Here is a 242,500-nt window from a genome sequence, read left to right as displayed (position 1 = left end):
AAGTGTGGGGAGAAATGACAAGAAGATATTGGAACATCAATTTGGAAGAGATGATGGAAGCGAGAGTTCATTTTGGTCACGGTACTCGTAAATGGAATCCTAGAATGTTGCCTTATATCTCTACAAAATGTAAAGAGAAAATTAGTCTTGTTTGTTGTATCCTAGTAGTTGTGAATATGGCCTTGTTAGATTTATTTTGGTCATGAGATTTAAAGGGTTAATAATTTGAATAATGTATATATGTAAAATAATAATAATAATAATAATAATAATAAATATAATAAAAGAAAAAAAATTCGGGCAGCAGCAGTTCTGCCTCGGTAATGGTGCCGATCCGGAAACGTTAGTCGTGTTCCGTTGTTGTTTTATGTACCGAAGCGTTAAAACTCATTAAACTCTTAAAATAATTAAAAATAGTAATTGGATGTTAGAAATTATGAAATTTGGTACCCAAGGTAATTGACGCGTTCCAGACGCAGTGGCGAAGTCGGATTTTCCATTTAAATTTTCTAAACTGTCCAAATTGACCATTTAAGTTTCTGGTTAAAATTTAAAGTGTGGAACTATTGGGAATTTGATGAAAACATTTAAAATTATCAAGTCTTAGTAATATCTTAGTAGTATGGAGTGGATTAAATGTGTAAACACGTTCTAATACGTGATCGTTTTGTGTGTGTGTTATTTAGGACCTCGATTCATAAGAGGGTGAAATTTCTATCGTGATTAGACTTCGTTTGTTGGCTGCGCTTAAAGGTACACGCTTAGACCATACTGTTTATATGGTTGTGCAAGTAGTGTTATTTTATTTCTAATCGAGGCATTGTAAATCACATAAGGATTAGACATCTCAAATAATTTGAAAGAAGTTAATTGGAAATTCAAGATTTGTGTGTTTGTTACCCAAAGGGGTTAACGTTTTGGTTTGTATTATGTAATTCAAAGGGGTTAACGTTTTGGTTTGGATTATTACAGTTATTGTTCCCATGGCAGTTTTGGATCATTACGGTCACCATGAGGGTATGCATACTTTTGCCTTTGACGACCCGAACAGGACGGGCAACGTCTTAGGTAGGTGGTTACCTTGGGATTAGCTCTCCCAAGTGTATTCCTCCAAAAGGATTGGATTTATACTTGAACGACCCGAACAGGACGAGCTATGTTACAAGTTGGAATTATTTAATAATGAACGTATTAGAGCCTATGCATGCTAGGATAATCACATTGCTTGTATTCAACCTGTTGGACATTTGTATGAAGTCTCTAACGTGTGTTGGATTGTTCTTTGGAACCTGCAATGTGTTGACGCACGACGACTAGTAGGTTGATTGCAGGTGGGGACTGGAGTGAGAACTCGACTTAGAACCTACAATCATCAAGACTATGCTTTCTTTTTGTAATAAGATTATGAGTAGATATAACTCCAAATTATGTAACAAGAGATGGTGCTGCTTTCTTTCGTTTCGCCTATTTTATTTAGTTTATCTAGAGGTCATTAGGCTCTCGAGTTGTACGTAAGAATTTCCGCTAACTTATTTCTTTCACGTTGGTACTGTTTTCTGTTTTAATTATATTTCTTTATCGATGGAACGTTAACGATCCTAGAAGAGACTTTTCTCTAGAGTCCGAAGAGTGGACCGAAATTCGTATTTTCATATGAACTTCCGAGTCACTTAGACCAGGCCGTTACATTATTAGTTCTATTCCTAACTTGTATAGGTTTCCAATTCATAAGAGAAAAGTAGAATCTTAGTTGGGTAATTTTTATAACTGTTGGTTGTGTAGTGACGCTTGTAGGTACGTACACGTAGTAATTAATTATTATATTCATCGTTTCAAGCTATTATCAATATTTCATTATTATATGCATCGTATTAGAATTATAGAGCGCCAGAAAGTAAACTACTGCCATCGAATAATCATAATAGTGGTATAGGCAAGTAGAATGAAAGCATTAGGAGACTATGAGAACAAACTCCTAAATAGTAGAGAACGCACCATGGTTGTGTGTGGTATCGAAGTGATTTTCTAGTTATTGAGCCTTGATTATGATTAGTTGGCGTGATTCAACTGGATTATGTCCGGTTGATTTAGTAGTCCCCTAGGTGAGATCCGACGGGATCACCGTAAAGGGGGTATAAGCATACTTTTGTCATTGGGCGCCGGGTGGCCGATACTGCCCCTTGACCGAGGTGTTATCATGCGGGCCTTGCAAACTCCAATATGGTGGCCTCTTCACTGGATTGGTACCCTAGTGTGTTAGTTTTCCCGAATGAAAACCTGAGAGGGTCAGCTGGAGAGGGTATGAGCTGATATTTTGCCATGGGCGTCGGGTGGCCGATAACGCCTTTGGCCGTGTGACTATGCCATGAATAGAGAAAAGATCCACTACCTTTGAATATACTTCGAGGGATTAGTAGTTTGAAAGAGAAATCATGAGTAAATAAAGATGTTTAGACAAATGTGTAGATTCGTTATTACTATGCTATATCGTTGTCTATTGTTTTGTTCAATGACTCTAATTGTTATAAGTTCATTGATTACTGACATGTATGTGTTTGTTGTTGTTTGTTCATCACTTCTTATGATGTTCCTGTTATGACACATTTGACTATGGTCATTATGTTGAGCTGCAGCAGGGTCATAGCTTGTCATAACAGGTATAGGAGCTTCTTTTGCTTGGCATTGGGGAAAGAGTAGATTGTGATTATAGCAATTAATATACAATTAGCCTGACGTTGTAGCTCTTATATCAATTGTTAAGTTTTGGATCGTAGAATCACTTTTTTTGGAGCCATGTGATTCCTTGTAAAGTTATAGTCCGCTGCATAGTTTCTGGATGTATGATCGTAAGAATACTTCTTTGTATCCGTTAAATTGATGTGTTAACATTGGAACCACGATCCGTGTTGGGGTTAGTGAATTGATGAGCCGACGATGATTCATCCCGTCGTGACATCTTTTGAAGGGCTTTGATACCTTCGATTAGTTTAGTTGAGTTACTCCATTTATCGATCTACATTATATCCTTAATTTCAATAGAGATGTCGCCGAAATTTCCACTCACTCACCTTTTTAAGTTAAACAGTTGCCGAAATTTCCACTCACTCACCTTTTTAAGTTAATCTTTAACGTTTCTTTTCTTTTCTTTATGTAACACCCGAATTTCCTCCCATCCTTTACGATTTTGGTTTCGTTTAAGTGGTTGGAAATTCTGGGTTGTTACAATATATATATATATATATATATATATATATATATATATATATATATATATATATATATATATATATATATATATATATATATACATACATATATATATATATATATATATATATATATATATATATATATATATATGATCAAATGAGAAGGGTCTCTAAATGAGAAGGGTAAGAAGTAATCTAAAGCGTTCATTTTAGACAGATTTAATTTATTTAATTTGATAGTTGCACGCGGTACATTTTTGTAACACCCTCATAATTAGATCAAATTTTTAAAAGGATTTTTAAGGAAAACATAAACTAAACCTAATCATGGAAGCGTTACCGTTATATCTATTTCTGATAAGGAATAAATATAAGGCTAAACAACTATAAAATAATTTTATACATTTTAACAACTAAATAATTTTTTTATGCAACTGAAAGTGATATTAAACTGGGACATGACTCTAATAAAAACTAATTTTCTAGGTGAACCTCACTCTACGATCCTCACGCGATCAGTAACCAGCAAAATAAGAATGCAAGAAATATAAGGGAAAAACTTGCAAAGTCAGGAGATTGAGTAATTCCAACTCCATCTCGTAAAACAGTTTAGTTTGAAAATAATTTAAGAAAACAAAATATAATTGAGTTGAAAATAATTTTGGAAAAAATATAAAGTTGAGTTAAAAAAATCAATTTATGAAAACAATATAATATCACATAAACCAATTGTTTATTTGAAATTTAATAATGACGACACATATATCCAATTATTAATTTGAGGGAACGATAATGTCAGTAGAACAAGGCTTTACCCCTATACCTACTTCATCAAGAGGTCGTCACCCCAAATAATTTATCAAGGCCAGTAGAGTGTGCAAATCCCTTCTACTTGAAACACAACAAATGGAAGGAAGACCAAACATTATATCAAGTAGCAGAAATAATAATACATGTTGGCAGCTATACTAACCAAACAGGGCAACATATTCATCACCCTTATACTTGGATCACAACAAATATAAGAGCTTCATTTCCCCGTGTTACACTTTACGTGATTTAATATATTTTAATAATTAGTCGCGAGCACACAAACATATAATCAAACATACATTATACATTTTTCAAATCACCATATTAACATCAATTGGTGTCAACAGAAATTAATATCATAAATATTTCTCTTTCAAATTCAATCAAATTTAAAATCATTATTAAAATATATATAACTTTCATCAAAATAATAATATTATGAATTAAATAAGTAACAAAATAGTAGTACATATCATTTTCAGAATAAAATATAAAAAGTATAATATCATACAAAATTACGTTCACATTTAAACACATCAATTCTCACTTAGTACATAATACTAATGGGATAATCCTAATTGGATGGACATTGAGAATTACCTTGTGTAACGAGCCTAGAATATAAATGTACGCTCCTATCAAACTTCCTTTACGAACTTAACGTTTGAAGTATAATTGTTGTTTGTAATTTGTAGATAGAAAATGTCTAAAGATTGAAAAATACTATCAAGGTGAAAAAGAAATTGATAATAATAGATGTGAAGAAAGACAAATGGTTGATGAGAAAAAAAGAATAAAAAAGAGAAGAAAGAAAATTAATACGGTGAAATAATTTAAAGAGTAAATTGCTTAATTTATAATTGAGGAATGATGTTGGTTAGAATTAGAGGGAATAGTGGAAAGAATAATGGAGTTAAATAAGGAGTTATTTTAGGAAAGGGAGGAAGGAAGTTTAATTTTGAATTTTTTTTAAGAAACCGTGTAAATGAGTTTTTCTAAACTCAATTATTTTTTTATATTAAAAATACCCCTAAATTTTTGGAATTTTTTTTTAAATCTTATTTTATTTTAATTATTTATTTTATTTAAACCTAATTTATTTATTTATTTATTTATTTATTTTAGTTTTAAACGTATAATTTTCTTAACAAATTTATTATTTTATTTAAATTTTACATAATTAATTAATTATTTTTTTGTTTTAATTATATTTTTTTTTTATTTATTATTTTGTTATTACAACTTTGCTTCTTTCATGTAATATGAAACGATTTTTTAATGCTAAACTGGTTCAATATATAAAGAAGCTTTTTTATTTGTCTCTCCTGCTTCACTTCCTTCCTCCTGTGTAAACCCATTTTGAAATCCCTTTTCTATCCGCAAAAAATCTGCATCTTCCTCCTGTTCTTCAACCCTTAAAATTTTCGTTTGAATCGAGACATTTCGTTGTTCTTGAATCGTTCTTCAAATTTATTTCAGACATTTCTTCAATAAAACTCAACAATTTGTTTTGTTGTATTTCTTCAATCCACGTTTGTGTTTTTGTTCTTGAATTAGTAATTGTTTTTTACAATTTTGTTGTTTTGTTGTTGTTATGTTTTTTTGTGTTTTTAGGGTTTATTTTACGATTTTTTGTGTTTTACTGGTTTATCATTGATTTTTTTAGTTTTCAATTTCATGGTTACTCTGTTTTTACTTAGAAGCTTTTAGGTTCTTTAAAGCTTTGTTTTTAGATTATTAAATAGTAACTTGGCTTTCTTTTTTCATAATGACTTATTTCTTTCTTTTCGTACCTTTTTGTCATATTATTCACATTATTTTTCATAGTACTTTCTTTTTCAACATAGTAACATTTCTTTTGGACATAGTTACTTTCTTTTTTGATATTGATTCCTTATTTCAATGAATCTATTTTTTTGTTTTCCCTTATAGTGATTTTTTTATGACTTACTAAGCCTATTAGCTCAATTGGTAGAGCACTCTATTTTTCTTTGTATGGAGGATGTAGATTCAAATCATACATAGGCTATCATTTGTATTTTGTATGAGACAGTAACTTATATAATCATAGTATCATTTACTAAGAATATAGTAACTTTTAATAAGAAAATAGTATGTTATAGTTTTTTTTCAACATAGTAACTTATTTTTCTTTTTGATAATGAGTTATAGTTTATCATAGTTACTTTCTTTTTAACATAGTAATGTTCCTTTTTAAACATAGTTACTTTGTTTTTTGATATTGATTCCTTATTTCAATGATTCTATCTTTTTGTTCCTTTATCTCCAATATCATATAGTATGTCATAATTACCTTCTTTTTAAACATAGTAGCTTTACTTTTTTGGGATATTCTACATGGTAAGCACCAACTACGGCGAAAGGCGAGTGGTAGCAATTCTTAAATTTTTTTTCCACAAAATAGCACTCAACTCTTGGAAAAGTCACTGCCGTAACATTATGACGCAAAAAACGTTAAGTTTTCGTTAACTGTTGAAATGACACAAATACCCTTGTTTAATTTCAATAGGAATATTCTATATGGTAGGCACTAACTATTGCAAAAGGCGAGTGATAGCAATTCTTAAAAAAATTTTCACAAAATAGCACTCAACTCTTGAACAATTAACTACCGTAACATTATCAAGCCAAAAATGTTTAATTTTCCGTTAACTATGGAAATAACCATTTTACCCCTGTTCCTTTTCACTAAAACTCAGTACCTCCTTCCTCTTCCATTCGACATGTTCTTCCATTTCTTCAAGATCTTGAATTTCAATGCTCCATTATTAAACTGTCTACATGCATCATGTTGATGCTGATTTTATTCTTTTGGGAATTTAGGGTACTCAATACAAAATCGAGATTGATGGGCAAGTGAAGCAGCTCATTAACACAGGTATATAAGTCTCCAAGGATGCTAAGATTGTGGCTTACTGACGAGGATGAAGTGGAGGCAGTTTGGGAAGACCTTAATCTATATAATTTGGGTTAATAATGTTAAATGGAAGAACATGTTGAATGGAAGAGGAAGGAGGTACTGAGTTTTAGTGAAAAGGAACATGGGTAAAATGGTTATCTCCATATTTAATAGAAAATCAAACATTTTTGGCTTAATAATGTTACGGTAATTAATTATTCAAGAGTTGAGTGCTATTTTGTGGAAAAAATTTTAAGAATTGCTACCACTCGCCTTTTGCAATAGTTAGTGCCTACCACATAGAATAGTTAACGAAAACTTAACGTTTTTTGCGTCATAATGTTACAGCAGTGACTTTTTCAAGAGTTGAGTGCTATTTTGTGGAAAAAAAATTAAGAATTGTTACCACTCGCCTTTCGCCATAGTTGGTGCTTACCATGTAGAATATCCCTACTTTTTTATATTGCCTTCTTATTTCTATTTTTTTTGTAGTTTTTCTCATACTATCACATAATATATTCTTGTTAATTTCTTTTCCAACATAGTTTCTTTCGTTTTCAACATAGTTACTTTCTTTGGACAACATTGTTACTTTTTAGAGAGAATACAAGAACCAGAAAATTTTACAGTAAATTAGCAGTACCTAACTGCAGAGAAACACTATCTACACCATATTCACTTCTTAACCATCCTTAGTTATTCATAAGCAAATTATACTTTTAAATTGGTTTTTTCACAATATTCTCGAGTAAACATATTTAGCCTAACAAGTAGGAGCCTGTGTAGGATTTGAACCTACATCCTCTGTGCAATGTAATCAGAAATACACAGTGCTCGACCAAATTGAGCTAATAGGCTTATAGAAAATTATACTACATAGTAATCTTTTCCGAGAGTATAGTAACCTTCTTTAAGAAAATAGTAATCTTTCATTAGGAATACTAATTCATATCAGTTCTTCTCTAATTCTATCCCCAAAGCAAGATACTATGACATTAAGATGAAAAACACAAAAGTTGATACCCAGAAGCAGTCTAACAAAACGAATAACAAATTTGATTTTTAAAAACCCGAAAAAGTCAAAAGACCTTATATGTAAATCGAAAAACCTTAAATGTAAAGAAAAATATAAAATTGAGTAATATAAACTAGTTTTCCCCAATTCGAAAATCAACTCTAAAATGCACCAAATCGAAAATCAAAACAAAAAGTGAGTAGAAAACTTACTTGATTGTTAGTAATGATAAGCAAAATGTCTTGAATTAATTAAAAATAAGAACAAATGGAGGGTTTTTTTTTTTTTTTTTTTTTTACTGATTTTTAAAAGAGATTTGTTGTTCATGGAAGAAAGAGAAAGAGAGTATGGTGAAGGAAAGAGGCGCTCAGTTTTTTTTACCCTAATCTCACCAGTTCAACTCAATTAATCTCAGCTGTCAGATCTTCTTAATATCAATGGCTCAAAATCCTTCTCATTCTTCTCATTTTGATACACCTTCTCATTAGATTCTTCCCATATATATATATATATATATATATATATATATATATATATATATAGTTTCGACATGTTTTATTTAAATTGACAACTTTAACATATAGTAAAACTAGCTATAATTTATTTAATATGTATGATAAAATATTCAGAGCTTTTTTCCCATGATAAAAACCATCTTTATTCATGTTTTAAGTCTTTACAATAAGTTGTACTTGTTATTTGATGTTAAATTTTAAATTATGAAATAGTAGTAGTTTAGAAAAGAATAGCTATGGAAAATTTAATAAAAAGAGAAAGGGTATAAATTTAAAATGAGTATTTAAAATTTAAAAATTTTCTAATTTTATTATTTATCGGTGAAAAATGAGAAATTGAGTTTTGGGAACTAACAAAGTTTAAAAGAGCTATAGGAATCTTGAAATCTATATGTGTTCACATTGTCCAAAGAAAGAAGTGCATGTATTGAAACTTGAAAGTGACTTCTTGGAATTTTATGATGGAAAAAGTTAGCATAGGAACAATTTTTTTGGTGAGAAATAACTTATGAAGTAATTTTAATTTATTTTAATATATATAGAAGGTTGGAGGGTCAAATCATTTAATGTAATTATTTTATAAATTAGTTGGTTAAAACAGTTTATTATTATGAATAAGTTATTTTTAAACAAACTGCTCATAACAACGAGTTTAAAATCAGCTGGTCAAATTAATGAACGTAATCAGCTACTATCTATCAGTTGTTTGTCAAACAACCTCAATATTACTTTTATTATAAGGATTAAATTTAAGCTCCCTCTTCCAACAGATAAAAAGCCTACAACTTTTTTTTTTCTTTAATTGAAAGGTAGGCAGATACTATTAATCGTAAATTGTATCGAAAAGAGTTACATTATCAATTAATGAAGGATCAATGCCAACCCAAACTTCGTTACAAATACTAGAAGAGGCTCATCGGACAAGCTCATGTGCAACCATGTTGCATATCTATGTGGACAAAAGAAAATGAAACACTCTCAAAGTTATTGAAAAACGACATGAGCTGTTTGACACACTACTGATAGCTAATAGCTTATTACAATAGTTAATTTAACCAACTTATTTTATTAAATAGTTTGACCAACTGATTTTGAATCTGTTGCTATGAACAACTTGTTCAAAAATAACATATCTATAATGATAAGTTGTTTCAACTAGCTAATTACCAAACAAACATTAGCATTGACTGGTTTAACCATCTAACCCTCTAATTGTGTCAAAATAAGCTAAAATTGTCCAATAAGCTGAATATACGTGTTATAATATGTTTCGGAATAGTCAAATCACTATTATCATAGTACTAAGCTTTATTTTTTAATTGTTTTGAAGATTTTATTAAAATTTTTTAAACCAAAAAATTAGTATATATAAGGATCTTGCTAATTTCCAACTAAGACGTTTGTGGACGTATATTAATAAGGAAAAATTACCTAAAATAATTCAACATATTCATGATTTTTTTATAATAATCTCAACTATTGATTAACCATGAATAATCTCAACTTTGAAGGGTATTTTCCTAGAGTAAACCCGGTAACCAGATGACTTGTTATAGCAAGTTTTATTATTTAATAAAAAGATAAATTATAATAAAATATCGGAAAAAATTTTTAAAAATTGTTCAAAAATAATTTATGATTTTTTTGTAATTTAGAATTTTTTATGTAAATTTTCAAAAATTTTCTCTAATTTTAAATTAATTTTCAATTTACTTTTTTGGTGAATTAACTACTATAGCAGGTCATCGGATTACACAAATTTACTCTAGGAAAATACCCCTAAAGTTGGGATTATTCATGGTTAATCAATAAGTGGAATTATTGTAGGAAAATCATGAAAAGATTGGATTATTCTAGATAATTTTTCCTGTTAATAAAGCTATATACGTTTATTTAAATTGTAAATATAAATGAAGTACTCTTATATTCTAATCTTTGAATTATATATTCTACTCTTTGAATCATATAAGAATTAACTATATTAAGTAATATGACATAAATTTTGAAACTTATCACTAAATTACTGTGTTAAAATATAGTATGTTATCTTATCTTTTATTTTAATTTATAATTTAATTTTTAAATATATAATATAATATTGTCATTAAAGAATGTCTGTTTTTGTTATATATATATATATATATATATATATATATATATATATATATATATATATAATCAATCAAAAATTTAAAAAGAAAAAAGGCTCTAATGTTTAATATAGAATTTAGGTCAAAATTTATTTGTTTTTTACTTTTCAAATGACATAAATTCCGATGTTGACACCATAATAGTTTAGAGCCTATCCCCACAATTTGGTTTTAGAGCCAAGACGATCCGCATGTTTGGTTCAAAATTAAGTCTTATTTTCCATTTGTCAATAGGTCATTGGCCAAACTAAGTCATGTTCTCCGATTAAACTTTAGCATATTTTCTCTTGAAAACTTATTTTCAAGAACCCCATTGGTCGACTTATGTGATATGAGAAAGCCACACATCTTACTGCTCGCTTGGTTAACGGTAATAATTGGTGGTAATGTGAATTATTTGTAGTGTAAATTTTCATGATATATTATGTCATTCCTATGGTAAAAAATGTTTGATTATGAAAAAGATTTTTTTGTTTATAATTTTTCATTAGCACTTAATACCACATGTTCCAATGGTAATGCATTAGAATGAATTTTGTGAAGAACATAGTCATTAGTTACTAGTTAGTCAAGATATATTCCTACAAAAATAACACTAACTTTCCATTATCATTTCCACTATTTAGTACCGATTACAAAACAATTTTTGTTTATAATTTTTCATTACCACCTAATACTATGTACTCTATCTGTTTTTATTTGATATTCTTATTTTTTATTTTAGAAAAATTTATTAAAAAATTCTATATAGAAGTAATGAAGTATATCACATTTTTTGGACGCAATTTTTAATGTTGAAGATCTCTATATATTTTCTACTAATTTTATTTTAATAATTTTTATTTTATAGTCACCAAAATTTTTTTACTTACTTTATGTTATATATTTTTCATTGTTTATAATCTCTACTTTTTCTCAATTAACTATATTATTTACAAAACCGAATCTTCTCAAATTTTTAGGTGAAACCTGACTATGGGTAACCCATAAAATTAATCAAATAAGTAATTCAAATTTTTAGTCCATTCATTTGAACCCACATAATATCCAAGCAACCCAAATAAAGATCCGAGAGGATGAATATTTGAATCGAAACAAACGGATATATATGGATTAATAAAGCTGATTTGGACCTAAATTATATTAACCTAAATCGCAAATTAACCCAACTTGAACTCACATTTACAAATCTTTCAACCAAATCTTAAACTAATTGTGATTAGTCATGTACTAAAACTAAAAAACTAATATTTAATATAGATAGTGATTAATAGAAGTATATTAATAATCAGAAGTTAAATAGTTGATCAAAATAACAAAAATTGAATCAACTAATTAATTATAAAATTGTTTGACAAAATTAATCTGAAGTAAACGATAGCTAAGGTGCGGATATTTACATTTAAAAATAAATATAAATTTAGAATTCAAATTATGCAAAAACTACCAAGAAATTCATCATTTGAAAGTCGAATAAATTTTTTATTTTCATTTGTTTGTCAACATTTTTTATTTAGCTTTTTTATTTTTATTTTGTAGATTCCTTAATACTTATCTACGTATTTTATTCACTTTTAATTTTATTCAAATAATTGTCTTTATAAAATCTTGTTCACGATTAAAAATGAGGGGACTAAAGAAGTATTCACTTGAATTTTAAAAATATATGTTAAAAAATTTTTGAATTTTATTTGAAAATGTCTTAATAAATAATGGTTATTTGTAAAGTTATGTGGTAGAATTTAATAGGATAAAAAATTTTAATTTTATTTTAATTTTTAGTAATATTTATTTTACCATTATTTATTTATGTTTTTGTGATAATTTATTAATCACATTAATTAAAAAAAATTTGTTTTTCGTTGTTCCGAACCCAGAGTTATGGAGGGAGGTTGAAAAGACAATAAAACATGAAGCAAAGGACGAAGTCCACGTCATTCCAGGCTGTTATCTCCACCAACCGCTAAGCATTTTCTTCAGTTCCTTCATTAGACTTGTCTTCTTTTCTTTCCCACTCTCATAGCTCATAGCTCATTTCTTCCCTCCTATTTCATTCTTATTTTTTTATTCAATTAATTAGCAACCACAATAAATATCGTGCATCGAGAATCAGCTCAATTAAAATAATCAAATTATGATACCGTTTTCTTTGAAAATTTGTGTAAATTATGAATTATATTCCTTCCGTTCCTTAAATAAGTTCTTATATGTCATTTTGAGATGTTCTAATTATTGTTCTCATATAAAATTTTTTATTTATATTTTAATAATGTTTATGATCATTGATCCCACATATCTTCTATCAACTTCTTTTTAATAATTTTATATTTCTTATGATCCTCACATGTTTTTCACTAATTTTATAAAAATATTTTTTATTAATTATAGTTCTCATTTTTTTTTCCACCAATTTTTAAAATAAATTTTTATGTTTTTGAGTCCTACTTTTTCTTCATCAATATTATTATTCAATAAAATAATATATTCACTGTATCAAATATTCAATTTTTATTAATTGTCTAAACTTTATTGAGAAAGATAGAGTATTTCCTGCAAAGTAAAAATAGGCGAATAATACAGCGAGTAGTTTACAGTTTCTTATTGAAGCGCGTAGCACAACACGACAAATTATTTATGAAGAGATAAAGAAGAGTACAACGTGGATCTGATTTTTTCAAGATTCGTCTTGTGACACGAGCTCACCACACGCCCCTTCTACCCTTTTCATCTATAACCTCCACGTATCCTCTTCATCCAACGGTTATTATCATTCTCCTATGCCACTCCACCACTTGTCCTTCTCCTATATAATCTCCTCATCATTTCACCTCTTCTTCATCCTCATCCCTTCCTTCTCTTCATTTTCCCTTGTTCAATCCATTTTTGTATTTTAATTTAATAATCTTAATTTCTTTAGTTCAATTTTGTAGCAAAAAAAAAATGTTGAAATCAATTGCTGTTGGGTCTCCTCTTTTTAGCTCCACAATTTCCTCGAAGGAAAGTGGTTTATGCCATGGATTTCCTTCCAATTTTCTGGGATTTGGAGGAGTTCAAGGGAAAAGAAATGGGCATGGTAGAATTGTTGCTGCTCTGCAAGAAGGAGGACCCATGACTGGAATAGTATTTCAACCTTTTGAGGAGGTTAAAGGTGATGATTTCATGGTGCCCATCTCCCCTCAAGTATCTATTGCGAGACAGAGATATGCTGATGACTGTGAATCTGCCATTAATGAGCAGATCAAGTAATTATCTTCTTAACCCTATTCTTTTTCCCGTTTTTAACTGTAGATTTGGATTCCGCTTTTTGATTTCTCTTTATTGGAAAAGTTGATGTGTTTTGTGGAATGAGTTTTTTTTTTTCTAAAAAATTATGATGAAAAGTTGATGAGATTATTGATATAGGTCCAATATTAAAGGTGAAGAAGTGGGTTGCACTGTTTCTTCTTTTTTGATTTGTTGTCTTGTGCGCTATGATATTTTCAAATAGGAGATACCTAACAACTGTTTGTTAAAATGTCTCAACGAAACACTTTAATTATGTACTGTTATGATTTAAGGTTTTATACTTCATCCATTTCATAATACTCATAACAAATTAATTTTGCACAATTCATCATTTACATTAATGTATATATTTTGGTTATTATACAAGAAACATAGTCATGTGAGATCTTGTTTTATTCGTCTTGTCGCATATTTTTATAGTATAAAGTTTTTATGATTTTTAATCATGTATAACTCTAGATATAAACGATCCGACAAATATATTGAATTGCGCAAAATGTGTTTGGTGTAAGTATTTTGGAACGGAGGAACTATCATTTTGTTCAGCAACTTTAGAAATAAACAATCGACAAAAATATTAAATTGCGCAAAGTGTGTTTGGTGCAAGTATTTTCGAACGAAGGAAGTATGATTTTGTTCAGCATAGATGCTCTTTGCATTTTTTTTGAGTTGCCTTGATTTATTGCCTTGATTTATTGTTCCGATGTTTTATTATTGGTTTATTTTGTAGTATATTAGATTAATACAAATTCTTGCATGAGATGGTTTCACCGACATGTTTTAAATTGGGTTAAATAGTCTAATATTAAATATATCTAGCTTATGGATTTTTTGTTCTAAAGTCATCTGACCATGAGACGTTCTCTTATAGGTGACCAGTATTATTTGCTCTTTTTTTTGTATGTTCTGTATACTCTATTGAGTAAATGAGAAGTGAATGAGCTATCTACTCTGTTTACATCTGGATTAGCTTTGAGAAATTCCTACAAGTATGGAATGCATGAGAAGTTGCTTTCCTACCTTTTAACTGAAAAAAGTTAGGAATTTCAAAATACTTCCAACATTAGATTAATGACACTATTTATTCACTATTTTTATTTATAATTAGTTTTTAATTATAAGTTTAAATAGTCAAGTTAGATCTTGTTTTATTCATCTCATTGAAAAGATTATTAACATTAAATTTTTATAACTTTTTATTATATATAATTAAAGATATTAAAAAATAAATTAATACATTAAATTGCTTAAAAAAATAAATATTATAAATATTTTTAAAAAGAAAGTAATTAAGATGGCAAAAAAATCATGTGAGAGACTGACACCAGGAAATTTAGGTCCCTGATTTGATTGAAAACTTTATTGTTAAATTGTGTAACAACGTACAAAATGACCTTGAGTAGGTTCTCCATACAATTAGGGTTGGTCATCCAAACCCTGACCCGAATCCTTTTACTTTTTATAGATCTAGACCTGAATTTAGATTCTAAGAGTCTAAAAATTTCAGACCCAAACCTAAATCCTTCGAATTTGATGGGTCTAAGGTCTTTAATGGATCTAAGGTCTTTAATGGATCTAAAAAAAATTATTTAATTTGTCATATTTGAACTTTTTGTAAGTGATTAGCGTGGTTTACAAATATTAAATGCTATTTGTATAAATATATATAAATAGAAAAGTCACAAAATAGTAAGAATGTAAGACAGTATAATACTAATTTTGTACTAATTAGCATATATTTATATATTATAGATATAAATGGAAAATAAATGGAATATTAGGGTGGGGTAGAACTCAAATTGATAGACAAAAGTCACAAAGTAGTGTAAGACAATTTAATAATTACAAGGGTCTGAGTTCGGGTCTGGGGGTGGATCTAGAGTCCGAGTCTAGAGGTAGGATCCGGGTTCGGGTTCTAATCTTCGGACCCGGACCCCGACCTGGACCCCCAATTATTTTTTAGATCCAGATCCGACCCAGATTCGGAGGGTCTCAAAAAATAAGACTCAGACCCTTAAAAAAGAGACTAATTCGAGTCGGGTCTAACAGGGTCCTGGACCCATGACCATCCCTATATACAATACATGAAAGCTAATGTTATACTAGTATTTTGAATTCTCCATTGGAATTAGATTAAATAAATAATAAATAATTTCCATTTTGACGGTCCTTTTATGTTTAAAGCACAAAACTGTAAACAATATTATTAATAGTGATTGATTAAAAATTGGTATTATAACCAAAATTAGAAACTCTCTAGCATTAGACCTTAGCTATCTCCACAAAGTAAAAACACTTCAAAAAGAGATAAAATTTGGGAAGCAGTTAATAAACAAGGTGGCTAATAGTTAGAATTTGTTCTCTGTTTAAGTTGTTTAAAAAGTAGGAGTAAAGTACTTGGCGTGTACGTATTTAATACATGAAAGCATGTTTAAGTATACGATTTGATTATTTGACTGGAAAATTTTGATAAATTTGAATTTTGATACATATATAATGACAAGTTATAAATTTAACTAAAAGTAATTTGCTTGGAGTAGAGTAAAGCTAGTACTCCGGGGTCATATGTTCAAACCTTAGCCCTTATTTTTATCTCAAATTTATTATTTTGTATAGTGAAATTTTCGCCCTGTTTAACTTTTGACTACAAATTTCGCCTCTGCTCATTTGGGTAGGTTGACTTCTTTTATAAATTTGAAACCAAAGATTTACTAGTATAAATCTTTAGCTCCATGCACCCAGGACCCACATATTGTATTTGTTTTGCTAGCTAGTTAAATAAAAAAACACAAAATGTTCCAAATAAGCAGGGGAGAATATAGCTGAGGGGGAGGGGGCGTCCCGCCAACACTTTATTTCAGTATATAAATATTTACATAATAACATCTTTATAAATTGTATATTAATGGTTGGTTTAGCGGTAAAATTAACCCTTATATATTAGAAGGTCAAGAGTTTAAACCGTTAAGTTTGGTGGGTGTATGTTATTTGCTTCAACCGTGAAACCTTTTTCACAGATATGATCAGTTCCAAGCATTATGATCTCTTTTGTAATGCTAAATGTATTTGTTTGTGTGATTCAGTGTGGAGTACAGTGCTTCCTATGTGTACCACTCTCTTTTTGCCTACTTTGACAGAGACAATGTTGCTCTCAAAGGCTTAGCCAAGTAAGTAATTCTTGGAGAATCCCATTAAGTTTATCTTGCATTAGGTGAATGGAACTTAATCTTAATCTTAATCTTATTTGTTTACTGTGATCTCGCTTTCTTTAGATTTTTTCGTGAGTCGAGTGAAGAAGAAAGAGAACATGCTGAGAAGTTGATGAAGTATCAGGTGAGCAAGCTGTGATTATGTCTTTTATTCAAGTTTTAAAACGTTCTGGTGGCTCTAATGGTTTCCATTATTTTTCAGAACATGAGAGGTGGAAGGGTAAAGCTGTTTTCAATCCTCATGCCTCCATCAGAATTTGAGCATGTTGAAAAGGGCGATGCTTTATATGGTAAGGCCTCATTCTTATTTGCAAAGTATTGATCAAAGATGATGATGAAACCAGGAACAAAACTACTAGTACCGGACAAAGGTTGACCACGACCCATCCTCGAAAATGTGCAGAAATATAATACATATGGGTATTTGGCATTTAGATAATTGAACTCTAAGTTTGATTCAAAACACTCTTCATAGTGTCAAGTAACCAAACTCAATTAAAAGCTTAAGCTGATGGTTAGAGACTTCAGGATGTATTATATACTCTAACACACCTCTTCGCACAAGAGCCATTAAAGCTAGAAGTGTGGATGCAACACATGCTCTTTTCATACCCGACAAGTATTCCACTTTAAATTGATGATTGAGATTAGAACTCGTGACCTTTTATCACACTGTGGCTCTGATACCATGTCAAGAAATCAATTTAACCAAAATCTTTGGTTGAGACCCCATAATATGTTATATATTCTAACAGATAGTCTTACTATCTAATATCATAACTTTCAAATCCTCTCAATTAAAAATCGTCTACAATGTTGATACAAATAATTTCACTCCACCTCCAGCCTATGGATGAAGGAATATGTGATTTAGAATAAGGATTTGTTAAGACAGATTGATGGGTCATCTATTCATTCATTTCTGACGTATTACTAAAAATACTTATGACAGCAATGGAGCTGGCATTGTCATTGGAGAAGCTGGTGAATGAAAAGTTGTTGAACTTGCATGGTGTAAGTTATTGATTCTCCTTACAAAACAAAGGATTTTCCGGCTAAATATGTTGCTTCCATCTAAATCGTATTTTTGCACTATTGTATGAACATATAGGTGGCCGAGCGAAGCAATGATGTCCAATTACAAGAGTTTGTTGAAAGTGAATTTCTGAATGAACAGGTAAGTTGAGAGAATAAACAGTGTTCACTCTTCTTAATCCTCTTTTAATGACTAACAAAATCCATGTTTGGAATCTTTCTTAGGTTGAGGCAATCAAGAAGATTGCTGAGTATGTCACACAATTGAGAATGGTTGGCAAGGGACACGGTATGCGCTGTTATTTCGATAAAATTTCCGACTAATTTGTGGCATTGTGCACTGCACATACACATTCTAAAAGCATATTTATGTGCGCTTACAGGCGTGTGGCATTTTGATCAAATGCTCCTTCACGAGGGTGTGAACTGATCTAATTTGATTTGAGCTGATCGTGAACGTCTTGTGTAGCTCTACGATGGGAGGCTTAAGTTTCTCTCGCTCAAATAAACTTATTTTTAGTTTTGGATGGAATATGGTTAGAAGCTAGAATATGTAGTAAAGCTTGTATGAATGAATGTACCTGGAGTGATGTTTACAAGGATGATTGTAGTATTCTAATAATGTAAGCTATTTAGCTAATATTTGAAGTTAGTCCTTCTAAATTCTCCACTTCCATTTTGTTTTGCCTACTTATTCTAGGAAATGTGATAGCTCTTTCCATGTTTACAAGGATGATTGTAGTATCTTATTTTAATCTGTTCTTCCTTAGATTTCAAGAATAATATGTGATTGTATCAGTTTTTTTTCTAAATAACTAAAAATTGAATAAAGCCTCATAATTCATGAATTTTTGCTCTGTTCTTAGGTTGGAGTATCGTGGTAAACTAATCTAGATATCTAGAAATGTTAATTTTAATACTCCCTCCGAACCATTATAATAGTCTCATTTCCTTATTTGGCAAAGTCTTTTTAATTGTCCCATTTTTATTTTTGTCAATCTTTTTTTACCTAAATATCCTTAGTTCACACAAGTAATTACGAATATACCCCTATATATCTTACTTATCCAACCACCCATCACTACTTACCCTTCACTACTTACCCATCACTATTTACCCTTTTTAATGGACCCCACACCATTCTTAATAACCGTGCCCAAGCAAATGAGACTATTATAATGGTTTGAAGGGAGTATTAAATTTGTGAATGGTGACGCCCAAGTGGTTGAAAGGATTTTGATGAAGAGAGAAGAGGCAAAATGGTAATTGCTCTGATTAACTATAAACTAATTTTTTTTTTTAAAGAGTCATGGTGGAATAATTTTTCATATCAAAGATTCACCATGTAGAGTAAAAAACTTATAGTTACCATATAAAAAAATTAAAAGCACAAGATCATCATGTAGAATTTTGCAATATTTAACTGTCATAAGTTATACCAATATTAAATGGCCTTAACAATCACCTAAATAAAATAATAAAATATTAATTCATAACATGAAAAATTAACAATCACATAATAATAATATTATAATAATTCATAAGACGAGTAATAGTGCAATAAATAAAAGTAAAGATACATCGTAATTTTGGTCTCAATATTATTATTATAGTCAATAAAAGAAACTTTGTGTAAATACTACGTTTTTACATTGCGAGTTTACGTATTAAAGCCAAATCGTAAAATAATATTGTTTACTATTTTATGCGATTAAATAATAATTAATAGATCAACCATGATCCTTATTTAAAACAAAAATTGCTGAATATTTGGTCCAATTTCTTTCTTAGTTTAGATCAAACTTTTTACATCCTACTTATCGCCTTATCGGCCTCAACCTGTTTGGAGCCTACAATTGAGGTGATGTTTGGCAACTATTTTTTTTTTTTTTTTTTGACTTTTGGCTTTTTTGGTTAGTCAAATAGCCAAATAAATATTTGGTGAATAGCCTTTAAATAAGTTAAAAACATGGCTTTTAAACCAAATAGTAGGCTTTCATTAGCTTTTATTTTTTTACTTACTTTTTCTCTAAAAAACAGCCAATAATTAATTTTACCAAACATATTCATAATATAGTTGGCTTAAATAAGTTACTTACATAGTTGATTTTTAGCTAACATTTTTAAGTTGGTCAAATCAATCAATAACTTCAGTTAATAGTCATTTGTCAAACAGACTGAATTTCACAAAAGATGGTGATTGGTGATGTTGTTAGGTTGTTACAATTAGATTCAATGATTGTGTAAAAACAGTAGGAGTATAAAGTTGTAAGGTTTGGACAATCATTTTGACAAGAAAGGGTGTGTGTGTGTCGCCAAACAATTTGTTAAATGTCTCAACAAAAATACAATTGTTTGGTTCCGAAATTGACGGATTTATTGTAAGCATACATGTGAATTCCATTAGCCTTTGAATTGCTTGAGTAATGCTTCCTTGGAATATTGGCTTACTTATCAAAATAAAGTCCACAAAAATTGTAAAACCATCCACATTCATCACATAAGCCATTTTGGGATCATGGGTTTTGTAATATGTGAATTGGGTTTTGTCACATGTGAATCAATATTCTATTAGTCCAATTTATTAAGTGAAAATCCATTAAGATTTTCAATTGCACCTAAGCGATGTTTGAAGAGATTTAATGTATGATTGTAAAAAAGAAATACTATTTCTACTTTCTAGACTATTAATAGCAAAGATCATTTAAAATTTCAAAAAAAAAAACAGATGTAAATTTTTAAAGTTATTTTAATAGTTTATTATAATAGAAACTAAAAATAATATATCAGAAGCCAACGTGATAGATGTTACAGGTTCGAATCTCAACTACCCCTCATTTAAAGTGGAATATTCAGCGCCAATGCAAATCTACACATCTAGCCCAATAAATTTTCGTATGAGAGAACATATTAAGATATATAATATACTAATAATATACTACTAGTTTAAGCTTTTAATTGAACCATGAATGAATGATAACTAGGGAGCACATAAATTGGATGTTTAATTGTCTTTCTTGCTTTAGAAAGAAGGGGTATGATCTACGAGGGAAGCCTATGGAAATAGGGTGGCTCATGTTTTTCTGAGATCGTTACTTTATGCCAAATTGCATATAATAATTGTTCTTTTTAACTTGAGTTGATAGGGATTAGGCAATATAATTCTATCATCATGTGCAATATGTTGCGTTGAAAACCATAAGATTGGTTTTATCTTAAGCTCCAAGTAAATACAAAGTGGCTCAACTTAGCTCTAATAATTCCACCATGTTATGAATTCAACTCAACTAAAAGTTTTAGCTGATCGAATCTTTATGGTTGTAACCCCATAATATATATTCTATTAATTCTTTCGATTACTTCACTATGTTTGAATAGCGAATTGAGAGATAAAAGAAAGGAGGGAAAGGAAAAGGAAAGGCAGAGAAAGTAATAGGAGGGATAAGGAGAGAAAGTACACCTTATTTGTTTAGAAGGGAAGGAAAGGGAAAAGAGAGTAAAATGACTATTTTCCCTCAAAATCTTTCCACTTTAGGATATATTGTATTTTTAATAAAATTTGTCCATATTTTTCCTTCAAACCTCTTTCCTCCCTTTCTATTATCCAAACAAGAAATTTTTCATTCTTTCAACCCTTTTTTTTCCTCAATTTCTCTCTATCCAAACACAGTGTTAAGATCATAAGAAAAGTATAGACAAGTGTTTTAAGTCATTCTCTTCACCATAAATTTTACTAGAATATAGACAATAGCAAGTCATAATTTAAAGTGATCAAATACTACAATCACTTATTGAAATAGCATAGCTAACTAGCTTTAAAACAGAACAGTAAATATTTAGGTCTTTTACAGTTTGTATTACTACCAACAATATCCTTGGTACATGTAGAATGGATCATCCTCCACATTGTATCTATATCAGCATATCCTGCACAAAGCTCTTTGTCTTTATAAAGGCTCACTAACCCTTTCCTTTTACCACCTGCTAGCATCAAAAACAATGCAATATATATTCTCAAATTTTAGAATTGACAGAAATTGAACCAAAAATAGTAATTAAATAAAATTAGAATGTAAAATTGTACCTTGTTTTGCTCCAGAACTTGCACATCCTGCTGATTCAAGCAAGAATATGAATATGGTATCTCATAATTGAACAAATTCTAAAAAAATATTTATAAATTAACTTGATATTTATTGTTTCCAAAGTTGTAAACATGAACATGAACATATTCTTAAGAACATATTCACAATGTTTTTCAAGTTTTCTCCCAAGGGTATGGGGGAATCTCTGCTCATGTCTGCCTATGCCATGGCTCGGATCATTTAATTTATGTGACATTTGACAAAAGACAAAAATATTTGTTTTGATCATGTACACATGTACTGATAACTGATGAGTGTTCAATCTATACTATTAGTCTGTATTTGCTTTAAAAAGGGCAATTATGATTTTAAACAAAGGTAGTGAAGAAAAGAGCAAATTCGAGCTATTTCTGATTAATAATGTCAAATATATACACGAGTACGTACCTTTGGCCTTGCGCAAAAATCGAGGCGAAAGCCGAGTGAAGATGCTTGTAGTTGGAAAAACAATTGATGGTGTTGTTTTGAAGGAGAGGAAGCCTCTTAGTCTCTCCATGAATTTTTTTTAGCTACTAAGCTTTCTTCCCTCTTTTTATATATTCTCTAAAAAGTCAAATATTATACTTTCAACAATTTTTATTAAAAAATAAATAAAAGCATATAAAAGAATCATGGGACTTGGAAGAAAACAAAAGGAGCAAGGAAGGAAGGCTTTCTCATAGTAAATTAAGGCTTTTTCTTTACAACTTTTAGCCTTTGCTTTTAATATAAGATTTCTAATAAAAATATACAAATGAGTTTTAGGGAAAAAGACTGAAGGTTTTGGGTTAAACCTCTTTCAACCAACAAATAATGATACCATAAATCAAGTGGGGTTTGTAGTTTTAATCACCTTCTTTGGTTGCTATAGTTGGTAGTAATCAATTGATGACTCAAATAGAAGAATAATGCTATAATAAATATTAGTGCTACAAAGAAGTGACCAATCAGTGCTATTAGTAAATTTGATTAAGGATTGGTCTAAGATTATGCAATGATGATTTAGTTTAAAGCACAAATAAAATATTAATTATTACTCATTTTAAAATTTGCTAAAAAGACTTTGTCCCTTTATTTTATAAGTCTATAATTGTCATATAAAATTTTTTTGACTTTATTTTTTAAGAATGAAATAGAAAAACATATTTAATATTAATGAAATTAATAAAAAATAATACATAGAAGTACTATTTTTTATCAAAATTAACACTAAAATTTCTCCGTTATCACTATGTATATAATGTTATTAGAAACGTTACTTATTTATCTAATCCGAAATTGAAATCTCAAAACTAAAACGACTTAAAATTAGGTTAAAGCCGAAAAAAATTTAAATTCGCCCGTTTTAAGTGGTTTTCTGATTTTGTTATTTTTGGCAAGCAAGAAGCAAATGAGGTGATGGTAATAAAGACATTTGTTAAAGGTGAAATTAAGCTTTGGGCTTTGGAATTTTACTTTTCCCCTTCTTATCTTACTTTACAAAATTCCCAGTTGCAATGTTTTCTGGTGAGGTGTGGGGTTGGTGATGGTCCCTTCCTCAAATTCCTTTTTTGGTGTCTTCTCAATTTGCACTTTCTGTGTTCCATCAAGGAATGTTAATATTCTTAGTTCTTCTTACTATCTATTCTTAATTGACTCTTCAGAAAAAAAATCTATCCTTCATTGAAGTTTTTTTTGTTGGTCAATAATTAGTGAAGAATAATCTGAAAAACTGAGATTTAGATGATTATATTTTTATCCTCGGTATATATAAATATATGATATTAAAATAATAAAGTAAGATATATAAATAGTAGAAATACCAATTTTAACAGTTATATGTACAAATTAACTATGTGATTTTGGGAACTGCCAACAATATATTGTGCAGTATATTATATTCTTTAATTTACTCAATTTACTTATTAATAAATGCTAGTTAAAAATACTTTAATAGTAGAAATATTGATAAAGGTCAAATACCATGTCATTTTTCTTTAACCAATGAATAGGTTCTATTTGACAAACTCTCTTTAAATTGTGACATTTGAAATTTTATAAGCTTTTTAGTGTAAAGTTTAATTAAATAGGATTTAGGAATAAATGAAAAGTGTGAATATATGAACATAATTTATTAGAATAGAAATATTTAGTTAGATTAATTTTAGCTCAAATCAAATAAGATATAAGTTGTGTTAACGACCACGTCATATTATTAGGATTAAATGTTTAATATTTTGTTGATGGATTAAGACTCAAGAGTGTCCAAATGAGTAAGTATGGTCTATACTAAAATAGTTTATTTCAATGAAAAGGTGCACAATATTTCTTTATTTTCTACTTAATAATTTAATTCTATTCTTTAAATGGAAAGGCACACAATATTTTAAAGTAGACTAAGTTTATTTCAATATAATCAGAATCTATACAACTATTTTTGTGAAAGACTGTTTTTCAATCAAACGTCTTGAAAATAACAAAATTTATACTTCTTTTCTAGGGAGCCCATTTGCTAAGAACTCCACAGTTAAGCGTGCTTGGTGGAGAGCAATCTTAGGATGGGTGACCTCCTGGAAAATTTTCCCGGATGCGCACGAGTGAGGTCAAAGTGCGCTGGAAAGACTTGTGTTGGTTTGTGGGGCTAGTCTACAGTCTCCAAGAAGTCACCAGCGGTTAGAGGGGCCGGAGTGTTACATTTACATTCAATAGGAGTATATTTATAAATCGATTTCAAGGTGACTTTATTATTCTTTAATACTTTGATTATTACTTGTTTAATATTTCAGAGTGTTGTTTGATTAGAAGTCATAAACAAGATCTTAATCGGATTCCACTTCAATTAAATTTCTAAGTTCACATCAATATAAGTGGAAATTATATTGGAGAATGTAATAAATTGGTATTAGACAGTTTAGGAGTAATGTCTTCAACAACCGCAATGTGGAATCCATGTGATATTACCCACCATGAGCGTTCAAAAAAATTCATGTAGTAAGTATAAATGATAATGCGTCCAAGTCACTTCACTTCCCATTACTACTATTTGCCAATGGAAGTTGGTTGCACTTCTCCACCTTTCCTTTTCTTCATCACCATACATTTGTTATCAAATTGATGATAAGTGAAGATATAAATTACTTTATATGTGACTTAAGAATAATACTCGTTTTATTAGAGTTTTTTGAGACAGACGTAGCTATAAAAATAAAAAAAAAATAAAAAAAAAAAAAAAAAAAAAGAGACAGTATCATAAATGTTTGAAAGAGTGAGAAAAAAAGAGAAGTTTGGATTACTTTAGAGGCTTTATTAGTCAAATTTTCTATTACCATTATTCTTCAAAGTTCACATACTACTATAAGTGGGGATGGTTGGAAGATGGATGAGAACTAAAGCTTGCAACTCTTCAATAGTAAAGCTTCGGCTTGTTCTCTCTAATCTAATGGAGATATATCCAACTAAATTAAACGGTCGACTAAACTAATTCAGACGAGGATTAAATATACGAGTGAAAATGACATACGAAACTGAAATTACAAGAACAAGACGTCTGAGTATGTTTGGTGTGATGGCTTCCAATGGTAGCCCATTTATACATCCTACGAATAATGATTGCTGCTGCCAGCATTCACCGGAGTGCACAAGGATTCTTCAGGAGTTATGAACGTAAAATGCTTTTGATTCACTTCCTTCGTGTACAGAACGACTGAAGTAAAACAAAAAGTCATCTAATTGTCAAGCTATACATGACTTTTGCGAAGCAGCAAATTTCGATACTGCATGTACGAAAACATCATAGATTTGTTGTTGGAATAAACAAAATCTTGCATTGAAGGAAAATGTCAAGCTATAATTATGTTCATACCCAATATGAGTAGATAACATCATCAGAAATCTTAATGAACAATTGTACGGTAAGAAGGGTAAAAAATAGGGGCGTTAATCTTACGAAAACTATGTAGAACAATTCAACTCGTATAGAAACTATCATCAGCCGCAACAAAACACAAGTTAAGCAGTGGCAGCTTCCTTTTGCTGCCTCCTCCTGGCCTCCTCAATAATTGAGGATTTAATTCCCTTACCCTTGGGAACAGATACCCATGGTTTGGTTCCCTGGCCAATGATGAAAACATTGCCCTGACGAGTTGCGAACTCATGACCAACAGAATCTTCGATGTGAATGGTCTCAAAACTTCCCTTGTGCTTCTCTCTGCTCTTAATAACTCCAACACGCCCTCTGTTTCTTCCTCCAGTCACCATCACAACATTTCCCACATCAAACTTGATGAAGTCAACAGTCTTGTTAGATTCTAGATCAAGCTTCATAGTGTCATTGGCCTTGACAAGAGGGTCAGGGTAGCGGATAGTACGACCATCATAGGTGTTCAAATAGGGGATGCCTTTTTGGCCGAACTGAACAGATCGTACCTTGCAGAGTTTGTACTGAAAACCCATAACCAAAATAAACAGACAAGTATCAGAATGCATATACTGGCCTAGCTGCGCTTTGCTCACTCAGACATTCTATTGGAACAGAGAAAGAATCAAAGTGGCACGACAGCAAAACAAGTAGCAAGAAATAATACATGAACAGTTGGAAAGCAATCAGATATCAATTTCTAACATATAATTAGGTTAGCTCAGGAAAATTGCAGGATACCTTTGCCTCTTCATCTCTGACTAAGTGCAAACAAAATCTATCCTTGGTGTCATATAGCAAACGGAAGTTCTCATTTGTCTTGGGAATTGAGACGACATCTGCAACCCAAAAAATTTACAATCAACACAAGCTAAAGTATTTGGTACCGTAGAACTTGGGTGATGGTTTTTATAGCAGTCTTTGTGGATGACCGCAAAGACATGAACCAGTGATACAAACATTGGGTTTTGAGTATTGCAATTTTTCCATAAAAGATCAACAGCAACAACATCACCAAAGCACAACTTTGATCGCTTATTACTAAGATAGGAATTTATAATAACAGAAGATAGAAAACATACCCATGAAACCAGCAGGGTACGTCTTGTCAGTCCCAACTTCGTATCAACAAGGATATGCCGTTGCATCAAAATAGAAATGACTTCACGGTATGTAAGAGCATACTTTAACCTGTTAGAAGAATGAGGATCAAGGGCAAGCATTCCATAGATTTGTGGGGCCCGGATGAGGGTTTAGGTGCCTACATCATACTTATCAAGCATGAGAAAAAATAAGCAATCAAACACAGGAGCAACAGCTGTTACATTAGTTATAAAATCCACTTACAAATGCACCACCAAGCTTATCAAGCATCCAATGCTTGGGGGCATTGAGCCTCTTCATGTGCTTCTTCAATCCTCTCGCCTACAATGCAGGGAAACAAATCTTAGCTTGAAGAACATGCATATTCGAAAGTAAGCATGAGAACGCTCATTTCCTGACCACCAGAGGTAAACACAAAAGCAAAAAGAAAAACACCAACAGCATCATGGAAATAAGAAAAGATCTAAAAATATCAATTCGAACAGAGAAACAGCTCTAACCCCTCACTGAGGAAAATGCTGTCCAATGTTATAAAAGAATGGGAGAAGCAATAGCAAACAACCAATAGCCAAAACAGCCAATTGTGATACAATAAGGAACACAAGTACCTAAGATTCACATTTGTTCATTTGAGCATGTAATGACTCTCAAAAAACAATGAGAAACCCCTATTTTCAGCTAAAGTTTAAACAGATGCACACTACAAGCACATATATTCACACATATCTGTAACCCGTGTCCCATATCAAACCTACAAAGTCCATAGATACCTCACACAAGTGACTCCTCCAGCTCTCCGCGCATAAGCGGAAAAGAGAAACAACACCAAGCTCACACAAGCAGAGGCGGTTCTGATCTATGCTAAGCCCTGGCACATAAGATGGCCGGAAAAAAAAAAATAATTACCAACTACAACATTACATCACCTTCCATCCTATCCCTTACGTTGAAGCCCTCAGTTCAATGTCACACCAAATGACTAAATGTATCTACATATTGGATACTCCATATAAAGTCATGTCCATTATCTTATCCTAACAAACTTAGAAAAAACAAGTGCACAAAACCACAAGGTCATATTGTCGCACTGGCAGAGCCATCTTATATACTTGGGAGACTAGGGCCATGAAATTATAAAACAAATACACAATCTGAATTTAAACATAGGTAATCAGGCTCTTTAAAAATTGGAGGTTGCTCACTATACTCATGCAGTCATGCCTTCTAGAGGTTCTGTTCTACACATTGCAAATATCAAAAACCCTTTATATCCTACTAAATCCAGTCGCATTATGTTCAATTCATCGATCTCATTGTACTAATCATCCACAATGTAGTTCAGATTTTTTGCAAAAACAAAACATGTAATAACAAATTCGACCAAATAAAATCAAAATTACAATTAAATATGAAAATTTAGAGACGGAAATTATATGCAGCAAATCCAAAATAATCATTTCAAACTATAAGATAATGCTAAGAACAATGTGACACCCTCGAAAATCTAATAACATGATGCAAGTATAAACGAAAAGAGAAAACTAACCATGACTGAAGATTTTGGTGAACAGAGATTAAGTTTCCTTCCTAAGCTGCCTTTCCTTAACTCCCATTGATTTCCAGATAAGGGAGAGAGAAAGATGAACCAAAAACCCTATTCTCTGTTAATAACTTTGCTAGGGTTTCTTTAATTGGGCCCTTTTTTTTTAATTTCCTAGTCCAATCGAGTGGCATGCTTACATCTAATAAAATAAACTCGTTTTAAAAAAAAATTCCAAATTAAGAGTTTAAATTTCCAATATAAATCAATTGGCATTTGACCCTATGATTAAAGTTTGTTTGCTGTTACAGCGAACAAAAAAAAATTATTTGGTAGTTGTTAACATGTTATTAACAGCAAACAAAAAAGATAATGTCATAATATTTAAAGAGACAAAAAATAATTACATATTGTTCTAACATTTGTTCATTTATTTGTCCCTTTAAATGTGATTTTTTTTCTTTTGTTCGTTGTTAGTAACATCTAATTTTAGGCTCGGATACAGAAACACTTATTTTGGGAATTAAAAATTTTCGAAACTTATTTTGAAAATTTAAAAAAAAAGTTAATTTTTTTCGATTTTTCACGTCCTAACTTAAAAAAAGTTATTACCAGAATAAGCGCCTCTTCATTCAAAAATATTTTTGGTTTTGTTAACTTTTATTAATACTGAACAAATGCAGGATAGTTTAGAGCCAAAAAATATCAAAAGTCTTTTATTCATTATTGATAATTACGAATAATATAATGTTAATCGAACAAAAAACTCTAAACTTTTTTTGACTTTTCAAAATTGTCTTATTTGTGTAATTGTGTTCATGGAAAAGATCTACTTATCCTATCCATATGATGATTAACATTATTATAGTCAAATAATAATGATGCAAACAATTCCAATTCGATGATTGGCCATCAATGATGATGCGAATCTTCTCAAGTTGTTGCCTACTTAAACGACATACTTTAGCCTCATACTGTTTTAAGAGACGGAGTAGGCCATCTTAGTTACGTAGGGCAAAGTCAAATAATTGTAAGAAATGAAAGTTTGAGTGGAAATTCATGTAAAAAAAATAGACACAAAATAAACGGTGGTGACCAATTAAAAGTGGATACACCATTAATAACTAAAATTAATAATTAAGTAAATTAGAACTACATAAATTAAAATTACAAGTGCGTAAAAAGCATGCAATTAAAGTCTTCAAGATTAATCACGGTAAAGTTGTAGTTAATTTACGAATTTAAATTACAAAAATAAAGGTAGTGAATGTTGGACTAGTCATGAACAATCGAGTGGATCAAGATAGAAGCCTCATCAGGTGCTGGAGCCACAACTTCTGCAAACACAATACACTAGTTCAATTTGCAAACTTTATTCAAGTACCAACCAATAATATCTCAATATTATACAAATTAGAAACTCATAAAAGTCTAATAAAATTTTATTTGGCTATAATATTTCTTCTTATGCATTAATAACCATTTCATACTTTATTTATCAATACTAACAAATTAAAAACCGTGCAAGCATTTCTTTATAATACATAAAATCTTGCTCTCTTTTCTTTTTTTTGTCTCCTCCCTTGTTAACTTCGGACAACTATCATCCTTATGATCCATCATAAATTCTCAATTTTTTATTTTTGTAGTTTTCGTTTTTAGTTATAAATAAAATTCATTTTTCTATATATTATAGTTATTTTATTTATTTATTGAATTCAATCTACCCATATGTTTAATTTTAAAGTCTCGTGAGAACTTGAAATCTTGTTATCAATTCGATGGTAGCAAGGTATATAACATCATCACTAATATCAGTTCTACTAAAATATAGTCAATTATTATATCACACTTATCTCTTATTTCAAAGTTACATCCGATCTAAAGATCAACTCTTTGAAGGGGGCGTATTAAACAACGATGTTGGTAGAGAGATATATCAGTGATAAATCTCTTTTAAAATAACCTTTTCAATATAGAATTTTATTTGATTAAAATTGTTATGTATTTAATTGATTGCTATATTGTATTGTAGATGTCGTTTCACATTTTTAGCAAAAAATTATTAGGTTCTTAAAAATGATAAAATTATTAGGTTCTTAAAAATAATGGTTGTTAAAACTTAAAAGTATGGATGCTAATATATGCACTTATCTTCGTACTTAATGCTAAAATATTCTACTTTATAAGAGTAATTGGGATTAAAACCAAATAATTTAATTATTTTATTTTTGGATATCATTTTCCTAATCTATATATTTCTATTAGTTTTAAATACTCACCATCTTAACGCAATCCCCATATAAAAAACAAACAGAGTTGATTCATTCTATATAGAAAACCATGTCGCAATTGAAACATTTTCCAGAAGAAGAGCTAATTAGATCTGGATAATGTCCAGATTATAGTCGGCAATTTAGGACTAAATTTTTAACTAATTAGAACAAAACCCTTTTTTAGTGGTATGATCTGATTTACACTCAAACGAAAGGTTTTATCTGATCTGGTAAATTTTCAAATCTTAATTTACAATTCGACAAGAGATGAAATTAATGAAAAAAATACCTGGAATAAGGCTAGAAATGATACTTGCACCATGATTAGAGCTAGTCCCACCTTCGCCTACGCCATTGCTCTCTGGATCAGTCTTGACATGATTATCAGTTTCTTCATTTGCAGATTTCAACTGTTCTTCACTTTCTTCGTTATCATTCTTCGCATCTTCATCTCCTTCCGCATTATTATTGCGGTGCAGCAGATTTGAGATGAAGTTATTTATCACTCCGCCGCCGCCGCCACCACTGCCGTCACCGTCACTGTCACCGACAGATTGTTGGTCGCAGGCAGTGGCATGATCCTGAACCTCATTATGAACAGATTCAGGTACAAATTTAGATAGGAGGTTATCTAAAATCCCTCCACCGCCTTCAACTTTCTGCCTCTTCTCCCTATCTGTCTCTTCTTCATGAAACGTTTCTTCTCTCTCTCTCACAGTTACACCATCCTCCATTTTTATAGCTAGCTTATTAAGTTTCAAACCATGCACAAATCTCCTCTCTAATTGCTAATTGCTAATTGCTAATTGCTAATTGCCAAAAGCATCTGTCGGCTCAAATGGAGTATAAATAAATAATAAACAAATTTAAGATAAAGAAGAAAAGAAATATTAATAAAATGAATGACACGTGTATCGATGGAGTTGTCTGAAACAGCTCGTTGAACCATGCAAGACCATTTAAAGCATCCCACGTGGTCTCCATTCAGAGATCCTTCGTTTCTCCCGTCTTCCAATATTTTGGTCGCTCATTTTCTTTATTTTTAACTTAATTTAGTGTTACGCCTTCTATTTTCTATTCCTTTTGTGATTCCAGAATTTAAAAATTAAAAACGACAACCAAACCCAATCATATTGAAGGTTTAACAATTTCCTGAAAAACAACTTATTTTATACTTTTTAAAACCCAAAAATTCCCGACAATTAAGTTGATAGATGATCAGAATTAACTCTTTTTTTTATCACAAGACAGAAGAAAAAATATACAACACTACGAGTCTAAGACACATGATTTTTTATTTTACTATTTTAATTAGGTAAAATGTTTATGAACACAAATATCGCCAATAAAACTTGTATTACAATTGTAGAATGGAAATAACAGCACAGTTTTTTCTATTATAAGGTTGGCCGAGAAAAACTGAGGAAAGTAGAATGCTAACAAGAATTAAACTTAAGACAATTCTTGAAAAGTGATACTTTTCAATTGAGACAAAACACGATTCTCTACTAACACAATATTTAGAAAGACGATTACACCCTCAGAAAAGAAAGAAAGACGTTTACAATTTTCCGTCAAAAAACAGACTATGTAAATACTCCTGGCTCATAATAAACGAAGGAAAGAGATAAATTCGAATACGAGATAAATTCGAATACGAGATAAATTCCTTTCCTACACACAAGACCACCATAAGTAGCCGACTAGCAGCCAACGCAACACAATATGCCCTTCACCCAAATTCTCTTTTTAGCAGGTTTCGTTTGACACATTCTGCAGGTTAAAAATGAAGTTAAGAGGTTGTAGTCGGACAACCAAGAACAGAATGTTATGAAGAGAGACCTGCTATGGATCACGTGTAGAACGTCCATACAAAGCATCTTCCTCGTCCCTCTTGTTTTGTTCCCTCTGCTGTCTGATTCTTTGTTCTCTTGCGAGAGCATCTTCTCGGAACATATTCATGACTTGATCAAAACCTGGGATTTTCCGCCTCATGTCCTTGATTACAGCTTGACTTAGGACTGAAAATACTGATAGCATTTTCTGCAAATTCACAAACATCCAGGTTAATTATTATCGTTGTGATACCTTTTTTTAGTCCGTTGTTACAGAAATACAAGGATTTCATCTGCGGTTGTTAAGACCAGTCATAGATTTACAGATGATTTTGTATATGGTAGCCTGCAGATGCAGTTGGTTCATGAGATATGCCATGTGTGTATGCAGATAGACTGCTATGCATTTGACGCATAGTGCAAAAAAAAGACCGCGTTGTAAAGATTTTCAGGTTTATGAACCATTATTAATGTGCTATCAAACTGTAAAAAACCCACATTTCGGACCGGTTCAAGGGATATCCCCATGACTTCGGCTGATATTTGGCGGTACGACAACCACATTGTTCCCGTTACTGCATCAGTGTGTCAATAACAGCTTACCGCATCACTATGTTGTTACCACAATTTTTGCACTATGACTTGGAGAGTCTCTTCTTCCAAGCCTTCCTAGATGGTGAATTTGATGACAATAATGCCTTGAGATGCTAAATTTGGATAGAGGCTGTCACCGAGCTATGGTAGACGGAAGATTTGTTTGTACTCTTACGTTTATGGGATAAATTTTTACTGTATAATGCCAGGTACTTTTTTCCTTTATTTGATGGGACCGAGTTATTTTTACTTGCTTCAGAAAAAAATCAACCTAATATCAATTACAACAGAAAATGTATAAATTGAGTTTTGGATAGATATGTTGGTAAACCTTATACGCAAACTGCTTCCACACATAGTAATAGTAACATGAATATGATGTGCACTCTTACTAGATTCTATTTTATGAGCATGAAAGTTGATGAGTTTCATTCACACCGTAGATATCATACATTACATGTAGTAATGTAAGTATGTAACCATGCACAACATCAAAACTTTTGACAATTTTAAAAAGTTTTTTTTGTTTATAACTTTTAAAACATATATGGCCCGTTTGGTTAGTGGTACTAAATGGTGGAAATGGGAATGATTTATAGTGTAAGATCTCATCAAAAGTTCCATGTCATTTCCATGGTAATGAAACTTTGATCACAAATTTTTTTTTTCATTTACAAATTTTCATTACCACCTAATACCATCTTTCCCAATGGTAATGCATTGGAATAAATTTTATGAAGAAAATGAGATGATTGAAGTTGGACAAGCATGGCCATCAAGGTGGCCAAGAGATTCTTCAACCAAAATTACACAATTTTTCATTCCCATTACCACCATTTATTACCACCTACTAAACGGGCCGATAATGATACAGAAAATGGTAGTCAACATAAATATAATTTGCGCTAAACACAGGCAGACAAATCAACACCATGGAGTTAGGGAAGGAATGGTGATAGCAGCATGGTGGGGTGGGGAGGTGGTGTTTTCTCTTTTCTTTATTTTCTATTCTTTCTTTTTTTGTTTTTTTTTTTTACTTTTTATGGTAATTACCCGTTGTGAAATTTTTAGTAGGTATGTTCTAAGCAATCATCTCCTAAAGTTCGATTTATTCACAATTAATTAAAAAGTAAGATTAAAGTAGGAATTTAGGTGAAACATGAGATTAAAGTATCCACATAAAGGACATACCAAAGCATCCCTATTCCAGTGCTTTATATAAGGCGGACCAGTTGTGTATGAGCCGAGCGGCTCACGATACCATTGTCCATTATATGTTATTTGGTCCATAGCTTGTTCAACACTTAGAACCTCCCAGGGTCTTAAGCCAGGAATGGCTTTAGCCAATTGCTTCCTGCCAAGACAAGTATAATATTACACTTTATCACAACAGAAATTGAAAACCCCAAAAATTATTTTCTTTAAATTTACCACAGATTAAAAATAAACAAATATTTAAATTCAGAAGTCAAGGAATATGGTTATAGTTTAGATAGTGAGATTCTGTTATCTATATGAAACACAAAGTCACTAATTGATCGGAAATGGTGAGCAAATTTTGTTTGAACTCGAAGGGATGAAATATGGTTAGAGGTGTTCAAAACAGACCCGACAACCCGATATTTACCCGATCTTGTAACCGAATCCAACTTGACCCGACTTAAAATGAAATTAACAATTATGTAAAAACCATTGTGGACAAAAAAACCCGATTTTGAACCAACCCGAAACACTTAACTCGATATCAACCCGATGACCTGAATGAACACCTCTAAATATGGTAATTGTTTAGATAGTGAGATTCGAAAAACTGTAGAAATACAAAGTCACTAATCGATTAGGTATGGAGAGTAAATTTTTTTAAACCTCAAATGTTGTACTCGTAAGCAATGCTCTAACAATGATTTGGAATGCTGATCAATCAGTTGAACAAAGGGAAAGAAACAAAAAATAAAACCTTAGATCTTTTGGTATGTATTTGTTTGGCATATGATCAGCTTCCAACATTGTTGTCAACTCAGAACCACTAGCCCAAAGAAAGAGAGCATGGCTTGGAGTTCTTACTCCAGGCCAAACTCCATCATTGGCTTTAAGCACAGCCAAATCACGCTTCTTACTTTCTACAGCCTCCTGTTGCAGTTGCTCATAGGTTTTCTTTTCATGCCCCTTCAATGGAGTCCAAGGAGAAATTCCCTTTTGAAGCTTGTGGAGAAATGCTGTTGCAGCTGCACCCAACCTAACTGAACAGTGCAATGCACAACATAGATCATTTGATGCAAACAACCAGGAACTTGAAGGAAATCATAACTATACATTAAAAATCTTTATTGATGATCCATTTCAAAGAAAAGTTCATTTGTTTCCTAAAGTTAGTTTTGAAGCTTAATTTACCAACAGTGATGTTGCTAAATATACTAGATTCAAAAACCACTTAATACATAACCACTATTTTCTGAGGCGTGGACAGCCTACAACATGCCGTCACACCAATGTCAATTGTCAATTGGCTCCTGCCTAGGTGAGATTTGGAGTGTCAAATGTATGCAACCTTATCCTTGTAATAACGAAGAAGTTTGTTGGAAAATTTATGTTATGATGACTATGTTGAGAAATCCAACTTATGCTTTCTTGGTTGAGTAATAAGTTGTAAAGACTTTTGACTCGGATTATATTAGAGTTATTCGAACGGAAGAACCTATCGCTGATAGGTTCTCCAAGAAGTCCATGTAGTCAACTTATGGGTCAATATGGTCAACACATGATCAAGCGTATTTAACTTATATAAGTGTTTTGATGTACTTATCTGGCCGCAATCTAAGGGGATGGCACAAAGATTAAGAAAAATAGGAAAGTGAATATTTTAGTGGGGTATTGTACGTGGGGTTAAATCCTTAAGTAAGGTGATATAGTAGCTTTTAATTCATGTCAGAATGAAAAATATATTAAAGGTTTTAGTAGGATATAGTAAATGATGTTAACAAATAGTTATGGGACAAACTCAAAGGGGCAGACTAAAGGGCAAAATCAGCGGACGAAGGGAGTATATATTAACCTTAACAATGTTTATGTAACTTTATATAGCTTGGAATTAGGATAAACAGTTGTGTACAGAGATCTTAGTAGGAAATTAAAGCTTGTGAGTCTCTCTCAACCAACAATCTCCTGGAAGTTAGTCCATAAAGTTTTGAATGTAGAGTACTTTGAACTTGCAGTTCATGTAATTCAATGAGAAGATGTCTTTTATTGGTTTAAGTACCCATAGTTAACCTTTAGGGTTATAACCACGACAACAATCAGCAAAGATAAAAACACTACTGGATTGTGATAGTTATGGATTAGTTGTTCAAGTCATAGTGCAAAAACAAGGTTGCATCGTATCATATCGACCGTATAGTAAAGGTTTACAAATTTAGCAAACCGGTATTATCCACATTGTAAAGGTGTAAAAAACCTTCATTTGGTAGTGCAATAACCGCATCACCCCTGTTAGTGCATCACTATGTCCGTTATTGCAACCACGGCCGTTACTATGTTTGAAGGGCTACAAGACATGGGTAATTGTTTCAAGACATGCGATAAATGCTCCAAGTTGCATAAAAGGCGATTCTGAGACTTGAAGACATGTCAAAGAGAGAAAATCCATGAAAGATTTGAGGGGCAAGTGCAAGTCCCAAAATATTCAAGAACCTCTCAGTAACAGGTTTTCATTTATGTTTATGTTTGATTAATTTAATTTTAAACTCATCTTTTGCTTCAAACCTTTATGATCCAAGCTAGAGTTAGCTTTGGAAAGTTTGTTTCTAAAGTAAAACATTAGAGAGGTTGTACTGAACTAGCCCAATTCAGTGGAAGTAAATCCGAACAGCTTGCATCTAGGTTTTTATGTCTAGACTCTAGATAAGCTAGGACATAATTCCATGTTCGAGTGTCTTTGTACTTGCTCATTTGTATTTTCTCACTTTCCAGCTTATTCCGCATAGATCTTCTTGTACATCTTGATAAACTTAAAAATCTACTAGTAGTAAATTAGTAATTGAGAAAGCTTCAAAAACGATCAAAACACAAGTGAAATTCCCTCTTGTGACATTCTACTGTTTGTAGGTACATAAAGGTTGTTTCTGAAGTATATGAAATGGCCTTATAGAATGGAGGATGATAGAAGGAGGTGTAAGATTAGATATGAAGGACCTCATTCTAAGTGAGTGTTTAAAGTATAATGGCTTAATTTTTCACATGGATATTGATCAAAAAATTAAATCTTCTTGCACATCTTGATTCTTGATACAGTTATAACCAAGATTGTTGTAGGAAGATAGAATAGTTAAGATTTGGATGGACGAGTGGACATAGACTAAAAGATAGAAGATTTAAGAAAAAGTCTTGGAGTTGTAGAACCGATGACAAAATGAGAAAAATTACTTGAGTTCATTTGGACTTGTGCAAAGAACACCATATGTTAAGCTAAGAAGAGGAAAAGGTAGGCCAGAAATCACTTGACGAATGACATGAAAAATTTGAGATTTAGAGGAGCATATGACAATATATATGAAAGATGGAGGAGGAGAATATATTTGGGTGATCATTGAAAATTATTTTGTTAGCTGTAGATTAGTAGCAGTGGCAGACACAACGAATAAATTCTAGTCTTCAATAAATCATTACCGAAGATATCTCACATTGATTTGTGTTGAATCATACAACAAACCCATATGTTGAGATTTAGGCTTTGAAATTATTGTTGTTGTAGCAAATTACAGTAAATTGGTGGGGTGTTGAAGTAGTGTGTCGGAAAGTATTAGAATAGACTTCCTTTCCAAGTGAGCAGTCATTGAAGTTTAAGAACCGCAATTTGGAGACAAACTTTCGAGCTATGGTGGTGTAAATTTTATCAAAATTGTATCTTAAACAAAAAATGGAATAAACTTCCAGGAGTCAAATGAAAACATATCCCAACTCAAGTAAAGAGTTTAAAGTAAGCTAAAAGATTCTACTCAAAAATTCAATAGCCTAATATTCCAAAATTGAAAAAGCTACTGTTGAGCCAGCCACACAGCAAACATTGAACTCCTCATTGTGCTCTAATAACGCAAAAAGGGGGTCAAGAAAAGTCATTTAAGTGTAGCAAAGTACAAAACCGGCCTTCATTTCTGTCAAAATTAGCAATCAGACAAGGTTTTTACCGTCTGGTGAAATTTCCAAATAAAATGTAGGCATTAAGTTGAAAATTTATATAATATATATAATGCATTCAGTGAGCAGAGTAAAAAAGTAACGAACTACTTTTACTGTTGCAATAAAACCCAAAAGCCACTCAAAAAATAAATAATTGAGAAGCAGCATACCTTCCCAAGTGGCAATTGCCCGTTCTACACCATAAATCATGCCGATAGGTGCCCATTCATCCATGTCCTCTCCCCATATGAAAGTATGAGTATCGATTATACCCGCACTCCATGCGGTCTTAAGTTGAATCAGCTCACATGGTCCTCTTGTACGGCCCAACCGATCCTTATAGTACCAACCACCAGTCCTCATTGCAACTGAATAAATATAAACCATGTTAGCACGAATATTACATCCTCTCTAGGATTTGAGAATTGACCCAAAGAAAGAAAGAGCAAGATTATTAGCCATTACAATGTAATTTTATTGTATAAGTTTGTATGACTTGTAATGAAGAAAACCACCACTATACCACAATGCTAAAGCCTTATTCCAATACATAGCCGACTATATGAACCAAAACAATTCAACGTGAGAGATCATCGGTAACAAAGATTATACTTCATTTGACCTATGTAATATTGATCTACAACTAAGAAAATCAACTCCAATGATCATCCATACGTGGTATATTCCTCCTCCATTTATTTTCATCTGTTGTCATGCGCTCGTATAGAAATCACTATTATAACAAAAAATATCTGCTGTGAAGTAAATTTTGCTACAATATGGTAATCTAAACCTCATATCATGTTTTCAGAGTGCAGAGATTACCAATAGCATTAAATTCACACTTTCCAGTAAACTTCAGCCTAAAAGTCCAAAACACAATAAGATTAACTTCCGTGAATGTCCAGAACAATTACTTGAGTCTCTAAGATTCAAAATACTGTTTCCTTTTCCCTTCTCACAAAAGTTGCAAGAAAATTTTAGTCAGTTATGAACATTCTTACACACCTCACAATTATATCCTCAAGTGGAAAGTAATGCAACAGATGCCCATGGTCAAGCAATTTGCCTTACATTCACTCATAACAAGATAACATAATCTTCAAACTTGGATGACATAGATATAAGAGATCAAAAATTATACAGAGGGCTTACATACATCTTTCTACTTGTAAGAACCCTCTGTCAATTAGAATTTTATCGCTGTTTTTGAAGGCCAATTATATTGCAGTTCCACCTGAGTTCCGGATCAAAGTATAGCAAAAGAAGCCCACCCTCAAGAAACTCCTTGCCCTCCAAAAATCCCTTGAAAGCATAGTACTAGATGAACCTAGAGTCAACATATACAGATATACTAAACTTGGACACCTTAAAACTCCAAAATTTTTAATCACATTTCAAGCATCTTTCTTGAGTATTGTTTACATACAAGCTCCAATTCACATAGCATCTCATTGATAAACCATGGAGAAAATCATGGATATCGTCGCGATTGGGTTAACAGTCACAATGTCGCGGACATTGCACCTCGGGATGTTATGACTCATTTCGTGGACATTGCAACAAAAAATTTAACCTTTAAAAAAATCAATTTTATCATATAATTCTAGATTTCTAGAACATATATTAGATCAAAGATTATAATAGGCCTTGTAGAACCTAATACACTTTTTTAAAAAATCTTATAATGGCTAATATGTTAGAAAATGGTTGTTACTCCATTATTATTAATCACAGGTTACCTAATGAGGAATTGCGGTTTGGTAAGCTCAAATCCATTATAAAGTGGTCATTATGCAACGAAACAACATCATTTTTATTCTATGATTCAAACTCAATATATCTATGACACCACTAGACTGAGTTTAGTGGCACATAAGGTCCTAAGGTCATCTCATAGGATTTTCCTTCTCAGTCTTTTGTATACCAAGAAAGAGTGATCAACAGACACAACACAATCATATTTCCAGCTTGTAACAGAAACGTAAAGCTACCAACAAATTGGAAAATCTTGAGATACCACCTCATTTTTGCAATTCATCCAATTGGTGTTTGCAGAAACTTGAAAGAGAGACATGTTTAGGAAAACTCTTTTCCAATGTTCTTTTGTAATAATAATTTGAATGGTGAGGAAAAAGTTCCTCATGGGTAAAAACCATTTCCACAAAAATGAATTGTTTTCCTCAATGGAGAAAATTTACAAATGAATCTTATTTAGCATTAGCAAGAGAACCAGCAAACCTCAAATACTAATCCAAAAGCCAAAGGTGGAGAAAGAATGTCTAATACAAGCCTGATTAAGTTAATGCACATGCCAATTTTCTAAACCTACACTCATGACTCATATGACCAAACAAAGCCAAAAGAATAAAAAAATTCTAATGCCACTGAAAAAAACTACAAAAAAACACTTTTCCACAAACAAAGCATGGTTGCGGACTACGGGTATCAATAACTTTCATGTCCACTAATCACAGTTATGGAGTTTACCCCTTTGGAAATGGACTCTTGAGATATGACAATGAAGCTCCAATCAAATCATACTAGTTCTTGAAATTGAGATAAAGGGGTTTGTATTCAGATAAGCTCATAAGCTATAACGACCAATTTACACAGCTAAAACATATTAATAAATTCAAATGCCATTGTCTACCAAATGATAAGGACGAGTGAAGACAATAACTTCTCAAAAGCAACCTCTAAGCTAAATGCAAAAGGAGCACCAGCAGTTTTGTTGTGTCAAACAGGAATGTAATGAAATATACTTGAGCTATTAAAGTAGCACAAGAATCATTATTAATTGGCAAATAGAAGTGATAACTTTATATGGGCTCCTAGACATAATTTTCAAACTCTTCAACAATGCCAAAATTTTGAGGTCATTTCCATACTACGTCTTCTTCTTCTAAGCTCTTTAAAATTACAACTTTTGACTTTCTTTGGTGCATTTTTCGGTCTTCTCACATGCCCAAACCAAGGTAAATGGTTTTCTCTCATTTTGTTTTTATAATTTGTGACTTCAAGATCCCTTCTTATGTCTTCATTTTAAATATTATTTTTTGAGGATATGTGCACATATTCATCTTAACATATACGTCTCGATTATCCCCATCTTTGTACAATGATTAATTTGAAAGTCCAACAATTTTCACCCATATAACAATGTTGGTCTCATGACACTCAATTAGAATTTTCCCTTTAAACTTAATAATAATAGAAGGTTTTAAGAGAGATAGGGCATGTAATGAGTTAAAAAAAATAAGAACAACATTTATATAATTACAACCTTTATCTCATTATTACAAGACAAACGCACATCTAGACCAATATAAAATGGTTTCAATGAAACCATGGATTGTACCATATTGTGTTTAAATGATTAAGAGGATTATTAATTTAAAATGCACTAAAAAAAGAAAATAGAAGAACAATAAATGGACTTATAACCATATGACATTGAGATCACACTACAATCCTCCTCTTGAGGTGATAGTTACATACAATGAGGCCATGCTAGGGATGGGCATAATGTTTGTTAAAATCAAACTGAAAAATAATTGTGGCTAAAGATGGAGATAACAAAAATGAAACTGTGACAACAAGAACAAAATGATTGTCAAATGAAGAACAAGGGGAGAGGAAATAATTCCACCATTTGGGGGTATATATTACTTACCACCTCTATATGCTATAGTAAAAATTTCACTCTCAAAACAGAGGAATATAGTTGGCTCTCCTCCATAGCCACCATTATTCAACCATTTTGTTCTCCTTGTTATCATTTCATTTTCTTCATTTCCACCTTCATCTTTTTTTACAACATTAATGCCAAAACCTCAATCTCAAACATAAGTTTGACAATATTTATCCCCTACTGTTATTTAAACATACTTTGTCAAAGAAGGTGAAATTATAATGGACAAGGAAAGATGTAATACTTTTAAGGTGAGAAGATCTCAAACTTCATAGGCCATAACCTTGTCAATCTTCGCAATTATTCCATGCTTTCCTTTTCTAAATAATCTTTAGTATATATTTTTCTCCGTTCTTGTACTTACTTCAATATAAATCCAGAACATGGGCTCATAACACATTGAAGCCATTAGATAATTAAGGAGATAACTCAACAGTATATTTAGGTCAATAACCTCTACACCTATGTCAATGACCTCAATATTGGTGATGCTAGTTTAAGGATAAAGGAAAATGGTTGTCATCAGAGTATCAAAGAGCATAACATGATCTACAAGTAATCAAGATGTTTTGGTAGATTCAAACAACAATTCAAAAGAAAACCTCCTAACAATTACTTAAACTCCATACACAAAACTATACCTATAGCTCAGCATAATGCTCCTAACTAATCACCCACTTCCTTGACTATTCTCATTGGAGGAAGCATTGTATATACTCCCTCTGTTACTCCGTCCTTCTGATCTTGATACAATTCCCTAAATTGTTTCTCCCATCCAATTAACAACATTTTCTCTTTCAAAAACAACCCCAAGCTCCCTCATTAATTCTCATCCACATATTAAGCATATCTCTTTTCATCACATCCACACATTTCAAATATTCTAACTCGTTCTTCAAAACCGAACCACACATTAATAAAGCACAATTTGATAATTGTTGCAAACTCAAGCGAACAAAAGAGTACTCAAAACTATCCAATAAGGCTATAAACAAGAAAGGTTAATATACTCTTAGCTAATAGAACTACAGAAGTACTAGTATAAATGATATTAACAACTAACAACATACTCGTATTTACACAATCCCCTATATTCTACCACAATGCAAATTGAATAAGAAATAATGATCAATAACTCCAAATCAAAAAGATTGAACAAGTAATACTCACAATCATAATACCGCTTCTCCAAGCGCTTATACCCAATAACCTGAGAAAAATCGATTGGTCTACCAGGAGGATAAGGACGTTGCCTAAAACCCCATAACCCAAAAAAGAACTGTTTTGTGAAATCCCAAAACCTATTCTCTGCTTCTTCCGTAGTCTTTATAGATTTCCTAGGCATTGGTCTACCATCTAACCCAGTAACATGAGGAAGAGCTTTCCAAAGTTTAGCATCTTCATTCCTATAAGGTTCCTTATTATCCTGAAGCTCAGCTTTATTAAGATTATCAGCAATTTCCTCTGCTCTTGTTAAAAATTGAACAACTGGGCTACTTCTAAATTCTTCCCACCATTTATTGTTCTCTTCAATTTCTTCTGGTTTTGGGTTTTCTTTGTGTTCAAAAACTGGGTCTTCTTTCAAAATCTTATCAACTTCTGGGGCGTGTCGATAATCAGGTAAATTCTCACATTCCCACCAATATTGGTCCATCATTTTCTGGTATTTGCCTGGTTTTGAAGGGTCGGGCTTAGGTTGTTTTGGGTCCGAGAGAGAGAGGGAAGAGAAGAGGGGTTTAGGAGGGTTTTGAGACAGAGCTAAAGAAAATAAATTTGGAAATGAGATTGGTTGTGGAGGTCTTTCGAACCAGTGAAACCAGTGTTCGCCAAATGGACCTAAGTTCATTGACGCCATTGGTGGTTTCTATTGGAGGTCGGAGGTTTTAGCTATGGAGTTTCTAGGATTTCTGCTGGTGGTGTGAGAAATTTGGAGTATAGAAACTAGAAAGAGAGAAGGGAATTGATTGGATTAGTAGATAGGCTTACTGAGAACTGAGAAGACTGAGAATCAAAGTAACCCAAATGCCCAAGTTGATATGCTGGGCAGGGCTCGTCGAGCAACTAGTTGACCGTCTCACGCCTGTTGGCTGTTGCAATTGTCCGAATGTTAGTTTTCTTGTTGGGGTGCATTTTTTCCGAAATTGAGTTTTGAAAATATGTTTTGAATATGGATTTGGTTTTTTTTTTTTTTTTTGAAATGTGAATATGGATTTGGTTGGTTGGTGGAATATTTTAAAATAATTTTTTCCGACTAATATGTTAATCGAAATTGGTAGAAAAAATGATTTTGAAATTTTTGAATCTTTTGTCATTTTGGGATGAGATTCAGGAAAAAAAATTTTGACTAATTTCTGACTAATAAATAGTCGGAAATTTTCTACTATTTTCTAAATAATTGCTAGTCGGAATTTCTGACTAACTTCTTAGTAGGAATTTTCGACAAACTTTTCAACTGTTAGATGTAAGTCGAAAAATTTTGAGTTTTTCCTACTAAAATGAAATATCAATGCTATATTTATTCAAAATGTTTAAAATAGTCAGATATTAGTTGTTGTAGGCCTATACTGACTGATTTTCGACTAATTTGTTAATTGATATAGTTTTTTTTGTAGCGGAAGAAGGGAGGACGAGAAGGAAAAAGAAGGAAAGGAACATTTTCTTAAGCAATATCTTCTTATGAAAGAGATCAGAAAGGTTTGAGCAATATCACGTAACACGCTTGGGAAGGGAGGGGAAAACATATGGGTTGACATTAAATAATGATGAACCAAGTTGTTTTGAATTATTGTAGTAGCAGTCCCTTAGAGCTATGAATGTTCCTCTCAACTATACTTCTTGTGCGCACATAGATCTAGAAAACTGATGTTTCTTTTAAGCCTATATTTTGAATTATTGTGTTTTGTTGTTTTGGATTGTTACTTCTCATGCAGTTTAACCTGACCCCTGTTGTTTCCATCTTTTAGATTGTTTACAGATCGGAACCGGTCGGGAACTATGGGTTAGCGACGATGATTAGAGATCCATGGATGTTATATTGAGTTGAGCACATGAGAATTTGTAGTTTTGTATTAGCCTTTGGTAAATGTATATTGGACTAGGTTGTATTGGTTATGTTGGACTTTTATAGTGACTTTTTATGATTAATTTGTGTTTTAGTTAAATGTCTGATACAGCTATGTCATAGAACTGATGACCCCTTTGCACAAGTTTTGGAATTTAGATTTAAGTTTCTTGAGAAAATAAACCCCTTGATGACCCTGTTTACTTAGTCAACGGTAAGTCGGGTTGTTACATTGCTTGCCTGTCATCTATGGTGGGCAGACTTTTCATAGCCATGTTCGCTCACCTATTATGTATTCATACTCATTCCCACTTACTATGGCCAACTAGGTATTCGATTCACATTTTCTTTAAGTACGTTTTATATGTAATTGTAGATATAATTTTATTTAAACCATAGTATGATGTAATAAATAAAATTAATATCCTTAATTTTTTGTCAATAAGTTTCCATAAAAAATATAAAACAATTGAAATAAAGTAGTAGATTGTAGACATGGGGTGGGCTTGTATAAGGCTGGTCAAGTATGTAGCACGACAATTGAGTATGGGGCGGGGCAGGGCGAGGGGGCATGGGGCGGATAAGACCTCACATCTATCACCTACCGACTACTAATGGTATGTTGTGACTTTTCATACCCATATACACCCACCATCCATCAATTCATATCGACATGCACTTCAATTGGAGCGATTGAGATTTAAAAATTATATAATTTTATTTATCTATCATCCTATAGGTTTTAAAATTTTCCAACCTATTAAGGCAAATCATTTGGGTTATAGTTAAATAATTATATTAGTAATTTTAAATTCGATAAAAATTCCAAAATCTGAAATTGCTTTATGCTATATTTGAGAATGTTGATTTGATTTGAAAAAATAAATTTAACATAAATTTAGTGTTTGGTAAATAAAAAAAATTTTTAATTTGGTTTTGAATCAAATTCACCAATATTTTAAAAGTGATTAAAAATAAAATTTTCAGAATAACCAGTCAAACTTTTTATAAGAATGACTATCCGAACTTTTTCATTCTTAAATAAAATAAAGGCAAAATGTTAAAAAACTACCTAGTATATACCCCATTTTGCAAAAAACTACCTTAATTAAATATTTTTGCAAAAAACTACCTTATATAATACAATTGTTTGCAAAACACTACCTTATAACGGATTGTGGCCTTTGACCGCTGTCTTTTATCCGTTGACCCGCATGTGACATGCACGTGATACTTTAATTGTATGACTTGTTCTTCATTTCAGTTCAGCCCATTCGAAAATCCTTTCAATCCTCCCATTTCCAGCGACAACTCCATTGCTGTAGCTTCTCATTTCGCTCCCATCCACCTCGTAACTTCATCTCCTTGAAATTTCTAAGCAAATTCGGTATGTACTACTACTTAATTATGGTTTTGTACTTCATTGTTGTATAATAGGTATAATTTAAAATTTATTTTGTTTTTCAAATTTGCTTCCTTTTGCAGCGATTTTTCTATTGAATTTGTTGTTTCATATCTTGTAATTTGTAAATTGATTGTTGTTGTATCTGAATAATGTATTAGGGTTCTTAAAATTAGCTAAATCAATAAGATGAAGAAATTGACAATCCTTAAAAAAGCCAGTGATTCAAAAAAGAAGCAGTCTGAGTTGGTAACTGAGGTAGGTAATGTAAGGGTAGATGAGGTGGTGATTGAAAGTTCTGAGTTGGAAACAGCAAATGTAGATGCTGATGCTGATGAGGTTGAGCATAGTAGTGATGATGATTATAGTTGTGGTGATGAAGATGAATATGAGGATGAATCTGATTTGTTTGCAGAAAATGTAGTTTATGGTCTTGATGATGTGTTTATAGGTGATGAGGAAATTAGGTTGATAGTAGATAAGGAGGTTGATGAAGAAAACAATAGAGACATATACTTTAATGATGATGAACCGCAGTCTGATGATTATGATTTGGGTGCATTGAATGATGATGAGGAAGGTATATGCAGCTATCCTACATTTAATCCTGAGGTTGATTTCAAGGGTAAGATTAATTTGTCTTTAGGCCTTAAGTTTCCTTCGACATATGTGTTTAGAAAAGCACTAAGGTACCATGCTATTGAATGTGGTTACAATTATTATTACCTGCATAATGGTACAAATAGGATCAGTGTGTATTGCTATAATAGATACGATTGCAAGAAATCGAAAGCTAGAATTGTGAACTGTGTTTGTGGGAAGGAGAAGAAGTCTTATTTTAAGGTTCATGTTGTGAAGTTGAAAGATGAGGAGACACTTCAAATAAGGAGTTATTTTCCCAAGCACACTTGTGGTCACCAACACCAAAGTAACAAAGTCACTGCTTTGTATTTAGCTGAGAAATACATAGATGATTGGAGGGACAATCCAACTTGGGAATTAAAGGCATTTAAGAAACGAGTTAATAGAAAGTTAGGTTGTGAAGTGAAGTATTCTAAGTGTTATATGGCTAAAAGAATTGCAATGAAAATGATATATGGTGATGTTAGTGAAGAGTATAGCAGGGTGTGGGATTATGCGGAAGCAATAAGTAGGTTTAATCCAGAAAGCACTGCAATCGTTAAATGCTGCATCTACTTCATGTGTAATGGATCAAAATAGCCAAAGTGCGCTGGAAAGACTTGTGTTGGTTTGTAGGGCCAGTCTACAGTCTTCATGAGTAGTCACCAGCGGTCCGAGGGGCCGGGGTGTTACAAATATAGACTTGTGAAGAGTAATTTACTGTTGAATGTAATGTGTTGAATTATAGTATAAGTGTATGAGTTTGAGGTTGTAATGTGTATGAACTAAGAATGTACTATGTTGAACTGTATTTTAGCAAATCAGTGTATGAACTGAGAATGTAATGTGTTGAATTAAGTGCAACAAATTTAGTTATTGTGTTGAATTAAGTGCAGCAAATTTAGTTACTGTGTTGAATTAAGTGCAACAAATTTAGCCAGTGCAGGAGTATGCATCAGTATGTTGTGTCTGTTCATAAAACATTGTTGTTGAACAGCCGTATGCAGCAGGAGTATGCAAATTTAGCCAGTGCTGAAAATGAAAGCTAAAGAACATTCTTGAATGCAAGCATGTAATAGCTGTGCTGAACTGAGAGTGTAATAGCCGGTAAATTTGTTAATTACAGTCACCTCACTGTGTTTTGAGAAGTAGTGCATCATTCTTCATATGGCTACTGAATGCAAGCATGTAATAGCTGTATGTAAGCAAGTTGCTGTATGTAAGCATATGATTTCAGAATGTACTCTGTTTGTTTAATTAAGTAAATTAGTTCTGAAAAAGTGATCTTTTGTTTAAGAACTCTGTTTGAATCAGTTCCTACTTAATAGCTGTATGTGCTGAAGTTGATTGGTTAAGTGCATTGTGTTGTGCTGCAAACACAGTAAACACACCAAAACCAAATGTATTTACAGCAACCACAGCAATTACATTTAAAGTTTGGGTGCTGCAAACACAGCAAACACACCAAAACCAAATGTGTTTACGGCAACCACAACAATTACATTTCAAGTTTGGGTGCTGCAAACACAACATACACAGCAAGCACAACATACACAGCAAGCACAACACAGCAAACACAGCAAACACAACACACATTACATAAACACAAATGTATTTACAGTACCTGCAAAGAAATTAAATGGAAAAAAAATAAAAGCTTAATTCATTCATTCATCATGATCAAGTTACAATACCCAAATCACTGTTACAATTATTCTTAAATAGGTCCTAAACTTCAATTACTAGCGTTGATTAATACAAGAAACACCAACAAAAAACAAAAGAAAAACCCTAATACAAAGTTTGTTATCTGATTTCCATGCTTCCTCTCATTCATCCATTTCTTCTTAATCCTTTTAATTTCTGAAATTGCTTGTTCCTTTTCATGTTCCAAGCAACAAATCCTTGATGTCAAAATCTTAATTTCGGTTGCCAATTGTCGCTTCTCCTCCACAAGCTTGTCAGTGACTTCTCTTTGCCAAACAGCCATTTCAGGTTCATCAACCCATTTAAACTTTTTGCATCCACTCCAATTTGTATCAGGATCATAAAAAACGCAAGTCTTAGACCTTTTTCCAGGATTTTCCTTGGTCCATAAAACCCTCCTTGCAAAGGGAACTCCACACCCATATTTTTCAAGTATCGAATTTTCGCTTGAAGAACAAGAAGACATAACTAATTAATTGGAAAAAAATGATGATCTTTGAATGAATTAGGGATTGGAATGCAGGGAGAAAGAAAGAAAGGCGAAAAAAAGAAAGAAATAAAGGCGAATTAGGGTTTATCGCTACAAATGGGAGGAAGAAAGAAAGGATTTTCGAAGCTGAACTGAAATGAAGAAGAACTAAAAACAGTAATGCATCACGTGCGTGTCACATGCGGGTCAACGGTTAAAGATAGCGGTCAAAGGCCACAATCCGTTATAAGGTAGTATTTTGCAAACAATTGTATTATATAAGGTAGTTTTTTGCAAAAATATTTAATTAAGGTAGTGTTTTGCAAAATGGGGTATATACTAGGTAGTTTTTTAACATTTTGCCTAAAATAAAATGTTTATTCCCAAATACAATGTTAATTTTTTTTGCCGGTCAAGTTATTCACGCACACACAATTGACACAACGAGCCACAGGAGGGTGAGAGTGGACGACATCGAGGGCGCCAAACCATTTTCAAATTACAATTCCTTTTTAGAAATTCTCATTTGTTGCTTTGACATAATCCTTGATTCTACTTGCTCTTTCAGTACCACAAATCCACAATTATCTTTTCTTGATTTCTCCTTATCTTCATTCTACTAATTCCAAAACCCTAGAAAAATGGGGGAAAAATCTCCCCAAACTGATATACAGAAGCTATTATCTTACTGCGACGACCTTGTTGGTGTTCTTGCAGACAAGAAAGACTATAACGCGCTCAATTTTTGCCTTGAGCTATCAAAGTCAGTCAAATCGTTTTCTGATTCTGATTTTAACGCTACCCAGATTGCCATTTCAGGTTCATTTTTTTAACCTTTACTTTGGTGTTTTAATCGTTTGAAATTCTGAGATCTTATACCTTTTCTTTATGCTTATGATTTTTGGGGTTAGCTATTGTGATCAAGCTTAGATTTTGAAAGCAATTTGATAAGCAAGTGTCAGATATTGTGTTAGTATAACTTTTTGATTTTGGGGAACAGGATTCTATAGTGGGTTGCTATTTAGGAATGGAATATGACGATTAGCGATCGGAAGGTAGACTTCTATGTAAAGATTGGTTTTTATTGCTTTTGATTACAATCTTGTTGCATAATTTTGGGTTTGCACACTTAAGCTATATTATTTCATGAAAAATACACTCATTTGTCTTACTTATTTTGCATGGTTTCTGAGTACTATGTGAGAGCCTTTTAAAATGATGCAAAATGAGTAGTATAGGGGAGAAAAGCTCAAGATGTACTTCTTACGTCGAAAATAGTTGGTTACGAAGTGCAATTGAACTTTAGATTGTTAAAGAAGTGAGGTAAGCAGGTAACCACATCTATTAGTAGTGACCTACCGACCCAGCCTATATATGCTACTTTCTTGCCACAACTCTTCAATGGATGAAACGATGTAATATATGGACATCTTAAAGTTGATAATTGTATGTTTCTCCAACAACTTTGGTGAAGAATAAGTTTTGGGGTTTTTGACTTTCGAGGTCTTAAAATTTTACGCCTTATTGCATGCACTCCTTCTTCTGGAATCGTCTAATGTTCTACAATTTACATATGGTACTTGTTAGTTCATAGATTGTGATAGGAAGGGGCTGTCTTGACTATTATTGAGCTTAGTTAGGAGAGTTTGGGCCACTAGTAAGTTCATAAGTAGGTTCCAGTTTAACGTATCATGGCAAGGGTATGTCTTCTACCTTAAAATATGTCTCCCCTTCTCCAATGTGGAAACACTCACTTGGTTTACATGTAATGGGTTTAGTAATTTAGAGCATATACATTTGGCGTCTTTAAGTCTTGACATATTGATAAATTATTGCTAGGAAAAAAACCTTGAACTTCTTCAATGTTGAAAATAAAAAATATGCATGATTGAAATATTTCACCTGGGGTTTACTATCATTTCTGATTTCACAATGTCAAATTCAAGTCTCAAATCAAATAGGGGACATTAGTTATAGTTTGTTAAGCTTGTAGCTTCAAATTTATGTTAAGGTAGGAACTTTCAAGAATGAAGATTTCTATTTCATCCTATGTGCTTTACAATTGAGAATGCAATTCATATACTTCATTAATCAAGTGAAACACAATAACAATGTCAAAACATTAATCACAACAATATGAGGCGAACTTCATAAAACAAAACAAATAAATGTGGAAAATGTTGCTTTATTTGACCGTATCTAATACTAGTCTACAACTAAGAAAAGATTACAATATCATCTACATATATTCTTCTCATGCATCCATTCCTATCTATTACCATATGCTCTTGTTAATCCCAATTCTTCATTTGATTCTTAACTTTTGTTATCAGGTCATCTTCGACCTTCTTATTTCTCTTATGAGCTCCTAAAATTCCAACCTTTCACTTATCTAACTGGTGCATGTTTTGGTCTTCTTTACACATGACCAACGTAAAATTTTATTATAACAATGACTAAATTTTTTCTACTACCTCTTGTGATGTCTAAACTAGTGAAAGAAAGCTTTTCCATCATGGTGGAAATAATAATTTTTGACTTTTAGATTTGAATTTGACTCATTTTCAACACATTTGAAACATTCAATGAACATGGAAGTGTATCATCCATCATCCATATTAGAAAAATGAACAAACTAAATATAATCATATCACACTTAAACTAATTTGACACTTTCAAAGAGTCAAATTAGCCTAATTTCAAACTATTAGACGGATTGGTAGATAAGGAGCTCTAAATGGCATGCAAAAGCAACCTATGTAGTATATGACTTTATTTAAATGGTGTTTATGATGCATCATGAATCAACTGTATACCACAAGCTATTTATGGCTTACTTTAATGAAACTAATTTATGCAAAACTGCTAGCTAAATTTTAAACTCATCAACCCTTACTTTCTAGTTGAGTGGTTTACTATGGAGATCTTATGTTTAGCCGGAAATTGAAAATTGACAGCTCGATCTGTAGTTTCTTTCTTGCACCATTTACATTGGATGAGATATATACATGTGTTTTTACATTATGTGTATTTTTGTACTTGCTAGAATTGAAGTTTGTATTCTAGAAAGCATATGTCTAAGCATGAGACATGAAGAAGTTGACTGCACTATTTGAGCTTGTCATATTAGAGATTGCTTCCTCACCTTTATATTCAATTGCATTAACCTGGAATTGTGAGATACTTGGATTGAAAGAAATACAAATTTTTCCAGGGAGTTGAAGGACAAATGTTACGTTGTAACCATCAGTGGAAATATGGTTTACTTTTATTATTAATGATGTTTCATACAAAAGTTTTCTTTTATTTATGCTGAATTTGTTGAAAGTCGGATAAATTTAACCATTTTTAAATACCTATATGCTATATGGTTTAGCTATTTTCTTTTATTATTGATGATGCTCCCACCCCGATCTTTTGCGATTAAGGCTTTGGCATTGTTCTATTGTTGATTGATGATGCTCCCTACAATTTTCTTATATACAATTCCATCTCTTTTAGTTAGTTAGAAATAAATTTTGAACTATTTCACATCCCCTTTTGAAATATGTGTATATTCTCTAAATCAAAGCATACAATGAAAGCATTTTCCCTGTTCATATAGATATTTGAATTTATGACAGTGGACAACATCCTCTATGTCTTTCGTCTGATTATGCTTTAGCCCAGAGGCGGAGCAAAAATTGCTAAATTTTGTTAAAGACCATGTGCAATATAAAAAATTACAATATTTTTTTGACAACTTTATATCTGTAAATACTTAAGATGCACTACGTAATTTTAATATTGAAGCTCTCAATTTTTGGGGCTCTATGCGGTTGAACATGCTGAACATGTTCAGAACCTCCCCAACTTTAGCCACTCTTGTCATCTTGTGCTACTTAAAGCCACTTTGATATCCTGGTCTTATTGTGGACGTGTTCACATCTTTCCAAAGATTACGAGAAAAAGATAAATGATTGCAAGCACAAAATAGAAGTTACGCAATCTGAAGTAGTCTCTGATGAAGAAGTGGACCGCCTTCAGAAAGAGCTCGACGAGGAAGTCATAAAAGAGCAGTTGCTTCGAGAGGATCTTAGATAAGTATCAGAGTAGTTATTTATTTGTGTTGGTCGTTTGTTAGTTCAGTTATCTTAACTGATTGTTATTCTTTATATGAACACAGTGATTGTTGACAAGATTAATGACTTAGATAATCAGCAACTTTCGATAGAGGAACATAATCAGCGGCTGAAGAAACTTAAAGCAGAACTTGAGAAAGATGAGTAAGTATTTTGGGCTGACCAAATATAAACATAATGTCTTAAAGTAATCAACAACTTCCAATAGAGGAACATAAGTATGAGACGGTGTCACGGTATGACCATTTCTATTGGGCTGACCAATATAAACTTACTGTCTTAAAGTTATCACTTACAGTTTTGATCACTTTTTATAGTCTGGGGTGATCACTTATAACCGTAAAGTAATTACTTAAAACCTTAAAGTGATAACTTATAACCTCAATGTGATCAATTACAATCTTAAACTAATTAATTAGAGATTAGACTAATTATATTGATTTGTTTCATAGTGGTCTACGGTCTCAAGAGTGGCTGAAAATTTTAGGGTCACTATTATTTTTCTCTGGCTTGCTTGTGAATCTGTATTCGATGATACTTCCTCCGTTTTGAAATACTCACTACATAATGATTTTTGACACTATTTATCATTCAAGCTTATATTATATATTGTGGTTAATGTGTTAGAAAAAATATAGGCAAGTGGGATCTTGTTTGAATTGTCTAATCGCATAATTTCATAATATTAAGTTTTTATAATTTTTAGATGTGTATAGTTCAATATATGAACGATCAAAATAACACATTGGATTGTGTAAAAAGTCAAATGTAGCAAGTATAGTGGAACGGAGGAAGTACACCTGTTCGGCTGTTCCTAAGCTTTAACTAAATATTTTGTTATTATTTCAGGAAGATACTTTCATTCTATGCATCTGTCACAAACATTCTTCCAGGCGAGGAGAATCAATCGAAAATCTCAGGATGTATCCTTAATTTATCACTAACGTACATTTTGGTTGTATTTTGCCAATACCTCTCCTGGTCCTTTCTGCTCTCAACAAAATATTCTCCTCTTCCGTCACCAAGATTTATAATAACTCATAAAACGGCTAGATTTGTCATTCCTTGATCGGGTTCTTAGACATCGTGGAGCATAATAAAAAGCCAGTCGAGAAATTTGAATTTGATCTACAACAAGAAAGTTCCTTCGACATATGCAATAAGACTTGGAAGATGATAAAGCCATAACTTGTTGAGCGGTGTTCCATTCATCAGCATGTTATATATGTATGATTATACTGATTTCGCACTACTAATTTTTGTAGCGAGACTAGCTTTTCTGTATATTTTGCTATCATTTTCTTATAAATTCTTCCTTTTCTAATTCTTATGTTGTAACTTTATACCTTCAAATCGAGATTCTTAATCAAGAACACTTTGAAGGTCTTCGTTCATCATTACCCGTTTATGATCTTTGAATCGTTTGAATCGTAAGGTTTGGTGCAAGTTATCTCGGCGTGTTGAACTGGTAATTGCTGATGAATAAGCCGAGTGTGTGTTCACTATGTTGTTTCTAATAGTTTAGTTAAGAACAAATGAGCTTTAATGGAACATGTCTACAAATAACCTTAGTATGGAACTATGGGCACAAATGAGGTGAACACTTGCTAGACTTCTACGTATCGGTTGCCTATTCATCAACCGAGTTGATCATAATCCGAGATGAAATACACATTGCACGAATTGGTGCTACTCGGTTTCCTGCAGTTGTCGATGCAAGATTATGCTGAACCCTTATACTTGCACTATTCTAGCAAAGATTTCTTTTGCACTTGACATTTTTTCATCAACCAAAGAAGCACAATTCAACTTACAATGTGCACATGATGATTTTAAAGCTTAGCTTAATTTGTCCAAGGCAATTCTTTGTGAATTAATTCTTCTTCTAATACTTCATGACTCCAAAAGGGTGACTCCAAAACTAGTCATGCTAAGCTAAAGTCTTGAGTAAACTAAAGTTACATAATAGTCTGACTAATATACATTATTAATATATGACTTTCTTGTTATGAAATCGTCTTATTAAAAGATGATCTCTTATAAAAGTAGCTCATCATATAAAGTACACGTAATTTTGGTTGATGATTAGCATTTAGCAACAATTAGCTCAAAATATAGCAATTTACAGAGTATTTTAATTAAGGTTGTGATAGTCATATTTAGAGTTGTATTCAAGAAACTTCCAAAAGCTAAATAGTAGAATGACTAAAAGTAAGTTTTGAATGCTCTGAGAATGAAAGATGCATATTTATTATGATGTATATTACATATATTTTTTTTTAAAAATGTATATTACATATTAGTTCACTTTCTTATATTCTCTCTCAATGCCATATTTTTGTCATAAATATTTATTTAGAGTTTATTTTTATTTGCTTAGTAGCCTAAGCTATTCATTATTAATCATGTGTTTGTATATTTTCGATCAATTTATTAGTAAATAATAATGTGATACATGAAATATTCTAAACTACTCTCTTCTATTAAATTTTCACTTTTTCATAGAGGTATAAATATTAATTTGTAGTTTGTGAATAAGATAAGTTGAGAATCAGGTTTTGTTTTGGTTGGAGTATATATCATCTTTTTCAGGCAAGGTCATGGACTCATGGTATCAAATCTCAAATAGCCCCTTCTCTCAGCCTACCATATAATTTTTTTAAAAAGTAAATTGAAAAGAAATAAGTAAATGAGATTAAAAAGACGAAAAGTAATTTATGAATGTGATTAAAATAAAATTGTGAAAACTATAACAAAAAAAAGAATGCAAAGTAAATGACACAAGTCTAAAAAAAAATAGGTGCCAACTAAATGGGAGGCAAAGAAGTTTTGCAACATTTGCAATATAATGTACAATTACTATTACCAAATTAACCCATCCATTCATTGTAACAAATGATTTTAGTATAGTTAATTATCTTAAAATAAAATAGAAAAAAATTAATAGTTTAATATTAAAGTTTTAAATAATTTTGATATCTATCTCTCTCTATCTATTTATCTATATTATATCTAAAATCATTAATTTCATGACATACCATAATCAATGTTTGTTTTTCCTGCCAAAATTCTTTAAAAAAAAAATAAAAAAATTCAACTAATCAAACAGATAATTAATTTGTTTTCATTACTATAAAGCAAAATATTTTCATCATATATGACCAAATATTCTCTATGCATATAATATTCAAATGCTTTTTATGTGTATATATTCAAATATAATTTGAATTTAGTTATTTATAATAAATTAAATAATATTATCACGCAAAATGATTGTTAACATTTCACGAGCAACTAGCTTTATCCAGATCTCTATCAAACTTTTGCAATCCCAGCTTTACCTCCCTATAAATACTAAGACATAGCGCGAACTCTATAAGATTGAAAAAATCAAAAAATATATTCCTGACTAAAACTAAACCCCTCTTTTCCTTCGAGTTTCACATTCTTCTACATTTTCATCGCACAGTCGGTAAATTCTCTCTGCTCTCTCTTCTTTTGGATTGTTTTTGTAGCATTTCGAGAATTTTCTTGACTGAATTCCGAACTGCATTTCATTTATACTTGCATTTTCTTGTTCATTTTCTTAATCGGTAATCTAAATTGTTAAAGTTGATGTTTCTGATGTTTGATTTTGTGTAAAATGTTCATAAAAATGGTCCAGAATTGTTGAAAGCACTAAATGCTTCCTGCTAAGAGAGCGGCTGGAGGAGAGACTGACAACGATGAAGTTGTCGAAGCCATTGCTACTGATTCGACTCTGTCTCGTACCGATGGAGGAAAAAGACAAAGTAAGGGTGAAATCGGCCTCCGTAACGCAAGTACTAATAACGATTCTAATGACATTGATGAGGATTTACACAGTCATCAAGTATATTTTTATGGTCGTGAGACGATGCGACGTCTTTCCGCTTCCAATATTCTCGTCTCTGGTTTGCAAGGCCTCGGTGCTGAAATCGGTAAACACTGATTTTTCAGTTAAAATTCATACTATGACGATTTGTTTGAAATTCTTATTTGAAGGTTGAGGCTTCAGGATGGGCATAGGTCGCATCGAATATTTTCACTTGTGTGGTTGAAATTCGAACTCATAATTTCTTGTCACATTGGCTTCTGATACGTGCTTCCATTTAGACATCTGCCACTTAATTCCAACATTCAATTATGATTTATGACTGTAAATATCTTAAAAAAATAATTATAGAAATTAATATCATAAACTCAAATTTTACTTCGCTATATATACCCAGAGGAATTTTAGAGAGTATGCGAGGTGATCCACCGTACATGACCTTCTTTTTCTCTCGTTTACGAAAAAGTTAATAAAAACAATATATTAAGTTTATTAATTAAATAAATATATTTACTATAAATAAGACGCAAAATAAAAGTTTTTTACATGACCCCCAAAAATTTCAAGACGACCCTCTATATACGTTTTTCTTATATATTAATTCGCTTCAACATGATTGGTGCCTCGTGTAAAACTAGATAAAACCTTTGCCAGATACGATTTTAATAAAGGGTAAATACTTTTTTTTTTTGAAAGGAAAGGGTATATACTTAGTACCTATATAAGCTCCATTATAAGCTTTTAATTATAAAGGATAACTTCTTAATTTTTTCTAATAAAACTAAATGTTAAGTTATTTTGTATCAAATGTTTCAATTATTAATAAAAAATTAAAAATAAATATAAAAAATATATATTCAAAAATATTTTTGTATAAGGTTAAACTAAAATGATAGAATTTTTCCACAAAAATATAACTAACTTACACAAAAATAGTCATAACTTAAATATAGAAACAAAAATGACTAATAATTTAAGTAACCATTAACAAATGTGAGTATACTACTAATAAAAGGTTAAAATAAAGCAAATTCAAATAAAAGTATATATATATATATATATATATATATATATATATATATATATATATATATATATATATATATATATATATATATATATATATTAGTAAAAGGTGTACATACTATCTTATATGGTGTACATATTTTTGTGAAGAAAAAAGTTTATATTATTTACAGAAACGTCATCCGAACATGTATACCTTTTAAGAATATATGTAATCTTTTTCGAAAATATACAATTATTTACAAAATTTCCATTATAATATGTAAACCTTAAATCTTTTATGTATATCTATTTTCAGTTTTCACCACTTTAATTTATTTTAACATAATCCAAAACCTATATATATATATACATATATATATATATATATGTAATGATTTATTTTCTAATGTCAATTTGACAAGTAACAAAACAATAAGTATAAATAATAGTATAATGGGTGATAGTAAAGCCCTAAAATATTAAATATGATATTATATTAATTATGATGACATCATTAATGAAAAAATACTTTTGTAATTTAATTAAAGATAAAGTCAATAGAGCTTTTTTAAGGAAAAATTGCTTAGAATATGCTATGGACTGAGCTTCAACACTTATTAATGGCAGAAACTTAGAGAAGAAGAGAAGGATTTGTATTCAGAAAGAAAAGAAAGAAGAAAGTACTACAAAGCTAATTGATTTCGAGTACAGGGGTAACTCCCAAAGAAAGTACTGAATATAAAATTCTTGCATATTAAGTTAGTACAAAGCTATTTTTTATACTCGGTCTGTTCGAAATATTTTTTTATTAGGTTAATTCACTAAAAATGTTTAATTTTTATTTTTGTCATTTTTTTACTCTTTTACTCTTATTATAACAACACATAAAATACCAATATCTTTTTTATAAAAAAAGAAAAATTTTCACTCACTTTTAGTAGTCATAGTAGCTATTGACACCTCAGCAAAATCTAGCACAGGGGTCATGGGGGCTGATTTTGGACTAGGTTTCTTACCTCTCAATAAAGTGTTTACACTTCCCCCCCCTTCCCCATTTTCAGAACTCTCTTCTCCCTCCTCTATATTTGCTTTGTCACACCCATCCGGGTTGGCCATGCCGCCGGTCCGGTTTACCGACGCTCTGATGGCGGCCACCCAGTGGTGGTGCGCTGATCTTTTCCTTTGTTTTGTGTTTTTTATGTCGTTTTTGTTGGTGGCCTGTTGATTCACGGTTTGTTCCTCGAATTTCTCTCTTTGGACATGTTCTGGATTCTTGGGTAAGCTTTGGGATCTATTTGTTGGACTTGTTTTTGAGGATTTTCGATTTTGGGTTTATGGGAGTGGGTTACGGTGGGTGATGGGGTTGTTTTTGAGGATCTTTCCCATTTAGGTTTAAAGCTTGAATACTTATTTTTTGTTATTAAATCATAGGAAAAAAAATACCCCTATTAATACAAGAGATTAAAGCTTAAAATATAGAAACTAAAATAATATAATATCTTGACTTCCTAAAATAAAGAAATACTATTTTGAAATTTAGTTTTTCTAGTTGAGAGACAAGAAAGTTTGTCTCAATTTGGTTTTTGATGGGACAAAGATGTAGTAATGTTTTACTCGTGCGATATATTCATAATTATTTGTGAATTATGATTGTAAATTACTGGTTATGCAGCGAAAAATCTCATCCTTGCTGGTGTCAAGTCTGTGACATTGCATGATGAAGAAGTTGTGGGATTATGGGATCTTTCTAGCAATTTTGTGTTTTCAGAGGAAGATGTGGGAAAGAATCGCGCCCTTGTTTCTGTTAAGAAATTGCAAGAACTTAACAACTCTGTCGTTGTTACCTATTTAACTACTGGATTAACAAAGGAAAAGCTGTCTGAATTTCTGGTAAATGATTTTATATGTACATAAATCATGTACTATGTGACTCAATTTGAACTTTTTCCATCACATCTCTGTCTTAGCATTGGCCCTATCTTTAGATTTATTCACAAATATGATGTCATCTAGGGTGATTGTGGATCTAAGACCCTATTGACCCGCTCTAGACCGCCCTTATCTTTAGGGTCTGTGTACAATTTTTGAGACCTTAGCGCATTCGGGTCTGATTCCGGTTCCAAAAAAATTGGTTGTGATTGTAAGTCGAGCAAATCCGACCCGAACCCACTCTTTGGATCCATTTAAGACCCAAACCCGTTAGACCCGTTCCAGACCTATCAGATCCACTCTAGATCCGACCTAATATACAACTCAAAATTTATTTTGAATTCGTTTTAAATCTATTTTTACATCCATTAGAACTCAATTTAGACTTGTATTGAACTAATAATCTAATATGCTTAAGCTTTTTTTCGATTCTCCTATCCAATAGTGTAAAACTTTTATGTTCTTAAATCAAATATTCAAGTATTTTGGTTGTGTTGTTCTGTGCAAATTTTTGCATCAGAAGAGGGTTCTTGGACTAGTCATGTTATTGCAAGTTTGTGAATGATACTTAAATGAACAATATTTTAATGATGTATGCTAATTCCTACTTTGAAGAATAACTTATGCAGTACCAAATAATAAGACTATCGTTTTGAAGCTATTTTGAGTAATGGTGGTTTTTGGTGTTTACAAATTTTCCATCGTGGGAAAGACTTCCTTTGATGAGATTACATATTCTAATGACTTTTTCATGGATACATGACTGACAAGTTTATCTCAATGTGTAGTATAAATAAGTTCTATTTACTAAGTTCAGTTTGTGTTGCATATTATTAATTGCAGGTTGTGGTGTTTACTAATATCAATTTAGACAAAGCCGTTGAATATGATGAATATTGCCACAATCATCAACCTCCTATTGCTTTTATCAAGTCCGAAGTATGTGGTCTGTTTGGCAGTGTCTTTTGTGACTTTGGACCTGAGTTTACTGTAGTTGATGTGGATGATCTTGATCCCCACACAGGCATTGTTGCATTTATTAGCAATGACAATCCTGCTTTTATTACTTGTGTGGATGATACGATGTTTGAATTTGAAGATGGGGATTTGGTTACATTCTCAGAAGTCTGCGGGATGACTGAATTAAATGATGGAAAGCCAAGAATGGTCAAGAATCCTCAATCCTTTTCATTCACTCTTGATGAAGATACCACAAATTTTGGGCCATATAAGAAGGGTGGTATTGTGACGCAGGTGAAGCAGCCAAAAGTGTTGCATTTTAAACCCCTAAGGGAAGCTCTGAAGGATCCTGGTGATTTTTTGCTTGGTGACTTCTCCAAGATCGATCACCCATCTATGCTTCATCTGGCATTTCAAGGATTGGACAAGTTTATTTCTACATTTAGACGGTTTCCTGTTGCTGGATCGGAGGGGGATGCTCAGATGCTTATATCGTATGTTCATGAAATTAATGATAAGAAGCTTATTTCTTTTGTTGATGGTGGGCTTAAAAATATTGACGAGAACTTACTTCGACGGTTTGCTTTTGGTTCAAAGGCTGTTTTGAATCCTATGGCTGCTATGTTTGGTGGCATTGTTGGACAAGAAGTTATAAAGGCTTGCTCTGGGAAGTTCCATCCACTCTTTCAGGTCGGTCACTTCAACTGAATATGGTGATTGAGATCTTGCATACATAGTCAGTGAAGGGAATTGTTTCAAATATAACTGGTAATGTATTGGCTTGTTTCATGCTTTGTGAATTGCAGAGTAGATTTTGCTTTTCCACTTTCCTTTTTTGTTGTCACAAGTTTTTATATCTCTTATATTGTTCTACTCTGTTGCATGAAAGCAACCCTGCAGATTGTTCGGTTTGAAATGGGAACAATGTGATTATGCATGAACATTCTCAGTGATATCTAATACTTATGAAATAAGCTCCCTAACAGGATGTTGTAAATGAGGAGAAAGCACTCGAAAAGAAGTTTCTTTTCCCATAAAAGGGATGGGTGGTTCTATACATAAGTAATTGGTTATGCATTATTAACTTGTTTAGTGATGCTACCTTCATTGCCTCGTTAGTTACTGAAGTCATTTACTTGTGAAGTTCCTTTATTCACTAAGCTGGTTTCTTCTACCTTTATAATGGTCACTTACTGGTGTCTTCTACTCCTTGAGATTTGGCATTAACTAGCTCTGAGAAGTTCCAATCACTGATGTGATGGTTGTTACTTGTTACTTGTTTGCATCCCCTTGATAGTCCATACCCCCTCCCTCATCTATTGTCCTTTCTCTATTCTCCACTTGTCTTCAATAGGAAGGAAGAAGGGCTTTTATTTTGGGATGCAGGAAATATCAATTTCTTTATTTTAAAAACCTTACAACGCGGTAGATGCCTTAAGAATTGAGTGCCAACTCTTTCATTGTTTATGCTCATATATTTGCATATCTCGTGTTCATTTGGTTTTTTTTTTTTTTTTTTTTTTTTTTTGCAGTTTTTCTACTTCGACTCATTGGAATCTCTTCCCGCACAGCCCCTGGATCCGAGTGACTTGAAGCCCTTGAATAGTCGATATGATGCCCAAATTTCAGTTTTTGGATCCAAGCTACAGAAAAAGCTTGAGGATTCTAAGGTGTTTGTTGTTGGTTCGGGTGCATTGGGATGTGAGTTTCTGAAGAATCTGGCTTTGATGGGTGTCTCTTGTGGCAGCGAAGGTAAATTGACAATTACAGATGATGGTGTGATAAAAAAGAGAAACCTGAGCAGCCAATTTCTTTTCCGTGATTTGAACATTGGGACATCAAAATCTGTTGTTGCTGCTGCAGCTGCTGCTGCAATGAATCCGCATCTTCATATTGAAGCTCTTAAAATTCGTGTGAGCCCAGAGACTATAAATGTTTTTGATAACTCGTTTTGGGACAATTTAAATGTGGTTATAAATGCACTGGATCATAATCACAATGCCAAGCTTTACATCGATAAGTGTGTGTATTATCAGAAGCCATTTCTGGATTCATGGATCGATGGTGCCAATTGCCTTACGAATACGGTGATTTCTAATATAACAGAAATTTATGGTACTATACCATCCTCAAATGATAAACAAACACCTATGAGTTTTATCGACGAATTTCCCTACAACATTAAGCATTGCTTAAACTGGGCATTGTCCGAGTTTGAAGGTCTCCTTGAGAAGTCACCTGCTGAAGTTAATGCCTTTCTGAATAACCCTGGTGAATATGTATCTTCCATGAGAAAAGCTGGTAATGCTCAGGCCAGGGTTATCCTGGAGCATGTGATTGAATGCCTTGACAAAGAAAGATGTGATACCTTCCAGGACTGTATTACTTGCGCACGTTTGAGGTATTGTGGTTTTCTCTCATTCGTGCTGTTTAACCTAGTAATTTTCCTCCGTAACAAAGTAGCATTCATTTACATTTATTCAGGTTTGAAGACTATTTCTCCAACCGCGTGAAACAGTTGACGTTTACTTTCCCCGAGGATTCTGTGACCAGTACAGGAGCCCTATTCTGGTCTGCACCAAAACGTTTTCCCCGACCATTACAGTTCTCTGTTGAGGATGCTGGCCACCTTCACTTTGTCATAGCAGCAGCTAAGTTGCTTGCAGAAAATTATGGTATTCCAACACCGGATTGGATCACATCTCCTCAAGCATTAGCAGATGCCATCAATAAAGTGATTGTTCCTGATTTCGACCCAAAGAAGGATGCAAAATATGATACGGATGAGGAAGCCACAAGTGTCTCTAGTGATTTAATGGATGATAGTGTAGATATTGAACAATTGATTGAGAGATTAGAGAACTGCAGAGGTCAACTGCCTTCTAACTTTAGGATGAACCCAGTGCAGTTTGAGAAGGTTAGCATTATGTGTCGTTATTTTGTTTATAGTTATCTGTCATCATATTGCTGTCTTAACAGTCATAACTCAAGGGGAATAAAAGTGATTGAAAAATTTGCAGAATGATGAGAATCACATAGACATGATCGCTGGACTTGCTAACATGAGGGCTAGGATTTATAGGATTCCTGAAGTGGATAAGCTCAATGCAAAGTTCTTTGTTGGGAGGATTACCCCTGCTATTCCAACAGTCACTGCTTTGGCTTCTGGTCTTGTTTGCCTGGAGCTCTACAAAGCTTTGGATGGATGCCACGAGGTGAGGGACTATCGCAACACATTAGTCAACCTCGCAGATCCTCAGATTGTATGGACTCCACCAGACGCTCACTCCCGAATTGATCGACAATTAGGATATGACGAGGAAACTTCTGTAGCAGAAGAAGAAGAAGATGAAGATGACAATGAATAGTCTATTAGTGTATATGAAGCTGTAAGTAGTATCATTTTTTTCTGATTGGTATAGAAATTGGAATGTAGGAAGCTGACTAGCTGCTTTGTGGAGTATATGTTAATGTAAGACTATTGACTACAAGTGATGGGTTTTCAACACTTCCACATGTGAATAAGTGGAGGTATTTTGAACCTAAGTTTTGTCAGAATCAATAAAAATTTTATTCGAGGACAAGAAATCTGAGTTCAAGTCGGAGATGAAAAAAAATCTATCTTTTGTTCAGAGCAAAGATGGAGCATGTATAAATTTAAGTCTGTTCTATTGTCATCTCTAAGCCCACAGTTTGAATCAAAAAATATTTCACTTTATTTTCGAAAAACTGATTCTTTTTAAGATGAATTCATGCCAAATTTGAAGCAATGATGAAAGCAGTTATTTATGGTCTTTGTTTTTCTATTACATTATTTTTCTATACATTATTGTTAGTAATGGGTGTTACACCTTGTTTTGTTACTTTTCAGGTGAATACGTCGAGTTATTTTGTTATTAAATGTCAGAAATATTGGGATGGTAAAGAGAAAATGATACATGATACCTGATTAGGCAAGATACGAGAGGAATGCCATCTCCTCCGAATGATAATGACCTTAATATTACCTGCTAGTCGATAATGGTTACGATATGATGATACCGTAACAAAAATAATGTAATTATTGTAATGTCAAATATTAGTGAAACTTGAAAGCATGATATATATCTAACATCCCAAAACATGTTTTCTTAAAGACTTTACAAAGAAGAAAGTATTTCATTTTTTGAAAACCTTTTAGCCGACTTGTTTAATTGACTTGTTTTGTAAGCATATTGTAATTCAAGTTGCAAAAAATATTCATAATTTTTTTCCGGCAAATCATCTACCAAATATCATGGTCCTTAAATTATATTAAGATAAATAATTACTCTAAAAGTATTCATAATGATTATTATATGCTTTCTTCGGTCTATAATGCTTACTACACTTTTCTTATTTAACAATTTCAAATTGTTTGCTGTATTACTATTTTTGGCATAATAACTATGTAAATGCCAATTTTGACACTGTTTTTTTATCAGTACTCATACTTTATTAACTTTTACGCATATCTTTTTAATAGTTATGATGGTTTTTTTAGACAAATATACCAATTTCTTAATTCTTGTGCAAAATATTTGTGTAGCATGTAAAATAGCACAAAAGAAGTATAATGCGATGGAAACTACTCAATAGAACTACCAAACAATGTAGGCGTAGTTTTGGTTCATGATGCGAGAAGTGTTTTAGTTATGCCCTGTTTAGTTCAACTAACGTTCTACATGTTTAACTGAATTTTATTAATTAAAATTGATTTCTACTGATCAAAATTAATTTTTAATTATTGTAACTGATTTTTACTGATCGAAACTAATTTTTACTTATTATAACTAATTTTTTTTATAAATTATACTTGAGTTGTACTTATCAATAGTGATTTTTATTGATTTTACAAATTATGATTGATATTTATCGACTGTAACTAATTTTTGCTCATTAAAACTGATTTTTATTAATTAAAATTAATTTTACTAATTAGTTTGTTTTAGGTGAATTAAACAATACCTTGTGTTGAATTAACACCAAGTTTCTAGTGACGTTTTTTTCAATCAAATCTTTGTAAAGGTTTGAATGCTCTACTTCATAGTACGAGTTGAGAATGAAAGAATAAGTTTTATGATACGTTCTTTTCTTGTGTGCGAGAAGTGGAAACAATTGACGTTTCAAATAAGCCCAAAACATTTTGAAAATTTGAATCACTTTAGAAAAAACTATAAAAAAAATTTAAAATAGACATGATATATACTTATTTTTCAAAATAAGCACGAATTTTCCAAAGTTAAAGTTTGAGATTGTTCGCTGTAACTAACAACGATAAAGAAGGTTGGTAAAAAAAATCAAGTTCTTTGACCAGGTCTTTATAGTAACAACAAATAAAGGAGACCTGATCAAATAAGGTAAAACTTTTATTTGTTTTTGTTAACAACGAACAAAGGTTTGCCCTGTGATGCAAATGCATCAAGGGACCAGGACCTTGCAAATAGCTCGCAAGTACAAGACAGTGTTCCTAACTTGTCACCTACGCTAATGGTGCATGAAGAGCAGAACTGGGTCAAGGATGCTTGCCAAGGACTAAGCATGACCTCAAGATACTATGTTGGGAACAAGGAAGCCAAGACTACAACAAGGAACAACAGCATACACTTGGAAATGGGAACAGACAGCAGATCCCAGACCAAAGCATTTCCTGTCGACCAGCAGACCTTGCTGAGTCCCCTGAACGCAGACTCGTATCACCCAAACCCTGATCAAGGTTGGGATGTCACCTTTGCACATGGGCCAAACCATCTAGGTCCCAGGATCTCACTGATAGACCACGTGGCATCCTAGAGGTTGAGTGAAAGGAGGGCTGTCTGACAGATTCTCCAAATGAGAATGTACTTAAGTATTTTATCTTCTGTTTCTGTTTTAAAAGCGCCTTGTATTTAGCACGTGTTCTTTAATTAAGCGTGTGATTAGTTTTAGCCGTTAAGGTAGTTGAGTGCTCTATATAAGGAGAGCCTTCCCCCCATGTAATAAACGTTCAAGCATTCAGTTTCATTTGATTCAATACATAGAGGAATTTCAGAAAGTTGTTTCTGTTTTCTTTTTGAAGTTGACGGTGACTTCACCAAAGGCATACGGAGTATCCTTTGATCTTTGTGGGTTCAAGGATTTTGGAACGATCATTGGCACTGCAAGGAAAACCGTGTGTGCATAGTCTGGAAGACATTGTACGTTTATCATTGTTAGAAGGGCGTTGAAATAGCCACTGACCAACATCATCAGAAAACCAAAAAAGGATTTCTTGGCTCTGTTCCTGTGTGTCAAGGGATCTTTTCATTGTCATTTTGTAGTTTTGTGTGTGTAATCAATAAAGGCTTCCGCTACACATTTATCAGTGCATAACAAAGGCCACAATCAGCCTTCGTTTTGCATCACCCTGTTTGACCAGCTAAAACCTTTGTTCGCTAAACTACAATAATCTTCCATCATAAGCTTCATCACTCTCCTCTCTCTCCTCAAGGAAGGATTTAAGGTGATATTACTAAGGTCACTTGACATCACTTAGATTCAAAATGAAATCTACTCTTACTTTTAAAAATAAATACATGAATTGGTTAGCAAATTACATTCTACGCATGTGAGCAAGGATCAAATCCTAACAAATAGCTAAGTTTTGCCTCCCAATATATATTTTATGTTTTTATTAATTTGTTTTTCTTAAATTTCGACTTAAAACCAAAGTCCTACCTTCCAATTCCCAAAAATATCAAAAAATCTGAACACTAAAACATAAGCCCCGCAACCCGAATCCGCTTCTTCAAAGTATTATGTTCATTATTTTGTAGTTCTCTTGAGTTTTTGGTTTAATTTTCCTTATTTAAAATTTATTGTATTTCATGTTGTAATTATTCATTTAATGTTATTGATTTTTTTTTTGATTTTTGAATTTTGATTAATCTACCCATTAGTCAATTAGTGTTGTTGATTTTGGGTTTTTGAATTGGTAAATTTATTGGCATGAAGGGTGTACTAGATTTGATGAATTTATTGTTGAATTTAGAATACGGTTATTGAATTGGGTAAGTTAATTGTCATTAATGTTTAATTAGAATTGTTGTTAGTGATAAATATATAATAATGATTGCGTTGTAGAGTTGCAAATGAATAAGTATTTTAAAGACTTGGTTTATTAAATAGTTATTGTAATATTTTTATTTTAAATTATTTACATCACTCGTTTTCTTTCTGCATCTGCCACTATCTCTCCTCCTCCTTCCTCTTTCAATAGTTCACGAAGGCAGTTGAGATGCCAAACACATGGCTACTTTGCTATAGGAAGTTTAATGACTAATTGTGGATGGAATTCAACTTTAGCAGAAATCTAAACAGGTTTGCCAATGATTACATGGCCGACTTCTACCGACAATTCTACAACAAAAAAGCAGTGAACAAGCTTTCAAAGATCAGATCAGAGTTCCTGTTCGGGCTAAGTAGTGGAGTGTAGTTCCATATAATGTATACTATTTGGTGACAAGCTAAGGGGTGCAATATAAAAGGCGTAAAGAGAAGTAATTAGAAGGAGATGGAGTTAAAGGAAATGTCATTCGCCAATCGAGAGAAAAGAGTATAATTGATATATCATAATTAACGGGTGATAAAAGTTATTTTTACAAAAAATAACACTAAGGTTTTTATCAGTAGATATTAGGGTTTACTATGTGGATTTTAGGAAAAAAAATTATCACGTAAAAAATTCAAAAAACCTTAAAGTTACTACATTAAAGTGCCCATCATCACTGATTTTATTAAATTCCCAATATTTGAAAATACCAATATTTGAAAATACCAATATTTAGAATTTAATAAAGAGAAAAATGTAGGATTTGGGGTATATGTGGAAGAATAGAGTCGAATAAAGGGAAAGATACTTGCTTTCAAGACTTAATTATAGGGCTGCTTAACTTAGCCATGGATACTAAGTCGTAAGTCTTGGAGAATACTTGGAAGTAAGGCTTAGTTTATTTCTATGTTTGAAACAAGGAACAGGGAAAAAGAAAATCCCTAAATTGATCAAAAATAAAATATTATCTTAGTTGTAATATGTATCTTTTTCCCTTAGAGAAACATGAGCTTGATTTTTCCAAGCTTTTCTCATTACCCCAACCTACCTTGTAACTGAGTAATTAAATAAATAAATAAATAAAACTAATACTGTCTCCGTTCTTTTTTGATCTTCTACTTTGGATTTTTCACACATATTAAGGAAGATATAATCTTTGGGTTGTAGTGGGTATTATTTTAATTAAATTGTAGTGTGAAGTAATGATTGTATTGTAAGTATGAGGTTATAGTGGGTATTATTTTAATTAAATAGTAGTGTGAAGTAATAATTGTATTGAAAGTATGACAGAGAAAATAATTATAAATAAAAGAAAAGGGGTACATTAAAAGAAAATGGGGGGTTTTAATGGGTAAAGGTGGGATAAAAACTTTTTAAAAATAGAAAGTATTCTAAAGTGGAAGAACTTTTAAAACTACCCGTTATAGTAATGTGGAAGATCAAAAAAGAACGGGGGGAGTACTTCTACATTCTTGGTTTATTGCATTGAATGAATATCTATATGATAAATTCAAGATGAAATATAAAAGTAATAATTTAATACTAAAGTTTTAAATAATAATTTTTAAAAGTGGTTTTGTCTCAACTAAAGCATGTAAAAATAATTTTGAATAAATTTTAAGTATATGTTTGAATATTTTTTTTGATTGTAAAAGTTTAAATAATGGAAAAATTATCGTAAATAATAACATAAGTTTTTGCTAATTTTCTTATAATAATATCAACTTTTAATTAATTATGAATAATACTAACTTACAGGTGTTTTTCTAGTACAATACTAACTTTTACTTAACACTTATTTACATTGTTTTTGTAACACCCTCAGAATAGGTAAACTTTTGAAAACACCTTTAATGGAAAACATGAGCCAAAACCTACTCATGGGAGTGTTACCGCCACATCTATTTCTAATAAAATAAATGTAAGGCTTAACGACTAAGAAATAACTTAATAACTTTAAATCCAACAGAGGGTCTTACAACATAAGAAAAGATTGAACGCAATCTATGTCTATATAAAATTTAAACAACTTCAGGTAAAATTTAAATTGAAATACGACTCTAATAAAAGCTATGTTTATAGGTGATCCTCAGTCCACGATTCCCCCGCAATCAATAACCTGCAACATAAGAATGCAAGAAAAAAAACAAGGGAAAAACTCCCAAAATCAGAAAATTGAGTAATTCCAACTCCATCCCGTAAAACGATTAGGTTTGAAAATGATTTAAGAAAATAAAATATAATCAAATTGAAAATAATTTTACAAAATAATATATAGCTGAGTTTAAAAGAAAAACAATTTGAGAAAACAATATATATATTATTACATAAACCAATTTATTATTTGATATTTATTAATGGCAACCACATAATCAATTTTTAATTTGAGGGAACGAGAATGCCAGTAGGTCGAGACTTTACCCCTATACCTACTTCATCAAGAGGTCGTCACCCCAAATAAATCAAGGCCAACAGAGTAGTCTCAGGGAACCCTAGTGTGCACACCCCTTTTACTTGGATCACAACAAATAGATGGAAGACCAAACATCGTATCAAGTATCAGAAATAATAATAATTCCTGTGGGCAGCTATACTAACCAAACAGGACAACATGTTCATCACCCTTATAATTGGATCACAACAAATATAATAGCTTCATTTCCCTTGTGTTACACTTTACGTGATTTAATATATTTTAATAATTAGTCGCGTACACACAAACATATAATCAAACATACATTATACATTTTATTTTATGATCATAGGTTTTCCCAAGAAACATATATCTCAAGAATATTCAATTGCAATATTAATATCATAATATTTTTTTTCTCCCAAATTCAATCGCATTTAAAATCATTATTAAAATAATAATATAACTTTCATCAAAATAATAATATTATAAGTATTTCTCTTTCAAATTAAACCGTATCTAATTTCGTTATCAAAATAATAATATAAATTTTATCAAAATAGTAATTATAAATTCAAGTTTGACAAAAATAATAGTAGATATAATTTGAGAATATATAAAACATAATATCATACAAAATAATGTCATATAAAATCATGCATTCTATTTAAACACATTAATTATCACTTAGCACATAATACTAACGGGATAGTCCTAATTAGATAGACATTGAAAATTACCTTGTCACGCGATCCTAGACAACGTATGCTCCTAATAATCTCTGTCTACGAATCCGCTGTTTTTAATATCAAAATCTTGCCTTTTCTTGATTAAATTTTAAGCAATTAGAGGATGGAGGAAGTAGTTTGTAGGAGAAAAAGAAAGTGCGAGTAATAATGTGAATGATTTAAGGGTGAATGGTTTAACTTATGGTGGGTAATTAGTTATAAGATTTAGAGGGAGAAGTAAGAAGTTATTTGTTAATGGGGAGTTATTTTATTTTGTTTTATTTTTATTTTTAAAATTTCTGAAATTTATTTATTTATTATTATTATTATTTTTTTTTTAAAAAAAAGGCGGATGTTACAGTTTTTTTGTCAAATAACTTATTATAAACAAAAAGTTGTTATCTAGGCAAAGATTACCCTAAGTTGGTATTATAATATTATTATATAAAAATCAGTAACATTTATATTATTCACACTAATTTCTCCTTATTGTTGTATTTCGGAAATTTTCATCTGACAATCTAAAATTGACACAAATTTAATGTATGACAAATAATAAAAATACAAATTTGAGTTTGAGTCAATTTCTTTTCTATTGAAAGAAAATATATAGTTAAAGTTAATAATTTTAAACTGACTATTCAAACTCATCATTCTCAATTTTTACATTTATATTATATTTTATAATTAAAATTTATAACAACCTAAATAAATTTTGATACAAGTTTCGACCCGTTTGATTAATGGTATTAAATAATGTTAATGTGAATGACTTATGGTGTAAAATTTCATCAAAAGTTTCATGTCATTTCCATGTTGATGAAACTTTGATGACAAAAAAGGTTTTTATTTATAAATTTTTATTACCACCTAATACCATCTCTTTTAATAATAATGTATTGAAATAAATTTTATGAAGTAAATAAAATGATTGAAAATAAACAAGCATAGACATCTAGGTCAAGATATTTTTCAATCAAATTTACACTAATTTTCATTCTCATAACCATCATTTATTTGTTGGGATGAGTTATCCAACATCGATAAATTGAAAATGGTGTGCACGCTTTCGTATCCCTCATTTATATGCTGACATTCATAATAAGTCCAGCTTAATTTAACATTATTATCATCTACTAAACGCACATTTTCTTTTGCCGAATTCCTATCTCCCATCTTTACCTCCCTATATATACAAAGCCGTGTAGCGCGAATTTTATAAACTAAACCCTTATTTTCTACTTTTAGACTCAAAACATTCTTCCACATTCTTGTCTCACAGTCGGTAAATTGTCTCTGCTATCTCTTCTTTTTGCCTTCTTTTTCAAGCATTCTGAGAATTTTCTTGACTGTTTTCCTGATATTTGCATTCATTTATATGTTAATCTGCCATTTTCTTGTTCTATTTGCGTAATCGGTAATCGAAATGACTAAATTTGATGTCTCCGATGTTTGATTTTGCGTAAAAAATGTCCGTAAAAATGGTGCAGCGTCATTGAAAGCACTATAATATGCTTCCTGCTAAGAGAACGGCGGGAGGAGAGGCTGACGACGACAAACTTGTGGAAGTCAGTGCCGTCAACATTAATCTCAAGAAGCCTTCGTTTACTTCTGCTACTGTTTCGACTCTCTCTGGTAACGATGACGGAAAAAGACGATCAAGAAGCGGTGAATCTTACTTATCGAGAATGGGACTCAGTGGCGTAAATACTGACAACAATTCTAATGACATTAACGAGGATTTACACAGCCATGAACTCGCCGTTTATGGCAGTGAGACGATGAGACGTCTTTCCGCTTCCAATGTTCTCGTCTCTGGTTTGCAAGGCCTTGGTGTTGAAATTGGTATACGTTTTATTATCTTCATTTTCTTGTTTTTAAATTTTTTGATTTGGATTAGATGATCCATTCTCTTGTATCTTGGTCTTTTTGATTCGTTTGAGACGACTCTCAATGCATGTCATTCGTCATTTTTGATCGATAATATTGTTTAAACGCAATTATGGTTTCAATACGCTGCACGTGTAAGCATAGTTTTCTATTTTAATTGGACTTTAGCGTCTTCCACCATAAATATTCTTTAAAAAATTACCTGTTCTATAAAATTAATTATCGAAGCTTTGACATTGTTATTGTTGTTGTCACCGAGACAAACATTAACTCCCTTTCTTCTCTAATGTTTTCCCATTTGAAAAATTAATTTTTTCACTTATATTTAGAAGATAAAACATATTCATTTAAGATCTCGTTAGATTCGTTTTAATATATATTTTTAATAATGTTATTTTTATAAATTTTTATTATATGAATTTAGAGATATTAAAGTTTAAAATTTAGTTTAAAAATTATGAAAAAATAAATGAAAAGACTAAAAATTAACGGAGAGAGTAAGATTTTAATATGTATTAGCAATTATATTGATTTAGGTCAAATATGAATTGTATATGCTATAAAAAGTTAACATGGACCAAATTGATATAACTTCAAATAAATTAACCTTAAAATAATTGAGGTTTTGATTTTCTAAACGTCAATTGACGTAGAAATTATTTGCCTCAATGAAAAAACGTGGATACAGCTAAAAATAAATTAATCTTCCAGCGTAATGTATATTTGTCAGAGTATTAAAGTACAACTTAAAATTAAGACGGTGTTTGAGTAAGGAGATGATTGATATGTTTTCTAATAATTTGTGTAGTGCGAATGTGTAGGAACTTTTATTTTCAATTCCCTTCCTCCATCAACCTTTTGGTATGCAAATGAAGTATATGACATACTTCCATCCAGGCATTCCATTTCCCTTTAATTTTCTTTCATCCAACATATCTCTTCTGAATTAAGAGTTGTTGATTTGTTGGTTCTACGCCTGTGACCATTAAGTGGTAATGTCTGTGAAATGCAAATGACCAGTTGTTGTGTCTTGTTATCCTTGTTATTTGACTCAATTAAAATTCATATGATTTTGTAGATTGTAGTTCCTCTGCAAGAAAGTTTATCTTGTTTATTATATAACTTAGTTTTTGATATATAGACACAGGTGTAGTGAAGTTTTACTTGCGTGATACATGTCGTAATTATCAAGCATAATAAGCCTTTTATCTGTGATTGTATACTCTCTAGGTGAGTCTAGGATGCTAATGCTATAAATTATTACTGGTTATGCAGCGAAAAATCTTATCCTTACTGGTGTCAAGTCTGTGACATTGCATGATGAAGGAGTTGTGGAATTGTGGGATCTATCTAGCAATTTTGTATTTTCAAAGGAAGATGTCGGAATAAATCGCACCCGTATTTCTTTTAAGAAATTGCAAGAACTTAACAACAATGTTGTTGTTTCCTCTTTAACAACCGAATTAACCAAGGAAAAGTTGTCTGAATTTCAGGTAAATGGTTTTATATTAAATTGTGAGTGATTCAGTGTATTAATTGTATTTGCTTTAAGTTTTATCATTGGCATCAATTATATTTGCTATACCATGTACACATGGATGACTGATCTGGATTCTTTCCTTTTTGCGAGTTTTTGAGTTTTTGAGTTTTTGAGAATTGTTTGTGTATGTACTTGATGGTCGGAATACATTTTAAAATATTTCTTAAACCTTTCATGGTTGGAATACGTTTGAGAAAGTTTTTCAATGGAGTTGCTTTCAATATAAGTTGGGGTTGTAGTATGGCTATCAACCCATTAACTTCGAGGAACTTCGAGGAAATTATTTCTACTAATATGACATCAAAAAGGGCGTGAATCATATTGACTTCATTTTTACACTAAGGGCATGTTTGGATTGAGTGTAAATATTTAAGGGGGGAAATAAAGTCAAACTAATGAATTAAAAGCAAATAGAGATGCATTTGAAGTAGTTGAGATAGTTGTAAAAAAGGTAAAATGAACATGAACTAAAAATAATGAAGGAAAAGAAGATAATTTCCCCTATTATGAAGGTAATACGTTCCCCACCTTCTCCTAGGATAAATATTTACCTCACAAAATTAAGAACTCCTTTCATTTTTTATTATTTTGCAGCTATTCTTTCACTTCTACAACTCACTAATTTCTCATTTATCAACTTGATTTTCTTGCTGTGATTTTTTTACCCCTTAAAATTTTTACACCTAATCCAAGCATGCCCTATGGTGAGATGATGGTATTAGGATCCTCTCCATTACTTTTCTCTATTACTTATGCTAAGATTTTGACACCTATTTTAGAATAAAAAATAAAATCTCAAAAATCCCCTTATTTTCCTCCATCTAGCAATTTTAGCCATTAGATTAAGTAATGGACTCTCCATTATATTTTAGGTAATGGAGAGGATCCTAACTCGAGATGATCTCCTTTGAATTCTTTTTGTTAGGTTCCTTAGGGATGTGAACCTATGGGCAGATGCCATCTGAACGTTCTAAATGATTGTAACTTCATTATTTTTGCAAATAAAACTTGCAAAGACGTTCATGTCATTTTTGGAAGTTTTATAATTGCAAAATTAGTAATGTCAATTTAGGATGTGTTATGAAATTAATCTTTTATCATATCAATATTTTCAATATTGTCTCTTTTTATAGATGAATTTAAACATTACAAGTTAGTGAAAACAAATAAAATATTATAATATATGTTAAGAAAGATATTAGACCCCTTTTGGGACCCCTAAACCTTACATTTTTAGGCCCAATGGCTTTAAACCCTACAAACCTAGATTCAAGTTTGGTCTAAGAAAACAATTTAGTATTCGAATCGCAATCTTAAGAAATTAAACCTATGACCATTCGTATCAAACATTAATCAAGAACTAATTCCAATAGTCATCAATATAATTTCTCACCTTCACGTTTTTACGTCTAGTCATATATTCTATAAGTATTTATTATTTTTTCCATCTGTTAATTAGATCATATCGTTCCTATAAATCATGTTCTAATCCCCTCAAAGTTCCAGCCCTCCGCATTTCTAAATGGTTCATTTTTCAATCTTCTTTTAACAAGACCAAAGCAACGTATATGATTTTCTCTCGTAATTTTCAAATATATGCGCCTCAAGACCCTTTCTTGTGTCTACATTTAGAATTATAGTATATATACTCATTTACCTCTAACATAAGCATCTCAACGATCCTTGACTTCTTACAATTTAGTTTAGACCCATATATTAGTGTTGGTCTGATGCAGAATTCTCCTTTAACCTTAATTGCACCCCTTGGTTGTAAAATATGTCGGTCATAACTTTTATTTGTGCCACCAACACTTCTGAAAAAATTGAGTTGAGGTACTTGAATCACTCACTTGGAACTTGGAAGGAGCTTTTGTATCTAAGTTTACAACATATTCGTAATAATCTTTTGGGCCAAAGCAACATTTAATGTACTACTTGATTTAGTTTGAACAATTTCAATTCTAATGCCTTCCTTCAAATATTTATCAATTTGGGCCCATCTCTAGATTCGTTCACAATATGATGTCATCAATGAAAAACATGCGCCACATACTTCTCCTTGGATAGATCTTGCTATTTCTCGTCTAGGTTCGTAGCAAACCAGAAAGTGCTGCGTGTAGATCCCTGTTGAAGACCTGTAGCCGCCCCTCCACATTTCTAAAGAGTGGATTGTATTTCCTCGCACGTATATTGCACTGTACTAATATGCTTATATGGTTTACCTTTCTTTGTCATATCCCATCAAATTACTCCTTTGATACTTGCATACGTCGTCTCCAGATCAATACATAACATGTGCAGATCCTTTTTCTTTAGTAATTATCACTCCGTTTGTTGATCCGAAGGATAACTTCCATGTTAGTATGAGAAATAAAATATTGTGTAGCTGGAGTGTAAGATGGTTGGTCGCTTGTATAAAAAACTTTTGCTTTCACTTTGTATTGGTGTTTGCTGAGATTGTGCTGCTGGATTTATTTCTCACATTAGGTGTTAGACTAAGAAGTCGTTAATGAACAAACATGTTTCAACTGTTTCTCGATCCTCCTATCCAATAGTGTAAAACTTGTATGTTCTTAAATAAAATATTGAAGTATTTTTTTTGTGTTGTTTTGTGCAAGTTTTTGCATCAAAAGAGGGTTCTTGGACTAGTCATGTTATTGCAAGTTTGTGAATGATACTTAAACGAACATTTTTTTAATAATGTATGCCATTTCCTACTTTGAAGAATGACTTATGCGGTTGTTTTGAAGCTATTATGAGTTATGGTAGTTTTTGGTGTTCACAAATTTTGCGTTGTGGGAAAGAGTTCCTTTGATGAGATTACCTATTCTGTTCACAAATTTACCAAGTTCAATTTTTGTGTTCCATATTAGGTTGTGGTGTTTACTAATATCATTTTAGACAAAGCCGTTGAATATGATGAATATTGCCATAATCATCAGCCTCCTATTGCTTTTATCAAGTGCGAAGTATGTGGCCTCTTTGGCAGTGTCTTCTGTGATTTTGGACCTGAGTTTACTGTAGTTGATGTGGATGATAATGATCCCCACACAGGCATAGTTTCATCAATTAGCAATGACAATCCTGCTCTTGTTACTTGTGTGGATGATGGGATGCTTGAATTTGAAGATGGGGATCTGGTTATATTCTCAGAAGTCTGTGGGATGGCTGAATTGAATGATGGAAAGCCAAGAATGGTCAAGAATCCTCGTCCCTTTTCATTCACTCTTGATGAAGATACCACAAATTTTGGGCGATATGAGAAGGGTGGTATTGTGACACAGGTGAAGCAGCCAAAAGTGTTGCATTTTAAACCGCTAAGGGAAGCTCTTAAGGATCCTGGTGATTTTTTGCTTAGTGACTTCTCCAAGATCAATCACCAATCTAATCTTCATCTGGCATTTCAAGGATTGGACAAGTTTATTTCTACATTTAGACGGTTTCCTGTTGCTGGATCTGAGGGGGATGCTCAGATGCTTATATCTTATGTTCATGAAATTAATGATAAGAAGGTTATTTCTTTTGTTGATGGTGGGGTTAAAGATATTGACGAGAACTTACTTCGACAGTTTGCTTTTGGTTCAAAGGCTGTTTTGAATCCCATGGCTGCTATGTTTGGTGGCATTGTTGGACAAGAAGTTATAAAGGCCTGCTCTGGGAAGTTCCATCCACTCTTTCAGGTTGGTCACTTCAACTGAATATGGTGATTGAGATCTTGCATACATCGTCAGTGAAGGGAATTGTTTCAAATATAACTGGTAATGTATTGGCTTGTTATATGCTTTGTGAATTGCAGAGTAGATTTTGCTTTTCCACTTTTCTTTTTTGTTGTCTTACTGCTCTCTTTGAGGCATGTTTTTTTGTCTCTTATTTTGTTCTACTCTATTGCATAAAAGCATTCCCGCAAACTTTTCAATTTGAAATGGGAACACTTTTGATTTATGAAGATCATTCTCAATGATATCTTTTAGCCTAGTTTTTTAATTCATATGGCTGGTTCCCTGAAAAAGGGATGTTGGTTCCAAACAATAAATAATAGGATATGTACGTTTAACTTGGTCAGTGATGCTACCCTTCACTGCCTTGTTAGTTATTTGAGTTATTGACTGGTGATGGTTCTTTGCTTTATCCACTTAGTTGGTTTCTTAAACCTTTATAATGATCAATTTTCTGGTGCCTTCTACTCCTTGAAATTTGGCATTGACTTGCTCTGAGATGTTCCAATCATTCATATGATGGTTGTTAGTATCCCCTTTATAGTCCATAGCCCCTCCTTCGTTTATTGCGCTATTTCCCCTATCAATAGGAAAGGAGAAGGGGCTTTTCATTTGGGATGCATATCACTCATAATTTCACCCTCTTTCTTACGAACCATTAAGAGATGAATGCCAACTCTTGCATTGTTTATGCTCATATATTTACTTATCTTGGGTTCATTCTTTCTTTTTTTTTTTTTTTTTTTTGCAGTTTTTCTACTTCGACTCATTGGAATCCCTTCCCGCAGAGTCCCTGGATCTGAGTGATTTGAAGCCCTTAAACAGTTGCTATGATGCACAAATATCTGTTTTTGGAGCCAAGCTCCAGAAAAAGCTTGAGGATTCTAAGGTGTTTGTTGTTGGTTCCGGTGCAATGGGTTGCGAGTATCTGAAAAATCTGGCCTTGATGGGTGTCTCTTGTGGCGTCGAAGGTAAATTGACAATTACAGATGATGAAGTGATAAAAACGAGCAACCTGAGCAGCCAATTTCTTTTCCGTAATTGGAACATTGGGACGTCAAAATCTGTTGTTGCTGCTGCTGCAGCAGCTGCAATGAATCCGCATCTTCATATTGAAGCTCTTCAAAATTGTGTGAACCTAGAGACTGTGAATGTTTTTGATGACTCGTTTTGGGAGAATCTAAATGTGGTTATAAACACACTAGATAATGTTGATGCCAGACTTCACATTGATAAGAAGTGCGTCTATTTTCAGAAACCTCTTCTAGAGTCAGGCACCCATGGTGCCAAGTGCAATACACAGATGGTTATTCCTCATCTAACAGAAAGCTATGGTTTTTCACGTGACCCCCCTAAGAAACAAGCACCTATGTGCACTATCGATTCTTTCCCCCATGACATTGATCATTGCTTTACGTGGGCACGGTCTGAGTTTGAAGGTCTCTTTGAGAAGGCACCTGCTGAAGTTAATGCCTTCCTGAACAACCCTGGTGAATATGCATCTTCCATGAGGAAAGCTGGTGATGCTCAGGCCAGGGTTACCCTAGAGCATGTGATTGAACGCCTTGACAAAGGAAGATGTGATACCTTCCAGGACTGTATTATGTGGGCACGTTTGAGGTATTGTGGTTTTCTCCCATTCGTGCTGTTTACCTTGTAGATTTTCTCTGTAATAAAGTAACTTTCATTTACATTTATTCAGTTTTGAAGAATATTTCTCCAACCGCATAAAGCAGTTGACGTTTACATTCCCCGAGGATGCTGTGACAAGTAAAGAAGTCATATTCTGGTCTGCGCCAAAACGTTTTCCCCGACCGTTGCAGTTCTCTGTTGAGGATGCTGGCCATCTTCGCTTTGTTGTAGCAGCAGCTAAGTTGCTTGCAGAGAATTATGGTATTCCAGTACCTGACTGGATCACATTTCCTCAAACATTAGCAGATGCCATCAATAAAGTGATTGTTCCTGATTTCATCCCAAAGAAGGATTCAAAATATGATAAAGATGAGGAAGCCACAAGTGTCTCTAGTGATTTAACGGATGACGGTGTAGTTATTGAACAATTGATTGAGAGATTAGAGAACTGCAGAGGCCAACTGCCTTCTAGCTTTAGGATGAACCCAGTACCGTTTGAGAAGGTTAGCATTATTTATCTTTTGTTTTGTTGTTGTTGTGTAAATTGCCACCATATCTGTAATGATGAACCCAGTGCTGGTCATGAGTATATTTGTCTGCTATAAAATGGTTTCTAGAGATAGAAGTTGTCATCATATTGCAGTATTAACTGTTTTAAGTCAAGCAGATAAAATTGGTGGCAAATTTTGCAGGATGATGATAATCACATAGACATGATTGCTGGACTTGCTAACATGAGGGCTAGGAACTATAGAATTCCTGAAGTAGACAACCTCAAGGTAAAGTTCATTGCTGGGAGTATCATCCCTAATATTGTGACATCCACCGCCATGGTCACTGGCCTTGTTTGTCTTGAGCTCTACAAAGTTTTGGATGGAGGCCACAAGGTGGAGGACTATCGCAACACATTTGCCAACCTTGCACTCCCTCTCTTTACAATGGCTCAACCAGTACCTCCCGAGGTGATCAAGCATAAGGACATGAGCTGGACATTTTGGGATCGATGGATTCTGAAAGACAATCCAACATTGATAGAGCTTCTCGACTGGCTCCAGAACAAGGGGTTACGTGTATTCAATATCTCATATGAAAATAACATGCTGTATAATTTCTTGATCCCAAAACATAAAAAAAGAATGGACCGAAGGCTTGTGAATATTGTCAAACATGTCACCAAAACTAAGCTGCCAAATCGTAAGCATTTTGATGTGTCGATTGTTTGTGAAGATGAAGACGGCAATGATGTAGATATTCCCAAGGTTTCGGTATACTTCAAGTAGTTTCGTTTTTTCTAGTTGGTATAGAAATTATTGGAAAGTAGGAAGCTGATCTAACTGAATACAAGTGTATAGATAATAAAACACACTGATGCTGAAAATGAAATCATAATCTCTTAGACATTTTCTATGGCTAATTGCTATTTCTATGTTCTGTTGTGTTGATATTAGTTGATATTCGCACTAAAATCAACACAGCAAATGCCAAGAAAAAGATCAATGAAAAATGTTTGCTACATGTGAATTGTGCTTTACTGACAGTGATATGGTAGAAACTTCATACTGTCTTAAAAGCAATATAAACAATCTAGGAAACATATTATACAGTCTAGACGATTTATTGCATCTTTATTAGGTTATTTTTCTTTAGTGGAAAACTTGACTTGTTATTTTATAATTTCAAGTTCAACCCATTTTTCTTTGCCTTGCCACATTAACTTTTCAAATTACTTTTAGGTTACGAAATCCCTTGCCAAAACATTGTTGTTAATGACCTTTTTTGCAGGGGATTATTGCATTACCTCTTTTCAAAAACGTTAATAATGATGAGATTGAATTGTTTATTATTATAATTATGTACTTTTTGTCCCTTATTTTAATGGGGTCAAAGCTCTATAATTCTTTGGTTTCGAATTATAATGGATAATAAAATGTCCATGTAGACGATATCTCTTTATTTATGTAAAGTTGCACTTGATGTTTGCTACCAAGGATAAATTGGAAGTAATTTTTTTGTTAGTGTAAGATGTTATATATTATGGATTTTGAAAGGAAAAGGTATACGGGAGATCCCAAGCCATTTCACTCTAGATAGACGGACTAAGATGCCGGTTTGTGAAGACGAGGGTATCCTTTTGGAAGGTTGATTTGAAAAAAATGATGCAGACATACTAACTTCAAATGATTGGGTGGAGGTCTTGAATAGTATGCAAATAGCTGGAAGAGATCCAGAGAAGCTCACTCTTTGCTTAAAAGGACACAACATATTTCAAAACAAACGACAAAGTTAAATTATACTACCAAAGAAAGCAAGAGACAAAAGTTTGAGTCTTTGTTTTGGCTCGAGTATATCCGAAAATGTTGAGATTTTGACGCCGGAACTGTCTAAAACCAAAGTAAGTCGTAAGGGGTTGAGAGGAGGAAAGGAAGTGGCAATGGAAAAACAAGAGAAGAAGAAGAAGAAGACGCTTTGTAGAGGTTGCGGAATTTTGGCACATCATGATAGTCGCAACTAGGCATGGCCACAGTCCGGGTTGGGCCGGTTCCGTTCCGGTTCCACCCGGTTCCGGTTCCATTTGGAACCTGTCGCGAACGGTTAAGGTTCCTGACGGTTCCAAACGGTTCCTTGGCGGTTCATGAGGCGGTTCTGGCGGTTCTAATTCGCGGGACATGCGGGTCGGACCACCGGTTCCATTTTTATTTTTCCTTTAAATATTTATATAATATAAAATATTATAATAATGCGGACGTACCTTTGATGATTACTTGATTATTAGCGAAATTCATTGCTTGTCAAGTTGTAATCGTTATTAAAATATTTACTAAAAAGAATGAAAAAAATAAATTAATAAGAAAAATCAACAATAATGTCGATAAAGGTGATTAATAAAAAAAGAGGGAGAAAATGGACTTGAACCTAGTACCCAAAGGAATACTAAGCTGCCTACGTATCCCGAAGGAATCAAAGCCCACGTAGTTCTTTGTCATACCTTTTATTTGTAGTTGTTGAATGTTGATTTATCGTTGTCCGATGGATCCTATTCGTCTTCGTCTTCGTCATCTGGTTGGTTAGATGCTTCCGCTGACTCTCCTCCTGACGATGATGCAGATGTATCCATCATCATCCATGGATCATCATCATTGCCTTGATCATCATCATTCCCTAGTCCTTGTGTTCGAATCTCCGCTTGATCCCAATCTTTCTTGCAAACACATATTTGAATACTATGTGGAGCAAGACGAGATCTCTTTTCGTCTAAAACTCTTCTACCTGCACTAAAAGCAGACTCCGACGCAATCGTAGAAGCAGGAATTGCAAGGATATCCTTTGCAATTCTCGATAATATGGGAAATTTTATAGATTTTTCTTTCCAGTAGCTACCTTGGTCAATTTCAAAGTGATGTTTAAGATAATTATCTAATTCTAAATATGCAGTGGAGGGTGAAGAAGAAGATGATCCTACAAAACTATCATCTTGGCTCATTATATTAGCTACTACGGAATTATAATAAGAGGGACGTGCCGAGACGTTAGCACGCCTAGACGTATCGCGTTTTGGGTTATATACACTAGCATAGTAATCATAAAGTTTTGCTAAAAGTTTTTTACAAGTTCCAACATAATTATGCACATCACTAGGCGGGCGATCTAATGATTGGTAGTAAAATCCAATTACTTTAGTAAGGACTTCTGTCTTAAAACATGGGTCTAAAATGGTTGCAATTCCATAAATAAAAGCAAAATTGGTAAAATATGCCTTCCACTTATCCATCATATCTGCAAGAATCGGCTTTAAATATGGTTTAGTATCATCATGCGAATGTTTAAGAAGATGATAAAAAATAGTAATACACTCACTTATTACTAAGTGAACGTTTGGTTCGTAAACATATGAAAAAATCTTAGTTGCGTGGTCATATGCTTCTAATATTTTATGTACACCTATAGCTAGTTCCCATATGTCATCACTTATATAGCTATCTATACACACACTATAAAGTTGTGTTATAACTGGACGATAAGCAATCGCTTTTCTTAATAAATCGTTGGTTGAGCCCCAACGTGTAGGAGTATCTAATGACCAATACACTTTTTTTAGTTGATACTGGTCACATAATTGCTTATATCGTCTCTTTATCTGTCCAATTCTAAGCCACTTCACTATGTCTCTAATGGAATCTAATAAATCACTTAATTATTTTATACCTGCTTGGCAAGATAAGTTTACTATATGAGCACAACAACGTACGTGTAATAATCTACCCCCAAGAATAAAACTAAATGAAGGTTCGTTATACAAAAGTTCAATGCATTTAATGTTAGCGGTTGCATTATCGGTAGAATAACAAAATATCTTATCTAATAAGTTCCATTCTTAACATATCTCTACTAATCTGTATTTTATGTTTTCACCCGTATGTCGTTTAAGAGTGTTCCTAAGGATTGCTCTATATTGTGGTTGCAAAGTTTTTCTAGTGTAATGCTCGTATGCCCTACTTTCACCATGGTTAAATGACAATTCATCACAAATGACATATTTAGTAATTGACTCGTTTACCACGAGCTTGTCTTTATTGTTGTTGTTGTAGTTTTTCTTCATGTGATCTTGTTGATGACTGTCGAGATCTATGTATCCCAATAGGGGTCGTTAGTTTCTCTTCTTGTTCTTCTTCTTCATCAATTTGTATTTCTCTTTCCATTTCTTCTGCATGATCGTGTAATTCTTGGTCGTACCCTTCTTGATAATTTGGTTCATAATTATAATTACTAATGGAAGGTGTCTTTGATATCGACGGAGTTGAAGTGGTCTTTCTTTTGGAAGTAGAACCTACCAATGATTTTGCCACTTTAGTAACTTTTTTAGAGACCTTTTTCAAAAAAGAAGACATGATACTATTGAAATAATAATAGAACTAAGAAATAAATAAATAATTTATAGACTAATTATGTAATTAACTAAATTAAGAAATAATTAAAAGACTAATTATGTAATTAAGAGAATAATTGCGTAATTAAGTAGATAGAGTAAGTAGTGAAAGTAGGAGAAGAGATGAGTTGTAAATGAAAATGATTGAAAGTGATATATATATTTATAGTAAAAATCACAACAGCTAGTTAACGACTCTTTTTCGAACGGTTCCAAAGAACCTGTGGGCCGGTTCACCCGGACTGATTCCGGTTCCATGGAACCTGTGGGCCGGTTCACCCGGACCGATTCCGGTTCTACTTCCGGTTCCACGGAACCTGTGGTCCGGTTCACCCGGACCGGTTCCGATTCCGGTTCCAGTTCCGATTCCATGGAACCTGTGGTCCGGTTCCGGTTCCAGTTCCGGTTCCATGGAACCTGTGGTCCGGTTCACCCGGACCGATTCCGGTTCCGACCCGCGGTTCTTAAGTCCGGTTCAAGCAGGTTTTTTCCGGTGGTTTCACGGTTCCGGCAACTTTTTTTCCGGTGGTTTCACGGTTCCGCGGTTCGGAACCTGTCGCGAACGGTTCCGATTCCGAGACGGTTTCAAGCGGTTCGGGACCGGTTCGGTTCCGGGTAACCCGCTCCGTGGCCATCACTAGTCGCAACTGTAATGAAAAGTCTACTTCATAAGGCAATTGTTTTGGCATTTTTTATTTGTAAATTTATATTATACATGCATCTAGTTGTAAATCATAGGTTTAAAAGCAACATCGGTTCCCTAGATCTATGTGCGCACAGGGAGTCTAGTTTGAGAGGTGCCCCATAGCTCCAAGGCTATGTCGCTCTCGGGTGAAGCTAGCCAATATCTGAATGACAACTCGCTTCAAAAGAGGGAGCAGGGAATAATGTTCCTCAACTCCGTCAATGACCATCTCGCAAGCCCGATCCATTGATTATATCATAATATCAGTATAAACATTCACAACTACATTTGTCTCAACAATTTTCAATTTAAAAGAGCTTTAGTAAAAAGTTTATTTTCAAGAATGTAGTCTGATCAGACCCTTTAAGGGACTGCTACTACTCACCAAAAAGAACGCTTCAAGAAGCTAAGTCTGGTACTCCGCGATCACTAGAAGGGCTCCTTGATAATGTGGCCTCCTGAAGCATAACAAATATAGCATCACAACTAAGCATACGATACTACAACTAGGTTCATATAGCTCATTGCATCTCTTCCTAAGAATGTATCTCAGTTCCATCTTTTATTCTAATATATCTAATCATAAAAGAATTATGCATGTTCGAACTCAAACCACAATAGGCCATCAAGGCGACATAGTCATGCTCTAAAATTCATTTAGATCTTCTAAAGATTATCCACCTTCATAATTCTCTTTATTTTCCTATTAAACACTAATATGTACCTTTAAAACCAATATCGAAAATCCTCAAATAACCTAATAATCCCTTCAAGAATATTAAATTATTCAATCAATAACAACTAATATTTCATCCCACTATCAATGATTTCCAAGAGAATTTCTTAATCCATTTAAGACCTTCAAGTCATCCATAATCTTATAGTTAACAACATTTTCCACCTATTTCTCCACTTCAATGTTTATAACTTCATACTAGTTATCAAAGTCCATCAAATTAATCCACATTCCACAATTTACTACTAATTATCAATTTTTTATTTTTTTTAATTGAGCAACTTATACAATGAATCTCAAATGTTTAACTTCATGAGGTTTTTGATTGAAAAAAAAAATTTGGTAAGAGTATGACAATTGAATATGATCAAGAAAAGGAAATCCAATTGCATATATACGAAAGATGCGGCTAACAAGATCAAATAACAAAATTAACAAAAGAAACTTGACTACCTTCTTGCCCTATACTGGGATGTGCCAAAAGAAGAGATAGAAAGAAGGCACGATTCTTCGAAAATGCTTAAGAAGGTAGGGCGACATTCATGGTGCAGCTGTTGGGTTCAAAGATATCAGATGAATTGAGAGGGAGAGAAGGGTTAGATCGAAATTTCATGATTAGAAATTATAGAATTGAAATTCAGAGAAAGAGGGGATTATACCTGTTATTATTTTTGTTCGTTTTTTCCGAAAATCGAGGAACCAGATGGAACAAAGATGATTGTTGGCTTCGATTATTGTTGAAATTCTAAGTTAGAAGAATCATGAAAAGAGGATTGGTTCATGAATTGAAGGATTTATCAAGTAAAGAAGAAATTTCAACCCTGATTTCAGAGGATGTCGAAAAGAGGAGGGAAAGAGCAGTGACAATAGCCGCAATTGTTGAGGTTCGAAGGACTTTCAGTCCGCCATTTTTGGGATTCGAAGGGAAGCTTCAAAGAATGAGGATTGGGGTTTGGCTGATGTTTGGGATTGATGTCATGAGAGGGGGGAAATTTAGGTATTTTAATCAAAATAAAAGAAAAGGAAAAGAGGGAAGAAATTAAATTGAGAATGTTTCATGTCATGTGTATTTAAGATCATTCTCGCACTGATAATTCTCTTAAACTTACTCGTCTTAAAATATTAATTTCCCAAATGTTACAATTTTCTACAAACACAAAGTTAGTCGGAATTCCGATTGTTCTTAATTTCCGACCATTTTCTTCCAACTGAAAAAAACAGTCAGAATATAGTTGGTATTGAACTATACCGACTAAATTAAGATGCCTGTTATTTTGTAGTGTATTCATACGATAAGTATGAATAAGAATCAAATTCTTCTTTTGTGGACTTTAGTCATTGCTAAATGAGTATACTAATACAGTGATACTAATAATAATACTAATCTATAAGCCCTACCAATTCAACCATCAACTTAACTCAAAATAGGTATGATCACTAACCCTTTTTGTTAATCTCCAAGCCTCTCTCTTCATTAACTCACAAATACTATACTTCATGTTTTCATAGTGTTGATCGTAGTGTTAAACCCACAAATTTAGTCTCTTTCACCCGAAAATTGAAGATAAAAGAAATAAAAATCATTATCCTGTATATATGAACAATTCTAAACAAATTAAAATGGAGAAACAACAACAATTTTCCCCAATTCCAAGTAGTATATCTGAACACTTACACGACATAGAAACAGTTCGTGCCAAAATTGAAACAATTTATGCGAAAATTGTACTGACCTTGCATAAAATTGCAGTCATGGAACCTCCTTGTTCATCCTTCTTCTAAGAAATCTTCTTGATTACGTCAACAAATCCAAATTAATCTAGTATAGTGTTTGGGAATAAGTATTTCATTTTAAATCATAGATTTCAATTATAAAATCATAAATAAAGAATTGAAAATGACAAGATTTGGATAGTCATTATTAAATTCTCAACTTTAATTACTTTGAAAATAATTATGTAACTTAATATAAATTTAAATTTAAAATTTTTTAATTTGTTAATAAATTTGAGCAATTTTAAATTTTTAAATAAAATCATTATTTTCAAACATAATTAAAAATTTTTAATTAAACTTCTAATGAAAAAAATAGGTAGTGAGAACTGAGAGGCACGGAAAGGGCGTGAGTGAATCGTGAATCGTGACTCTTGAGTGAGAAATAGTTCTCTTTACTCGATAGTTTTGATTTTCATTGGTTTTGAAGGCTTTTAAAATTAATTATCTTTTTTTTTGAAAATTTTCTCATAATAATTTAGCTGGTATCCTGAGACGTCTCTCATGTCTAGGAATGACAACGGATCGGATCTGCACCTGGACCCAAATTTAGATCTGTTTTCAAGAACAGGATCCAAATTTGGACCCTGATCCACGGGTCCAATTTTGCATGACCCAGATCCGGATCCGTGGATACTGCGGATCCAGTATCGGATTCGAGTCCAAAATGGGTCTGACTTATTTTTTCTTTTTTTTATTGTATTTTTGAATGGTGTTGAGATTGTAATAAAGCTACATTTATAAACTAATGATAATAATATGTATAATTTCACAATCGATCACCCAAAAAACATTATCCAACTTAAAATTGTCTTGAAATATCCAACGAACACATAAAAGTTGTTTGTTACATAAATAAACATAGCCGATACATAATCTTTCATTCAAAATAACTTAATATAATTAACAAAAGTCGATCATTCATGTTTTTAGTCATCCGATACATAAGAAGCGACGAAGTGACGGACCGTAGGAGTTGGGAATGGTCAAAATTGAGGATTGGGGAATTTAGGGTTTTCGTGGAGTATGACTGTGGGTGTGGGAGCTTGGGGCTGGGTGGAAAAGAAAATTAGAAATAGAAGTAGTCTGTGTCAGACAGTAAGGGAAATAGGAGGGAAAATAGTGCATTAATGCAAGATTACAAATTTACAATGTACATTTTTACATTATATATATATATATATATATATATATATATATATATATATATATATATATATATATATATATATATATATATATATATATATATATATATATATATATATATATTTAATATATAAAAAAATAAAACGGATCCTCCAGATCCACGGGTCCGGGTCTGGGTATTTTTCTAAGATCCGGATCCGGACCCGTGAAATTTAAACGGATCCGGATCCGACGGATCTATTTTTAAGGATCCAGATCCATGAAAACGGATACGGATCCGCGGAACCGGGTCAGGTCCAATACCCATTGCCATCCCTACTCATGCCTAATACATTAAAGCTTAATTAAACTAAAAGTTGATAACGATCCGACCAAATTAGCAAATAGTCTCTCAAAGAAACCGTCTCACATGTTACAAGAATTTGTGATAATATTTCAATTTAATTTTTCTACCATAATCTCAAATTTGATTAATAATTAATAATCTCAACTTTAGAGTCACTAAATTAAGAAATATGTTACCTAAATGGTGACCTTTTTTGTAGGTTGATTGCTAAAAATAAAATAGAATAAAATATTTGAAATAGACTACATTTAATAAAGCTTAATTATAAGTTTATTAAGCTGATTGGGGTTATTAAGTAAGTTAATTCGAGTAATAATATTATTATTTTGATAATATTGACTCAAGTATTTGATTTGTTAACATTTTCAAGAAAGAGATATTTTATTTAATGTATAAAATTCGTATAAAGAATACTTCGATAAAAGTGTATTTTGATTATATTTTATTAATTGATTACTATCTTATCTTTATAAAAATAAATTTAAATAAATTATTGGAAAATAAATTATACGACGTAAAATATGAGTGTATTACCCATCTCATATTTTCGTGAATATGAGTATGAAGTTGAGGCACCGTAATTTCGCCACGTAATTCATGACTCATTACGTTAACTCCTTAATTATAAACCCTTATACTCATCCATTTCTCTTCTTCCCTCACACTGGACTCACTCATTCTCCATCTCCCTCACAATTCAGTAGCAACCCCAGCTCCACCAGGCCACGCCTTCATCGTAGCCACCCACAAACACACACTCCTCCTCCCCTGCAGCAGCCGCGACCCCCAAGCAGCAGCAGCCACGTTTTGTGGCTGTTCCCACGGCAGCAGCAGGCGTCTAGGCCCAGGACCAACACCGGGTCCCTTGGGCTGACTTGTGTCACCACACCACCATACACTCTTTCCTCTTCCTTCAATGGTGATTGAGGTAATCTACAAGCTATACTATTTAAGTATTAATTGAATGTTTTAAAGTAGTTTGGTATTTGTGGATTCAATTTGGAAAACCAAATTTAAGCATCAACTTGAATTTAATTAGAGTATATGAGTTTAATTAGTAATTGAGTTATTTTTAGTGTTGATTAGAATTGGTTATTTGGGTTATTTGAGTTCTAGTATCAAATTGAGTAATTGGGATTCTGAAATTTCAGTTCATAAACTGAACTTTCTGTTTTGGCTATTTTGGGGATGGTTCTGATTGTTTTTGGGTTCTTATGTCTTCTTGAGTGTTATGAATGGTAGTGAGTTTGGTGAGTAGATATATGTCTAATCCGGGGAAGGGACATTGGGAGGCGCTAAAGTGGTTATTGAGGTATTTGAAAGATACTTCTAATGTTTGTCTCATGTATGGGAAGAATGCAAGCAAGCTAACCGGGTTTTGTGACTCGGATTATGGTGGTGATCTAGATAATAGAAAGTCCACAAGTGGGCTCGTGTTCACTTTGGGTGGTTCGGCGATAAGTTGGCAATCATCGCTGCAAGATGTGGTTGCTCTCTCTACAACCGAAGCGGAGTACATAGCCGTGGCCGAGTCATTCAAAGAGGCAAAGTGGCTTAAAGGTCTTGTTGGTGAAATGTGCAATAAGGTGTGTGAGGTAAGTGTGCATTGTGATAGTCAAAGTGCAATTCATTTGGCTAGAAATCAAAATACATTTCATAGAAGGTCCAAGCACATTGATATTAAGTATAATTTCATCCGGGATGAAGTTGAGCACAAAAGGGTGTTATTGAAGAAGATTGACACTACGGAAAATCCGGCCGACATGATGACAAAGTCATTACCCACTACCAAGTTTGAATTATGTGTTGACTTGGTAGGTTTAGCTCCTTGCTTGACATAATGCCCTCTTGGGCATTTTGAGGTGTGTATGTTTTTGTGAAGTGGATTGATGAATGTTGTGACTTGGGTGAACTCAAGTCAAGGTGGAGATTGTTATGAATGGTAGTGTGTGACTTGAGTGCACATTAAAGGGTTGAATTCATGAGTGTGACTCTTGGATGGTGGTAACTAAATGGGTGTAATTATGTGTGGAGTATTCATGAAGAATTATGGGTGTTAATGAAGAATAATGAAGAGAATGAAAGGGTTTGATTTATGTATGCTCGATCAAGATTCTGACAGAAGAATCTGTAAGGTCGCTCGACCCACTCGCTCGACCGAGCGAGCCATTTTGGTGGGTCGAGCGGTCAGACAGAATGCCCCAGTTTTGGCTGATACTCGCTCGACCGAGCGAGCTCTCTGATCTGGTCGAGCAGATCCTCTGATATGCGTGGGATGCTTGTTTTTGACCTTTCAAGTCCTTAGAGTTATTTCATAGTATTCATTACTCAATATTAACTATGTATTCAAGAGAGCTATTCATCTTCATGTACCTAGTACTATAAATAGGGCTCTCATACTCACACATCAAACACATCAAACACAACCCCTAAGCCAAACACATAGCCATTTGTTTGTTATCTCTTTCTCAATTGTAATTCTTCATTAAGAAGTGTTGTTTGTATTCTTTTGATATAATATAAATAGAAACTACACACCACGGAGGACGTAGCCATCATTGGGTGAACCTCCTTAAATCTTTGTGTCCTTTTTAGTTACATTGTCAAGCTTTGTTTTGTTCGTTGTTGTTTGTTCTTAGCATCGTAACGTTTTTGGCGATCATTTTCATTGAGATTGGTAGAACTTTGAGTCGCGGTCATGTGGACACTTGAATCACCCCGAGATGAGTTCGTATGAGGAAGTTATGTCCAAAATACTAGTAGACTGTCATAAAGATCGACAATGAGGTTCCGTTTTGTGCTGTCCGAATTTGTGTTGCTGTTTTTGAAATAGTTAGAGTCGTTTTGGGGTTTTGGTGTCTTCATGAGATTTGTAGAGCTTCAAGTCGCGATCACGTGGGCACTTGAGTCGATCCAAAGTGAGTTTATATGAGAGAGATATGTTCAAAATAGTGAAATACTAGCAGGCTGTCTTAAAAATCCATAACGAACCTTTTGTTTTGGCTATTTTGGGATCGTTTTAATTGTTTCTTGGTTTTAATGTCTTAATAAGAATAATAGAGCTCTGAGTAATGGTCGCGTAGCCACTTAAATCGTCTCATTTGGTTTCCGTATGAGTGAGTTATGCCTGTTTTAGTAAGAGGTGTCCTAAAACCATTACGGGATTCCTAACTTGGGATCAAGAGATATGGAAATTAATTGGATAATTAAATATTTTTGGATGAAGTATTTGATTCTGTTGAGACTTGTTGATTGTAGGAAGAACAATGACCTTTGTGTTTAATCAAATACATTCTAATAGATTAAGGGTCTTGGTGTAACCTTAAATCCTTGTGAATCTTGATATGTAAGTATGAGATAGATGGACATTGAATTTACGAAATTGGTGGAACATGGTTGTTTATAAGAAAGTATTGGGTAATTGATATTCTTGAATCGACTGTAAGATTTTAAAGGTTAGAATGCTAGCATAACTCTTGGTTAAGCTGCGGTCTTAGAAGGAGATGTAATAAGTTATATGTTAGTGTAGTAGTATCGAACGCTCTCTAGTGATGTTGTGATCTTGTTATGCTCCAGGAGATGATATCATCGAAGAACCCTTCTAGTTGATAGCTGGATTCGTTACCTTGAAGCGACATCGTCGATGAGTAGTAACAGTCCCTTAAAAAGGGGTCTGGCCAGGCTACCATTTGTAAAATGTTTATTTAAAGTTTGTGAAATTTATATGAATGTGATAAATGTTTATGAATGATTATGCTGAGATTGATATGGTCAATGGATCGGGCTTGTGAGCTGGTCATTGACGGAGTTGAGGAACATGGTTCCCTACTCCCTGTTTTTGAAGCGAATTGTCATTGAGATATTGACTAGCTTCACCCGAGAGCGACATAGCCTTAGAGCTATAGGGCACCTCTCAAACTAGACTCCCTGTGCGCACATAGATCTAGGGAACTGATGTTGCTTTTAAACCCATGATATGAATTACTGTGTTTTGTTGTTTTGGATTGTTACTTCTCACTCAGTTTAATCTGATCCTTTGTTGTTTCCATCTTTTAGTCTGATTACAGATCGGAACCGATCAGGAATGATGGGTTAGCGATGTTGAATAGCGTTCCAAGGATGTATATTGAGCTGAACACGTAGGAATTTGTAGATTTGTATTAGGATTTTGGATAAATGTATATTTGATTTGGCTGTGCTGGTTATATCGGACTTGTAGAGAATTGTATGATTATCTTGTGTATTAGTTAGATGTTGGTTTTGGGATTTAGCTGAGTTAGTCACGTTGAAGAGCTTGTGACCCCTTTGCTTGAGTTTTGGAAGTGTGATTTCAGTTTCTTGGAAAACAAACCTAGTGATGACCCTGTTTACCCAGTCAACGGTAAGTCGGGTTGTTACAATATTAATAGTTAAAAGTTAAAATAAAAAATAAACCTACTTGATTTTTTATTTTTAATTTTGTTCAAGTTTTTAATTTTTTTTATAATATAATTTTGCGTTTACTTTTTTTAATTTTTTCATGCAAAATGACTTGTTGTATAGATAAAAGGTTACTTCGATGCATTATTAGCAAACACTCCTTATAATTAGGATTATTCATATTTAATCAAAAGTTGAGATTATCATAGGTAAATTAGTAAAAGGTTGGATTATTCTGAAAGATTTTTTTTTTATACGATTTTTTAAAAAGTTTTAGTCAAACTGGCTTTTAAACTAAAATAAAAAAATCACCTCGCTTAATCTATGAGTTTGCATAGTATATCTTTCTTTTATTCCCTCTCTTTATTTTGCAACAAATCCTATTTTATAATGTTTTATCACTTTTTAATTCATATTCACACATTATACAATAAAAAGATTGAAAATTTCAAATAACATTCTCACAGATTTGTCAAACGAAACACAACTATTGACTGAATCGGTAAATCACAATAAATAAATCAAACTAAAAATATGATATTTTCTACCAAAGATAATATAATATATTCCTTGATATATGATTTACATATCACAACAAGATATATAATTTTGATGTTTCTTAAAGTATAGTATTTTTTGATTAAAATGTACATAAAATCTCACATTAATGTTTTTTATAATATATATATATATATATATATATATATATATATATATATATATATATATATATATATATATGTATGTATATATATATATATATGTATATATATATATATATATATATATATAAATAATATATATATATATATATGTGTGTGTGTGTGTGTATGTGTGTGTGTGTGTGTTTTTTTAAAAAATATTTGATTATTAATAAGATTTCTTAGTTGAAATTTAAAGTTTTGAAATTTTTGCCAAAAAACTTACTTATAAATCACAATTAATTGTTAGATTTTTTTTTGAAAGGATTAATAGTTAGATTTTATTTTGTGTACTCATCTAATTTAATCTATATAATTCAACATACTAAGAATAAATAAGAAAGGAATAAAAAACAATAAATATAAGAAAACTTGCTTGAAAGTTAATAATGAATAAGAGAAAAAGAAATCTTGGATTAAAGGGAAGCAAAGAATCTCTGATGGTAAATTATTAGGATTAAAAGAAAAACTCAACTGATAACTAACAACAATTAATATATTTATTGGACAAGAGACATTGAACACAAAACATATTGATGCAACAAAAAGCAACATGGAAAAGATCTAAAGTTTCATATGCAAGATTATTTTAATATTTAATTAAAACTTTTCCATAATCAGAATTTAATTGAATTGAAACACTTTTGAACTATTAAATATTCCTTCGAACTCAATAATAACTTGCTTGATACATGTTCAAACTCGTTTTTTAAACTTAACTGACCTAAAGCTTAAATTGATTCACTAATTTTATATTTAATCTATTATTAGATAGGGAACTAAAAATGACTAAGTGAAAATTATTAATTTATTTTTATAACCAAATTAAATATGACTTGAACTGTTTTTTACTCCCAAATGACCAACTCTAAGGTTAAGGGACAATGACACCAAGACCATATAGCTTACCACTAAAACTTAGGATATGTTTGGGAAAAGAGTTTTTAGCTATTTTTTAATTCATTTTTGTCTTTTGGTTTATTTCTTGATGAAACAATTTAAATGCGTTTGGTAAATCAAAAAATTACTTTGGTTTATTTTTCATTAACTTTTGACTTTTCTAACTTTTTTTTAATGAAAATTACTGTTTAAAAATAAATTGAAAATCCAATCTTGTTTTAGTTACAATAAATATTACTTTCCAACTAATATATTGAGTTTGAATCTCACATTCTTATTAAGTCCTCCCTTTCTTTTAACTTATCCTATCGTCTATTAAATACTCTTTCCATTCCTTAATGAAGTTCAATGAATATTTAGGGAAATTAAGAAAATGAAATATCTTAAATAATAAATATATTATTTTGTTGAATTATCAATTTGATGGATGAAAAGTGGAGATCATAAACATTTAAAAAATATGAAAAAAAAATTAATGAAAAAATACGAGGATCACAACTAATAATTTTTTTTTATAAAGTTATGGAAAACTGTGAGGGCTATAAGCATTATTAATTTTTTTTTGAAAGATAAGTATTATTAAAATATTAAAATGAGATTAAATAAAATTATTTTTATTCAAAATTTATCATATAAATTGAAAGATTCTTAATAAAAACAATAAATAGAACACCGAAAATTGAAACTCATTTGAATGGAGAGAGTAATAAAAATAAATTAACAAAGACAATTGCCATAAGACAAACTATTAACTTGAGTAAGGTTATCTCTCCCTTTTGATGGGGTTTTCTCTTTCTTAACGGGTTATCGTTATTTCTCGTCTTCTTTAACGGTTTCTCCTGTCTTGGATAGGGCTCAACAAAGTTTGGTCTAAATTGTAAATCAAATCGGACCAAATTGAAATTTTAGTATTTAGTCTGGTCTGATCTATGGTTTAAATGGTCTGGTTTGGTTTTTTTTCAAATTAAATTAAGATTTACGGTCTGATCTCGGTTTTTTATTTTTTAGACCAGACCGGGCAGCAAATCGTACTATGGTCGAAAATCATAACTTTTTATTTGAAAAAGTAAGTTGCTACCTAGATATTTCAAGATGTAGTTATTTTTATATAGTAATATATACTTGAATGATATTAATGTTAACAACTAATTACAAATTATTATATTTATAAATCGTAGTTGTGAAATATTTGCATAAATACATGTATTAATTTGAATAAAAATATAAAAATAAAAAATCGTAGACCAAACTAGATCAGACCGTTGTAAAACGATTTGGTCCGGTCCGGTAAATTTTCAATTTTTGGTTTGGTTTGATTTTAGTATCAGACCAGACCAAACCGGACCGTGTTCACCCCTTAATGGCGGCTGATCTGGTGGATAAGTATCTGGCGCTTCGTCTTAATGATGAAGATGATGATGTTGTGGATCTTAGTGCTCCTGCTGGGTCAAAGATTTATGAGAAGCTATCTCTTTGTCTGGTGGGCAAACTTGTTAGTGATAAACAGATTAATTTTGATGCTCTTATAAGAACTGTGGCCGTTGCATGGAATGTCAAAAATAATTTGGTAGTTCGCAGGCAGGAGCATAATCTTTTCTTTTCTAATTCTTTCATTGGAAGGATAAAGATAGGGTAATGAGTAGAAGGCCTTGGTGTTTTGACCAGCGATTGCTTGTGCTCCAAGAAATTTCAGAAAATATGCAACCTTCTGATATTTCCCTCAGCTTGTCTCCATTTTGGATCCGGCTGTATAATCTTCCATTTGGGTATCGTTCTGATGAAAAATTGAGGGCCATTGCTTCTCATGTTGGTGAAGTTATGATGAGAATTCAGTCCACAAAGTCCAAGATCATCAAGTTATGGTTCCTACAACACAAGCTACGGTCCATGCTTTACTTAGCCACGCAAATGTCAAGCAAATGGCTGCTAATTTCGTGGGATTCTCTTCAAAGCAATCCTTTATTACTTGCCTTAAATGGAAAGTTGAATAAGGCACAATTGCCTGAAATGGGAAGTTGAATACAAGCAGCAACTTGAATTCTAGCTTTAATGCTTAAATGGGAGTTTTTTTTAGGAGAAATGCAAGAGTTTTTTTTTTAGGAGAATATGGATGGTTCAAAGTAGAATTAGCCTTAATTTTCGGTTTAAATAGCTATTAATGAGGGGTCATTATTAGCCTTAATGCTTAAAATTAAAAAGGCTTAATTCTAACAATGCTTTGTTTTCTGATTTTGTAAGGGGGAAGTTGAAAGGTTTCTTGAAGGCTTGTAACACTTGCATTATTTTTAGTATAAAAGGAACTCATTGCCATGTATTTTAGGCAAGTGAGATTGAAAACAAAATTCTGATTTTCTTTGTGAATTTCTTTGTGCTTACTTTGTGTTGCACGCCGCTTTTATTCTTATTACTTAGTGTTTGAGAGTAAAAGCTTTGAGAGTTTAAAATACTTAGTGAATTTTTGCTGCTCAAAGAAACCATCCAATCTAGAATAAGTTTCTAAGTTGCGTGGGTATTCTCTTGTTTCGTTCCTTGTTGAGCTTGTTCTTAAGCTAACACATACACTCTAAAAAGGTCCCATTACACTTCCACATCAAGTTATGGAGGTGGAGGAGGATGTTCTTGATATTGAGCCATACAGACGTGTTAGGGTTCTTTTGGATATTACTAAACCTCTTCGACGTTTCCAACGGATTAAGTTAAGAGGCGATATAGTGGTTAAGGTGGATTTTAAATACGAAAGGTCGCCTTTCTTTTGCTTTCTCTGCGGTTCTATATTTCATAATTGTTGATCATGATAAAGGTATAGTTGTGGGTGGGGTTTATTTCTTAAAGCGTCTCCTAGGAAGGGGCTTAGTAAGCATAAGGAGGAAATTGATCATCTTATGGTTGGTAATTGTGCATTTCCCTATCTATCGTTCCGATCATGCTCCTATTTTACTTAATTCTTGTCGTATGCGTATCTGGAACGTGGGGAAACGTCCTTTTCGGTTTGAGCCTTTGTGGTTGTCTAAGGATGAATGCAGGGATGTGGTTGCCAAAGCTTGGAATAAGCATGTTGGTGATGATTTTCAGAGTCGCATTGTGTCTGTTTCTTCTCGGCTCGTGAGTTGGGCTAATTCTTCTTTTGGTGAAGTCAAAAAGAAAATTCGTCAAGTGGAGAAAATTCTTGCCAAAGCTCAAAGATGGGTTCCTCATGCTAATACTATTTCGGTTTGTGATCAACTTTCTAAGGAGTTGGATGAGCTTCATTTGCTTGAGGAGTCATATTAATTCATTCGGGCTGATGCTAATACCAAATATTTTCATCACAAGGCCTCTTCGTGAAGGAGATGGAATACCATCCATGGTCTTCATGATGATAATGGGGTTTGGCTTACTCGCCGGCAAGATATGGAGTGCGTTATTACCAATTTTTTTTGAGAATTTGTTTGCTACCTCGTCCCCCCTTGTTTTTGATGAGGTTCTTTATGGTTTGTCTCGAGTGGTTTCAGATGATATGAATGCTGCCCTTGATGCGGATCCTATTGATGATGAGATTGAAAGAGCTCTCTTTCAAATGCATCCTAATAATGCTCTGGGCCCGAATGGTTTTTATGCTTTGTTCTTCCAAAAGTTTTGGGATATTCTTGGTAATGATGTGGTTTATTTGGTTAAGAAATGGTGGAGGGGTCTTATTGATCTTAGCCACTTAAACCAAATGTGCATTTCCTTGGTTCCCAAATCGCACGAGCACAAGGTTTTGGGTGACTTTTGCCCAATTAGTTGTTGTAATGTGATATACAAGGTGATCTCTAAGGTGCTGGCTAATAGGCTAAAGCCTTTTTTGAGTTCTACTGTTTCGCCTAATTTAAGTGTCTTTATTCCCAACCGTTCTATTATAGATAATGCTCTTATGGCTTTTGAGGCGTTCCTTTCGATGAAGCGTAATAAAAATCGTAGTCAGAGTTTTTCTGCTCTTAAATTGGATATGAGCAAGGTTTATGATAGAGTGAGTGGTGTTTTCTTGAAAAGGTGATGATTAGGATGGGCTTTAGCAACAATTGGGTTAGGCGGATTTTCGATTGTGTGTCAAGTGTCTCCTTTGCTTTTAAACTCAATAGGAATGTGTTTGGTCATGTGAAGCCTTCGAGAGGTCTTCGTCAAGGGGATCCTATTTCTCCTTATCTTTTTATTCTTTGGGCTGAGGCTTTTTCCTCTTTGGTTTCTAGGGCTATGCAGAGTCAGGATATTAATGGTGTGCAAGCTTCTCGGGGTGCTCCTTATATTTCTCATCTATTTTTTGCTGATGATAGCATTTTTTTGCTAGGGCTATATTGCATGAATTCTTGGTTATAGCTAATATCATTAGCTTTATGAGAGAGCTTTAGGTCAAAGAGTTAATTTTAGCAAGACAGAGATGTCCTTTAGCAAAGGTTTGCCTCATTCTACGAAAGATGCTTTGGTTGGTCTGTTAGGTGTTCAAGAGGTGGAGAGACATGCTAAGTATTTGGGCTTACCTACCATTATTGGTAAGTCTAAGAAGGCTATTTTTTCTTGCCTTGTCGATAGGATCTCGAAGAAGATTCATGGTTGGAAGGGTAAGCTTCTTTCTCGTCCGGGTAAGGAAGTCTTAATCAAAGTTGTTCTTCAATCTATCCCCACTTATATAATGAGCATTTTTCGTATTTCCGATGGTATTATTAATTCTATTCACTCCATGTTAGCTCAATTTTGGTGGGTTTCTACGGGTGATGAGAGGAAAATTCATTGACATAGTTAGGATTCTTCATGCATGCCTAAGAGGTTGGGTGGTATGGGCTTTCGTGACCTAAAAGTTTTTAACATGGCTTTGTTAGCTAAGCAGGTTTGGAGACTTCATTGTGGTGTTAATCCTTCTCTTGGGGGGATCCTCAAAGCCTGGTATTTTAAACATTCTTCGGTTATCGAGGCTCAACGAGGTCACGTCCTAGTTTTACATGGAGGAGTATTTAGGGTTTTAAGTCTTTACTTGTTGATGGTTTGGCGTGGAGGATTGGTAATGGGCTTTCCATTAATGTGTGGGAGGATAAATGGCTTCCTTTGAATGGCTCTTTTGATTATCCCTCTAGATCGATGACTATTGTGGAGTATAGTTCTATTGCTGATCTTATTGATTTTCAGTCAGGGTGTTGGCGTTGGGAGGTTTTGGATAGCCTCTTTCCAGTTGTTGAGAGGAATGATATTTTTCAAATACCTTTGTCTCGTGATTTCCCGGGTGATTGTATTTTTTGGTGGCCTTCTAAGCATGGAAATTACTTGGTTAAGTCTGGTTATTGGTTGGGTAAGCTTGGTCCCAATTCTATTCATGGCTCTTTTCAGGGTGCCCAGTCTAGCAAGGTTTGGAACAATGTTTGGAATATCGAGGGTGCTCCTAAACTCAAACACTTTTTATGGCGTGTATGTAAGAATTCTTTGGCTGTTAGTCAGGTTCGGTTCAATCGCTACTTGGCTCTTTCCTTGGGGTGTGCTTTGTGCTCTGCGGTGTCTAAATGTGTTATTCATGCGCTTTGTTCGTGTGTTGCCCTTTTAAAATTTGAGAGTCTTTCCCTTTGATCCAATTTGTGAAGGATGCCCCCCAAGGATTCTTTTGCCTCTCTTGTTTCTTGGCTTCATGATCATGTCTCCAAAGAGGATCTTGTTACAATTTCTTCCTTATTTTGGGCGTCGTGGTTTATTTGTAATAAATGAGTTTTTGAGAATAAAGTCTTGGATCCTGTTCATATAGCCGCTAGTTTTTTAAGACGGTCTGTGATTGTCAAGCCTATTCGGCTAAGATTTCGATGTGTAGAGGTCCTTCGGTGGTGAGCAGCTCGGTTTGGTGTCGGCCAATGTTTGGGTGGTATAAGGTCAATTTCGATGCTTATGTTCCTAATTATCCTATCCATGGTTTGGGAGTGGTGATTCATAATCATTCGGGATCTCTTGTTGCTGCTGGTGTGCGTAGAGTCAAGGCGTCTAGAGTGTTGATGTTAGTGAGGCTGCGACAACTTCTTTTGGTTTGGAGCTGGCCTCTAGACTTGGCTACTCTCGAGTTCATTTGGAAGGTGATTCTATGTCTATCATCTCTGCTATCTTGCCCAAGCATTATGAATGGTACCCTTTGTACCTTTTTGTTGATGAAGTTGTCTCTCTTAACTCTCTCTTTTCGGACTTTTAGTGCAGTCATGTTGGTCGTGGTGGAAACTCCGTAGCTCATCGTGTGGCCAGATGGGATGTTGAGTGTGGTTCTGAGAAAAATTTGTTTTCCACCGTTCTCTCATGTGTTGCTTTCTTTGGTTTCGGTTGAGTAGGCTTTGTTCTAGGTGTATTTCAAAAAAAAAAAAAAAACTATTAATGGTAAAAAATTTCACCCAAGGGGAGCGGGGGAGAATTTGTGAAAATTATTCAACTTTTTGTTTTTTCCCGAAAAAATAAAAAAAATCTGAATATTTTGTTGAAGCTGAATAACAGAGAAAAAAAAAAGAATAAAAGAGAAAAAATAAAGACAGAGTGGCCGTTCAAACGGCCACCCCACACTCTTCTTCTTCTCGTTGGCCGGCCTACGTGCTCCGATCACTCTTCCTTCCTTCCTGCCCCATTCCATCAATTTTTAAAAAATAAACTTAAATTCCTTTATTACATATTTTAATTAAATAAATTATTTATTCTTCCTCGAAATTTCCTTCCTGAATCAGTCAATCATGAACAAAACTTCTCAATCCCATCATGATTCCAATTTTCTTGCTAATGTTTATCTGATTGATTGATTCCTTAATTTACCCATATACCCATTTCCATATCTTCCTCCCTTGAAAAACTTTCCTTGTTTGATTTGATTTTGATTTTGATTTAATTTTCTGGGGTTCCCATAAAATGCAAAACAACATATTGTCAACGATGCGTAGTTTGAAGCTTATTGAGGGGTGTAAAAGTACCCAAGTTTACGCCATTAATCCATCTTCAAACACCAACAACGCTGGTGGTTCTGGAGATAAGCTTTTTCAACAGCTTCAAGACCAGTTCCGAGTCAACTCGGTCCGATCTAAGACTCGTACATCATCAAATTTGGATTCTAAGATCTTACAAGCAAATCTTGTACAGGAATCTCTTCTACCATTTGGGCTTCCTTCCACAGATCTAGTAGAACCCCAGGTAGAACCTTACCTTAAATTTGTTGATTTTGTTGAAACCCTAGCTGATGTTTATAGAAGAATTGAAGGTTCCCCACAATTTGAAAAATCTCTATTTTATCTTGAACAATGTGCTATTTTCAGGGGTCTTTCTGACCCCAAATTGTTTCGTCGTAGTCTTCGATCAGCTAGGCAACATGCTGTTGATGTGCATACTAAGATTGTTTTGGCTGCTTGGTTGAGGTTTGAGAGGAGAGAGGATGAGTTAAATGGGTCTTCTCCTTTGGATTGTTGTGGTAGGAATATTGAATGTCCTAGAGCTAGTTTGGTTCCTGGGTATGATCTTGAATCGGCTTTCGATGACTGTGTTTGTCGTAGGCGAGATAGTGTTGAGGTTTCTAAGGCTAATGAATGTGATTTGGAAGATTTTACTAGGATTGAGGATGGGGAGTGTTCGACTTCTGAGGATGATTTCGATATGTCTTTCGTTGTTGGAGAAGATGAGGTTAGGTGCATTCGTGACCATATGGCTTCGCTTTCTAGGCCATTTAAAACATTGTTGTATGGAAGCTTTGTAGAATCAAAGAGGGAGAAGATAAACTTTACACAGAATGGGATATCTATTCAGGTTATAAGAGCCCTTGAGTTTTATAGTAGGAGGAAGAAAGTGAATTCCTTGGATCCCCAACTTGTATTAGAGTTACTTTCTTTGGCAAACAAGTTTTGTTGTGATGAACTAAAATCTGATTGTGATGCTTATTTATCATCTTTGGTTACTGATAAAGAGAGAGCTTTGATGTTGATGGAATATGGTCTTGAGGAGACGGCATCCCTTTTGGTTGCTGCTTGTCTTCAGGTGTTTTTGAGAGACCTTCCAGGTTCATTGCACGACCAGAAGGTGATGAAATTCTTCTGCAGCTCGGAGGCTAGTAAAAGGCTAGCCTTGACGGGGCATTCTACCTTCCAGTTGTACTATTTTCTTAGCCAAACCGCCATTGAAGAGGACATGAAGTCTAATACAACAGTAATGCTATTAGAGCGTCTGGTGGACTCTGCAGCCGAAAGGTGGCAGAAACAACTGGCATTTCATCAACTCGGTTGTGTAATGTATGAGAGGAAAGAATATAAAGATGCCCAATATTGGTTTGAGGCATCTGTTGAGGCTGGTCATGTTTATTCAGTAGTAGGTGTTGCGAGGACAAAGTATAAGCGCGGACACAAGTATACTGCATACAAGTTGATGAACTCATTAATTTCTGATTGTAATCCCACTGGGTGGATGTATCAGGAACGGTCCCTATATTGTATTGGTAAGGAGAGACTGGCTGATCTTGAGAAGGCGACTGAATTGGATCCAACTTTATCTTTTCCTTACAAGTATAGAGCGATTGCGTTGTTGGAAGAAAGTAAATTAGGAGCAGCCATCTCTGAGATAAACAAAGTCATCGGATTCAAGGTGTCTCCTGACTGCCTTGAGTTGCGGGCTTGGTTTTCCATTGCTTTTGAAGATTATGAAGGGGCTCTTAAAGATATTCGTGCGCTTTTGACACTGGACCCGGATTACATGATGTTCCATGGAAAAATGCCGGGAGAGCAGCTGGTGGAGCTTCTTCGCCCTCATGTCCAGCAATGGAGTCAGGCTGATTGCTGGATGCAATTGTATGATCGATGGTCGTCGGTTGACGATATTGGATCTTTAGCTGTTGTGCATCATATGCTGGCCAATGACCCTGGGAAGAGTCTCCTCAGATTTCGCCAATCTCTCCTCCTCTTGCGGTGAGAACATAACTGAAAACTATGTGCACAATTCTCATTCTTTAATTCCTCTAATATGAAGTTATGCTGACTAAATTTTGATCATTCTTATTTTTCTGTTATCTCTAAGGAAATGATACTTATTGTCATTGTGCTAAGCATAGATAGATCCTTACGCTGTTTGCACCTCGTGGTCTACTTGGCATGAATTACTGTCTATTTTGCACTATGCAAGGATATATAATTATGATGATTACTTCATGTACAGCTTAGTGAGTCAAATTATTGACGGACTGTGGGCTAATACTACTGATTTCTCTAGAATCTGCTCCCTGTTTTGTTATGGCCAATTCCTTTTAGATTTAATTACATATTAGAAGTTCTTTTGGGTTAGGCATATGAATTAATCTTAACTTTAATCTGTTGATGTTCATATATGGTGGGAAACAGGGACTCCCATGGATTATGTTTTTGCCATTCTCAGGACTAGATATAGAGTAAGATTCTGATTATGATTCAAGCTTTAATGGGAGTATACAATCGACATATGTTCATCTAAATTGTACTAATCCTATGTCTGAAGTTGGTCTCATCTCTCAAGTTATTGGGATTTCATACAAATGTTTATGAAGTCAAAAGTACAAACAAAATAAAAAAATAACGTCGAGTTGGAAACTGACTTGAACACTATATAGAAGCTATCTCTTTACTCATTTAAGATATTGACCACTTGAGATTTGATCAGTTTTTACGAATAGGCCGTTGGACCAGATTATTTGAACTGAAATTTATCCATAATGACATTCTAGTCCAATTATTAGAAGTCATAAGTAACGAAAGTTATATATGGGAATTTTGGAAGGTGTTCACTTAATTCTTTTTCAGCATCTTCCAAAGTGTATCCTCTTGCCCTCTATATCGTTTTTAGCTCTTTACCTAACAATGGTTTTTCCCATATCCTGATTAAATGTACAGGTTGAATTGCCAGAAGGCTGCTATGCGGAGTCTACGGTTGGCTCGAAACTGTTCCAATTCTGACCATGAAAAGCTTGTTTACGAAGGTTGGATCTTATACGATACAGGCCATCGTGAGGAAGCATTAGCAAAGGCCGAAGAATCCATTACCATCCAGAGATCATTTGAAGCATTTTTCCTGAAAGCATATGCTTTAGCAGATTCAAATCTTGACGAGGAGTCTTCATCTTATGTTATTCATCTTCTGGAGGAAGCTCTTAGATGCCCTTCAGATGGTTTACGTAAAGGACAAGTATGTATTTTTTTCACCCCTTATTGCTGGTGAGATATAATCTATTACCCATATTGTTATTCACGCTACTTCTCCGTCCACAGGCATTAAATAATTTAGGTAGTGTCTATGTTGATTGTGAAAAGCTGGATCTAGCTGCTGACTGCTACATGAATGCTCTTAACATTAAACACACCAGAGCTCATCAAGGTCTAGCACGGGTGTATCATCTCAAAAATCAGCGAAAAGCTGCATTTGATGAGATGACAAAGTTGATAGAAAAAGCCAGGAACAACGCATCAGCTTATGAAAAACGTTCAGAGTATTGTGACCGTGAAACGGCAAAGAGAGATCTTACGATGGCAACACAACTTGATCCCCTGAGGACATACCCATATAGATACAGGGCAGCTGGTATGTTTACTGATAATCTTATTATTTCTCACCCATGGTGTTTTTGATGTAGAAGATTTACGGCCCGTTTGGTATGTGGTATTAAAACGGTGGTAATGGAATGAAAACTAGCGCATTTTTGGTTGAAAAATCTCTTGGCTACCTTGATGGCCATGTTTGTCCAAGTCCATAAGTGGTTAAAATCAAATGATGCCCTTAAAAAGCGATTTCTGAAAGCTTGTTCAACATTGATTTACTACATTTTTGGATTTTGCGGCATTTTAGTTGGATAGATTGATCGTACTCATCCCATCATTATTTGGAATTTGGATGCCAAAAAGATTTTCTAATTCTTTTAACTGTTCAAATACGTGCAGTGCTAATGGACGACCACAAAGAGGAGGAGGCAATATCAGAACTATCAAAAGCCATTTTCTTCAAACCGGATTTGCAGCTTCTCCATCTTCGAGCCGCATTTCACGACTCCATGGGCAACAATGCTGCCACACTTCGAGATTGTGAAGCAGCTCTTTGTCTCGATCCTACCCACGTGGATACACTCAAGCTTTATGAAGAGGCTCGAGAACGAGTTAATGATCCACAACTGGGAAGATACGAATCTGCGAGTCAAACCGACTCGGTGGACTTGGATGACAATCTCAACAGTGCTGCACAAGGTTTTCAGTAAAAACCGAGCATTTCCCGTCGGCATTTGAAGATAACGTTTGCAGATTGGTTGTTGTTGTATTTGTTTACGGATGTTCATGAGATCGAACATCAAACTCAGGGAAACGAGATGAAAGAGAAGAGGCAAGTCAACTTGTAAATACGATATCGACTTGGTTGCAGTGAGAAAGGATTGCTGTGACATTACCTGCTCGTGCAGCCGTGTTTTATGCTGCAGCTGAAGAGCTTGGTTTTGTGTAGATGATCAGCTGTACACAGGGTTTCTGTCTTCTTGTTGTAACATTATGTTATGTATTTGTTTTGCATCGGTGGATTGGCGATTTCCGCCCCCCCAAAAACTACCCAAACAGGCCTTCCCTTATATCAGTGTTGCTTACACGCACATCCTCGAAATCAAAGCAAGCTCTGTTCAACCCCAATCGTTCTATATTTGAACTCGGTTTTATTTGTTAAACAACTTCGCCTTAATTGTTATTTAAACAATTAAAAGTTATGTCTTGGTTCATATGGAAATAGCAGTTCTCTTCTGCCTGTCTATGTAGTTTTGAAAAATCCAAACATCTCAGATTGGAATCCCCTTGAAGTAAAGTATCGGGTTTCATAATATGCATATATAGTCGAATGATAAAATTTCTTTTTGCCAAGGAGAAGAAATCTGTGAGATCTAGGTTATATGAGTTATACACTATCATTAATGATCATGTACCATGTAATTTTTCATAAGCATCAATGTAAGTTGGTCATTCAACACAACCTAATACTCCTAATAGAAATGAAAAATAAAAAACTTAGCAAAACAAGGTGGAAAAAGAAAACCCCAAAAACAATGATGTATTAGTCCTTTTGAGTAGGTCATATTATAACCAAAGGTATGGTATTTCAGATCAGGTTAATTCAAATTTGTGTGTTTAATAGAAATACTGATAATTCAATTTGGAATCTTATATTATATTATAAAAAAGATCAGTAGATGTTTTGGTTAATGAGGACAATTTTGGATTTTATATTTACAGATCATACTCAATTTCGATTTATCAGGTCAATTTTAGATAGCTCTGTAGAGTGGCCAACAGGCAAGTTTAAATGATTAGCAGCTAAGAGAGTTAGTTCTAAACCACACTTTATATGTAAACCTACTTTCTAAAGCTTCGTTATTATAAAGCCACTTGTAACTTGCCAAAAGCCACAATACAAATACTTGGTTGGATCACACGAGAAACCAGAGTTTCAGCTTCTTTACATTAAATTCACAACCAACTTACACACTTTTCTGTTAAAAATCATACTAATAACTAACTGAATACTCAAATGCAACACATAATATCCTACAAGCTTACCTTAGTTTCCCTGCTTACACACCAAAAATGAAGGACATTGATACGAAACGCCCTAAAAGGCTAGATCTCGATGCACCCCTCATGTCAGCAAGACGCGCCAATCTTACTTGTGCGACTAGCACTGCCCTGTTACGTGCAAATTCACTACGTGCCTCGCGTGAACGAGTGCCCTTTTCGTGGGAGCAAAGTCCCGGTAAGCCTAAAGATTTGATGGTAAGAAGTCGAGGTGATTATGGTGTTGAACAAGGCGTGTTTTTGCCTCTTCCTAAGCCACCTCTTATTCGTTGGCAAGAACGAGGCCACCCTACACTGAACTATGTTCGAGATTATGGTTCTGATGATCGTATTAATCAAATTAATCACCATGAAAATGATGATGATACTAGTTTTTCGGATGCTATAGACTTGTTTTCTTTAGCAGAGTCGTTGAATTTCAGTGAACGATTCAATTTAGAAGGCGACATTGCTAGAAGTAACGAAGGATCGTTCTCGCCTAATTTCATGATTCAGAGATTTCTTCCTGCAGCAACTGCATTGGCTGCTTCTTCATTGTCTGCTTTAGCTGCCAACAAAGAACTACTAAGAAGTGATCATACTAAGCTTAGTCATGATGGTTGTAGTAAAATTCTATCTAAGGGTTGTGGTTTTCAATACTTTTTTCCTTGGCGTGCAAAACATAAGCTTTGTGGGGTTAAGAGTCCTGTTAGAAGGGTTCGTTCCAGCGTGACTAGGTTTTAATGAGCTGGTTATCACAAATATATCGCTCACTCTAGATACTGCAACGAGCGATAAACAACGAGCAACGAGCAACGAGCAACGAGCAGATGACTTTGAATAGGTTGTTATAGATTTTGCAATGTTAAAAAGTAGTTAATATCATTTGAAGCTAGTTTTATGTACACTATTGTATTATATAAGCTATTCTAGTTTTGTTTTACATTATTCTTGTACATATACTCTAGTTTTTAGGCCTATGCAATACATAGAATTTATTGAATTATGGGGTTTAATAATTATAATAAAATCATTTTAAACGTAAATTTTGATTGACTTGAATTGAAAAGTGATATTCAATGATTAGTGTAATGATTTAATTTGAACAAGGTACATACGATAATAATTTGGCCTACCATTGAATATGTTAAATTAGGTTGGACTTATTGTGAATGCCAGCATATTAACGGGGGACACAAGTGCACACACTTCATAAGCCAAGGAGATATATTACCATCCCAAAACCATATGGCTATGGGAAGAAGGTCTCTAATAGCTTATAAAGCGTGCATACCATTTTCAATTTATCGATGTGGGATAACTCATCCCAACACCCCCCCTCACATGCGAACCCCCGTCAAGTTCGCATGTGGGAGTAATAAATTAGGGTAGGAATGCCATTCTTTTCGAACCTACCATTTTTTAAATTGTTGATCGAACTATCGGCTCTGATACCATGAAGATTAAGGGAAGCTGAGATCTCTGGGGTTTAATGAATACTTATTGTATTAATTTTCATTGTAATTACAATCCTAATATATACAAACTCTTATGAAATAATTAGGGAAATACAAGATTTGGACAATCAGAAAAATTCCCTAAATATATTAGGCTAATTCAAGTAATCAAATATTTACTGAATAATATTCCAAATCAAATAATATATTTCCACACTCCCCCTCAAGTTAGGTTATGGGATTCCCAATACCTAACTTGGTTAAAGTAGTTTTGAAGACTTCAGCGGAAATGGTTTTTGTGAGAATGTCAGCTAACTGATCCTCTGATCTCACATGTGGAATGCTGATGATTTCCTTCTCCAATTTTTCTTTTATGAAGTGTCTGTCGACCTCCACATGCTTTGTTCGATCATGTTGCACCGGATTTTCTGAGATATCAATAGCTGCTTTATTATCACAGAATAATTTGCAAGCTCCTGTTGGTGGAAAGTCGAGTTCCTATAAGAGTTTCCTTAGCCATAGGATCTCTGTTATTCCTTTTACTACCCCTCTAAACTCTGCTTCTGCACTTGATAATGCGACTACTTTCTGTTTCTTACTCCTCCAAGTAACCAAGTTACCCCCTACAAGGGTGAAGTATCCAGACGTTGACTTCCTGTTGTCTCGATCACCTGCCCAATCAGCATCCGTGTAAGCTACAAGGTCAAGAAGATGGTTTTTACCGAAGAAGACTCCTCTATCACTTGTGCCTTTCAAGTATCTCAAGATTCTTATCACTACTTCCATATGTGGAGTTTGTGGTAAGTGCATGAATCGACTCACAACCCCAACTGCATATGATATGTCTGGTCTAGTGTGAGATAGATAGATCAATTTGCCCACCAGTTTCTGATACTTCTCCTTGTCAGTTGGTTCTCCTTCAGGTGTCGTCTGCAATCTATGATTAGCAACAATTGGTGTTTCTGCTGGTTTACAGTCAAGCATGCCTACTTCTGCTAACAGATCTAAGACATATTTCTTTTGATTGATGAAGATTCCCTTCTTGGATCGCAAAACTTCTATACCAAGGAAGTACTTTAAGTTCCCCAAATCTTTCATCTCGAACTCCATGAATAGTTTCCTTTTGAGCTCTTTTATCTCCCTTTCATTGTTCCCGGTTATTACCATATCATCTACATAAATGATAAGACATGTGATCTGACCACCGCCCTTCTTTAGGAATAGAGTATGGTCAGAATGGCTTTGTTCATACCCAAATTTCTTCATTGCTGAGGTGAACTTACCAAACCAAGCTCTTGGAGACTGTTTCAAGCCATACAACGCCTTTTTAAGTCTACATCCTTCTCCTAGAGCGAACTCATCTGAAAAACCTGGCGGAGCATGCATATACACTTCTTCTTCGATTTCGCCATGTAGGAAGGTGTTCTTTACATCGAACTGGTAGAGAGGCCAATCTTAATTTGTAGCTATGGAAAATATGACCCTGATGGTATCTATTTTGGCAACCGGAGAGAAGGTTTCGGAGTAATCAATCCCGTAAGTTTGTGTATATCCCTTTGCCACAAGACGAGCTTTGTATCTCTCAATGGTTCCATCTGCATGATACTTTATTGTAAAAACCCATTTGCAGCCTACTGGTTTTTTTCCTTTGGGTAGCATACACTTTTCCCATGTGCTGTTTTTCTTTAAAGCCGAGATCTCATCTATCATTGCCTCTTTCCACCTTGGATTTCGGAGAGCTTCTTCAGTACTCTTAGGCAGGGAACTTGAGTATAGGCTACTTTGGAATGCCACAGCTGTTTGTGCCAAGTTACTCGTCTCTCGGTAAATAGGATACCGAGATCTCTGTGATTCGAACTCTGGATCATACCTTCTTGGAGGGACACCTCTTTTGCTCCTTGGAGGTAATTGATATCTGCAGGATGAATCAACAATACCAGATATATCATCATTAGTTTGAGGTTCAGGTGGTTCAGTTAATACCTCTTGAGGCTCACATGCAACTTCTTGATCATGAGATGCTTCAGACAAGGTAGTAAGGGTCTGAGGAGAAAGTAAAACTATGTTTTCTGTAGCAATGTCTGTGGGATTACCTACTTGCTCTTTGGGGTTCAAATCATCAGTTATAGAGTATATAAGCCAGCTCAAGTCATCACATGTAGTCTCCCCCTGAGGACGAAGCTGGGAGTAAAAATAGGAATGCTCAAAGAAGTCACAATCCATTGTGGTATACATCTTATTCTGATTTGGATCAAAGCAGCGGTATCCCTTTTTATTAGTACCATAGCCCACAAATATACATTTAACAGCCCGGGGTTCAAGTTTGGTTCGAGCAGGTTTGGGTAAATGGACATATGCAACACATCCAAAGACCCGAGGTGGTAAGGAGTGTAAAGAGGGAATAATGGTGTGATTACGAAGGACTTTCAGGGGAGTTTTGAAATTAAGAATTTTGGAGGGTAGTCGGTTGGTGAGATAGGCAGCGGAGGCAATGGCTTCAGGCCAAAAATAAGGTGGGACATGGGCTTCAAACATAAGGGCTCGACTTATTCAAGGAGAGTACAATTTTTCCTTTCAACTATGCCATTTTGTTGGGGTGTGTGGGGACAAGAAGTTTGGTGAAGGAGACCATGGGTGGTGAAGAAATTTTCCATATGTTGGTTCATGTATTCCCCTCCATTATCAAAACGAAGTATTTTAGGCTTAGCTTGAAACTGTGTGATAATCATATTATAGCATTTGACAAAGACATCGAAAACCTCAGATTTGTGTTTCAAGAAATATATCCAGCACATTCTAGTACAATCATCAATAAATGAAACAAAATATGAATAGCTGTGTTTTCTAAATTCAGGCGCAGGTTCCCAAACATCAGAATGTATTAAAACAAATGGTTCACTGCTATGATTAAAACTAGGAGAATAAGAATGTTTGTGACTTCTCGCAAGGACACATGCTTCACAGTCCAAAACTACAGTACTTTTAGCTAATGACGGAAAAAGACGTTTCAGATACCCCAATGACGGATGACCTAGACGTCGATGCCAGGTCCATAACTGATGATTAGGGAACCCATGAGCAAGCAAAGTGTGACCCTTTTGAATCGCCTCGTCCACATAGTACAAGCCATCTCGTTCAGTACCACGACCAATAATCCTCCCCGTCTGAGCATCCTGCACAACACAACCAGAAGAAGACATAAGCACAGTGCAATTTAATTCCCGAGTAAGTTGGCTAATTGATAATAACTTATGAGATAGGCTAGGGATTAAAAGGAAATTTTTAATTTTCAGAGACGGAGAAATAGTAACGAGCCCAGATTGATCAACACTCACATACTCCCCATTGGCTGTTTGGATATGGGTGTGGGTTTGTGGTTTAGTGAATAAAAGATCCCATGGGTCAAAAGTCATTGTATCGGTGGCCCCTAGGGATGCAGGCGGGGCGGGGATGGGTCCCTGTTTGATGGGTCATGGGGCGGGTACGGGTATAAAATTCATACCCACCGCGGGGATGGGGATGGGGATGGGTTTTAGGTGATACCCGCCCCGCCTCACGAAATGTACAAAATTTGAGAATTGGAATACCCTAAATTATTTTTCAAATTTCTAAAAAACCTTGAATTATTTTCAAATTTTTAAAAAAACTTTAAAAACCCCGGTTTATATTTCTTTTAAAAAAAAAGTTTCAAAACCCTAAATACTTTGGGCCTTTGAAACCATCAATAGGAATGTCCAATGCTGGCCGTCAACTCAACCCATCATTTGCTTCTTCTGAATCTTCAGTCTTCACTTCACTGCTGTACTCCCATCTTCTTCTTCTTCTTGAAACACTCCCATCTTCTTCAATCTTGCTGTCGTCATCTTGAAAAACTCCAGAGCACTCCCGTCATTGGGTAAGTTTCTTTTAGTTTTTGATTGTCATCGACTCATTGTCTCTGTCTTTTCTCCATTTTTTGATTTTCTTGTTTATTTTATCAAGCCAACTTCATTGAGATGGATTATTTAGATCTTTTCAGTTTTTATGTTTGATGTGATCTAATGTTTGATGGATTATTAAGATGGATTATCAAGCCAACTTCTAAATGTTTTAAACATTTTCTTGGTGAGATTGAGATATTTCTTAAGTGTGAAGGTAGACGGAGGGAGGTGATGTGGTGGTGGTGGGAACTGGGAAGGTTGGAAGGAAGGGTGCATTCTGATTGTCTATGCCTTTTCTTTCTTTTTTTAATTTTTTAATTGTCTTTTTCAGTTTTTTTTTTTCTTAAATTAAAAGTTAAAAAGCAATAATTCAAAGAATCGGTTACATGTCATTTAGATTTTAGAGCTTTAAAAGAAAACTTAGATTAATGTTCAAATTATTTAAAAGTAATTGTTTCTACAAAGATGGGTATTAAGCGGGGATTTGAAGGGTGGTGGGGCGGGTAAAATGGGTATTAGACGGGGATGGATACCCAGATGGGGATGGTATTAGGTACAAACCAATCGGGGCGGGGACGGGGAAAAAAATTATACCCGCCGCGGGGATGGGGATGGGGATGGGGATTGATTTACCAGATGGGGATTGGGATGGTAACGCCAATACCCGCCTCGCCCCGCCCCGTTAACATCCCTAGTGGCCCCACAATCAAATATCCAATGTGAGGAAGTACTTGGTTTACATAGGAGGCCTAGTTTATGTGGGTAACATGGAGTGTTGGGCCTTATGGATTTATAAATGGGCTTGGGAGTATAAATGGGCTTAGGTGTGTTTTGGGAATTAGGGTTTCCCGGTTGTTTAAATAAGCTGGAGGGAGAGTGAGTTGTGGACTTTGGGAGTTTTTGGGTTCTTCCTAAATCCTTCCCCTTTTCTCTCTCTTCTGGTCCGTCTCCTTCTTTCTCTTCTGGCTGTTCACCTGTATCACCATTTTTGTCATCCCTGGCCTTCATTCTGTGGGTTGGTTCATCGGAGATGTGGGGAGCACTGGTAGCCATGTTAGCCTTGCCGCCAGTTCTGCTGGTGATTTTAAAACATCCCTCCTTTGTGTGTCGGCTTCCTCCACAGTGACTACACCTGAGGTGAGTCTTGTCCTCCATTTCACGCCGGAATGATGAATTTGACCGGTGATGTTTGACGGCCAACCCACTTCCAATTTCTGAGGGATTTTTTCCCAATGATGAAGCGTGGATCATGATACCACGCCGTGAAACTTCTCGCCTGATTGTAGCATATGCCATGTTGACGGTTGGGAGAGGATCAAGGTTCAGTAAGTCCCTTTTTTCTGTATCAAACGTCTCATTTAATCCGGCCAGAAATTGAAAAAGACGTTGTTTTTGGATGAAAGTGTTAAAAATTGTGATATCTTCAGCATGTATCATCGGGTTTGGTTGTCGTCGGTCTATTTCCTTCCAAATTGTAGTCAATTTTTCATAAAAGACCTCTAATGGATCTTGGTTCTGTTTCATGTTATTTGCTTGTGAACTCAGATCAAGGCTCTGGAGTTCGTCCCTTCCACTGCTCAGCAAGACTTCGATCCCCTTCCATAAGTCTTTTGCAATTGTATAATCTAGAAACTGATTTATGAGTTCAGTGTCTATATTTGAGATTATCCATGATAGGACTATTGAGTCCGTTTGCTTCCATGTTTTGTAATTTGGATCAAAGATGCTAGGAGGGTCGTCAATGATGTGGCTGAGATGACCCCTGCATTCTAAGGCTATTTGCATCATTTTACACCAAGTTGTGTAATTTTGATAGTTTAATTTTTTGGCCAATTTTAAGTCTGGGAAAATAGTTTCAAGGTTTGTGTTTGGTTTTTGCATCTGTTGGAACAATCTGAACACGGAACAATCTGAACATGTGTTCCATTTGTTCCATGGTTATGATTTGGTTTGGGTTAGTTTCTGCCATTGTTACAGGTAAGGTTTAAGGTAGATGATGATAACCACTGGTGTTGCCGGTCCCGGAAAACACTTTTGGCTCTGATACCATGTTAAATTAGGCTGGACTTATTGTGAATGCCAGCATATTAACGGGGGACACAAGTGCACATACTTCATAAGTCAAGGAGATATTTACCATCCCAAAACCATATGACTATGGGAAGAAGGTCTCTAATAGCTTATAAAGCGTGCATACCATTTTCAATTTATCGATGTGGGATAACTCATCCCAACAGAATATTGTTGATAATAATTTTTGTTATGAAATTCCATTTGACCCTACATTAAAAATGAATTAAGAATTATGTAAAAATCAACATGGATATAAAATTAAATTTTTAATGGACTTAAAATATCTGACCCGAAATTAACACGATAACATAAACACCTTAGTCTCGGTATTACTATAGAATGTGATAAAAAAATCATATATTCTTCTTTATGGTCTAAGATATTATGTTATACAATGCATAATAAATATTATGCTAAGTTTTAACATCATTAGTATTTATTTTGTTATCCTACACTATAAATATTGAATAATAAACATCACTACAATTCAGGAAGCTTGACAATTTACAAAGGCAACAATAACTTTCACCTTATTAAGGAGTTGGACTAATTATCTAAATTAATTATTTTGTATGAGTTAGAGCCCTTTTTTTCTTTTTTAAAAACTTTTTTACTAGCATTTATTTGTAAATAGAGCATGTTACAAACTCCGTTCATGAAAAAAATATTATAAATGGAACTCAATTTTTTAAAAGAAATACTCCCTCCTATTCAGCTTATGTGTCTCATTTCCTTTTATGGTCAAGTTACTTTAATTGTCCAATTTCTATTTTTGGTATGGGTTTTTGACTTTTATGTCCTTAGTAGCTTTATCCTATTTTTAATTATACCCTTCATTACCCATACTAATTTTCCTCCCTTACATTAAAAACCCATAATACCACTCTCTTTTCTACCCTTAGGGTCCCACTTTTAACTCTTCTTAAAATCCGTAAAAAGTCAAATGAGACTCTTAAGGTGAATAGGAGGGAGTAATACTCATTTTCTTTTTGATTTTGCAATATATGATTTTTTGTATGTTTTCAACTTTTAGTAATAGTTAGTGAAAAATAAGACAAAAAATAACTTTAATTTAGATGATGAAATTAATGGAGAGAAAATAAGTTTATGTCCATAAACAAAATTGTAAAATAAGCACTAGGACAATCATAAATGAACAAATCTAACACCATTAAGAGGGACCAAAGGTGTACTTTTATAAAATTCTACAATGGCCAACTAGAGAAATTGTCAACATTTTAGCTGTTTTTTTGTCTTCAAGGAATCACCTCTCAATATTTTTGCTTACTTTTTTATGAGTTAATTACCATTAAAATTCTTAATAATATTTGAAATAAAATAAAGAACTTCCACAATTAATAGCTAACGGAAAAAATAATTTCTTCCACAAAGTTTTGTTAAATAAAATTTGTAGTCATTATTTTGAGATTTTGGATTCATTTGGGAAATATTATGGTACTTTTTTATTTTAAGGGACAAAAGCTAAACCATTCTACAAATTTTAGTCTTTTAAATACGATTATCTTAAAAATAAGAATTAATAAATGTAATAATATTATTTTCAAAAATAAAATAACATAAATACATATCAAAATAAAAAATATGAGAATTAAATATGAGTATCAAGTTAATGTTGATTTGTTCTGAAAATCTATTTCCTACTTTCCTTTTTGTTTAGAAGCATTCATTTAAATTATTAGGTCGATTTTAAATTGGGTATTATAAATCAATTTTAAATCAAATCTTATATCTATATTATTTTTTTATACATATACATATTTGTAAATGTATTTTAAAGCCGAATCATTAATCTAATTCAAATAAATATTCGGTATTCGGTAAATAACATGTCGTTAGGTCCTTTAAACACCTCTACCCTTGTCGTCTCTTACCTTGTGCCATTCAGGTAATGGCACGTAACCTAACAAAGACCACCGACCTACCTCGCTTCAAAATCTGATTAACAAATACTATCACAAATAAATTTTCATCTCCAGCTCCAGTAATCAGTTTCTATCTTCTGTAATCTCAGAATTTGTAATTTTTTCATAGATAGAAGAAATAGATGCATAATCCAATGGAGGACAGTAACAAAGATATGGAGCCGGAGACAAGGTCTGGAGGGATGTTAGTTCAGAGGAGAGAGAAAAATTATGGTGATGAAAATGGTGGTCCTATGTTCAAAATCAAGGTCTCTTATGGTTCTTCTCTGTACAATTTCACTGTCCCTTGCATCTTCACTTTTGGTATTCTTCATTATTCTTTTCTCGTGTATACCGTTTCACTTCCTTCACTTAATTGAAGTTTTGTCTTTTTTTTCTTCTTAATTTGTGCTGTACTGGAATATGAACATATTCTTTTTGATTTATTCATTTGGGTTACTGTTAGCCCTTTACCAATCCTTGTGTATGATGTAGTTTTTCATATGAATTGTGGGATTTTGGTTTATGTTTAGGGTTCTTTTGCTGAGATTTTTTGTTTTGAGTGCTAAATTTATGAAATTTGTTTGCTAAGCCCACAAGTGTGCTTTGTTAAGGTCTGGTAGGTAGTGTTGTTTCCTGGTATTTTATGGGCCCTTGTCAAAATGAAAGAAATGACCCCTTTTTATAGAGGATTGATTTTGATCTTTAATGGGTGTTTGGCGAAAGTAGAGTTATAATTTTACAAAGCGCTTATATTACAACACGGATGAATTGAGGTATTGAGCTCCTTTCTAACTCTGGGCCTAGGCAAAAATGTCTACCTTACTTAGGGTCAAAAACGGCGTTGTTGGTAGGAAGTAGTTTTCAGAAAAAAGGTCTTGTAAGAACTAGGAAGTAGCACGAGGAAGGACAAAAAACAAGTGGACAATGGAGATATGCAAATGAAATGAAAAGAATGAATGGGTTTGGGAATAAGATTAGAAATGGAAAGTGGTAATTTTTTCAAATTTAGGAGTGTAACAAAATGAGCGAGACGATCCTAACACGAAAGTGTAGCAAATTGATGAGGATACTCTAGGACTATCATGTTAGTCACCAAATATTCAATTATCAACTTTGGGATTTTGAACGATGGAATCTTTGCTCCCTCAAAATGTGAATGTGACTTACCTTGCAAACCATTGATTGTTTTTCTGCAAGAATATTCAGCTTTATGAAAGAACCCTTTGATAAATACTCCATATTCACTGAACCTATCTTGATTGGTCAGGATTATGGATTTCAAGATGCTTTATATTAGCTTGTATTGTCTCGGCTGCATCACTATGTTGTAAAGGATTTCAAGATTTGACTGTGATGTTTGGTCGTAAAATATGGTTTTATGAATTATCTCAGCTTCATCACTATGTTTTAAGAATTTCAAGCTTTGACTGTGATGCTTGGTCGTTAATTTAATCAATGTTTGCAAGAGTCATTTAATTGAAAGTACACTTCTGTTATTTATTAGGAGTGTGTAGTATTAAACTCGACCTCACCTGAATCAATTTCTGACTAGAATAAGGTGTGGTTGTAACCTTCCTTGCCTTTTCTCTCATATTCCGAAACAAATTGATACTAGTTCATGTTATCTTTCCTCTTTAGATAAGGCTCTTATCAACGGTTAATTGGAAAAAAACTTTGTTTTACAATGATAAATTTGCGTACCCTCCATTCTTTAAAATCCAAATCCCGAGTCAGGAATCTATGTGTGAGCCACTTAATGGAGTTGAGGTTATATAATGTTTTGTTAGGGCTATTATTATCTTTCGATTGATGTCTTAAAGCACTGGCTTTGTACGCAATATAAGGAATCAGGTAGTGCTCGAGGTTGCAGGGGAGGAAGAATAAAATCTGATTATTGTTGGTTCATGCTGTTTTTGGATGAAGGTGAATTGAAGAAGCTTCTTGCAAAAGAAACAGGATTAGAGCCGGAGGACCAAAGACTCTTCTTCCGTGGGAGGGAGAAGGATGATGGTGAGACTCTGCTTATGGCAGGTTTAAAGGACCTCTCGAAGTTGTTGCTTATGGAGCGTCCAGCTAGCAAAGAAAGAAAAATGGAAGAGGTAAGAAAGAAAGAAGAAATTTCAAAGGCATGTGCCGCAGTTGTTGAGGTTCGGGCAGAAGTTGATAAGCTTTCCAAAAGGGTAACGTTTCATTGAACCAATTTTTTTCCTGTATACTTTCCTTTGCTAGTGGAAAGCTGGTTGATTTTGTTATTATATCAATTCTTATTCTATAAGCAGGCTTCCTCCTTGCAAGCATCTGTTTATAGTGGGACAAAGGTTGATGAAAAGGAGTTTATCATTTTGACTGAGATGTTTATGGTTCAATTGTTGAAATTGGATAGCATTGAGGCTGAAGGAGAAGCAAAAATCCAGAGGAAGAATGAGGTGAATTGGTTTTGGTTATCTACATTGAAAACTATTTTCTTATGTACATTACTCTTACTGCTTGTGTCTCAATGTTATGATGAAGACATACTCATTCTTATGTTTTGTCTCTAGATTCATTTTGTGCATCGATGATACTTTTTGTTGTTAAGGAAATATATCTGTGCTCTAAACTGATATTATAGTTGTTGGATACCATCCATCTTGAGCTTGTCCCTTCAACTCTCTTTTGACTACACAAACATACGCACACATACACGCGCGCACGCACACAGACATATGCACGCATACACAAACATGTGCTTTGATGTGTAACCTTGCGTTAACAAAGTGTTTCAGGTTTAATTCTGTGGATAAAGCCATAAGTTGAAAGTAGTGACTTAATCTACCGAAAGAGCTTATGCTTGTTTGATGCGTTTGGAGGACAATATTTAGTTGATGCAATTGATTTCATCTTTTGGTATCAAGGCTTGGGCAAGGCTATTGTTTGAGTGGAAAAACCATGTTGCAGAATGCAGCAAATACTTTTAGAGAGCTGTTAGAATCACAAGGTTACCATGTAGAATGCAACAAAGTACATGTTTACCGTGTAGGGAAACAAACTTTGGTGACCATGTAAAATTGTTAAAAACATAAGGTTACCCTGTAGAATCTATCAAACTAATATAATCTAATCACATGACACTTGTACAAAGATTTCTAATTTAATTTTTTGCGTCTTTATGAATCAATGACTTTGAAATTGTCATTATATCACATAGTAAATCTTTTAAACCTGTGTTCATTTTCATAGTTCTATTTCTTTATACTTACAGTTCAAAGAAGTAGGTGAAAATTGTTGCCTTCTCGAAACATCTTTAATTATGATATCTTTCAAATTTTTTTTTGTATTCTCTGGACTTGAGGTTGCAATAACGTCTTCTCAACCTTTTCGCCAAAGGTCTTTACGCATTAGGCACTATATGTGTAAAATTTCTCTTTTGATATTTTTGTTAGCATAACATCTTTCAAAGAATGTAGCATCTGTTTAGTTAATGTGATGTTGTTTCCACCAAGTGTTACATATTTTATTCTTGAGCTTGATCCTTGAAATTTCCATTGTGTTCATTTAAGATAGCTACAAAGTTCAAAACTTCTTTTGTGTTTATCTCACACTTGTTAAATTATTTTGTTATCTTGTACCGTAGAACTTGTGTTCTACGTAATTGTGAAACTATGATTATAATTCTGTTTATATCTTTTGTTTAACTTTATTCTAATGCCTCTTATGGTTTTACTTGACTGGGATTATGGGCTGTACTTGTGACTTATTAGGGGTACTTAGAAGACAACTTGCAACGTTGCAAGTTGCCTAATTCTTGCAGTGATAGGTTTTATATAGGAGTGCCACTCAATAAAAAGTTTCATGAGTTTATTGAATCGCTCCTTATCTTCTTGAGCTTCACTTTTAGTCACTCGTGATGGATGTAGTGCTTCATTCTTGTTAAATGATTGGCAAAGTTAAGGGATGCAAGCATCTTGCTGTCTAATTTCTTCATACACAACTTGCTGTGACTTTTCGAGAGACGCAGTAGATATATGGGTTAAATAACCCAATTAATAATAAATTAAAGGAAAAATAAGAATGTGAACTTTTTGTTTTGAGGTTGTTTCTTTGAGAGACGGTCTCTCACAAAAGTAGTTGTTCTTCATATGTGTTTCTTGTTGTCTTTGTGTTTGAAAGGGACTTGGTATTCTTATCAAAATTGACGTTTTTGAAGATGGTCCAACCGGCATCAATTTTCAATACACATGAAGTGTCCTCTTTCCTGTGTTGTTCAATTAGGATATCAGAGGTTATGACATTGTAAAGTGCCTTAGACATCTGTTTGAATATGTTCCATTGGTATAACGCTAAATGGATGATTTAGAAAATCAAGAAAACATTTTTTAACATTAATAGGAATAATATTTTTTTTTATATAAGCTCAATACATTGCTGTATCTAGGATTAAATTTTTTAACACTTCATCAACATGTAGCTCTCTTATGGGTTTCAAAATAGGTCAATTTTCTTGGCTTAGCCGATAGCCTCTTGGTGTTAATCATGAAATCAATTTGAGATAACTATGTTACTCAGAATCTTCATTTTGCTTCACGTACCTCCGATCCTTGATGCTCGGACATTGGTATTGCACTTAGAAACTTCATTTTAGGCGTAAAATTGAATATTTTGATGTATGCAACACTTAAACACGTACTAATATCCGATATCAGTACCCGAGTCCGTGTAACATAGGTGATACATAGTACTTCATGTGTTTCTTTTTAGTTGCAACATTTCTCATTGCACATATCTACTAATGTTAACCTTACCTCCCACTTGCTCTACGATTCTGCTCACTCCTCCCACTTCCCCACTAAATGTTATTTTATCTTAATATTAAGGCCAATCCTTGGGTGGCAACGTAAAGCAAGAAAGAAGCGACATTCAGCACATTAACTCTATGGATTGTGGTACTACTTGTTTGAGTCATAATGTGTTGTGCTTGTGTGTGTATGTGTGTGTAGAAGTGAAAAAATTTTACTTAAATGTGGCTAAATCTTTAAAAGTTTCGTCACTCTGTTTCACCATTATGTGTTTTGCTCACGTGCATATTTTACTTTTTATACGTTGACAGAAACTTGTTCTTGCTTGGGCAGGTTCGTCGTGTGCAAGGCTACGTGGATGCACTGGATTCCCTGAAGGCAAAAAATTCCAATCCATTTGACGATTGTGGTAATACTGTCTCAGTGGCCACCAATTGGGAGACTTTTGATTCTGGAGTCGGCAGCTTAACTCCGCCTTCTGCTTCATCGTCTACAAAAGTTACTCAAGACTGGGTGGAATTCGAATAGCTTAATTCTACGCCTCATTATGGCTTGTACAAATCCGTAAGTGAGTCTTGTTATTATGAATATGATTATTTTACCTGTGGTGGTTACCTTATTTACTTTGAGAGTTTTATTTTTGAGTGAAATTATTACAAAGAATTTGTTCGAGGATAATGATCAGTGTATACGACCACCTACAATATTAAATATTATTTACTTCGATTATAATTTCCTGCTCTCTTTCCCTCTATATATGCTTCATTTGGAGAACGCCCCCTGTCGCCCCATTAAGATGGGAGAGTGATGACCTTGAATTCGAGGCAGGTGATTCTGGAATTTTATGGCTGCTTATATGCACCTTTGTTCGTTTATTTTTCTCGTTCATCGAAGTTAGTAGAGGTGTTCATTCGGTTGATCGGGTCGGTTTCGGACGGGTGTTATTCGGTTCGGTTGCATTTCGGATCGGTTATTTTTCGGCTGTTTGTTACAACGGGTCACACTCGGGTCGAGTCGGTTAGAGATCGGTTATTCAAGCTATCGGGTTAGCATCAGTTCGGTGTCGGTTGAAGTTCGTGTCGAGTGTGTTGTCATCGATTACTAATTGGTTCGGTTTTTTCGGGTACAGATCGGGTTCGAGCTTTATTTTTCGAGTAGTTATCGATTACGGATAACTATTGATCGGGTCAATATCGAAATAAGTTAATAGTCAGGTTTTTAATTGATGTATGCTCATTTACTTACAAAAAATAATTACCTATTGTTTTATCAGATATAGTAGATAGGGGTGTCAAACAGGTCGGGTTGCTCATTTTTAGGTTCGGATCATATATAAATGGGTCAATAAACCCTTAACCTGAACCTGACCCATTTAATTAATAGGTCAAAAAATGAAACCCCGACTTGATCTGTAGCAGATCAAATCAACCTGCTAATGACCCATTTAACCTACTTTTTTTTTAGGTCATTAAATTCATATATTTCAGGTCATTTGACTCGTTTAACCTTAATTAAAGACTTCCTCCAAAAATAAACGTATGCCACATAATGCAGCGAGCACACGGTATTCTTTAGTAAAAGGCGAAAGAATAGTTCGCTTTGTGCTCACGGCGTGGCTGCGTAAGTTGGTATGAGATCTGTAGAAGTGATTTAAAGGATTTTTCTTTTATTAGTATTTTTCATAGCCGACGTGGGACAACTTCCTTTGTTATTAAAAGTCATCTTCAGCTGACAAATCCCTTAGCCGATGTGGGACAACTTCCTTTCTTATTGAAAGTCATCTTCAGCTGACAAATCCCTCAATACATGGTAATTGGTATTATCTTAGTTTTACGAAGTATTTGGCAAATGTTGATCCGTCTTAAATTTAATAAATGGGTTAAATAGGTTTTTTTCAAGTTTAAATATTCAACTTGAACCTAACTCATTTAATAAATAGATCAGGTCGGGTAGACCCATTTAATTAATTGGGTCAAAAATCTAAACTCAAACCCGCTAATTTCGAGTCGGTTTCAGATCAGGTTAGCAGGTCGGGTCAGCTTTTGCCAGCCCTAATAGGCAGATCAATTTATTTCAATTGGTTTATATATATATATATATATATATATATATATATATATATATATATATATATATATATATATATATATATATATATATATATATATATATATATATATATATATATATATATATATATATATATATATATATATATATATATATATATATATATTATGTATGCAATCTCTTCTGTATAGAACTTGTGTTCTTCCTTTTTCCGTATTATTAGAAAAATGAAATTGGACTTAATTTGCTAAAATTAGGTGAAAATTTGATTCGAATTTATAACAGTTCGATTTACAATCGGTTTGGGTTTGTATCAGTTCGGGTTAAAAACAGTTCGATTAATAATCGATCGGGTTTGTATCAGTTCGGGTTAAAAACAGTTCGATCTTAATCGGTTTTAGTCAGGTTACATTCGGTTACGTGCATAATTCGGGTCGGATTTGACTCGGGTCGATCACTGTTCAGTTCGGGTAACATTGGTTAAGGTTTATATGTCGGTTATAAAATTCGGTTGCAGTTCGAGTTCGATTTTGCCCTTTTCGGTTATCAAACGGTTCGAGTGAAGTATCGGTTCGGGTAATTGCGGTTCGGTAAACCTAAAAAACTTACATTTTTTCGGGTCGGATAATTTTCGATTCCGGGTCGGATTTTCGGGTCGGGTTTGTTTTGAACAGCTCTAGAAGTTAGGTTGACAAAGTTGACAACCTACTAACCTGGCCTGAACCTAACCCGAAATACGTGGGTTTGGGTTGAGACTATTGACCCAATTAATTAAATGGGTCGACCTAACCTGATCTGTTTATTAAATAGGTTAGGTTCAGGTCAAAATTTTAAACCTGTATAACTCATTTAATTAAATGTGTTAATTTCGAATTAAATCAAGAAGTATAAGCTAAATTTAGTTCATTTAATATTTTCTTATTTTTCATAGTAAATACAAAATAAACAACAAATAAAACATAAAGTAAAAAGTAAAGCCTACAAAATTAGATTTAATCAACATTAAAAACCTTAAAATGAAAACAAAAAAAATTATAAACGGGTTAAGTAGGTCGAAATCAGGTCAACCTGATCTGTTGCAGGTCGGGTCAAGGTTGTAATTTTCGACCTAATTAACTAAATGGGTTGGGTTTGGGTCAAGAGTTTTCTGACTTGTTTATATATGACCCGAATTCGATCCAACCTGATATGTTTGACAGGCCTAATTGAAGTAGACTATGACTATCTATGGGTTATCTCATTTTCAGCTAACATGAGCAGTTTAAATTCATCCGCCATTTTTAAGTTGAACCTTCGTTGTGTAACCTGAAAGACATGGAATTGGTTTATGAAAATTTCACATGGTAATTTAGCACTCGACTGTAACTGAGAGCTACAAGGACTATGCATTGAATCACCGTGAATAATATGTTGATTTTATTAAGATATAAGATGGAATTGTCGTGCCCATTTTACAAGAATAATCTTTAGTCATCTCCGTATGGGAGAGTAAGGTCAAAGAGCATCATGGCATGCCAAATTTGGCCCGTTTGGTATTCGTTATCAAATAATAAGAAGTAATAGAAAGTTAGTTTTAATTTTCGTAGGAATATTTCTTAACTGTTTTAATGGTTATGTTTGTTTTTTTAAAAAAATTCATTCAATACACTATTATTGGAAAATATGGTATTAGGTGGTAATGAAAACTTTTAAATTATTTTTTTTGATTAAACTTCCATCACCATGAGCACGTTATGATACGTATTAAGTAAATAAACAGTATAAATTATTGTTATTACCACCGTTTAGTATCAATAACCAAATGGACTACTCTTACTATGATATTCAAACTCTGTTACATTAGATTTTTACTAATTTTAATCTTACTTATTTATTATTCAAATTCATACTTTTATAAGACTCATTAATTTTACACTATATTTTTGGACTCATTGGGAGTATAATCTAAGTTTCTATCTCGTGAGATATTACAATCAAGTGTAAGTTGCTTATGAGTAACACTATCACTTAAAAAAAGAATCATTATTATCTGATTAATTTATGATTGTAAAATTTTTTTGCTGGAAATTTTATGATCATTTAATATAGTAGCATTTTAAGCGATTATTTAAGGACAAAAGTGACTATTTTAAAGAATAAAATAATATAAAATTTGTTTTAATCACAAAAGTGACTATTTTTAAATTTGATATCCACCGTGACAAGTTTAAGATACAAATGGACTATTATCATGTTAACAGGTAATATTTTTTTTCCAAATGCCCACTCTATTTTAACTATAATTATTTTAGTTACTAAATCCATAATTTTAAAATTTGAATACCGAAAATGAATTCGAATATCAAATTTTTATGATTGAATATCTTAATAGCAATTATTTTTTGATTAATTGGATATCATTCGACGTTGTTTCAGATAGTCGGATATTCAGTATCTGCATATTATAAGCAAATTTGGATATCAATAAAATTATATTTTTTTGTAAAAAAATCATCTTGACTAAATTCAATTGGTATTTTTTAACTACATAAACCAACAAATCAATTTAATACTCTAAATAAAATCAAATCAACTCATTTTATATGAGATCGTCTCACAGTAAGAGTACTTTAAAATAAGAAGTTCACCGGTAAAAGTTTTTATTATTAGGCTATTTAACTCAAATAAAACACGTCTCGCGGTGAGACCGGTGAAAACTATGAGATGAGATCAGATATTTTGACGGGTGGGATGCACCAGATAGTTGTAGAAGATTGGAAGACGTAACTTTTGTCCACGCATCTAACGACTCACCACGTGTCCAAAATACCGTTTTCCTCCTCTCGCCAACTCGAGACCCTTCCCACCACCTGTCATCTTTTTACCTATCTTTGCCTCTATAAAATATAAAAGTATTATCAAAGGATTACGATATGTTATTATTAATTTATTATTCCAAACCATCAAAATCTTAAACAATATCCAACAAATAACAAGAGAAGCATTGTGGTAAGAATGGCAGGAGTAACACCCGACCCGGACGAATTTCGGATAGTATGCCCACCCATTAATAAGGAGGACGGTCGGTTATCACGTAAATATACCGACGAAGGCCAAGGCGCCAAGCGTGGATTGTCTCCTCCGATTGAGTGGTACAACGTACCTGAGGGGACAAAGCGTTTGGCGCTAGTGGTCGAGGATATTGATGCCCCAGACCCAAACGCTCCATTGGTTCCATGGACCGTTTGGGTCGTGGCTAATATCCCGCCCACTATTAAGGGCTTGCCTGAGGGGTTTTCAAGCAAGCAACAAGAATTGGGTGGAGAATTTGAAGATATTGTTGAAGGGAATAATGATGAGAAAGTACGGGGGTGGCGAGTGCCCATGTTGCCTAGCCATGGACACCGATTTGAGTTTCGGTTGTATGCTCTTGATGATGATGTTCATCTTGGCAAGACGGTACGAGTCTCTAGCTATCTTACATGTTAATATTAATAATATATTCTTATTAATATTAAGATTCGGGTTTTGTTAGAGCAAGTTTTGTCTTTTTTAGGCGAGATATGAGATTGAATCTCACCCGGCCCGTTAACGCGTAAACTCAAAAAAAAATTTATTAATTATTATTATTATTATTATTATTATTATTATTATTATTGTTGTTGATACTAGTGTTACACAAAAGCTAATGAACTGGGCGCAATAATGATAATTTTTTAAAATATACTTTTCCTTCTACTTCTTAATGGAGTTTTCAGGATGATTATTCATGGGAATAAAGAAAATTGGAATATTTTAAACAATATATTGAATAATAAATTCATTGGAGGAAAAATGAGGATAACAAAATTAGTACAGAAAATAGGGATTAGAACTAATAAAATTTTTTTTTATATTAGTAGGAAGCATGTGGAGAGTAAAAATATAACTCAAATATAATGATTTAAATAAAGTTAGTCTAAAACATGTAGAATCTATTAAATTCGGTAATCTATTCAAGTTTACCTTAATAAGTGGAATTATTGTATTAAAATCGTTAAAATATTGTAATTATTCTTATTGCATTGAAGTATTATTAGAAGTTCTATCCTAATCACATTTTCTATAAAGGGGTATAATAATCTAATCTTGCATTTATATAATGTTTCATATCAAATATCCTTAAATTCAATGTGATGGAAGATGTATTGCTGCTTGATTTATGTAGTTGTTACTAAGAAAAATGAATATGCAGGTGACTAAAGAGAGGTTGCTAGAAGCTATTGAGAACCATGTAATTGGAGAGGCTTCTTTGATAGCTGTCTTTTAATCACACAGATTGTTTGTGTTATGTTTGTAAAACGTATTTACTTGCGAGACATTTTAATAAAAGTCTAAATATATTATTATGTTTTTGGTTGATTCGGTAGTCTTGCCATAATATTAGCCTCAGATTGGCTTTTAAATTTGATGCTTCGTATGTGATGCATACCCAATTTAGTGTACGCGATAATATATCATATACATGTATGTATAAGGAAAAACGGTTGATCGGTCGGATTTCGTGTCCGAATAATTACGGTTGTTTATTTTTGTGTCCGAATAATTACGGTTGTTTATTTGTGTTCGATTTTTAAATAGATTGGGTCAATATTAGGTCAGTCACTTTGGGTTCTGGGCGTCTTATTTTATTTTTTTTTGGGTTACTTGAATATAATGCTGTTGGGTTTTTTATTTTATCATAGAATTTAAAATTAAAATTTTTTTTGAAAAAATTATTTATATTTATTTATTGGTACAAAAAGATATTGAAATGATTAATATACAATAATTTAAATATTAATAATAGTAAAAAAATAAAGAATATGTTAAAAATAAGGACATATTAGGTTTTTTATTTTTTATTTTGTTTGTGCATCCAACCGGAGGAGTTTTAACTTGTTAAGAGATGCAACATCAACAAATTTTTCAAACATGGTATTTAAGATTTCATAATCCAAAAATAGAGTGAATATTTTATGCCTACAAATTCGATTAGCACAAAAATATTATAAATAAAATCACTCAAACAAACACAAAAACAACACATTATACTTCCTCACTTTTCGATTATAAGCTTAATGGTCGCCTTATAACGAAAACTTATAAAAAGTAAATATAATAATAATAAATGTAAAACAAAAAAGTAAATATAATAATAATAAATATACTCAGACGAATTAAACAATAGTTAATTTAACTATATTTTAACATTATGATTGATAATAAGATACAAAGTAAGATTTTTTTTTTATTCCAAATGCAAAGTAAGAGTTAGTTGTGAGTAGTACATTGAGTTGAGGCTAATATATGAGAATGTAGTAGTATTTAATATAAATTAAAAGAAAATAAAAATTATAAATTAAATCTATCGGATAACAGCTTAGTTAGCCAACAAGATCATTACAAACATTAATTAGTGATCAATAATTCCACCTAGTAGATTGCCATGAGTTTCATTATACAAAGGTAAAATACAGTAATTTTGATGGGGATGGGGTTGGTTACTAGGTAGGTCCGCCAATGTGCAATCCAACAGGTCAACCTTGACTTTAATCTGACTAACCCGGGTTTTAAAGCATGTCTTGTGTTCGGGTCAAAATTTTTGGGTCTAACCCAAATTTTTTGGTTGGGTTTCGGATCTATTTTGGGTCGGTCAAATATTTTGCAGGTCTAATGGCATAGAGCTGTGAACGACAAAATAGAATAAAATAGGAAGTAGGGACGATAAAATAGAATGGTGAAATATACTCTTGTACTCTTAAAATTCATACTTTGTTTAATTGTAATGAAGGGGCCGATCATTTTCATAACTTAGTCGGAGGAATTAATGACTCCCCAAAGGCTTTGGATGATCGAAGGAAAGGAAAAGGGCAAATGCTTGCGGAGGTGGTTTCAACTTTATACAGTTCTTTTTGCTTGCGGAGGTGGTTTCAACTTTATACAATTCTTTTTGCTGTAGGCACTCTTCTTGTTTCCTCTGAGTTGAGGGATTCTTAGATGAATTGAATATACCCAACAAGATGAACAGAAAGAGTAATTCACCAACTTACTTGAAATAGTAAACAATATGGTATTGAGGTTCTTTGAGATGAACCCAGTGATGAGCATTACTAGAAAAATCCAATCTTTGAAATCCGACACCCTTTTACCCTTTTCACCAAAAATTACACAGATAATGAGAGAAATGCACAGTTGGGAACTTTGTTCGCTCTTTTCTGCATATTCGAGTTGATCATTGTCGGGCTTGAGATGAAGCAGCTATGGAAGGAGAGCAGGAAGAGGAAAGGGAAAAGAGAAGAAGAAGAAACTAACCATGGTTAGGTCAAATTCGAGATTTAACGGCAACTTAATGAAAAAAATTAAAAAGTGTCACGGTTGTAATTAGCAAGATAGTTTGGGGGTACCATTGGAATTAAAAAAAAATACGAGGTACCATTAATAAAGTGCTATAATACAGGGGTACCATTGATAATATCTTTTTTTTTTCATTACCTGCCAATAATCATACCTTTTGAAAAATTTTTAATAATCCAACTTTTACTTTCAGTTTGTTGCCAATGGACCTTTTAGAAAATAATCAGCTATAACAGATTACCTCTCATCTTCTCCTTCTTTATATTAATCCAAACTATTTTCCATTACCTGCCAATAATTTCATCTTTTAAATATTATTTTAATAATCTCACCTTTGTTTTCATTTTATTGCCAATGGATCCTTCAAGAAACTAAATATTCAATTTCTCTTTACCACTAGTTTATAATAATCCAACATATCTCATCCATACATGTTAAGTCTCTTTTAATTTCTTTAACACGTTTCTCTTCAATTATTATCAATCAATCCACAATTTTTAAAATACTTAATTTCTCTTTGCCATTGATTTAAAAGGGGTAGTATACAGGAAGTGAAAAATATAAGACTATTATTGATTTTTTGTAATTATATTAATTATAAAAATTTAACAATGTAAATTTCAACTTGATAAAGATAGTACATAACGGGTCGGCGGTACCCGACTCAATGTGTTTTGTGGCCCATGACCCAACCCGGTTAAGGCAGGTCGGGTACCCGAACCGGATTGTATTGTTTTTGCACCATATTTGATATGGTGCATGTCAAGGCCATTTTTATGACTAGTCATTGTAAGGAAATATTGTTGAAAATTGCTGGCATAATTTGGGTAGAATGAAATCAGTAGCAACTCATTCAATAGTTCATCAAGATGTGCAATCAACTGGCTCCCTTGGTAAGTGCAACAGCATATGCAACATTAAACAACAAGAACAACAGCACAGCAGATTAATCAATAAGATCAGAAGCAAGTTTAGTTGTGCAGCTGTTGCAACAAATGTGCACATCAGTACTGCAGCAACAGAGGCATCAGAGATCAGTATAGCAGCAACAGGTGCATCAGATCAGTGTGCACCCTGTGTATAGGTCAATCTAGCAGCAGCAATAGGAATCAAGTAAGAATGGTTCAAGTGTAGACATATCCCAAGACCAGGAAGGAATCAAGGAAAGAAATACCAGCCCATACAATGAAAGCAAAACTCACAACAAACGCATACAGACAGAAGAAGAAAGAACAACAGAACCGACCTTTCTGTCAGCCCAACTTGCACAACATGTGGAGACCAAACCTGTGCACCAAGGACCTGGAAAACCACAAAAATGGAGTCTTTGCACATGGGCCTAGCTAATAAGGGCCAAGAACCCTACTAATGATACACACAGGCCTCTGAAACCCAAGCACAAGGTGCCCCAGTCAGCTGATCAGTATACTGATGATCAGCTTGAGTTTCTGTTAATATTTCTGTTTCTGTTTTGTTTTAAAAACATGTGATGTATGGCATGTGATGTATTACTAGCCGTTATTTAGTTAGAAACCTATATATAGGTTGCCTCTCTTGTACAAACGACTCAGATTTGATTCTTAATATTCATTCATCATTTTATTGTTCAAGTGTTGAAATTCTTCTCTTTGTTTCCTTTGTGTGTTTGTCATTACAATCTCAGCTTTGCAACAACGTGTGGAACATCTTCTATACTCTAATTGTGGAACAATTTAGAGTATCATCTTCCCTTATTTGAGTGGAACTCGAGGGAGGGTGTGTGAGATCATTTCTCGTTGGTGAGTGAAGCCAAATCAGAGGGTGACCAAGGCTGGCCTGAAAACCAAGAATTGGTTTTTTGGGTGAATTGGTGGTTGTTTTGTGTGAATTGGAGTCAATCATCCTCCACGTAATTGAGAGGACCGATTGTGTGCAAGATTGAGAGTCCGAATGATCCAATCTTGGTGCAGTTTTTTAAATAAATTGACCCACCATTTAAGATGTGGGTCAGCGGGTAGCGGGTCGGCGAGTCGAGTTAAGCAAGTCCCGTATTTTTTGAACATCTCTAGTTGATGGGATATGTATGTAAAGACAATTCCTATTTATGCAATGATCAACTTATAAACTTGGGAAATAATAGCAATTTCATTTAGCTTCTTGAAGGGTCATTTGCCAACTAACAGAAAGCAAAGGTTGAATTATTACAAAAAATTTAAAGGTTGGATTATTAACAAGTAATGGAAAATAGATTGGATTATTATAAAGAAGGAATAAGATGAGAGGTAACCTGATATAGCAGGTCATTTTTTGAAGGCCCATTGACAACAAACTGAAAGCAAATGTTGAATTATTAAAAAAATTTCAAAAGGTGGGATTATTGGCAGGTAATTGAAAATAGATTAGATTATTCACAATAATTTTTCCTAAATTTTTTAAATCAAATAAGTTGTGCTTTTTAGCCTTATTTAAAATTGTTTCATAATAACAGGATTTGGAAAATATAATATTCAGTTGAAAGAAGTTCAACTGAAAAATATTGATCTCTAAATCTGTAACACCCCAGAATTTCCGACCCCTTAACGAAACCAAAATCGTAAAGGATGGGAGGAAATTCGGGTGTTACATAAAAAAAAAGAAATAGAATCTAGATAAACGTTAAATATTAACTTTAAAAAGGTGAGTGGAAATTTTGGCAGCATCTGCCTTAAAACTGTGTGCCTTTGTAGAAAAACATAAGTTAATTAAGAAGCTAATAAAGTAAGGGCATCAACGGCCTATCAAAACTATGTCACGGCGGAATGATTCGTCGCCGGCTTCTCAAATCAACATGCCAAGCATGGATCGTGGTTCCAGTGTCGACGTTTGAGTTTTAAAAAGACTTAACTCTTTAAAACCATCCAGAGTTATAAACTACGCAACGGAAATACAAATATACGAGGGAGGACACAAGGCCTCATAACCAACATATACAACCAAAATTTACAAAAAAATAACAAGAGCTACAACAATCGAAGGATAGCAGTATGACACAGGTTATGCTTCGCCCTCATCACTCTCCCCAAATGCAATGCAATGCAAAAGAAGCTCTAGTACCTGCTACGCCTGTCTATGATCCTGCTGCTGCTCGACATTAGACCAAAGGCCAATGTGTCGTAGCAGGACAATCATAGAAAGTCATCAACAATCAAACATAAACACAAACACGTACACGTCAGTAACTAGCATCAAATATAATAATACCAACTATTGGATAGCATTATATCATAAAACAACATAAGATGATTTCATAAAACACAAGCACAGATAGTAACCGTTTATCGGCCACTTATACTTCTTAATTTCATTACGTGCTTTCCAACCCAAACCATGTGTTCTTGGGTAGAATGCAGGTCTTCACGCTCTCCTTTTCAAACATAAACTCTTGCAAAACACATATAGTATCAACTCGACCAGGGCATTAACAGAATACCTAGCACATGACCGTATAGAGCTTGTCTATCTTAAGGTAAGTGTGATCATAGTCCGTAATACCCTTGAGGTAACTTAACTTAGGCACACTTCTCACTAGCATAAACTATTCTATCAATAAGTAGATGTTCTATCAATGAGTAAATACTCTATCAAAGAGTAAACGTTCTATCAACGCGTAAGCTTTCTACCAAAGAAACAAACTTCTATCATTAAATAACTTTCTATCAATGAATAAACTTTCTATCAATGAATAAACTTTCTATCACCGAATAGTTTTCGATCAGTGGATCTTTTCTCCACTTCCTGGCATAGTGACACGGCCAAGGGCGTTATCGGTCATCCGGTGCCCATGGCAAAGTACGAGCTCATGCCCCCTCCAGCTGACCCTCTCGGGTCGTACCTTCGGGAAAAAAAATAACACACTGGGGTATAAACCAGTGAAGAGGCCACCATATTGGAGTTTGCAAGGCCCGCATGGTAACACCTCGATCAAGGGGCGGTATCGGCCATGCAGCACCCAATGACCCAAGCATGCTCATACCCCCCTTACGGTGGTCCTGTCGAACCTCACCTAGGGGACTAATAAATCAACCGAACATAATCCAGTTGAGTCACGCCAGCTAATCATAATCTAGTACCTTATCAGATGGGAATAACTTCCACTCTCAACTATTAATGAGCGCCTTGGGATAGCAGCGCGCCAAAACCCACTGAGCCACTCAATAGAATATGAAATTCACCTATAACGGAGTCATTCTAACTCCAATTAAGGCATAATCTAATTCTTAAATAAATAAGGGGGTGGTTCCCGCCTTCTATTAACACTCTCATTCTCTAAACTTTTCTAAGCGCAAGGACTTCATAGTCGATAGTCTTCATATAAAGTGTACTCACTAATACTTCATAGTTTCGATACAATGCATACTATCAAAATAAACAATAATGTCTTAAAGAAAATTGCATATAAGGGTTATTACTGCGTGTACGTACCTGTAAGCGTCACTGCACGATCAAAAGTCACAAAATCACCCAACTAAGGCTCTACTTTCCTCTTACGAAATGGGCACCTATATAATTTATGAGTAGAACTAATAAGTTCCCTTAACTACTTTGCCATACCAAACTAAATACCAAAGTAACCGCTATCACCCATTCAACATGAGTTTCCGATTACTCTAGCACGCACACAACTCATTCAATACAAGTCAAAATCATTAACTCAACACAACATAAGTCTTTCCATCAATTTAAAGTAGAAGTATGTGTGAATCGTTTCTTTACATTAACTAATTTTGGGCATATCGGCTCGCGTTACCCAAAAATAACAAATCACAACTCAATCTTTCAATTTTAATATAACATTAATATAACGATAAGGCAAATCTTAGAGTTACCATATCAGGATATCATTTGTTGCATTCTCCAAAGCTATTAAGAACTATAATCAAAACAACACGACAAATAACTTTAGCAACCATCGACGATAAGTTGACATATGCTCTTGGCGTACCAATATTATGTATCTATAACTTCAATAACAACCTAATAAGGATATTTGTAATTCACAACAATCAACCCACAACAATTAGTAGCTATTATTCTCAATTTAATCAATTAAAATCACTTTCATAGTCAACTAACATCATCACCATTACTAATTATTCACAATAATAACCAATTGACCAAATCTTAAAACAACTTTTAAACTTATTTAATCAATCATCACCAAAATATAGTATAAAACACACATTATTAGTAGTTTCATCTCTAAATCCAAGCCCTAATCGTTTCGTGTTCAAAGATAACATATTTAATTCCTACCCATACTAAGATTCGAAGAAACCAATACAAAATCAACACACAACCCATAATTTCAATCACACTTCAAACCCTAAGTCATAAACATGTTCAATTCATCAATCAAATTCTTACCCACAAAAAGATTCAATGAAATTAACACAAAACCAACATCAAACTCAATACACTTAATAAAACTCCAATTAAAACTAGAAAATTAATTAGAGAATAAAAGAGATGGCTTACTAAGATGAAACAAGAGAAGGGTGAAGAAGGAAGGATTTGGTATGGTGGTGTTGGGCTGCTGCTGCCGGGAAAACCACCACGAAGGTGGCTGCCGTTGCTTGGAAACTCACGCTGCTGCAAGGCGGAGGAAGAGAACAAAGCAGCCCGTTGCTGCTGGGTGCCCGCTGCTGGGTGCCCGCTGCTGGGTGCCGTGAGGGAGGAAGGCGGAGCTGCTGCTACGATGGCTGCTCACCGGTGGAGGAAGAATATGTGGCTGGTGGTGGTGGTGTGCCGCAGTTGCTGGTGTGGGGAAGGGAATGGGCTGAAGCGTGAGTGAGAGGGAAAGGAAGTGGGCGGCGTGATTCTTTGTGAGTGAGGGAAGGAGTACTTACAACCCTAACTCATCCTTTTATATTATTTATACACTTATTTATTTACCTAGGTTCATTTTCTTGCGAGTCCCAACTAAGAAATTGACATTTGTATGCTCACACGTTTTAAATAAAATAATTATTTTGATTCGAACCCCTTTATTTAGAAATCGTGATTGTATTTTTTTAATATAAATATATGTCAATATTTAAATTCGTATATGAAAGGAATTTATTAAAACTACTTCAAAATTAATTTAATATAATTATAAAATACCCAAAAGTCATTAAAATATTAATTAATGACGTTAGAAAATCTCGGGGTGTTACAAAATCTAAGGATAAAATATTTCCAATCCTTAAACTTTGCCATTCTTTTCATTATATCGCCACCCCTTTTTCTAATAAAATTACTAAAATGCCCTTAAATCTATTTTTAATTTTAAAATCAACCATTATTATTACTAAACTAAATTTATTAATAATAATTATATTAAAATAAAAAATATTAATTTTAAAAAAGATATTAATTTTTTGAAATCGAAAATAAACCTAATCACATGTTTTGTGTTGAAATTTGATACATAATCACTCTTTTAGCCGAAACTTTTGATAGGAAAATCACATTACTGCAATATTTGCGGCATTAGAACCTAGACTTCAAGATCTTTCCAATGATTTATTATATGCCCAACTCCGATAACCAAGCGAGAAATGACGATCGTTTAAAGTTTGTTTGTGCTGACGTTTGATACATGTTCAATCTTTTGGCAATAACGTTTTATAGAAAAATAGTATTATATGCCTAATTCTGACAATCGAGCGAAAAATAACGACCGTTTAAAATTTGCAGTGATTTCTAACATTCAGTCGCACACGACTGAAGCACGATATGATCACACATTTAAAGTTTAAAGTGATTTTTAACATTCACAATAATTACTCTTTCTATCATCTCTTAGATGCCTATTAATTATTCAATAATTGTATCATCAATAAAAACAGAGGGAATAACGCTACATAAAATGGTAACAAATTATTACTAAACATATATCGATTCTAAGATATATATTTAGCCTATTCGATAAAATCGACTTAAAAAAGTAATTGTCTTCTAAACATTTTCATTGATCTTTTTGTGCCAATGATATTAATTCATTCTTTTATGCTCGATCGTGATCTTAGATTTTTTTTATCTTATTCAAATTAAGAATGTAAAATATTTTTTATCGTTCTCATTTTAAACATTCTTCTTATTGGATCTCTTCCTTTTATATATATATATATATATATATATATATATATATATATATATATATATATATATATATATATATATATATATATATATATATATATATATATATATATATTATATTCTCACAAATATTAAGATACATTTTTTGTTCTTAATCTTGAAAATTTAAAAATTAAAAAATTAAATTAGTGATAGATTTAGAAATTCATTAATAGTTTCATAATAAAACAAAAGTTTATGGCAAGAACATTATTGATGAATGTATTAATGTGTTTTGTGATTAAGTCAGGGATTCGATTCATGCAGTCCTTTTCTTTAGCCTAAGACGATCGTCATTGATCGGTTTAACTAAATTCAAATATTTTTAATTTTAGCTCCATACGCATTAAATTTAAGTCGACAAATATATATCATGAATCTTTTTTTTTAGTATTGCCTTTTTACTTCAAAAAAACTCTACTTTTAATTACTTCTTCCATCATCTCTTAAGTGACAATTATTTATTCAATAATTGTATCATCAATTAAAATTAAAGTGGAAGCTAATTATTATTGAATATATATCTAAATACACATTTAGTCTAAAGGATAAATTTTATTTTAAAAAGTAAGTCTTATAACAATTTTCATTGATCATTTGGTGCCTGTAATATTGACCTCTAAAATTAAGAACAAAATATTCCCCTAAAAATCGTTAGGAACAAATATCTAATGATAGTTTGAAAAGTGGGATAAAAAAACGACGAGAAAATTCGCAATTAGATTTCAATTTACTTATATTACCTAAGATGACATTAAATTAAAAATTTATCACCAAATTTTACATTGATTGGTACTTAATTTTTAATCTTGTCATTTTTAGTTCCTTACACATGAAATTTAATAATAAATCTTCTTTTTTAGTAATGCGTTTTTTCTTTAAAAAAAAAATACTTTACTTTTAATTACTCTTTCATTCATATCTTAAATGACTATTAATTATTCAATAATTGTATCATTAATTAAAAACAGAGACAATATCAGTATATAAAGTGAAAGCTAATTATTATTGAAAATATATCTATGATAATATTTAGCCTAAAGAATAAATTTGACTTAAGAAAGTAAGTTTACTAATTATTTTCATTGATCTTCATGTGCTTATAATAATCATTCACACTAATGTAAGTTTCATTGTTGTGCTTTAAATTTTTGAATATTATATTCTAAATCAAGCAATCATGACAACTCGAAACATTTGGAGAATAATGCTGATATGGATTCTCAAAGGCTCACCAAAAAGTCAGTAATTTTTATTTTTTTGCATTTTTAAGTTATAATGTATTCTCTTTATCTGATTATGCTACACAATACATAAAAAATTATTTACTTTGATTTATAAAATTAACAAAATTAAAGGAGCAAATTGAATTACTTATTTAATTAATAGAACTTGTTTAGATATTAAAGCTATCACGACGGAATCCAGTTTTATTTTGGTTAATTAAAAAGCAAGTACCACGAATTAGACGATACTCATCTAGTCTTCTCCTACCTTTAACCTACACTTTAATAATAATAAAAAAATAAAAAAAATAATAATAAAAAAAAAAGCTATCATAACATAATAATTATTTTGAAAATCTTAATTTATAGTGTTTACATAATGTGTGTTTAATATTTTCAGGCAAGAGATGAATAGATTATATAATCAAAGGCATCGTGACAGAAGTCAACAACACATACAAAATCTCACAAAAATTGCCGAAGAACATAAGGTGTTTTATTGCCAGCATTTACATTTACTTTTAATAATTAGTTCTTTTCTTAATTAATTAATTTCCTTTATGTACACCTATATTCTAGTTAAGTCTATTTTTTCACTATAAAACAATAATAATCAGTAAAAATATTATTTCAGTACTGTAAGTTTTTTTATTTTTATTTAAAGTCATATAATATCTACCATATAATAAATAATAAATTAGTCAAATTTATTAAATATATGATGATTTTAAAACTGACAATTGAAAAATTAAGTAAAAATAAAAATTTCTAGTTTTGCATTGTTAATTAAAAAAACTGAAAACTATAAATAAACCATAACTAATATGTTAAAAATGAATTTGTGATAATTTAATGAAATTGACAAAATAAGACAATCTTGCTTGGAAAGTTTTTTTTTTTTTTTTTTTTTTTTTTTTTCACTTCTGAGTTAGGTTTATTTTTACTTGTTCGTGTACCATTAATTATTTATTTAAAATAAAATGCAGGAAAATATAGCATTTTTGTTGGGCCAAGTTTCAGTTTACCAAGCACAAAAGCAAAGATTGGAATTTGAAAATGCTGAATTGAGGCACCGACTACTGCTAGAAGAAGAAAAGGCATTGGTACAAAATGGTAATAAACTTCCATTTATTCTAAAAGTATATAATAAAAAACTATTATATCTATATTGGGCCTCAACCATCAGCTTAAACTTTTGGTTGAGTTGGTTTTTTAATATGGTATCAGAGCCAACGCGTGACAAGAGATCACGGGTTCGAATATCAACCACTCCTCATTTAAAGTGGAATATTTAGCGCCAGATATGAGTACGCCTATGCTGCATCCACAATTCTAGCCCAAAGGGCTCTTGTGTGAGGGAACGTGTTAGAGTATATACCACATCGGCATATCCTGAGGCCTCATTTATCAACTTAAGCTTTAGGTTGAGTTGGTTTCTTGACATAATATCAGAGCCAACGCGTGATTAGAGGTCACGGGTTCGAACCTCAACCACTCATTTAAAGTGGAATATTTAGCGCCAGGTATGAGTACGCCTGTTGTAACACCCGAATTTCCTCCCGTCCTTTACGGTTTTGGTTTCGTACAAGGGGTCGGAAATTCTGGGGTGTTAGAAACCAAAATCGTGAAGGACGGGAGGAAATTCGAGTGTTATGCCTGTGCTGCATCCACAATTCTAACCCAAAGGACTCTTGTGTGAGGGAATGTGTTAGAGTATATACCATATCCCGAGGCCTCAACCATCAACTTATTAAGTTTTTGGTTGAGTTGGTTTCTTGACATGGAATCAGAGCCAACACGTGACAAGAGGACACGAATTTGAATCTCAACCACTCCTCATTTAAAGTGGAATATTTAGCGCCAGGTATGAATACGCCTGACTAGCCCAAAGGGCCTTTGTGTGAGGGAACGTGTTAGAATATATAACATATCTTACGACCTCAACCATCAGCTTAAGCTTTTGGTTGAGTTGGTTTCTTGACACGGTATCAGAGTCAACGCGTGACAAGAGGTCACGGATTCGAATCTCAACCACTCCTCATTTAAAGTTGAATATTTAGCGTCAGGTATGAATACGCACGTGCTGCATCGACAATTCTAACCCAAAGGGCCCTTGTGTGAGGGAACGTGTTAGAGTATATACCATATCTTGCGACCTCAACCATCAGCTTAAGCTTTTGGTTGAGTTGGTTTCTTGACATGGTATCAGAGCCAACGCGTAACAAGAGGTCACGGGTTCGAATCTCAACTACTCCTTATTTAAAGTGGAATATTTAATGCCAGGTATGAATACGCTTGTGCTGCACCGACAATTCTAGCCCAAATGGCTCTTGTGTGAGGAAATGTGTTAGAGTATATATCAAATCTTGCGACCTCAATCATCAGCCTAAGTTTTTGGTTGAATTTGATTCCTTGACAAAAATATATATTAATATGAATTTATTAAATATCAAAGTCTTATTTGACTTCCTCTCTTTATGTGCATTATTCTAAATAAAAACAAATAATGGAACGAGTATTACTATTGCATGTTTTATGTTTGTTGAATAACTGCTTAATGTTATATAACGGTCAAATGATAAATCTGCCTAAAAAGTATTTTGTATTTAACTATATTTTTAAGTTTTAAACATTCAAATTAATAAATAAAAGTTTGTTGGTTCTCTTTACGCAGCCATCATTGAACAACTGAAACAAGAGGAGGACTACTTGCTTATATATATGGGGATGATGTAGAACAAATAATGGTAGTCATTGACTCATGAGGATCAAAGAAATAAGAGCCATAAAAATTTCAATATTCTATACTACATTATTCTTCCAAAGAATGATATTGCCCATCATGATTGTAATAAAATGCATTTCTAGTTGAAACTTTATATAAATTTCTAAATAAAATGAATGTTGAGGATGTAAATTTCTTTCATATTATTATTTATATGTTAAAAAAACATAAAAATATCTAATTAATCACAACTATATGTATGAGGTGATTTCACTGTAAAACGCTTCTTATACACAGAGTAATATTTTGAGGTTATCTTATTAAGAGATAATCTCTTACAAGAAGAGTTGGTAATAATTGAAAATTTGAAGAGTTGGTAATAATTGAAAATTGAATTGAATAAGCAAAAAAATATAAAAAAATTGACAAAATAGCCAAAGTTTCAAAATATTTCCCAAGATAACTAGTTTTTTCCCAAAGCAAAGGTCCGGCTTTTTCGCTGTTACTAACAACGAACAGAGAAGCTTGGTCAAAAAAAGTCAAAGTCTTTATTCGCTGTTACTAACAGCGAACAAGGATTTTGACCCTTTTTTGACCAAACTTCTTTGTTCGCCGTTAGTAACAACGAATAACTAGTTGAAGCTATTTTTTTTCCTTTTTTTAATTTGACGAATAATCTATCCCAGATATCGAGACTACATTACCTTTTAAATTTGTGAGGCCTCAAAATTTGAAGCCCAAGCTTTAATTTATGGATCTTACTAGCCAGCGTATCCAAAGAGTTTAATAATAAGGTTACAAATCAATTTAAATTGCAAACTTAGAAAATAATCCTCAAAATAGACCAATAATCTATTTTTGAGGCGTCAACAAGAAAAAATATCGAGTCATCATAAAAAATAACTAAAAACATATTAAATTTTAACGTAAAAATTGATAATCTAAAACTGAAAAAAATCAACAAATTTGAGAAAACATGTCAAAACAAGTTGGGCATAATGCATTTCAAAACTAAAAAGTTTAATTTTTACCATCTATAAGGATATTACTTTCATCTCCTCCTCTTATAGGAATATTCCTTATCTTGAAATAAAATAATTACTATTCTCTTTTTTTGTAAAAACCATGATCTTAGAAAATGTGTTATGCTTACTCTCCAACTCTTTGTTTACAGTTGTTGTAATATTTTTTGTTTATCTCTTCATTTTCATATTTTTATCTAATGATCTAGGACGTAATCCTAAACGCAAAGAATACGAATACAAAGGGATTATTTGCTTTATTTTTTATCTATATTTTAAAAATCGATTTAAATTTTATTTTATTTTGAAAAAAAGATAAATAAATTCAAAAGGGAAATCAAATAATAAAATTCAGTTACCAATGAAAACGAAAAGAGATGGATTCGAAACTTGGTACGAATAACTCGTACTACAGTTTAGCAATCCGACACCATCATCTACTCAACCATTGCTCCCCGTTAAAAGTAGTAATAGTCAAATATTAAATAAATAATTTCAAAAAATTCAAAAATTATGCAAAAAATATGTAATAAACTCAATTAATTAGACTAAAATAATAAATAACAAAATTAATAAAAGATAATTGTATCTCGTCACTAGTGTTATAATCGTAGTTTGTCCGCCGTAGAAGAAAGCGAACTATGAAAACTTTGTACCACCAGAACAACTTTTAGCCATTATTACATATTCACTCTCTATTTTTGGATTATGAAATCTTAAAAACCATGTTTGAAAAATCTGTTAATGTTGCATCAACCTAAAGAGTTTAAGTTATGCAACCCCATTCTTCAAATTCTGGGTGCGTCTCTGTCTGTCTCTGGTATAAGTGAAGCGTAGTATCAGAAACTGCAAGGCTTTTAGAACATAGTATCAGATCAGCAAAAGAGCTTCATCAACAGGCTTCAAGAGCAGACCAATCTATATAAGGTTGTGACTTGTGAATAAGGAATAAAAGAAAAAAGAATAGGCCAATCAGCAACAGAAAAGATGCAATAGGGATTAATAGGAAACAATTGAAAAGATGCAGACCAATCTATTCCCTTTTCATAGCCATTTGCATGGTAGCTATTGTTTCTCCTATTACATTCTTGTTGTAATGAACGGAAGTATGGTATAATTATTTTTCATGTTTTGAGCAGTACAAAGCTTTTCTTTGTAAAATAAAGACGTAAAGCAGAATAGAGGATCTGAAAAACTTACCCAGTGAAATGGACATCCTCTCATGAAGTCTGAAGCACTCGAGTGCGATATTCACCAAGAGCCCAAATAGGGAAGATGTTTCCATATGCAGCATATGTTATTGTGCAGGTTCTACTAAGAATACCAATGGTTTCCTACAACAGAAAGCAATCATAATGTCAGAGTTGGATATCAAATTTCTGAAACAACACCATGAGTTAGTATATCACAATCTTCTTGGTAGTCAACTAGCCAAGGATTGAGAATTGATCAAAACTTTTGCTAAAGACAGTCTAGGTTGCATATACATGAAGTGAGATACCGCTATGACTTGATATTTGGTGATAATGGTTTACGAAGGGGTAATTGAGTAACTTGGAGGATAAGTTAGTTTTAAGTTGTAGTTTTCTTATAAATAAAAGAAATTAGAGGCTCATTAATATCATGAAAATTGTAATACATTTGTTGGATGGGTTTTACTCATTTTAGGAGATCTCAAACTTCTCGAAGTGTTGATCTATCTTTTATAATCTTCCTTTAATCATCAATTTTATAGTATAATCTCTCTTTTTGTCCTTTTAATCTTTCAATTCCAATTTTACTGTTTTAGAGAATTAATCGGGTCATAGCAGATACATTCGGTTACATGGATCACATAATACAAAAGAAATGCAGAAAAATAACCTGCTGTGGAAAATCTCCATTTGGCATCTGAGAATTGATCAAAACTTTTGCTGCACGGTGCAATGGTTCAGGATCTCTTTTGGCCTGCACAAACAACATACATTAGCGACAAACATTTTCACATCCGAAGACCAACTATTGTAATATGTGCATGACGAGCATCAAGTTTTATTGGCTAAGTCAAAGTAATAATCAATACTCTCTACAGCAGAATTAAAGTGTAGTGATTTTCTTATCTGCAGGAAATTGTGTAAAGTCATATTAACAATTTATTGTAGGAAAGTGCTATGACTTGATATTTAGGTTTATGAAAGGGCAAAATACTAATTGTCATATTAGAGAAAACTTGACGAATAAGTTAGTTTTAAGTGATAATTTGAAGCAATTATGAATAGCTCACAACGTGGTAATAAAATAGAAGAGCATAATTGCATCATGACGATGATAAAGCCCATTGAACCTCCATGTGCTAAACCTAATAAACGTGCTGATCATGGCTTGGATGAAGAAGACCAACTTCAAAATGGAATAAACATGAAAATAAAAGCAAGACAAAGCCTAGAGGGAACAAGGGACAGACATCCAGCAGCATACAAACAGAACAGAAGGCTGTTCCGCAGCCTACAAGCAATAAAACCAACAGAACATTCAGTTGACGACCAGCCCACCTTGCAAGCATCGAAACGTATAACCTGGTGTATGTTTGAGCGTGGGAATTCAAAGAATGGCATCTTTAGACATGAAAGAAGAAGCCAAGACCCAGAGATCACACGGAGAGTCATCAAAAAACCCACAAGAACAGCTGCAAGGTCTCGCACTCGTCAGTTTCTGGACAAAGGCTGATGTCAGAATACTTGGGCTATTTTTCATGTTTCTGTTTTGTTTTTTTTATATTGCACGTGTTTAATAAATAGGCACGGGTAGTTAAGTTTGTTAAGCCTCCCCAAACTAGCCGTTGATAGCTCTCTATATAAGGGCATCCTCATTGTATCATAAACTTCAGTTTTGGTTTTTAATGAAAAGTTCATTCCAGTAATTGAGAGCAATTACAATCTGAGTGTTGTCTTTGTGAGTGAAGCAAAGGTAGTATTCAGCCATTTTCCACGAAGGTTGAGAGAGTGAATCTCGACTTTAGTGTGAGGAGGAGGCCAGGAACCGAGTGAAGGTTCATTGTCACCATCCACAACATAGAACCATTCATCCGAATTGTTCTTGTCACCCTTCTGTTTTCATACAAAACAGAAGGTTTGGGTTGTTCTGCGTGTGTCAAGAGTGGTCTTGGCAACGTTCTTGAAGGCATATAGCGGGTTCTTGGATCGACCATCCCCATACTCGCATCATAATTTTAATATAAATAAGGGGAATTAGAGACCCATAATCATCAAGAAATCAGTAAACATATTATGGGTGGGTTTTATACTCATTAGGAGATTTCAAGCGTCTCGAATAGCTTGATCTATCGTTTCTTGTTATGCTTTTAGGGTTTTAATCCTTCTTTTATCATCCAATCAATAGTATAATTTCTCTTATATCATTTTATTCTTTTATTCTCAATTTACTGTTTTAGTTCAATTTATTAGTTCATAGCAGAAAGGTAGAGGGTTTGTTGATTAATTGTTGCCAAAGAAATGTACCTGCCCAGCGTCAATAAGAGCCAGCATAGCCCACCCTGTATTCACTAAATGAGATTTTTTACCCTCGAGATTTGTATAAACCTGTAAAAGATTTGAAGGCACAAGTGGCAGTAAGTGTGGTGTAATAAGTGACAACGACTGGACCCTCAAGTTTAAATAACTACTTAAGATGGAGAACCTGAGGCTTTCAATTACAGAAAATTAGTAAATTACCAGCTTACCAACTCAAGCTCTGCTTGTCATCCAAGACATATACTAATTAAAAGATACCAAAAAAAACCTCACGTTGGTCACAACCTCTCTCTCTCCCTCCCTCCGCGGCACCAGAAAATAGGAGGAACACTAAATGCCCCATAATTTCAAATGATCCTTTTAACATAAGAATATGTTTCTATTTTTTCCGAAACTCAAACCTTATTTCGGCATGAAAGATGGCTCTCTCCCCAGCCACCAGAGGCAAGTTGTTTAGATAATAAAAAGTCGCATGCTTTACGAATGCTTGGACAGTTGTCATAGTTTTTTCCAGCAGCAACCAATCCTTTGATCCCAAACCATGTTGCATATGTGAAGCAAACTGCCCAGGATCCATACCTATTAAAAACCTCTCAATAAATCCTCAAGGAATCCAATAAAGCAGCAATACATTTGGCATGTTTACATGAGATATAAGGTGTTAGATAATCAGTACTAGTATGCACCTTACGCCAGAGAACAGAAAAAGGAAAAGTAAACTAACCATGAGCCATCTGCTGCTTGTTGCTTTTCAATGAACCTGACTGCCTGTTTGATGCTTTTCTGTATCTCTTCTCCCCTATGACCAGGATACGATCTTCTGAATGATACTAGGGCTTCAATAGCAGAGCAAGTACACTCGACATAACTACAAAAAAAATACATTCACAACTTGATCAAAGTCATTGCGACAAGCCGATTTGGCATCACAACTTCTACGGCCCGTTTGGTATATGGTACTAGAGGGCGGTAATGGTAATAAAATTAAGTAATGAAAAATTTGGTTGTTTGGATGCCTTCAATGGTAATGGATGGTAATAAAATAAGGAAATGAAATTACCAAAAAGGGCCATTTTTATTACCATCAAACAACCTGGTATTAGGCGGTAATGGTAATGAAGTATTACTGTGGTAATAAAATAAGGTAATGTTGTTTCGAGCTAAAGAAAAAAAATAATGAAGAAAAAAAGGGTAATGTATGTAATTATCGAAAAAAATATTATTATTAAAAAAAAATCATTAGATATAATAATTTAGATACAATAATGCTTTTAGATACAAATATACAATAATGAAACTAAAAGTCATTACCATTTTTTATTACTAACAACCAAATGCAATCAATCGAATATTATCTTCCATTACCATTCTTTAGTCATGCACACCAAACAAAAGAATCTTCATTATCAATTCTCATATCCATTCCTTCATTACTATTGCCATTACAACATTTCATTTCCATTACTTCATTACCATCAACCAAACGGGCCGCTAGAGTAAATAAGGACAGCTTTCACAGCTATACAGATACAATGAAAGAACTCTTTACTTACGGAGAATCAATGAAATTATCAGCAAAATTTTCTGCTGGGTTAAGTAACTGAAATAAAAAAACAAAAATAAATGAGATTTCTGGAACTGAGCAAGTCAATGAGGCTCTATATAAGCTGTAAAAAAAGTCACTTCACTAGACAAGGAAATTCAGTCAGGAGCCGGAACTTTGCCCTGCCTTTCACATTTATAAAGTCGTGGAATCATACATCTGAGCGCAAGTAATATATATGCACATCTCTAGAAGACTTTATATCACAATAAAGAAGGGTCCTGACCATTCATAAAAAATCAAAATTCCATCGGGTCATAACAACCAGTAGTCATAGAGAATCCACACCACACATGCGGTAGCTCCGAAGCATACGATGAAAGAATTCAAATTCACAAAAATATTAATAATAAATAATTAAAAAAAAAACAACTATAATGTAGCAAATGTATTTTTTCAATCTATCATTATATAAGTCTCTGGTCTGAACTTTAAGCAACAATATCAACAATGTCAGAGCCTTAATCCAAAAATATTAGAGCCGACTACATGCACCAATATATCAGTTCCAATGGTCGTCCACATGGATTCTTCTTCACCATTTATTCCAATTTTCTGCCATCTCAATTGGTAAGTCTATGTCATTCATATACTTTTCCACTCTTATCCTCCAAGTCATCTTCGGTCTTCCTTGCTCTCTTTTTAAGTCTCCCAAGCTTCAAATTTCTATATTCCTTATTGTTTCACTAATTCTTCATCCTTGCACATACCCAAACCATCTTAAACGATTTTCTTTCATCTTTTTCCCAATATTTGCAACTCTTAAACCCTTTCTTGTATCACCGTATAGAATTATATCCCTCAAAGTATGCCCACTCATCCATCAAAGCATTCGCATTTTCGCTACTCCTAACTTCTACTATGATCCATTCTAAAAGCCTAATATTATAATAAAATATATATTTATCGAAAACTATAAAACAAATCTCAATTAACAAATGTAGATTAGAAAAGAAATTGGGATAAAATAGGACTTACATGCTACAAAATACTCCCTCCGTTCTTTTTTATTCTTCTCGTTTACTTTTGCACAGTTTTCAAGATAAATTTTGAGCCTCAATATCTTAAAATACGCATCATAAAAATTATATCTTATCTTCTATATATGTCTCAAAAACCTTAACCAAATTTCTCTCTCTTTAAAGTGAAATATTCTAAACGAGAAGAACATTAGAGAACGGAGGAACGGAGGAAGTAACAAAAAGTAAATAAATTAGGTGATTAGATTGCACTCCCTTTCTCCCCCATGGCTTTTGCCACAAGTACAATCCTTGTGAAATCCAAGAAAAGTGGGTAAAAAGACATGCTTTAAGGGGACGTGGGAGAAATGTGTGGTTGTCTCCAATCTTTTTCAGACCTCAATCTTTTGGGATTATGGCTTTGACATTGTTCTTATGGGAAAAATATATAGATGAGATAAAAAGATAAGTTAAATGTGTGGATGAAAATTGAAAAAAGTGTATTGGCCATAGCCAAAAATTTACATGTAGTAAAATCTATATAACATGCAAAAATGGAAAATGTAGCAAAAGTCAAGAGACAAAGGGAATATCATTGTATGAACTAATGACCTTTCTTTTTTAGGTTGTACTCCTAGTTTTTTATATAAATCTTAAGATCCCAAACAAATGCAGAATTACGCAACCATTACTACAGAGTAGAATGCATTACTCTGATTTATCCTCCATAATCTTCTACAGTCCCAGTCTCCCAGATAATAATACATTACATATGAATTTGAAGAAAAATCAACAAAATAAACAAAACCGAGACTATACCTCCACCCAATGGTAGGTACGTGAAAGTTCATATGTCGAAAAACCTCCATTAAGGTTCTGTGACAAGAATAAGAATTAGAGTTATTATCATAAACAAAAATAATGCATTCAATATAACAAAATTGGAATATTTGAATTGATAGAAATTGATTCCCAGTCAACAAGGAGTAAATACAATAATTATTCATGAAAGTAGAAAAACACATTAACATGCTAAATGTGTTCATGTTCACATATGCTTCTTATTGAACAAACATCGCCTAAACATAGATGAGATCTATGTTCAAATTGGGTCATGGTAGGAGCTTAAATCATGTAACCAGGTTGAGAGGAGCTGAGAATGGGTAGGCGGAAGGTGGCTATGACTCCTCGCCAGCCTAAAGACGACTCATGTTTGTGTTCCGGAAGGGTTGGTGTCCCGTTTCCAGCAAGAAATCCATAAGCCACGCAGAAGCTACAAACGACTCACTGGTTCAAACGGAATGACTTGTCACCAGAAAACCTAGCAGCAATGAGTAGAGGAAGAAACTAGCAATGACCTGTCGCCTCGTTCTGGAAGAGGCACTATTCTGTAAAACTAGTCTTTGAATCTATTGTAGTTAGTTTAGGAGTCTTAATATCATAAAGTTTATACCTTGTCTTTAGATTTCATTCGATTATTATGTTATGGATTTCTTATAAACCCCCCTTACAACATATTAGTAATTAGAAGAGTAAGAAGCGTTTCTGCGCAAATAATCTCAAGAAGCTGGACAATGGTGGATTGACATTAATTACCTGTAGAGAAAGAATGATGTTTACTGCATCATACAGATGCTTCTCTTTTAAAGGATCACCAATCATATTTGAATGAAAATTTGACAATAAAAGCACAGCCTGGAAAGGAGGAAAACTTTAGACCTTAAAAAGCTTATTTAAGATGAACCTTGAATTTCGCTAAATTATTATTACCTTTAGTACTTCAGAGGTAGAATCGGAGATGGACCATCTATGATCAGCAGTTGAGAAAGGCCACGCCCCTTTTGAGATATGGCGATGCCAGTAACTAAGATCACCAGGGTTATCTTCCCTAACCTTCAGGCAGTAGAAATTGATTAAAACGAGAATAAGAATCAATTATGAGAATTACGAGACCCAATGAGTTGCTACAATAAAAAATATATATCAAAATCTCTCACTTTGCCTTTTGTTTTCTGTTCGGTAAAATCCTCCTCAGCCACCCAAGGCACCATGACAATGCAACCTCAAACCCCTTCCAACCTCGCCTCATAGCTCTGTGGATGCTTGTCTATACTCGATACCCTATGCGGTCTCTTCTAAATTCTGCTGTAGTTCAATGTTCTCATTTCTTACCAGTAATCCCCCCCCCCCCCCCCCCAATAAGATCCTTTATTAGCTATAAAATTTCCAGGCCAAGGTCTGGTAAGCATTAATATGGGAAGAGTATCATCATAGACAACATCATTATCATACATCACTCCAACGACATTACTCTTGCTACTTCTTAACTTAACAAAAATTTACTAAATTTGAGCTGAAATCGTTTGCAAGACTTGTTTCTATTATGATTATCTGTAGCAAGTAGAAGGCTATGAATGCTGGATAGGGGCTTAGACACAAGTATCAATCAACTTAAGACTAAAATTTATAAATTGGGGAGACTGGACACAGGTACAGCAACACAATATCAAAGGAACATATTCATTGTTTGAATGATTGCGTGTGCTTTTCACGTTCCAAATTCTTACACATTTTCAGTAAAGTTACTGATAGTTCTTGTCTAAATTTTGATCTCAAGCCCATTGATGAGCTAACGTTACATGATTATGCTTCTCTTTCCATCATTGATTTTCACATTTCACCATGTGTTTTAGGACCACCGATTTGTCTGCTTAAACTTGAAGCGTCGAAGAAGGAATCCAAAGTATTTCAAACTCTGGCTGCCGTGTGTGTCACGCATGGGTCCACAAGAAACTAGATAACAATAAAGTATCAATCCTACACTCGCTGTTAGATATAAATATACAATGTCCTTCAATAGTTCAGGGCAGTGGCTGAAGTACCAAGAGAAGAGGGTTGGTAAGATCTACAGGGGGAAGGTTCAACTGACACAAAAGACAGAATATACCAAAAACTTGCAGCAGGTGCCCTTGTAACATTGTGCAACAATTAGTTAACATTTGTGCATCATTTACATTTGATGTCATAGGGGTTGAATTCCATGTATCAAAATCAGACAATAATTTGAAATTTTAAAGCCAATTTCGTGAAAGAATTTATGATATCATACCTGTGAATTCTCGAAAAACGTAAGTGCTTTTTTAAGAGTAGTAATATATTCTTCAGAAAGATTTGTAGCAAGAATTGCTTGAACACTAAATGCGGTATCCCATAATTGACTACCATTGTAACTCTGCATTAAACAAACATGGCCTCAGCAAAAAGAAATTTAGTTTGTATATAAGATATAATGAAGACTAGGTTGATAAACATGTGATCTGCAAATAAGTACTGACAAAAAAAGGTGACCTGCATTTTCATGCCATCCTCAGCCATCCAAAGGTAATCATAAATTCGAGGAATATGTAACTTGAATGCTTCAGAATTTGGATTTTCTACCCAACAACAAAGCATATTCAACGCCTGCAAGCAATTGTTTCTGGTTCAAATGTAAAACGAGAAGTTCAATTTTGTGGAAAATACAATTAGCACTATATATCTATATGATCAGACGATTTAGAAAGAAAATAAACAAATTTAAACAGGTATCATTTACAAAAATCAATTGTCATTATTGAAATGAATTCAACTCTAAGAACAATACTGAGCACATCTGCACATGTCAATTAGTGAGCTGTTTCTTCAAAGTTTTAATAAAATCATTTCTTAAAATTTCAAAAACAAAATAGAAAGCCGCCACGATCCGTAGTCCTTTTAGCTTAGACACTAAAAAGGCTAAGAGAAGTCCCAATTCAAACCTTGCTAACAGGCCCAACACATATATATTGGGTATTCTCATCATCATAGTGTATTTGTTCCATGACAGATGAGAGTGCTTTCTCTCTCAACATCTTCCCTGGCCATCGCTTCAAAATTGGTTCAACCATTTTGTGAAGAAATTCCCAAAGTACATCCAGCACCCAAGGGCGAGGATAGTACAGATCTTCCTGCACATAATATCAATTGATCTCAGAGTCACACTACTAACATGCAATACCCCATGATTAGTGAAATTGAATATGATTGACAGCACTGCGTCGTTTCTAGAAGCCTGAAGAGGTAAATTCCAGCTAAGCCTCCTTAAAAATCAATTACACGAATATTTACCGCACTTTTTTTTCATTCCCGCTTACCTGTGCACATTCATTACGAGCTCTGTTCCAATCTACATCATGATATGAAACATTGTACAGCTCCCTTCGCAGTGACCTAATTATTGGTGTAATAGGACCGACAAATTGCTTTCCATATAAGTATGACATAGGCAAATAAACCATTCGACAGTGACACCACAGTCTACCTGCAGATTCAATTGAGAAAATAATTAATAAACTTAAGGAGTATTGACCATCAAGTTTTATGCAATTGTGTTTACACTGAACAGGTTAATGTACACAAAAGAAACAGTAATGTTCTCACTTAATAAACTTTGATCCTATAAAATCATGGGAAAAATTCTGAAGCAGGAAACTCGTACAAAGGATTGCATAGTTTGCTTTAAACCTGGATGAATAGGAAGAAAATATGGCAGAAGACACATCTCAGGAAGCATTGGATTATTACCAGCCCAATCAAATACCCCAAGTACCTGTTGATCATCAATCTTGAATTATATAAATGTTTTGAGCATAAGAATCGGGTTACTGATCAAAAAAGAAAAAGATCAAGAACAGAACCGAAAGCCAACATTTCCCGATTGAAGTTATTGCGGTAGCACTTCCATGTTCCAAAATCCAATTGCGTCCACTCTCCATGGCTCCATCACCATCATCAGGTCCTTCACCAAGCAACCTTAACGTAACATATACCAAGGCAGTACCAAACATGGTACTGTGACCTTCAATGTGAAAACCCCACCCGCCATCCCTATTCTACAATAAAAATTACCAGTAATACGTTGTCATTACACTGGAGGACAGTTCAAGTAAATCTATATCTATATTATGAAGTTATGGTTTTGTGGCATAAGTACCACTCACAATTTAGGGTGGTAAAGTCATACATGTACCAGAGGAAAGTCTATAAAAAACAAATAGTGTTAATATTAAGTTATAAGGAAAAGGTATTTTCTTTGAAGAACGAAGTTACAAACTCTTTGTCTACTGTCTCAAAGAACAATCTAAGTACATTGTTCCCTTTTTTGCATCCAAATAGCATATATCCAAACCTGGTTGTTGCTCAAAGGGTATTTAATAAACTATAAGGAAAACATATTGATATCATGCCAGAAGGATTATAACTGATCTCTTATTCCAGTTACATCAACATAAATTGTTCTAGCATGACGGGCTTGGACAAGAAAGCGGAAAAAATATAATAAAATAAATATTAAATACATGTAATGATACACGTACATATTTTCTTAAGTCTGGGTAAAAGAAAGGATCACAAGATGCAACCATTAGTTTCTTTACTTATGTGTCACCCTAGTCCTTGTCTATACCATTGCTGCAATAAAAATTGCATTTTTACAATGAGCAAGACATGTAATTTATTAGTGACATAAAGGATTGGAATTTTCAAGAACATGTCAATAGAAACGAAGTGAAGGAAGAGGATATATAAGGATGATCACTGATATTGATGTTCTTAGTTGTATATTAGTATTAAAGATAGGAGAAAATAGTGTACTACGTTTATTAGCAACGATCTCGCACATTGATTTCTTACGATTCATGCAGCCATTATTGTGATTAGGTATTGACATTGTGTTTTACGGGGGTCAAATATTAACATCTTCCATTGTATATTAATTACTATATACAAACATATATAATCATGTGCGCTCATGTTGGATCTGTCTCAATGTATAATTATAAATTATCAAATCTTCAAATTTCATTTAGTATTTGAAACTAGTAATACTAAAGGTCAAAGTCATATGTTGAAGAGCAATAAAGAAAACTAATGCTTATAACTTCCTCACCTGATGATTGTACAGGTAGCGACACATTTCCTGTTGATGCTGTTTCGATAAGACAGTATTTAGAGCCCCAGAAACTGACAATGCAATTACCTAATACAGAAACGAAAGGATTCATCCTTAATCCAGGTTGTAAATGGCTTCACACTACAAGCTCTGAAAATGTTTTGACAGCCATTACAGTGTATGAAGATACTTGAAGAAGGATTACCTTCATTTATCCATCGAAAATAAAAATCAGAAACACTATTTGCTTACCAATCCAGGCATTAAGAAAATCGGACCACCATAATCACTGGGCCAGTGCCCATCATGTGCCTGGAGAGAGCAATAATAGTTGAGAGCCCTTTTTAGAGTAATTTTAACAATGTCATCTGTTATTGCATCGTCATCTTTAACCTTGACTTGCGGTAAGACCACAGTACATGGATTTTCCCTTGTAAGCTACAGTTTGTACCAGAAACAGCGAGATATGGAATAAAGTCAGATAGGCTAGTTTAGAAAAACATTGAGATTTAACATACAGTCCAAAGAAGAAAAAGCTAGTCAATCTCACTATGTAATAGCACATATAAAATTGAATTTCCATAAAGAAGCCTGATGATGTTAGCCACCGACGAACAACTCTATTTAATAGGTCACAAACAGAATTCATTTCTAACTTAGTTGTAGTATACATAGAGCTTTATTTCTCACATATTATTATCTAAAAATTTATAGCATATCAAAGAATTCGCCAATTCGGATGAAGGCTTTAAAATTGTGTCGCTGTGGCCAATATATGTGTAACCAAGAATATTGTCCTTGGTAAATTTGTGCGTATCCAGCCCTACGAAACAAGTAGTACTTATTATCAGAACAGAGCTAGCTCACCTCTCAATTTCACAATCATGAACACCTCTCAATTTCATCACACATTTAGATATGAGCTAAGTAGAAAATACAATTCATTGCTTACGCCTTACGCTATAAAATTTGCTTATCCCACAGGCTAGACACAATGAAAGGTTTACATTTATGGTCTACAGTAGGTGGAGTGATTGAACTATCCATTAATTAAGGATTAGGAAATCCACCAAACACTTATATCTCGGAATATAGACATTAAACACCACACAAAGTGCCAAATTGAAAAACATTGTACTACTTGCAACTTTCAATTCTATTCACTTGCAAAGTTCAAGACAATGCTATATGACTTCAACACACTATCTTAACACAGAACACTCATCTTACTGTAACACTCCATTTATTCATGGACCAAACAGTTGCTATCAACATACTAACACAAATGCAATTTATGCACACTTGCTGAGCACGCAACAAAAAAACTAGAGTTTTAGAAGAGCTTGCTCTCTTCCACGAACACAAATAGCAAATGCAATTCACGCCACCCATGTCCATGCTCCACCTCGGAAATTATCTTTGCATTAGTACCATCCCTGCCATTTTCACAATTGTAAATCACCTTAACTTGTTTGTAAAGCCTCTTCAAAACAAATAAAGGACCTAAAAATCCTCTCCTCATGGATCAAAAGAGAACTGTTGAACATGTTGACTCATAATCCCATTGAGTCTCTTAATGATGTTTAGCGTGGAGGTATATGGTGATTTAAGGGTGTAGTTGAAGTCTTGATGAAACTATGTATATTATGTCTGAATCCCTGATGCTCACTCGACCCTCTGCTCAGCCTGCACATGTCACTCGACCAGGTCGAGCAAACTAGTTGAAGCTATTGATCTCTCACTCGATTGGCTGCTCGACCTCATAATGTCTCTTGAGGGGTCGAGCGAAAAATGTCGAGGCTACTGTCTTATATTTGCGTGGGCTGTTATTTCATATAGTGAGATATTTGTTATACCTTATTTCCAAAGCGTATAAAAGGCTCATGTACATCATTTATAACATCAAGGATGATCATTTGATCTAATCAATTAGAAATTAAGAGTATGAGTGCCACAATTAGAGTTTGGATTATACATTGTAATCAAGAAAGTAGTGTAACATGATTCTCCAGTTAATTTATTTTTTGGATTCGCAATTCGCTCAAAATGACCCTAAAACAGTCCAAAACCGACCATAAACTGCTTTTTTTGATTTGCATTTCGCAAAGAGATTAGTAAATCATGTGACTGTGCAAGAAACTGCCAATCAATAATATTCATTCAATAGTTTTGGGTGGGGTTTTATAGTCTAATATCACATTGATATTAGGATTTTTCCACCTTCCAATTTTGATTGTTCTTTCTTTAGTTTTTGATATTCTTTATTCATTCTTTTGTTAAGTATCTTCATCTACAATTGCCAAATTATTCTTGCAGGAACCCAACAACACCCCAAACTCAACCAATACTTGCATACACTATAAACTAAACAAACACTCACAATTATTTGATAATCTATCAATCAAATAAACAATGACTTAAAACTTAAAATGATTAGTTGATTTTAGTGTCATATGATCCGTTAATCTCCGGTGAATTGCGATTCGAAAAAGGCAAATTATGGATTTATTGTCTATTTTGGACTATTTTTTAGTCATTATGAGCAAATTGCAAATTTAAAGCAAATTAGGTGGCAAATTATGTTACAAATTAATTTAAGTTATTTTTCTATAACTTATTTTCAGCATATGTGCAAGTTGAATAAATCTAGTGACATGAGAATAAAATTATGCTATGTTTGAAACGACAATTTTGGGAAATATAAAATCAGCTCAAACTTAGTATTTGGCAAATTTAAAAAGTTCAAATTTGAATGAGTAAATCCTAAAAGTTGAGAATTTAAAAATAACATTTTAAATAGAATCTACTTCAAATGCCTTATTTGTAATTTCAGAATTAAAACCTAAAATTTGAAAAGAATTACTCCCTTGTTACTAAGGATGACCAGACCCATATTTAAGGGTTTGGATCCACCTTTCTTTGGACCCTAAAAAATAGGGTCGAATCTGGGTCTATAATATTAGGGTTCGATTCTGGATTCGGGTCCATGTCTTCTAGACCCGGACCCGACTTGTAGACCCAAGTTATAAATATTTTAAAAAATAGTATTGATTTCCAACTTCCCAAGCTGCTGACTTGCTATATCATGTATATTATGTATATTAAAAAAATAGTATATGAAAATGTTTTAAAAAACAAAAAATAAAATGGTGTAGGTCTATACTCTGTACTTTGTAGCCGTGTATGTAACACCCCCAAAATAGGTCGAACTTTTGAAAACACCATTAATGAAAAACATGAACCAAAACCTACTTATGGGAGTGTTACCGCCACACCTATTTCTAATAAAATAAATGTAAGGCTTAACAACTAAGAAATAACTTAATAACTTTAAATTCACCAAAGGGTCTTACAACATAAGAAAAGACCGAAACGCAAATTATGTCCATATAAAATTTAAACAACGTAAGGTAAAATTTAAACTGAAATACGACTCTAATAAAAGCTACGTTTCTAAGTGATCCTCACTCCACGATTCCCACGCAATCAATAACCTGCAACATAAGAATGCAAGAAAAACAAAGGAAAAACTCCCAAAATCAAGAAATTGAGTAATTCCAACTCCATCCCATAAAACGATTAAGTTTAAAAAATAATTTAAGAAATAAAATATAATCAAATTGAAATAATTTTAGAAAATAAAATATAGCGGAGTTAAAAAATACAATTTGTGAAAACAATATATATAATATCACATAAACCAATTTATTAATTTGATATTTAATAATGACAAATACATAATCAATTTTTAATTTGAGGGAACGAGAACGCCAACAGGCCGAGGCTTTACCCTATACCTACTTCATCAAGAGGTCGTCACCCCAAATAATTCAAGGCCAGCAGAGTAGTCTCAGGGAGCCCTAGTGTGCACACCCCTTCTACTTGAATCACAACAAATAGAAGGAAGACCAAACATCGTATCAAGTATCAGAAATAATAATACCTGTCGGCAGCTATACTAACCAAACAGGACAACCTGTTCATCACCCTTATACTTGGATCACAACAAATATAAGAGCTTCATTTCCCTCGTGTTACACTTTACGTGATTTAATATAATTTAATAATTAGTCGCGTGCACACAAACATATAATCAAACATATATTATACATTTTATTTTATAATCATAAATTTTCTCAATAAATATATATATCTCAGCAATATCTAACTGAAATCTCATTTTTCAAATCACCATTTTAATATCAATTGGTGGCTAGGAATTAATATTATAAATATTTTTCCTTTAAATTCAATCGCATTTAAAATCATTATTAAAATAACAACATAACTTTCATCAAAATAATAATATTATAAATATTTTTCTATCAAATTAAATCGCATCTAATTTCGTTATCGAAATAATAATATAAATTTTATCGAAATAATAATTATAAATTCAAGTTTTACAAAAAAAAGAAAATAATAGTAAAGATAATTTGAGAATATATAAAAAACAATATCATACGAAATAATATCATATAATATCATGCATTTGAGAGTATTTTGTAGGGGAAAAGAAAGTGTGAACAATAATGTGAATGAATTAAGGGTAATTGGTTTAATTTATAGTAGGTAAGTGAGGTTAGTTATAAGATTTAGAGGGAGAAGTGGGAAGTTATTTGTTAATGGGGAGTTATTATTTTTTATTTTTATTTATTTATTTATTATTTTTTTTTTAATTTCTGAAATTTGATTTTTTTTTTATAAAAAAACGAAAATTACAGTGTACTTATCAGTTATCACGTTAATTTGGAACCCCAACTTCCAAGTCTGCCTTTTCAAATTTCTCTCACCATATGGGCATTTTAATTTTCCAGATCTAAAACCTAAAAAAATAAGTTTTTTTCACTTCTGCTCAGTGTCGTGTTGTCTTCTTCATTTAAAGTTGTTTGCAATGCCGCCATTTTTAGTCCTCGCTTCTTCCTTAATCAGTCCAGTTTAATTTGGAACATTGAGTAATTTAAGACTTTGTACGATTGTATCACTTTATGTAGTTTGAGACTCCACCGTATTTGGTTGAAAACGCTTTAGAAATTTTGATGAATAGAAGAAAATTGCATGATATATTTTTTTATAGTTTTTTAGAAAAAAAAATTCCTTTTGGATCCCTAAATCCGCCAGACCCTAGAGTTTGGGTCAAGGTTCAAAAATTTTAGACCCTAAAAGTTTGAATCTGAATTTGAATCTTGAAACAAAAATAAGGTCTGGATCTGGGTTTGGCTGGACTCGACCAAGATCCAACCCATAATCATCCCCACTTGTTAACACACAATGTTAGCTAATTCATCAATGAGCCAATTGCTCGAAAACAGAAGGTAAATTTAAGGCATTGGTGGATGTTATCATTCAATACATCAAAGAAACGGACAGCGACGGGTAAACCAATTTTCTAAATATACTTTTCCCTAGGGCTAGCAAATTCTCCCTTTTTAAGCTCAAAAACCCATTCAACAATGGCGAATGAAGTAGTACTATTAGAAATCTGGGTAAGTGCAAAACCCATTCAACTTCTCCCTCTTTAAGCTCAAAAACCCATTCTATTATTGTTCAGTATATTGATGAGAGTAGTACAATTAGTTGTTATACTTTGCTTCATTTGTTGAATTTTTTTGACTTTTAACTATAAAGTATACAACTATTTAGTAAGTTATTTTAGATTATGATGTGATATAATGAGCACAGTAGGGCTTAAAGTTTCTAACTTTATCCCTTAAAACACCTAAGACCTTTGGTAGGGGTGTTCTATGCAAACAAACAAACAAACACTTCAATAACTAGCAATGATGAACAATAAGAAAGAAAGCAATAAACAAAGACAAAAGATTTACGAGGTTCACTCTAATATGGGCTACGTCCTCAGTGGTGGTTAGCTTGATTGTATTATGTGAAGGATCAATGGAGTTCTCAAAAACTCTTACAATGGAGTAATACACTTGGAGAAGAAGAAAAGAGAAAGAGAGGGTTTATGTTTGACTAGGATTTTGAATCACTTATAGAGTGAGTGTGAGTGTAGGGACTCCTATTTATACTAGAAGTCATTTACAAATGATTGGGAGAAGGCCCAAAATAAAACATTCTCGTATAAGCTTATCGCGCAAGAAACAGAGTGTGCTGCTGGGCCTCGCTCGACCGGTCGAGTAAAATGAGGTCCTGGTCGAGCGGATCAATTCCTGGTCGAGCGGATCAATTCTTGGTCGAGCGGAGGATCAGAACATACAGCTACTGACTTGGTCGAGCTTATTCACTCGATCGAGCAGAAGTGTATACCAGTCGAGCAGCTCCTAAACACCTCTCTACATCATCATACACATACCCACACACATCCATACACCATCACACATCATCATACTCCATTGGTGCACTCAAAGCCACACCAAAACTCTAACATGATGATTTGTGAAAACTAATTATGAAATGTGAATGTTTATTAAGAAATGATACAATGAATTGAAAAATGGGTCACATGACCCAAAGTGTATGGGTCACATGAATTGAAAAACCCGTTGCAATTCTGATTCCAAATTAGCATCAACTGAAGAGAATCAAGCTGATGAAGTTGAAGAAGATGAAGCATTTAAGTTGTTTGAGGTTAAAGTTTTGATTTTTCACTCTTTTTAATTGTTTTTCCTATATACTGTTGAATTCTATTAAAAAAAAGGGAGTTACTAAATTTTGCCGCCTATTTTTATTTTATCGCCACCCCTCCAAATGAAATTACGAATTTGCCCCTGAATTTAAAAAAATTACAATTTTTCCACTCCCTACAAATTTCTTATTTATAATATTAATAATAATAATAATAATAATAATAATAATAATATCAATAACAACAATAATAATAATAATAATTAACTTTTTTATATTCTTCAAAAATAATAATAATAATAATAATAATAATAATAATAATAATAATAATAATTAACTTTTTTATATTCTTCAAAAAGAATATAAATAAAATTAATAATAATAACAGTAATAATAATAATAATAATAATAATAATAATAATAACAATAATAAAATTAAAAATAATAATTATTATTCAAAAAGAAAAAAAAAGTTTGAATCTCCCAGAACCGGGCGATTGGACCCCGATTCAATCGCCAAAAAAGTGGCGATTGAACCGGAGTCCAATCGCCCAATTTTGGGCGATTCACTTTTTTTTTTTTTTTTGGACAATTTATATTAATAATAATAATAATAATAATAATAATAATATTGGTTTTCTTGGCATTCCAAGTCGTGGTTATGTAAAAGTTGTTTAATTCTAGAAACATCACGCAGGGCAACCAAGCGTCACCTACTCACTACAGGGTGGAGTGTATTTGTCAGTTCCAAGAAGCTAGTAGCTGGTGATGCATTTATTATTACCCGATTCTTATTTGTCGCCACCGTTTTCATTTTATCGCCACCCCCACTCGAATGAAATTACGAATTTGCCCCTTGAATTTAAAAAATTACAACTTTGCCAATGGACTTAAAATTTCTTATTTTTATACTAATAATAATAATAATAATAATAATAATAATAATTAAAAAAATAAATTAAAATATAATAATTAAAACAAAAATGAAAATTTAATAATAATAATAATAACAATCACAATAATAATAATAATAATAATAATAATATAAATAAAATTAATAAAATTATTTTTAAAAAAATAAAAAAAAATTAATAATAATCGCAAAAAAAGTGCGGCTGCACCTAGGTCGAGTCGCACAAAACGTGCGACTGTAGTCGCACGTTTTGTGCGACTCGACCTAGGTACAGTCGCGTGCAACTGGTTTTTTTTTTTTTTTTTGAATTTCGAATTATAAAGTTTTTTTATTTAATTAATTTATTTTTTAAGTTACTTTTATTTAAATAATAATAATAATAATAATAATAATAATAATAATAATAATAATAATAATAATAATAACAATAATAATAATAATAATAATAATAATAATAATAATAATAATAACAATAATAATAATAATTATAACAAAAATATTAATAATAATAATAATAATAATAATAATAATAATAATAACAACAATAATAATATAAATAAAATTAATAAAATTTTTAAAAAAAACAAAAAAAATAATACCAGTCGCACAAAAAGTGCGACTGCACCTAGGTCGAGTCGCACAAAACGTGCGACTACAGTCGCACGTTTTGTGCGACTCGACCTACGAACAGTCGCGTGCAACTGGTTTTTTTATTTTATTTTTTTTTTTAATTTCGAATTATAAAATTTCTTTTGTTTAATTAATTTATTTTTTAAGTTAATTTTATTTAAATAATAATAATAATAATAATAATAATTATTATTATTATTATTATTATTATTATTATTATTATTATAATAACAATAATAATAATAATTATAATAACAATAATAATAATAATAATAACAATAATTAATATAAATAAAAATAATAAAAAAAAAATTTTAAAAAAATACCAGTCGCACAAAATGTGCGACTATACCTAGGTCCAGTCGCACTTTTTGTGCGACTGGTACTAAATATTTTTTTTTTTGAAATTTTTGTTTAATTAATTTATTTTTTAAGTTATTGTTATTTAAATAAATGTTGTAATAAATTATTTTATTTTATTAGTGTTATTAACTCAAATGGCAAATTTGTAAATTTTTTAAGTTCAGTGTAAATTCGTAATTTCATTAGAAGGGGATTGCGATAAAATGAAAAGGGTGGCGACAAATAATAATGCCCTATTATTATTATTATTATAAATTTTCCAAAAAGAAAAAAAAATGAATGCCCAAAATTGGGCGATCGAACCCCGGTTCAATCGCCACTGTTTTGGCGATTGAACCGGGGTCCAATCGCCCGGTTCTGGGCGATTCAAACTTTTTTCTTCTTTTTGAATAATAATTATTATTTTTAATTTTATTATTATTGTTATTATTATTATTATTATTACTATTATTATTAATTTTATTTATATTCTTTTTGAAGAATATAAAAAAGTTAATTATTATTATTATTGTTGTCATTGATATTATTATTATTATTTTTAGTTTTATTTTTATTACTACATTATAAATAAGAAATTTGTAGGAAGTGACAAAATTGTAATTTTTTAAAAATTAGGAACAAATTCGTAATTTCATTTGGAGGGGGATGATGATAAAATGAAAAGGGTGGCAAAATTTAAGAATTGGGAAAAAAAGTTGGCATCTTGATAAGATAATGTTGCTCCACAAAATGATATTCTCAACTCATTTGGGCTTGCTAATTTATCAAAATTATCGGTCAAAACTTTACAAGTCGAAAGTCGCTGTTATTTACGGTGACTTGACCATTGACCAGTTAAAGTTTTATTTTACTGTTAGTAACAACGACATATAGCTTGACTAAAATTTTGACCATTTCTTTATAATCGCTGTTAATATTTTGGGGCCAAAGACGCTTATTTTAGGAATAAAGTTTTGTGGAAGCTTATTTTTTAATTAAAGTTTTTAAAAAATCTTTTTTTTTCAAATTTTCAGAATAATATGGGTCAAATGACCTGAAAAACCCAAATGATTTCAAACAAAAAAAAAGTGTGTTTTTAGGAGGTTAACCCGACCTACTACAAATCAGGTCGGGATTTTAATTTTTAACCCGTTTAATTAAACAGGTCAAGTTCGGATCAAGGGTCAATCATTTATATATGATCCGAACCTGAAAATCACCCAACCGATCTGTTTGACAACCCTACAGTTTTCCCACTAGTATAGTTCGCAGATCTAAGTTTAGCCATTACAAGTTTTCCAATTAATAATGAGCAAAACAAAATACTAGCACAATTAACAAAAAGATGATAATCTGTAAATCAAATCAAAAAATACATGAAAAGTCAACAGCTAAATCAAAACCTCAAACAACATAGTGATTTCACACTTCATGTGTTCATACTTGATATTGATTAGCAAAATTACCTGCAATCGCATAAGTAAATCTGAACTTTGCTTCTGCTCAAATCGATGCTTCCGAAAATTTTCTCGAGCCTCCTCAACTTCTCTAATGTTGTCAGAAGTTCCAAAATCAGGGTCAAATTCCCAAATCTGCCTTCCGACATGATTGTTTGTAGTCCTTAACCATGGATCATCACCTTCTGCTATCTTCAACTTCCACATCTCTATCAATATTTACATTTACAAGGTAAATGTTAAACTAAACCTGAAACTGCTAATATGCCTGACTGAAACGGTGCAATTTCTCAATATTTTTATCCCGCCAAAAGAATATGTGTACCATTTTTTTATTATTAAACTTTGCAACCGTGTCACTCCTTATATAATAATAGATTTTCTTTTTATTTGGTCGTCACCTTTTATATAATAAATTTTTAAAATTGCCTTAATTGCTTTTCAAATCTTTAATTTTTAATATTTTTCTAAAAATTCTCTTCGAACACTCGTTAAATTAAAACAAGTTAAACTTAAAATCGTAATAATGTTTTTTTAGACTTAGAAGGCAAATATATAGAGTAAAAAACAATTAATTTTTTCTAAAGAGTTAACTATAGGGAAGCTTCAACTCTGTTTATTAAATACAAATTTCGCTATGTTTCAAATTCATTTTAGTCTATGATTTTAGAATTTTCATAGTTTAACTAGTTTTTATATGATAAATAATTTGCTAACATATCGACAATTTAGCCCCATAACTCAAAATCTTGGCTTCGAAAATATGTATCACTTTTATCGTATAAAGTTACGGCGATAACGTTATGAGTTTGATTCTCACTGTCCTTCCTCTAGAACTTTCTTCTCTCATCCTACTCAAATAAAAATATAAATTTTCAAATGAAATGATCTTACAACATAATCATTTTTATTGGGTAGATCCAACATATATTTTCATTTTAAAATTAATCACTCATAACCTTAATGTGATCACTTGCAATCTTGATTAATTATAAGCTTAAAGTAATTATTTTTTTATGGTATTAAAATGATTACTTATAACCAGGATGGTGAAGGCCAGTGCAAACAAGCAATTTAAACAAGAATATACAAAATTTACAATAGCAACAATGTCAAAGCCTTACCCAAAAGATCATCGTCTGCTACGTGTGATCCAATATATTAGTTTTGATCATTGTCTACATGGATTCTTGTTCTCTATTCATTTCATGATTTTCTACCATATCTATTTGTAAGTTTAGGTTATTCATATCATTTTTCACTCCTATCCTCTAAGTCATCTTCGTTCTTTCTTGCCCTCTTTTTAAGTTTTTTAGTTCAAGAATTCTATCTTTTTTATTGGTTCGCTAATAACATGTCTTTGCTCATGCATGAACCATCTTAAACATTTCTCGTTCTTACTTTTCTCAATGTTTACAACTCCAATTCTTTCTTATATATTCGTTTTGAATTATATCTCTCAAGGTATGCTTACTCATCCATCAAAGCATTTGCATTTTCCTACGCTTATCTTTCAACTATGATCCTTTTTAAAAGCCCAACATTCTGATCCATATAGTAGTAATGGTCTAATGGTCGTTCAACAAAACTTTCCCTTTAACTTTACTTGCACACCTCGATTATGTAATATTCTATTAGTCACTCTTTAATTTTGCCAACCACACTTGATCCTATTAGTCACATCTTGTTGGATCTCCCAACTACTTTGAAAAATGAACCCAAGGTATTTGAAGCATCCATTTCAAGCGACTTCTTTCTCTTCTAGCTTTATATGTAGTGTCTCATGTATTCTCATTTGTGTAAAAATTACACTCTATGTACTCTTTCTTGATCCGACTTAATTTGAAATCTCGAGATTCCAACTCTTATCTCTATCGTTCTAATTTAGCATTACTCCCTCTACAGTCTCATTTACAAGACAATGTCATCAGCAAACAACATGAACCAGGACACATCTTCTATTGTCGGGTCTCAAGCTCACATAAAGGAAGAGGGTGAGCGGTAGCTTAGTGACAACTAACTCAATAAAACTTAGTCACATCGATCCCATGATCCTAAACCAAAAATCATCATACAAAATTTTAATCAATGAAAATATTAAAATATTTATTATTGTATTTTTTTGTGCTATCACCCATCCATCTTTTGTAATTTTTTTGTCCTAACTCGCACATTGGTAGGTATTTTACCAAGCAAAGTAGTTGTTTCATATCATTTATGTATGATTGATTATGTGAAATTTGATATTTTTAAAATAAAATAGGTGTTATATGGAGCAAAATATATGTTATATATCTTCTAAATTGGGATTTATAAGTTGGCAATAGATCTTATTTAAGTTGGCATTTATAATTATATAAATTGAGATTATATTTATTGGATGTTGACATTAAATCTGATAGATGTTGCATGTTTTTTAGTTTACATTTGCATTAGGTCTAAAAATTGGCTTCAAATATATTATAAGTTGGCATTATATAAATTGGCATTTAATATGTGTGAAATTGGTTTTATGTTTGTTTTAAGTTGATAGTTATTCTGTTGTAATTTTGGGATTAGGTTTATTGTAAGTTGATATTATATTTTTATAAATTGGCATTCAATATATTCTAAGTTTTTTTTTTTTCTGTATGTGTAAGTTGACATTATATAAATAGACATTAGATTTAGTATAAATAGGCTTTAAGTTGATATAAATATGCACTAGAGCTTGTGTAAATTGGGTTTAAATATGCTTTAAGCGGGAAAATTTTTTTTTTGTTTTAATTTGACACTGTATAACATATAAGTTGGTATTAGTATAATTTAATTTGGCATTAGATATATTATAAGTTGGCATCAAGACTGATGTAAATTGGCATTAGGTCTAATGTAAGTTGGTTTTGTATCTATTGTAAGTTGGTATTGAGTTTGATATAAGGTGGTATTTAATCTGAGGTAAATTGGGATCAAGTCTGATATAAGTGGTTATTAGGTCTGATGTAAGCTGGCATTAGGTTTGATATAAGTTGACATTAAGTCTGATGTAATCTGACATTAAGAATACTATCATTTAATATAATTAAACTGAAATTGTAAAATAACCATATCAATAGCGGATGATATAAGTATACTGTAAGTAGGAATTAAGCCTGCTATAAGTAGGCATTAAGAATAATGTAAGTTGGCATTAAGTATATTGTAATATATATATATATATATATATATATATATATATATATATATATATATATATATATATATATATATATATATATATATATATATATATATATATATATATATATATATATGATTATTCTTGTTAATATTTGTTTATGTCACTTAATGTTATTTTTATGATTGTTTTGTATACACAGGGTTGACAAAGACATCTATACTAATGAAAAACACATCTCTTCTTGTGTAATGGTAAAGAAGAGATCAAGCTTACATCTGCATAGATTGTTGCTGTGAATCAAATAGGCTTCAATGATTGTTAATGGTTCGAAGAAAATCAAAGCAAAAAAATACATCTCAAAGAAGAAGTAGTGTGTAGGGGATTCAATAAAAAAACAATTTGATTGTGTGTATTATTAAGAAAATTTATGATTATTAAATTATGTGAAATCGTTATTGTTATTATTTCTATATTTTATGACAAAGATTTTGTGTATTTTAAATCCTTTTACATTTTAAGGATTTTGTATTTTAATGTCTACTTATATCATCCTTAATGCTTATTTATAGTATACTTAATGCCTAATTGATCAGACTTAATGTCAACTTACATTAGATTTAATTCCAACTTACAACACACTTAATGCCTACTTACATAAGACTTAATGCCAACTTATAGTACACTTAATACCTTCTTATATGATCTTAATGTAAATTTATATTATATTTATGTTTAATACTTAATACCTACTTATATCATATCTAATACCAACTTATAGCACACTTTATTGCCTACTTACATCAAGCTTAATGCCAAATTACATTAGATTTAATGCTAACTTCCAACACACTTAATACCTACTTACATCAGACTTAATGCCAATTTACATCAAACTTAATGCCAATTTACAACAAACTTAATGCCAATTTACATCAGGCTTAATGCCAATTTATATCGGACTTATTGCCTACTTACATCAAAATTAATGCCAACTTACACCATACTTAATGCCAGCTTACAACACACTTAATACCTACTTACACTCGACTTAATACCAACTTATAGTACACTTAATACATACACTTAATACATGCCAACTTACATGAGACTTACTGCTTACTTACATAAAACGTAATGCCAACTTACATCATACTTAATGCTAACTTACAACACACTTAATACCTACTTACACCAGACTTAATGCCAACTTACAGTGCACATAATACATATTGAATTATCATCATCATGTTCAACGTCATTGTGTTTTTCTTCCTCCTCACAATAACAACAGGAGGTTTTATTTCAATTAATTTTTATAAAAAAATAATTTAAAAAAAAAATAATAATTGAGGGTTTAATTTTAAAAAAAAAATCAAGAATCAAATACTAGCCTTTCTTCTTCCTTCTCAAAAATATCGCAAAATTTAAAGACGATTGTGTTGAATATCGAATTCTTCCATGAAAGCATCCATGGTGTTTCTACTGATAATATAAAAAGAGATGTTAATGATGTTTATTGATAATATGGAACTTTTTTTAAAGATTAATGCAATAATAATATGGATGATTTTCAAAAGGAGAGATTAATGACGTTCATTAAAATATCTTCCTTTTCCAGGTAATTTTTAATTTGCACTTGTTTTAAGTTGTTAACTTCGTTGTTATTTTGAGTAATTTTGCAAATTGAAGTTTATTTTGGGTAAATTTATATGAACCCTAATTACAAATTTAAAGGATTTAAAATTTCATACCAATATTTGTATTTTTCTTATTTTGTGTATTGTTGAGTTAATTGTTTATAATTATAATAAATATTTTTTAAAATGTCTATTGTTTTGTTTAGTCATTTGTAATTTATATTAATTAGTGCTTTATGTTTGTTTATAATTAAAATTATGTTTGTTTTTCTTTTTTTTTTTGATATTAACTTCAATGAAATTGAGTATATAACGTTAATGTCTTTTTTAATAATGATTCAATGTGGAAGTGGGTTATAGGAATTTTTCATGGTTTATTGGATTGTTCTTAATTGGGTCCGTAGATAAATGGGGGTAAGTATTGTGGTTGTGTTAGAAGATAGTCATAGTTGCTTGATGATTTAGTATTGGATTAACTAACACCAAATATGTTGAGACTATTTGTAAAATCTTCTGAGGGTGGCAGCATGATATGATAACTATTTTCAATGGATAAATACTTTAACATTAGAATTGTTTAAACTTTTTGGACACCGAATATATTGATACTATGCGATGAATTGTGTGTACTTGCTCATTAAGTGTCTAAATGAAGTGTGGGTTCTCTTCTGTTGGCGTATTCTCTGTCAGTTTGCTAATCTGGATGTGTCATTTAGTGCTTGCACTTGCCAGTCCCAGTGTGAAGCTCGACTATTTCAATAAAATGTTTTATGTTTGTCATCTGAGCTAGACATTTGAGGTCAAATGATGGGTCTAATAACAAAACAGAGTTAAGGTATGTCCTGTGAAATGTACAATTAATATTTTTACTTTTGGTTTTGTAATGGGCTGAAAAGTTTGCAATGCTTTGATTGTTCTAGGGACAAGATGTTACCTTTGAACCTACTAAGCTTCTATGGCGTAAGTTCTCTAACCCATTCCCACAAAATTTGTTGCAAACTAGGAGTTTTTTTATATGACTTCTAAAAACATGAGTTTAGCAAAATAAATTAAGGTCTGTGAGCTAACTTATTGAGACGTGGTTAGATGCTATGAACACAAGTCATTTTGTGGATTTTCTTTAATACATATATTTTTTTGTAACATCATACATGAGCTATAATTTTTAAATATTTAATATTTTGTTGCATATTGTTGTGTCACAGAAGGAAAATGTTGCTAAGTAATGACTCAAACTAGCAAAACAGGAAGAAGATGAAGTTTGGGACAGAATGAACTCCGCGGGGCGCGGAGACTGTTCTGCTCCTGCTTCGCGGGTCGCGCAATTGAAGTTTCTTTTCACGGGAACCGTCTTTTCGGACGGTTACCTTTATTTGTGGTCGGTTATTTGTGGTTACTTAGTCCCTAAAACCGCCTTTCAAGTCGTTTTATTATAAATACACCTCCTTGTTAGCCTAGGGTTGTATGATTTACAAATTGAAAGAGAGATCACAAGAGAGCCATCGTAATTTGTGAGCGTGATTGTAATTCATCTTGTATTCTTTGCGATCATAGTGAAATTGTTTGTTCTCGGTGCCGGTGGACGTAGCTATCACGTTGATAGTGAACCACGTTAATTTCTTGTGTCATTTTCTTGTTGTTTGCATTGAATTTCTTGTTGTTTCATTTTTGTTCATCGACTTTGCTTCCGCTGTCGCACAACAATTGGTATCAGAGCTCAGGTTTTAATTCCTTGGAGAGTTTTTTGAGTGAAACAATGGCCGGAGATTCGACAATAAGAATTGAGAAATTTACCGAGAAAAATAGCTTCGGGCTATGGCAAATCAAGATGAAGGCTCTGTTGAAACAGCAGCAAATTTGGCGTCCGTTGCCTTTATGGAGTACCACTGCGGGGTCGGATGATGGATTAACCGACGGGAAATTAGCAGTAATGGAGGAAAAGACTCATTCTACCATTTTGCTAAGTTTGGATGATCACATCATCACGGAGGTCGCTGATCAGGCGACAGCGGCGGAACTTTGGATGAAGTTGGAGTCATTGTATATGACTAAGTCGTTGACCAACAAATTATTACTAAAGCAGCGGTTGTTCAGCCTCCGAATGCAGTCAGGTACTCCCTTACGGGAACATCTTGAAAAACTTAACTCTATTTTATTGGATTTGCGTAACTTAGATGTTAAAGTAGATGATGAGGATGCTGCGTTGATTTTACTTGTGTCTCTACCGTCTAGCTATGAGAATTTTGTGGAGTCGTTTGTTGTTGGTAAAGACTCCCTGACCCTAGAAGAAATGAAAGCAGCACTTCATACTAGGGAACTTCGTCAAAAGGCTATAGGTGATAACGGGGATAGTGGCAGTGGGTTGTTTGTTAAGTCCGGGAAGTCTAAAAAGAAGAAGAGGGTTAACAAGGGCAACAATACTGGGTCGGGTGCTGGAAACGACAATGAGGGATCTGATAAGTGTAGCAGGAGCGGCACTCTCGATACATAATTAACATTAATAATTATACTTAAGATAAATAATGCGGAAGTGTAAAATGCCGAACTGCTAAAAACCATTTAAACTAAAATTGTTCAAAACATAAGTAAAAAAATATCTTACAACTGAGAAAATATAAAATAAGGTTTACTTAAATACGATAAAAAAACATAAGTACAATATAGTCATCAAGTAAAATCATTGAAGCTAAGTCCTCGATAGAATAACTAAAGTTGCGGCCTGGATCGAAACCTGAGCTAAATTTTCCTGCAAAATACTGTCATCCATAATATGGATGACAGCCGATTAAATCGGTCAGCGATAAAGCCGAGTACAATTTTCTCAACAAGCTTATGATGCGATAGTTAAATCATGCTTACAGAATAATCATCAAGCACAATATAGAAGGTTATTACTCATTATTGACCTTTACTAAGCCATTAAGTTACAATCTCAATACTTGCAGAAGTTCATTACTGCTACTAAATACTTGGTAACCTTAATGCTTATTTGATCAAGTTCAATTAAGCCTCATAGCTTTACCATCATAGCACATCACAAGATCACAACAATAATGACAACTGATATATGTAAGGGTCTGGTTAGGTGAGGACCGTAGTCCTAAACCCTAACTGTGGTGGGAGTCGTCACTCCTCTCAATACTGTTATGCTCGAGACTTCACAGGATGGGTTTTTCTCGGACCCCCTGTCTGACACCGCATTTTACGTGCCGGCTAACACGGACGCCGGGATTTTACATGCCGGTCCATGGTTCGACGTTACCTTACTATCAGAGTCATACAATCAATATCATGCAATATCAAACAAGACTCTAAACCGAAATAGTTTACATTCTTATAAGTCAAACTTCCACTAGTCAAATTTTTGACAATTCTACCCTTTTAATAGAAACAAATTACTAGTATCTAATAAATTAATATTAATTAAATAACAAATTTTCGTAGCTATACTAAGATTCCTGAGGCTAAACTAAGTCATTATTGTGTCATAAATAATCATAACAGTCAAGGGTAATATTTCTAAGTACTTAATAACATATTTTATCAAATAACCAGTAAAATAGTAAAATGGATCTATCATCACTATAAAAATAACATAATCCGAAAAATTATTAAGGGTCCAAAATCTATATGAAATGAGTTTTCAAGAAAAACAATGCTAAGCATTTTAACAAATTTGTTTGACTATTTTACCAATAAACCGATTAAAAATTTATCAAAACACCAAGATGATATGGAATCATTTTAAACACATAAGTTTATTTAACTAGTAAAATTCATATATATTTATATTATCATATTAATCAAAAATTTCCATATATATGACTTTTTTTTCGAGTGTCCCAAAAGTATTATTGTTTTGACGAAAATATCACTAAACTGGATATGACTTTAATATTACCATATAAAGTTTAAATGACTAAAATAAAATCATATTGATCATGCTTTTATATTATCGAGTAACCATAAATAAATATCACATAACGAGAGAGCTGAGAAAATGTGTACCATTTTCCTCCGAAGGTGGTGCTAAACCAAGTAAGAGAACAATAATAGGAAAATAAGAACTTAAAGAAATAAGCTCCAAAAGAGAAAGTCTTCAAGGCTCCAAGCTTCAAAGAAGTAGATCTTCAATTACCCAAAAGAAAATGATATCCAAGCTCCAAAAGATAATACTTGACTTTTTAAAAGTTGATGATTATTGGCTTAAGAAGTGATAAGATCAAGCTCCAACTTCATTTGATTCTTCAACAAATAAAAAGGGTATAAAGTTAGTAAGATGTTAATGAAGTGAAGATATAAGAAAGAATGGTAGAAAGATTTGATGATGGGGGTGCAAGTGATCTCATGGTTAAGGAGGGGTATTTATAATGAGTTTTGGACAACTTTTTAGTTCATAAGATTGTATGAAAAAGAAGGTTAACTTGTGTAAGTGATTTAGAGTGTGTAAGTGAATGTGTAAGAGTTGGAGTGTGTAAGTGGATGTGTAAGAGTTTGGAGTGTAAAAGAAGGTTAACTTGTGTAAGGGAATGGTGATAGCTTGTGTAAGTGATAAACATTATGGATTGATGTAGAAAGGATATTGATTCATCAAATTTTTGTTCTAGTTTATGCTAGTGAAATGTTTTAGATTAATGGGAAAGTATGATTAAGGTTTGATTATGAAAATATAATAGTTTACTTAGAAAATTTTAGTTAAAACTATACTTAAAGTTAATAAGAAAAATATAGTTAATTTTTAGGTATAAAATAATTAAATCAAAGTTGTAAAGTTAAAATGATAAGTAGTAAAGTTAGTTTAAGGAAACGAAATTGAAACGTAACGTTTTAATAAAACCGTAAATATAATATTAAAATTTTACTTTTCGTAGTATAAAATAATAAAATAATATTTTAGTGCTTATAAAGAAATTTAAGAATATAAATATATTTTTAAGTTTAATATTTGGAAGAAATTACAAAAATCGGAATAAGGTTTAGGAATTAAAGGTGATTTGAATTAGATAACCAAAGGATTAGGAATTCGAAAAGAAATTTCGGAATAATTAATCGGAAGATTAAGATTAAGAAATTTGAGCCTGTTACAATAAGACTGCGGGGAAAACCTGTTATTACTGTAAAGAACCGGGTCACTTTAGGGCTAATTGCCCGGTGAGGAAGGGCAAGTCCCAAGCTGCTATAGTTGAAGTAAAACCGAAGGAGAACTATAACTCGGAGGAAGAATTGGCATTAGTGAGTTCTGCTAAGTCTGGGGATCTTTCTGATGATTGGGTTCTAGATTCGGGGTGTTCGTTCTATATGAGTCCACGTCGAGATTGGTTTGACACGTATGAGCCTTGCAATGGGGGTAATGTTATTGTAGGTAACAATGCACCTTGTAAGGTTACGGGTATTGGATCCATGAGATTGAGGACTAGTGATTGGCGAAAGTTGACATTGACTAGGGTGCGACATGTCCCTGCTTTGGGGAAGAATCTGATTTCATTGGGTGCCTTGGATGATTTGGGGTACAATGGAGCGTTTTCAGATGGGGAGTTGTCCATTTATCCAGGTTTGGAGTTGGTACTTAAGGGTATTAAGAGGAACACCCTCTATGTCTTTGAGGGTTTCACACTGTCTAGTTCTGCGGTTTGCGCATCAGTATCTCACCAGGAGATGACCAAGATTTGGCACATGAGGCTCGATCATATGGGGGAGAAGGGGCTGCAGCTTTTGTCTAAGAGGGGTCTACTATCCGGGATCAAGGTTGCTAACCTTGAATTTTGTGAGCATTGTGTGTTTGGGAAGAAACATAGGTAAAAGTTCAGCAAGGGTGCTCACATTATTGATGAAGTGCTCGATTATATCCATTCAGATTGCTGGGGTCCATCTAGGGTTGAAGGTATGGGAGGTTTCCACTATTTTGTGTCTTTTGTAGATGACAAATCCCAATACACTTGGCTTAGGTTGCTTAAGTCAAAGGATGAGGCCTTCAAAGCTTTTAAGCAATGGAAAGCTTTGGTGGAGAATCGACAGGGTAGGAAGATCAAGAAGCTACGAACAGACAATGGGCTAAAGTTTTGCAAAGAGGAGTTTAATCAATTATGTGCAGATGAGGGTATTGGTCGGCATCATACCGTCACGATGACACCACAGCAGAACGGTGTTGCAGATCGGGTTAATCAGACACTGCTTAAGAGAGTTCGATGCATGCTCTCTAATGCAAGGCTTGGGAGGAGGTATTGAAATGAAGCTGTGATGACAGCTTGTTATATCATCAATAGGGGTCCTCATTCGGGAATTGACTTCAAAATCCCGTTTGAAATCTAGAGTGGTAAGTTGCCTAGTTTCTTTAGTTTGAAGATCTTTGGTTGTGTTGCTTATTATCATGTTAGTGAGGGTAAGCTGGATCCACAAGTCAAGACGGGGTGTTTTGTTGGGTACGGTGATGGTGTGAAGGGGTTTAGGATCTATTCGCCTTCGGAGGGTCGGGTCATTCTTAGTAGGGATGTCACATTTGATGAGAGCACCATGTATTCCAAGAAGCGCTCGAAGTCTTCTGATTTGGGGAAGGAAAGAGAGAACATACTACAGACAGATGGAGTGCTTGAGGTACACCAGTCATCCATTGCTGATTTACCTCGAGTGCAATTTATTAATGATGATGCTGAGGTTCCAGTGCCGAGTACTCCTGAACCTGAGGTTGTTCCATCTTTTCCTAACTCTGGGGAGGAGGTGGAGCAGTCTAATCAGGGATCATCTAGTCAATCTGACACCATTCTTGAGAGACCTAGACGAGTTATCAAGAAGCCTGTTAGGTTGATTGAAGAGATGAAAGGAAGGAATTGCTTTGTTGAGAATTTGGCTGGTTATGCATTGAGTGTAGCTGATGATGTAGAGTCATATGAACCTGCCACGTATAAACAAGCAATTAGTTGTAGTGAGTCTGCGCAATGGCTTGCTACAATGGGTGAAGAGATGCAATCTCTTTACAAGAACAGAATGTGGGAACTTGTGAAGGTACCAGAGGGGAGAAAACTTGTAGGGTGTAAGTGAATCTTTAAGAAGAAAGAAGGGTCATCTGAATCTGAGAAAGTTTGTTTTTTAGGCTAGGCTAGTTGCAAAGGGGTTCAGTCATGTAGAAGGGGTTGACTTTATGGAGATATTATCACCGGTGGTTTGACATACTTCTATTCGTGTGCTATTGTCAATTGTAGCACATTATGACCTTGAGCTGGAGCAGCTGGATGTTAAGACGACTTTCCTTCATGGCGATTTGGAGGAGGAGATTTTGATGAAGCAGCCCGAGGGATTCAAGATTCTAGGGAAAGAGCACTATGCATGCAGATTGCTAAAGTCGTTGTATGGACTTAAGCAATCCCCTCGGCAGTGGTACAAGAGGTTTGATTCTTTTATGGTTTCGCATGGTTTTGATAGGAATTCGTATGATTGCTGTGTGTATCATAGTAAGCTGGATGACGGTTCCATAATTTATTTGTTATTATATGTTGATGACATGCTTGTTGCCACAAAGAATAAAACGGACAATGCTAGACTTAAAGAGTTGCTTAACTCAGAATTTGACATGAAAGATTTGGGTCCAACTAAGAAGATTTTGGGTATGGAGATCTATAGGGATCAGGCTAGAGGTAAGCTTTTCTTGACTCAAAAAAGTTACCTCGAAAGGATTTTGTCTCGTTTGGGATGGAGAAATCGAAGCCTATAAGTACACCAACATCTGTGAACTGCAAATTGTCTTTGTCTATGTCACCTCAAACTGAGAAACATATATGTCTAGAGTTCCTTATGCCAACGCTGTTGGCTGTTTGATGTATGCTATGGTCTGCACTAGGCCGGATATTGCGAACGCTGTCAGTGTTGTGAGTAGGTTCATGGCTCGACCTGGGAGAGAACACTGGCAGGGGGTGAAAAGGATTTTTCGCTATTTGAGAGGAACAAATGATATTGGTCTTGTGTATGGAAATGGTAAGGAGTTTTTGGTAAATGGATATAGTGATTCTCATTATGCAGCTGATGTGGATACCAGGAGGTCGGTGACCGGATATGTGTTTACTTTGGGTGGTTCTGTGGTGAGTTGGAAGTCTACATTGCAGTCTTCAGTTATGTTGTCTACTACTGAAGTTGAGTACATGGCTTTAACTTCTGCAGCTAAGGAGTCTATATGGCTCAAAGGCCTTGTAGGTGAACTGGGTATCGCACAGGATTTTGCTACTGTGTATTGTGATAATCTAAGTGCCATTTGCTTAGCTAAAGACCAAGTACACCATGATCGGACCAAGCACATTAACGTCAGGTATCATTTCTTGCGTACTGACAAGAGGGTAAAGGTAAAGAAGATCGGAACCGCTGACAACCCAGCTGATTTCTTTACTAAGTCTGTTCCATTTAGTAAGTTTAAACATTGCTTGGACTTACAAAATATTGATTATTATGTGATGTAGTAGGCCCTTAGGGGCGTTGTTGGAGAGCTCCTGTTGCAGGCATGTTGGCCTTAAGGTGGAGCTTTCCCAGGGCTTGTGATGCAGGTGGAGCGTTATGAGTTGTTGTACTTGGTGACAAGTATGTGATAGGTCTTGGTTGAAGACCTGTCGGGATGAGACTTGGTTGAGGACTTATCGGGATGTACGGTTTATGCATGAGCTTTACATCGGGTTTTGGCTTGAGATATGTTCACTATGTGTTGATGAGGTCGTTTGCTGAATACGAGTTTTCGTCAAGGTGGAGATTGTTGCTAAGTAATGACTCAAACTAGCAAAACAAGAAGAAGATGAAGTTTGGGACAGAATGAACTCCGCAGGGCGCGGAGACTGTTCTGCTCCTGCTTCGCGGCTCGCGTAATTTTACGCGCGTCACGCAATTGAAGTTTCTTTTCATGGGAACCGTCTTTTGGGACGGTTATCCTTATTTGTGGTCAGTTATTTGTGGTTACTTAGTCCCTAAAACCGTCTTTCAAGTCATTTTATTATAAATACACCTCCTTGTTAGCCTAGGGTTGTAGGATTCACAAACTGAAAGAGAGATCACAAGAGAGCCATTGTAATTTGTGAGCATGATTGTAATTCATCTTGTATTCTTTGCGATCATAGTGAAATTGTTTGTTCTCGGTGCCGGTGGACGTAGCTATCACGTTGATAGTGAACCACGTTAATTTCTTGTGTCATTTTCTTGTTGTTTGCATTGAATTTCTTGTTGTTTCATTGTTGTTCATCGACTTTGCTTCCGCTGTCGCACAACAGAAAATATGTGTAAGAAATGGTAATTGAAGCTCTTAAGCGGATTCCTAACCTCAATGGTTTGTTCTTTTCCTAATTAAATTTTTCTAGAAAGTTCATGAGTTATTTAGAGACTTGTTACTTCTTTTGGGACTATATTCTAACTTTGTCTTTTGCTGTTGACATGTCCATTCAGATGAAAAGGGTATTGATCGGGTATCAAACAAAGCTCTACACATGGAATTATGATGACTAACTAAGCTATAGGGAGAACTCACTATTTTATTCCTTAATCAGATTCGAGAATCATTGGATGTTATGGGAGACAACATCACAACTTTCAGCTTGCCAAAAGTATGTGTTCTATACAACATCACAACTTTTATTCCTTAATTAGTTGCCATTGTCGATCAATATCAGTATTAACATAAATACATTGTACACAAAAAACTTTTAAATGCGTTTTGTGTTTTTGTGAAGTGTTTGTACACAAAAATCTTTTAATGAAGAAATGAACGGCTCAGATTTTGATGATGAACATTGAAGTTTTTGTCGTCGGTTGCTAATGGTAGTAGGTTCCAGAAAGTTTTTGACATTGTTGATTGTTCTAATGGAATTTGCGAGCATGATCTTATTAGGTAGTTTTTTTTTTAGAATTATGAAATTGTGTTATCTGGTTGAGTGTTTATGTTTTGTTTTAATCCATTCATCATGATATACTAGGAAATGATCAATCAAATAATCTTTGTTAGATTGATAAAAGTAGTTTTGTTTTGTTATTCGTGTGAATTGTGAATATGTAGCATGATCCCGAAGGTCTATTTCTAATTTCACTACTGATTTTCTTTTTTACCAAAATTTTCATTTTTTCGATTTCCTTGTCGAAGCTGCCAAACAGATTTGATTGCTTCATCTCTAATGTAAGTTGAATTAATCAGAATTTGAGGGACGCAATTGATGATGATGGTAAAGTTGAACAATTAGATGTTAATGGAACAACCTGATTATCATCATCTTCAACATGAATGGAATCATCTCTTTCTTCCTCATCATCATCATCATCTTCTTCCTCCTCTTGATCATCATCCTCATCCTCATCCTCGTCATAACTATCATGACCATCATCACGACCATGACCATGATCATGGTCATGATCATGATGTTGAGGCATGATCATGAGATAAGTAGATTGAGAAGAAGCACAAGCAAGATAAAAAGATAAAGAAGGAGGTAAAGTGGGACCAGATGCAGTCCAAGGAGTAGGATTTTGACAAAGAAGAGTTCGAATATGTTCGAATATGTTTTATAATATATTTATTTAAAGTGGGACCGGTGGCAATTCATTCAGATTGCACAACAGCTTTGGGAAGAGCTTATAGTCAAGTGTATAATGGTAAGTCGAGACACATTGCTCTTAGACACAGTCTAGTGCAAGATCTTATCATTCATGGGGTCATAACTCTTGACTATGTGAACACCAAGTTCAATTTGGCTGAATTTTTCACTAAAGCCATGAGAAAGGTTTCAATTGAACAAGCGTCAATTGAGATCGGTTTATGTCAATAAAGTTTAAAGGAAAGTCCTAATTCACACACAAGTAGCATTGTGTCTTGAATTCAATGTGGTAAAGTCCTTTAAAGTCTTTGAAAGCAACAAGGATGAATGACCCATAGTTGCTTTAGACCGTGATGACAAGGTAGTCGCTTAAGTTCTCAAGGTCAAGGGTTGAAGAGCTCTTGGTGGTATCCTATCACGAGGATATGTTTTACGTAGTGAGAACCTACCTATATAAGTTTGAAGTTTTGGCCGCTTCAAGTAGTCAAGATTAGCATATCCGACCATGATAAACTTATGAATAGATATGGACACGACCCTATATAATGTGTCAAGGTAAATGACAATGTGTTATTGGTTGTGTGTGTATTTAACCTTCAAGTGGTTGGATGGGCTAGTTGATTCAATCCGTAGGGACATCATTCTAGTTCGATCGCTTGGGAAGTGTTTTATACTAGGCGTTAATTCAATCCGTAGGGACATTAGCGTTGATGCATGAAACGAAATTATATACTTAATGTGTAAAGGAAGAAGGAGGTTTCTTATACTCTAAATGGGGGAGGATTGTTGAACATTTAGAGTATATAGACCTAGATTTGTATATACTACATACTTAGTATAGTAGTGAGACTAAATAAATATATTATAAGTCCAAATTAAATGCCTCAAAGAATTTGATGAATTATTACTTTGATTCATAAGTTTTGTTTGTTGAAACATTACTTTGTTTCATAAGCTTTGCTTGGTGAAACATTACTTTGTTTCATAAGCTTTGCTTGGTGAAACATTACATTGTTTCATAAGCTTTGCTTGGTGAAAAAGCTTTGTTTGGTGAAACACTTTTGTTTCAAAATGAGGTATTGTTTGATGTATAGCTCTATAAATAGAGGTGGCATGCCAAGGGACATTCGATCCCAATTTCATATAATTTATGATTTCTCTCTTAAGAATACTCATTCTTGTTCTTCCTTTCATGAAATAATATTGAGAGAGTAATTAACTTTTAATATCATCAAAGTTCATAATTCACTACAACACTTGTATTTACTATTACAATTTCCTTGTGCTAGGATTTTGTTGTGTAGATTGTATCTCATTGTGAATTTCATTTATCATCCCAAGCACCTTTGTGGGAGAAATATCACAATAGGAAAGTGTATGAACGCCTTCTACTCATATCAAGTTTTCGAGCGACTTCTTTGATTGTCGCAACCTTATCTTCATGGTGTCCATTTGGTGATTTACAAAGCAAGGAGTTTCATTGCCATCTACACAAGGGAAATACAAATCGGTTTGTTTATTTGTGTTTGCATTATATTTCCAACAATCTATTGTGATAATTTTTCAAAGATGTGAAGCGCTAAGGATCTAGTTAAAGTTTTTCATCAAGTTGGACAATTATTTCGGCATGAAGTTCTGATGATGGCAAATGAAATATTTATTTTCATGGGTATCTTTAGTAAGAAGTATCATGGAAAACAAGTAAGTTTTTCTTGAGATTTAATAATCATAAATTATATTTGATATTTTGTGTTTAAATTTGTGAAAAAGTTTTTACATACATTTAAATCTTCTTTTGGATGATCATATACATGTGTTCAAATTTTACAAAGATATGATCTAGAGAAGTGGGTATGTGTTATTTTGATGATAAAAATTTATGATGGAAATCATAAAGTGTTATTTTTCTTAATAATTAATTAAGAAAAGAGAATAGAAATCTATTCATATGATCATCATGGTTAAAAGGCAATTTTTTATTTTTTGTTTTGTAGTATGAAATAAAAGTACTACAATGTCAGGATTTATATATTATATATAAATTAAAATTGCCAAGTATACATTAAGTATGTGTTTTATCGGATATTGATTGATTAAAGTATGATTATGTTCTATACTTGATGGAATTATTTCTTCATGAGACATGTTTAAAGAAAGTGATTAATTTTGTTTTATCATGTTGATAATTGATGTATGTTGTGTAGCATCAAAACCAAAGGTATGATAATATTGTTTAGCATACTTTCGATTAATCTCAGTTTGTAGATTTGTAATTGTTTTATTTTATTGTTCTAATTATGAAATAAAGTATCAATTCTATTGATGTAACCATTTTTGTGATTAGTTATGGTAGTTATTTGTGAATAACTACTTATAAGTAAATGATAAATTTATTGACTTTTGTCAAGTATCTCATGATGAGATAAAATTTAAGTGACATATTTTTTTTTATTACCCAAGTTCTTTATAGAAAATAAAAGGGGTAATGATTTATATTGAAATACTCAAATGAGTTATGTAATTACCCAAGTCAATGTAGTTATATTATAACTAAGATTAAGGGGTAGAATTTATATGTCATGTAGATATACATGTTTATGTATATGGAGCATATTAAATTTAAATTTAATATGGTCGGACCATTATTTATAATAATTAAGATTAAATTATTATGTACAATTTCAACAATGTTGAAATTATAATTAAATGGTTGTTACATATCATTGCTTATGAATATAGTTGTGAAATAAATGTTACTCTATATAAAAGAATAAATTAATTTGCATAGATTTTGCAAATTATGCTTTATGGTGATTAAAATTCCATGATGTTTATAAACCAAATTATTATTACTAGTTTGTAATAATATTTTTAGTATTTTATTTGATCCATATAAGTAAATAGATGGTGTATAATTTATTCATGAATTATATGTGACAAGTTGATTTATTTTATTAACTATAAAGTGATTATTATTTATAATTATCTACTTATAAAGTTGTGTCCTATAGAACATGTGAATTATCAAGTGGTATGATAATGTATTTTATGCCTTAAGCATAAAATGTATATTATGGCAAATAAATTCCATAATATCTAAAAATTATTTATTATTACTAGTTTGTAATAATGTAAGAAATTTTCTCAAGTTATATATAATTGTGTGTATGAAATTCAATTTTAAATTGAATCACAAAGAATTGATATTTCTATTTGTGATTGAATGTTTACAAATAGGGGAAGTAATTTTAAAATTCCAAGTGTAAACTAATAAAGATAATATTTTATCCATAAACATTTGTCTTAGTTTTAGACAAAAGAGATTAAATCATCTCTTGTTTGAGATGTTTAATAAAAAGTCATTTTCAAGAAAAAATGCGCACTAAGAAATTTGATGAATATTTTTGTCAAAGGTACTAGAATGATATTACTTTTACTGTTCCATATTAATTAAAATGCGGAAAGTGACCCATTGAGTTCTAGTGATGAAATCTAGAAAATGAAGATTGATGAACTATTGATAAGTTCAAGGCCCGTTTAGTGACACAAAGCTTTAGACAAAAGTAGGGTATCGGTCACTTCGATACATATGCACTCGTTGCAAGGACAACCATCACAAGGTTGTTGGTAGCGTTGGCTACAATATATCATCTAGAGTTCCATCAAATGGATGTGAAAACCGCAATCTTAGACGGTGAGCTAGATGAGGAAGTTTACATGAAACAACCTGAAAAGTTTGTTTTGAAAGGACAAGAAAATAAGGTGTGTAAACTTGTTAAGTCACTATATGGACTTAAACAAGCACCAAAACAATGGCATCAAAAGTTTGATGAAACTATATTGTCCTTTGGATTTAAGTTGAATCAAGCGGATAAATGCGTTTATAGCAAATTTGATAACTATGGCAATGGAGTTATCATTTGCTTATACGTGAAAGACATGCTCATCTTTCGTACTAGTATAGTACATATCCAAGAGAGAAAGGATTTTGTTTTGTCTAAATCCTTCCAAATGAAGGATATAGGGGAGGCTGATGTGATCTTAGGTATAAAGATCAAAAGAGATGGTGGTCTTATTAAGCTTAGTCAATCTCATTACATTGATAAAGTGCTTAATAAGTTTACATTGCAAGATTCAACACCAATCTCAAGTCCCATGTAGCAAGGTATGAAATTTACCAAGCATACCGGAAAACCAATTTCTCAATTAGAGTATGCAAAGATTATTGGATCTTTGATGTATGCTATGACATGTACAAGGCCGGACATAGCATTTGCGGTTGGTAAATTGAGTAGATTTACTAGTAACCCGGGTCCCCAACATTGGTTGGCGATAAGGAGAGTATTACGATACTTGAAAGGAACCATAAATTATGGTATAACTTATAGTGGTGAACCTCCTATTTTGGAAGGTTATTCCGATGCTAGTTCGATTACTAATGAAGAGGATCATTCTTCAACTAGTGGTTGGGTATTTGTTTATGGGGGAGGTGCCATTTCATGGGCTTCCAAGAAACAAATGGTAATAGCAAATTCCACTATGTCTGCGAAATTCATTGCACTTGCCTCGGCGGCAAATGAAGCGGAGTGGTTAAGGAATCTCATGTTTGAGATACCTTTGTTTCCAAAGCCAATTTCACCGGTGACAATTCATTCTGATTGCACAACGGCTTTGGGAAGAGCTTATAGTCAAGTGTATAATGGTAAGTCGAGACACATTGCTCTTAGACACAGTCTAGTGCAAGATCTTATCATTCATGGGGTCATAACTCTTGACTATGTGAACACCAAGTTCAATTTGGCTGATTTTTTCACTAAAGCCATGAGTAAGGTTTCAATTGAACAAGTGTTAATTGAGATTGGTTTATGTCAATAAAGTTTAAAGGAAAGTCCTAATTCACACACAAGTAGCATTGTGTCTTGAATTCAATGTGGTAAAGTCCTTTAAAGTCTTTGAAAGCAACAAGGATGAATGACCCATAGTTGCTTTAGACCGTGATGACAAGGTAGTCGCTTAAGTTCTCAAGGTCAAGGGTTGAAGAGCTCTTGGTGGTATCCTATCACGGGGATATGTTTTACGTAGTGAGAACCTACCTATATAAGTTTGAAGTTTTGGCCGCTTCAAGTAGTCAAGATTGGCATATCCGACTATGATAAACTTATGAATAGATATGGACACGGCCCTATATAATGTGTCAAGGTAAATGACAATGTGTTATTGGTTTTGTGTGTATTTAACCTTCAAGTGGTTGGATGGGCTAGTTGATTCAATCCGTAGGGACATCATTCTAGTTCGATCGCTTGTGAAGTGTTTTATACTAGGCGTCAATTCAATCCGTAGGGACATTAGCGTTGATGCATGAATCGGAATTATATACTTAATGTGTAAAGCAAGAAGGAGGTTTCTTATACTCTAAATGGGGGAGGATTGTTGAACATTTATAGTATATAAACCTAGATTTGAATATACTACATACTTAGTATAGTAGTGAGACTAAATAAATATATTATAAGTCCAAATTAAATGCCTCAAAGAATTTGATGAATTATTACTTTGATTCATAAGTTTTGTTTGGTGAAATATTACTTTGTTTCATAAGCTTTGCTTGGTGAAACATTACATTGTTTTATAAGCTTTGCTTGGTGAAAAAGCTTTGTTTGGTGAAACACTTTTGTTTCAAAATGAGGTATTGTTTGATGCATAGCTCTATAAATAGAGGTTGCATGCCATGGGACATTCCATCCCAATTTCATATAATTTATGATTTCTCTCTTAAGAATACTCTTATTCTTGTTCTTCCTTTCATGAGATAATATTGAGAGAGTAATTAACTCTTAATATCATCAAAGTTCATAATTCACTACAACACTTGTATTTACTATTGCAATTTCCTTGTGCTAGGATTTTGTTGTATAGATTGTATCTCATTGTGAATTTCATTTATCATCACAATAGGAAAGTGTATGAACGCCTTCTACTCATATCAAGTTTCTGAGCGACTTCTTTGATTGTCGCAACCTTATCTTCATGGTGTCCATTTGGTGATTTACAAAGCAAGGAGTTCCATTGCCATCCACACAAGGGAAATACAAATCGGTTTGTTTATTTGTGTTTGCATTATATTTCCAATATGAACTCTGCCATCACAGTGCCAACATAAGCTTGCTCTATCTGATTCACAATACGTTGTGGCAGGTAAACCACATAACTCACAACCTTTCTTCATGTTCATTTTTTTTGTTTACTTTTGACAGAATTTTTTGAGATTTAAGCAGTGAGAAGTATTAGAGAATTAATCTAGAAAATTCTTAAGATAACTAGAAAAAATATGTATACAAAATTTCTATGTAAAATATCTAAGCTAGAAACATCTAGGATATATATCTAGAATATTGTATAAAAAAATCTAGTTAAGAATATCTTAGGAAAAATCTAGATTAATAATTCTTCAAGAATAGACTACCTAACTAGAAAAATAGCTAACATAACCTACTATAAATAGGAGCATATACTTGCATGTAACAACTTAAGCATTATAATAAATCCATTGCATCATTACTGACTCCATTTTCCACAATATAAATTCATCAATTACAATTCCACTACAAATCCACCACATACCTACTCTTCAAATTTCTAACAAGAAGATTATTAATTTGGGAATGATGTAGAAATAGAAATATTTATATAAATTGGGCTAAAAAAAAAATTCTCAACTTGCCTGATTTAGGGTTTTTTTTTTTATAAGAATTAAGGGTGTGTTTTGGATTGGTCTTAAATTCCTTGTATTTGGAGTGTTTGGTAGGGCCTAATTCCAAAATAAGGTGTGTGATGTTTGGTGTAGATGTTATAAACGTGTGGTTTTTTTTGATGATGTAGGTGTTAATTGTGTTGGACTAATGGTTTTCCAAGAACATACAAGAACTTGGTTACATATGGTCTTTTTTCATAGAATTTAGAAGTATATTGGTGGTTTTCTATTTTAGTTAAGTTTAGTCTTAATTAAAAATTACTAGTTTAGTGGTTGAAGATTTTTTTAATTGTGAAAGAATTTAATTTCTAACACATTTTTTCTGTGGGCACTTGTTTTAAGTTGTTAATTTCGTTTTTGTTTTGAGTAATTTTGCATTGAAGTTTGTTTTGAGTATTTTGATTTTTTATATGATTATAATTTATAATGATGTATTGTTGCAATTTGGGGTTTAAAAAGAGGGTGAAGAAAATCGAAGATGCCTGATCACATGAGTAGAAAAGGGTATGAAATCTTTAGATTTACCAATTAAGATATATAAAATCAAAATGAATGGAGATTGCTAATCCATGAAAATGAATCACGTGAGTGGAAAAGGGTATGAAAGATTTCGATTTATCGGTTAAGATGTAGAACATCAAAATATTGATTTATTTGTTTATGTAGCGGACCTCAATCTTTTGGGATTAAGACTTTGTCAATGTTGTTGAACTGTAGATTTGTATATAGATAACGCCAGAATCTAGATGAAGCATTATCTTTGTCACTGACGATATCTCATGTAAATTCGTTTTAGTTAATGTGGTGCATGACCCCTTATTATTAGGATTAAGACCTAGGCATTGTTGATGACATCCTGAAAATAGCTTAAACTTTGTACAAACCCGTAACTCTAAAAGGAGATGCTGGGGTCCGGGGATGTAAATGTTATGTCTGATTCAAGACATTGCCTTTTTTTCTCTGTTTAATTCCTAAATTCTTGTCCACAATGTTATAACCGGCCATGTTAATTGTTGGAAAATGTTCTTTTCTTCTCTTCACATAGGCTCAGAAAAGAATATTACGGTTGAGGAAATATAATGGTCGCATTCATTTCGTCCCTGCATATGGTTATGAATATTACACAGAGAAGATAAGCCAAGAAGTATCATCAATTCAAGATGTGCCATTTTCCAGTTTGAATATTAAATAGACTGATGGTCAAGCCGACAGTCATGAAGGGCCTGACATTGAACTGGAAAACATGAACTGGAAGACCATAGAAGGACCTTTTGTTCAGTTTGGATTCATAACGTACGTTGGGGTAGTGAAAATGCATTGGCAGCTCCAAATGCCTAGGTTGGTTTTCTTACATATAAGCTAAGTCAATCATGTTGTTACTTTGTGCTGCCATGTTGAGCTCATCATAGAAATCATGGCCATCATACTACACAAGTATAATGTTTCCTTTGATTAATTCGTTAAATAACATGAAACTTGTGAAACGGAATAATAAAACAGGGAATTAGGGTTTTGAATACCTTTTTGTATTAATTATGAATAATGGCTAAGCCAGAATATATACAGAAGCTAGGAGACTAAGAATGGTAACAAAATAAATGACAAAATAAATACAGAATAAAGAATATCTCTAAATATGTTAACTTGCATAGTGTCTGTTCGAACACCTCAGAACTAACAGCCTTTGTAAGAATATCAGCAAGTTGGTCCTTTGATCTGATAAAAGGAAGGCTGATAATGTTATTCTCCAATTTCTCCTTAATAAAATGTCTGTCAATCTCCACATGTTTGGTTCTATCATGCTGAACTGGATTCTCGGAGATGCTAATAGCAGCTTTGTTATCGCAAAAAATTCTGCAAGTTCGTCTTCTCGGAAAGTCTAACTCACTTAGGAGCTTCTTTAACCACATTACTTCAGTTATTCCTTTTGTAATGCCCCGGAATTCTGCTTCTACACTTGAAAGAGCAACTAATTTCTGTTTCTTACTCTTCCATGTAACTAGATTGCCTCCAATAAGAGTAAAGTATCCAGATGTAGACCTCCTATCATCCCTGTCTCCTGCCCAATCAGCATCTGTGTAGGCAATAAGATCTAAGTGCCCATTCTTCTTATAAAATATCCCTCTGCCACTGGTACCTTTAAGATACCTTAGAATCCTCATAACAGCTGCCATATGGTGAGTTTGGGGTTGGTGCATAAATCTGCTTACAACACTAACTGCATATGCAATATCTGGTCTCGTGTGAGCAAGATAAATAAGTTTCCCGACCAACCTTTGGTATTGTCCCCTATCTGCAAGTTTCTCTCCTTCGATCATCTGTAACCTGTGATGAGTAACAATAGGAGTCTCTGCTTGTTTACAATCAATCATACCAGTCTCTGTAAGTAAATCCAAAATATATTTCCGTTGGTTTATAAAGATACCTCCTTTTGACCTCAGAACCTCAATACCAAGGAAATATTTTAGCTGCCCCAAATCTTTCATTTTGAATTCTCTAAAAAGTTGCTTCTTCAAAGTATCAATCTCATGTTTGTCATTTCCAGTAATAATCATATCATCTACATAAATGATTAGACATGTGATCTTTCCTTGTCGCCGTTTGAGAAACAAAGTGTGATCTGAGTTACTTTGTTTGTACCCAAACTTTCTCATGGCTGCTGTGAACCTTCCAATACACGCCCTAGGAGACTGCTTCAACCCATAGAGAGCCTTTTTTAGCTTACACCTTTCTCCTGGCTTATAATCACTTGAGAACCCTAGAGGAGCTTTCATGTATACTTCTTCCTCTATTTTCCCATGGAGAAATGCATTCTTCACATCGAATTGATGCAAGGGCCAATCCTTATTTGCAGCAACAGAAAAAAGGACACGGATAGTATTAAGTTTTGCAACCGGAGAGAAGGTTTCTGAGTAATCAACTCCATAAGTTTGTGTGTACCCTTGAGCTACTAATCTGGCTTTAAACCTTTCAATCGTACCATCTGCTTGATACTTTATAGTGTACACCCATCTGCAACCTACCGTTCTCTTTCCTTCTGGTAGTTCACATTTTTTCCAAGTTTCATTCTTGTTCAGGGCAGAAATTTCTTCTTCCATCTAGGATTCTGTAGGGCTTCTTCAATATTTCTTGGTATGTTATTGGAGTAAAGAGCAGCATTAAAGGCAATAGCTAAGAGAGAGAGATTGTCATTGTTTTCTTTAAGAGGATATTTCGATCTCTGTGCTTCGAACTCTGGATCATATCTTTTAGGAGGTATACCTCTCGTACTCCTAGGCGGCAACTCATACCTGTGTGGCAACTCCACATCTACAATATTGTTATCATAAATGCTTTCAACAATTTCAGGAACATCAGAATTTACCTCCTGTAACTCCTCCGGATGCTCAGTGGGTTGGACAGAATCAATCCGAAGATCAGTCTGAAGAGGAGATACTATGTTTTCAGTGACAACATCAGTGGTTTCACCTACTTGTTCTTTTGGTTCCTGATCAATAGTAACTGGATATAATAACCAGCTCAAGTCATCACTAGTATTCTCCCCTTTAGGACGAGGCTGGGTATAATAATAAGACTGTTCAAAGAAATCACAGTCCATGGTAGTATACATCCGATTATGTACTGGGTCATAACACCTGTATCCCTTCTGATGTATCCCATATCCCACAAATACACACTTAAGAGCCTGGGGTTCAAGTTTGGTTCGGGTGTGTGGAGGAAGATGAACATAAACCACACATTCAAAGACACGAGGTTGAAGAGAATGAGAGGGAGGTATAGGAACAAAAGAGGCTAGGGTTGCAAGGGGGGTTTAATAGTGGAGAGGTTTGGAGGGTAAACGGTTAGTAAGATAGGTGGCAGTGGCAACAGCTTCAGGCTAGAAAGAGGCAGGGGTATTAGACTCAAGGAGTATAGCCCGAGTAATATCGAGAAGAGTACGATTTTTACGCTCAGCCACTCCATTTTGTTGAGGAGTATATGGGCAAGAGGTTTGATGTATCATGCCACGATCAGAAAAAAAATGTTTCATAGAGGAGTTAACAAATTCTCCTCCATTATCAGAACGTATAATTTTTGGGGTGGCTTGAAATTGGGTATGAAGCATATTATAAAAAGTAACAAACACAGAAAAAACTTCAGATTTGTGTTTAAGAAAATAAACCCAGCTCATACGAGTGCAATCATCAACAAACAGAACATAATAAGAATCAGTACTAGTAGCAAAAACAGGGGCTGGCCCCCAAACATCCGAATGTATCAAAGAAAAAGGGGTACCAGTACGAGAAACACTCGGTAAGTAAGAATGTCTACAGCTCTTAGCCAAAACACAAGTTTCACAATCAAGAGTCAACATATTATTCTTAACTGAAGGAAACAAAAAATTTAAATAAGCTAGGGAAGGATGACCAAGACGTCGATGCCATAACCAGAAGAGTTGATCAGATGAACCACGAGCAAGCAAAGCTTGGCCTTTTGGAGTCGTCTCATCAACATAGTATAATCCTCCTCGTTCAGTTCCATGTCCAATGACGGTCCCGGTCTGAGCATCCTGCACAACACAACCAGTGGAAGTCATAAGAATAGTACAATTAAGTTCTCGAGTAAGCTGACTAACAGAAAGTAAATTATGTGATAAACTCGGGACCAATAAACAATTTTTTAAATGCATAGAGGGAGACACATGAACAGAACCGGCACTTTGAACTTGGACGCACTCTCCATTAGCAGTTTTAATAATGAATGGGTTTATGATGGGTAAAATCTTGTGGGTCGAAGGTCATGGTGTCGGTGGCTCCACAATCAAAAATCCAAGGTGAATTATTAATTATGGAGTTATGTGGTTTTGGGAAGTGTATTTGGGCTTGTGGAGTAAAGGTGGGCCGGTTTTTAAGGTTTAAAGAGGAAAAATTTTTGTTTTGATTTTTTTTTTTATAAATGAGCCGTGGGTTTGAGAAGGTGGGGTTATTAGGTTTAGGGTTTGTGTTTGTGTCACTATAAAAAGCCAAGAAAGGAAAGTTTTCACTCCCTCCCTCACTTATGGCCGGTTTTTCCTTCCTCTCTCTAAATCGTGGGTCTCTCTCTTCTTCCTCATTTCTAGTTCCTTTTTCATGAGTTTTTTCATGAGCATCCTCCATTATTTCCTCCCTATACAAACCTCCATGGTTGGGATCCTCTTCGCCGGTGACCTCTGCTGTACTGAGAAGGGCTTTGCCGCCGGCCCGGTGTACCGGTGCCTTGGTGGCAGCCTTTTTCTTTTGTAGATCTTCCCACCAATCCGGATAGCCTACGAGCTTGAAACAAGTGTCCTTGGTGTGTCTCGAACTACCACAGTAAGTACATTTTTAAGTTTGTTCTATCTTCTCGCCGGAGTGACGATTTTTCCGACCGGTGATGTGCGATGAGGTCACAACCAATTTCTGAGGGGTTATGCCCCAATGATGATGTGTGGACCATGATTCCACGCCTTGAAATCTCCCTTCGAACCGCCGCATAAGCCATGTCTAAAGTTGGAAGAGGCACTTGATTTATCAAATCTCGTCTCTCCTTATCAAGAGATTCATCTAGACCGGCCAAAAACTGGTACAATCTCTGAGTTTGAATGAATTTGTTGAAAATGGTAATGTCCTCATCACTTTTCATAGGATTCGGTTGCCTCCGATCTATTTCTTTCCAAATGGTATTTAGTTTACTAAAGTAAACCTCAATAGTATCATTATTCTGTTTTATTGCATTTGCCCTTGTACTGAGATCAAAAATTTGGAGCTCGTCTCTTCCACTGCCAAGAAGAGTTTCAATACCCTTCCATAAATCCCATGCTGTATTGTAATCTAAAAATTGATTAACTAAATCAGAATCAATATTTTGTGATAATCCATGAAAGAACTATCGGATCTCTTTATCTCCATTGTTTGTAACTTGGATCTGCAGGTGCAGGAGGGGCGGCAATGATGTGTTTGAGCCGTCCTCTGCTGTCTAAGGCTATGTGCATTAGCTTGCACCATTTTGTATAGTTGTGGTAGGTTAATTTTTCGGATACTTTTAGATCTGGTGTTGAATGTTCAGGTTCCGGTTCTGGTTCAGGTTTGTTGGTTTTGTTCATCTGTTGAAATAAGCGAAGTACATGCTCCATTTGTGCCATGGTTAAAGTTCGGTTTTCTGGAATTTCAGAATTAGCCATAAGTAAGGTAAGGTTTAGAATAACAAAGGTAAATGATGAAGCCAAAAAAAAAGTGTTCAACAGCCCTGGAATCACCTTTCGGCTCTGATACCATGAAACGGAATAATAAAACAGGAAATTAGGGTTTTGAATACCTTTTTGTATTAATTATGAATAATGGCTAAGCCAGAATATATATAGAAGTTAGGAGACTAAGGCCCTGTTCTCTTCGTCTGATCTGATCTGATCTGATCTGGTCTGATCTGGTCTGATTCAGTCTGATCTGATCTGAATCTTTTGGATCTTATCTGATCTGGTCTGATCTGATCTGGTCTGGTCTGATCTGATCTGATCTGGTCTGGTCTGATCTGATCTGATTTGATTTGGGTTCATTGAGTTTGTTATTAATAGTAGTAGTTAAATTATTATTATTATTATTATTATTATTATTATTATTATTGTTGTTGTTGTTGTTGTTTTTGTTGTTGTTGTTGTTGTTGTTGTTATTATTATTATTATTATTATTATTATGTCTTATTATTAATATTACATACTACATAGTTTCTCCATCTAATAAATCATGTACATTGAAATATTAATGTATTTATATAAAATAAGTAGAAGTTTGTTAGAATTCATGAAAAACATATTAAGCAAACTTGGAAGATCATATACATAACATGTGAAAAGGAGAAATTCTTACAGTTAGATAGATAAGAATAACGTGGCAGAACACACTAGCAAGTGGCAATGGCAAAGCCCACGATACTTGATTTTATATCAGTTGCTTTGTTTGTTTGATAATGTTTATGTAGTTATATGCAATGGCAAAGCCCAAGTATTTACTAATGGAACTTAAATGCAATAGGAAAAAATTAGATAGATATTAATGGCTAGAAGCTAGTGCAACAGGTAAAGGCCAAGTATTTACTATTAGATAGATATTAGGTAGTTGTTAAAGTCAACCTACATGACATATCAATTTTTCGTTGCATTTATTATTATTATTATTATTATTAATATTATTATTATTATATAATAATAATAATAATAATAATAATAATAATAATAATAATAATAATAATAATAATACTAATATAATAATAATAATAATAATAATAATAATAATAATAATAATAATAATAATAATAATAATAACATAATAATAGTAATAATAATAATAATAATAATAATAATAATAATAATAATAATAGTAATAATAATAATAATAATGGTATGGTCTGATCTGATCTGATCTGGTCTGGTCTGATCTGGTCTGGTCTGATCTGAAACTTTCTGATCTGATCTGAAACTTTCTGATCTGATCTGAATAGTTCTGATCTGATCTGGTCTGATCTGATCTGATTCCAATAAGAATAAGTAATAAGTCAAAAAAATAAGTTGAAGAGAACACCTTCTAAGAATGGTAACAAAATAAATGACAAAATAAATACAGAATAAAGAATATCTCTAAATATGTTAACTTTTCTGCAACTTGTATCAGTATTGATTTGTTCCAAGGATTTAGTTTTTGAAAATTAGTTGAAGCTGGGGAATTGTTTTGGGGGTTTCGTTCAGACATAACAATTCCAAAACCTTCATCCCAACCTGATGACATGAGTTTGGTAGATACAATCTTGTATTGATTTTGAAACTACCTCTGAGATGTACACACCAGAACACTCTGCCACTCAGCAAATCAAGCCGCAGCAAAGCCCAACAGCACCAGCAAACAACCCTAACAGCAGCAGCCCAGACCAGCAAAAGACGCCAGCCCCCAGTCCCAACCTGAAAAACAGCCCCAAACACAAGATAGCAACACAGGCTACCCTCCCAACACAACTGTAGATCAGCAGATGCACAACCACCCTGCCACAGTAGCTGCACCAGTAGAACACCACTCACCAGCAGCTGCACCAGTTTGAGCCAACCTTTGGTCAGCAACTACCAAGTCAGTGATGGCTACGTATTCTCTCATTTTTCAATTTGGCATTTAAACCTACAAGTTCTTGAAATTGTTACACTTTTTGATGCGTTAATGATTTTGCATTACAGCAAAATTGTATTTTTAGTGGGTTACAAATTGTATTTTGAATTACAGCAAATTCTCATAACAAAGCTCTATTCTTTTGGAAATCAATTCAGATTTGTGCTGGTATTTGTGATATTGAGCATTGGCATTTTCCTAGGGTTTCAATCTTACCCTTTTATTCATTATCTTGTAGTTCATGTTCTAAAAATTGAAAATCTGTGCTTATTTGTGCTTTCTATCCTAGAGAATCTAGCAACACATCAGAATCAAGATTTGTGCTTTACAAGAACCGAAAAACAAAGGATTGCTGCTCCCAAGTCCTCCAGCAAAAGTCTTAACAGCAGATGGAAAAGAAGATCAGTTCTTTACCCCCCATCTGGAAAAGGTGAGAGCTCGCATATGCTATCCACTCCTACAATCAGCACTCCACTAAACTTCCAACTACCAAGCTCTGAGTCAATAGTGCCTATTTCAGCATCTATTCACACTTCAGAGGTAGCACCTCCATCTGAAGCCGAACTGAAAGTGCACCGCAACTTAAATTTTCTCAATTTGAATCTTCATCCAATCCAGAAGATTCCATCTCCTAAGGTGCTTCACTACATGTTGATAAAGATAATTTCTTTTCTCTTTAGGACTTTTAAACAAATGCTTGGTAGTTGAACATTGCCTTTTGAAGACTACAGTTTGGACATGTATGCTACATTTTGCTTATTTCTATATCAACATATCTACATTATGTTGTATGTGAACAACTTGCTTATCAATTCTACAATCCAAGAACTTGTTTCTTGTTTAATTTGCTCAATTCCTTAAAATCAATAATTACAAATTAATTTGCGCATATTGAGTTGATGTTGTTGTGTCTCGCTATCTTCGTGAATCTGTTGAGGGCTGTTTGCTGGTAGTGTTGTTTGTAGGTTGTTTTTGGTGGTTGCTTTGGTTTGGTCTGTTGATGCTATGGTATTTAGAAGTGTGGTTGCTGCTGGTGGATGTAGTGTACTGGCTGGTTCTATAGCAGGTTGGATTGTGTGCTGTTTGTTTGTTGGTGCAGTTTGAGCATTGTAAAGCAGCTTTCAGCTTGGTTTGCTTGGTGCTGGTTGCTTGTGGTTGCTTTGCTTGATGCAATTAGCTACTGATGTTGCTTGCTTGGGAGTTGTTGCTACAGGTATGGAGATTTAAAACTAATACGTTTGAAATTCGAATCACGCGAGCTTTAATTTATTATTTCTTTTAATGAAACTCAAATCACGAACTATTTTCATCAACTCAATAATATAACTTGGGGGACCGCATGCGTAGCACACGGCCCTACAACTAATAACACTAAAGTATATAGATAGCATATGTAAAATTTGATATTGTTCTATAAAGTAAAAGCGGGTATTTTAACAAAAAAGTGAGTTTTTTTATATAATCTATATATATTTGATTTGCTTACGTGATTTTTTATCATTATGGTGTGGTGTGTAATTTTTTTTGAAATTGGAATTCCAAAAGCAATGGAATTTTAATCAACGACATTATATCAACGTTGAAGAAAATAATGGATGTTTTGACATCTTTGTCTTCTTATCTTAAATTAAAGCAATTATATTCTTACGATATATACATTCTCAACCTTCAAGCTTACCACATCAAAGAAAGAAAATAATATCGGGGTGGGGGTGGGCCGTAATGGTGGAAGTACAATCGGTGGGCTGGGTGGGTGTTGGTGGGGCGTGGGGGGAGGGGGTTGTACCGCTATATATTAAAGGGAAGGGAGGGGATTGGGTCTTTAAACAATTTTTTTAATGGTGAATATTATTGGCACAAATAATGTTGATTACAATGAATGCTAGCGAGAATTTTGACACAATTAATGCTATATTGAAATATAAGAGGAGTATAAAAATTTCTTACAAAAAGTTTACAAGTCTTTCAAAAAAAAAAAAAGTTTATAAGAGAGAATATGGTTAGAATTAACAATCCGTTTTATATGAGACTGTCTCACAGTAAGACGACCTTAAAATAAGAAACACATAAGCTAAAAAGTTATATTAATGAGCAATATAACTTAAATATGAGGCATGTTTAGAGTGAAACTGTCTCATACAAGAATTAATTGTGTATGTTGGAGTTATATCAAATATTATTCCTCTATTTATAGAGATCCCTCAAACATGAGAAACCTTAATCTATCTGCCCCACTCCCCTGTCCTCCACATCATGCAAGTCAAAAAAACTAAATTATAGTAATTCAAGAGCAAAGATCGCATAAAGCACCGACAGTTTGTAGATACATCCAGTCGATGACCCGTCAAACATTAGGGTTGTCCACCCCTCACATTTGATATTCCACTAAATTAAATTTGCTTCAATATCACATACAATCGAAAACTTAAAATAGTTTTTAACAAACAAAAATAAAATAAAATAAAACTCATAAATAAAAATAAAACCCAACCACCTACCTTGAGAGCGCCATCCACACTTACCAAGCTCTTTCTCGGCAATCACTTACCCCATCTTTCCCAACCCGCATCCTTTGACACCACCCTATGGAAGGTTCTGAACATATTCAATTGCAAAGGGCTTCCGACAAATTAGGGGTCTCAATATTAAATTACTTAGTATATATGTTAGGTGTTTAAAGATACAAAATTGTTAGAAAAATATCATAATTTTTAAAATTACACAAGATCTTCTTAAAACTTGTCAATTTTTACTCCGCCCTTACACCATCCCATTCTAAATTCACTTGAATACTTCTCTCGGTTCTCCATAAATTTTACATTTTTATCCTTTTACTTCATATTTTAGTATAGAGTGGATACAAAATAATTTTACCAAGACATATCTCTTTAGTATATACTACTTCAAATAATTTAAAAGTGTAAATTTTGAAAGCTTAGCAAATCTATAAACTAGCATAAGTTCTTAGGTGCATATATATTTTCAAAGTTTCTTAGAACAATGTTAATAGTGACTAAACTTTTTTTGTGTTTTACATTATTTTAATTATTCTATTTGGGCAAGTGGAAAAAATACCTAACGTATTCTAGAATAAGGTAGTTTTCCTCTCTTTCATGTTTTGTTAATTAATATTTTTTTCATATTTTTCAATTTTTATTTTTTTTTATTTTTTAATCAAAACACCAAATTATAATCATTGTTATTTGTTAAGAATTTATTAGTTGTATTATATATATATATATATATATATATATATATATATATATATATATATATATATATATATATATATATATATATATATATGTTCATTCACTACTTTCTATTTTATTACAAATGTAGATAATCAAGCAAATTTTCTAATGCAAATTCTCTTTGGTAAACGTTTTAATGCGAATTCTCTTTGGCAAATGTATATAAAGTGAATTTATAGGGATTTGATATTATATTTAAAAATAATAATTTCATTTGACTATCTAAGATTAATTCAAATTCAATTTTTAACAAATTAACAAATTATATTTGATCCAATTTTACTATCATTTTTTCGTTTAAAAATTTTTTTTACTATCCTTTTAAAATTAATTAAACTAAAAATTTAAAAATAAATTTCCAAATTATATCATATTCAAATTCTCATTAACTTTTTAAAAAATTACAATTCGAAATAAATTACTTAATACTTCATTAATTATCCAAAACATAAATGAAAAACAAATTATTCCAAGAATGAACGTCAGCAGAATCATTTCCAGCAAATTTATTGGTCCAAATACCGTGTAGTGATCTGTAAAGGCCACGTGTTCAACACAGCAAGCTACATCAAGATTCAAGAAAGTTCTGGCACAACCGTACGAAATATATATATACATATATATAAATATTTTTTAATTTTATAAATAAATAAACAACAAAACTTATTTTTGATTCCTTTAAATATTGTTCTTCACTCTACTGAAAGGAAAAGCAAAAGATTTTCTCCTAAAATCTTCAATTTTTTAGGGATTCAATTAAAAATAAGGATTGGAATAATGGGCGTTAATTTAAAGGTGGCATTAATAATTCTGGTAACATTGTTCATTTTCTCCGGCACAGTAGAAGCAAAAAAGCCATTAGATCCTTATAAGGTATGCTTCCGTTTTTCCACATTTTTAATTTTTAATATGTAGTTAATTTCTGTTAATGATCAATTTATTGCTGATATTAGTTGTTTTGGTAATTCTTGGGTTGGAAATGAATTAATTCCTGCTAATGATTAATTTAATTCTGATTTTAGTTATTTTGCGAATCTGGGGTTGTAAATTAAAGAATTTCTGCTAATGTTTAATTTCTTTTTGAGTTTAGTTGTTTTGAGAATTCTAGGGTTGCAAATAATTGTATTTTATGTGTTTGTTATGACAAAGAAACATTAATTGACAGTGCAATTTATGATTATTCATAAAAGTTTTGATATGAACAAAAATGGCTGCACTCTTCTTGCTCTTACAAAACAATATACAACCTATATATAATATTAGGGTTCAAAAGGGAACCAAACCCAAAGAAAGGAAATAAAATATACGTCAGGAAAGCAGAGTAAACCTACTGATTATTCAAATAAATGACTATTTAAAATATATGGTGTTACACTCCCCCTTGAGTTGGATACCCAAGTTGCCAAGTGCCAAAGAAGATAAAGAAATTGCGATTTACCATGAGCCTTACTGAAAATATCTGCAAGCTGATTATTAGTACGGATATGAGGAGTAACAACGTTACCAGTCTGGATGTTTTAATCATGATCAACTTTGATGCAATGCAAACATGCTCTAAATTGAATCCGGAGTTTAACTAAAACCAATCAAACTAAAGTACAGCTAACACTAATTACAATAAATAACAAAATGTAAAGCTTTAAATGCAATTAGTTATAGGAGTGATCAACAAATAAATTAGTTGAGTGTCTTGAAGAGGAAGACATAAAAGAAATTTGTTAAAGGAAGGGAGGGATTTTAGAGGGGGGTCTTCAGTAAATACATTGGAGTAGAGGTTGAGGAATCATTTGAAGAGTCAGTTTCATTTCTTAGTTTATCTTTAAGCTTTTAGCTCTCGTTGTGTTGGTATTCTTTTTCTCTTATATATTAGTTTACTTATTAGTTTTGAGCTACTTCAATATCTCCCATTATGCGACGTGTATCTCATCGTCTACATTTATTTACCATAAGTACTTTAAGCTTAGCAATCTTCTCTCAAAAAGTTTGAGTTTAATAAAGAAATTCTCCTTTTCAGGTTCTAGGTGTTGATCGGGATGCTAGTCAACGTGATATTAAGAAGGCTTTTCACAAGTATGTTTTTAGTTCCACTTCATAAATATCCTTCTCTATTCTATAATCCTGTTCTTGACTGGAAACGGGAATGGAAATTTGTAAGATAATTTGATCAACTTTCTATGCAAAACTATGCCTCCTCATACCCATTTGTACATAGGGTGACAGAATAAATTACCTGTTAAGCTTTTTTTGGACACATTGAAATGTTTTGTGCTATGTTTTTCAGTTATAAATTGCACAGAGAGAACTCCACGAAATTCATATGTTTGTGACTCCTATTTGTGTTGTTTTTAGGCTTTCTTTGCAGTATCACCCTGACAAAAACAAGAGTAAAGGTGCTCAATCAAAGTTTGAGGAGATAAATAATGGTATGTTGTACATGACATTGTCTCTTTATCCTTATCGAAAGCTATATAGCATCATAAGCTCCCTTTCTCCCTGTTAACAGCTCTAGGAACATTTTGGGGAGGAGCGATGGAAGTGTGTTTGCCTTCTTGAGGAGCTGAGACTTAGTCTACTTTTTTTTTTTAGAGAACTTACTATAAAGTTCACTGCCTATTTTGTGCAGCTTATGAAATTTTATCTGATGAACAAAAGAGGAAAAACTATGATCTATATGGAGATGTGAGAGGGGGCCCTTCATTCGATGGTGGGAGTGCAGGAGATTATGGTGGATATACTCAGTTCACAAGTGGAGGATCAGGACAGTGGCAAAAAATGGGTGGAGGTGCATCAGGACAGTGGCAAAATATGGGTGGAGGTGGCCGGTCTTTTTCCTTTTCCTTTGGTGGACCTGGTGGTGGAAACCATTTTGATTCCCGTCTCAATGATATGTTTGCAAACTTCTTTAGTAGTGAAACGGGTGGTGGTTCAGGCTTTGGTGGCTTTGGTAGTTCCTCTGGATCTAAATTTGGAGGCTCAGCTGGATCGCAATCTGGATTTAAGCGGCCCCCTTCAGGCTTTGGTAGTTCCTCTGGATCTAAATTTGGAGACTCAGCTGGATCGCAATCTGGATTTAAGAGGCCCCCCAAGATTGTCCATGCTATAAGTTCACAGATGTTTGAGAAGGAAATAAATGGCAAGGGTATCACTTGGCTTTTGCTTTCTTATTTGCCGTCAGCGATGTCAGTTCAGCAGTATGAATCAATGTTGGAGGAAATTGGAAACTCATTGAAAGGAGCTTTGAAAGTATAGTTCTACTGTCCTTTTTTCCTAGAACCGTGGTTTTTTCATAACAATATCACGCTGATGCTTATAACCCTTTGTGCAGGTTGGTAAAATAAATTGTGATAATGAATCTACCTTTTGTAAAAAGCACGGAATCCATCCTCGTAAAGCACCCAGATTATATGTTTATTCTTACATAACAAATGAAAGTGGTTCCTTTGTGGAGTACAATGACGTGTGGGATGCGAAAAGTTTGAAAAGTTTTTGTCAAGAACATTTACCGAGGTTTTCAAGACGCATCAGCCTGGACAACTTTCAGCCTTCTTTTGGTTCTGGGGAAAAATTGCCTCGAGTTATGCTTCTCTCAACCAAAAAAGATACTCCTGTTATTTGGCGTGCTCTTAGTGGCTTGTATCGCAAACGGTTTATCTTCTATGACACACAGGTATTGTATGTTATCCTTTATCCTTCTCTCATCCCTCCTGGTGAGAGGAAATGGAAAAATAAGCTACACAAATATGTTGCGACAATTGAGTTAAGAGGGTTACTTGATTGTAGAGCTCAGCTACTGTTTGGCATGAATTGTGTACATTGTTCGTCTGAAAAGATTTAAGTTCATAGTCTTAAGTAATGCAACTTTAGAAGGACTTGGTGTAGTTTTGGACTTGGACTCGCTAATTTTCTCAAGGCGACAGTTTTCTAGTAATTTTGAATATACCAGATGCTATAATGCCTGAGTTAAAATTGGGTACTTTTTGATTGATTTTGCAGGTTAATGATGTTTCTGTTCCAGAGGTTCGAAAGTTAGGTGTTAATGCACTGCCTGCTGTAGTTGGGTGGTTGTCAAATGGTGAAAAACAAATACTAAAAGCAGGAATATCTGTGAAAGATTTAGAGTCAGCTGTTCAGGAACTTGTTACATTGCTCGAGAGTTTCGAAAAGAAGAATAAGATTGTTTCAAATCAGGCGAAGAAATCCCAGAGTGAATCATCTACCAATCAAGTCCCGCTGTTGACAGCATCAAACTTTGGTGATCTTTGTGGAGAAGGAACTCCTGTCTGCCTGATTGGTGGCTTTAGATCATCAAAAGCAAGAAACAAACTTGAATCAATCCTATCAATGGTGAGTTTGATTTTATTAATAGTATATTATTTCGTAGTGAAAATGAGCTCTTATTGGAAGCAAGTTATTTTAGGCTTTTCACACCTATTAATAATTTTGTTATTTTTGTATAAAATCAACTTAGTATGGTACCGTGGTAAGCCTCTGTGAATGAATATTCTTTTGACAAATATGAATACAATGAACTTCTAATCGTCCCAGAAAAAAGCATAAAGATGCATAGTAGTAGTACTATAAATATCCACTCCAGGTTCCTCGACTACATTTTTGTAAGCGTCTTTTACTTAAATGATAAATTATGAATATTTGTCGTCCCAGGTTTCCCAGAAATCATTATCAAGGAGAAGAAACCTTTCATTTGAATCAAAAGATTCCATCGTTTACGTTATGGTTGATGCAACAAAGCAGCAGTCGTTCCTGAATGCTTTTGATAAATCTGGATTCAGATCAGCAAACAGCTTCTTAGTGGCCTATAAACCTCGGAAAAGCAAGTATGCAGTGTATACCGGGGATCTGAATGCTGAAGAAGCTGAGAAATTCATCAGCTCGGTTCTCAGTGGTGATGTACAATTTACCAAGACACGGGACAAACCAAAGTTCATGTAGAGATAGCAATCATAGTAACGCAACTAAAATTGTAAGCAGTGTACATACAATATAGCTTCGAAAACAGTTCAAACATAAGCATCCACCGTAGCGCAGAAATGTATAATAAGAGTTTAGAGTGTGGTGAGAAAATTGATATTTTTTTTGTCATAAATCTCAGATTAATATTTAGGACAGTTGATGATTTGTGTTCCCTTGTGGAATCTGGGATGGGTTGGAAGCCCTCCTTCGGAAAATTTTGGAAGATCCATTGGATCTCAGAGCAACTAAAATGTTGTAATTGTGGAACTTTGTGTAGATTTTTTTTAAATTTCTGCTAACCTCTTGAAAGATTGAGATATATCTCAAGTCCAACTCATTAAAGATTAATGTCTATTTACGTGTATGATCAAGGAAGCCGAATGTTGGGTCCCTCATGATTAAATCAAAAAAAGCTTTTACATTTTTAAGTCAAATGATAATATTTCAGAACACAAACGGCTCGTTTGGTAGGTAGTAATGGAAATGAAAAACTAGTGTAATTTTAGCTGAAAAATATCTTGGCTACCTTGATGGCTATGTTTATCCAACTTTAATCATTTCAATTTCTTCATAAAATTCATTCTAATGCATTACATAGGAAAATGTGGTATTAATTGGTAATGGAAATTTGTAAACGGGTCGATATGAAACTTTTTTGTCCAACTTTTTTATGATCAAAGTTTCATTATCATGGAAATGATATGAAACTTTTCATGAAATTTTACACTATATGTCATTTCTATTACCACTAATCAAACGGATCGAAAAAGTAATAAGAAGGCAAAATCTGCAGATTGAAGATGAGAGTCTAAGTTATGCATGGCACATATGGTGTATGGTTTATTAATACTGGATGCTCAAATTTTATGTTTTGCTTGAGGTTCTTGTTCAAAGAATTTGATTTTGTTATTCAAACCAGAACAATGTACATTTTTTGATCCGTTTCTTGCTTCTACCCAAAATATATATATATATATATATATATATATATATATATATATATATATATATATATATATATATATATATATATATATATATATATATATATATATATATATATATATATTTATGAGTTAAGGTAAAAGAACTTTAATTTTAAATATCGACAATAGAGCAATGTAAGTAACCGAGCATATCAAAGTTGATTCACTTGTCTAGGCTATTTTGATATGGGCTAAACAATTTGAAAATTTTAGTGTTACAGTTTAATTATCCAAGTGAGCATGTACTTCACTAGATGCCATGGCCTTCAAAATCTTGGATCAAATCTTTATTATTGCTTTAAAAACAATCATTGAGACAAATACTCACCTTCCAACACTTCTTCGACTCTAATTGAAAGAGTTGAAAATACTTGACATGACTAAGTAAGATTGGATGAATCAAGTCACTAATCACGAATAGAGTCACCTTTGAGGATAGCTGCACCATGTTGATATGGTGCAGGTCTTGAAGAGGAAGCTTGATCTTCATCAAGAAAAGCTGAGATTTCAACAAAGATTGCAAGAGCAACATGGGGATTCTAAAATGGTAATTGTTCATGAGTATAATCCTGATGTTGATCCGGTTAGGATTAAATTTGAAATCATTTCAAAGCATGTTGATACACAAAGCACACCATTGTTTTCTTCTTTTGATAACAATCAAGAACCGTCCATTGTGGAGAATAGTGAAGAAATTGTTGAAGTATCTTGTGTAGAGGTGATTAATGATCTTAAAGGAGATGTTGAGGCATCTTGTGTAGAGGTTGTTGATGATCTTGAAGAAATTGTAGAGACAACTAATGTTGAGGATGTTAGTTCTTTGATGCAACCCTTGAAAGTGGTGAATTCTCCTCCAAGTTTGAGGACTAGTTCACATGTTGTGCAAGCTACGGATGAAAAGTTTGTTCACATTGATCATATGGTTAAACAAACACACTTTGTGGAGTTTGTTCATGTTAGTAGATTTGTTGAGGGTCATCCTGCGAAAATTCGAGGAAGAATTTTTTCTAAGAAGGGGAGAATGCAACAAGCAGAATGTAGTCTTGGTAATACAAGCAAGCTAATCTTCTTGGTAAGCTTGTTTAACATATGGGTTTGGATAATCATGCAAGTAAGAGCAAGAACCTTGATTCTTACCTGCTGGATTGACTTTGGGAAACATGGTTCCTAACTTAATTTAAGTAAGTTAGGTGGGTTAAGCAATAAACATGTAGTCCTGAGCTGCTGAGGTGAAAAGATTTGTCAAGGGCTTTGAGTATAGGGACGTTTAGGAGTAGAATTTGTGTTGGTTCTTCATAGTGGCCAACATCATGATGCGATCATTTCAGTGGGTTTGTGCACAGGTCAACACATCAGTTACCTATATCAGAATTATTCATCAATTCAGCTTCAGTGGGCATCTTTAAATTCTGGTCAGGAGCGGCAACACCAAGACAAATTGGAAGCACATTCATTGTTGGGCCCGAGAGGTGGTTTGCTGTGGCAGAATTTGTGGAGTAGGGTCAGTGCACGAAGTTCAGTCTTGCTGGGTTAGAGGTGCATCAGGTGCAGTAGTGAAGTTTCTGTTGGGGAGAAAACATATACATGCAGCTAGCCAGTAGGTTGTAGGTCAGCTAGCACATGAATGCAGATCAGTGTGCCATGCTTAGGAGCAGTTAAACAAAGTTGTGTTGATCAATGAGCATTTGGTCCATACGAATGAGTATTTGTAATGCATTACAGTAGCAGCAAATCAGAAGATCAGTTGCAGCAGCTGTGTATAGATAAGCAGAGCTCTCTTCAGAAGCACAGCAACAGATGAATCAGATCAGTGTGCACGTTACGATTAATGTAAGTGTAGCAGCCACATGTGCAAATGTGTGCAGAACAGCAGCAAGTAGCCACAGGTCAAGGGCATGTTAAGTTGTGCAACTGTTGGTTGGGTGCAGCAACATTGTGGGTATGTGTAGTTCTTTTTGTACATGTTGGGTATGCTAGGTAATGGTATGCATTGCGGGAAAGAGTCAAGAATTGAGGACAATTCTTTTTCTAAGAAGGGGAGTTTGCACCATGTTGATATAGTGCAGGTCTTAAAAGAGAACCAAATATACCTGGTGCAATACAATCTTGTATTGAGCAACCAATTATGATTAGAACGTGTGCATTCTGAAGTCACCAAGCATCAGTTCAGATGGGTTAATCAATGTAGTTGTTCAATTCATTATCAACTCAGGAATATCAGCAACATAATTAGAATGAGTGCACAAATTTGTACAGCAGCAGCAGAACGTGGAGGAAAGCCACAAAGTCAGAAGTCAGAAGAAACAGTCTGCCAGCCTACCTTACAGACATCATTCAGAGCAAGTCTGAGCTTCTTAGGAGACACTGAAGGTAGGAATGGAATCTCCATACATGGAACTTACTTTAATGGCCCAAGTTCATTCTAAAAATTACAGAAAGCCCTCAAGAAATGGAGCTGAAGGTCGTGTAGCCGACAGCTAGTTTGACAGCAGACAACAGAATCCAGGATACAGGACAACCTGTTGAACAGCTGACCTTGTGGAGCACTTTGAGCTCAGGTATGGAACAACTGGACCATGATAAGGACCGAAACGTCATCTTCCTACATGGACCAAGAATTCAAGGTCCCAGGACCCTGTTACAAGCCCACCAGAAGCCCTAGAAGTCATGCTGAAGGAGGGCTGGCCAACAGATTAGAAGGATCAGACTTTCTTTAGTTTTAAGTTTCTGTTTTATTGTTTTAAAGTTGCACATGTATGTCACGTGGGCTTTATAGCGTGTCATTGTTAGAAGCCTTTGTGACCGTTATGTCAGTTGAGGATTCTGTATATAGGAGAGCCCCATTCGTGTGTTGGACCAAGTCATGAATAATAATTTCTGAAATTTCATTAAGTGATTTTTCTTTTAATTGCTGTGCAATTGGGTTACCAAGGGTCAGTCTACTCTTTATGGTTGTGTGTGTTCTTGTGTGTTCATCAAGACACCACTCCTCCCTATCCAAGAACACTGAAAACTCCATCGTAGGTCAAAGGAGGAAGCTTAGGATTGCGTTGATTTGAAGCCTGGCAGTCCAATTCATATCAAAACGTTCTATGTATCAGTCTTGGAATATCCCTCGTTTTTGAGTCAAATCTGATTCATGCGTGGAATCCTTCATTCACCACGCATAATTGGATTAATAGTGTAGACTTGAACGCCTGGTGCCAAGTTATTTTGTTCTCTGCAGGTATTGTCGCGTAGTAGCTCTCGAGTAGGAACTACGTGTGGTTTAACTTTTAAGTTAGAAAATCTCAAGTTATAATTTTGAATTTTTGGCTTTTCTATAATTTTTTTAAAATGCACATAATGACCTTGAACTTTCAGCTTTTTCATGTGATAGACAAATTGTTAAGTTTTTTGTTAAATTAAGTATTATTTCGACTGAATTTTGAAATATGTGGTCAATTGATCACGACGTTTTATTTTTTTTAAAAAAATACTGTCAACCTCATCTACCTCATGGAAAATTAAAAGATCAAGGTCACCATATAGATTAAAAAAATAAGGCCTGTCTACTATGTGAAAAAGCTAAAAATTCAGGGTTACTATATGAAATTTTTGTGTTAAGTTTTTCTATTCATTAATCTAATTTTTATAAGATAAACAATAATGCTATAATAAATTGGTGAATGTACAATAATGTCTTTGAATATATGTATGGGTTGGTGGGTATTCTAAACAAATGTGTTATTTTTTCTTTGGACATATTCATATTAAATGTACTCGCTTTTTATTTATTAATTTTTTTCTATTATTTATATTATAAAATCTAATTATTTATATAATTATCATTAAATTATTATTTTTTTTCCTTTACTCACCCATCAATCATTTTTCTTGAAATTGGTGTAAAATTAAATGATATATTTAATTAGAATAGGTGGGAGTAAAAAGTACTCATGTCCTTTTTAATTTGCACTACTTTTCATTTACATTTGTCTTTGCATTATTTTTTTTCAGCAACGATCACATTCTCCTTTTTTAATCACATCCACAAATTTATTTTCTCTCATCATCATAACTACTCATTTTTATTATTATGAAACTCAAGAATATAAAAAATCTAGAATTATTCTAGAGGTTGAGTATTATTTCTTTCATCCATATTTAGTAAATATTATTTCTCTCCCCTCTTACACTCCAATACAAAAAATAAACGAAACTCAAGAGTAATGGAGCGTACTTGTAATATGTTGCTACTTTGATTATAATAAATGGAAATGTTTATAGTTACCAGATAAAGTAATATTTAATAATTTTACAATTAAATTATTGTGTTAATAGATGTAGATGTTGTGGTATAGCTAGTAAAAATTGTTTACTATAATAATGAAGTAACAAAGTTGGAACTGTTTATTGTTATTCGTATGTGTTGAGTTGTCTTAGATCGAAACAAAAGAAAACTGTATATCACTTTTTAAACTTAAGTAGAAAATTCTAACTATTATTTATGGTTTTAATAGTGAATCTCATTTAGTATTATACGTAAGTTATCTCTTCTTCTTGTTTAAGTTGTTTAACATCGTTTCTTAATTTTTCTAACAAGAACATTTCTAAATAAGAATATGCGAAATTAAGATATAAATTAGTGCGTGTATGGAATCATTTGTTGGACTAACAGATGGTGATCATATAGTAAAATTGCGGTAACGATCGCAATTGCGGTAACAAAATGGTAATACGATAACGAGAGTGATGCGTTTGTCTTAAAGCCTACGGCCTAAAAAGCTTTTTTTACACCTTTAAAACACAGAAAATATTAGTTCGTTATTTTAAAATCCTTTACAATGCGGTCGATACGATGCGATGCAGTCTTGTTTGTACATTATGGTGATAATGATTCATGAAGTATTATGGGTAAATAATAGGGTAAGGATAATAGGTTACAACTAGAAGTTGACAAAATAACAGCATAACTTAAGATAATATTGCAACATTGTAATGGTTGAATTAGATTATCTAATTTGGATCAACTGAGTATTATGTCCGCTTAGACAGTTGTTTTGGTTAATTCTTAAATTACAAACAGTCTGATTATGAATCAGGTTGTCTAATTTCATAGTTGATTCTAAAAGCAACCACTATCATAAAAACCCTACTTCTCCATCACAAGCACTATTTTAAGCACAATATATAGCTATATGATACTATTGCAATATTGTAATGCTTAAATCAAATCATGTGGATCGATTAAATATCATGTCGGCTTAGATCACTCCACTTAAACAATATCTTCGGCTAATTCTTAAATAACATACAATCAAATTACGAATCAGTCTATTTAGTTAACACTAATTAATTCTAAAAGTAATCACTATCATAAAAACCCTACTTCTCCATCACAAGCACTATTTTAAGCACAATGTATAGCTAACGGTTAAATCAAATCATGTGGATCGATTGAATATCATGTCGGCTCAGATCACTCCACTTAGATAATCTCTTCGGTTAATTTTTAAATAACATACAATCGGATTACGAATCAGTCTGTTTAGTTAACACTAATTAATTCTAAAAGCAACCACTATCATAAAAACCCTACTTCTCCATCACAAGCACTATTTTGAGCACAATACATCAACTCTAAGATAATATCATTCGTACAATACAATTTGACAAGGCAATTTATTAAGACTAAAAATAAGTTGCATGATGACACAAGATCAACATCTTTTGCCATAAGTTAAGTAAGCAAAGTCTATGAGTCTAATTGATCCCTTCTAATTAGTCCAACTACTCTTGGTTGTTTCCTCCCTTTTTTACTTACAAAAATGCTCTAGTCTTTTTATTTCTTTATCATACACATTATTTTGTGATTCCCCATATCTTTAAAAAATCCAAACAAACCCTTATACCCATCCATCATTTTTATTGAAAATTAATGGAAGAAGCAAGATTTTGGATGTTAACAAATCAAACAAAGATTGATGATCATCATGATTCATGGGAAGAAAGAGCATTTGCTGAAGATGCATCAAGGATGCTTGGAGGGTGTGTTTGGCCTCCAAGATCTTATACTTGTAACTTTTGTAGAAGAGAATTTAGGTCAGCACAAGCTTTAGGTGGTCATATGAATGTTCATAGAAGAGATAGGGCAAAACTCAAACAATTTTCTTCTTCCCATCTTCAAAATAATCCTAATACCTTGTTTGGTTTTTCTCAAAATAATTCTTCTTTTCAAAACCATGATAATAAGGTAGACCCTCAATTTGTTTCTTCTTTTGTAGTAGATTATGATAATAATCTATCATTTTTTCATCTTAAGAATGGTGGGTTAAAAGGTAAGGAAGGCTCTTCTAAGAAAAGAAAAGATCTCAATTCTTTTATAAGCTTGAGTAGCTCAAATTATGTTACACAAAATAATGATGATGTGCATAATGTTTTCAAGAGAAGGAAGCTTGATACATCTCCATCAACAACAATGGCTAAGTCATCTAAAGGTGAAGAACAAGGAATAAAGGTTTTATATGCCCATAATAGTAATGAGGGACTAGATCTAGAGCTCAGGCTTGGTGATCACCGCCAAAGCCCTAATTTCAAAAGATTAGAGTCAACTATATGAACCAAGAGAGGTCGATCATCCTTATTGGTGATCGCTAAAGCTCCCTAATCTTAAAAGATTAGAGTTAGCTACATGAACCAACAGATCAGGTCATATTTCTTATTTGTGATCACCAAAGCCCTAATCCTAAAAGATTAAAATCGGCTATATAAACCAATTACAGAGGTTATCTATAAGAATACTTATGTCCAAATCAAATAATCTAAAATTTAATTTGTAATGATATGGTGCAACTACAAGTTGCAACCCAGAGTTTTTCATTTGTGTTTTTTTCCCTAGTTGATTTGTTTTCTTTCTTTCCAAGTTTGTTATTAATTAGGTCTGGGTTAATTAGGATTTGTGTGAAGGAATACTTATAGATGTTTATATATTAAAAGTGTGCACTGAATATTATAGATTATTTTTACAAGGAAGTTACTAAGAAAATATTGAAATGCTTAGCTAAAATAATTACATATATATTACACAGGCAAGTTTTTATTTTATGTGTAATTGTTGTATGGTTTACATTAATGAATTTTTAAAAATGTTTAATTAGGATTACATATTATGTATTGCATTTTAGCAATAAAAGTAGTTTTGGATTAGGGTTTTTTTTTTTTTTTTTTCAATATCTTTTGTACTCACATAACTAGTTTTCATGTATTTTTTTTTTCTTGTATTTTTCTCTCTACTTCCTATCACAATTCACATACAAAATAATTTTGATCCAATTATCTAGATTATATATAGCAGTAGATAATATAAAATGTGGACATCATGAAATTGAGTCTATTTTAACTTTGCTCAACTCAATTTGTTGTATATAACTTTTTTATATTAGATTAGCAGCTATATATAAAAAGGTAGTCATCAATATATAGATTAATAGTAAATATTTTTGAGAATATTGAAATCCTTAATATTATAAATTACTAAGCAACTTGTTATGAGTATTAAGGAATAATGTTTCAAAAATTGAATTATAGAGAACGTCAGTAGAGAACACTACCAAAAATGTCGCAACACCGACTAAATTTTCTGACTATTCTAAATTAGTCGGTGAATACCTACTGTTTTCTCGACTAACCCTATCTAATCTGACTATTCTAAATTAGTGGTCAGATGACTTTTGCATTAGGTTGCATTGTAATTTCAAAAACAAAAATTTTTACACCAAGAGATGTATACTATATATATGGGATAAATAAACCATCTTATTTATATTAATATATTATGAAAATATAGGTTACTTGTTTGAGGTCGTCTCACCGAAAGACGAATTAGTAGCTATTTCAAAAATAATTTATACTCAAATCATATCTCTTTCTGCTAACTCTAGAGTTTAGGGTTTGCGATTACATTACTTAGTGTGCACCAAACCTATAGTCTTTTTTTTTTTCATTTGAAACACCCGTTTCATTTTAATTTTTTTATCATCTTTAATGAGAAAAGTGGAAGAAACAAAAATATATGAGCGTGTACAATGAATTAGGCTTATTATGATATACCAGATGTACTACATATGTTAATCGCTAACTTAAATATGCAGGATATAATTATTATTTTGATAGATTTTCTATTATTAATATTAAAATAATTAGATAATTGGAGGCAAATAAAATTTGAAAAATATAGAATTTTTAATTATATTGGTCTCTTAAACTTATAACTTTAGGGTTTTTTTATAGAGCTCCTATGAGTGTTAGGTTTCTCATACTTTATCCCAAAATTGGAGAGAAAGCCTGGTAAAATTAATGAGTGAAACAATTTTTTATGTTAACATAAGATTCTTAATAAATTAAGCATTTAAAATGTTAAAGTAAACCAATCCTTTTATAGGCTAAAATCATTCATTTTTCTCACTATTAATTTATCGTCAAGATATCAACTAAATCAAAAGTTTAAATTGATTGTTGAAATCCTACTCTATCACCCTCGCTTACACAAAAGTCGATAAAAGTGTATATGTAACACGAATCTTTTTCATTCATGGGGTTAAATATATTTTTTTATAAAATAAAAGGTGAATAAGATTCAAAATCTGATCGTGCTCTGAAGTTGGTTTTACTCTCAATTATTAGTGAATAACTTTTTGATATAGAGAGAATTATGCCTTGTCTCATTTTGAATAAATGTCGTCTTTTCCAAACAAGGTATTAAAATCAAATTTCATCTAACTCTCTCCCTTTTTCAACCTACCTTTTACACTTTGAGCTGAACGTGTTGCTTTTCAGAGTACAGTTATTAATAAAAGGAATTAAATATATATAATGCAAAATAAAAATAATTACCATGATCAATTTAAATAAACTATTCAAAACTAAAATTCTTGGACCAATATTTAACACAAGAATCAATTCTTATGCAAGATCTGAGTAAACCATAATATTATTGTATTAAAAAATCTCACTCGAAGTTGCATGAAAGACAGAGACAGAAGAATTATAGATCAGATGAGCAAGCTAGCTTTTAACTTGAGTTCAAGAGTCAAGACAATAGCAAAACAGCCAATAACTTAACTATTATCAAGAAAAAGCATAACAAGTCAGATACTTCCCAACATGGATTCCCTTTTGATTTGTATCATTATAAATATTTTATTTGAATCAATATGTATATATTTATCTCTTATTTAATTGCCACATTTCTTATTTTAATTTGTCACAATGCATATGAAATATAACCCCCATCTTTTTTACTTTCTATATTCTTTTATTTTTAAATATCTCATTACTTTAACAAACTGTATCCAATTTTTAATCTCCGTATCAAAAGCCAATGAAATGAAATAATTGGACGTGTACATAAAAGTTTAAATGATATACATATTTCGGTGACAATTTTGTAAATAATTGGACATTTTCCTAAATGTGTACAATCATTCTTAAAAGATGCACATATTCCAATGACATTTCTATAAATAATATGATTTTGTTTCCTTTTACAAAGATATGTACACCCTATAAATAGTATATACGCATTTTGGCACAATATGTATATCTCAATCTGATATTCAGTTTTCACCACTTAAAATGTTTTCACCTGATCTTTCCATAAATATATATATATATATATATATATATATATATATATATATATATATATATATATATATATATATATATATATATATATATATATATATATATATATATATATATATATATAGGGTAGAGATCCAAAAAGAAGGGGGTGAAAATAGGAAAGATAGGAAGGAGTAGCTACCGTTGATTGATTAAGATCCAACGGTTTAAAAAAAGTTGTCTTAGCAGAAGATCTAGTAACACATGTTTATGAAAAAAGTATCACATATTAATTTAGAAAACCAAAATTTCAAGTGACACATGTTTATACAGAAGTATCACACATTAATTAAGAAAACATCACAACTTATTTTCTATTTTGAACCGCGTAGATGGACCATTAATCTAAGATCTAACGGATGAAATTCCTTCATATCCTTTTTATTTTCAACACCCCTTCCTATTTGATCCTATATATATATATATATATATATATATATATATATATATATATATATATATATATTGTCATCTCCTAATAAATCCATATACATGTGTTCTCTTGTTTCACTTTTCATTCCTTTAATCTCACATCATTCCCAAGACCTACTCTTTAATCCTTCCAAAGTTTGCCACATATTTTTAGGTATACATTTGATTTGTTTATTCAAAAAGGAATATTATCCCTTCATTACTGATTGTGGCATTATCTGAGAAAGTTTTGATTTTGGTTTGTAAGTTTATGACCAACTCAGTGGGCTACTGTACACCACGGGAATAATTGTCTTCTTAGTTCCTAAGTTTACGTGGTTAGGTTGTAAGATCACATACCTAATGTCCTTTTTCAAGATTTTAATAATTTTTACACAAATTTTTATATGAGATACTCTTATGTGAAATATTTTTCATATATGGTTGAATAGTACAATTAATACAATTATTAGTATATATAAACTCCTTGTTTTAAAATTGTTTCACCGAGAAACAGTCTCTCACAAAAGTAGTCTAATTTTTATAAATTGCACTCCTTTCATTGTCTAGATTTTGCTCAGATGAATTTGTTCTTGGATTTATACATAATAATATTCAAATAAGAGAAGAGTTGATTGCACATAAACACGATGGAGTTTCATCCTACAACCAATTGGTTACAGAAGAAGTAACCCATCGAGCTTATATGTTAATCAACCTCAAATAATACTTCAATGTGGATCACATGTAAGTTATTTTTCCAACATATTCCCTTAATTTTTTAATATACGGTAAGGAGAATCCTAACATGTAAGAGGGTGACGGAAAATTAGTCGTCCTTATTAGGACATGCTTGTATTGAATGTAAATATTAAATGGGAAAAATAAAAGTCAAACTATGCAAATAAAGGTAAGTATCAGGTGGATTCAAGGTTATTAAAGTCGTAATTTCGATCTTTGATCCGATGATTATACGATCTTAAAGCAAATGAACGATTTAGATCGTAGCTAGGATCGTTAAGTTGGTAGCTTATGATTTTAATTGTAATAAAATTATTATTTTTCTTGTGTATCATCTTCCACGAATTGCCTTCACATACACATATGTTTTAAATATTCTATAATCATTATTTTTACAAAAAATTATTTATCAATATGGAGTTTTAACTCATTATTGAAACTTTACGTTTCATTCTTAAAAATAAAATAAAAAAAAGAGATGACTAAATATGTTTCATTATGACTAAGTACTAAATATTTTATAATCATATGTTTTATAATGACTCAATACCAAATATTTTAGCGTATTTAAGTTTATTAGTATGATCGTACATTATTAGTAGAATTATACGATCATACTGATTCAATTCTATCTCTCAGAATGATTCCAATAATTTTGAACCAAACTACTTTGGGCGGATTAAAAGGAGAGATGAAGGATTTTTAGGTATGCTAAGGTTTTCAAATGAGCAAACATTATTTGGAAATAAAACAGCAAGAAAAAGAATGCATTTATGATAACTGTTATCATGCAGTGTTATCACTCATCCAGTAAAGCACTTTTGGCAAATGTTATGGAAAATTTTTTAATGGAAAAATTATCCTTCAATAATTTTATTTATTGTTTATTTACTGTAAATAATCTATATTTTCTATGATTGATTATTTTTAAATAATTTAAATTTTGTATATTTTTTGTTGACAATATCTCTTGTCATATTTTAGCCGGCTATTGTTGGTGCCTATATTAAATGAGGAGCAGGGATAGACCAATAAAGAAGCATAAGAAGGAAGAAAAAGTAAATGTAATGGCTAGTGGATACCTACAGTAGTCGATTAAAATATGATAAGGAATGTTGTCAGTAAAAAATATACAAAGGTTGAATTATTTATAAACACTCAATATAAGGAATTATTCACAACAAATGGGTAATATATGGGATTATTCAGGACAATTTTTTCAAATTTAATACTATTATATATCATAAGAATTGATTAAATATTAAAAAGTTCGTAAAGTTTGATGGTCAAATGAGTAAAAATAAAATTTATTATACGGTTTGAATCTTTATACAAGCTATAAATTTTATATTTTGTTATAACTTTTAGAGAAAATTATATTAAACTACCTATTCTATACCCATGTTTGCAAAAAACTACCTTATCTAAAATTTTTTGCAAAAAACTACTTTATATAATACATTTCTTTGCAAAAGATTACCTTATAACGGTTTTTAGGGTTTGACCGTTGAAATGAACCATTGACTATCACGTGATAGTCACGTGAGCTTTTAATCCCTAAAAACACTTGCTTCTTCTTCATTTCAGCCTGTTTTGAATCCCTAAATAATTCGAAGAAATCACTTGCTGCTCCTTCTTCATTCGAAAATCCCTAAATCATTCATCGTCATTGATGTTTCTCCCTTCTTTCTTTGTTTGATTTTCAATCCCTAAATCAGTCAAAGAACCCAATTTTTTCCAATTAATTAGTAATGTCTTCTTCTTCTTCTTCTACCGAAAATTCGATACTTGAAAAATGTGGGTGTGGAGTTCCCTTTGCAAGGAGGGTTTCATGGACCAAGGAAAATCCAGGACGAAGGTTCAAGACTTGCGTTTTTTATGATCCTGATACAAATTGGAGGGGATGCAGAAAGTTTAAATGGGTTGATGAACCTGAAATGACTGTTTGGCAAAGAGAAGTCACTAACAAACTTGTGGAGGAGAAGCGACAATTAGCAACCGAAATCAAGATTTTGACATCAAGGGTTTGTTGCTTGGAACATGAAAAGGAACAAGCAAATTCAGAAATTAAAAGGATTAAGAAGAAATGGATGAATGTGTGGAAGCATGAAAATCAGATTACAAGCTTTGTATTAGGGTTTTTCTTTTGTTTTTTGTTGGTGTTTCTTGTATTAATCAAGGCTAGTAATTGAAGTTTATGACCTATTTAAGAATAATTGTAACAGTGATTTGGGTATTGTAACATGATCATGATGAATGAATGAATTAAGTTTTTATTTTTTCCATTTAATTTCTTTGCAGGTATTGTAAATACACTTGTGTTTATGTAATGTATGTTGTGTTTGCTGTGTTTGTTGTGTTGTGCTTGCTGTGTATGTTGTGTTTTCTGTGTTTGTCTTCTGCCTGAAACAACAACATACAGTGGTTCAGTGTTTTGCAGCACCCAAACACATACTCATTTAGAACACATTTGTTTTTCAACACTAATTTGCAGCACCCGAACTTAAAACGTATTTGCTGTGTTTGCCTACTGCTTGGAACACTGATTTGTTTCCAAAGCACTGATCTGTTTTCAAAGCACTGATTTGTTTCAACATTGATTTGCAGCACTATTTCAGCTTTCTTTTTCAAGAATGCTCCTGCACTAAGTCAATGAATTCTTTTGTTTTGGTGTTGTTGGAAATCAGATGGCTCAGATGCATACAACAATTTACATACTACTACATACAACAATATACATATTGCTTGGTTCATTTGAACTTACCCATACAACATACAGCATACAACATACAACTTCAGTAGACACTGATCAAACAACAGATCAAGTTTTTCAGAACTACATGCTGTATGCAACATACAGCATACAGCATACAACACTGATCAAGTTCAGTAACTCAATCTCAACACTCATTCAACTACATGCTGCACAACACAATGCACTTAACCAATCAACTTCAGCACATACTCAACTTCAGTAGGCACTGATTCAAACACTGATCTTAAACAACAGATCGGTTTTTCAGAACTAATTTACTTAATTAATGAAACAAAGTACATTCTCAGTTCATATACTGATTTGCTTACATCTAGTTCAATATAGTACATTCTCAGTTCATATACATATACTAATACATGTCTTAAATTAAATCAACACATTACATTCTCAGTTCTATATTTGACTTTGTTGATCCATTATATATGAAGTAGATGCATCTGTTGCACTTTGCATTTGTTGTTCACTAGTGGAGCAAGGCACATCATTTGGTGTGGACTGTTGCGTAGAAAAAGATCCCATTTTAGGCCTTCCACCCTTTGACTTCATCTTTGTTTGTTGTGGTTTGGTTAGATTCTTGCATCCTTTTTTGTAGTGACCTAAGTCACCACAATTACCACATCTCCGTTGCTTGAATTCTCGAACAGCAGTTACAGGCTTCTTACCTCCTTTACCTTCATCAGGAATGAATGTAGGATAGCTGCATATACCTTCCTCATCAACATTCAATGCACCCAAATCATCATCATCAAACTCCAGTTCATCATCATTAAAGTAAATGTCTCTATTGTTTTCTTCATCAACCTCCTTATCTACTATCAATCTAATTTCATCATCACCTATAAACACATCATCGAGACCATAAATTACATTTTTTGCAAACAAATCAGAATCATTCTCATATTCATCCTCATCACCACAACTATAATCATCATCACTGCTATCCTCAAAAACAGAAACTTCTTGCTCTATGTGGACTCTCTCATTTGGTGTAAGGTTTAGAGTAGAAATAGCAGCTGAGTTATTTGTTTTAGATCTAGGGTTAACACTTAAAACATTCTTTATAACCTGTATATGTGTTTGGTGGTCCCATTTGCCCAACATCAAGATCTACATTTGCTCTTTCCAACTCATCCACAACCTCATGTGCCACATCAGATCTTTCGAGCTCCACCTCATCTACCGTAACATTACCCAACTTAGTTGCCAACTCAGAGTGCTTCTTTTTCGAACAACTTGTTTTTTTCCAGATTTTCAATTTCTTCATCTTATTGATTTATCTAATTTTAGAAACCCCAATACATTATTCAAACACAACAACAATCAATTTACAAATTACAAGATAAAAAACAGGAAATTCAATAGGAATAAATGCAGCAAAACGAAGCAGATTTGTAAAACAATTTAAATTTTAAAGAGAAAATAAAATACAACAATGAAGAACAAAATCATAATTGAGTAGTACTACATACCTCTAAAGGTTAGAAGTTTCAGCAAGATGATGTCGCAAGGAAGACAGGAGCGAATTCCAGAAGTTACTGATTTTTTCGAATGAAGAAGGAGAAACAAATGCCTGGAAAACTCTGAAATGAAGAAGAAGGAAAGGATTAAAAGCTCACGTGACTATCACGTGATAGTCAATGGTTAATTTCAACAGTCAAACCCTAAAAACCGTTATAAGGTAGTCTTTTGCAAAGAAATGTATTGTATGAGGTAGTTTTTTGCAAAATATAAGTGTAATTTGAATTATATTATTATTATTATTATTATTATTATTATTATTAATAATGTATTTTGCTAGCCTATTGGCTAGTTGGTCCCCTGTCTTGATATTTTGGCCTTGCCGTAATCAAAAAGGTTGTGTATTGGTGTCTTGGTGATGGTATCAACGATCGTTAAAATAAAACATGGATTCGCAAATAGACGCAAGTGCTGAAACAAGTGCATCAAAGTTGATCCAAATTTGATCCATTGTTGTCCCTTACAAACTATAATAGTAATTTGTATTTGATTTTGCCTAATGTTACATACAACCTAAGGATTGCCAGCGAAATTTAAGATTTTTGTAAATAGTTTAATTTGAAAGAAAAACATCATTTACGGGCCTCATATAGCAAATCCATGTTTTGAGTTCGAATCAAATTTTTACAGCGAATCAAAATCCAATCTTTCGCTCTTCCGAAAAATGGAAATCACAAATAGTAAATTAGAATGAGACTTCACAAGTCACAAGCACCTTGTTCCATTACTTTTGAAACAGTCTGCCAGTAAAACTTCATTGCCATTTTACAACAGTATTGAAAATTTTGAGAGATGGGGGGGCGGGGGGTAGGAAATATGGGTAGCAGCTTCTTAGACCATTTTGAAACAGCCACAAGATATATGGTATACAAACTATTGAATGTCAAAGATACTTCTCGTTTGGCTCATCGCTCGAGTCATGGCTTCGAACAGGTTTGTAACATAGGCATAAACCTATAAATTTCAGGAGCACATGGACAGTAGAAGGCACGTTCACATTATGAAACAGGAACAGAACATTCGCGTTGAAACTTGTATGAAAAAGATATTGTTCGAACTTTGAAGGCTTATGCACTCCAGCTTAGATAAATGCATGAGATCCTTGGAGATGCTCAACTGTTCGAAGGCTTCAAAATAGTGATGCCTACGTATGTCGCTTTTTGAAAAGATAATGGCGCTTGGATGGATCTTTGGGCTTCTTCTTCAACTGCGCCATTCCTTGTTTCTTTTGTCCCGTGCTGCACAATAAGTAGAAACCATAAAAAACGGGGCTGTTAATTAAAGCTTAGTAAAGCATAATCAAGGCTCTAATTAAGGATCAATGTAATAATAGCAGTCACTCATTCATTACTATGAGATGATGGCTAAGTTACACCTAAGGCTAGGATTAAGGTCTGAGAATCAACAGTGGCAGTTGCATTGATTTCTCTCCAAGAACAAAATAAGAAGTTTGGAGATAAAAAGTTCTCATTTAAGTCAAACAAATATTAGTTCACAAAATTAACTTTTGAATGCATAGTTATGATAGGTAAAATTTGAGCATTATAAAGTTTATTTGTAGGATCGTACGATCCTATGATATGATTCTAACATTTCGATCGATCCTGATAACTTTGCATGTGTATGACCATGTAATCATACAAGTCATCTAGAAGAAATACTCACAGCCATAGTCCCAATTCATCAATTACAAATGATGCTTCATCAGAGTATAATAGTCACCCTTATCATGTTCGTTCCTAGCTCGTTATCAACTTATTTTACCAGATTAAACTTTCTCTTATTGAAAGGTTATGTTTCATTCTAGTCTGCTCTCACACAGTGGTCTCAAACAAGTCCGAGCGTTCACCAACTCCTAACTTTTTAATTAACATTTTTTCAGTTGATCATAGCTTATCACTTGATTTCATGCCATATGTGAAACTTACAACAGAAAGTAATCTTGTCATCACAGGCAAAGGAATAGCTGACATCGGTTATTGCCGCACCTCTCAAGTTTAATGGCATGTTTTCATCCACTAACTTATTTTCCTGTCATTTCAAAGGCTAAAACTCAGCCGCTATGGCCGAATGCGTAATACATAAGTGTGTCTGAAGTTTCTGTATCCCAAGAACGCCTATTAAGCATGAAAATCCAACTGCTTGTGGATGTATCATACATTATAATTTAATTATGAGAACTCATTTCATAATTTTGGATAACTATTTTAACCACTATTGAATTTAAAATTTTATACCAATTCCGTAGGCATCCCCATTCCATTTTGCTTATAACAAGGCCAAGCCAATAATAACACAATAAATATATAAGTCTGCTGGTCAATAGACAGAAAGGCACACATATACTCAAATCAATTCATGTTCAAATTTCAGATACGATTGCCTGCATGCATACTTTTCACCTCAAAGTATTCCTCTTAAAAAAAGGAAACCTGGCCATAAATATGCAACTCTTTTATCGGTGAAATGTTAACTAAAGCCCTGACGTGATAGCTAAGTTGCGGAAGTCATACGAGGATATTTAATGTAAAAATAACTTCTTGTGAATTCGAGATATACTTACTTGTATTCCATGTATACCATCCCATTAGCACCCGACATGGCGCTCATCGATCCCATGGTTCGACGTGCTTTCATGAGGGCTACCTCGTCGGCATCCTCTTCCAACTGCTCTAGACCAACAGCATCATCCCCAGCACTTAGCACCTGTTGCCAAAATTTTCAAAAGTGCATTATATTTCTACCCTGAAATCCAACAGATGAAATTCAATTTTCAACAGTACCTTGCCATTGCAGTGAACAGTGCTCAAAATATAAACCAAAACATAATACTAGCTTCATAATAGTTGCACATAATTGCATCAATTCAGAAGCAACAAATAATGAAGAAAAGTGTCTTACTAGAAAGACATAAAGAAAATGCATTCAGAAGATGACTGTTAAATACCTTCCTCAGGAGATCCAACTGTTCCTGCAGTGTGTGGTAACTAAGTGCGGCCCCACAATCAGGAGGAGGCAGACTAGTTATAACCTACAACAGAAATGAACCATCATGATACTTAACTAATGAACATAGCACTAGAACAAATTCATATTATGGAAAAATGTCGAGCACAAAAGAGAATGCGATTCAAACTAAAAGTTCAAAAAATTCATCAAAATGTCATAATATCGTGAGTATTCTAAATGGAGGAAGTACAGCAAGACAGATTTAAGCAAGCTAGCAGCACATGTACTTAAGCTGTGGATTATAATTGGGTTTGTACTAAATATGCTTTCGTTATCGTAAATGAAGAGCAACTCCAGAGGGAACCTCACATCTATGAAACTTCCAATGATTTAAAATTTAATCAAAACAACCTAAGTCACTTTCAGCCAGAATTAACTTATTAGATCTCCATAAAACCAAATAAAAAGAATTCAGAAAGAGTAGCCAATTGTCTGGCCGATTTTCAGAAATTATACCATTCACATTATTAGAACTACAACTCCTCCCTGTCTCTATTTGATCCACAATCAGAGATGCAACCAATTAAAAAAAAGATAGTTTACTTAACCATAAACTCATTAGCAGCTAAAAAAGGTAAAAAGTGGTGCAAGTAAATAACAAGGATGGAAAGGCCTTCAAGACTCGAACAAGAAAATCACAATCGATACATAACAAGGTTGAGAGCTTCTTTTGCTTTGCTGTCTGCATGTCAAACAGTCTAATGAAAGTTGGTAATCAAGAAAACCTTCACATGATCACATGCTATACATCTTTACACGACAAAAATATTGCCATAAAGCAGAATACCCAGGATAGTACCTTAAAACTGTAACCTTGGTCAATCAAAAACTGTTGCCTTTTAGTTGAGTAATACATCTCCTACATTTCAAAAAAGAGAATTTAAGTAAAACATATAAGTTTCTCCAAAAAGTCGGTCACAATCAATTTTAGACATTACCTGTGTGTCGGTTGAAACAAGTGAATAAAAGAAGGCATTATACTCTTCCTTTCCTCCGGCCATCCTATCTTCAAGCCGACCCTGTCAATTATACAAGAATCATTCTCAAAAGACAGCAGCTAGAGCGATAAAGGTAAGGTGAAAAGACTGAAGCCACTTAGTTTCAATTTCTGAAATCTTGCAACAAAATACTTTTAGCAAAAAATTGGAGACATAAATGTCAAAGTCTCATTTGGATGAGTATCATCTTTAACTAGCCCCAAGAACTAGAGCACAATGGATGCATCTAACCCCACAACTTAGTCAAAAAAGCCCATAAAGACCAACTTGCAAGGCAACAAATCTGTTATTCATTGAATTTTGACCATCATGCCAATGGTACAAAGCCAGATTTCGAACATTTACAGGCAAACAAATTAGAGTTTTCAGCTGCTTCAATACAAACTAACCCTGATTCTTGATACCCAAGTACAATGTGAATGACAAGAAAGTGAAAAACGTACTTTTGCCCTAAGAATACGACCAAGACGTTGAGCTTCTTGACGCCTTGAACCAGCATGTGATGAAATTTGGATGATCACATTTGCTTCAGGTATATCTATTGAGTTATCACCAACCTGTGCATCCCAAGAACAACAATATTAGCTTCTAATGCCATATTTTCTAGAAATCTAAATGCATAACAAAACAAACTAATGAATTAAACGTTTGATATCTGATTCTGGAAGCTCCTGAAAACAGCTATGAAAATGAAATGCTAACATATAAGGCCATAAGATCCCTCTCAAAAACCCAATAATTAAAGAGACTGCACCAGGAAACTAGTAATTGGGCAGTGTAGCATAAAGATAGAAATATTCAGTTTAATGAAGTAAACTACTCTATAAGAATTCACCAGAAGAGATTAATTTTCACATAATGGTTCAATTGAGAACACTTATGCAAAATAATAAAGTAGCTAGTAGCTACAAAAACAATGAAATCTAAAACTTTCTAGAGGAGAATGAAACTTTTCATAAGCCTTTTCCAAATTTGATTAATAAATGTTTAGTCTCACAGAGATTTAATTTGAGGCAGGAGGAGAAGAGTTTGATGAATGAGAAAGAGAGAACACTGTAAACTAAATGTGCAAATGAATTCAAAGAATAACTTGGGGTAGTGGACGAGGAACTTGATGACAACGGATCCCAAGTTTGAATCTCAAATAGCTAGTGTAGAATGTTTCTCCCCCTCTTAACATCCAAAACAGCTAGCCTTAATATATCTTAGATAGATGGAACAAGCCTAGGGAGGTGAAAAAAAGGCCACTTTGTACCATATTGACCGAGTTATGAAGGTTTTTGAATATATCGAACTGATATTATTAGCATCATAAAGGTGTAAAAAAAAACTACATTTTTTGGCTGGTTCAATGATTATCTAATAATCTCAACTGATAGCTTGCACTACAACAACCACATTATGCCCAGCACCACCATATTATGACCATTACCACACAACAATTTCAAAGGGTCAGCTATACTGCAATCATGACCGAAACCACATTTTTGCACTACGCATTGGGGTATTGGAATGTTGTTGATGGGACAAGCCTAGGGCCTATAAAATAGACACCTAAACTTTACAAAGCCCACGGTCTATGAAATATACATGAAAATGATGCAACATAAAAGTGTGTACAAACATTTTCCAATGTATTGTAGAAGACTTAGAGAAGATGAAATAATTCAGTAAAATGCTAGATACCTTTGACAAAAATACAGTATTCACATCCTTCCCAGTTTTGAAGGCCTCTAAAATTTTAGTCCTTTCAACATGGCTTCAAAAACAAACAAAATAAAATAAGAGCGACAAAGTAATTACCAGATTGGACAAGATATATCAGAATAAGACACCAACAGTACCTGGTAGCACCATAAATCATAGGCTTTCTAAGCTTCATGGCATACTCCGTGAGAGCAAAAAGATTATCAGCAAAAACAATTATTTTGTCACCACGCTCCCGCTCGTGAAATTGAATTAGAAACTCACAAGCTCGGAACTTGTTAGGGTTCATCACGTATAAAGCCTGAAATCAAATTGGCAACAGCAATAAAAGACTGGATCACGAAAAACATAAGGATGGATAAGTTACTAGTCACATCTAGATGTCTGAGCAAACTTCTATAAACTACAGAGATGATATTTAGAGCTATTAATTTTCAAATTTTATTATATTTTTTCATCAGTGACCAGGCAAAAGGCATCAAAAGAAAATGATATTAAAGAGAAAGGATTAAAATCTACTATTTCCTCCATTCCGAATTAGTTGCACCTTTGGATGGTGGCACAAGAATTAATAAAAATCACTTTCAATGCATTTTTGTCCATTTTACCTTCCTTTGGATGGTAGGTGAAAAAGTAATGATGTGAGAATAAAGTAGGGATAAAATAGAGTTATTGAGTTGCTTTTTTCCAAAGATGAAAAGAGTGCAAGTATTGTGAAACTACCAAAATAGGTAATAAGAGCATGTATTATGGAACGGAGGAAGTATTATCTAAAAAGCACAAGCATACAAGCAAAATTTGAGTTGGCAGAGAGAAGAGCTGCATGACAGTGTACTCTTGCAGATGAAACATATAAAACAAAGAGGATCTGACCTTGTTGAGTTCATGACACTAGGTCTAGTAGTTCAAATTAAATACATTTGAAACTCTTGATATAAACCACAATATATCGTTTGGTCAGCATTTTTAACAATTTGGTTTATCATCATTCAATTATACAGATTATACATATGCTTGTTGAAAATAAAACATTTGACGAGATGGTATCTAAGTATCTAGCGCAAAGATCAACAATCAGATTGAGGATCATGTTCCTAGTTTCAAGCAGATATTCAAATAGAGATGGGCAAAATTCTAGAGAATTATTTGCAACAAGGATCTCCAAGCCTGCATTCAATTGACCAGTGAAGCTAATTTTGTCACCATTCAGTTCAAAATGGTCTAAGCAAAAAAAAGAAATTGCAAAACAATAGCCACACAACTAAAACTTCTTCAGGATAGCCCATACAGACCTAATATTGTAGTTTGTACGTTGTACACGTTATTGTACCATATGAAACCAAAAAATTTGTTATGCACATGTAGAACACCATATGGAGTAGGGGAGAAGATAGAGAGTGAAAGAAAGATGATTAGAATATCACAAATGGGGGAAATTCTATGGTGGTTGGCTATTGAAACAAACACTATGGCAATGTAACCTAAGGCTCAATTCCAAACTATTTTGGTTTTGTTAGTTTCTACTTATCTTTTGCAAATAAAAACAAAACATGTTTGGTTGTTTCATTTTACAAAAAATAATATAATCTTGTTTCGAGGAAAAAAACATAAAACAAAGCACATGAATTTCTCTCTATTGTGTTTTAGGTTTTAGGCCTGCAAAGAAATCAACCCCTTCATTTTCATCTTCAATTTCTCTAAGCTTAATGAACCATTTACCACCATCACCAACAACGGAAACCTCTAAGATCAATACACCATCAACCATCATTACCCCCCCACCACTGACGGCTCTAAAATTTTAATCAGGTGGGAGGAGGACAATGACATTTGATTATGGAAACAAGCAACACTCTTAAGTAAGCAACTTTGGATGAAAAACAATGCAACATTGTAGAGAGTGATGCTAAGCACCATCTGCAACCTCTAAACAAAGAGTTAGAGAACTACAAGTAACTATAGAGAAAAGTCACAACTTTGGAGTGACAGGCATTGCCTTCCTCGACTGCCCCCCCTCCCCTCCCTCACCTGAGAATGAAAACCTGCTGTTGCTATGAGGTAGACTGAAAGAATAACTATTTAGTAATTAATTCAGGAATCTACACTTCGGTAAAATGAAAAGAGGGCAAGAGAAAGGACCAAACATTTTTTCAAGAGAGAAACAATTCAGCGAGTGCAACAATCATTATACCTGCTTTTTCTTGGAATTTTCTTTCTTCAAATATTCAGCAAAAAACTCCTTTGTCATTGGACACCAAACCTCAGCACACTGTACATTCGCAATGAAACCACCTTTTACCAAATCCAACCAGTTAGCTTCATACAATTTAGGACCAATAAGGAAGTTCAGATCAGTGATTCTCTCATCTTCTCTTACAAGTGTAGCTGTTGATCATAAGCAGGTATACTTTTTCAGCACAAATACATTTGATGAACCACATTCATTTTATAAACCCAACATTAAAATAAAAAATACCAGTAAGTCCAAGCTTGCAATGTGATTTTGTAATACTGATGACTTTCCGAAACATGTGAGCAGGCACGACATGCACCTATCCATCATAATGTCAAAATGTGAAGTTAGACATGTCATCCTCTGCCTTCAAGGATATTATTTCCATATAATGTTGAAGTTCACGCAAGTAATTACCTCATCCATGAGCAGCAAACCCCATTCTCTATTTCTAATTTCTTCAATAATTTTCTCAGATTCTTCAGAACGCTTACCTCCAAAAGCAACCATGTTATATGTTGTCACAACTACTCCAGCATTTCCGCGAAATCTCTCTTTACTATCAGAAGTGAAACGGCATATGTGCTCATCTTTTATAGTAGACCAAAGTTTAAACTGGAATGCCCATTGGTCCACTGACACAGCATTTGTGGCTAGACAAAGGCAGCTCTTCTTTATACGGCAAGCTGCAGATACACCAACGAGAGACTTCCCAGCACCACATGGTAAAACAATGATACCAGATCTTGCTCTACCTGCAAAAGATAAACACAGCACTAAACACATTTAAAATTCAATGAAAACACCAACTCAACGAATTTCCTTAGATTTAATATTAAATCTCTGTCATAAGCATAAATATAACGGAAGACCTCACCATTCCCAAACATTTTACTAAGACTCTTCTCCTGGTAAGGTCGCGGTTGTGCATGAGGTTTCAGTTCCATATCAAGATCAGGGTTGACCTGCAGATAACGGTGACTGAATCAAGTATTCATCTTTTATTGACTAAATATAAGCTATAATAGCTGGCAAGTTCAATCAACATAAATCATTACACAAACATGTGTGATCAGACACATAAGAAACACCATTTTGGGATCATGACAGTTAGGGTTTTAGTTGAAGGAACTTTTTCCTTGTCTTTACATTCAGAGTCAAATACTTAGGTTGATTACCTGCAAGTCTTAGTCATATGGACAATCTTTATTTACTAAAAGCATCATGGCTGGAGCAAGCTGGTGAAGAGAAGAGATAACGGGAAGTTGGGAACATACAACCAGGCTTCTAGAGGAAGATACGAACAAGTTAGTGAAGCACAACGAGCTCAAGAAGGACACCAAGATTTCCCTTCAAAATTCTTCACCACCAAATTCATATTTTGTAGGGGCTTTCAGGTGAATTTACCGGCAAGTACAAGAGAACATTAACCTTGATGACAAGATTATCACCAAGCAAGATTTTTCTTGTTTTTAGTTCATTTACCTTGTTTTTAGCTTTATTTTTGCTTGTTGTCTTGATTGATACCATATCAAAAAACCACAAAAATATATAATCATCACTAGCTTAGCTAACGTTCTAGCTTTGCTCGCCCCCCTATGGATACAAAATCTCGTACTTGCTATTAATATTACTTATTAGTTAGAATTTACGGTACATTATAAATTTGTTTGATTAGAAAGTTTTAGGTTTCAGCGACCCTAAAATTGTTATGAAAAATCCTAGACACGAGCAATCGCCTCAAGGTCCTCCCTCGGATCAACAATTAATGTTGTCATAAAGTTCTCATTTACCACGTGCACATTTATATAATGGAAACTGGCTTGTTCATGTAAAAATGGCTCACCGTATCATTGCGGAAATCGTATTCCTCCAACATTGGATAATTGAGTTCATTTGGCAAGCATCGTTGCTTAACATTTTCAACCTACATCAATCACAAATATAAACATCAACGCTATTGGCAAAGGAAGCATGTTTTAAATTTCCTAAATTTTCTACCAGCATGTACATTCAAAAAGCGGTCTCCTGAGGCCCAAAAACGCACCCAAAAAATGCATCCAAAAAATAAAAATAAGATTAGAACACAAGGTTCGTGTATCACTATAGAAATATGGTGCTTGAACTAGGATAAAACAATCAAACCAATGTATAACAATATAAGCCTAAAAGACACCCCAAAAAATGATATGTTGAAAGGATGTGTTGAAAGTTATAATAGATACACATATACATGGATACTTTGCTTTCACAGTTCACACACACAAATGAGTAATGCATGATCCACATCATGGTTACTAAATTTCCAATTCTGATCTACAATTCCACAACTCTACGATCCAAAAACTGGCAAGTGATCGGGATCTCAAGTAGGATATTTATATCAAGAATATGGGTGATAAGATCATAATACGATTCTACAATCTTATGATCCAACGATCTGCACCTACAAGGGTAGTCTTAATCATAAAAAATTTGTCCTGGGTAGTCTTAATCATAAAAAAATTGTCCAAGCTTTTGCTTACAAATAAATATATTTTAATAACTTAAAAGATAAGTCAATTAAATCTTTATTTATAACTTACGATCCTATGATTTACGAACCCTATCCCCTCGCTGATTTTATGTAGGATCTCGATTTTAACAACCCTGATTCACATTATAGGATCTACAAAGTAACATACAACCACTAACACAGTAGCAATGTGTTACATCTATATTCACATAATATATGAAGTTTGCCTCCAATCTCACAAACTCTTCACATCAATGTGAACAAATCATATAACCAAATTCTTCCTTGCTTTATGGACATGGGCTAGCAATAAAGATAACAAAAGCATCTACCTCCTTGGAAACTTCTCCTGACATTTTAGACGCATTACTTAAGAAATCATAAAAACAAGAGAAGAGTTGGAGTGTGTGTCATGAGTATAGAAAATTGAAAGATGAGCTTAGGCACACTTATGAACAAATCAAGATTCCTTGATTTACGAACATGAACATGCAATAAAGATTCCTTAAATAATTTACGAACAAAAACTAAAAAGCACTCATAAATGTAATGTGAAATTTGAAATGGAAGAAAAGCCCTATTTTACTGAGGCTGCGCTAAAAACATAAGTAAGATTACAATTTACCTGAGCAGGGTCAATTTCAAATGCATGAGTTTCTTTCTCCTCAGCTACAGCTGCCAACTCAGCTTCACTAAGCAAATCATCGTGTCCACCTCCCATCTCACTCAATGCTTTGCTGACAGTGAATCCATCTGTCCCATGAGCAGCCTATAAATGAAAACCACGTTGTTAAGTGAAGCAGAATATGAAAGTAAAAAATGCCACCACAGCGTCATCATGTACTCACTATGGAAAAAACTAATGAACATGTAGGAACGACGTTGCTACAAGCTATCAATGACGAGTACTTTAACCAGCCATTAAACCAAGATATCAATCAAAAAACCTACTTTACAAAACTACTCTCCAACATGGTCCTCCAAAGGTGTTTTCCCTAGAACGCAAGTCATTCAAGCATATTATAAAACAAGACACCTGCATGAGAAAATGAAATGACTACATAGAGTATTCACACCTCTGTAGAAATCCTTGCCTTCCCAATGACATCATCTTTGAGTAACTTCTTTAATACCTGCAGACCAATACATAGTATAAACATTGGATAAATAAAACTACATGGATTAAACTACTTCCATGACTACCAAATACCTCTGGAAATGGAGATTCAATAAAGTATCGATTTTTCTTAAGCACAAGCTTCACTTTACCATAATTGGCAGTAGACGCTTGAATAAATTCGATCATTTCTTTGGGTAGCTTAGTCTTGGACAACTTATTTAAGACTGTTATAATCGTTTCTGTTTCCAGACCAACGGAAACAGCAGCATACAATGAGTGTGGAGTCAAGTTGTACTCGTGCATCGATTCCGGCCTGAGAACAATAAAAATTAATAGAGTAGGGGGTGATATACAGGAATATCACAACGCATCTGTCAGAATGAAGTGCAGCAAATTTAATGGCACAGAGGATTATCTATCATGTCATCAAACGCGAGAAAAGCACTTGAAGAAATGAAACGGTGATGATAGAATAAATGGTATACCTGCATACCGGTTCAGCAATTGCAATGAGAAAATCATAAGCTTGTTTGTACAAAGGCGAAAAAGTTTCAAGAAAAATGCGGCCATCAGCACACGCCCACAAGGGACGATTGCCATGATCAGGCTTGAGTTCCAGCTTAGTAAAATCTGTCCTTTTAGGCTCACCTTATAAACACCAAGGAAAAAACAATCTCAGTCATCCCAACAAAATCATTTTTAAGGCATTACCCAATTAGGGTTTCCAATTCAATTCACAGTTTTTTGCATTATCAATTTTTCTAAAAAAAAGGAGTGAGATGGACAAACCGTCAGGATTACGATCATCATCATTATCATCCTGATTAAAGTAAGCATTCCCATCTTCAGGCATACTTCGATGATGATGATGATCATCCTATCAGAACAACAACAGAATACGAAAAAACACATAATTAGGACAAAATTAGGGAAAAAATGAATCGAGAAATCCCTAATGAAAATTTTAGAACCTTGGATGATTTGTGCTTCTTGCTAGGTCGACTCTTTTCACCTAAACAATAAAGTATAATTCGTTAAGCCATTGAAACAAATCAGAATCAAAATCATTGGTGTATGAAGCACAATCAAACCATGAAATCCCATCTTTGTTTGCAAATGCTAATACACAAATTAGGGTGATCCCAATTCTTCAAGAGTTTGCAAGAGAATAATAGTAGTCTTAAACTATGGCAGCAAGATACTCTCTTTCGCTTCTATATGCATAGCCTGTCTCGGTTCCTCGCAACTGTCGCACAAGCATACATAAAGTGTTTGGTCAAATAGATTATTAGATAATTTTATTTAATCGGATAATTATAGAGTATTTTGCATACTATTGAGTGGTGGTCAAGCTAATGATATTGTTCCGTAAATTTGCCTGTTAAAACAATTTATTGATGTATTTAATAGGGAATTGCATGGGGTGATTTTGAGTTTTTTCTTTTTCATAAATACTTTTTAAATTCATGCAATAATATTAAGCTTTTAACTTTTTATATGCTAGATAAAATATTAAATTTTTTATTAAATTAAGTACTTATTTTGACAGAATTTTGAAATATAAGGTTAAGGGAGGGTGATAACGACGTTTGTTTTTTTAAAAAAATGTCATTATAAAAAAATTTTCCTTTTCTCTACCACGTGGAAAAATTGAAAGGTGAAGGTTACCACATAAACTAAAAAAAATATTTGCCTACTACATGGAACGGCCAAAAATTCCACATGGAATTTCCCTATCAATTATGAATAAGCTACTTACATCAATGATTTCTGAATCAACTAAATAAACCGGTAATAGAATCAATCAATTAAATCAATCACTTTAAATTTCGTACCAACTACTTACTCCGTTCCACTATACTTGCTATATTTGACTTTTTAGGCAATCCAATGCTTTATTTTGATAATTTTTATATTTAACTATACACATAAAAATTATAAAAAGTTAATATTATGAAAGTATGCGATTAGACGATTCAAACAAGATCCCACTTAACTATATTTTTCTTACACATTAATCGCAATATATAAAATATACTTGAACAATGAATAGTGTCAATAATAAAAATGTATTAAGTATTTCAAATCAGGGAAGTACAAGCTACGATCATTGTCGAACGGATGTTTCCCTATCACCACCAATAGGCGCATGAGAGCCAAAGCACCGTAAATCAATGCTCAATCACTTGTATTGTGTAGGTTAAGTAGTGAATGATGTTGGAGTAGTATAAGACGTGTTTGAAACCAACATACCTTAAACTAAGGTTAGGTTTGAGCTCAATAAGTATTGCACCCTTGTTATAGCTAGGTATTTAGCGGTTTGCAACGCTACTTACATAAAATATGTTAGTGGGGACTAAGTCATATCTTTAGATGAAACCATAACCTCGACTGAGGATATAGTCAATAAAATTAGAATATAATTTAAAATCTACTCGTGTTAAAGTTGGTTACGATTAGAGCATCGTGAGTTATGATCGGTATCAACTCGTTTGAAGATTGAGTCGCATAAGATTTGATTTTAGGTTTGTATTTATTATTTGACTCAAGTTAAATTGAATTTAGTTAAGAATGAGTTCAATTGGTAGTCAGTTTTCAGTTATACGGCCTTGTATTCAAACACAAATTCAGTTAATAGAATTCAAGTTTAATTAATTCACTAAAGAAATATGAATAGTAATACACAATTTCATACATAATACAAACAAATATAACATTCTGTAAAAATATTCAGTCTTTATTTTACATGTGGTAAGTTAATTAAAATGAGTGATATGATTTTCAACTTATTCAATTCATTATGGTCAAATGAGAATTTTGTAAGTGTGTCGTTCAAAGACAAATTAACCAATTTACAACTAGTTCATTAAAATGAAGTTAGTCGGATTATTTTTTTTGTTAAGTAGAATTTGGACAAAATCATAGACTATCTAAAAGACGTTAATGTCATCTTGTGTATTGTTATACGAATTTGGTGTTCGAAAACCATTATAATCCGATTTTCTAGAGTTTCAAGAGTCTGAGTCGAAACAAAGTCAAATTAGATAATAAATTTTAGTCCAAGTAGGAGCTGGAGTTGATAAATCACTCTTATAAAAGCAAATTCAACTCGTTATGTTACTGCAGAATTAAACTGCTAGGGTTGGATTTACATTTCATATTGTCTTAATATATATTCAAATCAACGAAATCCATTTTCAAGGAGGGAATTCTTTCAACTTTACAGGATACATCATCATGTTACTTCCCTGGGTAAGAAACTGTACTAAATCTAAGCTAATACAAAATGTCAGTTTAGAAAAAGCCCCATGCAACTGCGGTTATTATTTAGTCCTGAGGAGCTTCGTAGCCTTTGCCCCTTATAATATATATCTGCATTCAAACAACAACAATGTCAAAGCGTTAATTTCGAAGCCCAAAAGTTGAGTCCATTAGATGAATTTTAAGCATGTTTACTTATCCCGATTCTATACCATCTCAACAAGTTGGCCTGAAGGTGTTCAAAACAGACTCGATGACCCCATATTTACCCGACTTTATAATCGAACCCAATTTGACCCGACTAAAAAAAGATTTACACCTATGCAAAAACCAATGTGGATACAAGACCCGATTTAAACCGACCCGAAACACCTTACCCGAAATCGATCTAATTACCCGAATGAACACTTTTACGTCTGTTAGATGAATCACAAGCCAGTTTACTTATCCCGATCATATACCATCTCAACAAGTCAGGTCAGTTTGATGAATCATAAGCCAGTCTACTTATCGCGATAATATACCATCTCAACAAGTTGGATCCGTTAGATGAATCATAAGCCAATCTACTTATCTCGATTATATACCATCTCAACAAGTTAGGTTCCTTTGATGAATCATAAGCCGGTCTACATATTGCGATTATATACCATCTCAACAAGTTGGGTCCGTTAGATGAATCATAATTCATAAGCCAGTTTACTTATCCAGATTATATACCATCTCAACAAATTGCGTCCATCAAATGAATTATTTCTATTTATCCCGATTACGTACCATCTCAACCCGTAAATTCAAAATCATGAACAAGACTAAAGTAAAGAGTAAATGATGCATTACCTTCATAATAGAGTGACTGATTACTTGGAAAACAACGGTATCACCATCTACAAGTTGATGACCCAATGCAAAACCTCTCCAACCTCCACTCAATCCAGTTTTCCGAGCTAAGTAAACAACAGGATACTCTTCACCCTCTTCGTCTACCAGCGTCACCATTCCATCATTACTCGGTAAGCTTGACCTGCAAAAATCACTAGGAAGACCCTGATGCTCCAATTCAGGGATCCATCATTCCACATTCTGTGTTAGTGACTTGTATTAACAATGGATTCAATTTTGGTGTTGGTGAAGAACTAAAAAACGGAGTATTAACAAGAAAAATGAAAATACCAGCCAAAAACAACCAGCAACATGGGAAGGAAGAATGGGTCTAACAAGAGTAGGAAAACCCTCTTCATCAAGTTTAGCAGCCAATTTCTCTGCAACTTTAATGGTGTAGGCTCTTTCTTCTTCTGTTGCAACTTCGTAATTTCCCCTTACCACTCCATAACTCCTGCAATTTTCACAGTACTTTTCATTTAATCCATCTTTAATCGAATTAAACTGTCGTATTATTAGATCATAGATAAGCTTCTCCTGTTCAAAACAAACTCACTTTCTGGGTGAGGATAATCGAGGGTATTGAACCTACAAAATCAAGAGAAATCATCAGTAAAATGATAAATTAAGAAGGGGGAAACAAATCGACAATTAAGCAAAGGAGAGAAAACACACTTCAATATAAACAGGAGTAGGAGCAGGATTTTTGGCTACTCGGGAAGATCGTCGGACTCCTACCATTTTCTTCTCTACTATTCTAGGTTTTCCTACCTTCTTCATCTTTTCGATTCATTGAAATGTTAATGTCAAATTCAAAGAATTAGTGCATCGATTATACAAAAATATAAGTAAATCAACAGATAGGTGTATAAAAATGTAGAGAGAGGATTACTGGAGAAGAGTTGGGGGAGATGCTTTTGAGAGATTGAGAGAGATGGAGAAGATTGAGATCTTCTAAGCGTTTTTTGTTCTCTTCCACTCGCTTTTGACGACGTTCTTCGTATGAACAGCTCCCCATTTTAGTTCGTTTTCTATTTGTCTTCTATTATGAAGAGTATTAAGACGTAAGCAGCAGGGTTTTGTATTTCAATGGCGGAACAGAGGCAGTCGACCGTTCGAACAGCACTATATTGGAATTTGTAATTGTCTTAAAATACTCCATTTTATTAACTGTTACTCCCTTAATTCTTTTTACTTAGTCTCATTTTTATTGGGTGGGTTAATCTTAATTGTCTCATTTTTATCTTAAAATTTATATTTATATTTATAGGTGATCTCCTTATTTTTCTAATATAAAAAATACTCAATATTGCATATGTGTCTACTATTTTAAAAGGTCCCCTTCAATTCTTAACATTAAAAATAACTAATATTACACATGAGTCTATTATTTTAGACGGTCCTCTCATTTTCTTAATATTTGTACCCAAAGTAAATGGGACAAATAAATTGAATTGGAAGGAGTATTATTATCCTATTTGGTTTTAACACTATTTATCATTTATTAATCAAGTAGTATCTTGATTGATACTTTCAATATAAGTTTTATTAATATCGAATTTTTATGTTTTTTAATCAAGCATTTAAAGATAATTATGATTGAAATAGTCTATTGAATAGAGTGCCAAAAACAAATAAAACAACAACAATAAATAGGAAGATTAACAAGAACTAGTAAAAATAGAAAGTATTTCTAAATTACATATATTAGTAATTAGTACTTTTTTTTTCTCTTGCTCTAAAATTGCATTAAAGTTAAAAAAAACTAAAGGAAGTACAACTCGTCTACAACAACTACAGTCAAAGCTCCTTTCTTAAAAAACGTTTTCACATTTTAATGACCATCATTAACACTCCTTTTGGAAACTGATGCAAGGTAATTATTGAATAACTACTCTATTCTATTATCAATGAAAATTAAAAATTCAAATTCAAATGTCCATTTATTCTTCCATTTTGAATTTATTCACAATTACTTCCATAAAGAAACACCATGCTTGCTAGAGAAGGAAGAAGAAAGCCTAATATTTGGTTTTTGAGTTTGAGTTTTTTTGAAATTAAACCCTCAATTATTGTTTTGTCTTTTAAAATTGTTTTTTATGAAAATTAATTGAAATAGAACACCCCGTTGATGTTTTGAGGAGGAAGAAGAAAGACTAATATTTAGTTCTTAATTTTTTTTGAAATTAAACCCCCAATTATTGTTTTGTCTTTTAAAATTGTTTTCTATAAATATTAATTGAAATAAAGCACCCAGCTGATGTTTTGAGGAGGAAGAAGAAAGGCTAATATTTGGTTCTTGATTTTTTTCTTTGAAATTAAACCCCCAATTATTGTTTTGCATTTTAAAGTTGTTTTCTATATAAATTAATTGAAATAAAACACTCAGTCGATGCTTTTTAGGAGGAAGAAAAACACAATGACGTTGAACATGATGATCAAAATACAATATGTATTAAGTGTACTGTAAGTTGCTATTAAGTCTGATGTAAGTGGGTATTAAGTGTGTTGAAAGTTGACATTAAGTATGATGTAAGTTGGCATTACGTTTGATGTAAGTAGACAATAAGTCTTATGTAAATTGACATTAAGTTTGATGTAAATTAACATTAAGTATGAAGTAAATTGACATTAAGTCTGATGTAAGTATATAATAAATGTGTTGTAAGTTGGCATTAAATATGATGTAAGTTGGCATTAAGTTTTATGTAAGTAGGCAATAAGTCTGATGTAAGTTGGCATGTATTAAGTGTACTGTAAGTTGACATTAAGTCTGATGTAAGTATGTATTAAATGTGATGAAAGCTGACATTAAATATGATGTAAATTGACATTAAGTACGATGTAAATTGATATTAAATTTGATATAAATTGACGTTAAGTCTGATGTAAATTAGCATTAAGTATGCAATAAGTATGTTGTAAGTTGGTATTAGATAAGATATTAGTAGGTATTAAGTATGAAATGTAAATATAATATAAATATAGATTAAGATGATATAAGTAGGTAATAAGTGTACTGTAAGTTGGTATAAAGTCCGATGTAAGTAGGCAGTATACTATAAGTAGAAAATAAATGTGTTGTAAGTTGGCATTAAGCCTAATGTATGTTGGCACTAAGTCTGATTAATTAGGCATTAAGTATACTATAAGTAAGCATTAAGGATGATATAAGTAGGTATTAAAACACAAAATCCTTAAAATGTAAAACGATTTAAAATACACAAAATCTTTGTCATAACATATACAAATAATAACAATAAACGATTTCACATAATTTACTAATCATAAATTTTCTTAATACACACAATTAAATTGTTTTTTTTATTCAATCCGCTACACACTACTTCTTTGAGATGTATTTTTTCACTCTGATTTTCTTCGAACCATTAACAACCGTTGAAACCTATTTGATTCACAGCAAAAATTTGTACAGATGTAAGCTTGATCTCGTCTTTACCATTACACAAGAAGAGAAGTGGATTGCAATTAGTATATATGTCTTTGACAACCCTGTGTATACAAAACAATTATAAAAAATAGCATTAAATGACATAAACAAACATTAACAAGAATAATCATAAATGTAATATTACAATAAATTTAAAACCAAACTTAAATATGATATAAATATAGATTAAGAAAAACCAAACTAACAATAAATTTAAATCTAACTTACATTAGACCTATTGTCAGCTTACATCAACTTAATGTCAACTAGATCAAACTCAATTCCAATTTATATTAGACTTGAAATCCACTTATATCAAACTTAATACCCACTTATATCAGAAGTAATGTCAACTTACATCAGACTAATAACAACTTATAACAATTGTAATGCCAACCTATAACATATATAATGTCAACTTACACCAATCAAAATCTCAACTTACATCAGATTTTGAACATGAAAGAAGCTAAAAATTCATAAAGATTGGAGAAGATAGAAGAAACTGAAAAAAATGAGAGCAAGATGAGAGAGAAAATCTCTTTAAAGAGTAAGAAAGTTCAATGAGAAATTCAAAGAGTCATTTTGATTTAATGATAAAACTGACTTAAATGGCACAGAAAACAAGAAGAATTCAAAATCAGTAAATTTAAATTTTTTTATTGTTTGGGCCGGCCCATTGAAGACCATTAGAATTTGTAAAGGAAGTATTACAAAAAAATGATTTTTAATGTAAATTTTCATGAGATGTAATATGTTATTTTTATGGTGATAAAGATTTTTTTTACACTTAATAAAATGAAATATTTTCCTTTAGAAATTCTATTACTATTAAATACCATTCTATAAATGGTAATGAAAGAAATTGAATTTTATGAAGGAAAAAAATAATTAAAAAAAATACAAGTATCACCATTCAAAACCTTATCAAGTGTTTTAATAGGAAATTTAGCGTAAATTATCATTATCATTACCATTTTAATTTCAATCACCAAACGATAGAGTGTTATTGTAATAAATGTAATATTAATTAAAAAGAGGAACTAAATTCTCTAGACTATATTAAATAATTAAATATGAGTTTATAAGTGTCGATGATAAGGGTGTTTAAAATCGGATACCGGGTCGATTCGGATTCAAAATCCGGATACCTGCCTTTTTGGGTACCTAAAATTGTGACCCAGTTCCGACCTGATTTTGTTTATTTCTTAAAAATTGTATTTTTTTTCATTATTTCTTTTAACATTAACGTCTATAGATTAACTTAAACATTTGAATAAAATTCCAACATCAGGATGTGATTCTACAGTCACAGGTGAAAAAAAGATGGGCTGAACCACATAAATAAATGTCATCTTGAAAATAAAAATAGAGAAAAGTATTATATTGGGAGTAATGTGAAAATAGAAAGGAAACCAAAGAGAAGCTAATTATAGAGATCATCTTCATCAGCTCCACCAGCTGAGGCAGCAAATGCATCTGTACCAGTCATACCACCAGAACTTAGTGTCGAATCCTCTTAACTGCTGCAATGCCTGAGCAAATGCTTGATATTTACGAATATCAGCGTCGCAAACACTCCTTCGAGCATACTTCATTGATTCTTCAAAATGAGCAGCCTTGATTTCAGCAACTTCGTCTTCTATGGCGTCCTCCTCCATTGCTTCTGGGTTTTCACTTCTCCTCTTGTTATGGAGCGGTAATAGTATTGATTTCAGCAGCCTTCTTCCGTTACTTACAGTACCCAGCAGGTATCCACTCTTCACATGACGACTTCGGCAGCGAACTCCTCTGAACGTATGGCTGGTAAGTGCTCAAACATGAATTGGATAATTGACACGGGGGCATCTCATCACGTTACTGGTGATGTTTCCTGTTTATTTGATATGAAGTTTATACATTCGTGGCCGGTTGGTCTACCTAATGGCAGCCACTCAATGGCTACTTTGGTTGGCAATGTTCACCTATCACCTTCTATTGTGCTCCATAATGTGTTATTTGTTCTAGAATTACGTTGCAATTTGCTTTCTGTATCAAAATTAATTGATGAATCAAATTTTTTAGTACATTTCACTTACTCATTGTGTGTTATTCAGGACCGATCCTTGAGGACGCAGATTGGAGTAGGTGAAAGAAAAGATGGACTTTATTACTTTCGAAGTGATCCTGCTATTTGTGCTATTTCTCCATCCTCTATCACGGAATTTGAATTGTGGCATCGTTGCTTAGGCCATCCTTCCGATCGTGTGCTAAAGCTAGTTCCCATCATTCGTAGTAGTCGGAATAAAAAATGTTTAAATAAAGCCTGTGTTGTTTGTCCTATGGCTAAACAAACCCGAGATGCATTTCCTACTAGTGATTTTAAAGATAATCGAATTTTTGAGTTAGTACATTGTGATTTGTAGGGACCTTATACTACACCCTCCTCTTGTGATGCAATTTATTTTTTTGACATTGGTTGATGATTTTTCTCGTGCTGTATAGGTGTATTTATTGGTTAATAAAACTGAAGTTGTTTTTGCTTTTTCCAAGTTTTTTGCCATGGTTGATCGTCAATTTGAATCTACTGTTAAATTTATTCAATCTGATAATGGCACTGAGTTCCAACACATGATATCTTACGTCGATGCTAATGGCATTATTTTTCAAACTTCTTGTGTTGCAGCTCTACAACAGAATGGTCGGGTTGAGCGTAAACATCAACACATACTTAATGTTAGTAGAGCTTTGCTGTTTTAAGCCAACTTACCTGTCTCTTTTGGGGGGGGGGGGGGGGGGGAATGTGTTCTTACAGCTGTTCATCTTATTAATCGTACCCCTTCCGGTGTTTTAGGTGGTAAAACTCCTCATGAGCTTCTATTTGGTACACCCCCTAATTTAGATGCATTGAGGGTGTTTGGGTGTTTATGTTTTGCTCACAATCAGAGGGCAAAGGGTGATAAGTTTGCTCCTCGGAGTCGTCGTTGTATTTTTGTGGAGTATCCTCAAGGTAATAAGAAAGGATGGAAGGTGTATGATTTGGACTCTAATCAATTTTTTGTGTCTCGTGATGTACAATTTCATGAAAATGAATTTCCTTTTGGGGACTCCGATGGCGATGTATCTCATATTCCTAATGACTTGGCTGATGATATTTGGCTTCCTGATAATTCTGTTATATTTGATGATGATCTACCTTTTCATTCTTCCACCAATACTTCCTCTCCATCATCTTCTCCTACTACTACTCCTCAATCCTCACCTACACATACCTCTGAATCTTTTTCCAATACATCGTCTAGCACCACAAACCACCCTTCATCCCCGCCAGAAGATACTTCTCATCCTCATGACTCTAATCTTGGTCGTGGCCTGAGGGAAAAGAGGCCCTCTGTTCTTTTAAAGGACTATGTATCTCACACGATTTTGCAGGTTG

General features: G+C 33.1%; 18 protein-coding genes, 1 long non-coding RNA gene, 1 other non-coding gene and 2 pseudogenes across 36 annotated transcripts; 11 read left to right on the top strand and 11 right to left on the bottom strand.

Moving 5' to 3' along the window:
• The first annotated feature begins 13,412 nt into the window (after positions 1 to 13,412).
• On the top strand, positions 13,413 to 19,000 carry LOC130804179 (ferritin, chloroplastic). The gene is made up of 8 exons (XM_057668534.1): positions 13,413 to 13,864; positions 16,991 to 17,074; positions 17,180 to 17,240; positions 17,319 to 17,406; positions 18,069 to 18,130; positions 18,228 to 18,293; positions 18,377 to 18,440; positions 18,535 to 19,000. The coding sequence occupies exons 1-8, from the start codon at positions 13,563 to 13,565 to the stop codon at positions 18,579 to 18,581; spliced, it is 774 nt and encodes a 257-aa protein (XP_057524517.1). The 5' UTR covers positions 13,413 to 13,562; the 3' UTR covers positions 18,582 to 19,000.
• Positions 19,001 to 21,341: 2,341 nt separating this feature from the next.
• Positions 21,342 to 23,048, bottom strand: LOC130804182 (uncharacterized). 2 transcript variants are annotated; one of them, XM_057668536.1, is made up of 3 exons: positions 22,684 to 23,048; positions 22,236 to 22,262; positions 21,342 to 22,135 (listed from the first exon to the last, which is right to left on the bottom strand). In XM_057668536.1, exons 1-3 carry the CDS (start codon positions 22,790 to 22,792, stop codon positions 21,957 to 21,959), a joined length of 315 nt encoding a protein of 104 aa, XP_057524519.1. In that variant the 5' UTR covers positions 22,793 to 23,048; the 3' UTR covers positions 21,342 to 21,956. The 2 variants fall into 2 exon arrangements, with proteins under 2 accessions (XP_057524519.1, XP_057524520.1); XM_057668537.1 differs by having other exon boundaries at positions 21,417 to 22,132; positions 22,684 to 22,992.
• A 3,003-nt stretch (positions 23,049 to 26,051) lies between these two features.
• On the bottom strand, positions 26,052 to 29,005 carry LOC130804549 (40S ribosomal protein S4-like; annotated as a pseudogene).
• Positions 29,006 to 29,640: 635 nt separating this feature from the next.
• On the bottom strand, positions 29,641 to 32,291 carry LOC130804044 (uncharacterized). The gene is made up of 2 exons (XM_057668343.1): positions 31,380 to 32,291; positions 29,641 to 30,151 (listed from the first exon to the last, which is right to left on the bottom strand). The coding sequence occupies exons 1-2, from the start codon at positions 31,822 to 31,824 to the stop codon at positions 30,090 to 30,092; spliced, it is 507 nt and encodes a 168-aa protein (XP_057524326.1). The 5' UTR covers positions 31,825 to 32,291; the 3' UTR covers positions 29,641 to 30,089.
• Positions 32,292 to 32,429: 138 nt separating this feature from the next.
• Positions 32,430 to 44,469, bottom strand: LOC130804043 (protein TIC 56, chloroplastic). 2 transcript variants are annotated; one of them, XM_057668341.1, is made up of 6 exons: positions 43,556 to 44,468; positions 38,862 to 39,059; positions 35,477 to 35,759; positions 34,711 to 34,873; positions 32,933 to 33,133; positions 32,430 to 32,863 (listed from the first exon to the last, which is right to left on the bottom strand). In XM_057668341.1, exons 1-5 carry the CDS (start codon positions 44,238 to 44,240, stop codon positions 32,936 to 32,938), a joined length of 1,527 nt encoding a protein of 508 aa, XP_057524324.1. In that variant the 5' UTR covers positions 44,241 to 44,468; the 3' UTR covers positions 32,430 to 32,863; positions 32,933 to 32,935. The 2 variants fall into 2 exon arrangements, with proteins under 2 accessions (XP_057524324.1, XP_057524323.1); XM_057668340.1 differs by having other exon boundaries at positions 32,430 to 33,133; positions 43,556 to 44,469.
• Positions 44,470 to 50,072: 5,603 nt separating this feature from the next.
• LOC130804410 (kinetochore protein SPC24 homolog) lies at positions 50,073 to 55,218 on the top strand. Its single transcript, XM_057668829.1, has 5 exons — positions 50,073 to 50,464; positions 53,583 to 53,725; positions 53,810 to 53,910; positions 54,616 to 54,689; positions 54,848 to 55,218. The coding sequence occupies exons 1-5, from the start codon at positions 50,287 to 50,289 to the stop codon at positions 54,952 to 54,954; spliced, it is 603 nt and encodes a 200-aa protein (XP_057524812.1). The 5' UTR covers positions 50,073 to 50,286; the 3' UTR covers positions 54,955 to 55,218.
• Positions 55,219 to 57,448: 2,230 nt separating this feature from the next.
• Positions 57,449 to 65,259, top strand: LOC130803675 (ubiquitin-activating enzyme E1 1-like; annotated as a pseudogene).
• Positions 65,260 to 72,988: 7,729 nt separating this feature from the next.
• Positions 72,989 to 81,922, top strand: LOC130804020 (ubiquitin-activating enzyme E1 1-like). Its single transcript, XM_057668308.1, has 6 exons — positions 72,989 to 73,589; positions 74,910 to 75,127; positions 78,048 to 78,854; positions 79,642 to 80,510; positions 80,593 to 81,025; positions 81,215 to 81,922. Exons 1-6 carry the CDS (start codon positions 73,256 to 73,258, stop codon positions 81,800 to 81,802), a joined length of 3,249 nt encoding a protein of 1,082 aa, XP_057524291.1. The 5' UTR covers positions 72,989 to 73,255; the 3' UTR covers positions 81,803 to 81,922.
• A 20,638-nt stretch (positions 81,923 to 102,560) lies between these two features.
• LOC130804079 (ethylene-overproduction protein 1) lies at positions 102,561 to 107,898 on the top strand. Its single transcript, XM_057668403.1, has 4 exons — positions 102,561 to 105,058; positions 106,013 to 106,304; positions 106,388 to 106,697; positions 107,054 to 107,898. Exons 1-4 carry the CDS (start codon positions 103,026 to 103,028, stop codon positions 107,362 to 107,364), a joined length of 2,946 nt encoding a protein of 981 aa, XP_057524386.1. The 5' UTR covers positions 102,561 to 103,025; the 3' UTR covers positions 107,365 to 107,898.
• Positions 107,899 to 108,686: 788 nt separating this feature from the next.
• LOC130804176 (uncharacterized) lies at positions 108,687 to 109,734 on the top strand. Its single transcript, XM_057668529.1, has one exon. The coding sequence runs from the start codon at positions 108,728 to 108,730 to the stop codon at positions 109,436 to 109,438; it is 711 nt and encodes a 236-aa protein (XP_057524512.1). The 5' UTR covers positions 108,687 to 108,727; the 3' UTR covers positions 109,439 to 109,734.
• Positions 109,735 to 112,697: 2,963 nt separating this feature from the next.
• Positions 112,698 to 115,859, bottom strand: LOC130803674 (uncharacterized). Its single transcript, XM_057667877.1, has 2 exons — positions 114,705 to 115,859; positions 112,698 to 113,324 (listed from the first exon to the last, which is right to left on the bottom strand). Exons 1-2 carry the CDS (start codon positions 115,857 to 115,859, stop codon positions 112,698 to 112,700), a joined length of 1,782 nt encoding a protein of 593 aa, XP_057523860.1.
• A 2,121-nt stretch (positions 115,860 to 117,980) lies between these two features.
• LOC130804233 (BAG family molecular chaperone regulator 4) lies at positions 117,981 to 123,576 on the top strand. The gene is made up of 4 exons (XM_057668608.1): positions 117,981 to 118,390; positions 119,993 to 120,249; positions 120,349 to 120,495; positions 123,178 to 123,576. Exons 1-4 carry the CDS (start codon positions 118,210 to 118,212, stop codon positions 123,370 to 123,372), a joined length of 780 nt encoding a protein of 259 aa, XP_057524591.1. The 5' UTR covers positions 117,981 to 118,209; the 3' UTR covers positions 123,373 to 123,576.
• Positions 123,577 to 124,346: 770 nt separating this feature from the next.
• Positions 124,347 to 124,462, bottom strand: LOC130804898 (U5 spliceosomal RNA). The gene has a single exon (XR_009040079.1). It is a non-coding gene; the product is annotated as a U5 spliceosomal RNA (small nuclear RNA).
• Positions 124,463 to 127,806: 3,344 nt separating this feature from the next.
• Positions 127,807 to 129,523, top strand: LOC130804772 (uncharacterized). Its single transcript, XM_057669362.1, has 2 exons — positions 127,807 to 128,352; positions 129,128 to 129,523. Exons 1-2 carry the CDS (start codon positions 127,909 to 127,911, stop codon positions 129,200 to 129,202), a joined length of 519 nt encoding a protein of 172 aa, XP_057525345.1. The 5' UTR covers positions 127,807 to 127,908; the 3' UTR covers positions 129,203 to 129,523.
• Positions 129,524 to 134,108: 4,585 nt separating this feature from the next.
• On the bottom strand, positions 134,109 to 137,122 carry LOC130804771 (uncharacterized). Its single transcript, XR_009040058.1, has 3 exons — positions 136,762 to 137,122; positions 135,709 to 135,785; positions 134,109 to 134,367 (listed from the first exon to the last, which is right to left on the bottom strand). It is a non-coding gene; the product is annotated as an uncharacterized LOC130804771 (long non-coding RNA).
• A 6,786-nt stretch (positions 137,123 to 143,908) lies between these two features.
• LOC130804770 (cycloartenol Synthase-like) lies at positions 143,909 to 165,669 on the bottom strand. Of its 5 annotated transcripts, none has more exons than XM_057669360.1 (19): positions 165,357 to 165,669; positions 155,673 to 155,858; positions 155,418 to 155,507; positions 154,168 to 154,362; positions 153,995 to 154,079; positions 153,625 to 153,791; positions 153,250 to 153,438; positions 152,801 to 152,914; positions 152,562 to 152,684; positions 151,223 to 151,345; positions 151,049 to 151,147; positions 150,272 to 150,328; positions 148,444 to 148,490; positions 147,615 to 147,758; positions 147,292 to 147,469; positions 146,879 to 146,959; positions 145,245 to 145,328; positions 144,582 to 144,715; positions 143,909 to 144,315 (listed from the first exon to the last, which is right to left on the bottom strand). In XM_057669360.1, the coding sequence occupies exons 1-18, from the start codon at positions 165,552 to 165,554 to the stop codon at positions 144,602 to 144,604; spliced, it is 2,274 nt and encodes a 757-aa protein (XP_057525343.1). In that variant the 5' UTR covers positions 165,555 to 165,669; the 3' UTR covers positions 143,909 to 144,315; positions 144,582 to 144,601. The 5 variants fall into 5 exon arrangements, with proteins under 5 accessions (XP_057525343.1, XP_057525344.1, XP_057525341.1 ...); XM_057669361.1 differs by having other exon boundaries at positions 143,909 to 144,281; XM_057669358.1 differs by having other exon boundaries at positions 143,909 to 144,235.
• Positions 165,670 to 177,913: 12,244 nt separating this feature from the next.
• On the top strand, positions 177,914 to 178,844 carry LOC130803673 (secreted RxLR effector protein 161-like). Its single transcript, XM_057667876.1, has 2 exons — positions 177,914 to 178,518; positions 178,715 to 178,844. Exons 1-2 carry the CDS (start codon positions 177,914 to 177,916, stop codon positions 178,842 to 178,844), a joined length of 735 nt encoding a protein of 244 aa, XP_057523859.1.
• Positions 178,845 to 191,319: 12,475 nt separating this feature from the next.
• On the bottom strand, positions 191,320 to 193,581 carry LOC130803672 (uncharacterized). Its single transcript, XM_057667875.1, has 4 exons — positions 193,359 to 193,581; positions 192,829 to 193,270; positions 192,446 to 192,764; positions 191,320 to 191,991 (listed from the first exon to the last, which is right to left on the bottom strand). The coding sequence occupies exons 1-4, from the start codon at positions 193,579 to 193,581 to the stop codon at positions 191,320 to 191,322; spliced, it is 1,656 nt and encodes a 551-aa protein (XP_057523858.1).
• A 1,506-nt stretch (positions 193,582 to 195,087) lies between these two features.
• Positions 195,088 to 204,228, top strand: LOC130804769 (dnaJ protein ERDJ3A). 11 transcript variants are annotated; one of them, XM_057669352.1, is made up of 11 exons: positions 195,092 to 195,550; positions 195,876 to 196,016; positions 196,107 to 196,222; positions 196,686 to 196,799; positions 199,589 to 199,713; positions 200,855 to 200,910; positions 201,190 to 201,263; positions 201,464 to 202,083; positions 202,166 to 202,507; positions 202,834 to 203,184; positions 203,503 to 204,228. In XM_057669352.1, the coding sequence occupies exons 4-11, from the start codon at positions 196,754 to 196,756 to the stop codon at positions 203,788 to 203,790; spliced, it is 1,902 nt and encodes a 633-aa protein (XP_057525335.1). In that variant the 5' UTR covers positions 195,092 to 195,550; positions 195,876 to 196,016; positions 196,107 to 196,222; positions 196,686 to 196,753; the 3' UTR covers positions 203,791 to 204,228. The 11 variants fall into 11 exon arrangements, with proteins under 11 accessions (XP_057525328.1, XP_057525327.1, XP_057525335.1 ...); XM_057669345.1 differs by having other exon boundaries at positions 195,088 to 195,550; positions 196,107 to 196,799; positions 203,503 to 204,227; XM_057669351.1 differs by lacking the exon at positions 196,107 to 196,222.
• A 6,489-nt stretch (positions 204,229 to 210,717) lies between these two features.
• On the top strand, positions 210,718 to 211,398 carry LOC130803671 (zinc finger protein 11-like). Its single transcript, XM_057667874.1, has one exon. It carries the CDS (start codon positions 210,718 to 210,720, stop codon positions 211,396 to 211,398), a length of 681 nt encoding a protein of 226 aa, XP_057523857.1.
• Positions 211,399 to 220,612: 9,214 nt separating this feature from the next.
• Positions 220,613 to 232,853, bottom strand: LOC130804768 (general transcription and DNA repair factor IIH helicase subunit XPB1). Its single transcript, XM_057669343.1, has 20 exons — positions 232,583 to 232,853; positions 232,463 to 232,503; positions 232,281 to 232,368; positions 231,977 to 232,139; positions 231,582 to 231,804; positions 231,448 to 231,504; positions 230,997 to 231,140; positions 229,703 to 229,783; positions 228,734 to 228,821; positions 228,274 to 228,611; positions 228,100 to 228,175; positions 227,815 to 228,008; positions 225,761 to 225,924; positions 225,603 to 225,675; positions 224,360 to 224,473; positions 223,857 to 223,937; positions 223,718 to 223,777; positions 222,857 to 222,940; positions 222,473 to 222,615; positions 220,613 to 221,147 (listed from the first exon to the last, which is right to left on the bottom strand). Exons 1-20 carry the CDS (start codon positions 232,593 to 232,595, stop codon positions 221,054 to 221,056), a joined length of 2,319 nt encoding a protein of 772 aa, XP_057525326.1. The 5' UTR covers positions 232,596 to 232,853; the 3' UTR covers positions 220,613 to 221,053.
• Positions 232,854 to 234,567: 1,714 nt separating this feature from the next.
• LOC130804766 (B3 domain-containing protein At5g42700-like) lies at positions 234,568 to 236,749 on the bottom strand. The gene is made up of 6 exons (XM_057669342.1): positions 236,527 to 236,749; positions 236,310 to 236,414; positions 236,191 to 236,222; positions 235,926 to 236,088; positions 235,593 to 235,799; positions 234,568 to 234,863 (listed from the first exon to the last, which is right to left on the bottom strand). Exons 1-6 carry the CDS (start codon positions 236,650 to 236,652, stop codon positions 234,819 to 234,821), a joined length of 678 nt encoding a protein of 225 aa, XP_057525325.1. The 5' UTR covers positions 236,653 to 236,749; the 3' UTR covers positions 234,568 to 234,818.
• Between the last annotated feature and the right edge of the window lie 5,751 nt (positions 236,750 to 242,500).

Source organism: Amaranthus tricolor, chromosome 17 (assembly GCF_026212465.1).
Source record: "Amaranthus tricolor cultivar Red isolate AtriRed21 chromosome 17, ASM2621246v1, whole genome shotgun sequence".
In the NCBI taxonomy this organism is placed as follows: Eukaryota; Viridiplantae; Streptophyta; class Magnoliopsida; order Caryophyllales; family Amaranthaceae; genus Amaranthus; species Amaranthus tricolor.
Note: the sequence above shows the minus strand (reverse complement) of the source record. Positions and strands in the feature narration are given on the sequence as shown.

Coding starts and splice junctions, on each gene's coding strand:
- LOC130804079 (XM_057668403.1), top strand. CDS start 103,026: ATGCAAAACAACATATTGTCAACGATGCGTAGTTTGAAGCTTATTGAG. Junction 105,059..106,012: donor CAATCTCTCCTCCTCTTGCG/GTGAGAACATAA, acceptor TTAAATGTACAG/GTTGAATTGCCAGAAGGCTG. Junction 106,305..106,387: donor ATGGTTTACGTAAAGGACAA/GTATGTATTTTT, acceptor CTCCGTCCACAG/GCATTAAATAATTTAGGTAG.
- LOC130803672 (XM_057667875.1), bottom strand. CDS start 193,581: ATGGCACAAATGGAGCATGTACTTCGCTTATTTCAACAGATGAACAAA. Junction 192,765..192,828: donor GACCTCATCGCACATCACCG/GTCGGAAAAATC, acceptor TTACTGTGGTAG/TTCGAGACACACCAAGGACA. Junction 191,992..192,445: donor GTGAAAACTTTCCTTTCTTG/GCTTTTTATAGT, acceptor TGTGTTGTGCAG/GATGCTCAGACCGGGACCGT.
- LOC130804768 (XM_057669343.1), bottom strand. Junction 225,925..227,814: donor AAAATTCCAAGAAAAAGCAG/GTATAATGATTG, acceptor ATTTGATTTCAG/GCTTTATACGTGATGAACCC. Junction 222,616..222,856: donor AGTTGGATCTCCTGAGGAAG/GTATTTAACAGT, acceptor TTTTGGCAACAG/GTGCTAAGTGCTGGGGATGA.
- LOC130804233 (XM_057668608.1), top strand. CDS start 118,210: ATGCATAATCCAATGGAGGACAGTAACAAAGATATGGAGCCGGAGACA. Junction 120,250..120,348: donor TTGATAAGCTTTCCAAAAGG/GTAACGTTTCAT, acceptor TTCTATAAGCAG/GCTTCCTCCTTGCAAGCATC. Junction 120,496..123,177: donor AAATCCAGAGGAAGAATGAG/GTGAATTGGTTT, acceptor TTGCTTGGGCAG/GTTCGTCGTGTGCAAGGCTA.
- LOC130804043 (XM_057668340.1), bottom strand. CDS start 44,240: ATGGCGTCAATGAACTTAGGTCCATTTGGCGAACACTGGTTTCACTGG. Junction 39,060..43,555: donor GGAGAAGCGGTATTATGATT/GTGAGTATTACT, acceptor ATATTTATTCAG/TTGCAATGAGGACTGGTGGT. Junction 33,134..34,710: donor ACTGGAATAGGGATGCTTTG/GTATGTCCTTTA, acceptor GTGAATTTGCAG/AAAATGCTATCAGTATTTTC.
- LOC130803671 (XM_057667874.1), top strand. CDS start 210,718: ATGGAAGAAGCAAGATTTTGGATGTTAACAAATCAAACAAAGATTGAT.
- LOC130804772 (XM_057669362.1), top strand. CDS start 127,909: ATGGCAGGAGTAACACCCGACCCGGACGAATTTCGGATAGTATGCCCA. Junction 128,353..129,127: donor ATGTTCATCTTGGCAAGACG/GTACGAGTCTCT, acceptor ATGAATATGCAG/GTGACTAAAGAGAGGTTGCT.
- LOC130803673 (XM_057667876.1), top strand. CDS start 177,914: ATGTCTAGAGTTCCTTATGCCAACGCTGTTGGCTGTTTGATGTATGCT. Junction 178,519..178,714: donor CCAGCTGATTTCTTTACTAA/GTCTGTTCCATT, acceptor AGTATGTGATAG/GTCTTGGTTGAAGACCTGTC.
- LOC130804769 (XM_057669351.1), top strand. CDS start 196,754: ATGCAATTAGCTACTGATGTTGCTTGCTTGGGAGTTGTTGCTACAG. Junction 199,714..200,854: donor AGCCATTAGATCCTTATAAG/GTATGCTTCCGT, acceptor TCTCCTTTTCAG/GTTCTAGGTGTTGATCGGGA. Junction 202,084..202,165: donor CATTGAAAGGAGCTTTGAAA/GTATAGTTCTAC, acceptor CCCTTTGTGCAG/GTTGGTAAAATAAATTGTGA.
- LOC130804770 (XM_057669360.1), bottom strand. CDS start 165,554: ATGTGGAAGTTGAAGATAGCAGAAGGTGATGATCCATGGTTAAGGACT. Junction 152,915..153,249: donor GTGTTGGGCCTGTTAGCAAG/GTTTGAATTGGG, acceptor AATTGCTTGCAG/GCGTTGAATATGCTTTGTTG. Junction 151,148..151,222: donor CTACCTCTGAAGTACTAAAG/GTAATAATAATT, acceptor CCTCCTTTCCAG/GCTGTGCTTTTATTGTCAAA.
- LOC130804044 (XM_057668343.1), bottom strand. CDS start 31,824: ATGGAGGATGGTGTAACTGTGAGAGAGAGAGAAGAAACGTTTCATGAA. Junction 30,152..31,379: donor CATTTCTAGCCTTATTCCAG/GTATTTTTTTCA, acceptor TTGTGTTTGCAG/AAGTTGTGGCTCCAGCACCT.
- LOC130804410 (XM_057668829.1), top strand. CDS start 50,287: ATGGGGGAAAAATCTCCCCAAACTGATATACAGAAGCTATTATCTTAC. Junction 50,465..53,582: donor TACCCAGATTGCCATTTCAG/GTTCATTTTTTT, acceptor ATCTTTCCAAAG/ATTACGAGAAAAAGATAAAT. Junction 53,911..54,615: donor GCAGAACTTGAGAAAGATGA/GTAAGTATTTTG, acceptor TTATTATTTCAG/GAAGATACTTTCATTCTATG.
- LOC130804020 (XM_057668308.1), top strand. CDS start 73,256: ATGCTTCCTGCTAAGAGAACGGCGGGAGGAGAGGCTGACGACGACAAA. Junction 73,590..74,909: donor AGGCCTTGGTGTTGAAATTG/GTATACGTTTTA, acceptor CTGGTTATGCAG/CGAAAAATCTTATCCTTACT. Junction 75,128..78,047: donor AAAAGTTGTCTGAATTTCAG/GTAAATGGTTTT, acceptor GTTCCATATTAG/GTTGTGGTGTTTACTAATAT.
- LOC130804182 (XM_057668536.1), bottom strand. CDS start 22,792: ATGGAGAGACTAAGAGGCTTCCTCTCCTTCAAAACAACACCATCAATT. Junction 22,263..22,683: donor ATTTTTGCGCAAGGCCAAAG/GTACGTACTCGT, acceptor TTGAATCAGCAG/GATGTGCAAGTTCTGGAGCA. Junction 22,136..22,235: donor AAGTTCTGGAGCAAAACAAG/GTACAATTTTAC, acceptor TTTTGATGCTAG/CAGGTGGTAAAAGGAAAGGG.
- LOC130804176 (XM_057668529.1), top strand. CDS start 108,728: ATGAAGGACATTGATACGAAACGCCCTAAAAGGCTAGATCTCGATGCA.
- LOC130804179 (XM_057668534.1), top strand. CDS start 13,563: ATGTTGAAATCAATTGCTGTTGGGTCTCCTCTTTTTAGCTCCACAATT. Junction 17,075..17,179: donor GCTCTCAAAGGCTTAGCCAA/GTAAGTAATTCT, acceptor CGCTTTCTTTAG/ATTTTTTCGTGAGTCGAGTG. Junction 18,131..18,227: donor AGTTGTTGAACTTGCATGGT/GTAAGTTATTGA, acceptor ATGAACATATAG/GTGGCCGAGCGAAGCAATGA.
- LOC130803674 (XM_057667877.1), bottom strand. CDS start 115,859: ATGATGCAAATAGCCTTAGAATGCAGGGGTCATCTCAGCCACATCATT. Junction 113,325..114,704: donor ACCATCCCAATCCCCATCTG/GTAAATCAATCC, acceptor TGTGTTGTGCAG/GATGCTCAGACGGGGAGGAT.
- LOC130804766 (XM_057669342.1), bottom strand. CDS start 236,652: ATGGGGAGCTGTTCATACGAAGAACGTCGTCAAAAGCGAGTGGAAGAG. Junction 236,415..236,526: donor TCTCCCCCAACTCTTCTCCA/GTAATCCTCTCT, acceptor TGAATCGAAAAG/ATGAAGAAGGTAGGAAAACC. Junction 235,800..235,925: donor TTGCTGGTTGTTTTTGGCTG/GTATTTTCATTT, acceptor TTGGAGCATCAG/GGTCTTCCTAGTGATTTTTG.